The 288,358-nt window shown below is 51.6% G+C and overlaps 1 protein-coding gene and 1 long non-coding RNA gene across 4 annotated transcripts; one reads left to right on the top strand and one right to left on the bottom strand.

Moving 5' to 3' along the window:
- Positions 1–50,773: 50,773 nt before the first annotated feature.
- On the bottom strand, positions 50,774–287,144 carry PBX1 (PBX homeobox 1). 2 transcript variants are annotated; one of them, XM_074322423.2, is made up of 10 exons: positions 286,754–287,144; positions 286,286–286,560; positions 282,935–283,008; positions 97,746–97,990; positions 92,861–93,051; positions 88,296–88,431; positions 83,737–83,896; positions 76,399–76,511; positions 74,968–75,057; positions 50,774–55,798 (listed from the first exon to the last, which is right to left on the bottom strand). In XM_074322423.2, the coding sequence occupies exons 2-10, from the start codon at positions 286,474–286,476 to the stop codon at positions 55,706–55,708; spliced, it is 1,293 nt and encodes a 430-aa protein (XP_074178524.1). In that variant the 5' UTR covers positions 286,477–286,560; positions 286,754–287,144; the 3' UTR covers positions 50,774–55,705. The 2 variants fall into 2 exon arrangements, with proteins under 2 accessions (XP_074178524.1, XP_074178526.1); XM_074322425.2 differs by lacking the exon at positions 76,399–76,511.
- Positions 173,611–178,379, top strand: LOC109455652 (uncharacterized). 2 transcript variants are annotated; one of them, XR_012492892.2, is made up of 6 exons: positions 173,611–174,024; positions 175,589–175,701; positions 176,354–176,408; positions 176,560–176,884; positions 177,387–177,483; positions 177,568–178,379. It is a non-coding gene; the product is annotated as an uncharacterized LOC109455652 (long non-coding RNA). The 2 variants fall into 2 exon arrangements; XR_012492893.2 differs by having other exon boundaries at positions 173,612–174,024; positions 176,590–176,884.
- Positions 287,145–288,358: the final 1,214 nt, after the last annotated feature.

Genomic DNA, 288,358 nt, shown 5'->3' with positions numbered 1-288,358 from the left:
TCAAGCTACAGACGAGTGGGGAGAGGGACGGAGGTTTTCTGAAGCAGCCCTGTGCCCGGCTGGACAGTCAGTACGTGCCACTCAGCGTTAATTACATTTAAATGTCAGTGTAAAGGCGGCAGGTTCAGACAAGACATTTTTAATAACACCTCATCCTGGGCTGTTAAAATTTTTATCTGTCACCATCTAATTGATTTGTGTCCATTTCAATTATTTGTTTCCTTTATGCTCATCACTTTCCTGAGCCAGGGGATGTTTTCAGAGCAGGTGACCGGCTGCCCGCTCCCTGACCAGTGACTCTAGCCTTCTTGTGATGCCACTTGATCCCTCAGCCCTTCACACCCAGGTCAAAGTCACCCAGGGAGGCTCCCCAGAGGAAAGCCACCCAGCCCTCCCTTTTCCACACACGTCACTCACTGGGAACGTGCATCGTCCGGCTCTTCAGTGTATGTCACCTAACGTGTGCTCAGGAATGTTTTGTCCCCTTAGGGCATCTACAAGCTCTTTGGGGCAAAAGCATGCTTAGTGTTTCCCATCTCGGTTTTTTCATAATGTGCGACACACACACACAGTCACACACACACACACACACACACACAGAGCAATGCTCTGACTTCTGGTTCTCACCAAAATTTACCCGTCATCTGTCACCCCCGTTTTCTCAATTCCCCTGCAAGAGACCAAGAGTGGTGATGGTTGGGTCACCTGAGGAAATTCACCAGATTACAATATGCTCTAAATTAAAGTGCACGTCTCTCCTTGAGATGAAAGCTGAGTTAATGGAGGAAGTGAGGAGCCATAGGTCAGAGTACGACATTCAGCCACTCTGAGACGGGGAGACCTTCCCAGAGCCTCGAATCTTATCGGGGAGTCTGTGGCTGTTGTGCCAAGGCCTTTGGATGCCAGGTTTGCAGTCACTTTGTTCTGTGGATCTCTGTGCTGCTGGCCATCGTCATCGGGTCCTGTGGTGCCCACTTGATAGGCCATCAAAGCAGATGGAAGACGCACCCAGAGACGTGGGGCTTCGGGACAGCCTGGGATGGAGGCAGCCGTGGGGACGGGATGCCCCCTCCTCCTCCCGGCCACGTGCACTTGCCCTTCTTGTACTCTCCCACACTGAGCGCGTCCTTCACGCTCAGACAATGTGCCAGCCTCTCACTGCCTCCGTCCCGGGGCACGATGTTTCCCACAGCAGCTTGAAACAGACCAGACGCGGCTCTCCAACAGCCAGAGGGAATGGCGCTGACCCATCGCTGCGGGGACGGGCACCGGAGGCTCCAGCAGAGGACAATATGTTCGTAACAGATCGCTGGGCAGCCGTCCAGTCTGGTGCCCCCACTCTGCCTGTGATCTCAGGAAAGCTGGCAGCCTCGTGTGATGAAGCCTTTGAAACGCAGCCCCATCTCACACCGTGAGCTGGAAGGCACCCAAGCCAGGGCCCCTCTGGATGCATCTGCAAGTCTCTGAGTCCCAGGTTAATTGTACCAAACAATGGCCCCGACCCATCAGTGCAGAAGGAAGGCTGGCAGGCCCACAGCGTCTGCTCACGGAACTCACCCTTCCAAGTGTCAGGGCACTCACACGTGTGCAGGCGGTGAGCACGGGAATACATAACGGCTGATGCATGCTAACACACGTTCACCTCCATGGACAGCCACACGCATGTGTTCACACATGAACACACGTGCACACACAAGCTCGACTCCTCCATCAGGCTGGCTCTGTGCCAAGCCCCCTGGACGTGGCCTTCTCGTTTGTCCTGGAGCCAGAGAATGCAGCGTGCCATGCCCTGCGGACGAAGCACAGAAAGAATATGCTGAGTCCTGGCCTGGAGAACTATTTGCCCTTTAACGGTTTCTCATGCCGTCCTCCCCAGCCAGAGTGTTGTGTGTTCTCATGCCCATTTTACAGAAGGAAAAGTCCGAGGCCCAGGGTAGTTCGTATTCAAAGTTCTGCCTGTGCACCAAGTTGTGTGAGTCACAATTACGGTCCAGGCCCCGTGCCTCAGAAGACAAGCTCCTTTCATCACATCCTTCCAGAGAAGCTTTCTCCGCGTGTGCCGACAACACAGAGCCTCTGTTTTGCTCCAAAGCTCACAAATGAAACCCTGGGAGACAGGAGCCGTGGTCAGCTATGCATTCACCACCCGAATGCATCGTATTCTCTTTCACATTCTGTTTCCAAACACTCAGGAAGAAGACTGGTGTCAGTTGTGCCAAACGACCTGTACTTGACACGATACCAGGCTTCAGTCTGGTATGTGAAGACATCAGGCTTCGGTCACTGTTATTTGGGGGCCCATAGGAGAGCTAAGATCACAGAGAAATCAGCTGTCCCCAAATCTAAGGAGAGACTGCTCCTGTAGGCACAGAAGACCGGCAGAAACACACTCACCTGGGCTGGGCACACCTGGACACTGGTAAGAAGAGTTCAGCTGTGCCAGTGCCACATCGGTGAACGGGAAGCATGGCTGGGGCTGGGGACAGAGTGCGGTAGCCCCAGGGGCCACAGAAATTGGAGGCGTCTGCCTGTCTTGCAGCCACATTCCCCGTGAACCCACCAGGCACTCCCAGAAAAGATCCGAAGGGCCCTGAGATTTGTGTGCTGTGGTGCAGACGTGGTGAAGAGAGCAGCCCTTGGGAGGGGCCAGAAGTTCCCCTGGTCTCCCTCCTTTGTCTCCCACAGAACGAAACTGTCATCTGTGGGGAGAGGGGCTGGCCTTCACATATGACTGACCGGTCATTTCAGGTTGGAAAACGGAACAGAGGCAAATCCCACTCCTGGGAACATCCTGGCAGATGGCGGCCTCGTGACGTCTCCAGGAACACACACTGCCATCAAGGACTTCTTGATACGACGCCCCGAGAAGGGCACACACCTCTGTGTCACGCTTCTCGTAACGCGTCACCTCAACCTAGCCATGAGAAAACACCAGGCAAACCCAAGCGAGGGACGTTCTACAAAATACCTCACCAGTTATCTTCACGAGTGTCAAAATCATGGGAGGCAGGGGAAGACAGAGTGACTGTCACAGATTGGAGGTGACAACGAGACACTGAAATGCAGTGTGGGGTCCTGGCTGGGATCCTAGAATGGAAAAAAAAAACCAAAAACAGATCAGTAGGGACTAAACTGCTGAAATCTGAATAAATTCTATGCTTAATAGTATTGTACTAAGATGGATTTTGTAGGTTTTGTAAATGTTTACCTAAGATGTTAACAGTAGGGGAACGTGACTGAAGGCATAGGAGGACTCTCCCTACTGTATTAGCAATTCTGCTATAAATCTAAACTATTATTTCAAATTAAAAAAACACAAAAACACACACAACTATTTAAAAAGCATATGTGAGTTGAATTTTACTTTGCCACCGATTGCCATTAGAATTCCACAAACCTGTTATTTGCGACTGATTCTCTTTCAGGTACTGACTGTAACACGTTCGTTTTCCACATCTCTGCTCTGCTAACACATGACAATTATGTCATTATCTGTAAACAAGCACATAATTTTGCTAGTACAACGTGTTTCAAAAATTTTTTGAATTGACATGTCTCAAACAAGCGACATCCTCTGCAAACTTGGGTTTCCTCCCATGTGTATTCTTTGTGAATGTGCTTTTTACATGTCGGCGCCCGTGGGTTAACGAGTAGCTACCAGACTGAGCTTGGTGGGTGCTGTCACAGCTCAGTGCTTCTGCATGTGCTGGTCCCTCAGCTGGAGGGGCCGCCTGCCCTGGTGTCTGCTTGTCCCGTCATTCAAGACGCAGCCCAAACACTCCACTCCCAGGGTGCAATGCGTGTCCCAGCTGTCGTATCCGAGATCCTGAGAAGCTGGTGCAGGGTGGACACTTACCTGTCAGACTGGCAGTGCCCACAAATGCCCCATTTGGCTGTACGGGCACACACTTGCTGGGTATCAGCCCTGCTTTTCCAATGTACATTCCATCGAGCCTCACAATTTAGGCAGTGTTTTCAAAATGATGTCCGTCTTTGCCCACTGGATTTTAAAGTACTTAGGAGTGGCTTCCTCGTTTTTCGTGTCCCGTTCCCCACCCTGTGTATTTGTCTTTCCCTAGCACCAGTTCTAAGGGCCCACAGAGGCTGAAGGATGGAGCTGGTATTGGAACCCCTGCCATTAACCCCTACAAATGCAAATTCCTTTCCTTTGCGACGTGTGTCTCATATATGCTGTGACATTTAGGATGTGTTTGACTCCAAGAAACACAATACCTGGTCGGCAATGGCTTTGCCGATGGAGCAATGTAATTTGCAGCACAAAACTCTAGAGATGGATAATCCCGGGTTTACTGCAGAATATCAGTATATCACCAAGAACCCAGGCTCACTCCATCTCTTCTCCCTGCCATCACAGTGTGTTGGCTTTTTGTCGTTAGGGACATTGCCTGATGGTTTCCAAATGGCCCCAAGCACAACAGTCACACATGATAGCATTTCACACGGAAAGAAGGATGCAGAGAAGAAAACCCGTGTCCCCAGAGACTTTCCTTCATGTCCCCCTGGGCAGAAGAGGCTCACGCGTCTGACCCTAGCCCAATTGCCAGCAATAAGAAACGCACTGTCTGTAATTATCTTGCACCAATCACAGTTCCCTCCCGGGAGCTGGAGGAGGGGCCTCCATTCCCAGAACATGTTGCAGTCTGTGTCATATCTGAGCAAACTTGGGGTCCTGTTAGTGAGAATGACGTTGGCTAGGCAACCAGCATCTGCCACAGCTTCAGTATTCCTTCTTGTTTCTAGGTATTTGTACTGCTCCTTTAATTATGCTTATTATCATCCTGATGGCAAGACTCAAGCTGTAGACTTCTTTTGCTTTCTCCAGAGAGCCTGGTCCAGAGATGAGCTGAATAAATATTTGTTGGTGGGTTGGAGGAAAAAAACAAAACAAAAAACCCTAAAATCAAAGAGTTGAAGACCCTGTCACTCCCGGTGCTGCCATATTTCCATGCCAGCCTCAGATGTGTCCCTTTGGTGCACTTGCAGGCGGTGCCAAGTTGGACGAAGGGCACCAGAAACCATGGCGACATTCAGTTCATTGGCTGGGCATACACACATGCCAACTTATATGCCAGGCAGGCATGGGGACACCTGCTTTGACAAAGCAGGTCTATTATGGGATTTGTGTAACTGCTGATGCCAGCAGCTCGGTGGCCCCCATTCATCACACTGTGTCTCAGTCCCATATTTCTGTTCGTGCCCTCTCCTCCTCTCCCAACACTCTTTCACCTGCCTGAGCCCTGCTCATCACTTAAAACCTTTCCAGGGAGGCTCTCTGCCCACCAGGTGGGATTTGGGGGTTCCTCGTCTGTGGTCCCGGGTGGGCATCCTAAAATTACACATCGTAAGACGATATGTGGTGCGTATGTGATAGTAATCGCTATTCATTGAGTGCCTTTTAGTTTCGAGTCTTGGGAGAAATGTTGTAACATATGTTCTCTCGATCAGAGAAACCCTGTGATGCCTGATGGAGCTTACTTTCTGGTTAGAAGTACAATTGAATCACGATGGCATTCAAGGTGTGGTTTCAAACTCTGACAAATGCTCTGAAGAAAAACACACAGGGCTGTGACGTGTCAGGGAGCTGAGCAGACTAGGTCCACGGCTAGGAAGCCCATTTAAATGGAGAGCAACAGGCTGAGTGGGCGTAAGTGGGCGCAGAGGAGAGGGCGAGAGGGGTCCGAGCAGAGGGCCGAGGGGCCGAGGGAAGGAGTGGTCAGGAAGAAGTGGGGCTGACGGCCCCAGTAGGCTGCGTACGGGATATTGTCATTTGTCTAAAAGCCTCTGGGTAGATGCTGAAGGGTCTTAAGATGTCTTGGAGAGGGCACGTGTGTGTGGGGCTTGGGGCTGGCATCACATGGTGAGGTTTCCATTGGAAAACACTTATTTGGGCTGCAGTGTCGAGGTCTCCTAGGGGATGAGCCTGAGGGGTGTGAGAGAAGCGTTAGCGGCCGCGTTAGTGATCCAGGCCAGCGTGTTGTTGGCTTAGGCGAGAGGAATGACCACGGAGATGGAGTAAAGCTGTATTAGTTCCCTGTTGCTGCTGTAACAAATTAACACCCACTCAGTGGCTTAAAGCAACACCCATTGCTGGTCTCAGTGCGTCAGAAGTCTTGGCAGAGTTTGCCCAGCGGGGTCCTCTGCTCAGCCCCTCCCAAGGCTGAGGTTGTGGCCTCGCCGCCAGGGTTCTCCTCTGCGGGCTCTCGGGAAGGCTGTGCTCCCACTCATCGCAGGTCGTCGGTACCATTCAGTTCCTTGAAACTGTGGGACTGGGTCTGTTTCCGCCAAACACCCCCCCCTTCATCTTCAAGCCAACAAAAGTGCATCAGATTCTGCTCTGGCTGGGAGCCTCCAACCCCCCCCCCCCCCCCGCATCTACCTCGTTTCCTGTTCTGCTTCTGTTTCTGCTTCTAAGGGCCTGTGTGGCCACACGGGCCCCCTGGACTAATACCGGATCATCTCTCTATCTTAGGGCCAGTTGATGAATAATCTTAATTACATCTGCAACATCCCTTTGGCCACATAATATAACGTAACTGTGGGCATGACATCAGAAGGCAAAGGCCACGGGGCCACAATTCTGCCTACCACACAAGCTTAATTGAGGAGATAAAACCAACAGTTCTTAGAGATGGATTGAAGGGACACTGATTGTATTCCTCTCGAAGACAGATGCAAGCAGAGAGAAGTTACAGCCCAATAACAGGTAACAGGCTCCTGCAATTTGTCAGCTAGGGTTCTTGGATGTTTGCAGGTGAGATGCTTAACCCTGAATGACGCACACTGGGTCACGGGAAGGGTGGCCGCGGCTCTAGTCCCAGGCCCGTGGGTCTTTGAGCGAGTGAGGCCACCTCTTGGGGCCTTGGTTTCCAAATTTGCAGAAGGAAGGGATGAAACTGGATAGTTTCTTCCAAGTGCAGATTTCTGACACTGACTGAATTCACGTGCATTTGTCTTTTCTTCCTGCCACTTGGTGGGGAGCGGGCCAGGTGTAGGGAGGCAGGGCTGGGATGCTGCCTGCAAAAGCTGAATTTATCCTGTCTCTTCACGGAGTGTAATGCCAACAGATGTTTCTGAGTCATAATAAAAGGTTAAATATTTTAATAAAAAAGACACATGTTGAAGGTGATTTGGGTTTCTATTAAGCTCCCCGATACCCACAATTTTTCCGCACATGCAAATGAACTGGAAGCTTATTAATGAGATGAGAGGCTGGAGCCTAATTAGCAACAGGACTGGGGAAGCTGACACGAGCTGATTCAGCAAACTAACTGGATAATTACTGCAGCTAGACTTTGGCAGCTTCTAGAAAAGCTTATTAATGGAGCTCTCAGAAATTGCCTCGGTTATGGCCCCTCAACCTAAGGGCTTAATCTCAGCCATAGATGCTTTATGGTTAGTCTGTGAAAGGAACAGGTCTCTTCCATCATCGTTAGTGAGCAGGCAGAATACAAACTATCTCCTGCTGGGTCAAAGCTTTCTCAACTTGGAGACCCAAGGGGACTTCTGTGTCTTCTGCTGACCCAGTCCTTTCTCGAGCCCAGTCTTTATATGCTCCTTGGCTTGGAGCGATGCCCCTGGTAAGTCCTTTCCACATGCATTGCCTGCTTGAGACCAGGAGGTCTCGCATTTTAGATACTAATTTCTCATTTAAAAAACACGTATATGGTGTTAAGCGTGGCAGACCCAGTTTGCAGAGACAGACACTTGTGGAACCTGACAACCATCCTCTGAGGTCATGTTATTAGAACCCTCGATTTTCAGATGAGGAAATTCAGGCCCAAAGGCATTTACCTGAAGGCACACAGTCAGCGAGAAGCAGACACCCACCCCATTGTCTCAGGAAGTTTGGCTCCTGAACATAGACTCGTGGCCATGTCCCCACAGTACCTTTGCAGCTTGGCAAGCTAATACACAGGAGGGGCCTCTGAACGAGGAGAAGGGCTAGGCCCCCGGACCACGGCTGGTTCTCCGCACCAACAATTGTAAGTCCAGAACACTCACTGTATTTTGTTAGGAGTATTTATGCTGTTTGACTTCTCCCAGATCTTGTTGTTTTGCTATTGAACAATCGTTTCTATGATTATGACCTCAAACCCGTGTGGCCAAATCGCGTTCAAATTGCAGTTTTTCTGCCTGGTTTTTGAAGGTGTTTGTTAACTGTCTCCCTGACTGGTCCCGCCTTACTTTGCATTCGGTTCCTCGATGGTTCCTTGGAGTAGAAGGAAGAGGCTGAGGCTTTCACCCTGAAACCTTTGTCCTGTTCTCCCTGCTTCCCACTGGCCTGAATTCATAACTTCCTACTCTGTTCTGTGCACCACGGAGCTGGAGGCTGTAAGTACAGGGATAAAAGGACATCGTTCTTGTTCTTGAGGAATTGGAGTCCGAGGAAGGAAGCAGACCCGGTCTTTAACACAAGTCAATATAATACGATGCGTGGAGACAGAGGCAAACCTGAGTTCTCTGAAAGATTAGGGGAGAAAATAATGTTTGGAGATGAGCATGTCTGCAGTGAGTGTTGAAGGTAAGTAAGAGTTAGGCAGGTAAGGGGACGTGGGGAAGTGACCACAGGAGCAGGTGCCGTGACAGTGGGACAGCCTGGGGGTGTGTGGGGATCACAAGCAATGCAGAGGGGACCGTGTCAGGTGGGCAACATTGTGTGAACTGAGTCTGGAGAGCTGGTAGCCCACGCCATGGACGACCTCAGATGTGCTGATACTTGGATGTGCTTGGGTGTATTCGGAGGGTGACGCAGACCTCTTGAAAGGCATTGGCAGGGTTGTGAGGAGGCAGAATTTAGGTTTTAAAGAGCGCAATCTAACTGCAAGGGGAGTGGGGTAGATTTAATGGATCAAAACTGGAGACAGGAAGAGCAGGCGAGCTGTTTCCACAGAGGTACGGCTTGCAAATGGCACATGGCCTGAGCAAGAATGTAGGTCGAATAAGCTTTGCCACGAGCTGGTACTTAAGGCTGGATGGCGCGTACAGTAGAGTTTCGTATACTATTCTGTGCGCGCAATTGAAAGTTTTAGTAATAATTTAAAAAAATAATTGTGTCTTGTTTGAAACCTGAGTGTCATTTCTTCTTTCACAAAACTAAAGGGAACGAATTTGAATGATGTGAAATGACATGACGTAGAGAAACCTGAAGGTTAAATAAAATGCTGTCTTTCATTAGATACACAGCCAGGTTCAAGGGTAGTAACAGCATCTGGATACAGGAGAGAAACCTGTTGTTTATGCCCCAGGACAGAAGTGATGGTGTTTATTTATACGCAAACTGAACAAACCCGACACTGCGAGAAACCGCAGACGTCGTCCCAGCATCACTGGCAGGAGACCCTGCCTCGGCCGGATGTGCACATCCTGACGCGAGGAAGTTTATCAAGACCAGACTGAGTGTTCATAATTTGTGTGAGGCAAAAATTATGAATTAATGCCGAGGACAAAACAACAAGGGAGACCCTGACGTATGACATGGATCCATCGTAACATATGGCCCCACGCAGACCAACAAGCGTCCTCAGTGACCCCCGGCCCCACGCAGGCCAACAAGCATCCTCAGTGACCCCTGGGGCCCATCTGGGGCCCTTGTTCTACAGTAATGTTCTCTCTTGTCTTGCCTTCGGAAGTATTCTTAGGAAAGAGAAGCTATCAGGGAGGAGTGTGTTCTTTTCTGGAACGTCTGTTAGTATGGTTTTGTGGGAAGGGGTGGATTAGCTCAGAGATGAGATTGCACTGGAAAGCAAAGTGTTCCTGGGACCTCAGGAAAATGCAGTGCAAACCTATGTGCCGTGCTGGTTGCCAGAGGAACAGAACAACAAGAAGGTGCAGTTTGGATAACAGAGGTCCGAGCATTAACTGCACTGCTGAGCTGGTGCGGAGTCACTTTGATTTCCTGCCAACAGGACAGTGTTGGGAAATTTGACTTAAAATTAAAGGCAGCCCCTTTCCCAGTGAATTTCTGGTAATCGGTGCCTTTGCAAAGACTGAGCAGGACTTATGACTGGAGGCTTCTCTCTTCATTTGCATTTTTAATTAGATGGGATCTCAAAGGGTTTCTGAGCCTTTTTTCTTGCTGCTTTTTGCACTGCCTTTTTTGGATTGTTGCTCTGCAATTAGAATTTGTAACAAATGAGTTGCTGGCATATAAATGTCAACTCTGGGGTAAAATATTGTTGCTGAAGGACCGAGCAGGGTTCTGACCATGACTTTTGAAATGAAAGCACTTTGCCAAAGGTTAGCACGTTGCTTCGATGAGAAGGGATCAGTTGGGCTGGAGAAACGGATGCTTGGATTTGACTCTGGCTGAAGTTCTTTCTATAAACTGCTTTCTCCGCGGACATTTGAGTAATTTCTGAAAGACTGCAAGCTCCTGCCCTTGCAGGGAACATTTCCTTCTTACTCAAGAGCCTGTGTAGAATCAAGCGGACACACTCAACAGTCCAGAAGAAAGGAGCTGGACTCAGTCATTCTTCCAAGAGCCTCCAGGCCAAATGGTGTGCATCTGGTCAAACCCCGTTTTATGACATGGCTGTTGGGAAGTGACCGTACTGGACCTGCCACAAACCAGTGACTGTCACTGAGCATTGCTAAGTCGTTTTGTCCCAACTCCCACGTTCACTCATTCATTCGCATTTACAGAGCCCATGTGCCATGTCTGCTGCTGGCAGGGGCTGGGTCTGTTGCCTCCGCGTTCACAGTCCAGTAGAGGCACAGCTGGACCTACAAGGGGATATTTAATGCGCAGGGGACACAGGCACACAGGGCACACATCGGCCACTCCAGGCACAGGTCATCTGAGCACTTTGGAAGTCTTTGAAAGAAGAGGACTCTGCAAACTCCCCCAGGACCTGCCCAGCACGCTGCCCGGAACCACGTCCTCGTGTCCACCTTGAGCCCCTCGACCTGTGGTTGGGCCATGACTCTCTGGGTCGACTCTCAGCCAAGAGAGAGAGGAAGCAGGTGCTCCCTCTCCTGTCTAGGTGAGTCTTCTATGGACCTCAGGATGGTGTCTGCCTTCTATCTGCTTGTGACAGCAAAGAAACTGGGCCTGCCAACGAAGACAACAGTAATAATTTTCACGTGGAGATGGAATTATTATTGCTATGGTTACTAGTAGAAAATTTTCCAAAGGGAAAAAGGCAGTTAGTTATTCAGCCCTCTGCCTCTGAGAACAGAGTGCTAATAAACCCTCCGCGGTTCGTCTGCTTTGTTGATTACTCAGAGACGTCAGAAGGGAATGGGTCAAAATAGGGCCTTCTGTCATCTGCACTGTGTTGGGAAACTTGATGAAAGCCAGTCCTCCCCTCAATTTCTGGGCTACAGAATCCAATGCTTAAACGAAATAGAGTCTCCCAGTTTATTAAATCAGGGTTATTTCAAGAGGGGACTTAGAAGGAAGGAACAAGTAGAATGTGATTGAGAAGTTGTAATGGTCATTAAAAGGGATCAATAGCTCTTTCTTTTTTTTCTTTTTTTAATTGTGGAGAAAACCCTGGAGAAGTCACAATATATCCCAGACAGGCTCATATGGGTTTCGTTGCTTAGGTCTTGTGTTTTGAAGAATGCCAGTTGTAAGTCACTGCCTTTTCCAAAGACACATCCCTAGTGTCCAGCCAAGGATCCGTCATTCTCCCGTTTTTCATTTCTATAGTTTAGGACAATAAAGTTCAAAGTTAAATAAAATTGTCTCCTGGGACAAATAAAACATCTAGCCATTATCAGTCCTTAAATCTTGGGTTCAAACCAGTTTGTTGGGTTAGTTCTAGTCAAGAGCAGAGTTTTGAGAGAATGGATCCAAGACAAATGCAGGCTGTGTGGCTGAGGGGTGGGGGCTGGGATAATGCCACTGGGACGCTGGCCTCAGGTGGGAAAGCCTACGGGCGGCGTTGAACAGAGAGGCCACTGAAAACAAACTTACCAATTTCCCCATCGTCCTGGGGACCGCCCTTCATATACACAGACCGCACGTTACCCAGTACCTGCTTTTTTGGTAAATCAAATTAAGTTCAACAAGTGGAATGTCAGTTGCAAATATTTTGTGCAATTGATAAAATATATCCATACACATTTATTGGTCCAGTTGTAGTCTTTAAAAATGATTGGTTGTGGCCAATTAAAAGTTAATATAAGACACATTAACGAAGAGCTTAAAACAGAGCCCAGTGTGGAGAAGCTGTTATCATATTAGAGATGGGTATTTGTTTTTGCTTGGATTTTATCTCTTTTTAAATGTGACATGCACACAGGAAAGTGTACATAAGATGGAGCTAGGTGAATTTTTACAAACTGAAAACATCACGCAAGCAGCAATCAGAGGGACAAACAGGACGTTCCCAGAGCCCCAGAAAACCTCTGCTCCCTCCCAGTTACTCAGCCCAGGTGTCACCACTCTCTGGGCTCCCAGCATAGAAATATGTTTCCGTTATCCGCTCTAGAACTGGCGTCAAACTGTATATATATTATTGGGGGGGGGGGGGTTTGCTCCCAATATCTATTTGTGCGATTCATCGGTATTTTCCTATGTGCTTATAAATCATTCCTTTCACTGCTGACTAACACACCATTATGTGCATAGTGGGCCTGGGCACCACATCATGTCCACCCTGAGGCCCAGGGGACAGTGGCCTGCAGGGACAGGAAAGAACACGTACAGGGGACAGGAGCAATCCAGGGGACTGCCCAGGTCTTGGGTCCAGCGCTTTCCAGAGGCTCCGAGGCCCTGGGTTCTGGGAGGCACACCTGTACCTCATAATAACGTCCCCCTTCCTGCACAAGCTCGAGTTGGCTTTTGTCACTTGTCACCTAAAGAACAGTAACAAATATGGTGGCAGGTGCCTGACTCAGTCTGTTAGGAGAGGCACTGTGGGCACCTCTCGTCACAGAGGTTTCAGTCAGCTATGCAGAGGTAATGCAAGCTACTTAGAAGAGACAACCAAAACCGCCTTCGCTAAAATAAGGCACAACTTCATTTCTGTCCTGGATAAAATACATGTAGAGGTAGGCAGTTCAGGGCTGATGTGGCAGTTCTTTGGGTATCAGGAAACGATAATCCTCATCTTTCTTCTTGCCGTGGTTGTCTGAAAATTCCTCCCTCAAGATTGCCTCGTGGCTCACGTTGGCTGCTGAAGCTCCAGGCCTCGTGTTCAAGTTTCGGATCTAAAGAAGGAGGAGAGACAGGAGGGCAGACAGGAGCTCCAGGCTCTCGCTCTTTTACGGTGCTTTCATAGAAGTTCCTCTGAACAACACCCCATTACAGCTCATTGGCCAGAATTTAGTCAACTGGCCACTCCTGGGGGTTAGACGATACTAACAGTGTCTTTCAGCTGGTACATGGCTAACCCCCCAAAATATAGGGGTTCCCTGAGAAACAAGAATGAAAAAAACAGAGGGTGGGTAGAGAACCAACTGTCCCTGCAGGTCACATAGTGTGTTTATGTAGATCCATAAGAATTTGCCTAAAAGCTCACAAATCTGCTCAAGCAGCTGAACTGAGGCTCTAGCAAGAGCGTCCACGGCAAGTGCCATGAAGGAGGGCAGGGAGAGAGACCCCTGGATCCATGGCTGCTGTCCCTCGGGCTGAGAGAAAGCACAGGCATGAGGTGATAAAAACGTGCTCCCTCTGTTCACAAACCAGCAGTTGTTTTAGGGGCTTACGTTTCCCACCGGCATCATAAATTCCCTTGGAGATGTTTGCACAGAAGCAGCATCCTGGCTGCTCCCTCCGCGAGCCCTTCCTCCCCAGAAGCCAGCCAAACGGGTTAGGTGGCAACAGCTGAAGGAGGTTCTCTGGAGGCTCCTTCTGTCTTGCGATGCAGCGTCTCTGTGAGGCGAGCTGCGGACAAAACGTGTCTTTTGCATCGAAGTCCGAGATGGGGAGGGTCTCCAAAGCTGTGGACCCACCAGGAGCACACAGCTGAGAAGCGCAAAGCAAAGTGGAAGGAGAAGAGACAGTTCGGGAAGAGGGTCACGCTCCCAAGTGAGCGCCGTATGTTTTTAATGTCAGGTCCTTGCCTGCAAACTGCCGGCAATAAAAAGAAGATACCAGCTCACCTTGGGACGTGCAGACACTTCTGAATTTACGAGAAAGGACATCTGTGGTGCGCGGAAGAAGATGGAGGCTGTGCTTTCAGAGGCCGTCGGGATGGGGAGTTAAGGCTTTTGCTGGCTCAGGGTGGGGTTCTCTGCAGGCCCATCAGCCCCCTCACCCCAACTGCATCCCTGCCTGCTGTTCACTGTGCAAAACCCTCCAGGCTGCACCCTCTTGGAGAAGGGCCGTGTTTCCTAGTTCACCCGAGACGCCCTGGAGTCCCTGGGCGGTTTGCTGGGGTGGTGCTGTGACCCACGGGGACCTATGGTCGGTCTGTGGCTTCGCTCTTACTACTGGATCTAAGTTTGGGATGGGGTTTTCCTTTCAGTATCACAACTCTTGCAGTTTCCTTGTTGTCTGGAGGCTATGGTGTTTGAACATCCGTTGTGAAATAGGCCTAATCCTAATTACATTTCAAGAAAACCTCAGGACTTCTCAGACGCAGACAAGAATTCTGGAACACAGAAGTAATTGCAGCTTCATCTGCTAGCAAAACGTCAGAACCCACCACAGTGGTTCCGCGCCTGCGCTCGGGGTCAGAACGCACGGATTAGAACCCTAACTCAGCCTGTAATGCCGCCTGCCTCTGGGCAGGAGATGTGACTCCTGTGTGGCCCAGTCGCTGTGTAGTCAAATGAATGCAAGGATTCAAAGCAAAACTCTTCACGCAATGCCTAAGCTCTACACACGTGTGCTGCTCCAGCCTGTTACCAGGATTTCGTTTGCTCCCAAACGGACGTTTGTCTCCGTGTTCTCTGAGGTCACGGCAGCTAATACCCGACAGTAAAGAGCCCTTTTCCCGCTGACGTGGACAGTCGGACGCTTACTTCCCGGGAAGAATTCCTGGGTGAGGCCCCTGTGTTTGATCACTGCCCAACTCCACTGCACCTCTCTTCTGCTGTTTGAGGACATGGGAAACTAGATGTTTAACAGATGGGAACGGTGTAACGGACTGAGTGTTTGGCTCCCCAAAATCCTTGTTGAGACCTAATGCTCAGCGTGGTGGCATTTGGGGGCGGGGCCTATGGGAGGTGACCAGGTCGTGAGGGCGGAGCCCTGTGAGTGGACCAGCGCCCTGAGGAAAGGGGCCCCAGAGCCGCCCTCGCCCCGCCCTCCGGGTCACAGAGAACAGGAGTTACGTCATGTCACTTGATTTGGAAGAAGATGTGCTGAGCTGTTTGCTCTCTGCAGAAGCAGAGCTCGTCTTGGGAAGACGGAGGAGAGCCAGGTTGCCGGGCATAGAATGAGATGTTGCTGTGGGTCCTAAGCAGGGTCTGCATCCCACCCCACTCCCACTGCTCACAGCCCCCCAGGAGTTTCCTAGAAGCATGTGGTGCTGTAACTGTCGAGTGGAAATGGCAGCCCATCTTCTACAAGCAGAGTCTGCAGTCGTCACGGTCCCTTAGTGGAGAGTCATTGACACTGTCTTGGACGCCCCTGGAGAGAGGCTTTCAGGCAGCGGAGACCGGATGGGGCCCTGTGGCCGGGCTGTGAGGAGGGACTGGTGACCATGATGCCAGAGGAGGTCCTGGCTGCTGTGGGCCAGGGGTGTGCCTGGGAGGCCACCGCCACTGCACATACCACTGGGATTGTTAAGTAAGAATTCCAAAGGCTTGTGCTGGGCTGAAGAGCCACTAGGGCCGCGCTGAAGACAGACCTCAGCAGATGGACCCTGGAAGTTGGAGACAAGTCCTCTTCTCTTAGCTCCCAGTCCTCTCAGCCATCCGGTGTCCCCACACCCACCCTGTACAACTGGCACTTTTGTAGAGATGCGTGGAGGGGTCAGTGCCCTCAAGGGACTTAGGACGTGGTGCTTAGCTGCTCACCTTTCCCTCACGAGAAGACTCTATGCTGTCCCTCCACGAGGACTTCCTTCAGCTTTTCCCTTGTCCAAGGAGAGAATAATAGTTGCATCCTCTTTATAGAAAGATGGAGAGGCATTAGATGAACACATGGGCTCTAATGGGCTTTGAGTTCTTTGGGAAAAGTTGTTGAGCAAGGACAATACAGCTTTTTAAAAACTTGTCTCCTCTGTGTAGAGTCGGTTACTTGAACACCTCTGTGTCTCTTCCTTCTGTTCTACAAGATGTCATGTCATGTCTCTGCAAGGCTTCCCGTGAAGAGGGCGGCTCATCAATTTCCACCTAAAGCTGTTAGAATGTTACTTGGTGAACAAGAGTTAAGGTGAGCAGCCACACCAGCCGACCGTTCACACCGGGAGTCAGGGTCACATTGTTCTCCGATGGCTCCTCAGGTGTCTTAAAGTATCAGGCTGTGAGGGGAGGGAGGTCAGCCGGGGGCTGGGCATTTAAGGTGCCAAAAAATATATACGCATTTCTTTTTTAAATTCTCTCCTTTTTAAAAAAAAATTTGTTTTTTAAATTGGGGAATATTGGGGAACAGTGTGTTTCTCCAGGGCCCATCAGCTCCAAGTCATTGTCCTTCAATCTAGTTGTGGAGGGCGCAGCTCAGCTCCAAGTCCAGTCGCCATTTTCAATCTTTAGTTGCAGGGGGCACAGCCCACCATCCCATGTGGGAATTGAACCCGCAACGCTATTGTTGAGAGCTCGCGCTCTAACCAACTGAGCCATGTGGCCGCCCTGTATACACATTTTAAGAAAGGAAAACACTGTTTTCAAATTGTAATAATATATACTGATAACAAAAGATGAACACAAGTGATGTCTATACATTTTTTTGGCGCCTCTGGTATAAGCAGGAGTAATAATGGACCTCTTTCTGTGAGTCAGTCTCCTCAGATGAGTCTTAAAAAATTTCTTCTTTTAGATTTAATCTGTTGAAATGTTTTGATAACAACTTGTGTGATTACAAATATTTTTAAGTAGATTTTTTTGAAGTCATCCAAAGTTAGCCTTTGACTGGCTGAGAAAGTCTCTGAGAAGCCGAGTTCTATAACACGGCACCAGGAAACATGGCGTCTTCTCTGCTCTGTTTCCTTCTAAAGCTGATTTGCCTCCTTGCAATGTATCTTCACGGCACAAGAGAACGCCACTTGTTTGCTCGTGTCCTCCGGTGCTCTTGTCCATCCCACCCCATGCCAGCTTCTGCCACTCCAGCAAAATCGTTGTCACTTGGAGATGAGTCAAAGCAATTTCCCATAGAGAAACTTCCTTGCCTGAAAATTTGAGGACACAGGGTATTATTGAGAACCTTTCTAGGGGTTCTCATTATCTGTGAAATGGAGGCGCGTCGTACCAGAGTGTTCTTATGAGACTTAATGGAATGATGTGTGTGAAAGAGCATTGTAGACGGCGGGCGCTCTGCCAGTGTATTTGTGTGAAGTTCTTTGCTAGACTGAATTCTCGGCTCCGGTCTTCACCCTCCCCTGGGTCCGTGACCCTGGCCACGTGTCTTGCTTTGGCGGTGACTGTCTGTGGGTTGCCTTTAAGCCTTATCTCTCCTCTCTTCTCTACTATAAAATCATTACCACTTGGCACTTCTGGAGTCTGTCTGCTGTTTATAAAGTATTTAGTTTGTTCTTCACAACAGCATTGCAATGGAGCTGGCATAGGAATTTTATACCTTTGGAAACTGAAGCACTGGGGAGGTGGGTAGTTTGCCTGATGTCACACAGGGAGCAGGTCGTGGGGCTGGGACTTGAGCTTGCAGCCATGAGCAGTGTCTGCTGTTGCGCCATGGCTGGGACGTGGCTCCTCCTGGGGCCAGGGGCGACCCCGGGAAAGCCATCTGGGTCTCTGGGATGAGAACACAGAACATTAACTGCTATGCTGCATCAGGTGACACGGAAGCCTCGTGCTTCTAGAAGACTCTACAGCTTGTGAAGCACCTTGATACTGAAGAACTCTCCCCGGCAAACTGGTGGCTTTCTCGCAGGACCCTTCCAGTTCTGTGAGGAGGAAAGCAGCCAGATCGGCCGCCATGAGCAAAGCCACATGGCTCCTGCCACGTCCCACGGCCAGTGAGCACACGGGCTGAGCTGAGCCGTGGCCCCGGCAGAACCAATAGGATTCTCTGGGTCCCAGCCTGGGCCTGGTGGCGAGCTCATGAAAACGGAGCAGGAGGGAGAGCAGCAACGGGAAGTCTGCACCCCACCGAGGCAAATACTGGCAGGAGTGCGCACCGTAAATATTTTACTGCAGAGCAGAGTTACTCCAAAGACTGATGGACTCGCTCGCGAGACCCACTCACATTTATGAAGGTCGTAAGTTACCGCCGCCGCTCGGTCGCAGGAGCGCAGCCATCACCTTTTATGGGTGACACTTCCCTCCATACATCAGACCCTCCAGCAAACAGACAGGGGGTTTATGGGGGACGATAACTTTAATGCCTGGAAACCATTTGGTGATTTCGGAAGGATTATTAGTAACAAGGGCAAGACTGTGTGTTGGTTGTGGGCACCAGACTCTCTCCTCCTTGCTCAGCGCATCTTCCATTCCTGCCACCCGCCAGAGCGGGGACCCCGCACCTGTGAGAGAAGAGCTACCCGACGGGAATTCTAGCTGTAGCCGAGACTGTCACTAGGAAGCCATAGAGGACAGGTGGCCACAGAGACGTCCAATGTCACCGCAACTGGTTCCCAGTCCCGGGGCTGTGCCCTCACCTGGAGGACGTTATGAAAAGGACGAGGCTGAGGTCACCTTAAATGCTTCGCTCCACATGCTTTAGAAGAACCCAGACGGTCTTCCCCACCCAAAGGCCATCATTGTGCGTCTCCGTGTTCCAGGTCCGGCTGGTGATGGCCTCACAGCCTCAGCTCTCAGCTGCGAAGGGCCCTGTCGCCTGGCAGAGGGGCTGCCGGATGCTGGGCCTAGAGGGGTCTGCACAGGTGTCCAGTGGCCTGGCTTCCCAGGGTCGGGGCGGGGACGTGCCACAGGGCTAAGAGTCACTGCCTGGCCATGTGCACATGCACTGCCGCTCAGGGCCTTGCTCCCTCGTCCTCAGACGAGATGGACAAGATGCTCTGGGGCCCTGTGTGGACCTGAGACGGACCTCTCTGCCGGCTCTGGCCGACCAGGCCCTGGCATCACGCAGATGCGGTTCTCCAATGGCATTTAGACTGTGTTGTGTTCCGAGGACCAAGGCATGATCAGATCCTTAGTGATTGAAGAGAAGGGAGGGGACATGAGCAGGAAGCGCCTGTGGGACAACAACGAGACCTGGCTGTCACCGTTCCCACATGGAGCGTCCCTTCCTCTTCAAGAAGCTGAGCGGGACCGGACAGTATGACTCCTACTGTGTCCCGAGTGTGGGTGTGTGCAAATTCATTTCCTCCGTGAGGTAGAGATTACTATTGTTCCCCATTGTACAGACGGGACATCAAGGCAGGAAAGGTTTCAGAGGCTGCTCGAGGTCTTACTGGAAGTGGGCAGAGCTGGGATTGAAAACATGTGGCCTGGCGTCCGACTGCTGCGCGATGGCGCTGTGTCAAACCCTCCTGTAGGTCAGCAGACAGCATGTATGTGTGTCACCTGGGAAGCGTCTACGATTCTCATGTGGCCTTTCTAGGGGTTCTGCGGTGGCCATTATGGGGTGGGTCCCAGGAGTCTGTATTGTGTCACGCGGCAGAGCTCGGAGGTGGCAGGGGACCGCAGACCTCAGAAACACTGCTCGCAAGTCCTCAGGTGTTTTAGGAGCCTGCTGGGGAGCTAAGGACAGATTCGTGGCGGGACAACAGCTCCCTGTCTGTGAAGAGATCACCATCAAGTCGAGGAGAAGCCCTAACACAGAGCATCTTACAATGAAGGCGGCCTGGGACACTCACCTTCCCACCAGGCTGGTGACCCTTTTCATCCCATCCACCTGTGACAAGCAGTAGCCACTGCAGCTCTCGTGCCTCGGGACAAGGGACCATCACCTGGCTGGGCCTTCTCTGCTCCCATGACCTTGGGCTGCAGGAGGCAAGGCTGGATTTCTGCAGGGGCTGGGGCAGGGGGTGGGGGGTGAGCTCCAGGCACTCTGCTCGGCCTCCCGCCTGTGAGTACAGGAGGACAGGCCACTGCAAAGCCATGTGCAGCCCAGGGCAGCCACCGCCAGGCTGGGCCCTCCCTGGGAGCCTCTGCTGGTGGGAGGAGCCAGGCGGTAGGGTGACCTGTTTATTTGTCCTACTTCTGAAGGAGGATGGATCCTTCCAGGTGCTTGCAGAAACTGGAGCGTTCCTTCTTCCTCCCCAGTGCACATGGGAGACACAGACGCCTCCCCCGCCCCCACGCTGCGCCTGACCCACCAAGCTGTACCTCCTGTCATCCATCACTGTCTGTCAGGGGTCTGACTGTGGCTGTCTTTGGATCCAAGGGCGTCTCTCTTGCTCCCCCATCATCCTCCTGTCTGTTTCTGTCTTAGGTCATCCGTCTCTCGAGGGCGGGAACTGGTAGCTCTGAACCCCTGTGTGAAGCTCACTCGGTTCCCACGCGTGTGGGTCCTGAGCAGATGTCACTCCCAGGTGACACCCACCGGATGGTTAACTGGCGTTATAGCTAAGAACCCACCTGTATGTGCGGCAGTGTCTCGAAGTGAGTGACGGACATGGGGACAGCACCACTATGCTGGACATGTCATCACCTAGTCTTAGCTTTGGAGGGTGGCTTGGGAGTCACCCCAGCTCGTGGATTTTTTTACCTTGGACTCCAGGGAGTCCTGGGGTCAGGAAGAGGCCCCTCCTCCATCTCCACCGTCACCAGCCCATCCCCACGGGAGGCGGAAGGGTCATCCAATGGGAGGAGGAGACTGATGTGCCCTCCAGTCCTCGAGTCCAGAGCTGTCCTTTTTTTTTTCCCCCCAAACTCTTAGGTACTTTATTTATTTTTTTAATTTATTGGGGTGACAATTGTTAGTGAAATTACATAGATTTCAGGTGTACAATTCTGTATTACATCATCTATAAATCCCACTGTGTGTTCACCACCCAGAGTCAGTTCTCCTTCCATCACCATATATTTGATCCCCCTTACCCTCATCTCCCACCCCCCACCCCCTTTACCCTCCGGTAACCACTAAACTATTGTCTGTGTCTCTGAGTTTTTGTTTGCTTATACACACCCGTCTTCCAAAGATGTCCTTGAGGAAAAGTGACAGATGCTTTTAGGAGAGCTGGAAACTCACTTGAACTTTTTGCGATCTCTCTGATTTAAATAACCCAGTGTAGCGATGTACCTATGACACCCACAAATGTTTGCACGCAATTTGCTAAATGTTTGCCCCAAATAGCACAGTGGGACTAAGCCCCCCACTCAGAGACTTCATATACGCTGGTCAGGTGGCCTCCAGATTCTGAGTGTGAAGCACCACTGCCTTGCGGGCGTGTATGGGGCCTTGGACCCGGCTGGTTAGGGCAGGGCAGGGGTGCCTGGCCATGTGCACACGCACTGCCACTCAGGGCCTTGCTCCCTCGTCCTCAGACGAGATGGGCAAGATGTTCCGGGGGCCTGTGTGGACCCCCATCTCTGATCTCGTCCTCTGCCACGCCCCTCCTTCTTTCTGTTCGGCCATATCCCGCCTGAGCAGCAAGTGCACCTCTCAGAATTGCCCTCTCTAGCTGTTTGCAGGGCCACCCCCACCTTCCATGGGTCTCTGCTTACGGCTCTCACACCACCGTGGTGTAAGACGCTCCCTGTCTCCCTCCACTGCCCCCTTTTCCTAGCCATTGTCACCATCTGCCGTACTTATATGTTGTTCCCACCCCTGTTAGCAGCTAAGTTCCTTCGGGCCAGAGACATGTGTCTGTCACGCCCGTTTCGCAGAGCAGAGCAGACGCAGGAGGCACTGAACACTTACCGAGTGAAGGAGGGCAGGGCCCGCACACCCCAGGAGCAGGTGCCCTGCACGTCACCTCATTCTACCTGCAAACCTCCCGCAGACCTGGTGTCATAATGGTGTCCCCTCACTTACACATGAGGGAACTGGGGTGGGAGAGGTGAGGGGACTGCATCCAATCTGCAGTTGTCAACGTCAGAATCAGAGCTCCAGTCTCCCCACCTCCTAAGTCCGTGTTCCCAGCCCCCTGTGCTCTGTGGCTCCCCCATGAGCCCCCAGGGAGCTGGAGCTATTGGAATCCAAGAAAAGAGGAAGGGTTGTCACCAAGGGAGGTCTGGGAAAGAGTCCCCAGGCTGGAACAGATAGGCTTTTGGCAGATGAGTGTGTCTCCAATAGGTAGAGAGAGGAGGGTAGCATTCTCAGTAAGAGGAGGTGCATGGGGGTACAGAGCAGCACAATTTTAAAGTTGTTCATCTGGGAGGAACTTAGGGTAATGTACTCATTCCGGTTGGCCCAACCCCCCAAACCCTAACCCCACCCCACCCCCGTCCTGGGCAGACTGGGACAGCGGGTCACCCTATGTGACAAATGTATCCATTTTAATTGAATGGAGGGTTGTGCACGTTGTTGAGGAGATGTTAAGAGTACAAATGAGAAGGAAGTCTGCGGCAGGTGAGGAGAGGGGTGGGGTGATGTGTGCAGGCACGGCCCACGTGTGCAGCAGGAGGCCCTGCGACCTCGCTGAGGGTGGGCCACCGAGCCTGGCTGCAAGAGTGAGGGAGGCAACTCACAGCAGGCCTCTGGCCCTCTCCTCGCAGTTCTCAGTCCTCGGTGACATCTGTCAGCAGAATCAGCTCCTGGGAGGGGGCAGAGGTACGTCGTCTTCCTGCCTTCGCGTCCAGAAAGAGCTGATGGCCTTGGGCCCCGGCAAAGCCCGGTCTTAGCTGCACGTCACGCTTCCCCAACCCCTCAGGCACCTCCTTCCTCAGGCAGGACGGACCTCCGGCTGCTTTTCTCTGGAGGACTCGTGGTCAAGACCCTCCTGGGTCCTCCTGCTCCTCGGTGCCCGTTAGCACTTTTGTCACCTGTGCTGGGAGTTCCACTCTCACCAACATCATGCAAAGTCCTCACTGAAAGAAACAGGTGGGTGCAGTGCCCATGCGTTTAACCGAGGACAAGGCAGTCCCCTGACGCGCGGGGAGAGAAGGGCCCTCTGTGTGAGCTGCACAAAACGCAGTGATGCTGGATAAAAACAACCCGAGTCCTGCATGTGACGGTTCCCTCCTCACTGTGGACTCTTTCATGTCCTGCCATCAGAGGTCCTCAGCACTTCACGCACTGAACGCAGTGGGAAGACAGGCTCCAGGAACGGCTCACCCAGAGACGCAAAGTGGGCTTCCGGTAAAGCTGCCAGCTGTCCTCTGCTCCCAGGAATCCTGCCAGCACACACGCACGGCATACACACGCATGCACGCACACACACATGCACACGTACACACACATGCACACACCTATTTCTTTTCAATCTCCGGAACGTGCAAAGGAATTCTGTCTTTAAAAGACAAGCTCCATCGAGCAGTAAGTGCCCTCACTGCCTGGAAGGGCAGTTGTTTCTGCAGGGAACTTGTCTTTTGTGTTTGTCCACAGTGGTTTTCAGGAACAAGGCCAGGCTTCACCCAAAGGTCGGAGAGCTCAGCCCTCCAGCTCTGCGGAGGCTTCATTTTCTGTGAGCAGGAAGGAGGCCGTTCCGACATTCCTGCTGAAAAGCAGCTCTTCCAGTGGGGCCACCGTCTGCACAGTGAGGGGGACACTCGGCCACACGTGCCGCCATCCCACTTTCAATGCCTTCGGAAGGGATGAGGATGGAAACAGAAGACGGAAGGGGGTCTGGCACTCCATGACACGCACAGTGGTGGCAGAGGGCAGGGCCCAGAGTGGCCCCCTTGCTTCCTGCCTCCTCCACCCCACCCCCCATTTCAAGGTTGCTAACTTGGATCCCGCTGGAGCGGCACTCAGTTCTGATGGTTCAGTTACTACCCGTGTGAACTGGGTACTTCACTTCTAAACTGAAGTTTATTCATCTGGGAAACAGGGACAGGCCTTTCCTGGTCACCTGACGGTGCCATAGGGACGCCCCTTACAAAGCGCTTCACACGGAACCTCGTGTGTAGCGAGAGGTCAGACAAGGCAGCTGGAATTGTGCCTTCCGCCTCCTCGTCATGTTCTTGCTTCTGTTCCTCCCTTTCCTGCTCACTCATTTCACACCCAACGTGCACTCCCAGCCCCGAGAGGGCAAGCGGATACCTGCTGTCACTTGTCATCGATTGATTCGTCACACCGGCTGCCTCACAGAACCCCTCTTAGGGACTTCACTGGGTTTGAAATTTAAAACCATCTCATAGTCTTATGTGGCTTAGACATGGCTTTGAACTTGACTAGTTCAAAAATTAACAAAAACAAAAAAGATGGATATATGCTTAAAAAGCTCCCGAGTTCTCTTGGGCACCAAATGGCTCTTTGGAAAGATTCCTGTGACAACTGAAGTGTAAATGAACCAGAAACAGCGATGAAATTCCTCCTGAAATACTCCTGGGTGTGGAAATTAAGGAAAAAGCAATTGCAAGATGGCTCCCATTTTGCAGACCTGCAGGCAGCTGGCTTCCCATAAGGACGCCCGCTGGGCTGTGGGAGAGCTGGGCTGGCTCACGTGGCCTCCCGGCACCCCGCAGCCAGGGGTCACTTACTCCCCATGGGATGGCACTGGCGATCTGATGGGGAACCTTTCTCTCCAGCTGCTCTGGTCCCCTCCGGGACCGCAGACGGGCACCGTTCTTCGGTTCACTTAAGATAAAAGCAACACCAGGCACATGAAAAGGGAGGCACCACTAAAAGGGGTGAGGTGTGCAGTGACTGACAGGCAGGCTCTGTGACACCGCTCAGCTGCCACCCAGCCTGGGTGGGAACCACCCCAAGCCCCAGCCAGTGCCGGACAAACGCGAGATGCATTCCCAGCCTCGGCCTCCATACTGCCCAGCCCTGCGGACACAGACAGCTCCACTGACCTCCTCTGGAGGCTGCTCCTGCCGAAGGGACAGGCTGCCCTCCACCTGCCTGCAGGGGAAAGCCTGCAAGTGGCCGGCCATGACGCTGACCAGGAATCCGTGTAGCCGGGAGAGAGAGAGCAAACACTCAACTTGCCGACCGTGGGCACAAATGCCCCGTTAATCCTGCTGTTTCCCAGCCCCAGTTTAAGGTTGTGTTGACCACCTGGCTCTTGTCTTGGGGTTGCGTCCAGGGACCCAGTGGGCTTCTCGCCACGTGACAGGCTCCTCCCAGGAGCCCTTGGTCTTACTGAACTGCTCACTGAAAAATTATTTAAGGATACGGTCGGCCCTCCATGTGCGTGGGTTGAACATTTGTGGGTTCAACCAACAGCAGATCCAAAACACCTTGTGGAGCGAGGGGGTGCTGTGTAGTCAGGGCCACGACAGCCACAGCTGTACTGAGCATGTGCAGTACTTTTTTCTTGCCATCGTTCCCTAAGTGACACAGTGTGACAAGTGTTCCCGTAGCACTTGGTTGTATCGATCTGACAGGACTGCCCTTTCCGATCCTCTGAGGTGGTCTCGGTCTATCCTCCGACAAAGAGCTGTGAACGTTACTTTGTGGATTAACTAGGTTGCAAGTAAACTGAGACTCGGGCCTGACAGACTGCGTAGAAACCGCATGGTACGGTCTCTCTGTATTTATATACACATGTATTTACATGTTTCTTTCAGCACCTAGAAGAATGATGGTTCTATAACCCCCAGTGTTATGCTTCTACAACTGCCATGGTTATACTTCCTACCTGAAAAGCGAGGCTACCTTCTGAAGTTTATAAAGAATACGTACGTACAAGCGCAGCCAGCACACCCGCAGAGAGGCAGCGGGTAACCTGCGGGACAGGCCTCGGGCACCACCCTTCGCCTTGGCCGCTGGCCTTTCCGTTGCTGGGTGTCATGTGTGTGGCCTCTTACTGTAATGAAGGGGACGTGACTGCCGCTTGTTCCTGACACCACGCGCCCTGTCTCACCGAGCCCCTGGGAGGAGAGCATCAGATACAGAATTCACTGAAGGGCATGTGTACCAGCAGAAGTCAGCTGCCCAACAGCCACCCAATGACTGTCGGCTGGATATGCCAACTGTGCCAGTCACCCTCCGTGACAGCGGTTACTGCTTTGCCCTTTCATCCAGACTTTTTTCCAAGGGAGATCTTTTGACCTGGTCAGTTACTAAACATCACTCAGGGAAGATACACTGAGGAACGAACTGGGTTTGTGACAGTCTGTGACGGTCACACCAAATCCTGGGGGTGCCGCCCGCCTTATGGTAACACGAGTAAGCACAGGCGTTTCTCACTCTCATATTGAGCCCGTGTCGTTTTCAATACACGAGAAAACTCTTCTTATCCTCATTTTCCTGGTGGTGAAACAAAGACTCGTAACAAAGTGGTAAAACGAAAGGGCAGCAGGCTACAGCCTCCCCGTAATTACACCGAGACCCTAATTTCCCCAGGCCTTCTGCACCGGCTTTGCATGCGCTTTCACTGACATACTCCCATACGATATGCCCACTTTACAGATGCAGACACTGAGGACCAGGGAGGTTAAATAAAGTCGCCGAAGGCCACACAGCAGGTGAGCACGCAGAGCCCGACTTGGGTCTGTCTGGATTCAAAGCCCGAGCTACTGATCACCAGCGAGAACTACGTCACAAATCCTCCGCATTCAGGACTCGCGTCAATATGACACCCTCCCTCCTCCTGCCCAGCCGGGCCTCGCCCTTGCTGCTGGGGGAATGACTGTGGAAAGCCACCTCTAGCCCATTTGCATAGCACGACCTCTCAAATGTCAGCAAGCAACAGGGGTGACAAATCTGAAGACAAGCAGAGAGGGCAAAGCGTCACTACGTGGCCCCACCCACCCTTGCCCCACAGCCTCTGTCCCCGGTCTGCGATCTGCCAGAGGACACGTCCTGGCGGATAAGCCCCAGCCGGACCAACACTGTCGTTTGACGTCCGCTTTTCACTCTGATCCAAATCAGTCCCAGGTCCCGGCCTGACACCCCATCCTGAGTGGGACCTGGTTTGACGCATACCTGGCAGTGAAAGCCAAATTCTCCCCTGTACTCCCGCCCCTCTGGACCCCCGCAGCCTCATATGTCGGACTGTGACATCCCAGGTGTCAGCTGTGACATCAAGTACACAGAGCAGGAGAGAGATGGGCAGCGACAGCAGTGACTACAGTGCCCTGCCCAGGCCTGGCACCAGGACGGCCTCCTGCCGAGGTGGGGCCCTGGGCCCACCAGCTGTGTGGCAGGGAGGCTGGGCTGCAAAGCTTCTCAGCTGGGGGCTGTGCAGTCTGGAAGCCACTGCCAGAATTCCTTCTTTGCTGGGACATTAACCTCCCCTCATAAACTCTGAGTCACTCAGTGTGAATTTGGATCTCAAGTAGCGTTTTTTCTGGCTGGAAGGAGCCAGAGGTGTGAGAAGGTAGAGACACAAGGGCCCCAAAGAAAGACAATTCACAGTTCTGCCCGGGTCTGCCCCGGAGGCAAAGTAGGGAGACGGACACAGATACCTACAGAGCCATTAGCGCCCAGCAGCCCTGAAGCAGGGGCTTTTCTAAGTTGCATGACTTCATTGTCACAACGACACTGCAAAGCTCAGAAAGGAACCTGCTTGAGGTCACAGCCTCTTCAGGAGTGGCCCTGGGCCCAGCCTCGTGACCTGCCCTCTATCCCACTTCTCCCCGCTGGGCAAGGACTTGGCGTTAGGCACACGGGTGATTCTCTGTTCTTTGCACTCGCTCTCCTGGCTGGCACCCGGCAGGTGGGAAGGGACAGTCAAATTCAGGGTCAGGGGAGCCCGGCTACTTTCTGGGCCTCAGGCTCCTGTGACAGGCTGCCCAGGGGAGGGCTCCCCTGCGTCACAGACACCCCACAGCCCCCGGGCCTGTGTGGGTTCCCCAGAATGAACCAGGCGGGGCTTCCAGCTCCAAGAGGGCAAGGTCCTACCCGGCGGTGCCGAGGCCGCGCCCGTGCCCAGAGTGACGATGGCTGCCTGACGAGACAGAGTCAAACGTGTGCAGGACCTTCCTGCACGGCCCACCCTGCTGCCAACACTGTGAACGGAATCAGAGGCCTGCGCCCATTTCATCCTTCCTGCAAACACTGGGCCTTGGCACGTAATTGCCAGTGTTTGAGTTTGTCAAGCCAACACATGAACCACCCCACTTACTACCACTGTAACTTCACAAAGAATGGCACTTTAAAGACCAAAATGTAGGGCAGACACCATCTCAGCACAACAGACAGGCTTGTCCAAGACAGGAAGTTGGCGAGCTTCTGTTGACATACACATGCATTTCATATTTGTCACAGAGGAATGAATGAAAATAGCAGCAATCACCAGCACGAGAGCTTACAGTAACATGTAGGGCCCCCTGATTAAGATGGGGAGACCTGGGGGCAACTCTTGACCCCACTACTAGCCATCTATGTGGCCGGGGGCAAGTCACATTATATCCCTGGCACTGAGTTTCCTGCCCCACAAGAGGAAGTAACAGTATTCATCTTAGCGGGTTTTGTGAGGATTGAGTGACAGATACATGCAAAGCACAGATGAGAAAATGTGTCAATTTCCTCATCTATTAAATAAGGAAGGGAATTAATGAAATGAGCTTTGAGTCCCTTCCAACTCTCCACGACGCCCGAGAAGCAGCCTCACACCTGGACCACAGAGCACCTGCCTCCGAGAGAAGGTCCTTTCTCAGAGAGAGAGGGGCCCTCAGGACGAAGGACCCCACACAGCCCGCACAGGGCAGATGCGGGGTGACGCCCAGCAAATCCTCAGCCCTCTTCCACCAGGGGCCCTTTCTGTCTTCGTCACACACGCATACACAGAAGCAGCACACACTCTGGCTGTGCTTTGGCCAGGCGGGCCCACAGACAGCCATGGCAGGCCGCCCGCCTCAGGAAGCCAACGTCAGGCCAGGGGAGCAAACACGAGGACGCGAACAGTTAAACGACAAAGGATTTTGCCCAACCACGTCACTGGCTTCTCCACTGTTGTGTCAAGAGCCGGATTCTGCTGCGTTTCTCCCACTCTCCCTCCCAGCCCCTCCAGGGCGTCAGGAGAACGCAGGGAAGATGGGCACAGGGCCTGGGTGTGTGCCGTGCTCGTGCAAGTGGGTGTGGAGGAGCAGGCAAGGGACACCCTGGCTGCCCCCGCTGTCCCTCCACCTCCGCCTGCCCCAGGCCTCACCTACCTGAGACCCGCTGGAGCACGAGGCCCAAACACGTCCAGTTTGTCAGTGGGCCAGAGCCACTGGCACGCTCGCTCACTCTCCCTACGTGCAGGGAGATTTACACGCTAGTGTGTGCGGCCAGCGACAGCTTCGGCAGGAGACACACTTTTCGGTGCCCAGAGAATGACTGAAAGCACAGACGATGCCTGGAGCCTGGGGCAGATGCAGGTGCTCTGGTGGCACCTGTCTCTGTCTCACTGCTGTTGGGCTTCGTCCCCATCATCACAAATCCCGGCCCGAGTCCAGCCCCTCTCGGAAAACGTATATTGAGGGGCAGTCCGGTCAGCCCCCAAGAGATCCTGGGAGGCTGACCACCATGTGAGGAAGACCATGAGAGCACGTGTGTGCACGTGCGTGTGTGCCCATATCACCCCCCAGGGAAGAGTGAGGGCAGTGTGGATGCAGCTTGCTAAAGGACCCCAGTACCAGCACGTCAGCAGACAATGTTGTGACGGTCACGTCCAAAGCCCAGGGGACGGGTTTTAGCAGCTCTCACCAGGGTGGGAAATTTGAGCCGAGGTCACCTCACAGCCTTACCACTAACTCCAAGCCCCGAGCCGACCCGAGGAGGCCACACACAGCCCTGTGGGTTCCAGCACTTGGCTGCAGGGTCCCCGGGGCTGGGACAGGGCAGCGGTGGCCATCTGAGACAGGTAACACACCTGGAGAGTGCCCCGGAGCTGCCAACAGCAGGCTCTCCATCTGCTTTTCTAAGGCAAAGCAGAGGCACGTCTAAGGAGGCAGCAGGCAGCTTTCTGAGCCCCTGCCTCCCCCAGGGGCTCTCCTTTTTTTTATCATTTGCACATGTGAACCAGAAGCTTTCAAACTAAACTCAGCAGGTTTTCCTGCCTTTTCCTGAACAGCCGAGAGAGTCTAAGAGCCATGACGGTTAAAATGCATTCCAAGAGGCATCTGTACAGCGCAAGAGTAAAACGTACAAAAGACGACACCGGTCAAGTGGGGCACAAGCCACGGACCCTCCCCTCTCACGCTCACACCTCGCTCCCCAGAAGGATTGCCTGAAAACACTGCAGGTCTCAACAGGGCGTCTGCTGAACATGTAAGACTGACGTTCGGTAGGGCCTGCTCTGGGCTTTGTCACCTCTCTGCCAGTGAGGACACTTCACACTGGAATGAATGACAGGCCAGGTAAGAAGAGACGGGACAGGCCACAAGGGTGAGCGTCCTGGGACAGGCAGCACTTTGCTGAGCAGCCCTCCATAGGGGCTGGGAGGGCGCTGCCAGGACCTGCCAGGGCTGGGGCACAGCTGGCACCCCATGTCCCTGGTGGTGGTGGGGGGAGTGGCAGTGTTGCCAACAGCCCCAAACTCAGGAAAAGTATGTGTCACACATACATTGAGCTCGCACTGATCTGTGAGCATGGTCGGGGACACTGCCGTCAGGGTTCTCCAGAGAAGCAGAACCAACAGGAGATAGATGACAGATAGATAGACAGACAGACAGACAGACAGACAGACAGACACACAGACACACAGATGATAGATGAGGAATGGCTCATTCCTCTTGCTTCTAGACTAATCTGAACAGAGTCTGCCTTTCACATTCACCAAGGAGAGCAGAATAGTCACCCACGGTTCTCTGGAGGGAAGGAGAACACATGCGACCCCCGAGCTGTGGCCAAGTAACAATAAAATTATGATTAAAAACAAACAGGTAGCAGGTATGGAGTGTTTACCATGTACCAGGCCCCATGCAAAGCATGGAAGTCACATCCTCACAAAAGTAGTCATTTATGCAACAAGTATTTATCAAGCACCTAAGTCATTCTAGAAACTGGAGACATAGCAGTAAAGAATAGAAAAACCCTGTGCTTAAGAGCTTACATGCTAGAAGTGAGACACAGGCAATAAACAGATCATTACATGCTATATGTAGTATGTTAGGTGTTGAGTGTTAAGGAGAATAGTAAGTGAGCCATAAAAACCGGAAATGTCAGATGGTTTGCAAGTTCAGCTGTCATGTTCCTGGCAAGTCTCACTAAAAAGCAAGTTGGGTGAAGACATACAGGGGGTAAGATGACCTCTGTGGACAACTGGGCACCGAGCTAAGGAGGCCGGACAATGAGAGCAAAGACCCTGAGGTAGGCAGATAGGTGATAGATGATGGATGAAGATAGATGATAGACAGGTGATAGATGATAGACAGGTGACAGACAGATGATAGACAGGTGATACGTAGGTATTATTGTCTCCTGTACAGAGGTTGAAAGGTCTTGCCCAACAGCTCATTGCTCGAGGGTAGAGCCAGGTTCAAACTCAAGTCTTTCTGACTTTAGAGCTAGTCATACGTGTGCCCAGTGATAAGGGACATCAGATAATCTAGAAACACTCTGTATTAGAGATGATTCCACAAACTCCTACAGGATGGAAGCAACTTGCTGTGATGACCATGTGTAGTTATGCCTGAGCTGAGACGGGAGTGATGCCATTTTCACTCCACCCGCCTCCGGAATCCACAATTCTCTGGCTGAAAATCACTCCCAAACCAACGAATGGACGTGGTCGAGTCTATCCACGTGTTTTATCGAGAGGTGTTTTCAGGCGCCGTGTCTTGACCCACCTGCACACAGGATGTCTCTGAGCTCTGACGCTCTTGGCAGTGGGTTAGCAACCATAGACCAGGGAGTCAGTCACAGCTAAACACGACAGCGGGCTCCACACTTGTCTCACCATGTGATCTAGGCCTGTCTGACTCCGCGTCAGCCCAGGACGGGAACGTCTCGAGGGACGTGGTGGGGATGAGATACAGTGACGCGTGCGGTATCTTGCATGGTGACGGGCGTACGGGGACGCCCCAAATGTGTTCACTGTCTTCTCCCCTAAGGAGTTAGCTGTATTTCCACACGCACAACTCTTGCTTTCTTCATGCAGCAGAATGTGATTGGGGCTGAGAAGTTGTCTCCCTAGACAGGCACTCACCATCCTTGATCTCCCACGTGGTGTATGGTCAACGCTTACAAGTGATTATCTGATGGCTGCATTCGTGGGGAAGAGAAAGGAGGGACATTTGCTTTGGGTCTCTGTCGATGCAACAGTCACCTCCTTGCAGCCTCCTCCTGCACACTGCTCGCCGGAGTTGTTCTGGCTGATACGAGTGGCCTCTTACTCGTTCAAACGTCAGTACGTGTCATTCTGGAAGACAGACCACCGTCCAGGTGGAAGAAGACGTTTCTTCAGTCAAGAGGAGAGAAGTAGCTGCCACCCCCAGGGCGTCCCAACCATCAGTAGGTCCTTCCATTTCCTCGCAGGAGGGCAGAATTCCAGCTCAGCTCCACACCAAGAGCGTCTGCTCACAGGCCTCTCACCAGGACTGCCACTGGAGAGTCACACGGGCCAGTCCCAGCTTATATTTCTTTTGCCCGCTCTCTGGCAAGATGTCTGTGGGCAGCTGACCAGCTGAACATAGGAGGGGAAGGAAGAGGCCTGGACTTACATGATTCAGGCAATGGCTCCTGAGCCATCAAAAACTGAAGCTACTTTTTCATTCATATGATGCGGGAGAAAATTCTCCATGATGAACATTAGGAATAGTTCGACGGCATCACCTGTTTATAACTTATTCTTGAAGACAAAATGGGAAGCACTTATATGAGCTTGTCTGACCCTCATTAACCACCCTGAGAAATAGTGATTATTACCCACGTTTTACAGAGGAAGCAGCTGAGCCAAACAACAGTAAAGAACTTGCTCGAGATTATGCAGCTGGTAAATTACAAACCCAGGACTTGAATTTACATGCTTTTAACCTGAGTCCACGGGGTTTCCTTTGCATTTCATTTTCCTGCCTCCACTTACGAAGGACTGATAAGAGGACAGTCTCTTCCGACCCTATTAGAGGGCAATGAAGGTTGAAGGGGGCGTCACAGAACTATCTCCTCTTTTCGTGAGTCGTACATGCAAGCCAGTCAGTCTTAATATTAGGTCGGTGCAAAAGTAATTGTGGTTGTTGCAATTATTTTTAACCCTTTAAACCGCAATTACTTCTGCACTGACCTAATACAAAAACACTTTCAGAGAATAGCAGGTTTTTCGCAAGTTGATGCTGTGGCTAGGATTTAACTTGTCCTTGTCTCTGAATAGCTGAGAAGACCCCACAGACATGAAGCGGTAGCCCCGGTCCTAATGAGGGGAGGAAGCGTCCGTGTCCCCATTTCGTGGCTGCCCCTTGCCCAGAGGAAGGAAAGAGAACACAGAGCCAAACTGGGAAAAGCACCAGTAATCCTAACGTCTGAAACTCATACTTTGGCCAAGTTCAGCTTAACAATCTTTTAAAAATCTATCAAGAAATTGCCAACTCAAAGATATGCATCTATATGGGCAGATATTAAAGAGAATAATGAAAAATGTGTATTGTTGTGTTGGGATCTAGAATTATACAGATATTTCCCACTTTTACCTATTCTGCTATGGTTTTATATTATTCCATATAAGGAGACATAAAGCAATAGAGTCAATTCACCAGACTATGAAAATACCCATTTGCCCCGAGCTAGCGGAATCCTTTCTATCAAATTCCCAATGTGACAATTGCTTAAATTGACAGTCTTGGAAGACAGATTTCCTCTGGGTCAGAGACACTAAAAGTACCTCCTCAGGGACACACTGGTACAGGGAGTTGGGTCTCTGGCATCAGCTCCCAGCACCTTATCAGAGACGGCCACACCTTCCCGTACAGTCCCAGGCAATGCGCCCTGACCTAGGGCTGGGTTTTATGGTCAGCTTCTCGCCTGAGGCTTTCTCTCAAGGGCTTGGAAGCTTGTTGAATCAATGGCTTCAGTACATATGTGCAAGTCACTCCCTTTTGCAATCTCCAATCTCTGTTTAATTCACTAGCTTTTGTAATTCCCAGTTTAGACTACTAGAGCTTCAAGAAGAAGAGACAGTTAAACTCCTTGTCTGCAGATGAAAAAACTCGGAGGCTTAGAGACGGTGCTTCTAAATTTAAAGTAATTGCTCATTGCCGCATAGCATACCATGGCATGTATCACACTTTTCCAATTATAATTACAGGCTGCCCTAAAAAATAAGTACAGCTGTTCCTCTCCTCGATATTACCGATTTCCTCAATTATAATTTTCATTAGTTCACTGGCACGTAGTCTGGCCCTTGGTACTGAGGACTTAAGAACAAACTTGGACTACAGAGTTTTCACGTTTTATAGTGCGAGACAGATACTGTGCAAGCATGAACTTACACACGGACAATTTCAATAACGGGTTTATATTTCCCTTGTTTTCTCGGGATATTATCCCATGACTTAGAAATCTGCAACAGAATCTATCCAATCAAAAAGAAGGGGCCATCCTGCCTCCTTCTGTCCAGGAGAGTTCCGTGGCTGGAGTAAGGCAGGCGTCCGCCCCCAGCTGTCTGCTAACTCAAGGTGGAGCAGGTGAGGTGCGGCAGAGACCAGGGACATTCACCTCCCTCTGTGCCTCGGAAACTGTCAGCAACTCCTTGAATTTTGCTTCTCACCCCGCTGCATGGCCGGGTGACCTTGAACCCCTTCTTGGGGAGTAGCAGCCACTCCCACCTTCCTGATGGTCTGTTCCTAGCATTTGAGAGTGTCCTGTGCACAGAATTCCCAGCAGCTGGGGAAGGAACCACATCACCCAGCACCAGGACTCAGCTCTTGGCTACTGTCTAGGCTCCCTTTTCCTCCCCGTTTCTTTCTACCTTTCTTCTCTGGTATCCCGAGGGCTCCACATCCATCTCCTGTGTGGGCATGCCCACCTTGTAATGTTGACACGGCAAAATCTACACGCATTTTCCTCCAAACAGATGATTCTCTCTTTAGCGGCTTCTGCTAAGCTTCTAAATATGTCCCCCATTGTTAAACCCACAAGGTGCATGCCACTGAATGGGCCACAGAGGGAAGCTAGCAGGACAAGGCCAGGCAAGGTCGTCACATGAAACTTGCTGGTAGGAATGTGGTGCAGAAAATAACTGGGCAGTTTCCACAAAAGTCAAACACACAGTTACCATCTGACCCAGCAAAGTCCGTTCCTGGGTATCTGCCCAAGAGAAGTGAAAACATGTCCACACAGAAACTTACTTGCACGTGAATGTTTGCAGCAACATTATCATAACAGCAAAAAATAAAGGAAAGAACCCAAATTCCCATCAATGGCTGCGTGGGTAAACAAAATGTGGTCCATCCATATCGCAGAATACTATTTAGTTGTAAAAAGGAAAAAAGTACTGGTACGTATTACAACCTGGATGAACCTTGAAATGCTGAGTGAATGAAGCCAGACACAAAAGCTCACCTACTTTGTGATTCCTGTTATACGAGCCGTCCCTGACAGGCAAATCCATGGAGACAGAAAGCAGATTAGAGGTTACCAGGCGATGGGCTGGGAGGGAGGGAGAGGGATTATTCAGTGGGTATGGTGTTTTGTGGGATGATAAAAACATTTGAAACTAGAGGGAGAGACTAGAAGGTAGCAGCTAGTTACCTGTTAATTTACAGCCTCACCAAAGCTGCTGGTGATGGTGGGGCAGCTGTTACCAAGTAAAGGCGCATAGGAAGTAAAAGATGTAGTCTGTTACGAGTGTCCTAGCTCTTTTTCTCCTTCCTCCCTCCCTCTTTGTGTCTTTGTCTTTCTGTCCTGTCTTCTTCGGAGCTCTTACCTGTATCAACCGGCTTTTATGCTATGGAAAGATTCGATTTTCGTATACAGACAAGAGTGAGCTCTTCTCCTGAAAAATACCTACTTCTCTCCTGACTCCCAAGAGGGCGGGCTCATGGTGGGAGGAGAAGGAAACGGTTGCCCTGGGTGCAGCTGGGTATCAGGGAGCCGCAGAGCAGCAGTGCCCACCAGTACCAGAGCCAGGCATAGCTGGGAGCGTTGAGCTCGGAGCAGATGGCTCAGAAAACAGTGCACACAGACCCCCAGGTCCCACTGCTGGTCAGAGGGCTTTCCTCTCCGAGTGTTCCCATTGACACCTTTTCTTGGCTTTGGCCTTATGGCTGCTGGGATGAGTGGCTTTCTTCCTTTTCCAAACTGTCCTTATCAGTAATGCAACAATAGCTAATTTAATTAGCGGACCTGAACAGCAGCCAGTTGGAGCTCCCTGGTTTGCACAGAACTGATAAGCAGACTTCCCTCCAGGAAAACAGAGGGGTGGGGAGGGGGCTGTGAGAAGGATGGGGGCTCCTCCAAAGCCTGTCCCACACCTGTGGAATTCAGCACTTGACCAAAGGAGAGTTAACCTCGATCAGTATTCCCCAAGGGCCTGTCAAATTTGTCAGCTGAAAGACATAAACCGGACAACCAGGAAACTGCGGAGGCAGGGTGCCCAGGATAAGTGCTGGGAAAGGCCAGTCCTCTTAGCAGAGAACACCTGGCCAAACGATCTGGATCTCAGCCACTGGCTGACCTCCCCGGTCACCCTGCCTCGGGGTCTCAGCTACCGGTGCCTCATCCTGACTGTCGCCCTGCTTCCTTCACAGTCAGGTCGGGTATATAATGTAGTGCTCACAAGAGTCCCTGACAGGCCCGCGGAGCACATGAGCACGAGCCGATTCTGTTCCCTGGGCCAGGACCTCAGGACCCAGGGCGCTCGCTCCTCTTTGTGGTCCTAGAAACTTGACCGAGGGCAGAGATTCTCGATCCCACTGTAACGGCTCTTCCAACAGGCTCTCTTTGACAGCCAATCGTCACACTTGGGGTAAGGTCAGCCTTCTCTGCCGGGACCGCACAACCTCAGTGAGGGGCTTCCCTTCTAGGCCGCTCGGAAACCTGGGCTGGAACAGGGGACCCTCAGGCGGGTCTCCAGCATTTCCGGGAAAGGCAGAATCTGCTCCTGCTGCCTCAGTGTTTTTGACACGTTCACAGCGAGGCCTGGAGGCAGCTATGGATGACCCTCCGTAATTTCAAGTTACACGTAAGGAAGTCCTCTCTTCACGTCTTCGACAGTGAAATGTTCTACAACTAAACCAGTTTTATTTTACCCTTGGCTCACTGACAGAAACGAGTTTCCTACGGCACGTTTCTGGTCCCAAAAATGTCACCAAACTTGTAAATAAAGACCCCAAACACTTCTAATGTTAAACACTGAAATAAATGTGAGCTATACCGACCTTTAAGAAAGATGGATAAAAACAAGTAAGATGATTCTTTTCCAACCCACTTCCTCCAGCTCAGGGTCAAGAGTGGCCAGAACCTCTCCCGACAGCTCAGGGTGTAAGGCGGGACCCACCCTGGACGGGACGCCCGTCCTCGCAGGACCACTCACACCCACACTCACTCAGCAGGGAGAGTTTGCACACAACAAGTCACCCCACTGCACACCTCTGGGATGTGGGAGAAACCAGGGTCTCGGGAGAAACCCATGCAGACACGGGGAGAACGTGCAAACTCCACAGACAGGAGCCCCGCTGGGAAGCAGTTTCTTTTTCTCATCAATGTTAGAACGAAAGACCTTATTCCAGGACCTGCCGTGTACGCTGATGACGCATTTGTACCCCTTGATTATAAGTGGTGTCCCAACAGTAACTGTGTCAGTATTAACCATTTCTATAACATTTAGTCACTGATATAGTGTGACACCTACATGTTGTCCTACAGTGGGCACCCGTGTTAGGGGATGACGTGACTGCACACAGAAAGGCAGCCAAGGCATAATAGATGGAACACAGATGGCCGACCTTGGTCCACATTCCGGTTCCACCACCTGCTGTCTGCAACAGGAGAAAACTACCACATCAATCTCAGTTTCCTCACCTCCAAATGGGGTAGTAATGAGCCCACAGAGCTCACAGGTTCCTCGTGAGGGTTGACAGCTAATTCATGTCACATGCAGTATTCCACCGTACAATACAGGCCACCTATGATTATGATATCACTTTATATCGTAGGTTTTGATGAAAAATTGTTTTTCTCATTTCAAAGTGTTATTTCAACTGCAAAATCAAGTACAGCCCATGTACAGATTCTGTGCTATCCAGCTGACCTGCATTACTTCATCTAACCCCACAGTAACTCTGTAATGGAGCTTTTACTGTACCCATTTCACAGAGGAAGAAACTGAGCGCCGAGCGGTTCAGAAACTTGCCACTAGTCACACAGATAGTGACAGAACTGAAACTGGAACTCTGGACCAGGGCCAAAGATAAAATTAAACAAAATGCATACTAATTATTCAAAGTCCTTAGCATCTGTAAATAAAACAAAAACAAAAAAGGGAAACACAGGATGAATCTCAAAATAACTATGCTGAGTGAAAGAAGCCAGGCAAAATGTGAGTGTGTACTGCACGGTTCCATTTATATAAAAGTCTAGAAAGTGCCAGATAATTGCAGTGATGGAAAGCAGACGGGTGGCTGCCTGGGGAGGGTGTCAGGCGGGGCTGGTGGGACGGAGGGATCACAGTGGCGTAAACTTTTGGAGGTCACGGGTTCGGTCATTATGTTGGCTGTGGTGGTGGCATCACCGTTGCAGAATCTGCCACAGGTCACCAAATTGTGTGCTTCAAACGCGTGTGGTTTATTGTATGTCAACTATGCTCAAGAAAGCGTTTGAAGAACGCAAACACCTGAGCGTCTTTGATTCCCTCAAAAGCTGGTGCACAAATGGGGCTGCTCATTACTGATGACACAGCCCAGTGATGGGCGAGGGGAACAGCCCCGGAAGCGCCAGGACCTCTGGTCTCACGGGGTACAAACAATGACCACACGGTGAAGGCCCAGGCTTTCTGGACCCACCTGGCCTCAGCTCTTTCCCCTTGAACTAGTCCTGTCCCTTTTTGCAAGTCACTTAACAACTGTCAGTGTTCTCACTTCAGGGGAGAACCTCGGAGGAGGTAAATCCTACACCCAGGGTTGCAGGGAGAAGTAAATGAGACGAGGTCCTCAGACCCCTCAGTGGAGTGACTGGCTCACGGCAATTCCTTTATCAGTATCTGCTCAGTGGAGTGAAGGTGCATGAAAGGTCAAAATGAGGGTTCACCAGGGGGGTCAGGCCAGGGCAGGGGCAAGCGGGAGCAGTCATTCTGGATGTCACGCAGGGTGTCATGCGGGGTCTCTGCTCCCGCTCCCCACATAGGAACGCAGGATATGGTGAGGTCAAAAAGGAACACCCACAGAGCCGTAGGTAGGGGAGTCATAGCACTATATTCTCGCTGGCAGCATCCGCCTCTCTGCAATCCGCTCTTGCTAGCTCAGCCGCCATCTTCTTGCTAGCCCCCATTTTCTGCTAGCATAGCCACAGCAGTTATATTAGTGGCCAATGGCTCACTGGTTACAGCTGACGGCCAACTAGCCACAGCTGATGGCCATGCAATCACAGTTGATGGCCATTTACTACCTGAGCCAGCACCTGTCTATGTGAGGCCGAGAGCCTGGAAACTACTTTCTGGGGCTCTGTCCCCACACTGGGTATAGCCCAAAGGAGTAAGTCACTGTCATCACAGGAACGTGGGCCCCGTAGGTCCCAGTACTGGGGGGCTGTGAACATGGGCCCCCAAGGTCCCAGAACTGGGGGGCTGTGCTCAGTCACTGGGTTGGGCTTTCTCTGAAGCCCTGGGGACTCTGTCCACCTTCCTGGTCCCACTCCTGCCCAGAACACAAAAAGCAAAACACCTTCACCGCTGGCGTCAGTCGTTCTGCTTTCCTACGGAAACGAGCAGTGCACCTGCTTTATCCCACTGCTTCAATGCCGTATATTGCTGGCCTGCAGGACAAGAAGATAATAAGCGCAGAGCACTGAGCACGTCTGGGCCACGGGAGGCACTCAGCAGGCTGACTGCCCTGCCCCACCCCTTGTAGGCTAGCCTGTCTTCCCAGAAATGCAGTCACTTTGCACTCACCGAAGCCCACTTTCAACATCCCTGCACCGAGCGGGGCCTTTCTACCAGCCCTTACAGCCGCCCAGGATCCCGCAGAGACCAGGGGGGAACACATCAGCTCCTGGGGAGCCCCCCCTCCCAGGAGGAGCTCTGGCCTCATTTGTCTTCAGGACGCTGCTGAGCCATCCATTTTAAATGACATGGAAGCCGTCCCGTAGATCGAGCCAGCACCCTTCTATATGATCGTGATTATTTAGCATTTACATAACACTGGATTTGCAAAGTGCTTAATAATAATTTATTTATTACTTCATCTAACTGCTCACTAATGGGAAATCCAAGGGGTCAGCCTGAGTTTGCTGACCTTCCCTCTGGAGACACCTTAGGCCACTTGCAATTGCTCACCCAGCCCAAGTGCCTGCTGTAAGATACTTTAATGAAAAACCATTTGGGGTGTGTGTGTGTATATATATATATATATATTTTTTTTTTTTTCTTCTTTTTTTTTTTCCCCGCTTGGCATTTGTAGTGTATCTATTGAGACAACACTCTAATTTCACAATGACTGAAAATAAGATTCCTATTATTATAAAGTCACGGAACTCTTATCGCTCTAGCACCGATACAGAGCCCGCAAGAGTAAATTCCAGCTGCGTGCAGACATGGAAACACACCGTGTCTCCCCCTTCCAGGAGGCTCGCTGCCCAGCTCCGAGGACGGGGTGGCTGCTTGACGGTTCCTGGCCCACCTCCGACCTCAGACTCACCTAAGGAGCCATCTTTGTTCCAGAGCCCCCACTGGGCTGGCTGAGCCTTTTCTGCGTCTGCACCCCTATTTGATCACGCTTCTTCTTCCGTGTTCACGGACGTCACTCTCCAATAAGCCTTTTCAGTCCTAAGGTGACCTGAGCGTCTGCTTCCCAGAGAACTTATGCTCATGCTGCTCGGACAGAAGCCATGCCGTTTCTGGCAAGTGTCTGGCCTGCACGTGTTTTCACTAATGTGTCGGAGTAGATGGCTTCGAGCCTTTCAAGGCATCCGTTGTCTGATTCCTGCAAGTCTCCATGGAGTGGGGTTCAGCATGGGCTCTGCGTCTTCGCCCGTGCCGGGGGCTTTGAGGAAAACGCTCACTGCTCCCGGGCCCCCACTCCCCCTCCTACAACCAGTAACGTCCCCACTCCGTTCACATGTGCAGTAGAAAGACGACTGTGAGTGTGGGTTGACGTGCGTGAAAATTACACAGTAAGAAGTTGTCTGCCTGTGTAAATAACATTTAACATGGAATGCAACAATGCATATAATTAGAGGAATAATATCGCAAGTGATCTAATACAGAGACACACGTAACATGGCAGCCCAGAGAGGACCTCACAGCAGACAAAGTGGGTGCAGAGCCGCGTTGACAGATGGGGACACAGGCCTGCATCCAAGAGGGTCCAGTACCTGGGCCTCATGGCTTGTTCCTACATCAAACTGTGTTCAACGGATGTAAGGGAAAACGTAGGTGAACCCCAAAAGGGAACTGCTCCTTAGATGGTGCACATCCCAGATTTTGGGGGCTGAAGCCCCCTTAGCTGCTTACACTTGTCACCTGTGGAGGTCTTTGCTCTCAAGCCAAGAATCAGAACAAAAGGTGACTGTCCCCTCCCTTTATGCCCCATTTTCTGTTTTGTTTTTGTTTTTGTTTCTGTTTTTTTTTTTTACTGTTACTCTGTAAACAATCTTTGAAAGAAGTCTGGTCTCTGCCTTTTTTCTGCACTCCCCAGTTGTCTCTGGTCGAAGCTGTCTGCCACCAAAGAAAGCATTAAGAAATGTAATACACATTGAGAAATTAAAAGCCAACGAGAATTTATTTCTGTAATTAAATTAAAAAAGAAGCTGTCCCTGTAAGGCCCAGGCATGAGGCTGTCACCGGGCACTGGCTCAGCATCACAGATGCAAATGGAAGCTTATCCTTTAGGACATTGTCCGGCTTAGGTTTTAAAGCCACTCCATGCAGCTCTGTGTAAATTCCCGGACGACTGACCTATGATTACTTAGGAGGGGTGTTTGAGAGAGTATCCGGAAGAAGACGTCTGGCTTTTGTTCCCTGCAGCTCTTACCCCCGACTACGAACTAAGATGGCTCAGCAAAACTCTTGGGCAAGAGTGTAGACTCAATTCTTCTAAACCAGCGTCTCAGAGCACATGGTAAAGGAACCTGGGGTCTACAGAAGCCAGCGTGACTTGGCCAGAACAAGTCACACCACACTCACGCCATTTACTGTTTGGTAAGGGGGCTCATGGAATAGCCGGAAACTGGGTTTCTTCAAAACGGCAAACAAAGCCCTCTTGCTCTCTCTCAGAATATGGTGGGGACTGTGGGCAGTCACATGCCTGCCGAGGGGAAGGCATCATGACACATGAGCCAACCCTCCGCCCAACAGCTCTGCAGTGTTTGCAAGGCCCTGGGCCAGTCGTGCCCCATTCAAAATAGTCACCATGTGGACAAAAGCTGCAGACACGAGTGGCTCTGGGCGCGGCCTTCAGTCACACAGAGCTGAGTTCAGACCCTGACTCTGCTATGCCCTGGCTGTGCCTCCTCAGACAAGCGACTTAACCTTTCTGAGTCAGTGTGCTTTAGTCTAAGATGGAGGTAGCACACACCTCGCAGTGTTGGGGTGAGGGGAGAATGAAACTGTGCAGTGTACCGCACAATTCCTGTCGGAGGAAAGTCACCTCTGGCTCTGGCTGACGCAGAAGCCGTCTTCTCAAGCTGCTCGTGTGCGCGAATGGAAACCCAGAGCGAGCTGCCCGCCGCTCTCTCTCCCGTCTCCATATTCTCGTCTCCTCCCGCACAAGTGCTGGGGGCCCACCTGAGACCTAACATTTGTCTGTTTTGAGAATAGATGAGTATTTATTAGAATTAAACAGCTGGGAAGCCCGTGATATTTAGACGGGTATTAGGAGGAGTGTGTGAGAAGATAATGCTCGGGCGTTTTGTCTGTAAAGCGGGCTGGGCTTCGTTACTGAGGGGATTTCTTGGGTCTCCTGTGAGAGCCAGATACAGTTAATTTCCTGCAAAGCTGCGGGCTGGGCCGCACTGATATTGCTCTGTTATTTAGAATAGAAAGGTCAGGCCTGAGATTGAATAATCATTGACAAGAAATCCGTGGGGACAGGAAGCAGTTGGTGAACAGTGACTGAAACCCAGCCTGCCTCCCCCCGCCGCCCCCTCCCTCCCTGGGCATCTGGCTGTTCCTGGGGGTGGTTTATTATTCTTGCTGCAAAATTTGTCCGCAACCCTCAGAGCTAATGGGCACAGTGTGACGGGGCAGGGAAGGCCCAGCTCTGAGGCCGCGTTCAGGATGGGATGCTCAGCCTTGCACTCACTACACCTGCTCCAGGGCCAGTGGACCAGAGCACCTGCGTGTGCATTTTCAAATTACAAAGGTGGTTTCTCCTGCGCACCTCGAAGCACTTTGTCCACAATGGGGCATTTTGTCTGCATGGCCTCCAAGATGTACTCTGACAGGCCCACTTTTATAGCCTGTCCTGAGTTTGCGGCCAAACGCGGAACGTGGGGAGCAGGTCCGGGAGTCAGGTCAATGAGCTGTGTTTCCCCGCACCTGGCCCTTTGCATACCATGTCTCATCAGTCCTGGCAACCCCGAGGTCCCTGCTCTGCAATGAAGAAAAGGCTCTGAAGGCTCAGCGGGGTTGAGTAACTTGCTCATGACGGCCCAGCCTGAGCAGAACAAGGCTCCTACGCCCAGGGTTCTCCGGATGGATGGGCCAGGGGATTTCTGAGGTCCCGTTTGTATCTCAGATGCCATGTAATTTGTTTATTTTTAAATTAGATTACATCTGACCCTTAAACAACATGTTTTTAGCTGCGTGAGGCCACCTGCTTGCAGATTGTTGTTCTCCGTTGACCGAAGTTCAACTGACAGTTCAAACACACATTGTTCAAGGGTCCACTCCATTGTGGGGCTCCAAAGGAATGTGTCAGCACACCCTAGACAACGTGAGACACACTGGGGGTGCCAATATTACAGCCATGACAACTGTCCCCCTCCCCAGTGCCCTGGCCCTGTCCTTGGACGGCCGTCCATCCAGATCAGAGCGGCTCCACATCAGACCGATGACCAGGGGAGCACGAGCCCCATGGCACCGCCTGGCACCCTCCTTGCCTGTGATTTATCAGTGCAGCTCTCTCCCCATGCAACACCATAAATGCAGGCTGGATGACACCTTTACTGCCTGGCACGCCTGCAGCGGGGGTGAACTATGCACGTGAGAACAAGCGGCAGAGACTCACCTCTGCTTCCCCAGCACATGTTTCTCGGGCTACAAAAGGCCAGAAGTGCTGCCCAGAAGAACGTGGCCACTCTAGCTGCCCCGGGAGAGGTTAGGCTGAGCCCAGGGCAACAGCAGAATGGCCAAAGACCAGCCGGGGGTGGGGGGGTGTCAGTCTGCAACTCCTCCCCCCCATAGTCTGCTGTGGTGGCTGCCATCCCTGAAGTTTATAGGTATCATTACCTATGAAAAATCTGTTCCATCTGAAGACAGTCGGGGCTGGGGATGGGTGGCAGATTGCAATTTAATGATCAGGTTAAAATATGCGAAAGCAAATAAATAAATAAATAAACAACATGCCGGCAGCCCAGAGCCCCACAATTCATTCCGTGGGCAACAGAGGCTGGGGCTCCAGAGACCAGCTCGTAATTCACCCCACAGGCAGGTTTAGTAGCCTGTTTCTGTATGACCACGAGGAGAAACAGCTCTCCAAGAAAGATTTACACGGAATGGCACTGGAGGCTGAAGGGCTAGGGGCCGGGAGAGCAGGGAGGTGGGACAGTCACAGGTCCTGGAGCTACTAACACCGTGGCCACATCCTTCCTTCTCTTCCAGTCTCTAGGCCCCTCCCTGACTCCCCACCCTTGAGGCAACTGTACCACGTGACAAGTAACCGCACTACCTGCCACACGGTTTCTACATCTCAGCAGCCTGTGAATTACTCACCCCCACTTCTAGGCACCAAGTTACTACCCAGCTGGCACTTGTGGGAAGGATGAGTGAGCAGCCGTGTCTCTCAGAGCCCGCTCCCCTCCCCCGGAAGCTGCTGTGGGGTGTCCTGCAGCAGCTACCGACCGGGTGACGGGCCCCCAGCCCCTGTGGTCCTCCCACCTACCTCGGCCCTTCCTCCCGGCTCTCTGGCTGACGTTCAGGCACCTGGTACCTGCCGGGTCCTGCACCTGCTTTGCACCCGTGCCTCCCCTGGCTACAGCCAGCGTCTCACCTCTCCTTACACAGTAACTAATTGTTCAGTGTGCACTGAGAGGCAATTCCTCAAGAAGACATCGCTGAGCCCCTTGACTAATTCACTCTCTTTAAGACAGACTCTCCCAGGACCACACATCTTTTATTCATGCTGCAAACCCAGCCGCGGGTTTCCTCCCAGCTGTGTGACTAATGTGCTGCTGTCGGACACCCCACTCGACAGTAAGCGCCCTGAGAGCAGGGCCCAGGCCTGTGCACGACCCCAGAACAGCGCCTGGCGCACAGTAGGCTCTCAGGGGACATCTGGTGGTTGGAGGACAGTGCCTGTCCTTAGGACCCTTGTCGCCTGCATGAAGTGGACATCACTGCGGTCCCCAGCCACCACGACCCGTCCCTGTCCGCCCTCCAGGGACTCGGCCGCAGTCAGTGTAGCCGCAGACACACGGAGCCAGAACGTGAGGGGTTGGAGTAGCTCCCCCGTGTCCAGCGGGTTCTGCTGTGTGTGAAGAAAGAGGAAAAGGGGACGCGAGCTGAAATAATCATTCATCGCCCCCCTTTGGGGAAATCTTTTTTCTCCACACTCAGCAAATGAGCCTGTTGTACCGATAACAAATGTCAAACGCTGTGTCTGGGGCTCAGGGAGGCAGGATGCAGCCAAGGAGGAGCCATCCACTGAAAAGGACAGGATTTCCGTGTAAGGACGGAGAAGCCAAGTAACAAATGTCACCGAGAGACTCCGGGGACACGGGTCACCCCAACAGCCAGGACGACAGACAGCAGTGAACACGCCAGGGCGGCCTGTTGCAGCCCAGGGGCCCCACCTGCTGACACCCCAGGGCCGCTCAGCCCTCGGCGCCTGTGGCCCCAGACAGTCACTCTGGCCCCCGCAGTTTCCGTCCTCCCAGCTCCCTCCTCGCCATCGTTTCTCCCTTCTTCCTACCCCTTATTTCTGCCCTTTGCTTCCCTGTCTCTCCGCCCTCAACTGTCTGCGCCCCTAGAAAGACCCGCTTGAACCTCTGCGGTGTGATGAGGAGGCCGCGTAATGGCAGCGGCTTCCCTCGCGCCCGCAGGGAAAAGCAGCACAGGGTGAGGAAGGTCCCTCGGAGTCGGGACACGTCTTTTCTGATGTGGTCCCCTCGCCAAATGTACAGACGAGTTTTGTAAGGAAGCACTTGCTGCCTGATCTTGTTTACTGGCGTATTCCCGGCACTCAGCTGCCAAGAGGGACTAGTTGACTTGGACGACGTGGGCTCCAGTGTGACCAGGGAGGTAGAGGCCCTCCACTCCAGGCTGGGGAAGACCCCCCATCAACGTCATCATTGCTTCCGGTGTGAGGGGTTCCCACCTGGCGTCCGTGCGACTCCGTGTCCCCAGGGAAGGTGGAGGACATGGAATGATTGGCTCACACATTTCCTCAGCAGCGTCTTGAGCTTCCTGTTGTTCTACAAGTTGATGGGAGTAGTTGCCCAATGTCTCCCAGCGGTGAGAACGTTTTCATTTTAATCTTCATCTGTTCCCACCAGCCCAGCCTCATCCCATGGCCCCCGGTTTAGGGCTTTGTTAATGCACATCAAGGTTTTACCTTCTTGCCCAAGCGCGTCCATGGATGGACACAGTTGTATTCATCAACAGGGACCTAGAGGTTTGGGTTGGGTTTGTTTTATCACTTGTCTTGAAAATGCCTTCCCAGTGGTTGTCCCCCCAGAGGTGACGACCCTCCCGAAGCCCAGGGGGTCAGTGCTCGCTGGACGCTCACAGGCAGCTGCCTGTGCACGACAGGCTGTGACGTCTCAAGCCGTCACCCCCCGGGACCGCAGCCCCGGGCTCTCAGCGTGAACCTCCCAGAAGACCAGGTGGGATGCAGCTGGGAAAGGCACAGTCAGGCGACGTTAAGCTCGGCTGCTTCTGCTTAAAAGGAGTTGGGGGACAGTAGGAGAGAAACCTCAGGGCAAACCTCAAAGACGCGGAAAGGGATGTTTCTGCCGACACTTATGGCCCAGGACTGCCAGGCAGCAGGAAGGAGAGGCCCTCTGGGGACACAGCCAGCATCCTGAGACATCAGCAATGGCCGTTCAGATTGGAGGTGGGCTCCATTGGACACAAAGGCCAAGCTCGTCGGGGTCATGAGCTGGAGGATTTCCAGAGCCGGTTTTGCAGAAGCCTCAGTGCGTGGGGTAAACATATCCAGGATTAGGAATGCAGGGCTTAAAGGGAAATGGAAATCAAGATACATCTTAAATATGGATATGAAGACCAGGGATGACACATGGACGGGAGGGGACCCATTTTACATTTCTGAATTTTTCACAAAGACATGAATATTTCAAAGGTCATTCTCTGAGAGAGGAGGCAAGATGCAGAGATTGGAGTGTTTCCCTCAGGATCCAGCAAGCAGAGTGCAAAATTAACCTCTTGTTGGTGGCTTTTTCTCAAGTCCAATGGATATTAGTCGGCTGGCATTGTAAAGGCGGAAATAAAGATTTCTTTCGTCCTTTTTCATGTGTTCTCTGTCTTTCCTTCCGCCTCCCCAAACTGTCAAATCTCCAGTGAGGTGGTTCCTTAGCAATGGTCTCGTGCTGCCATGATCTGGGTTCTGGAGGCTTAATTTTGCTCTAGGAGCTTGGGTTTGGCTTGTGTTTCCTAACCTCTGATGCTGGGATGGGATGGGTATGCCTTCTAAGGTGACTTTTTAGAAAACGCAGGCACGAGGGAGATTCGAGGTTGGACTCACTGAGCTTTGGAGGGGCCTGAACAGCCATTGCACCCCGATGGGGAAGGCAGCCCCTGCTCTACCTCTGGGGACGGAGCTGGGAATAAACTCGGGAGGGAGCCAGGGAAGGGAGCGTGGACTAGCGTGTCTTACAAGAGGGGAGGATTTTGTTTTGAGCTCCGGCTTCTCCCAGGATGTTTACTAACGGGAGTTTACTCAACTGCACTGCAGGACATGGACCCTCATGCCACCCGGGGGTGCTGTTGATAACGCTGGCAGCTACACTGGACAGAGCGGCTAGGTATCGTGGCGGAGAGAGAATTTTGGCTTAGGACGCAGTGTCGCCTGGATGGTAATGAATGGACTCTACTGATTGACCCCGGGGCACCAGGAGCACGAGCTCAGTTGTCATTTACATGGGTCCCAGGAGGATAGACAGGACAACAGTTCCCCCAGAGCATGTGGCCCTGGGCATGGCCACGGCCATGGCCTTACTTCCTGCTCCACACCGCACACGGCCCAGAGGGGCCTAGAAGTCTGCCCCAGGCCGGACGCCATGACTGGTCTCGCTGGCTCTCGATATTAGTACTGTCGTAACATTCGCAAGAGCCGTGAGCGGAGCTCCCGAGGCAGAGCCTCGTTCCTCACTCTGGTCCCCTAGTCTACAGACCCGCCTGGGCTCATCCATGGGGTGCTGTCGGAAGGCTGCCATCCTGCACCACCCTCCACGCGGGCTGGCCCAGAAGGGACGTTGAATGCGGGACAGCAAGTGGCCGTCAGCACACTGTCACTGCTGCCTGTCTTCTTGTCCAGGTGGGGAAGTGGTAGAAGGCCCTAAGGATGGCAGGCAGGCATCTGTGACAGGGATAAACATCAGGTTTGGTGCCTTTAAATCTTTACGACTCTACCCTCCTGTGACTGCTGGCCACCACTCTTGACCCTTTTGGCCACAGTAAACCCATGGGGGTGACCACGTGAAGGTGGGGACAGGCTGCCTTCAGGGATGGCAGCTCTCCCTCCTGGTGACCACAGGCTGGTCCTGAGCCCTGAGTTTGGGCAACAACCAAATATGGAGCATATTTGGGGTGTCTCTCTCCCAGTCTCGCATTCCCGCAGAGCAGAACACCTCCGCTTCTCCTGCCTGGCTGAACGGTTCCGGCCCCTGTTGTTACACCCCTTTCTGCGTCTCCCTATTGAAGCAGAACAAAGCCAGGTCTGCGATATTGATGGACCCGTTTCACTGGGAGTGTCCAGTGCAGTGACACAGCCACATGGGCTTATCTTGTGCTCTTGCTTGCCCTTTCGGTTACTAGGTGTGACAGATGGCCAACTATCCACAAAGTTACTGTGTGGAGTTAGTGCCAGGAAGTGGCGACCTCTCCAGGGACAGCTCGTCCATCCTCCCACCCCAGCCCGCCCCTGGCAGGGAACGTCAGCGGAAGGGCCATCTCTATCAAGGCTTTCCAGAAGGGCTGAGCCCTCGTACCTGCTCCCTTCTGCCGGCTCCATGGGGAGGGTGCATATTCCGGAGGGTGGAAGGAGCTAGATTCCTGAATGGCGGCCTGATCAGAGCATCTGTGTCAGGCTTTTCTGTAGGGAACACAGTCTTGTTCCGCATCGGACACGTTAGATATTTTGGTCTATGTGCTCTAGCGCTATCACGCTGTGTAATGAACTAGCTGGGTGAGTTAGGCCCCCAATTTTCCAGGCAACTGGGAAAGGAAGTGGCTAAAACTGCACTGCACACCCGAACCTCCCGTGGGGTCCAGGGTTTAGAGCTGAGGAGGGAATATCCGGCCTACAGCTGGGCCCAGCATTAGCAGGGGGCCTTATGCTGTTCGAGCCCCTCATCCTTCAGCACGTCCCTTAATAAAAATGATCATTGGATCTCTGTTGACTCTTCCTTCCTTTGATCTGCTTTCTATTGGAATTGAACCTGATCAGGATGAGAGGGTAAGGGCCTGGTACATTCTGTACATCCCTGCGTCATTGGGGCTCTGGACAGAGCCTCCCGGGGGTTACGGCGTGAAAGAGGGAAAACAACACAGGTGAGGCCCCAGAGGAACAGCACGTGGAATGCCGGACGAGAGAGGCTCCGCCCCGCTCCACGGACAGGAAGACAGTGACAAAGGCTGGGCTGAAGACCGAAGCTTTGCGGGCTGAAGTGGTGTTCCAGCCAGAACACTGAGACACCAAACTCTGGAACAGACCGGAAGCCAAAGGTCCAGGGGCTGAGCCTGAGTGCAGACAAACCACGGGAGAGCTGCTTACGCGGGATGACCCCTGCTCCCCAGCGTAGGCATGCACACTTCATGGGGCGACACCCAGCACACTTCTGAGCCCACAACCGTGCAGCACTTCTAACCCAGACCCTCCCCTGAGACTTCTCGGCACCACAACTTGCCTTCTGAGCAGAGCACAGCAGAGGAAGGGAAAGGAGAACCACTGGGTAAATAGTGCGACCCACAAACTTCGCATTTGGGGTGGAAACCCTCCCTGGACGTCCAGCTGTTGCTCGGTGGAGGCACAGGCAGTCACAGAGAAGCAGACAAGATGCGGTGCTCTGCCCCCCGCGACACAGCTAATGTGTGACCATAAGCGATCCTGCCTCCCTCCCTCCCTCCCTTTTCTTCCTTCCTGCGTGAGGTAGGTGGCCCATGAGGTCACTTGTCCCACTGCCAGTGTACACAGACTTTTAAAATGATTAGGGCAACAACTTAAACCATAACGCACACTAACCCAGCCCGTGTGGGCGAGGACGCATGCCAGCGTGGAAGAGAAAAAATGTACACAAAATACGAACACGTTTTTTGCAACAAAAGAAACTATTTATTTGGAATATGCATTACCAGTACAAATTAGGAGACTGTAAAACCTACACCGTGTTAGTATCATTAGAGAACACGAAAGTTCACTTGGAATCAAAAGGGACAGAAGCCTGTGCTCTCACAGAAGCAGAAAAGCTTAAACTTTCAAAACCAAAACAGAGCAGAGCTTTGCAGGTTTATACTCTGAATAAGAACAGGGGTGGGGGCAGTGCACGGGAGGATAAAACCAACAACCAAAGGAAATCACTTCAAAATAACTGAAAACTGAAAATGCCAAAGGAAAGACAAGGGGTAAGAAGGGAGGAAAAGGGGAAAACATTGAATGTTTTATTTATTTTAACAAAAGAGGGGTAAAGTTTACAAAAAATAAAGGGTTCCAGCAAGCTTTGAGCTAGGGAGTGAAACCACGAAGGTGATGTGAAAAGCCCGTCACTGATCTGCTCTGACTTAAAAACAAGAGTCCAATTGTTGGGGTAGAAATGCTTTCCTAACGGGTCACTGCACAGTTCAATTCTCCCACTTCTCTCACCTAGGTTCTGGGTGCCTTCTGAACACGTAATCATTTGTTGAATGGCAGATGTTAAAAATAAAGTTTCTTCCAGATAATATTGCTTCCTTTTTCCTCCAGCTACTCCAATACATTCTGAATCAAGCCAGTTGTACGATTTGCTTTGAACAGTTGCCGAAAAAGAGCTGTGCTGTCGAGGAACCAAACTGCACCCCCAGCACTGAAATGACGGCATCGAGTCTGGCTCAGTTTTTCACCAACTTTCTCCAGACACGGGACGCTTCGCCCATCACACCAGGATCTCCTGGGGGCTTCTCTGGAAGAAAAACCCTGTCTAGTTGGAAGGGGCCTCCTGGAATGTTGTTACTCATCAGGAAGAAAGAAAAGAAAGCATTTCTCTGTGACATGCGCAATCAACAAAAGCAAAAACCTCCCCTCCAGTATGAAAGGTCTGCTGGACGGATTCCTTGAATTTTCAAAGAGCCTAAAGGAGAACCCAAGAGCTGACTGTTATTCTCAGAGGTGGCAGGGGAGCCAACAGCAGAAATGCAGGCCAGTGAGCGCATGACCTCAGCCTGGGCTTTCTTTCTCTTTGTTTCTGAAGTCAGTACATTCTGAAGCAAGAGGAAACAGCTACTCTACAAGTGTCATCTTTTCACATCACCTTGTATACATATCTAAGGAATAAAACAGCAAGGTCATAATCCTGAAAATTAAAAAAAAAAAAAGAGCCCCTCCCCCCAATAAACAAACCAAAAATAACACAAAACATAACTTTTTTGTTATATTTGAAAGAGCAGGAGTAAAGAAAAGAAATTATTTCTGGGTTTCAAAGTTAATAAACATAAGAATGTGTTAGGCGGTACCTATGATGCTTACTAGTCCAACCTTTTTTTTTTTTTAGTTTACAAAATGAATTACTGTCACTTTTAAACATTGTGAAACAGGAGATGGATGTGCACAACTCGACACTTTTCTAGCATTCTTGAACTAATTCACAAATGCAAGAAAATAGAAGAAAAATGGGGGGAAATGATGAATGTAGGTAGTTCGGTGTTAAAAACTAATGCAGGAATGATGCGTGTTGTCACAGAGAGAAAAGGGACAATTCCCCAACCTGTTTTGCGTGCTATGAGGGTCATTTTTAAAATTTTTATTATAAACACTATTAAATTCAGACCGCTTTTTTGGTTTTTTTTTTTCTTTATCTGAATATACAAGAACATTCATTATCAAATGTTCGTCATCAGTACTACAAAGAACGAGACACAAGTCGCAAGAAACAATGGAAAATGTTAATAAAGCTGAAAGAATCATTGAGTACTTTTTTTTGTCATTTTTTTAAAGTTTTTTTTAAATTTGAGTTTCTGTAGTTTTTATCTTTTTTGGTATCGAAGTCAGGTTTTTCTGGGCAGAAAAATCAAACTCAGGAGGAAAAGAGTGGGGGGAGGGGGAAGGTGAGCGAGAAGGCAGCCAGCAAATAAAGAACCACCACCACAGCAAAATAAAAAGTCATGTCAAAAAGGTGTCACTTGGCAAAAGGAACGCGTCAATCCCACCGGGGGAGGAGGATTTGGGGATGGAAAGGATGCGATGAAGCGTTACAAGGTGGGCAAACCCAAGGCTGGTATCATTTCCCGGGGAAATCTGCTGCCAGGGAAAGGGGGGGCTTCCACTTCCATTAGGAAACAGAGTCCCAGGGCGTGGTTGGTGTCTGTCTGTGGGGTGTCCTAATGTGAATTCCCAGGGTGCTGTACTTCCAGAGGCAAATTCTTCCCCACCCCCTTTGGCCAGGGCTCCCTCGCTTCGCTTAACATGGACAGACCTCGTGGCTGCCACCTGGGTCGTGACCGTGGCCATGGAGGGAGATGTGGGACAGGGACAAAGAGGGCTGTGTGAGGTGCTGGGCGGCGAAGGTGCCGTGACAATGATGACCAGTGCAAGCGACTGCAGGGAAGGAGACGGCCTGTGCTCTGGTCTTTTCTACGAACTTGCAATGCAAATCGACCAACCCAAACCTGGAGTCCTTCTTCCTGTCTGCAGGGGAACCCTTTGTGTCTCTTTTGTACTTCGCCCAAAGTCGCGGGGATGTGAGCCAACCATATTCCTGTGAGGGTGCGTCAGCACCTCCCTGCCCCGGAGACAGAGCTCTCCATTGGTTCTCATGGCGACACAGCTGTCACATGATGGCGCCTCCTAGGCACCCTCTGTATGGAGCCGTTCTGCTTGTGGCCCAAATTGGCAGACACAGGCTTTTCAGCGCTTTCAGTCATCCAGGCAGAATCCCACCTGGCCAAATATTTACTTTTTGTATTTCCTTCAAATACACATACCCTCCAGATTCCTACGGAACCTCCCCCAACACACAGGAGCATTTTCTGTTCATTACCATGTGGCGTTTCCATGACCTTGTTAGCTGGCCATCCTCACCCCTCCAGGGTCTCATGCCTTCCCAGAAGCCTCTCAGACAGAGTCGACGTGGCAGGGGAGTAAGTACTTACAAGGCCACATATTGGATTCAAGTACAAACCAAGAGAACCAGGTCGGGTCTTTCTAGTTTGGGAGCTTGTCTCTATTCTAAGAAACCAAACAGACCAAAACAAACAAGCAAACTCAAAAAGCAACAACAAGAGCCCTTTTCTTTGCCACCATGGTGATAACATCAGAAGTTAGACTAGGAAAACCATGTATTGTCCCCATCTGGCATGAACCAGTTTATCTCAGAGACGCTACTCCCCACTTCACATGTACAGATTGGACGTGGATGACATTGATGTCTTCCGTCTCCCACCATCCCCTTGGTGAGCCAGGCGTAATAATAACCCCCATTTTACACATGACCAGAATGAGGCACGTGACCACCTCCCACTCAACAAATGACACAGCCGCCATCTTTACGGCTGGCACGGTTGGCTACAAAGAACGTAAGCTCAGGTGACATTAGAGACTAGCTTTCCAGGACACACTCTTCTCCCTCAGACACTCCCAGCGGACAAAAATCACCATGATGCTTTCACTAAGAACACTATCTCCCCTTTCCCTCATCACTTAGCTCCTCAAATTAAGCGGGCGAAAAGCTTGCCCAAGCCATGTTTATACAGCTCTCTCCTCCAGAACAAGACGTGGTGCCATAAAACACGTTAGGTAATTAATGCAATGTCCCTATTGCTAAAACAAAACCGAAACAGAACCAAATCCATTACAGACGTCGTAAGTACTGTGCGTGGCTCCCTGAGAGCTCCGGAGGCGGTGGGAGCAGGAGTAATGGACACTGGGAACCGGGCCTGTCCTGTGGGTGTCGTTCTGGCGTGTGGGTGCTGGGGCCCTACAGGTCCTGGGCGCCCCAGGTGCAGACTGCTTCTCCGTGTCAGGGACCTTCACTTGGAGTTGCTAATTCCCTCTCTTGGGCTCCTATGGCGTAATGGCTGCGGTTACTAATGTAGGTGTGTGTGGCATGTGACTGGTCTTGGGGAAGTGAATGCGTGAGACTGTACATGTGCCGACATGTGCGTGTGTGCACGTGTGTGCGTGCGTGTGTCTAGCTGAAGGGTTTCAGGGTAAGACCCAGCTCCTCCTTCGTGACGCACTCATCACCACGCCTAACACACCTGATTGTGGAGCAGGTTCGGGCTTTGCTTTCTAGGTGGTGCGTGGTCTCTAAAGACTGCACCTCTGAAACCAAGGTCTGTCAGCAGCAGGACGAGAAGCCACTAGGAATTCTGCCTCCCCCGCTGCCAACTTCCTGCCTGGAGATCAACCTGTTGGGGCTGAAGCCGCCTTGAGTAGCCCAGCCACTGCAGTCCCCAGGGAACACCTGGGGCTGGGAAGGAGGAGAAGGAAAGCGCTGTGATGGGAGTTGTCCCCAGGGAGGGAAGAGCAGGAGGAGGCGGGAGGAGGGGTGGGCAGGGCGGGTGGCGAACTCCTACAGAGGTAGCGAGAGTGACAGGAGACATAGGAGGGCTGCCAGCTGACAGAGGGACCCAGTGAGGTAAACGTGGCTCCTCAAACCACCAGCATGAAAACATACAAACACTTTTATTTTTTTCTTTGTATCTTTTTCCTCTTTAAATTCCTCTAATGGTTGAAAATATCCTTCAGTGATTTGCAGAGGACAGGGACCCAGGGTGTGAGGGCAGAGGGGAAGGGCGGGGAAGACGGCGGACAGCAGGCTGACAGCTGGAGGCAGGGAAGGGGGGCTTCTACCCAGAAAGAAAAGGGAAGACAGTATAAAGAAGTGTCCAGATTGGAGGAGACAGCATCCCAAAGGACAGAAGAGAAGGAGACTCGTTGTGTTTGCTGATTGCTTCGGCCTCCGTCTGACCGCGTCAGCGTGGGGAGACACCCTCCCTCCTGGCCCTGGCCGACGGGGCGCAGGGTCAGCCGGGATGCGACTGCTGGGAGGTCAGTTGGAGGTATCAGAGTGAACACTGCCAGGGCCTTCTGTAGGGGAGGTCACTGATGAAGGGGTAGTGGCATCCTGCCAACCTCCATTAGCCTGGAAGGAAAAAAGGGAAACAAGTCAGTCCTCTGGGTCGCTCGTGGGCTGTTGTGACAGTGACAATGACAGTAAGGAACGTGTGTGGAGGGCCTGTCACAGTACCTGGCACGTGGGGACCCTCGTCAGCTGGGCAGCTATGACTGGGGTTGATCATACGCCCCCCCCCCACGCCCCCCTGAGATGAGGTCCGATCCTCCCAGCGCACCTCTGGACACAATGCCAACACCGCCCACTTCTGTCAATGACAGGGGGGCTCTGCTGGGACGGCAGCTGCCCTGCAGGGCCAGGGTCCCGAGTTCCATGTGTGACTCTGGCCAAGCACGGCGCCCCTCTGGCCTTGGGCTCCCCTTGAGGAAAACAAAAAGCTTGCCCAAGACTTCCTAAGGCCCTTTCCAGCTCTGGCTCTTCCATATATTATGGGAATCCGGGTACTGGTTCTGTGCACGGTTCTGCGCTAGACGCTCCGGGGAGGTAATGAGGATGAGACATGGTTTCTGTCCACAGCACATGTGAGACATGTGCAGAACCTAATCATAGAAAGTTCAGGAAAGGCAACGCCCCCTGTGGTTGAAGATCAGGAGAGGCTTCATGGAGGAGGCGCCCTCTGAGGGGGGCCTTGAAAAGGACAGAGAGTGATTCGGGAGAATAAGAAAATCGTGCCAAGACCACACAGCACTGGTCCGTGTGAAGACATCTCGAGAGGGGGTGAGACGGGAAGCTATACGTTTGATCTGCATTTGTAGATCACACCTAAGACTCTAATTCCAGAAGCATCCAAACAACGGGATTGTCCTGAAAGGATCTGTTTTAATGACCACCATTCACGTAGTTGAGGAATGATTTGCTATCGTGCTTAATTCATGAGATGTGACTCATGACTGCTCATGTATTTTAACACACTGAAACACAAGTGTGCTCAAACGCATTTCCTCCCAATTGGTATGGTCCTCAGAGGTAACTGACCTCACCTCTGTACACGTCAAGGTTGAACAGAAAAGGTCTCAGACATTCCTGGTCGGTCATGCTGTACTGTACTCTCATTTCATTCTCTGAAACATTTGGGGGACACGGAGCAGGTGTGACCATTGCCATCTGGGCGGGACCTTGGCTACTACTCCAGCGTCACCCACGGGATTACGAGCATCCTTGGCACCTAACAGGGGCTGGCAAGTGTCCCGTCACGTTTCTTTCACGAGAGAGCAGGCTCCTAGTCTATGGCCGAGACACACGCAGGCCCCTAACCTTTGAATCAGGCTGCTTTCTCTCTGCCCTTTCCATCCACCTGCCTTTCAGTGGCTCACCCAAACCGCGCTCCGACTTTCCCAGGAAAGTCAGGCTTTTGATTCAAAGCAGCTCTCACCAGTTCCGCCAGCATGAGGACAGGTTTTCCCACCCCCAGTAAAGGGCAGGTGTGGACACCACGAGGGCAGAACACGTCCCCTCCGTTGTGGACCGGTGAGTAGCTGCCCTCAAGTTCAGACCCCCGTCTCCTAACCTGGTCAGGCGCGCTCCCCTCGCCCTCTCTGTTGGAGGACGGCTCCCATGGTTTGTGAGACAGTCTCCATCCAGGAGAATTCGCTTTTCTGTCTTTTGGGGGCCAAGAATGTAGTAGGATCAGAATCAAGACCAGAATGAATTCGATTTCCTAATGCAGGCTGGTCACAGGGGGGACCTCACCATGGCCTCCCTTCCCCACCAAGAACACGCGCGTTCTGGCGCCATTTTAGGCTCATTGAGAACGGCGGTTATATTTGTTTTTCCCCAAAGAAAATCCGTTAACATCATCTATCTCTTCTGATTACAAAAGATGGGCTTATATAATATTTGCAAACCTAATACTTGCAATTACATGTGCAATATAATATTTAGAAAATAGGAAAAGGATAAAAAACAAAACGTATGACACCCATAATCCCGTTACTGAGAGACCAGTACTGTCAGCCTTTTGTCTGTCCTAACGATCTTGCTCATATGTGTATGTTTCCCAGGTAGGTGGGTAACCAGATAAAGGAATAAACACAGACGTGTGTGTGTTTGCCGAGCACAAGATTTTGAAAACTTGACAGACGTTCCTTAAGTAGGATGTCACAAGGTAGAAAGGGCTGGCTGAAGAGGGAAAGAAGCCACGTGTCTTAGAATCGAGCGGGCAGAGGAGACAGGTGGACGAGCAGGCGGCTCTGTGAAGGCAGTGATGTTCCTGCCCCGCCACGAGGCTCAGAGGTCCCCACGATGACATCACTTAGCTGTGCTGTGATTCCCTTCAAAGGACAACCAGGGGTAGCCAAACGCAGCCGTCAGCTAAGAGAACAAGCTTGGTGGCGTCCCAGTCGGAGGGGCCTGGCAAGGCTGTCTGCAGGGACCAGAAGACGGCCGAGACTCCTATCTGAGTCATCTCTGAGCTGACATAACTCAAACAGGAGACATTTAATCTGTCTGCTGAAAACCTTCTGCTTTTTCGGACCAGTGTGCAAGATGCAAGAAGGTACAGCCAGCCCACAGACGGCCAGCAGGCGGAGTATCACTCAGATATCAAAACCAACGCTTCCATTGTGCCGGCGGGGGAGGGGGGGCCCGGTGAAGAAGGGCATGTAAACCTTCTACTAAAAAGAAGTAAACAGAACAAACGTCTGTAGCTGCCTTTCCTTTACTCCGTTCTCCATCCATAAACACACACACCTTGGAGGCGGTGACCAACTGTCCCAGTTTGCCCGGTGTCAACCCTGAAAGCCCCTATTCGGTGAGCCCCGGAGTCCCGGGCTAGCTGGGGCGTTGGTCACCCTACCCCAGGCCAGCCCAGCCACGCCCCTACTTCTTGCCAAGTTCAGGACCCTGCAGCCTGCGGGCTGCAAGTCGGATGGACGCCAGAACTTTTAGAAGAAGTGAGTCTGACACGGAGCACCGGCCCTGTCCCCCGAGGCCCTTTCCACCAGGACCACTGTCTGCGCTGGTGCTGCTAACACCCCCCAGGACAGCAGCGGCAGCACAGCCAGCCTCGCCGGGCTTCCCGTTATCACTAGGCGCTCCCGCAGCGACGCTCGGCCTCCATGGAAGGCGGTCAGTGGCTGTGCGTCCTGGGGAGGTGCTGACCTCGCTTACCCCTTCCTCCCCTCTTCCTCCACTGCAGGGACATTCAGGGGGACAGCCCGTCTCGTGCGTGTTTATCTCTGGGAGCATGAGATAGTCTTGTTAACCGCTATGTACAGAGGGTGGGAGAAGAGACCATTTTTATTTAACCTCTGCAGCCCACGGCTCTGTCCATGCTCCGGGGCAAACTACTCTTTATAAAGACAGTCACTGGTCAAAATGCCAACGTCAGAAACCACACCAAGGGGCTCAGGAGTGGGAAGGAGAAATCTGCCGAGCCAAGGTGCCCTGGCTATCTCTGAACGATCCCTGTGGAAAGCACTAGTTCTCCAGGCACTTCTGTGGCTGGGAAAGAAGGCCCGACCTCACATTTCATTCCAGCAGGAGAAGCGTGAGCCAGCTGGCAGGGCTCAGCACGGAGCCTCGCTATGGGAAGCTGAGAGACCGGAAAGTCAGGACAAAATGCCGCCGCTTTCTGAGAAAAGATCTGGACTGTCACAGCACAGATTAAAGAAAGGCATTTGGGAACAAATGGTTTCGGGGCCTTACACGCCTATTTCCTCTCTATCCCGCCCTCATGCATTTGGCGCATGACTGATACACACCAAATTCTACCAGAACCCCACCTAAGGGAGAAGGCCCAGCACGCCTCTCCCAGGAGGCAGAGGGAGCCGAGCACGGAGCTGCAGTGGATGGGTTTCTCCTGACAAAACGCAAGAGCACAGAGCTGCAGCTGAAGCCCTGACTGCCCCTGCCCTGCCACCAGGGCCACTGGCCTCGCCCCCATGGTGGCGGACCCAGCGCTGCCTGCAGCTCCCAGCAGCGACGGCCCCACCCTCGCCCTTCCCGCTCTCCCTCTGAGCTCACCTTAGCAGCTCACAGTTGATGCAGAGAATTCATCACCTGATGTGACAGCCCAAGCGAGCCTGGCACTAAGAAACTCTCATTTGCAACCCAGAAATACGCTGAGGTGCCACAAACCAGCTGATGTCAGCACTGAGTGGAGCTCAATCTGCATATGGGCCAGATGCCATCACAGGGGACCTTCCGGCATGGGTGGGGGAGGGGAGGGGCGTGCTCCAGGCCCCCAGTCACCCAGGCACCAGTGGGGCCGGCCAGGGAGACACACACAGCAACACGGATGCATCCCCTGCCCTCTCCCCCAGGCACACGCACGTGCACACACACACAGCCACCAGATCAGGGGAGACATCAGCTCACCTGGTCGGCCACACCTTAGTGCCACCATCTTCCCATCAGGGTAGAACCATGTTTCCCTGATACGCACACACTTTCCCCACATTCTACAGTAAATACTTTTCACGACATGCTCTGAGATGAAACGATGCTACTGGGAACTCCCCGTAGGGACAGGAGATTCCCAATTTCCCTGGGGAATTTTATAACGGTAAACACGTCCAGTCCTATCTCGAGCTGCCACCAGGGTGGTCTTTCAAACGTAATTCTGGTTGTGTCTCCCCACTGTTTAAACCTTCAGTGGCTGCTCACGGACTTCAAGGTGAGGTTCAATGTCCCAGTCAGGCCTACAGTGCCCTTGACCTTGCTTCCTCTCCAACTCAATGCTCTGTATCTGGCGACTCAGGAATTCCCACGACAGCACCCATTTCACGCCTGCTCCTTCCCCTTGAAGACTCCACTCATCCAATGACATGCCACTCACACCCTGGATATTTTTCAAGATGGAGTGTAAGTACCCTTGCCGCCACCAGCGCCCTGGCAATGTCTCTTCCCCCTGAAGACCCCAGGTCTCTGGCTGTCCCTCTGCCATATTGCCTTTGTCCCGTCCCATGGCCGTCTCCCCACGTGCCCGAGACAGCAGTGCTGAGGAGCTCAGCTCACATCCCAAAGTGGCTCAGTTCCCGGCACATCACAGACTTTACTAAGGGACACACAGAGGAGTGAGTGACCGTGGCACGGCACTGACACCCACCTCCATCCCGGGTATGCAGACATACGGTACCGGGGCTGTGACCTCCATGGTTCAGAGTGGCTACACGTCGGGGCTGTGGGCACCTGGAGACCAAGAGATGGAGCTGAGGCAGCGTCGGGCTCCAGGGTGACGGCCGCGTCCAGGAAGTGAACTTTTCTCTCAGTTGGAGTCAGGAGACGTCACGGCTCGTCCCACGCAAGTAACTATGATTGACATGCATGCTGTTCTGTGTTGTTTTTAGGGAACCCACTGGGATAAATGTGGGCGTCTGCCTGCTGCAGCCACCCCAACACGAAGTGTGCTCCCTCAGGGCCCAGGGGAAGGGGTGGGGGTCGCCTCTACTGGGCACTGTCCTCCCTCTCCAGGGGTCCAGGCCAGCGTTCACGCCCGACGTGAGAGCCAGCTCCCTTCTGCTGGTTCCTTCCCGGCATTTCACCCCCACTCGCCTAAATTCCAGCAGCCCTGACTTTTTGGACCCTTCATTTTGACACGTCAGCACATGCAGCTTTCACGTCTTTATTTAAATATCCATGTGAGACTCAGAATCTTATTCGCGGTTGCCATTTAACTCTTAATCCCGTGAAGATGCACTGGGTGAGCAGTGGTAGGTAAAGCATCATTCTTAGAAGTCCGCTGTCTGCTCTCATGGAGATTATGGTCTTGTGGGAAATAGGCATTCGCTACGTCATCGGAAGGACAAATGCAGACTCTAGATGGTGACATGTGCTGGACAGTAGGGGCCTCACTGAGGTTGGGGCTTCTGAAACATCAGCTGAAAGGTGGACAGAAAATAGACAAGTAGCCAGACGGACCAGGGGCCATTGAGGCAGAAGCAGAAACCTGTCCGGGGCTCTGAGGAAGAGAAGGAAGGAAGCACGGGAACAGAGTGGGGAAGTCAGCCATGTGGGGCGGCAGAGGGGGACGGCAGGTCACGCCAAAGCCCGCAGGCCACAGAAAGGGCTGTGATTTTTGTCCCCAGTGAGGTGACAGGTCATTCAGCCACAAGCCACCAGAGGACAGAGCAGCTGCTCAGGTAAGTACTGGAGTCGAACCAACTGGAAGCGTCCCTGGGTGCCCGTCAAGCACCAGATGTACCTGTCACCCCCTCCTTTGGCCAATGGATCTGTAACGGTCCCGAAGCCCACGGGAACGCCTGCCTCCTCCTACTTCTCAGGCGAGGAAACTAGGACTCAGAAACTAGAATTTTCTAATCTCATTCCCGCTCTGCGCCACTCTTTTGGGACATTTCGAGTTTCAGAAGCTCGGGCTGTGTGACAGTGTGTGGGCACCACAGGGCCGAGGGCAGAGAATCGTGCACCGGCCCCCAGAAAGTCTCTCAGGGCATTCTAACACCCCCACCCCACCCCAGGGCCCCCAGGCACCTCACCAAACTTGGTTTTAGACAAGACTAACTCTCCTCCCCAGGCTTACTCTCCCGAGACATGGCCCTGTGTGTAGGGGCCCCTTGTTAGTCAGTGGGGTTTACCTTACTCGGCAATGCAGAGGCCTGGCCTGACAGCTTACAGGAAGATGGGAACGCTGACCTACGCTCGCCCGGTAAGAACATGAACTTGTTACTACAAGCCACTTTCTCCAACCTTCTCTGCCACACACTCTAACCGCTCTCCAAGGGGCCCAGTCAAAATCCAGCCGCGAGGTCATCAACTGCCTTGCTATCACCGTGTGCCACCCTGCCAGCCTGGTGCCACGGGACAGAAGTGGCACCTTCTTAGCGTCATTCTTTCCTAGTTCAGACCCAGCAGTAATGCTGCCACGTACACTGAGACACAGGCTGGTTTGGCGGGGCCTCCCCTGGCTCACACAGGTTATGAATCTGGGCCCGTTCCCAGGTTTAGGGCTGGGGGCTTGCTTATCTGTCAGAAGTGCAAGTCAGGCTGACACACACACACGTTTCCATGTCCCGCAGACTCCTGGGCTCCTTACATTCAATGTACACACAGGAAGTTAAAACTTAAGATTTGTTTTATTTAATGTTTCAGAGGCAAAGAAAAATAAGCTCAACTTAATTTGGCTAAACAGCAGTGTCTCAGTGTAGAAAACTATTTATATCTGAATAAACACACTCCACACTCAGACCTACAAAACCCAGAACACGTCCTCACTTCTACACGTCCACACAGTGTGTAAAAACACACACAATTCCTACATATCCCATCATACATGTACCGGGTTTCCCCGAAAATCAGACCTAACCAGAAAATAAGCCCTAGCATGATTTTTCAGGATGACATCCCCTGAACATAAGCTCTAATGCATCTTCTGGAGCAAAAATTAATATAAGACCTGGTCTTATTTTCGGGGAAACATGGTATTTATTGAGGTAATTCACGTTTAGAAAAGATAGCACATAAAAAATGTGTGTGCACACACGCTGTGGGAAGAGTAGCTGCATTAAGACAACAATTCTATTGACTCCGATAGCCAAATCGGGATAATTCAAGCAAAGGCTACTGTTTTTTATTTTTTGTTGTTTTTTTTACTCTCAGTGTAAGTGATCTGATTGGCTGATTCTACACAGCCCCAACTTCTTCATTTTATTTTTATAACCTCTGATTGGGCTCTGCTTCGATGAAAGGCCATCATTTACTCAGGGCACACAGAGAGTACGCACACCTTCCCACACCTTCCCGTGGCCGGTGCTCCACGCGGAATGCGCCCGTGACTCGGGCGGACGCCTTGAGGTCATGCGCCATCACGCAGGACGTCAAAGCCCCTCGCACTTGTCCGACCGTCCAGGAGACAGCCATTACCCCAGATTACCAGAGCCACAATGACATACCACGCAGAGAGAGACACGAGCCAGCTCTCCATCCCAGAGACTGGCACATTCAAGTACGTCGAGGACATTCATAGCAATTTACGTGCCATCACGGAGACAAAGCCACAAAGGCTGCACTGGCAGCCTCTTATTTTGAAGCCTATTATTTGTGGGAGGTACAGGCTATAATCACAACAGAAACTTTCAAAACCCTTATCTTCTGTGACGCACCAAATCTATTTCAGAGCCATAATTGCTATGTCACCAGAGAGTTTGCTGCTTAATGCACTCCAGTGCCATTTAGTGTTTGCAGGGTCATTACGGCTAATAGAGGCTGGGGGAGAACTGGAGCGAAGCTGAGGGCCAGTGCAGGGCAGGTGGGGGGCAGTGGGGAATGGGGCGCCCGCCTGCCTCACGCCTGGTGTATTTAGGGGAAGATGTTCTTGTTTCGATCATTCTGTTCACTGACAACAGGAGAAAAAGAGCCTGAAAACTCTACGGACTCAAGAATTCTGAATGCATTTCACTTCACACCATCCCAGAGAACGTCGGGGGCTGTATTGATACCCTCCGTTATTCTGGGATTTGCAGCCAAGTATAAGAGTGGGTTGACTTTTTAAATTTTAATGTTCTTCCTTTTAGAATGTCCCAGAAATCTCTGCAGTGGAAAATTTCCAGCTGTGCTGTGGGCTTGGGCGTTGGGAAGAGAAAGGTGGGGGGATGACGGTGGCATGTCAAAATGCAATGACCCAGGAGAATGCAGCACCTTATAGATGGTAAGGCAGATACAGGAGACTGATGCCACTTCCAAAATACAGAAAACACCTCGTCCCTCACTCAGAGACCACTTTCTAGCCCTACATCCAGCTAAGGTCCTCAGAAAGCTTTTAAAATATATGAAGTTTTATTTCTTAACCTGGCTATAAAGTAGCTAAGACCTTATTTGGCAACTCCTACTATTTAGGGTAATGCTAGGCATATGGAAAATCTTCAAGGAAATATCTGACTATAATTTATCTCTAGGTTCTTTTAGAAAATGCTTAGGTTCTATTTCACAGCCCTGAATTTTTCGTAGACTAGAAATATAGAAAATGTCAAGCTAATTCAGATTGCAGGTTGATTTTTTTTTTTTTTTTTTTTTTTTTTTAAGATCAACACTCGAATTCCTTACAGATCTGCCTTTAAGTTTCCTAGGGTAACAATCCAGCTTTCATGCTGAAGAACCTTCCACAGAAACAGACAGAAGAATGAGACTGGGGGCCTTGAGGCCACGGGAAACCCCTCCTTTTGGAAATAGAGTTTTCCCTAATTTCTAAGTGTTTCTGATTATGTAAGAGTTCTTGGAAATCAATACGAGAAAGATGAACATTTGAAGACTACATGCAGAAAGCTCATAAACATAACGAAAAACGTTCACTGTCACCAGTAACCAAAGAAATACAAATAAAAATTAAATAAGTGTGAGGCACCATTTTATAATTGAACAATTGACAAAGATAGAAAACCTGCTAAGACATCATCAATGAGTGTGTGAAGGAAGGGGGGGGTCATCAGCTGCTGGGTGGGGGCGACAGATGCATCGAACTTTCCAGTTCATCACAAGGCGTTAGACTCACTCACGTTCTCTGACCCAGCAACTCCATTTCAAGGAATTTATTCAAGGAAATAATAGAAAATAGGCACTTGGTCTTCTGTGCTGTGACGTTTCCCACAGTATTATTCATAATAGTAAAATAAATAGAAAACCACTTAACTGTTCCCCAGTAGAGACTGATTAAACAAAGTACAGACTTTCCCTGTAACAGGCTCCTTGTGCAGTTATTAAAGTTATGTTTGAGAACATTTAATGATATGGAAGATATTCATAACATTTTTAGTAAAATAAGTAGGTTACGGAACATCTTCAACATGATGGTAACTTTTCCGCACCCACAACACATGCGCACACACAGATGCTACAAGTCTGCAGAGCAAAACGTTCGCTGTGATTTTCGTCAGTGTGATGGTCCTACGTGCCTCAAGTGTTCTACATTGAATATGAATTTGTAATCGGAAAAAAAAAGGAACTCTGACGTTCACGCACACGTTACAGGAAAGCCCACACATCTCAGGGAGGTCCTTGTCTGTGGGTAGGTCTTGGCCAACCTCTAGAACCCCCTGAGAATGACGCCGATGCAATTAACGGTCTACTCAGGTGTGAGGAAGAAAGATGGCGGCAGCCGGGCCCCTCGTCCAGACAAGACAAGTGGGCAGCTGACTTCCTAACCCTCCTCAGAGCACAACTACCTGTGAGCAGGGTCGATCTGGTGCCTTTCCCTTTATAAGGTCAAAGGAAGCAGACGAGACGTAGCAAACAGCTTAGACAAGATGGCAGTTGCTTGAGAGTAGGCACGGGGTCTCCTTTTCATGTTCCTTGCCTTAATGGCCACCTGGTTAATAGAGACGTCAAAAAAATGCCTGCTGCACGAATGAGTGAATGAATGAGTGAATGAATGAGTGACTATGGATGTAGCTCAAGGCCACTGAGACAACACCTGCCCCAGAAAACAGCATGGGGTAGAGAAGAAAGAAGAAACAGAGAGCTGGTCTCGGAATATATTCCCATAGCAGATTTCTGGTGTGAGTTGGTGAAGATGAAATGGTACAAGGTATAGATAAGTTGGAGGTCAAAGATGGGCACGAAGCTGTGATACATGAAAAGAAAAACGTCATTCTTCTGTGCGAGAGAGACTCGGGACAGCAGAAACACAAAAATGCACATGTCTGTGGGGGTTCCAGGCCGGCAGACAGCCCAGCCACAAGTCTGCCTGCTGGGAAGGAGGGAGGGAGCAGGGAAGGAGTCTCTTGACAACAGGCTCATTTCAAAAGTCATACATGAAGCACCTACTATGTACCAGGCCTGAATTGAAGGCTGGATACAAAACTAAGCTCCTTCTCTTCAGAAACCTTGGGCCTGGAGAGGAAGGAAAGAGGCAGCAAAGCCCACGTCCCCAGCCCGAGGCTGCGTACTGTGTAGGTGTGGTGTAGGAAGGAATTGCCTCTAGGAAAAGGCCCAGCTCACAGGGACACGCCAAGGAGAGAAGCGGCATTTATAGCACCAGCCTCTTCTGGAACGTATGTTCTGGACAGGAATTTCCAGGCCAGGTACTTGGTGCAACAGCAGAAAGAATCACACAGACAAGGAATGAAGACGGACATCTGCAGGCCTCGCTACTAACCTTTGATTTTGTTGTTATTGTTTTGATGCCTCCTCACTTTTTTGTTTCCATTTTTAAAATGTCCTAATTGTTTTAATAAACTTGAATTACATAAGTTAATGCAGATAAAGTACCTACCACCGGGGAAGAAGCCCCAAGTGTTAGCTATTAATGCAATTATTAAATGTCATTTTAGCCTTGTCATTTTCTATTCTTATTGTTTTCTAATTGTTCTTTAGTTTACTACTTGACAACACTCCCTTATTTGATTGCTACTTGATCTGTTCTGTAATTGTGGTGGGGATGTGCTCAGCTGACGTTATTTGTTTTAACCACTCATCCCAGCTGGTTTTTTCTTGTTCTCCTTCGTGCTTGTGTATCCCGATTGCCTCCAACCTTCATTTTGCCATTTCCCACCCAACGTTTCCATTCTCCCGCCATTTTCATCCTTCCATTGGCTCGTAGTTCAATAGCATATTCTTTCTCCCTATTCCTCCCGTTTTCTTATTTCCTAGCTCTTTTTTCATTTAAACTCTGCCATTGTTTCTTCTATTTAATCTTTCCCATTTTATTCGTATTATATTGTCCTTGTATTTTGTTGCACTTCTTCTTTTAACTTATCAAAACTGCCAAGTGTTAAGCGATGACAAAGAGGAGGGGCCGCCTTGCTGGACGTCTTGGCTCCGGGAAGCGAGGGTGAGCCCCGTCTTACCCTTTCTGTGGGGCTGGGAGGGACTGTTACTTCTACAGCGGACACCCCCGTTCATCCAACCCTGATCTTCCACCCTCGAAAGCCATTATTTAACATGTGTCATCTAGTCCATTCATAGGCCTAATTTTCCTCTTCTTCCAGTTTACTGTCCCCAGATAAAAATAAATAAATAAATACAGTTGACCTCTGTTGGTATTTTGCACCTACACTCCCGGAACCGTCTAACCATCTCCTTTACTGAATCACCAAGTCTCTCCAGGAAGAGACACTTGATCTAAGGTGTCCGCTCTCTGGCGTGGATGGGCCGCGGGGTCCCTGGCTATGCTGGCTCAGCAGCTATGGTGCGACAACAGAGCAGGGAAGACTATATCAAGCGAAGGGCTTTCTACCTCATTTCCAGATGTAATTTTAATAAACGAACCAACTCGTCTAAGCCTCCTGTGTGCCACCCTGAAAGGATACACAACAGAACAGTCAGACCCGAGTTCTTTTCCGTCTCAGCCAAACTCCTAAATCTTTATTACCAGGAAACAAAACAGACTCATAGTGGGAGGGTCTCACCAACCCTTCACTCTCAGCCTAAGGAGCAGAGACTCAGGCCTCCCTCTGCACGAAGGGGAGGGACACAGATTGTGGACTTTGATTGATCTGGGTCCACACCCAGCTCCATCACTTCCTGGCTCTTTGACCTTGGTAAACTACTTAACCTCTCCATGGAATGGAGATGAGAACGTTTATAAAGGCACTGGACTTGATACACACTGTGAGTTAGTGTTCTCATATGGAGACTGAGACATTGAGAGGACTTCAGAGCCAGGTCCTGCTTAGTTGAGCTTGAAAATTATTAGGTTCAATGAATTAGCGGCTGACGGAGTTGGAAATCATTGAAAATAGGACCATAATAGATGTAGGTATATGCTTCTATTCTGAGTCTTCCCCCATATTATTTCATTGTTTAAGCACATTTTATGCTAATCTGAGTTAACTTCCTGTACACAGTTAATTGTTAATAAAGAGTTCTCTTTCTATTAGGAAAGGCTGATTTTCCACTGGTCAGGAAGCTGTAAGACCGCCATTCCAGTGAAAGTGGCATAGTGCCATCTCACACACGGGAATCCTTCTGAAACCCTGGATTTCTCTTATTCATAGCTCTGAAGTATTTACCCTCCTCTTGTATTTTCTTGGGAATGGAAAAGCATCATGATTTAGAAGTCGAAGGTGACACTGGAAGAGGCCTTAGGCATCATCGTCTCAGCTGTCCTTCCCAGAGTTGAGGAAACGTCCTGTGCAGGGAAACTGACTTGTCCAGTCACACAGGCAGACGGTGGCAGAGGTGGGACACGTCCGCACACCCACATACCCACGAGCAACGTGATACGTTTGGAGCGATCGCATCACCAGGCCAGATCAGCAAAGCTCTGTGGTTGTTTCTACAGAGACAAGGAGCCGCCACAAAAGGACGCTTCTTCTGAGGACACAGGGTGGCTGCTTGGTAGGGTGTGGGGAGGGCGGTAGGTTCTCAGTCTACGTCTGGCTGGTCTGGAATCCCTGCCCCCTGCCATGTGACTTCATTTCAGATTTCCTCCCACACTGCGGAGTGGGCTGGCTCCCTTCCCCTCGTATTCCCAGAGCAGGAAACCTAATCTCAGATAAGCACTGAATGAGACGGAAAGTTAACATACATCCGAATGGCACTGCAGCCTCTCAGGGTCAGGGGTTTCTCCAACTTGACCTGGGTATAGTATGACGTAGCCTCAAAGTCAAAAATACTATCGATGACATGGTTATTGAGTGAATGGATGAATGAATGAATGCCTGAATCTATCACTCTGCTTCTGAATGATTTCTTCTCATTCGCTTTCTGCACCTTTATGGCCCATTCCCCGGCAGGTGGGGAAAAATGTGGGATTGTATACGAAATCACAATACGGGGGTGTTTTCGTTCCTCCAGTGACTGTGGGTTCAAAGCAAACGCTTTTTCAGTCTCAAATGCTCAGGTGATACGGTGTGAAGATTTACAAGCCTCACTGTGTGAGAAGCAAAAGGGGGCTGGCTCCGTGTCCCTTTGGCTCCATCCTAAAGGAAGTGCAGCCAGAACCTTCTTGAAGGCAGAGGTCCATGGACTCAGTACCTGCTGCCTTCAAAGCCTCCCGACACTGGCTCGCCACGCCCAGCCCTGCTGCGTGGCCTCCCTTCGCCCCTCCAGCTGGGCTGTCCAGCGGTCCCTGCCTGCAGCACGAGAAGGTCCCCAGAGGCACCAAGTGCGAGCACACTTGGATATGCTCTCCTACCTTCAAAATTCAAACTCAGCTTGTAAAAGGGGAGAATTAAAACTTCATATAATTAAAGTGAGCTTTTAAAGATTTGCATGTGAATTTTAATTACCACCCTCGCTTCCCAGGCCTGTAATTCTACATGTGGCACCATCTTATTAATATATACTTAAGTGGAAGGAGGTGTCTCGGAAGTAGTTACGAAAATATTGAGATGATGGCATGTGGCCAAGTATTACCAAGCGACTCTGGTGACATCCAAATGCCTGAAATGTGCCCACTTAAACAGGACGTTATTTTTGTCCTAATGACTTATACTTTATTTTCGTAGCAAGTATTCTGTTTTCACTTCATCTAACACGGGAGAAAACCAAAACCAAAAGCACCTATGCTATGTTTACAAAGATAAAAGCTTCATCTGTTTTCCCACTACCACAAAACTAATGAGATTTTTCTATCATAAACTCACATTAATGCCACTTGGTCTTCAGAGAGAGAGAACGACATTTCCATTTTCACTAAAACTCCGGAATAAGAAAAATCTTATAGGGGTGGGTATCTGTTTACACTAGAGATGGGCTGGAGTGAACTCACTCCCTTCACTCACCTTTAAAAATAATTACAAAAAAAGTCTATATATAGCTTAATCCCTAAAGAATAATGCTTTCTGCTTCCAGAAAATCTCGGAAAAGTTTGTGTGACGCCGAGTCTTTCTCCAGTGCTCGAGGCACAGGTGGAGGGGGAAGCAATGGGAGGCTGGAAGGTGAGGCAGAGAAGGACTCTGACACAAGAAGTTTCTGGGGAGGGGAGCCTGGTGTCCCTGAGCTGAGAGTAAGAACCAAAGGCCATGCTTGGAGGACTCCAGAGCGACTGAGCTGAAAGGGACCTTCGAGCTCTCTTCTCTGGTAAAAGTTACGGGTGAATAGAGGTGAAGCGACCCGCAGATGACAAGCTGCAGGAAGGACCCAAGTGCCCACGTTTCAGACGGCCCCACTTCCCACCCGTCTGTGTCCACGGAGGTTCCAGCCCCGCGCCTGGCAGAGACGGCAGTGAGCCCTGTCGGAAGCCATGCTATGCTGCTTCCCGGTCAGTGTCCCACAAACAGGGTTTGGTAGAGGATTCTCTCAGGGGAGGCGGAGTTCAAGGGTTGCAGAGATAATTCTCTCGGCAACGTCATCACTAGAATTTCAGGGATTGAAGGCTGGTTGGACTCTTACTCTCAGAGAATCTGCAGGGGCCCGAAAGTTTAGAAACTTTCCAAAAAAGAAGACTTAAGAACGTCCGCAGTAAAAACACAGGATATTGGTGGATTAGTAAACATTGAAAATAAACCTCGTTCCTAGATGCTTCGCAGCTGAGGGTAAGAGGTGGCCACTGGTCATTAAGTGCATTTTTTAATTCAGTGTCTTCTCCAGCCTGATTTATTCATTCAACCCATGTGTTTTGAGCAATTCATAGATGCCGTTTAGAACCACACACACACTCGGGAGGGAGAGGCATGGAGACCAACGAGGTACGTCCGCGCACGTCCCCAGAGCACAAGGTAAGTGTGTGAAAGATAAAGTGCAGAGAAGAGAACAAGAGCCCCAGGAGAAGACGACGCAGCAGGGAGTGGACGTGGGAGAGTGTGATTCTGAAAACAGGCAGGAGGGCCAGTGGTGTGGGAATGACAGGCCACGTGTGCAGATGGCACCATGAGCGGACGTAGGAGAGGGCATCACCGGGGAGGGGGAGCTGGCTGCACTCACTGGCATGGGCGGTCACCTGGACGACAGGCAGATGGGGCCCGAGTGGGGGAGCCTGGGGGTCAGCCCCACGGCCTGAGCTTGTTTCGGTGGGCAGCACAGAGGCACTGGTGACTTCTGAGCGAGCAAGGAAGGACACAATTCAGGGGTGCGTGCCGGAGAAAGGAGGCGCTAACGGCAGGCGGCCATAGTGATTAGGAAAGAATCACAGCCGTCTAGCTAATGAACTGTTTACGATGGTGGTGGTGGGAACGGAAAGGACAGAATGGACGTGCTAGCGAAGGCATCATTCAGCACGTCTGACTGACAGAGAACTGGAATAATCTACCTCCATTACTTGCTGCCACTCTAAACCTAGTAAGTGTCGCCGTTGTCACTGGAGAACACAAAGTACTTAAGAAGGTATAATTTAACGCTCGCCGTGGCTAAGGAGGGGGTCCTTAGGCCTTGCAGAAGTCCTTACCCACCTCAAAAGCATACCTTTCCGTCAGAAGAGGGAAAAAGTGACAGTTGTGTCCTAACCTATCCTCACCAGGAGCTACCTACTGTGAAAACTGCTCACGACAGAGGAGAAAAAGGTCAAATTAGAAAGTTTCCACTTATCACATTTCATACTGCATTCACATGGAACGATTTATGCTTTGCAAGGCCTTTCCCACTTATTGTCGCATTTTCCCTAAAGCAGCCCTTGCGGTAATAAGGCTGGGTGCTCCTGGTCCCGTTTTGTACAACAGATTCGACACCCACCTCTGGGCACACATACCGGGACCGGCCTCCCAATCCCCGGTACAGGGCTCTTCCCACGGCACCTTGTGACCCCATTACTATGTGGTCTTAGTCAAGGCCAAATGGTCTGAACTGTGTAGGACTTAAATAGATGCTGGTTGGGCAACATACGGGTGCTGTGAAAAGCCGGCCAAGGCAGCCGATGAAGGCTGCCCAGAAAACGTCCTCCAGGGAATGAAACACAACCCAGAGCCCAGCTGGGAATTCCACTGCTGCCTTGGGTTTAGAAGTTGTTTATTTTTATTTCTTGGCTCGAACCTTTCATTCCTGTGCTTGTCTCTTCTAGTCTCCCTCCATCTCTCCCTCCCTTTCTTCTCCCGGCAGCCACAGCCCCACTCTGCACACACACATGTCTTATGTCTCATGCCACCATCTAAAAATCCATCTCGCTCTAACAAGCTCAGTCTCCGGCAGGTGGCATGATTTAAAATTAATACCAAAGGAACATATCATGTCACGATCAGCCTTTGATTCATTTACCCTGCATATTAAAGACCCAGAAATAAAATAAACACAGTTCACAGGGAAAAAAAAATAGTGCAAAATGAGAAACTCTTTCAAGTGGCATTTTCAAGCCCCGTTTTTGTGGTGGGCTTATGTAATCCGACGTAATTGTCTGCACATGTTTGGTTACACTATTTCAGAAATGATTCCCAGCCTGCCAGATGACGTCAGAGGGGTCCATGTTGATCCCCCGCCCCCCGAGTCCGAGGGCTGCGCTCTTCTGCACCCGATTAGGAAAGAAAGATGCCGAACAGCAGACCGGTCGGCTCCATTTCCTGCCCAGTCACACAGACTTTCTTCAGTTCCCTTTGTGAATGTGCCCACACTCTCATCCCCACACTTACACAAAAGCAGAGCTCTTTCTGGAAAAATCTATCTTACATCTCAAAAAGATTCAGGAAATGTGTAAATGCATCTGTGCTTGACCCCCCCCCCCGCTTCTCCCCCCCCCCACACAGCCACGTAATTCATCTGGAATCTATTTTTGAGGACATACTTCTCCATCATGGCCTCTTGTATTTTTGTAGGCAGGTTTCCGGCCAGTCAGCCATTAATACGGGAATAACAACTCATATAAGCACAAGAACGAAGGGTCGCTGTGCTCTGGAAATCCTTTCTAGAAAAGGGACATAACCTTTCAGAGTATACCAAACAGGATCCGCTCTGCTCTCTGCTTCCCTCCCAGAGGGACTTGTTAAATATTACATCAACTCGGATGGGATTCTGCCTCAAGAAGGCAGAAAAGAAAGAATTCCTAATTGGAAGGGGCCTGAACGGTCATCACGACACTCCCGCCGGGGTTCTTGACCGCCACGTACAGCGTAGCCCCTCCACGTCTCACTGCCCCGGGGGTGGGGAATTCGTGACTTCCAGAGGCAGCCAATCCCTTCTCTGCACAACTCTGACTGTGAGAAAGGCCCATCAAATGTGGGAGCGAAATGTGTTTCTCTGAATCTTCTACTCAGGGACCTTATCCTACTCCCATTAGGTGGACCATTCATGACGAATCCAGTCTCTCTCAGGGACGACAGTGTGTCTAAAGCTAGTATGGGCCGCCCAACTCTTCTCTAGGCCAAGGACCCCTGAGGCTTCCTCCCATTCCCCAGCTGATGAAGAAGCTGGTACTCTCTCAATTCCTTCGAGGCTGCCACAGTCACGTATGATTTGACCAACGCACAGTGAAGGACTCATCACCTCCTTCACTGCAGACACTGTACCTCAATTAATACGGACTAGGACGACATTAAAGCATCATGCCTACCTTCCCTTCCTTCCATCCCAAATTTGTTTTAATTGTAGCAACAACAACCACAAGATAAATGAATAATCATCGCCACCGACAATAGTTTTCTTCAATCGTGCTCCGCCCACAGTTCCTCCAGAGCTTCCCGCGACCTTGAAAAGCCCAGGAAATCACCCTAATGCAAAGAACAGCCTCCTTTTCCAGGCTGCCCTCTCGTCCCAGCTTGCTGTCACCACTGCTGAGACGGCAGACGATTGATCTGAGAAATCAAGTTGGATTGCTGTCCCAAACCTACACTCGGTTCTCCTTGGGTCTGTCTGATCGATTTCACTCTGTGTGACACAGCTTGTCGCTAAGAATTTTCATGCTAGTCAGGGCCGCCAGCACACCCGAGCACCAGGAGAAGGTGGTCTGCACCCCTCCCATCCCTTCAATGTACCCAGCCTCTGTGCTAATTTTTTTTTTTTTTTTTCATTGTCCCTCAACAGATTGGAGAAAGGTGTTTTTTTAAGACCATAGACCTGGATGCAATGGATGTTGGCTACCGGTTTTCCTCCCCGAGTTCCCAGGCCCAGCTTGTGGTGACATTTCCTAGCACTGTTGTACAAGGTGTCACCTGTTTAGCAGCTCCTCTCAGCTGAAGGCATGTGGCCGCAGGTGCCATACAAACACTGATCGCGTATGACAGCCCCGGACGCCAGCTGCGGGCATGAAGCCGCCCAATCCCCACTCATTCTGTGGGTAGAAAGCTGCCGACGGCATGACCGATACAGAAGCAAGAAACGAGGTGACCGGAAAGCTGAGATAAGTCCTACTAAGTGGCACTGGGAGCCCTTGGGCTTTGAAATCATTGGTAGGGGTGCAGCAGAACAAAGGGGGCTGGTTTTCTTACACTGATGCCCTGTGGACTGTACATCTGACTGGCTGCGAGTCCATCACTGTATCCTCCTGTCTGGCTGATAACATGGCGAAGGGTATCCACCTAAACAGATGAACAACAGAGAGGAGATTAGTCAGGGGACGCAGGGCCATGAGGCACAGCAGCATCACACACACACCGTGCGGCCGTGGCACGTCAACGGCGTCACTTTGGAGACAGTCTTCCTGGGAGGGGTCCGGGAGGAGGAGGCTGGGCCTCCTGCATGAGCCAAACCCAGTATTGTGTCTGAGTTCCGCAAGTAGCACAGTGAAAAGGTAACACACAGCCGGGGCTCCCACCACTGCAATCAGTCAACGATGCTACACAAGATGGTAGGGTTTGGGGCAGTAGACGGGGGTGGAGGGCAGGGAGTGAAGGCATTTTCCCTTCCCTACAGACCATCCTATATAGTGTCTTTTGCTGGGGATCCCCCAAAAGTCAAGGTTCTGTATAGAGGGGACTCGGCCAGCCACCACAGAGACAGCGGGATTGTCTGAGGACTGAGACGGTGGCAGTTGTTTGGTCAGCTGGCCAAAGTGTGACCAGATCTTCTCAAACTTGTGTGTAGGCAGTTTCCTGAGTGGGGAAGCTGGCCACTTGGTCTATTGCAGGCATGGAAAGCTTCCAGTCCCACATGCAGAGTGGGAAACTGGACTGCGTGGCTCAGAAATCCCCCAGTAATGCTGGCCCAGCACTCTCCCTTCCCCTCTGCCGTCGGGCTCCATGCTGAGGTCGCAGGATGGCTTCCTGAGGTGCAGGGAAGGTGAGCTGCTCATGGGGGAGCACGGGGTGCGCACAGCACACAACTTGGTTTTGCTTCCCAACGTGAACTCAGACTCATCACCAGAACCCAAGCCCTTGACCTTCAGGAAACCGAGAAGGGGTGCTCAGTCAACCCGGCCGGGTGTTTGGAAAGCTTCAGTGGACACATGAGGTGCTCCGGCCTTGGCTACTCATAATTACCTCCGTGTTGGGCAAACACTGAGTGTGGGAAACCCACGGCAGGAGGGACACCTGGAAAGTGAGACGATGAATGCACTCAACACTTCCTCCCTTTCCCTTCCGTGAACAAAGAATACGCTGGTTCCACTTGCCTGACAAGTCTTGGTCACCTCACCCTCTGCTTCCTGCTCCTTTCCCGCCTCCCTAGCATGACTGACAAGCCAGAGCCAAATGCATTCACGAAGTGTGGACGAGAGTCCCCACGGCAATGGGTGTTTTTGTTGCAAATTGGTTTAGCTGACGGTAAGGTTTTGTTTCTACACTTCCCTCTCTACCTCTCTCTCTCTCTCTCTTCCTCTCTCTCTCTCTCTCTCTTTCTGGGCAGAAGCGGGAACAGCCAATACGACTGAGGCTCTTGGGCCCCAATGCATTCACCTGGCGGCACATGGGCTGGGTCCCTACCTGTGATTGCACGTTGGCTCCAACCTGGGCCCCTTGGTAAGAATCCCCATTGAGTGACTGCACGCTCATGAACAAATCTCCAGAGTTTGACATGTTAAAAGAACTGGAAGAACCTGGAAAGGAAAGAGTGAGGCACCTGAATCACAGAAAGGAAAAGGCTCCACCCCCGCAACTAACAGCCAAGAGGAAGAATGACATGCAAAGCAACCCCCGCAAATAAAAACCAAAATTAAAACAACGTCGACAGAGTCTGGTTAGTAGCATGAAGCACAGAACAAGCAAAACAGGGTGCACATCGCGCGTGTTACGTGAAGCCACAGCCTAGGCCGGTCGCCTGCCTCCTCTGAGCACCGTCACGCGGAGAAGGGGAACGTTTACTCTTCTCCACTTCGCCTACTTGAAGTGGAGACAGTCTCCAGGCTGAAGGTCTCTCTTTCCTGCCTCTGAAAGCCTAGGGTTGGCCCGGGGACCACAGCTGGAGAACGTGGCTGCTCAGCGATACGTCTGCCACCACCATGGAGCCGTGACCTGCTCAGCGGGACGCTAAACATACCGTTGCCAGACCCACCTCCTGTCACCCAGGGAGGGGGCTGCCGAGGGCAATGCCCCTTTGGGGCTGGCCCTGGGATACGAGTCCCCTGACACGGACGATTTCTAGAAAAAAGGTCAAGTTCCTCGCTGGGTGGCAAACGGCCCCAGAGAGCCCCCAGGATGGGCAGAATACGGGAGAGTGAGCCGCCCCTCCCTGCTGCCTGCCATTATGGAGGGAGACGGAACAGAATAATGGGCCAGAAATACTCAGGCATGCATGAAACGCTAGTGCTAAAGCTAATAATAATAAGTGGGCCTCAAGAGCAGCAGTTAACCACCGCTTTCACCTCCCAGAGATGGAACCTTCTCTCAGAGAGTTAGCCTTTAGGTCCATCGTGGCACCACCCAGATGCCCCTGGTTTCACTGGGGGAACCTCGCCCACCCTCCACCTACACCGAGGGTGTGGAAAAGCTGAAGATTATTCTGAAGTCATCGTGCAGCTCAGCGCATGAGGAGAGAAAGCTCAACGTGCAAGATTGGGTTAAAACATGACGTTAGCCTGGAAAAGGAGAGACCTCAGGGACCCAGGTCAGTTCCACTCTGCTGTTTCCAACTCTAAGTGTTCAAACTGCCCTCTTGCCCTCCTGTGCGGAGACAGCCATCAACCGTGTGGAATTGCCCAGCCAGGATTCATGCCTCAGCTCGGACACTTGCTTTGCTCCCGGGACGGGGTCTGGCCTCTCCTGGAGAGCCGTCCTGCCTCACGGAAGAGCTGCTGCTAAGCAGGACGGAAGGCTTGTCTTTTTTCCGTAGACGGCCCACTTCCCTAGTGATGCAGCTAAACTCTGCCTCTGCTCTGTGCTTCACTACTGATTGTACACTCCCACTTCAAAGGCAAGAGCCACTGCAAGGAAGCAAAGGCTCTACTTGAGGACAGTTCACTTGGGGACGACCTCAAGGGAACAAACGGTTCCGTTCTTCTGTTCTTTGAGACGCTCATCCACACGTGAGGAAGCACCAACCATTGTGCTACGTCCACTGACCCTCCCCTCTCACCCACTTCTCGTGGGAATGCTTTCTTGGGGGTGGGGGCGACCGGGCACACCCGAGGAACTGTGATGTCCCCCTAGCTCTGCAAACACCCTGCCTCGTTGGCACACATTTCTGTGTAGCTCATCCAGAAGGAATTAGAAAAGCTGGGTCTTAGGCCAAGTTCAGAGAGGTCAGTCCTCCCAACATGGGGGTGAAGCAGAGTGTGGCACGGTCACAGTGGCATGGTGACACACAGTCCCCAGGCCTCTGTGCCCTAGTCACGTCCCTCTCAAATCTTGCTTTTAATCACAGAAATACAACCTAAATAATAAAAACCTTTTTATCACGAGTGTTAAAACATACGCTCCCATTTAAATGTCCTCAGAACAAAAGAGTCAGTTCCCAGAAACCAGGTTACAATTGTTTATGTGATATCGGAGTTTTTGCTCTCCCCAGAGTGTTCAGTTGGAAGCCCAGGTATTCTACTTCTCTCCCTGTCAAATACCCTGGAATAAATACACACTCTAGGTGCTTGGCTGATGCTTTACTGGGAAAGAGCACACACCCTGAGAGCTGGGAGAGGCTGCCAACGGCTACCCTGATGCCAGGTAACGTGGTGTCCCCAGAACACAGAGACCTGGAATGTGCGTTTACAAGATTTACATGGCCATCAACACAGATGATTTTAAAAATCTATGTGCACAGATACATTATAAATATGCCTGCCGCCTAATGGGCAGAGATAAACATGCACATCTCAATGGGCTTCCTGTACCGATGAGTCTGACTCAGACCACCAACTGCAGGAATGTCCCCACGCTCCTGACTTTGTGGTCTCGGCATTTCAGTGTCTCCAGACGTGTGCACAGCACGACCAGGGCTTCTGACTCTGATTCGTATCCAGGGGCAGTGACTGCGCTGAGGGAGGATACCCGCTGCCCACAAAAGAGCAGAAAGAAGTTCGCCCAGAAATCTAACAATGAGGGGAAGGCACCGCAAGGTGGAAAGAACTTATCATGGGGGTGGTGACCTGGGAAGGGCGTAACCCAGACAGTAATAATTGGCCTCGCCAGCCGTGCTGTGGGATTCTCACAGAACTAAAACAGAATCCCCTGGCTTGCAGGCAAGGTCAACTGGGATCCTTACCTGTGAGTGGCCGTAAAATAACCAGCAATTACTACCGTGTTCCCCGAAAATAAGACCTAGCCAGATCATCAGCTCTAATGCGTTCTTCAGAGCAAAAGTTAATAGAAGACCCGGGATTATATTATATTATATTAGACCCAGTCTTATATTATAGTAAAATAAGACCCAGTATTATATTATATTATGCTATGTTATATTAAAGACCCGGTCTTATATTACAGTAGAATAAGATTGGGTCTTATATTACTTTTTGCTCCAGAAGACGCATTAGAGCTGATGGTCCCGCTAGGTCTTATTTTCGGGGAAACATGGTAGAAGCATGCTTTGAGGTGTGCTTGCTACATAAAAGGTTCGGAATTTGGCGTGGAAAGGGAGGCAACGGGCTCGCACTAGCTGCCATCCAGACATTCAGGGCAGGTAGAGCGCCAACCTGCACTCAACTAGACAAAGAGGAGACAACGGGTCACCTATGGGTTCTACCGCATTCGCTCAGGCAACCATGATGATGTATGTGACGACGTGTTAACATCCATTCTCATGAGACAACTTCCCGAAGACTGTATATCTAAAGAAATTTCAAGAGGCTTCCATTTGTGCAGGGAGAAAAAACCAATTAACTTCATAATCCAAAAAACAGACTACTAATGACAAAGTTTTCACTTAGGGCAAGGATTCTTCTCCCGGGCACTACTGACACTTTGGCTAGATAGCTCTTGGTTGTGGGGCAATGTCACAAGGATTGCACAATGGTCAGCCACGTCTCTGGCATCTAGCCACTCGTTGCCATAGCACCTACCACCCCAAATTGTGACAACCCAAAACGCCTGCCAACATTGCAGAATGTCCCCTGGCGGGTGAGCTCCCCAGGGGAGCACCAATGACTAGAACAAGAACGGACTTACTTTTTCTTCCTAAGGGACTTGGCGTGTTTAAAGTATTCGCTCATTATGTCTCAGCATTTTTATGAAGCAGATGTATGGAAGTGCTGTCTAAGGTCTGCAGCTTAGAAATAAAAACTGGACAGACAGGTGGCAGCGGGATCGCAGTGGACCCCACACCACTCAGAGGCTCAGAAGAGAGAGCCTCTGGGGACGTCAAGCTGGAGTCTGTCTCATGCTTGCCTCTCTAGATGCTACGATTCTTCCCTGCCCCCAAATTGAAAGTCAGTATTACTTTCTGTTCATGCAGAAGTGAAACAGGGAAGCGTTGTCTGGTTCAATGTGAAATGCCTTGGGTGGGTGTGCCGGTCGGGGTTCTAGAGTTCCAGCTCCAGGCTGTGCTTTTATTTTCCACTTAGATATCGAAGGGAGAGAAACACAGCGGAGAACAGCAGTGGGAGACATCCTTTCACGAAGTTACAAAGGTTCCTGGGGGTTTCCTAGACGTGTCAGTCGGCCAACGTGGATAAGTGACCTGTTCTCATCAGTGCGAACTACACAGAAACTCTTCTAGGAAGCAGGTGGCCAGGGTTGTAATACGACGATCTTCCACCAACCCAGAAAAGCACCAACCTCCGCAATATGAATATACACAATGGTCAGGCTTCCGGCAACTAAACAGTGCCAGGGGCAGAACTTCCAAGGTAGAAACTGCCCGTGTCATGACATGAGTGTGCAGCTAAGCAAAATAATTAAAATCTGGGGGTGCTGATCCCCAGGAAGCACAGGGCTGCTTAGCCAATCAAAGATCCTGATAAAAAACTAACGGAGATGTTATGTCACGGCAACCTTCAGTGACACACAGCCAATTGCGTTCTTCTTGGACATTAAAATATTCTCCAACCTTCCCAACAGGTCCCATTTTTCTGAGATCTTAATTCTTGCTTTTATAATCTCACCCCAAATAGGAAATTGAGAATATACCCCTCAGGGTCACACCAGAAGAACTGTGGACCCAGGGTTATAACTATTGCTTCCATTGGCCCCCAGTTTTACTTTGTTTTTCAAAACTGAATTTCCATGTCTTCCTTCTCGGCTTCCTCTCTGCTCCGTCCACTTTGCTTAACCCACTGGTGTAAAACACGGTGTTTGCCAAGTACGTCTAAATGCTCCCTAATTCTCCCAGGTCCAGTTCTGAGTGGTTTTTATGAATTATGCTTAAGGAAATCGGGGGCTCGGCACATGGCAACAAACAGGAATATTTAGAAGTGGCCTAAACAAAGGTACTGAAGTACTGCTGTTCATACAGAAGCCTCTAGAGGGAAGAATATTTACTTGCAGAGGATCTTCCTTGGAGTGTAAATGAATATTTGTAGTTGGTAAAAGCTTCTGGAAACAAAAAACCAGAAAACCCTGTGCTGACCTTTAGGACATAAAACGTTCCCAGCTTCCAGAACTCTAGACTTCAAGCTCAGCTACAATGTCTTTTTGTGTATTAACCTTTTATTTAAAACGCGCTGCCCATGTTCACGATCATTTATCCTTTCGAATTATCGAACGGCTGACCCGATATTAGAAACCCCCTACGTGAGGAGTGTGCACGCTTTACAGTTCTCCCTTTGTCTGCGCAGTGATTTGGGTCGCGTTAAGAGCAACAGGAAATACAGCAAGGCCCATTTGTCAGTTTTCCTGATGAAACGTTTATCCGTCACAGCTCCATGCCGTGGACCATACATAACAGGGGTTTCTTTTGTCCCCATGTAGAGAAAGCCCTACAGAGGGGATCCTCTGAGTATTGTTTCCAACACCTTAATTGCAACGGGAAGGCTTCGCTCACATTTTCCATAATGATTTACTTGGGGCTCAACGTCGTCACGTGAAGCTGAAGTCACCAGAAAAATTCCTTCGAAAACGGTGATCACAGAGTGACATTCCAAGAGACCCGACATAATTCTTAAGTGCAGATAGGGGGTTCACATGCTTGCTTTTCTCCTTCTAAGTGCTTTCGGAAAGAAGAAAAAGTTACGGATGCAGTAACGCAGGGAGTCCTCAGGGCCTGTCGAAGGACTCGCCATAAATCACGCGAAGCCATCTGCGATGCAGACACATGAGGGACAGAAAAAAGTCATTTGATATCTGTTTTGCATTATGATAACCTTTGCAGGAGAGTTGCGTGTGTTTTTGCTAATGTTGACAAAACTGTACTTCTTCCAAAGAGACGAGGGAAAATGTCTGCCTCGCAGTGCGATTCAACTAGTGTTGCTGGGACTGAAGTGCTTAATAATGGACCAGCTGGGGATGAAGGAAACTCTGGTTCTTGAACCTGTTAGCCTCAGTGCATTGTCAATCATACCACGATGGGCAAAGAAGGAAAGACACACACACACACACACACACACACACACACACACACACACACACACAGACAACCCGCAGACGGCACATATGCTCTTCATAATTCCCCAACCTGGCGTGCTGGGAAAAATAAAAGCGGGTTGACTACTGCTGTCTTCCCACAGCCATGTTTAAAAGCCTCTCTCAACGGGCCTCTCTCAATGGTAGCGCCCCAGCCTGGAGAACCGCAGCGTAACGATGAGTATTTGTACATCTAGAAGCTCCCGGGAGACGTGAGCATGGAGTGTTATGTATGTCCAACAACCCCCACCACTACAATGAAAACTGATTTTAGTGAACAAACAAGCTTTGGGGTCAAAGCCACCACATACCCCCAACCATGTTGGAAATTCAATTTTTTAAATCACAGTATGATCTAACATACTTAAATGTGTGACCCTTTAAAATTAGAGGCACCCATTCTCACAGACGTGCACCCCCCCCTTCCCCAGTGCAAACCAATGCATCTGCTCATTGTGGGGAAAAATGTCAGCATCTGAGACCAAACTTATTTAATGAGGAAGTATTTCTCGTTTTTCCCTTTTAAAAAAGTACCAGCATGTCCTCATAGCATGCAAACACTAAAGTTATATTTTATGCATTACTGACTATGTTGTTTTCACAAGTGAAAAATTCAGAACTATTGATATAAGGCACACCCAAAAGTATTTTTCGTTAGCCTAAACTCTGAAATTAGTGATACAATGCAAAAAACCAATAGCATAGCACATGACTGATATTATAACATAAAAACTGGAGTCTGAATAATCTGAATTAATGACTAGCAATTTCCTTTGTGGTTTACATAAAGAAAACCCACAAAATAAAACAGTCAAGAATAACATATAAACAATGTATAGAAATAATCCCAGTCTGGCTTTGCAGACCAGAACATTCTCATGAGATACTTGCTAGCAGAACGAACATTCACGCATAGAATGCACGCTAGTAGGCGACTCAGACATTATGTGATGGGAACAGCAAAATACACAGGGGTGAAAACTGGATAGGAAACAGATTAAATGCTCGGACCCTGGGGACCACGGCTAAGTATCAGCTCTAGCTTTCTCACTGGCATCTCTGAAAGGAGAATTCAGAGGTCTTGTCATCCAAACCAACCACGGTACCTTAACTAGACACATCAGCGCATACCTGTAGGCCAGCCCATCTCATAAACAGTATCACAGCTTTGTGGAAATGAAAGGAAAAACCCACAGGGCCGTCAACAACCCAGAGGAGAGTCAAATACAGAAACCAACCAACCAGAAACCTAAAGCATGAAAGAAAAACCCCCGATGCAGGAGAAACAAGTATAAAATCGGAGCACACTCCCCCCAAATCAAAGGAAAAACTAACCAGCTGAGTTGGGAGTTGAGGGCGAGTTAGCTTGGCTTCCATGGGCTGACACATTGGTAGCGGTGACAGCCGTTTTGGCTGCGTAAATATTGGCTTCCTCTTGGAATTTACCTATGTTCTTCTTGTACCGGATTCGCTTATTTCCAAACCAGTTTGATACCTAGAGCGGTTGGAGAGAAGACGAGAGAGTTACGTTTCATCCTTCACAAACAGCGCAGCAGAAAAGGGCGAATGAGGGGGTTGAACAGCTGGGTCGTCTCAGCCTATGCCTGATTTCCCAGAATTCACACGGGCAAAGGTCTGAAGTGAGAGCTTCCAGAGGAGCGACTGTATAACCAGACATCCTCTCGCTCAGTGCAACACAAGCCAGCAAAACCTTGGCGACACAAACTTCCCAATGGAGGATTTCTCATTGAAACCAGGACCCTTTCAGTATACGGCAAGCATTTTGAATCTGCTTACCTCTCAAGCATACGACTCTAAAAAAACAGGCATTTGAAATAATAAGTGTAGTTTTGCAAGAATTTTCTTTGTTTTATCACAGCTAACGCTGACTCTGGGCGACAAAAATACATGGACCTTTAAACATCCTTATAAGGTAATATCAACACATGGGTGGTTTCATCGATGGAATATATTCAAATGTTTAGGGGTTACATACTTTCATATGGACTAGATTCTTGGCTGCATTGTACTACAGGCTTCAGCATCCACATACTTCCATCCACGAGATTTCCTAGTGTGGGCAAAGCCTGCTGTTACCGACATGAGGAAAAACGGAAGCGCACCACTGAGTATCCCTTTGAATTCCAGGCTTGCCCTGGTAAGTAAAATAAACCTAATTTACGTTCATTTGTTAATCTATTTCCTTCCTGAGGCTCACAGCAGCTGTCCTGCCTTGATTCTGATCCCCAGTTCCCTTTGCATCGAGACCTGTGCCAGATAAGAGGAGACACAGTGACATTCAAGCTTTACTCCCCTAATTCTGCCTGAAGAAGGAAAGTTTTATGCCACATAATCCAGATGTGATTTCATACGAAAATGCGGTGGTTTTTCTGTAATTACAAAACAAACCACGACTTTGGTGAGGGAAGGGGAGGCTGACAACTCATGTACCACAGCCCACACATAATTTTTATGTACCCTGAAAATGGCAGACCAAGAAAATTCTTGCAAAACTACACTTATTTTTAAATACATTAGCCAAATGGAACAATCTTATAAGCTAACCCTCATAGTCCTACGCCGTGAATACTGCAGTGGAAATGCCACGTTTTTGTTGTAAAACTCAAACCATGCCATTGCAATATTAGTGAACGAGAGAAAAAATTCTTTAAGCAAATGCTTCACTAATTATTGTGCATGCTGGTGCCGACAGGAAAATAAGAGTTCAACCAGAAGACAAAGGGCCTGTGGGTCCGTTCAAGACGACTGTGCATCTAATTTTACCCCCAAACTCATGTTTTTATTGATATAACTTTTCACTATTCATGTGCATCAATCGTAATTGTGGTTGCTTTTTGACTTCTAAGTGGAACAGAGAGAGGAAAAGAGGCAGGGAGAGTTTTCAGAGGGAACTTCAGATTTTTCTGAAGAAAGGGGGGCAAAGATGAAGGTAGTGTGGGGGCACGTTGGAGGCAGAAAGAAAATGCCTGGGGGCTAATTAAATCAGCAACAGGAGAGGTCGAAAGAGAAGGAAGCGGGTGAGGAGGGGCCTGTGGGGACGCCGCCCATCTCAATGAGAAGAGCAGAGCTGAGAGGGGAGACCCCAGGTCACGTCAGCACTTCCTGTGTGGTCCACCTGATGGCGTCACACGCCAGGACAATGCACAGAACTTGTGTTCTGGTTCATGAACTCTGTCCAGCCCCATGGACCCTAAGGGTCTGCTGTGTGCGAGGCAACAGGGGCACGCCGATGACACAGCCTGAAACAGGTACAATCACATTTTGAACATGTTAAGTTTGAAGAGCCCGGGGGCTAGGGCTACGGCAACGTCTAGGGGACAGTAAAAGCTTGTTCAGACAGGTGCCCAGCCTCCTGTTTCCCCCTCCCCCATCACCGTGATTCAGGACTGGGGAGCACCGATGAGTCCACACACCTAACGAGCTGGTGCTGTCCTCCCAGCAGCACTGGTGTGGAGGAGGCAACGAGAGGACGGTGCACAGGTGGATTTCACCTGGACGTTGGTGCGTGAGCGTAGCTTGGATTTGGATCATGAGGAGACTCAAGAGTAAGTAGATTTCAAAAGAATCTGTGACTTTAACAAAATGGTTGAGAGCCATAGGTTGGGGCATGAAGGGATGAGGGCGAAAGAAAGACTATTTGAGGGCCGGCAGAGGCAGTAGATCGTCTAAGAAGACTGAGTAGGACGGGCCCAAGAGGACGGAGGCAACTACAGGAAGAACGGTACCAGGGAAGCCCAGGTATAAGAGTTTCAAGATGGACGGGTGATGAAAGAAAGACAGAGACAGAGACAGAGACAGAGAAAGTAAGGGCGAAGGGAAGGAAGGAGGGAGCGAGAAGGGGACAGACAGATGAAGGGTGGAAGGAAAAAGGAAGGCAGACAGTTCGAAGGGCATCCCCTAGTTTGGGAACCAGATGGAGATTAAATCACGTGGTCCAAAGAACCATGCCTGGTGCTAGATGGGGCAACTAAGACCCAACAAGAAAGCGTGAGTGCCCTGAAATCTCACAGCTGACTCGTGGCCTAAGCACGCTCCCAGCCAAGTGCCCTTTCCATGACATCATATCGTATTGTCTCCCGTGAGACCTGCTTGGCAACGGTGGGAGTGGTGTGATGGGGAAGGAAGACTGGCATGGCCTTGGGGTGGGCGGAGGAAAGGAAAAGGTGGCCCAGTATGTAAATAGTCATTTTCCTGGACAAACTATTTGCACCTAGAGTTTCCACAATGAAGGAAGTGAAGGTTGCTGGGACAGGCCCAGACTGCACCTTCTACCAACATACAATACAGACTCTCTCCTGAAGAACTTATTCTACCGTGTTTCCCCGAAAATAAGACCGGGTCTTCTATTAATTTTTGCTCCAAAAGACGCATTAGGGCTTGTGTCCAAGGGATGTCCTCCTGAAAAATCATGCCAGGGGTTATTTTCCAGTTAGGTCTGATTTTCGGGGAAACACAGTATCTTCAGGAGGGACCTGGAATTCCGAATCCCAGAACGTGAGTTCAGGTAACATGGAAGAGTGCATGTCTGACACTCACTGCCCGAGTCAGTGCTGTGGTCCACACCTGGAGCCACTTCTCCAACACGCAGCAAACATCAGAAACACATCAAGTCTCTTTTCTCATGAACACAGAGTCTAGATTGGGAGAAGACTCCTCAGATACGCAGACAAAACTAGGCCACCTGAGTTTGTCCTGATGGTCAGCTTTCCCAGGATTGTCGAGACTGCAGATAACCTTTGGCTGAGTCCCAGCACCTAAGGAAGGTCTGAGTTGCAAAGGAGCTTGTCCTGTCTACCTCATCTTTGTGTTCCTAAGCCTGCTGCAAACCCACCCAGAGCTTGTTGGGGAGACCCGCAATCTCTCCAACAATACCCTCTTGGAGTCTGGACTCTGACTAGGGCTGATTCTCCTCGGCTAAGTGCAGGGTGTTGGGCTCGGCACCCTGCAGGGACACATAGAAGCCAGGCTTCAACTGCAGCAAGTGCAGACACTCAGCTCGTACAAAACAGCATCTACGTCGCTGGTGTAAAGGTTACATGAAATTTCTCACTGGAGTAGGGCTTGTCTCCCCCTACTCCCCCCTTTTATGGAAATATCAGTACATTTGGTTCCCTTGCATGTGATACAATCCTGAGAAAAACTTTCTGTGAGCGATTTCAGAACTGTCCCTCCTGGTCCCAACTGGAGACCGGTGGTGGTATTCGGGGCTCAGTCTAAGAAGTGTGGACGGACCGTCTGGGGAGACAAAGTGCACACACATACACCATCGCCCACTGTTCTACTTCGTATCCGTGCTGAAGGCTCAGCTCTACACAGCTTGTATATCACGCATCTTTCTGTGTCAACAGGCACCTGCTACGTGTATTACTCTTTGGGGGGAGGGGGCACTTGGTGACATTTTGGGCAAGATGCCAATGCAATCGCAGTGATACGTTAAATTCCTACACTCCATCGGGGAGCAGGAGTGCATCAAGAGAAGGCATTTGAGTCCCTCTCATTTACAAGTTCCATCCCCTGACTTGTAAAGTTCCTGGGCTGGGCAAACCAAAAGGGAGCTAAGGAACTGAGCGTGCTTGAGGAAACACGAGAAGTGCAGATAGCTTCCCGAACGCCGGTGAGAACCCTCCCCACTTAAAGCCGGGGGCCTCAGGGAGAGGAGCCCACCTGGGGTCTGCACGACGCTGCACTCCCGCTTCTGCTGGCCCCGCTCCAGCTGCCCCGGTCCTTACCCGGAAGCTCTCCTATCTGTACACATCACATGCTTACTTGCCACCTTAGGGCTCTAGCGGCTGGAACCCACGAGGCAGCAAACCTCCAGTCCCTGCCATGTGGCTCCACCCTGGCCGGCCGCAGGCTGACCTTGGGGCCCTCACCTGGGACACGGTGATGCCGCATTTCTTGGCTAACTCCTCTTTGGCTTCCTCACTGGGGTAAGGGTTGCTGAGATGGGAATAGAAATATTCATTCAGGATTTCCGTCGCTTGCTTGTTGAAATTCCGTCTCTTCCGCCTGCATGAGAAAGGAAACAAACACGACGACAAAGTCAGGTTCACACCAAATCCACATCAAAAGGGCGAGAAGAGGACCCACTTCTGGGGGGAGACACCTTTTTTTAAGCAAAAAGTAGATCAGAGGAGATTTGAGCAAAGGGACTGGATGCCAAAACCATCACCAAAAGCATCTGTTAAATGCTCAGCTGTGCACAGAAGGGTCGCGAGAATTCCTACATCACGAGCGTGAAGTTTCAAAACTCAAGCCCTCTTGCATCCTAGACCAACTGGATGTCGGCCGGGTGAGCTGAGGTGTGTGTCTGAGCCTCGGCCTCTCCAGCTAAAAGGGAAGAGGGTCACAGGGACCTCGGGGGCGAGAGGAAGGGAGAAGCGAGGCGACAGGGGGCAAGCCCCGAGCACGCACCTGTGCACAGACCACGCTAGGACATTCCCTGGACAGAGTGGGGACGGGGCTCCCTCCTGCCAGGTGCCAGGCCTTGGGCCTCAACCCTCAGAGCAATCAATGCAAGTGACTCACTTTTCACAACTAGTGAGGTAGGAACGGTCACTCCCACTTCTCAGCGGAAGAGCTGAGTCCCATGGTGACACTGCTGGTCTGTTACGGAGCCAAGATAGGACTCAGGCCTGCCTGAGGCAAAGCCAGACTCCTTCTGCACACTCTGCCTCCTGGCAATCACGCCTAGGGCCTCCACAGCCCTGAGTCAAACAGAAGTTGCCGTTTCCTCTGTATTCTCTCCCCATGTGCGTGCACGTTTAAAAGGCATCTGGGAAGAGGGCCTGGGACAGGCTGAAATGACCCCTGACTGTTGCCCTCCCTCCAAAGGAGACCAGCGACGTATCCTAAGTGAGAACAGCTGCTGAGGAGCAAACCAGCAGCCCACAGACACCTCTCTAATATACAGGGAGCGGGAAGGAAGACCGCTTTTTGAAAAAAGGCCATTTTCTGCCTTTTAAAAAAGTGCTAATTGAACTAATGCGAAGCGAGAACCCTTTACTGCCTTGTCCTGGAGAAAGCCAGTGGGAGTGGGGAGTTGTGTGGGGACCAGCTCAGGAGGTGCCGGAGGCCCCCCACCCCCTCGGCTGGGTCCTCCTTTACACCAGCTCTATTAGCACGTTTCTGTTTCTTGCTTTTATCCAAAGCTGTTCCTTGTGGAAAAGACTTCCAGACATCCCTGGTTATGCCAGGGCCCAGAATTTCCCGATTTAGCCAACAGAAAGCACTGATCACCTTGCTAGACAGGAAATTCAGCTAATATTGTATTTTCCGGGTCCCACTTGGATTAATTAGCACAATAAAGTGCCTGATTTTACCGATGAACACCATCTGCCCACAGGTGTGAACCACATCTGTCCAGATCACGCCAAGACCACGTCACTCTCCCAAATCACGCTGCGTTTCTGGGTCACCCAGCATCAGAAGTCGGGCAGACTGGATTTAAAGCCCAACTAAAAAGTCGGCGTGTGTTACAAGCTCTTGCAGGAGGGAAAGAGCCAGTGGCTCAGGCAGGTCTGCAGCCTCGCTGTACATCACCTCTGGCTTCTTCTTCGCCTAAAGACAGTGGTTTGGAGCCTGGGCCCCAGCCCCTGAAAGCTCCCCGAATCGGGAGAGCGCATGCGAGGTGGTTTGCATTAGCATCACAGGGTATTTGTGGGGACTCTTCCAGCTGAGCTCAAAGGCAGCCTGTGGGACAGGGGGTGGTGAGGGGAGGCGACAGCTGCCCTGGCTCTCTCGTCCTCTTCCTTCTGCTGTGCAGTGGTCCCTGAGTCGGCTCGTGGCCCCTGACGTCCCTGCTGACACCTCTTTCCGAGGCGGTCTCAGTCTAGGGCCTGTGAAATCCTGGGACCAGGATTTTTCAGTTTCAAGAAACCTTGTGAAAACAGCACACTTCTGAAGATAACGTTATTCGTGCTCAGGCGCCTGGTTTCTTTGCTTTGGCTTGAAGTGTTACCGGCTCGGTGAGCTAACATTTGAGATTTCACGCCAATCAAAAGCATGGAGCGCCAACGATTTAGGTTGTGAATTTAAGAAATGTGGAAGTTGGTTACTGGATAAATGTCGCATTTTAGGGACGAAACCTTTGGAATCAGAGTGATGGAGGCTGGGCAGTGTGGTTACCGTGGACATACACTGCTAACGCCCAAACGTCCCCGCCCTAAGCCCGGGCTCCGTCCACAAACTGGCTCCCTAACACGCCCCACCTTTCACTCAAAGCAGCTCCATATTTTCTGTTACCCACATTATAGAATGGCATCACCACAGCGATGGTTCATCGCATTTGCTAATTCATTCGTTCATTCGTTCATTCATTCCTACACCTGAGCTCCCAGCACGTGCACGACGCTGAGTCCTTCCCAGCTCTTCCTGCTGCCTCAGCTTCAGCAGACGGAGCAAGTCCTGCCAGTTCTATTCTCCCAAAGCCGTCCCTTTTGTCCCCTCCTTACTGTCACTGCTATTTTTGAAATGGGTTTAGGAAGCCACTGTCTGTCCTCTAACGGTCTGGCGAGCGCTGTCCAACGGCACTTTCTGCAGGGAGGCAAATGCTCTGCATCTCTGCTGCCGGCACACAAGCCACCGGCCACGAGTGGCTACTGGGCGGTGGGACTGTGGCTGGTATAACTGGAGGGCGAAATTTAAAATGCTATTTATTTTTGTTTTACTTTAATTAAGTAAAATTTAAAGGCATATAGCCACATACAAGACAGTGTCCGAAGCAGGAAGAGCCCTGCTCTGGGAGCGATTGTCCCTCTGGAGCCAACGTGAGCACGGAGGCCACGGCTGGTGGGAGTGAAAGGACCCAAGTACAACGCCCGCTTAGCTCTCAGTCCTTTAGGGTCTGACCTTGCAGTGGACTCAGAAGAACTCACGCTGGGAGGAATCCTGTGGACACCGGCCCTGCTTCCCCCTTCTCCCCGACTTCTTCCTCGGACAGAATGTAGTCTGGGCCCAACTTTTCCTTTTTTCAGTATCTGCCAACATAAATACCAACTCCAGCATTTTAACGAGGGCAGTTTCCATGGGGATGGCAGCGGCTGCACACAGGGAGGGGCCCAGACAGAGGCCACCAGTCCCTTGCACCTCACGCCATGTGGCACCGCCTGCTTTAAAGAAGTCCGGCTGGCAGCAGGCCAGGGTGAGGGAGACGCACAGGGGTCCTACTTCACCCCTCGCCAGCTGGGGAAAGCTACCTTCATTTTCTCTTTCTCTTGACGGACTCTGGGGTTCGACTGGCCCAGAGACACGCTGTTAGGGGGCATTCTCATTTCAGGTCCCATGTGACCCAAACGGACCGGATAAAAGGGGGTGTAGGAGATGCCAGCGGGTTTTAAAGAGGTCTGTGGACTCTAAAGACACAATTGTGAACAGAGAGAAAAATACTGGCACAAGTGATGTAAGACGGCTGAAAAATACATGATTCCAGGCGTGAAGACATTCCATAAGAGAAGCCAATCTTTGATTAAAAGGGACACAACTACGATCGTGAAATGGTACATTAGCCCAACACATCTGAGGTTTTCATAATAAAAATCATAGGTTGGGGTTATTTTCAGAAATTGAAATAATGAAGGGTGGAATCTGCCTTTATAGCAGACGGCTAATTTAAGATGAACTCTGGATCACAAAGGGTACCCACAGGCTGAATGATATCTGTTAGATCAATTATCAAAATATTCTTCTAGCGCAGAAAAGGCACCCGCTTACAGGCTGGATAACGGAAGCCAAAGAAATCAATGGGATTTGCATAAATCCTTTGGTCTCCAGAGTCCGGGGGCCAAGAAGTGGTGGCTTGTCCTCTGGTCTCAGTTTCTGCCTTAAGGGACCTTTCTATCCATAGCCACCGCACTCCTTGAACTCACGGTAAAGTCACGAGCGGCAGTGCCAGACAGCAAACATCAAACCCTGAGTAAAGGTTTGGCCCCATCAGCCAGCACCGTCCCCCTCTGTGCCCCGGGGACCATGTCCATCCACCTCTGCACGCCTAGAACATAGCCTAGAGTGTGACACGTGTGCCCCACCTGAAATGTCTGTGGAATTGAGCTGAGTGCTCACTCAGCCGCAAATAGTGTGGAGAAGATCCCAGCTCTCAGACTGGAGAAAGTGTGTCATTGCCGTGTGCCCCGAGTCACAACACGTAGCTGTAAAGGGGGAACCCCAAGAGCCCTGCCGTTTTCATCGCTGTAGCTAAGTCACCCTGGTCTCTAGTGATGAAACTCACTCCCCACACCCCCTAATCCCACGTTTTCCTGCCGCTCCTGAGAACCAGAAGCATGTCCAGCCTCGCAGCCCTCTTATCCTGACCTGGGACCCTTCCGCGGCCACCACCGGCTGGGCGTTTAACAGGGTGGACACAGCCTGGAGGGGGGGACCGGCCGCAAACTCCAGCCCTGGGCCAGCGGTTCCCCGAGGACGGGGGACCCCGGAGACTCACCGCGCATCCAGGAAGCGGGACCGCAGGATCATGACGGCCTCGCACGTGCTCTGCTTCAGCTGCATCTGGATGGAGCTGAACTTGCGGTGGATGATGCTGACCATGCGCTCGATCTCCTTTGGGGAGATGGGCCTGGTCCGGCTCTGCTCGCGCAGCAGGTTCATGACGTGGGTGGTGAACTCGTTGCAGGCCTGGAAGGGCAGGGCAGTGAGCACCGGGCGTGGGGTCCCGGCAGCAGTGCGTGGGGTGCCGCGGGGCCTGGGGGTGCCAGCTGTAGCATAGGGGCCCCAGCACCTGCGTGGGGGTCCTGGCTGCCGCGCGTGGGGGTACCAGACACAGCGCGTGTCACGTCTGCATGGAAGGCTGTGCCTGCCACTGTGCAGAGAAGGGAAACCGGGCTTGCTCGTAAAATTTTGTCAAGTCAGAGGCATAGGATCAGTGCCTGGGAATCCCTGTCAGCCCACCAGACTCTAACCTTTGAACACAAGGTAGGGTTTTTTTAATGGGAGAAATTCTTAATCATTTTTTTTTAATTCTTAATCATTTTGTTTCATGATTTTATTACTGTGAAATACAAGGACATGAATTCTAGTATAAAACACACCTCACAGCCCTTGACCCCAGTGCTCACAGCCAGAGAGTTTGGGGTCATGTGAGGCATGGACTCCCTACTTGGTCCGTTACCTGGGACACAGCCAGCACCTCCGAACACTCAGTGTGGGGATGAGTAAGCAGCCAGGAGGGAATTAGGAGCTGTCTTGGCAATCCGTGCCTCCTTCCACGTGGACTGGAAGAAGCCCCTCCCACACTGGCCTTCTGAATCCACTACACCGGTAATACAGGGACCCCGACCACAGAGGCCCAGAGAAAGCAGGAGCACAGCCCTCAGAGGAGTCGGGGGCCTTCCCAGTAGAAAGGGCCCCCCTTAGGCTGGGGACTGACCTGCCACCAGCTGCAGGAGGGAGACCCTTTTCCCACTGCCTTCCGTGACTGTTGGGAAGGCTGTGGTCCAGAGACATGAGGGCCCTTTCCAAAGCCACACAGCGAGAGGTGGCCACGAGGCTGGCCGCGAGCAGCTGCTGCCCCAGGCCAGGGGCTCGGCCTGTCCCAGAGCCCTCTGAGTAGCCTGGAGGGGCCTACGGGGGAGGGGCCAGATGGAAGTGCCCACAAGGGCGCAGGCTCCCTGCTGGGAAGCACGGTGCTGGGCCAATAATAATACATTTTATTCCGGTGGATAAAAATCCCTGCACTATCTGATGTTATCCAGGGCTTCCCATCGGGGCCTCTGGGCTCTGCCCTAAACAGACAGAGAGGTCCCTTCACCCACCGCTCAGGTGGGGCAAGGCAGCTGCAGACCAGCTGCTGGGGCACAGCGCACAGCGCACAGTGCACGGGCGCTCCCAGCCCACCTCGGAGGGGTGGATCGTCGTGACCCAGATTTCTGCAGGACCTTAGAGGCCCACACTCGGCCCTTCAGAGGCTGGGCGGCCTCCGTTGGTAACGTGAGGGGCTGGAGTCATGGCTGTTAATAAATGGAGCCCTCACAGACTGGAGGCTTCTGTGACAGAGGGGGCAGCTGTAGACTGTCATGAAGACGGTCCCTCCCCATAGCCCGGCTCCAGCAGCCCCCAGAGAGTGGAGGCGCTTCTGAAAGGACAGGTCGCAGGTTCCAGCGCGAAGCCACTCCTGGGAGCAGCAAACGAAGGCAAAGTCCCTTGGAAAGCCTCGTGGGAGGCCGAGAGCTTCCGCTTACTTACACCCTGCACTCGACTTCTTCCCTTAATCCTTCCAGGGGATGTGGTGCCAACGTCACCCACGGATGGAACTGGGATTTGGGGCACCGAGCCCAGCCCAGTGGAAGAACAGCCCCGGAAATGCCCGCGGCGTTATTTGCAAAAGCTGAGGAAGCCGGCAAAGCTCCACGGGCATCCTTTTCAAATAGCACTTGCGCCAACATTCAGGTTTCCGCCATTACGGTTCCATCTCGTGGGATGCGACAGCTCTTATCTCCTGAGCTACCAGTGTCATCTGCTGAAAAGTTCTTTCCCAGCCCCAGGCACCCAGCCCCGAGGAACGACAAAAACAATCTCCTTCCTTTCTTTCTAATCGAAGTCTCTAGAAGCCTTCTTTATTTAATAACCTCGGGGTGAAGCCAGGGCTGGTTCAGGTAGTTTTTGTTTTTTGGGTTTTTTGGGGAGCGGTGGGGTGAGGAGGGCTATGACAGCTCATTACTGGAGAGCTAATGGATCGGCTGGTTACCTACCACCACCACACTGAAGACAAAACAGACCGAAACAACGAACGCTACTAAGACATGGTCAGTTTCATCATTTCATCTGGATACTCCAAAAATGCAGAGTGACATTTTTCCTTTACTGAGGTTTCCTAGCTTTAAAAAACAAGCTCCCGCAAGGAATGGTTACAGGAAAATGAAGAAGATAGATCTCTCAGACATACTAGCTAGAAGGTTAATGGCCTGATTTCCCTACAACTGCTATTTACTATAATTAACAATACAACTAATATTAATAAATGATCGAGCACCCAGAGGGCGTTAAGCGTGCTCATTTCTCACCCAGAAAATGCCCACATAAATAGGAAACGGTTTTGTAGTGCTTTTCGAGAATAATCCATATAGACTGCTACTGACTGCCACACTGACGTCACCTGCTCTGGAATGATGGCGTTTTTCCTGACGTTCCCAGCTTCCAACACCTGTATTATTTAGAATAGGTAGCTATCCATGGACGCTTCTGAAGGACACATCTTTATCACCAGTCTCGCTCAGGCACCAGCGATCTGGTCCTCGGAAGTAACAGCGGACACGCCGGTCACCTCAGTGTGTACAGAAGGGTGCGCTCTATCCGTATTAAGTGGAGTCGGGCCTCGTTCCCATAGGAGCCTGGGGGCTAAGTGTCAAACACTGGATTCCAGGGCACACTGGATCCCACACTGGAGGTGTGACCCGGACACATCACCTTGTCGCTTCACCTGCATTTCCTCACCTTTATGGACATAGAGATGGTGAGAGTAGCCGTCCTGGGAGCGCGGCCAAATGCCAGGAGGAACAAGTACAATTATGTGGGCAAAAGTGCTCCCCTCGCTTTGGATGGGGATGAAGGGGTGACAAGGGGGTCCTTCTATGTTGCTGGCAACCTGAGAATAAAGCCGGGTTTCAACACCTTCCAGACTCACATCCATTCCACTTAGGGGCTTAGTGGGGAAGCCACACTCTGGGCTCTTCTTGTGCCCCTGGACTTTGGCGTGAGTCATCCTGGATGACAAGCTTACACAGATGGTTATGCCAGAGACCAGGCTCAGTGGCGAAGTGAAGGGGGAAGAACCCAAGCGGCCACCTGGGGACCCCTGCAGATGTCCCTGTCCCTCTTCCCAAGTTATCCCTTAGCTTAGGGCAGACTCTGGACTCCAAGATGATGGGCCAGGCGGGGGACCCTCTCGTGGGTCAGCCAGCCCTCTGATCTCAGCAGCTCCTGGGCTCTGGGGAAATGTCTACATGAGCCAACACTATGGCAAGAACGTCTGCTCTTTCCCAAGGTGAGGGCGATGACACGCAGGTTCTAACACGGGCCTGGACTGCTTTCGCGTTCCTTCCCACGAGCCCTCCCCACGCCGGTCTGATGGCTGGATTTCAGCATGACTGACTTCACGCTTCACGGCAATTTTTTTTTTCTCTTGTGAAAGAGGGGACCTTGTAGAAATCCATTTCAAAGGTAGATAGGAATACAATAATGAAACTTTCTTCACTTTAAATTTTAAACTGCCTATTTCTATTTTAAAATTTAAATTTTCTATTAAGTTTGCATTTGCCTTCTGTCTAGAGTCATAAGTGGATGTGGAGCGTCTATGACCATTTACTTTTCCCCTCGTCTTTCGTGACTCTTAGAAAAGGAAGCCAGAAACCTAACAATTCAATGAAAGTAAGTCAACTGTAGAACTTGCATCCAAAGAGGTGACAACAAACGTATTTATCAACTAAGTGATGGCAGGAAGGCTGATATTAAGACATTCCTTAAAAAGGAGTATTGTTCATATTCACCTGAGGAAGCCATATTGGTGTGTAAGTGTGTGTGTGTGTGTGTGTGTGTGTGTGTGTGTAGGGAGGAGAGGGTTTCTTATCCTTCGCTTCACATGACGTTTACAGCCGTGACATCCTTGACCCCAAACTGCAGCTTTTGCCATAAACCCCCCGCTCTCAGTGCAGCAGGTGTGGAACCCTGGGACCCACAGACCCTCAGCGGAGTGTCGGCACTGGAATCCACGTCTGCCTGACCCCAAGGGTCCCGGGACCCTCTCCTCATTTCCTAGAGGGAGGTTCGTACCACATTGCACATCACGTTCTGTAACAAGGACAATGTGTGTGACTCTCCATTGACTGCATCTGGGTAGAGCTGGGGACTTCACGGCCAAGTTCTAGCCTTGTATCCTCTCCCACAGGATTCCAGGAACCCCGGGAAGATGAGGAATCCCCCCAAATACGGAGCAAACAAGGACCAGGGAAACCACCGACGTCCTGGGCAGGTTGGATGGTGACTGCTCATGGCCTCTGTCGCCCTGACCGGCCCTGGCTGCTCGCCTCGGGCAGGTAAGCCCAGGTCCCAGTACTGCGTCTCCCTCCTATGGACGATCCACGCCACCTGACATCGCCACGTATAACTGAAACATGCTTTAACGCTGCTGTGTCAGGTTTGCCTGGGTGTTTCACAGTAGACGCCATGGGCGAGTGGGCCCCAGCTCCCTGAGTGGCTCTGCATGAGGCGGAAATGCTGGACATGCAGAGCCAGTGCCGGGGTGGCCGCCCCAGTGTGTGCGAGCCCCCAGCCCTGCTTCCTCCATCCTTCCCGAAAGGGCCAGAGGCCGCGCTTACCTGCTCATACTTCTCCAGCTCCGTGTGATAGATCTGCCGGATCTGGGATAGTTTGGCTCTGTAGTCGGAATGCTCCACCGAGTTGTCTGAACCTGCCCCTCCGGACGCGGCTGCTGCCGCCGCTGCCGCCGCCGAGCCTCCACCCTTCTCGGGCCCGGCCACGCCCTCCGCCAGCAGCATGTTGTCCAGGCGCATCAACTGGGGGTCAGTGGGCTCCTCTTCTTGGGCCCCCCGGATGCTCAAAACTGCAGGGAGACAAGCGGGAGGGGGGGTTGTGAATAGTGACCCGTCCACAAAGTTAAAACTAAAACCATCGGTCGTGTCTTCTGGCTGAAAAGTCACCAAATTATTGTCAACGTGGCACCTGAGGAATGGGTGAGGGGCTGCAAAGAGAGGAGGGAGGGGGGTCGTGGGGAGAGATTTGCTTTTTTCCCAAAATGAATTAGACTCCCTTCCACACGGCCCCTAGAATTGTCCCACTCACGGAGGCAGGAAGCAGAGGAGCGGAGCCAGGGGCTGGGGAGGGGACGCAGTGTTCAATGGGGACACGGGCTCCTCCGGGGACATGAAAAGTCCCTGAGAGAGTGATGACGTTTGCACAACCGTGTGAATATACTTAATGCCACTGAACTGCACGCTTAAACAGCTAAAATAGTAAATGCTGTCACGTATATTTCACCACAATAAAAGGAAGTCCAAAAGTACCCAAGATTAATTATATCAGAATCTAATTTTAGCTTTCATCCCCAAACTGCCAAATTTGAACTCAAGGAAAAGCATTTCCTTCTCCAAATGTAACTTTAGATTTCTGTGAGTTTGTGGTTTTATACTCTGACTTTGCAATAGTTACCAGCCTACACTGTCATTTCCAAAATAACCTAAACCAGGTAAGTCCACTTAATTTGGGGTGAAATCCTAAGACCATTTCGCTAGGCCAGCAGAGAGTGCAGACGGGCTGGCCGTGGAGTGGGAACGTGGAGAGCAAGCCATTCTAGTTGGTGAGGACTCTGTCCCGTTGGCAACCAGGGCAAGGCCCTTTCCCAAGCTGTGTGGGGCCTTGGAGAAGCCAGCGTCCCGGGGGGACGGCTCCGCTTTTTATTAAACTCCCAGGACCATTAGGGGTGGGGCATCGGGGCTGAAAGAGACCAAGCGATTTAGCAAATCAGCCGAGGAGCTAGGCAGTCTCTTTTCACTACCATCAGAGAACCTGCCATAAAATAAATCACTCATCTAAACTCGGTTTAGTTGTCAGCAGCCAAGTCTTTGTAGGAAGGCAACTTGAAAAGAATTTCCAATTGAAAAAAATTGAAAAAAAAATTGGGTCGTGGAGAAGAAGAGGGACGTAGTAAAGGGCCAGATGGGGTCCCGTGTCCCCTCAGACTTTGGGGATGGGAAGGGAGGGTCCGCGTGGGTCAGTGGAGAAAGGAGCTCTGAGCAGTGACAGTCAAGAGCTGTGTCAGGGCGGGCACATCTGAGGAGCCCCTGGGGCGGGTGCCAGGTCATGTGTAGGAAGGCGGCCCCCTGAGGTTGTGACAAGGAAGGTGACATGAACTCAATGTGAGGGGACTTGCCGATGCCCAGGGCGCTGCATCACAGAGGGGCCCAGCAGAACAGGTGGCAGTGCCCACATGCTCCTGGCTTCTACCAGGCGCGATGAGAGGCGACCGTGAAAGCTGCTGAAAGGAAACCCCAACTCTACAGCATAGACTCGTGCGACACGAGAGAGTCCGGTGGAAAGTGAAGCCACGCGGCCGGGAGCAGAGGATAAAAGCCACGGGGTAGAAACGTGCTCCTTGGTGAAGCCATAAAGGGTGGAGGGGAAAGGAGCCTGTGGGGAAGACGGTCAGCAGGGACGGAGGGGGTCACCCCTGCACACGAGCCCCGTGCACCTTACTGCCCAGGCCGCTGTCACCTCTGCATTTCTAACGCTCTGCGGCACTAAAATAAAGGCACTGTGTTACAGGGGATGGCACAGGTGAGAGGGTCGTTGAGGCTTATTTTGTGGACTTTTCCCAAGGAAATCCTCCTTTGGGAGGCTCAGGAGACCACGTAGGAAATGGCCCCTTTGGCTGACCTTTGAATAATAACGACTGAGTCACGTGATTCCGTTCCGTGAATGTATTTACTCAAATCTCCAAAGCACTCTGAAGAACACATCACCACTACCACAGGTTTCCTTAAGAAGGCAGTTGGGTGCTGTCACCATTTCCTGGACACCCACGCCTGGGGGAGAGAGTGGGGACCACCCAGCCCGTTAGCACCCTCAGCCGGTGGATTCTTCCAGGTGAGAGCATTACTGTGTGGAGTTTGTGACTGTTTCTCTGCTGAATTTTATTCAGTGAATTTTAATTACTATATCAACAGAAATATTTATGGGCCATTAAAAAAAAAAGAACCACCTCTGAGCCATTCTTAATTGTCCCACTTTAGCTTGGTCATTGAAAAAAAAAAAAAAAAAAAAAAAAAAGGGGGCAGAACCCTAGTCTCCAATCCCCCCTCCTGACGCTCACGCCCAGGATCCTCCAGAAGAGGCAGCGAACTCTAGGGACAGAGCCAGCGAGGCTGCGAGGACCGGCGGGTCCCAAAGGCGCGGAGGCCGGAAGCCCTGCAGTCAGGGGTGAGGCTGCCACACGGGTCCTACAGGCTACTCACAGCCAGGCCCTCCTGCCGGTGGCCCGACACTGAATGATCTCACAGTAACTTCTGGTCTCAACAACGGGAGCACTGTCACCTCGACGGCATTACCTGGGCAGGCTGTGCACTGCCTCCCCGAGGGGACGGCCCGATGCTCAGACAGCACAGTCTGCCTTGCTCCCTCCCGGAGCTTATCCCGCTTCCAAACTCAGTCAGTGACCGGAGCAGTGAGAGGGGCAAAGCGACAGGCATCCAGTGACCGAAGTGCTGGTCCCAGTTCCTCGGGGGGGGGGGGGGGGCACCCTGGGCAGGCGATGATCACCCTGCCACATGCCCAGTGTCTACCCCGAGAACATGCCGTCCCCCAGCAGTCTCGGCTTCACCCCTGCCCACGCTCCACTTCTTCTTTGAAACAATCAACGGGAAGCACAAACTATCCATTAATATTGTTCTTTGTTTCGACATTGAACTGGTTTTAAATAAAAGAAGGAGAGAAATTTCTAAGGCTGGAAAAGAACGCTGCCAGGATGCCCTGTGAGCCCTGCCTGTCATGCAGGTGTCAGAGGGCGTCACAGCACGGAAAACCCTCATCTGACACTGACTCTTTTTACCCTCGGGTATGACGGGTGCATTTAGCTGGAGGAAACCAACCCCACGGTAAAACTGTTACCACTTCCTTAGGTTTTATCATTTTATGGCTCCTCTGAGCAAATACTTTGTAAAAAGAAATTAGGACCCACTAAAAGTTAATATAACTGATTTCTATATGTGAACCACTAGAAATTGGAATGATAAAACACAACACCCCACACCATAAATGCTGGCTGCTCAGATGATTATGAAAATACATGTCAGCGTATGCGCCTGAACCAAGAAAAGAAATTGCACATATAGGAACAGGAGAAACCTCCACCTTCCCCTCTTTCACACAGAAGCTTCAGTTCTGATGGCCTTGGGCTGTGCACGCGTGTGTGAGCAGACACAGACGGACACACATTTGTGCACCGCTGTACAGATGGGCGCGGGCCTCTGCTACGGGGACTGTGCAGCAGGGCAGGTCAAGGAAAATCCCACCAACATTAAATAAGTAAATGGAAAGGGTGACATGTCTAAGCAGGTCCGATGCCATCTATTTATTGCTCGAAGCCAGCACTCGTGACTAGGAGACCAAGTGACTGTTTAAAAGCTCCTTTTTATCTCTGTGGCACCACGCAGCACTCAGCTGAGCCTTTCGCCAGGACACCAGAGATGTTAAGCGCATCCTCCCAGATCCAATTTCCACCCACGGAGCTCTCACCGAATGCAGCAGCCACACAGGATCAGGATCCCCCGTCCCTGACGGGCACCCTGCCCCCACCCAGCACCTTCATGCCCCCAGCCCAACGGCTGCTACTGAAGCGGGCTGTGAAGACCAAGTCCCCTCACACACCGCACTCCCGCCACCAAAAGCGTCATTAAGGGCAGTGGATTTGCTCCCCACAGAGGGGCTCCTGACAAGAGATTTAACACATTTGGGAGTAATTCTTAGGGGAGACGCTTCCTCTTCGCAAGTCTACCCCCACACGTAAGAGACAAGTCAAGGCAGCGGGGTGATTCTACAGAAATCGTCACATGACCTTGAGAAGCAGATGATGTCACATCCAGTGTGCTGCCATCACTGGCCCTGGGGTTCATTCTTTGGTAAATCTCCCACGATAAGGGGCCTGTCACAGCAGGGAGTGAGCTGCTCTCACAGCTGAGCTCTCGCTGTTCTTTCTTTCTTTTTCTTTACACAAGGAGAAAAACACACCAAACCTGAAGGCACATTCAAAGTCCTTGGCAGGAGGGCTGGTGCGGGCGGTTTTGTCCTTGCCAGAGCAGTGACAGGGCTCCGGAGCAGCTCCTGACAAGGCCACTAGAGGGCACTGTTTCTTCACGGAGGACGGGTGAGCCGGGAGGCCCTGCAGGGATTCACTCCCACAGGTGGGGCAGGTGGTGGGGAGTGGGCAGCCCTACAGAGACGGTGGTCTTCAGACGTGGACAGCAGTCCAGGGACCCAAAACGGAGCTGTCATCTGGAGATGACAGAGATATCCCACAGATAGCCAGCTAACACACAGGTGTTCTGGAAACGTTCTAAGGGGGCCTCCGGCGTGGGTGCGCTTACATCGTCTGGCCAGTGTTTGCTGGACACGAAGGCACAAAGCTTTACCTCCACGCAGGGTGTCCCACTGTCCCAGAGTTAGTCTTCCGGACACGCGACCAGGAGAAGGGTTGGGAGGTGGAACTCTCCCGGCCTCACAGCCATGCCCTGGTCGGTCAGCACATTGGACAGGTAAGTCTGGGGCAGAAATATGGTGTCCTTGCCTTTTTAGACACGTGTAGAGCAAGGTCCTTGCCTCCTGAAATACCCGTTACCCCCATGACTTGTTCATAAAGTACTTGCACACAGAGTTGCATCACCTTATAAAAGGTCAAGTCATATTCCCAACACACACAGCAGGTAACTGAAGATTGCAAAGGCAACGCACATGGACACAGCCAAGACCGGCCTCTAGATTTCAACTCTTAGAAACTTCATCCTTGACTACAGTCAAGGATTTCGGGCTCTCTCACAAATGGCAGTGCAGTGGGTGTGGAATCAATTCTCTGTGTGTGCAAATGCACACACACACACTCACACACGGTCCTGAGGCACAGGCCATGCCCAGGGAGAACATGACAACCAGAAGTGAGGTAGGGAAGGGGTTCTTACTGAGATCTTCATGTCTTGAGATTCCTCCGAATCCAAAGGAGCCCCCTGAGGAGCTGGGGTCACTAAACACATTACTGAGCGAGGACCTACAAGGTGCAGGAGAGAGGTGGGCGCTGGGACGCCCACAGCTGATGCTCCCCCAGGGCCTCTTACACTGGACACCAACTGCCCTGAGGCCGGTGGCGGACGTGGGGAGTAGGCAGAGTAGGAGGCGGCACCGAAATGTCCCAGCGGGCACCCCCTCTTTTCCTTCCTCCAGAGCCTTTCATTGCCCACGAGCACAATTACATCACAAACCAGAGACTTGTCACCTCGCGCTAAGAAACAACTAGGACATAATTCGTACACTAAAGGTGGGACATTTCAGTCTTACCTTTAGCACGTGAAGCTTAGGGCAGTGTGTCCTGATGTCCTTCACCCCTAACTCTCAACCCCCTCATTTGTTGGATGGAAAAGCTCTTTTGTATGTGGTTTTTCAACAAGTTTGCCCATCAATCAAATGGGAATGATTAATAATTCCATTTCCTGAAGTTTACAAACCCGCACTTCCAACAGCTAGCAGTCCGAGCTTCTGGTGGGCCTGGGGGAACCAGTTACCCTGAGCTGAGACCTTCTAGCTCCTGGTGGAGACCTTTGGGCTGCAGTTGGCCTGGGGCAGCCTTGCCAGAGGAGAAGTCCAAGTTCATGGAATCTCCCTTGAAAACCAGCCTTGGATGCCCAGTGCTGTCTCTCAGCTCCCTGGAAGCTCAGGGACTCTAAGGGACCCACAGGTCTAGGGCAGCCAGGGGTTCAGCCATGAGGATGTGTCTTTCAGCCCTTTCCACGCACTTCTGGTTTTGTGACGTAGGTAGACCGAGCTGGGGGGCTTGCAGGCTTCAATGAGTCAACAGCAAGTTTTGAAGTTCAAGCATTTCATCCCAAAACCATGTGTTGGCTCCTTCCTCTGGTGCCGGGCACGGGGCGGGGTCTTCACATAAAATGTGGTCCTGCCCGGGGCTGATGGGTAGCCAGCAGCCGCAATGTGTGGGCTCTGTGCGATGTCTCAGTGGGGTTTGGGGTTTATGTCTTTGGGTTTTCTACACAGAATCACACCGACTTTTCCTGTCACCCATTTTTCTGGGCTGGGTTTCAGCGTCTCTGCTCCTGTGAATTTTCTCCGTCTCAGGAGATGCTCGGGCACGCATCCTGTGGCACATCTCCTGCTTGGCACACTGGGCCTCCGTGGACCAGCTGGTAGAGATGAGGCTCATAGACCGGGCAGGCGGCTGCAGGGGTGGCGGGCTCTGTGCCTTGATAACTCAAACTCGCCCTGCTGGAACCCCTGTGCCCGAGGCAGGGCTGTGGAAGGTGGCAGGAGGTGTGACTTCCCTGACTTTGGCCAACCTGCCATGCCCAGAGGTGGGAGGACCAGGGCAATGGGTGTGAGGTCTGGACCACACCTGGTAACCCACGATGCAAGTCCTGGTTTCCTGCCAAGCTGTCCATAAAAAGCAGGAGAAACGTGGAGCTACAGGTTGGTAGTTGCCTGTGCGTCCCCTGGAGAGGGAAGCTTCTTGAATATACTAGTTTCTACAGGAAGTGACCATGGAGAAAGCAAGAGTCACCCCTCAATACCCTCTTGCCCTGAGATGAAAACCATTGGCTCAGTCTCAGGTAGGCACCCAGAGCACTGCACCCTTCCCTGCCACAGGTAGTTTACAAGAGACTTCCTCTCCTGCCATATTTTAGTACCCACCCCCCAAATGTAAGTTCGGGCCCAGGGTTCTCCTACTAGCTCCACGGCTTGGCACAAAGGAACAGTCGTGGGTCAGAACTGAGGTCAAGACCCCCCTGCGTGACCTTACGTTCCGTCTCCTCATCATCCAACAGTCGATAATATCAACCACACCATAATTCGTAGTAGGGAGTAAATCAGGTCATTTTGATCAAAGCACACGTCAGTGCTTGGTAACTGGTAGGTTTTCAATTGTTGGTTAAATCTAAATCAATCCCATTGATAAAGGTCCCTTTGGGAAGAATAAGAAAGCAAGATAGATTTAGAGTTCAGAGTTTTGTTTCCGTGTGTTGGCACCAGCAGCACAGAAGGAGCCGGGGGCGGTGGGTGAGGTGCTGACACACACGCAGGCATGCTGATCGCACACGTGTGCTTCCGACACGCTGCTACCCATCCCCTCACAGGCCAGGAAACCCAGCCTCGGGCAACAGTCAGTGCTGAGATGTCTTCTTCTCTTTCTACTCTGTCCCTTCCCTGCCACTCTCCTCCCGAGCACATGAAGAGTCCCACTTCCTCTGGCATCTGCGAGGCCTCCTCTTGACACACAGCCCGACTTGAGAGATCCTGATAGAAAGCATCCAAGTCCTTCCGACCTGGCACTGCGCGCCCGGGAAGACGCCGTCCTTCTGGAAGGCGAAAAGACCCTTCTGGGAACCACTTAGCTCTGAAGCAATCTCACCTGGTGTCAGACAAGCTTGCCTGGAAGTCATCTAATGGTTGCTTTCAAATTTCCATTAAAAAATAAATAAATTATAACCAGAAGAGAGTACAGACTCGATTCAAGTCAAGGTCTGAGGATGCGTGTTTCGGTTTTGACTTCTGGGTGGGGTGCAGACCTCTCGGCGGCCCTCGGCTGCCGGGGCACAGAGAAACCCTACATCAAAACATGAAAGCAGTTGGATGCTGCTACGTCTGTATCATCGCTGGTCTCACCTTCTGGACATCATTCCAATGTATTAAGACTGAAACGCTTTTCTGGCTCCAGGTGACGAGGGGAATTTTCTTGCCCGTTACTTACAAACTCAGTCATAGCAGAACTAGTTTTTCCCCCAACCTTCCAAACAATTCCCTCAGAACTCAGCTTGAAATAAAGAGCATTTTTGCTCCCACGAGAATCGTTCAGTGTTTTGAAAGCCACAGAATGATTCAAAGGCAGGTTTCCTAACACAATGTGCTAATGACCTTGAAGGGTCCCCACAGAAGACATTGATAATGTATAATGTTTAACTCGCTCCATGATTATTTCCAGTTCCACAATTATAGAAGACAAACACTACTACTAATAGTACACCTTCACCCTGATGGATGGAAATGGATGACTCTGCCAGATGAGCCCCACGGACAAAGGGATGCAGACCACGGACAGGCAACGGAAGGCCTCATGTAGAGCAAACAGCAAATTCCAGCCAGGTTCAGGCACGGGGTCTGGAGTAAGAGCTGCAATATTCTAGCGCACTCCATCCCTCCTGCCTCTTTGACTTGGTCCTCCGACTTGTCTCTCCATTAGAATCATAATTCCTTTCATTCTATAAGAAGATGGAAAGTTGAATGTGGAAAAGAAAAAAGGACATGTGTTTTTTTTCTTCCTTGAACAAGGAAAGAAAAAAGGAATCACTGAATCCCATATCAACCTGACCACTACAACTACCACTGACAATAACAGGATCATTTTATGTAAATGTGCATTTTAACTCTGCTGATATGTATGTTGATATGTGAGATATGTTAGAGTACGTGTGTCTCTCCTGCATGGGACCTGGCAGAGGGGACACCTAGGAAAGGGCCTGGCAGAGCATTGCTACAAAGATGAAGGAAAAGGTTGATCTGCTGGTTTCTTCCAACACATTCTTCTCCGTAGACTCATAGAGCCCCGATTTCAGGTGAGTTCATAACCACTGAGAGGAAAGACACTGTTCTGCTTCCCTTGCAGCTAGATGTGGCCGTGGCTCTTGTGACAAAATTCTGGGCAGTGATAAATGAGTGGAAGTAGGATATAAAACGCCTAGGAATGTCCTTCAAAAGAAGGAATGCCTTTCTTGCCCCCTCCTCCTTTTCGTCTGCTAGCTGGAACATGAATACAATGACTGGGGCTCTAGCATCCACTCTGGACCACGAGTTGACCTGGGGTATGGAAGCCACACTAGGGGGAGAAACCAGGTAGAAGTTCTCATACCCTAGAGACCAACCCAGATGGTTGCCTTTGGACTATATGAAAGTAAGGGAGAAATGAACTTGTATTGTGTTTAAGCCAAGTTATTTGGGGGGGGGGGGGGTGAGGATTTTTCTTTGTTTTTGGCACCTTAACCAATCCAAGCTAATATAAGCTGGAAGGAAAGAAGGAAGGGAGGGAGGGAGGAAGGGGAAGAAAGGAAGGAAGGAAGGAAGGAAGGAAGGAAGGAAGGAAGGAAGGAAGGAAGGAAGGAAGGAGAAAAAAGAAAGAAAGAAAGAAAGAAAGAAAGAAAGAAAGAAAGAAAGAAAGAAAGAAAGAAAGAAAGAAAGAGAAAAAAGAAAGAAAGACTCTGGAAGGCACAGTGATTTCATGTTGGTTAGTGTTACAGAGGAAATTAGAAAGAGGCAGATTTAATAACTAGAGGCAAGTACAGAAAAACCTGAGTAGCCACCGGGGAGGTTTTCTTCCTGCAAAAAGAGAAGGTTTGGAGCAGACAGAAAGAGCCTTGATCATTGCAGGGGCCTCTTGGGTACCGCCCAGGCAATTAGAAGAGGTGGGAGAAGATCCAAGGAGTCTGGAGTGAGGGAGCAGGGGAAGGAGAGGCCTCCTGACCAGGGTGCTGGGTGGCCTGGAGGGGTGCAGCCTGGACCTGGAAAGACAGGGGTGGGTGGTACATGGAAACCAGCCAAGATCAGTCTGTTGCCTCTGTGAGGAAGAAGGGAGTGGATAGAGGGCTTTGTCTTGACCCGAGGAAGCTAAACTGTAACCCTGCAGGCAAATATAACAGCAGGAGCAATATGTAAGAATGACTTGTGACAAATCGTTTAGACGGTGACCCTGCCCACTTATATGTAGCTTGTACTGGGACATTTCCTTATACTACAGTGAAATAATCTTTGTACTCTGACCAGCCTGCTGAATTTGTCAGCTTCAGAGAGAATTAGAAGAGGGACACTGGGAAGAGAGAGAATCCCAACACAGCCTACAGAGGAGATGCCACCCCATTTGCTTTGGTGGTAGCAGAAATTTGCGGCTGAAGGATGCTGGGTCTATTTGTGGGTACCCCAGGTCCATTTCGAAACACATGCCAATTAGCTTGCCTTTTTCCATGACCACCCACGACACCTGTGACCCCAGCCAGTCACCTCACAAAGGCAGACAAGGTCATCAGGGTCTTTCAGGGATAGCACGTGGGTGATCCATCACCACTCATTCCAAAAACGCCCACAAGCCCACGCCTCGCTGCTGATGGGTCATCTGTGCCATCCTGAGACAGGGGAGCTGCAGAACCCACAGGCAGGCAGGCAGGCAGGCTGCAGGGGGCTTTGGCTGCCTCTCCAGACTCAGGCAGCGCTAAGCCTCGGACTGGCAGGGAAGATGGGACGGTGGTGCAGGAGGCTGGCGGCACCCATGTTCTTACCTTGGGCAAGACCTGTGAGCCAAGACCTGCTGGGGGTGGGGAGAACGCGGGACAGAGTTTGAGATCATGGGCTCCACTGCAAAGCGAGCCTGTGGGCTGCACTATCCCACCCTCTGGGCACAAGAGAAACATCGCCTGGGGACCAGGGGCGGCCTTGGCTTGATGTCTTCAGGGAGGCGTGACATTTCGGCTTTGGGGAGGGACCTCTGGAGCTATCTCGGCAATCTTCAAAATTTCAGCGCCTGTGCCTCTCCTTGGGGACCAAGATTCGGCGTGGCTCTGAGCTCCGGGGCTGTCATCTATGGCGTCTCTTCCCCTGCTCCCAACGGAGTCCAAGGGGCTGGAATCTTGACCGCATAAACGCCCGGCAGTCACACAGGCTTAAGTTGTCTTGAACTTGAGCGTAAGCATTTGAATCCCATCCTGAGCCCAGCTTCTCAAATGCCGATTCAAGTTTCCAGGGGACATTTTAAAGGAGAAGTGGATTTCAAGTAAATGATTGCAACTTATCGAAAATAATGTGCTACTTAGTGTCTGCGGCAGCCATCCTGGCAGGCGGCGAGGGGACGCAGTGCTGCTCCAGATGGGAGCGATTAGGCTCGGAGTTTCAGCAGGGCTTGTTGTCGTTTCTGGTGCCTCTGCTTGCTTTGACATCCTGGCAAAATCAGGGACTCGGGGAGGGAAGGGAGAAGGGCTCCTGGCCTGTTTCTTCTCTCTGTGCACTAGAGACAGAGTCTCATGGAGAACTGTCATGCAGGAGGCACCCTCCCCTTGTGGGGACGTGCAGTGGTCATCATGGCACCGTCATTAAAAAGCATTTAGCACCACAAGGAGCTGGCTACATGCACCAACGGTTGACAGAGAGACAGATGACAGGCCGTCTTAATTTTCCTTTAAAGATCTGCCTCCCTGAGGCTGGGCCCTATTTACTGGGGTTCTTACTGGATGTTTCTGAAATGGTGTCTCGTCTTCTGCGCTCAGTAAGCGACATGTCTCCGACCCAGGCAATGTCTGCTCTCAAGTCTGCGTGGTGTGGAAGTCCCCTCCTGGTCCACAGCCGGGCGTCAGCATGGCCCTTCTCAGGCCCCGGCTGGTGGCAGTCCTTCCCTGGGCCGCATCTGCTCTCATAGGAGAGCCCCTGCGAAGCCGTGTCTATTTTGACGGGGACACAGAGGCTCAGAGCGCTGAGTAGCCGGCAAGGGCCCCACAGGACGGACGGGCGACGCCAGCTGTGCCGCCTCTGCAGGGGCCCCCGCTCTCTGGGGACAGACAGACAGTCAGCTTAGAAGTCAGGCCTGCTTGGCCCTTTCCAGCAGCGCTCTGCCTGACTCGGCCAGACTGGTCAAGTCCACTTATGTTTAGCGAGAGCCTTACAGCTCAGTTACAGTACAAATCTCTCGGCCTACACAAAGGGGTACTGACCAGCGCAATCTCACCCCATCCCCGTCCAGCCAAGGACCAGGCTGGTCTCTTAGTCAACCGTACATCCAACTAACACACTGAGTATCAGCTCTCCCTGCTCTCTGCGGAGTCCTCCATTTCCGCTGGGGACAGTTGACCAGAAATAAGATAGGCCTGCAGCATCATGGAAGGAAGAGACACATGGGCTAACAATACAAATAGACAGAATAATAGAGTATTAGCATAGGTTAAAATACACACGGACTCGGGGTGTGGACATATGTGGTAGGAGAAACTGTGGGAGCAATGATAAAGTTTTGTGTGAGAATTAAACTTGACAAAAATATGTGCCAAAAATCTGCTTATTTGCTCTTATTCTCGCTGGACATCCTGGGGTGCTATGAACCCCTTTATTCAGCAGGGGGAACAGACGCACAGAGGAGACAGAGCCCCCCCTGGGGGGGAGCACGCATAGTTGTGCAGCTAACTTGCTTCAGGGACCCCTACATCCCAACACCCCCAACCTTGGCAAGGCTGGCAGCGAAAGCCATGCCCTGAGAAATCACAGGGCCAACCAGGACGCGGGGCCCGAATGAGCCGCTGGCCACGGCCACAGGCTGGAGGCCACCACGAACTTTGGTGCTGCCTTTTGCAGGATTTCATTGCTCTGCTCTCCCAAAGTTCTCCAAACCAAGAAACAAACGAAAAACACGCACAGGTGGCTTTCTCAGCGTCGCGCCCTCTACCCTATTCTGTCTGAAAAGTCAACCCACACGTCACAGGATTGTTTAAACAGCAAACCATCAGAAATTGCAGTTGTACAAACATTTAAAAAAAAAAAAAAAAAAGCCGAATTGGTCTCTACTGCTTGTGAAGTTCAAGGTACTGTGTCTGGTAATGAACAGCCCTTACTTTTAAGGTTTGACCTCACATGGTACCCTAGGAGAAACCCTACAGTTCCGGGTTTTGTTCCCAGTTTGTAAACCAGAACTGTGGGGCCACCTCTCTGGCCTGAGACGCTCCCAAAAATGACACTTGGGCTCCTAGAAAAGTGAGAGGTGCTTTGAAGTCCTCCAGTGAAATAAGGGCCTAGCACTCGTATCAAGAGGGTTGAATGTATAAATAATATATATTCCTTTTACCTAAAAAAAAAAAAAAAAAAAAAATGTGATGGAATCATCTCAGCCCATCCTCCTCCTCACTGTCTCAGACACGCGATGAAACCACGTGAACATTCAAAAACAAACCTGCTAAATTGTAAGATTCTGTCCCGCAATGCAAAGCACGTGTGTGTGGTGCTCATCCCTCCTCTAGAGACAGCTCCAGGGAACTGGCCTTGGCGTAGACCTGAAGATTTAGGAATAGACCCCAAACCTCCAGGCATATAGACCTAGAGATTTCTACTTCAGGCAAACACCCCCCGAATGCTGGTCTCAGAGCTGAGGACGGCGACCCCACGCAGGAGATCAGCTGTCCCGCCTTCCGTGACGAGGATGCAAAGAATAATGAACAGACGAAAAAGCAGGGTCTTCTTAACCCCGCACTGCCTTGTTGCTATCAGCGCAGTTCTGTGACTGGGGTGACCCTCGACTCTCAAAAGACGCCCGTGTTTCAGTGCTTGTGTCCTGTGGGAAGATGCCGCTTGCTCGGCTCCAAGGCCAGTCTCAGGGATGCAGCCTCCCTGTTCACTTCTCGGCTCTAAAAAGCCCTGAGATGATTTCCCAGATGCCAAGGTGAACATCAGGGGGTGGTTTCCCCAGACGCCCATTCTTCAGACAGCCGGGCACCTTCCCAGCGCACGGGTGGCAGCGGGGCTCTGCCCTGCATCCCCATCACCACGGACAGCGGCGCTCGCACCACACACTGCCCTGCCTCCAGCGTGGACACCCCGTCTTCACGTTCAGCTCGATGTATAATAGGAGCTTGAGCCACACACACGTCGGACAGATTTATAACCCCTTAAAGTCGAAGAAGAGAAAGTTACTCATTGCACATCCAAGAACCCTCCCACCGCCTAGACGGGGCTTCCGACGTTGCAGTCCCTTCCCGTAAGCACGAATTCCTTACGGCACCAAAGGCCGCCACTGGTCAAATACACAAACTGAGGTGAACATCCGCGGGCACAGAGGTGGCCCAGGCCAGCTGTGCATCCGAGCACAGGACACCCACCCTGTCCCGAAGAGCCCCGACTACAGAAGCATCCGGCACACCAATGTTGCATGGCTGGCAGTTGGACAGCAAGGATTCTGCTCGAGGCACCCAAGCCACAGGCTGCCCCAGACTGGAGATGGGCCGATGGGAGAGGCCGGGTGGCTTTAAGGCTTTGTGGCTCTGACGAAACCTCTCTGACTGTGAACAAGCACTCGAATGGCGTCTGCAGGCCTCCTGGCCTGTGGCTACTGAGTGCACCCAACTCTCCGTTGCATCCCACCGTCCTCTCTCGGTCAGCCCTACACACCTAATGGGACGTGCACGGCCTGGGCCAGGGCCTGACCGGATCCCTGACCGGTTCCTGGGTGCAAAAGTCTCCGGCTCCAAAAATCCCATTGGCTCCTTCCATTAACAGAGGAGAAAGATCGATATTTAGCTGGTGGCACAGAGGTTGAGTGACTAGCAGCTGAGAGCGAGACTCCACTTCTCGTGTGCCTGGATCCGAGGGGAAGCCCGCCGGGCCTGACCCCCGAGCAGGCATGCCCGGTGCTGGGACACGGGCTCCAAGCTGCCATAATTCCCCCCCACACACACACACACCGGAAACAACTCTGGCGAGGCCTGAAGCACACATGAGGCCGTAATCAGCTTATCTAATAGAACAGGCCTCTTTCCTAATGCAGAGGGGATTAGCAGGCTTGAATTACAGCCGTGAAGTGTAATCAAGCCCCGACTGACATTGGCACAGGGCATGGTACACGCCTGCTGGGCCGGGGGTGGCTGGCCCAGCGCTGCACCTACAGGGAGGAACAGGAAATGCCTGTGATGGTAGTTGCACTGGGAGATAGCGAAACGCACGGGGAAACGTGAGGATTATGGGAGAAAAATCAGATTAGAGCCCGTGCCCACAGCCGTCCTATATCCTCCGTTTCTGCAAAGCCTTCACGTTGCTGTGTCCCAGCAGGTTTCTCAGGCCCGTGAAAAACGTCCCGTCCCCTCAGACATGACCAGGGTGCCATCCTCCCTCTACTCGCTCCAGCAGCGACTTCAGAGCCCACAGTCTCTACCCATGGCCTGGTGGGTACAACACAGGGGACACAGAGGACATGGAAATCACAAAGGATTTTGTGCCCGGCCTCGGAAGTCCAAGAAAGTAACTCCAAGAAGCCCGCCCTCACCTTGCAGATGCCACGCCACCCACGGCAGACAGGAGCTGCCTCTTCTGTGTCCCAGACAGAGGCTGCTCATGTCCCTCGAGAGGCCAGCACTTCATGACCTGCGGTGACACGGTCTCTACTCAGAAAATTCCACGAGAAGAAACACCATGACTGCTGAACATTTTGAAACTTCCCGAAGGGCCCAATATCTTGGTTAAAAGGGAAAAGCATTTTAGGCGTATTCTCTTGTCCCGCCGTTTCTTTGTGACGGACATGGCACCCTCATCCCAGCCCCCTCTGTGTAAAGCGATTCAATAATTCATCAGCTTTCTCTTCTAAAGAAGAAACCATCACAGACCCCTTTGAAATCCCTCATCTGTCTGGCAATCTATCCTTTTCTCCTGTTTGCACTTCCAAGCTGGACGTAACGTTGAGGAACGTGCCGCCACAATCCTGGGGACACTGGGGACATGACCTCAGGCTTCCCTGGGTCCTGCTCCTCTGACCTGGAGGCAAGGCCCCCACCCCCGGGTCCCCACTGGCCTCCAATCTCACCTCGACCAGTTCTTCTAGACACACTTAGCATGTGTCTCAGGTGCCATCAGGAAACCCCTCTGGAGGTGGTCCAAGGTGAGGAGGGAGCCATGACCGGCAAAAGGCGTGGGGGGGGGGGTTGCTGAAGGCTGTGAAACGGTGCCTGGACCACCCGCCCTACCCCTCACTATCTTATTCCTTAAGACACCCCCCCGAAGCACTCCCCACACTTCATCACAGCGTGCGAGAAACCCTACAGTGGAGATCTGTACCTCCAAGGTCTCAGACAGGAAATCCTGAGGCCCAAACTGTCAGACCCATAAACAACTGACGAGTGCGTAAAACCAATTTTCATAGCAGAACAGACTATAGTGTAACCTCATTATGCGTGAGACACACAGTGTGTCTGCAGTGCCTGTACGTGCGATGTTAGGTGGAGGGAGTCACCCAGCCCTGTCTCTCAGGGTACAGTCCACCTGCCAGGAGTCGAAGGTAAGAGACGGGCTCACAGCAAAGAGGCTGTGTGGCCACCGGATGCCAGAGCTGAGTCGGGGACACGAGAGTTCCAGTCACCGACTGACATGCTGCTGACGAGCCCTGAGAGACCTCGGGACTCGTTCCAAAGTGCAACCAAAATAATCGTAGGATTCCACACTGTGCCTCCAACAGGCAGACACTGAGAGCCACTGCTCCCAGGGGGGCAAAGCCACCACACGCAGGAGGGAGCCAAACTCCAGCGAGCATTTCCTTGGTGATGAGTTAAGCGGATGTGACCTGACCTCGGTTTTGACAGGCAAGGCACAGCTTAAGGCTGGAGCGCGGTGATCTCAGAGAAATCAGACACCAAGCACAAAACACCTCCCCGGTGACGGGCCAGCACGTGCCCAGGGGCTGTCTAAATGCCAAGCACTGCCAGCTCTGCTCAGCCAGCCTCGAGGTCACTGCGGAGGCCGCCCAACTGGCCTTTCAAATCTCATTCCAGTCTCTCACTTCATTCTAATACCTCCAGCCCCTAAAGTGTGAGGGCTGCCATGCCACCCCCACGCCAGCCCACCTGAGTAGGGGAGGCAGGAGAGGGGAGCAGCAGGGCTGCTCAGGGGCCATACTCTGAGCCACAAGTCCGGTTTCGACTATAATTTTCCAAACTGATACGTGGCCCTGCTGACAACGGCCACTCTGCACCCAAGTGACCCAGCAGCGCCTGCAGGACGGGCCACCACCTTTCCTTCCGGACGTACCGTGAGCTTTACAGACACTCTGCAAAGCCCTCTCAAACTTCTTTCCCTAACTGACATCTTCCACGGCCCCACCAAACAAGCACACTTTCAGAGCGCTTGTCAAATGGGGTACATACATGGGGTGGCATCTGGACCTAGGATTTAAAACGTACAAAAGGATTTTAAACCACATGTTCTTTTAAATATAGGCTTTTCAAAACTCAAAAAGGGCGTTGCCGAACCCCAAGGTGCAATGGCAGAGGGTCTTGGTACAAACGCCATCCCGTACCATTAACAGGCGCTGCGAGCTAATGGATCTGGGAACTGCCCTTCAGGTGGGAGCGACCAGGTGCTGTCACGAGAAAGGATGTCAGACAGTGGTGCCTGAGTTTTGGGGACAGTGGCATTTTCTGTCCCTGGGGTAGTTCCCAAACTTGAATTCAGCTCTCGCCCTTGCTGGGAGCTGGGAGCTCTGCGTTCCACTCTCCTCCCAGCCCCCCCCCAGGCTGGGGCACCCAATCTGAGCTCCCAGCCGGGCCTGGGAGGGGCAGATGGGTAATTTTTCCTCTCAGCTTTAATGGCTGCTGCTAAGTACGCCTTGCCCTGTTCTGCCGATGGCTCAACTTTCAGCTTTTTCTCTGCCTGCCTATGAGTCACACTGTGTCACATGAGCTGTGCTTAACAGAGGTGAAATAAATGCCGAAGAAGAAATATCACCCAAAATAAAAAAGAGTTTGTCCCCGTGTGGCCAGGATCCCACGACTCACAATGTTCCTTTCAGCTTCCAGCACAATTTCCATTTGCATTCTTCTTCTTTTTTTTTTTTTTAAAGGGTCTCTTGGGGCTTTAAAATAGCTGTTTAAGAGAAAAGGCAGAAAGGCTGTAGCAGTTGTCAAGTGCAGGGAGGTCTACGTTCCAGACAGACAAATGCCCTGTGCGGACAACAGACAGACCAGAACCCTGTGGGCACGGGGGACAGAGGCAGGTTGACCAGAAGGCTAGTCACTGAATGTCTGTTGGTGAAACCTGCCTGCCCTCCGCTGGGGTCAGACGTCAGCTCTGGGTACCAGGACACAGAGATGGGGGAAGGCAAGGCCGGACACCACCACTCTGCCAACGCACACGGACATACACACACACCCTCAGGACAACAAAGATATCGAATTCTCATTTAGTTGCAAGAAAATTCCGTTCTCCTTTGGATTAATAAGCAAACAATACTTGTATGTGTTTCACACAGTAGCTGGTCGAGCTGTTGCATTCCCGGAGAATGCAACAAACACTGAAGTCCCCCAGCGGTCCCTTGGTTGAGGACGGGGGCAGGAAGTGTTCCAAATCCTCCAGGTTTTCAGGGAGAAGGAAGACAGAGGTGGAGTGTTGATGGAAGAGCTTCCAGGGGCCTGGGGCGAACATGCCCCTCCCGCGAAAGCCGGGATCTTAAGGCAGGCCAGGGATCCCGAGGGGCTGCTCTGTAGTCGGCCTTTCTGGCAAGGACGGCGAGGCAGGCCGGCCGCGGTCCTCGGGATGGACGGTGTGTGGGGGCTGCTCACTCTGGCCGGTGCCCATCTTTCGGAGGTACTTTCTCCGCTCATCTGTCACGCCCGTGTGACATGCCCGAAAGCCTGCACTGCACGTTGGAGTCAGGGGTCTGGGAACATCGAAGACTCATGGGACTTGGTGTCAGAAACGCACTTGTTCGTGGACTGTCCGAGCTGCCAGTGTCAACGGGCAGAGGTGGTGACGGGCCTCACAACAGCCGCGGGCATCGTTCTGCAGGCCGTCTGCGCAATGAGGCATGCACGAGGAGGGACGGGAACAGACCTAGCCTGCCCTGGTCACCAGGGGAGGACACGACCACCCGTCTGGCCCAGGCAGCTGGGGCCCGGGAGGCGACTCTGAGTGACCGAATGCGCCAATGTCACAATGGAGAGGTAGCTTTGGTGGAAAAAGCACTGGTTTTCGAGTGAGATTGATGCCTGTGGTCTGCCACTCTTGGTCTTTGTGGTCTTGGGCAAGTCGCTTTATCTATATAAAGTGAAGGAGGGGCTCGGAGGCTCCTGGGGTCCTTTTTACAGGTCCTGGGGGGTAGGAGTCGCCCCTGGAGAACCAGGCATTTTCGAACCAGGAGGGAGGGGCTGGTCAGACCCACTGATAGGGGATAACGGACTCCAAGAAAAGGCCTCCCTTTTGTGTCCACACTGGGCTCAAGCAGTGTGCACGCAGACAGGTCTGCGCTTCTCGCCAGCCGCGAGGCCACGAGCAAGTGTGGCTGCCTCTCGCAGCCCACCTTCCATCCGTTCCCCCTGGAGCCCCTCGGGGAGCGCAGTATGTGCCTGGAGCAGTGCTTGGTGGATGCAGAACGGGGCTGATGGTGATGGTGGTGAGACCGAGACACGCATGTCAGTGGAGAGGACATGGGGACACTTGAGGTGAGGAAATGGAAGCACCTGGCCTGGCAGGTACTAGCTCCTCTTCTTTCATCCATGAACAATGACACTGTCCCCACAGCCAACGCACAGTCCAGCTGTTCCTGAAAGGTCTTCTCCCCAGTCCTCCGCCCAGCACATGGACCTCTGCACATGCTCCCCTCCCCCCGGCTTCCAGTGTCCTCTCTGGAGGGGACCACACAGCGCCGTGCTTTCCGTCGGTGCCCCACACGGCAGAATGTGCCAACCATCGTCATGGCTACCGGCCATCGTCATGGCTACGGCCCACTGGGTGACACCTCCCAGGGCAGGACCATGTCTCACCCTCCTCTGGACCCTCCAGCATGTGGGACTTCGCTAGGGGCCTGGAACGGGTTCACGAACACGCTCATTTATTCCAACAGGTCAGCACAGCACATGAAGCCATCGCCAGGATCTCACGTCACTGCACGTTATAGGCATTTCACACCTTGATAGCCTGAGCATATCTGACTCCCAGGGACAAGTTCCCACGGTACCCTGCAAACTAGATGGTTTACAACCAGACAGACCTAAGTTAAGTTCCAACTCCTCTACCTCTGATTAGCTGTGTGACTCCAGGAAGGTCAGTTAACTTCTCAAAGCCCCAGTTTGTTTCCTCATCTGGAAAGTGGGCAGAACCACGTTCTTCTTGCAGGACTGCTGTGTAAATGAGCTAACGAGTGTAAACCATTAGAACAGCGCGTGTACACAGGACGCGTCCAGTAAGTGCTAGCTGCCTTCTCTCCACCTTCACCAGGTGAAAGCCAGTTCGAACAGTTAGGACACGTCCAGCTGATGGCTGCCTCCTTCCCCACACCTGGCACCAGGAGCCACCCTTCTCCACAGGTAAGGCCCATTTCCCCTTCCTGATCAGAGCAAAAATATCTTGTTTTCTTCAACTGGAAAAAGGACATGTAATGCTCACTCCACTGCACATGTACACACATACACACAGGCACACACACAAGCACATGCAAACACACACACACACACACACACACACACACACACACACAATACACCCAAGACAGATATTTTTTAAAGACAACATCTACTTTGCCGGGCAGAGACAAAGTCGCAGGTGAGTTAAGCGCAGGGCGTGTGTACGTATGTCTGTGCGCTGCCTGCCACTTCTTACCCGCACATTATCTCTGTGTGTTCCTGAAGCTGAGTTAATCAGCATCCACACACCATGGATGACCACAGATGTGGCCGCTGGTAGAAGCGACTGCCCGGGAAAGGCCAGGGAGCAGGAAACGTATTTAATCGGTAACGACATGGCGATCTATCTCGCAGGGCGGGAAAATTCCTTCCCAAAGGAAGAAGATTAACTCACCGAAGAATTATAATTATGACAACTGGACTTACAAAAAGGAAACAAAAGCTTTAAATTAGAAGAGAAATGTCTTTAGACATAATAAACACGGACAGTCGTTTCAATAGTTTTAACGGTAAGGAAATATACTGACCTAACTAGTTCACATAGGACTGTGGAAAAGGTTTTCTCTGTAACAGCATTTCACTGTGCATTTCAGATGATACGTTATATAGCTCTGAGAACCAAACTTGCCACAACTAATACAGACGTTTTCCATGCAGATAAACTATAGCTAGTTAGATAAATTCCAATAGAATTATAAAGGCGAGATTTTGAAAACGCAGCCAAAAAAGTAACGAAATAAGACAACTAAATTATGGCTCGGAACATCTGTGGTCCAAACCAAACATTTGATGGGGCAGGAGCCCCATAAAGCGTCTCCTGACATTCGGGAGGGCCCAGCAGTGCCATCCCCACATTACTGCGACAAAAATATTAGAGCAAGCAACTCTGTCAAATATTCAACATGGTTTAGTGACCTAAGGAAAATCGTATTGAGAGACCAGAGTGACATACAATGTTCTCTGGTGTAACAGGACATCTACGTTCCAGATCAGAGCTGAACAATAAAAATGCCCACCCAGTCTCTGTCACCTGGTCAGGGGAAATTTGGGGCTAAGGTTCTCACTTTTCTTCTAGACCCAGGTGCAGTAAGTGCCATTTCAGGAACTTGCCTTGTGTCTAGGAGATGGCTGACCCATTTCTACCCAGCTACATTTCCAAGGCCCTCTTCTAACCAAACGTGGTCATATCACCAAGTCCTACTCAATGGAATCAAGTGGAAGTGTGGGCGTCATGCTAGAAAATTCTTTTGAAAGGAAATGAGTTCACCTCGTTCCTCACCTCTTCCTTTATCCTGATGCCTGGAATGCACTGCAGATGGCTGGAGCTCTAGCAGCCATATTGGATTATACGAATGTCAAAGGGTCATGCTCGTCTTCTGCTCCTTGAAATGGGGTGGGTGTGGTTTCTGTTACAGCCGAACCTAATCCTATCACAGCCACACTGGGTTTGAATTGTGATTTTGGTTAAATGGTTTAACCTCTCTCTCAGTTTGTTTTCCAATCTATAAACTAAGAAAAATAAATATAAATAAATACACTTATTTTATAAAATAAATATAAATAAACTCAGAAAAATAGAAATAAAAATAACCTTCAGAGTTATTTACGGTGAGAGGGAAAAGTGAGATAGCGGATAAGTACTTTGTACATTTAAAATTATTGTAGCAATATTAGCATTATGGCTAATATTTTCCAGTTTCTTTTAAATTTCCAGAGAAAAGTAGGCCAGTGATTGACAAATTTAAATGAGCTAAAAATAGGACTCCAGCATCATTTTTCTGGCAAGATTTTTTATTAACACAAAGTGAGTCCAAGATAATTAGGTGTGTGAAAGTGACCACAGGTTATTAAACATTCCTAATTGTGATGTTCCTCAAAACTTTGCTGCCAATACGTTATGTAGGCTACATGACAAGGAGGGAAGAGCAGCATTTGTAACTCCATTTAGGCCCAGGGTTTCACCTGTGCTCACCTGATATCATTGGGTCCCAGAAGCGGAGCCAGGACTCAACAAGGTGGGTCGGGGCACACGGAGCACTCCCTCCCGCATACCTCAGCCAGGTCTGCACTACAGATCACACAAAGGTGTGTGACCATAAGACAAGGTGAAAATGAAGCACATGTTCTCTTTTAAGGTATGTCATTTCTGAAAAACTTGGCCCTCTGTTTTGGGTTAATTTCCACTGATCTCTCTCGAGTCGGTTGGATGCCATTTAATTGGGTGGGAGAAAGATGTGAGGCGCTGAGCTGAGAACGGTTGCAACTTGGTGAAAACAGAGTTCCTGGAACCAGCAGCTTCTGCCGCCCTGTGCCCACCTAGGGTGTCCCAGCCATTCCTGCAACATTCTCCCCTCATTCCACCCTTTCTCTTTTAAACCAGCCATTTCTCTGGAGGTCACTTTCTCTTTCACTTGAGTGACTGACACCTACGGAAACGTGCGAGGTGGCTAGCAGTTACCTGAATTCCCATCCCGTGTAAGGTCACAGGGGAGGCCACCACAGTGAGGCCACCGGCATGACAATGCGAAGCTGGTTTCCAACAGCAGGTGACAAGCACGATGAGATGAGGAGAAAACTGACCTTCACGGGGCCGCCGTGTAATCTAAAGGAGACACCAACCAATCCGTGCAGGAGAAACACAGTCAGTGCTTTTCTCCCTTCTCTGACATTGGAAGGAGCCATTCCTTTCACCAGGCTTATCGGCAACCCTGTATTTGCCGAACACTCAGCGCTCACAAATGTGGGGCCGAGGGGGGAGAACACTGACCCCAAATAAATGCAGCCTGAGGTTGGCACCACGCTCTCTGTTCACCAAGATGTTGCCCAAAATAACACCACAGTAAGAGAATATATTCAATGTCTATTTTTCTGATTTCCTAAAACACACCAAACCCGTTTTTCAGCGCGCATGCACACACACACACACACACACAACACTACCAGTGTCTAATAATCGTGCATATAAGATTACATTCGTTTGCATAATGCACTGTACACGTGTGTTCTATTTTTATATACTGAGTTGGCACGCAGAGGATACATGTTTTACTCTGAAGAAACCCCTTGGCCCTGACCACTGACGTGTCCCTAAGTGGTGCCCTGGAGGGGACAGGCCTTTTGAGGGCACAGAAGAGGGCGGTGGTTTCACTCGAGGTTCTTGCATAAATCACGGAGTCAGAGCTCAGGAATCAAGGCAAAATAAACCTGAGAAGGAAAAGGTGCAGAGGATGGCAAAGGCCACTGGTGCTTCCCGATACGGCCTTCGTCCAAGTGAGAGGAAAGAAAAGGCACCAAAAAAAGAGTTGCACGTGTGGCTTCCAATGCGAGCGCAGCCCAAGTGCTCAGAGACCCAAAGGGGACCTGTCCCTGAGACAGGCAGTGGAGAAATTCCTCCCATCAGGCTGTATTGTGTTATTTCAACTAAGCAGACACAAAAAGAGAAATCTCAGCTCCCTACTTTCATCTACAATTGAACCAGGTCCAGCAGGGTGGAGCCAGGACCATCTGTAAGGCAGGCGCTGGTGCTGGAGAAGAGAATGACATATTCAAATTACTCCCGGCTCTGCCACAATGGTAGGCCTGCAAACACAGCCTCTGACAGGGAGGGGAGGAGGGAGGGGAGGAGGGAGGGGAGGAGGGAGGGGAGGAGGGAGGGGAGGAGGGAGGGGAGGAGGGAGGGGAGGAGGGAGGGAGGGAGGGAGGGAGGGAGGGAGGGAGGGAGGGAGGCAGGGAGGGAGGGAGGCAGGGAGGGAAGTCAGGTTCTGTTTGATCTTCTGTTTTATTGTTGTTGTTTGGGGGGCATGAATTAACCTAACAAAATGTTATTGTCAGAGAGAAAGAGAGAATATATACCAAAATATGCTCTGGGGGAAAAAAAAGAAACCTTTTAATTTATTTCTTTTTCTCAGAAAAGCTTAAGAAAGGAGGGAGGGAGACTGGGAAGGAAGTGGGGGAGAGCAAGGGAGGGAGGGAGAACAAACCTCATACTCTCAGACCCCCTGTCACTGTACACACAGGGTGCTGACCCAGTGTCTTGCTTCACGTAAACAGGGGCGCTATTCTGGGGTGGGGGGAGGGGGCGGAGCAGAGGCTGCTCATTCTGATGCCCTTAATCAGGGCTGCTGAAAAGTGTGACATGGTAAGTGGCTTGAGCCCCTAGCAGTAGTAAAGATGGAGTGACAGGCTCCATTTAAGATGTCACCGCACATGATAAAGTGTAAAACTATACTTAAAATAAACGGGATAGAAACAATAAACTTGACTCGGTATTTGAACTTTCACAGACACAGGGAGACTGGAGGAAGAAGCACGTGGGCTTTGGGACTTTTCAGAGGCCCGTTTTCAGGGGGATCCAGTCAGGATCCAAGTAGAGGTCAAGTGGGCAGATCTTACCCTGTGAACTGGGCATCCGACTGGCTCGCGGCCAAAAGCCCCTGAGGGGTCAGTAGCACCAGCCATTCCAAGTCCCCATCTTCCCTGGGATGCCTCAGAATGGCCGTTTGGGCACCTGGCCTCTCCTGGTTCCAGAAGTTTCTCCCAGCTACGGTGCCCTGCCCCCGCCTGCCCACCTGTGCCAGGCCGCTCTGCCCAGCTTGTGTCATCTCTTCCGAAGGTTTAACACAATGTTGTCAAGGCTGGTTGGCCCCAAATTGGAATGATACTTTTCTTTCGCTGCAGGTCCTGCAATTACTGTTACATGTGGGGGTGGATTCAATGTCAAAGCAAATGTTTTCCTTATGTTTCTTTCTTTAAAAAAGAAAAAATCGTAAATGGGAGCCAGCAGACAAAACTGAACCAGCCACCCAGGCTTCTGCATCATCGAAAGGTACTGAGGGTGGGCTTCCTTGTGCATTCGACCTGGGGCTTCCGGAGGGGACCCCAGACATCTAAGTCAATGCCACACACAGGGGCAGGCTAACAGCGACCCTGGCTTCGCCTGCTGCCACAGTGCGCTGCTGGAATCTGAGCCTTACCACCCGTTGCCTATACACTGGGTACTGTAGCTCCCCCTTCCATCCCTGCCCGCAATTGGATTGGGAGGGACGCGAGGACAGACACGCCTTAAAAGATGTTTTTATTGCAGCACAGAAGCCATTTAAAAAAGCACAGATCGTGGCTGCTTAGCTTACTGGGTTTGTTCAGAGCGCATGCGGCCCCGGGTCCAGAACCAGGAAGGAGACAGAATATTCGAAGTCCTGCGCAGGCCCCTCGTGGTGAGGGGTAGGTAGTCCCGTCCCCGGGAGACCCGTATCCATCCGGACACCTCGTAAGCAGAGTTGTGTTTTGCTGCTTTTGAACTGAACTGCCCTTCTGGGTCCTCATCACTCCCCCGGGGCCTGGCACCCTGGCATGTTCCTTCCTTTAGCTTTTCCGCAAGTATTTAGTGAGCACCTACTGTGCGCCAGACACTGGGCTAGGTGAGCACAGCAGGCACATGTGCTAGTGAGCCTGACTGAACTGAAAGGAAAGAGAAGCAGGTTTTACTCCCAGTGTGTTGGCCGTTGGCACTACGAGTGAGAAGGAAGTCGTCTGGCCAGCACATGCTGAGAGGGGAGTATCCTTTTATACCAGAGTTCACAGCTCTGCTTTGCACTTGGCCGGCTGTGGCGCAGGGAAAGAGGGGCTGCAGCATGGACGGTGACAGTGACGGAGGAAGACGGAGCGAAGGCAGGCAGGTCCCCCACGAGCAGGGCCCTGGAAGTTGCCTTTGCCGTGCTCGGGCGGGACCGTGCGGCAGGGCCCTCTGCCATCTGCTTTCTGTTGTCCTCCTTTCTGTGGAGCGGGGAGGACCCCGAGCATCATGGGAAACCTGCCGCTTCCGAGGCAGCCTGCAGCTCTGTGTCACTTGCCACCAGCAAGGCGGCACTCACTCGGAGTGGGAGTTTTATTAGCCATAAGCCAGGCAGTGATATGTTTAAGCAACAATGAACTAGAAAACGCTGGCTGTCTGAAACAACCACCGAAATGGTCTAAATCACCAGCGGTGCTGAGTGAATGCAAGCCCCCTCCACCCTCCCGTGCAGGTGTGTGGCTCTGTCAGAGATGAAAACAACACAGGTGGGGGCCACGCTGCTGGTTCAGAGAGAACACTGTGACACAGAAGTGCTGTGTCGCAGGAGGGGGTCGTGGGGGAGGGCGGTTCTGAGTATGTGTGCTGCCCAACCAACACCTGTCACCGAGCTCCGCTTGCCCCAAAGTCCAACCCCCTCAGAAGCCACGGAATAGCATTTCAAACCGTACACTGAAAGTGCTATAGTGGAAACATGACAGGACAGGCAGGAGCACGGGGTCTCATTATTGGCTCCCGATAGATCCAAAGGTCCGCTGTGACTTCCCGCCGAAGGTGGGAATGGGCCTGGAGCTGAACAAGCCTCGGGAAGGGCTCCTGGGTCAACACGACCCAGGTGACCCAATGGAGGCACGCTGGGCACAGAATACCAACGGCGTCATCAGAGGGTAACCACACAGGCTCAAAGCAGCTTGGGAAAGCGCTTTTCACAACTTTTCTCCCTTCTGTCACACCCAGTTGACTGCAACTAGAGAGATATGCTCAATGGGTCACGTAATGTATGTGATTAAAATGGGGGCTAATGCCTCCCAAGTCCCCGAGCCTCTTTCAGTCCTCGGAAAGTTAAAACACTACTGTGGGATTGTGCCTACGTTCTTTTAATCACCCCCTTTGGGTTCCCTATTTGGTCAAACTTCAGACAGTGCTAGAAACACAAATCGTCAGTGAGTCGCAGACTTAAGATTACAGTATTAAGACAATTATTATTAGGTTACAATGACATTCGCTTAAACCTTTCCAGGTGTCGTATTAAAAAAAAAAATTATGACTTTTTTCCATTTGTACTCTTTGAACTTAAACTTGCAAAGTCATGGTCAACCCATCAAAAATATCACTGTACCCCATTAGGTAAGACTCATGAAGCCCAACATAGTCGATGCACGTCTGCTCTACATTCTGCAGAGGGGCAGTGATAGCCTCCATCCTGTTCATATCCCCTGCTCTCGGTGCAAAAAAGGAGCATGTTTCTCTTGACCAAAAACAACCACCAAAAAGACCTAGTTCAGTTAGTTTCAGATAAACGGCTAAGTACCACCTGCACTCCTCTGGCTCCAAACCCCCTCCCTTACGACCCCCAAGGACAGCACTGAGTTGTGCAATGAGCGGATACACAATCACACACTCTGTCTCTTTGTCCACACTTCATCTTTGACGACTGTTGGAATGGGCATTTTTGCTGCATTTTCACTTCAGGACTTCTCTGGGTCCCGAAGTCCCCTCTTCCTGTACATAACGCACACGCCACAATGAGCCTAAGCGCGTGCATTTGTATATATGACCCAGACGCCCAGTTCGTACCGAATGCCCTGCTCGCCTCCATTTGTCTTACAAACACCGAGTCGGGTGAGCTAAGAAGCCTACCAGGAATCGCCAATTGGTTTTCCTCTAGTGAGTGGGTTTTATGGCTCTGGGATTTGCACTATAAAGGCTTCTATTTGGAATTACCAAAATTGATGTGATACTTTTTTTTCGGGACTATGTATGCAATGTCAGGGGACCTTAAGACCTGCAGCCAAATGCATTTTCAAGTCATAGCAAAGAAAAAGTAATTGTAAATACGACTGTGAGCATATGTGTACGGCATTTCTGTGTGCGAATGGGCACATTATCTCTCTGGAAAAAACACTCTTCTAGTTTTTAACATGTTTCGTAATGCCCAAATTAAAGGGGCCTCATGAAACACCGAGGTTTCCGACAGTGGCCACTATTTCCATAAGGCTATATAAGAGGATGAAGGCACCCAAAAGCCCTGGTGTGACAAGCCCTTGGGGCGGTGTGAAGGGCGGGCTGGGGCTAGTCTTCGTGCCTGGCGAATCCCTGTGCAATGCCATTCACATAATGTGACAATGATGGCTTACATCAAATGCCACAGTGCAAATAATCCCCTTCTGCATGCCATCCCCAAGCAAAAGCCAGGCCTCGAATCAGCGGTCGGTGCCAGCACAGCTATCCCTGCTTGCCAGCTCCCTGTGTGCAGAGGGGGAAGCGGCGGGTTTTCTGAGCTGGGCTGTACAATGAACGTTGACGGGCATCAGGAGGCCACCTTGGGCCCCCAGAGCCTCCTTAAAACCCTGGCGGGCTGCCAGGGGAGCTCGGCTTTGCAGCCCAGAGAGAGCCATGTTGGCAGCTTGTCAGGAACCAGGGACTTACAGGGCGCCCTGGGGGTAATAATATTTTCCAGAACGCTCAAGCTAATAGTCCCAGGATGGGCCACGGGAAGGACCATCGGTATGGATGTACCACATGGTCCTTGGTCCTGAAATCTCCTCCGTCTCTGTACAGTGCGGACTCACTCTCCTGACCATCGGACGGGCTTGGCTGGGGACACCGCCCTTTGCTTCACGGGACCTCACTGCCGAGGGTCCTCTCAGGCCAAGGCTGGCTTCTACTCATTGTCACACTTGGGATTCTTGAATTAAGAAAAGAGTATGTCACATGTGCCTAGAGGCATTCTGGCACTGAGTGCATTTTTATGTCTTCCTTAAACAAATACCCTGTGCACCATTATGTTTCCATAAGTATGTTAAAATCCACACGGGTTTAGTAGGGTCTGGTTTACACTCTGGGGTCTCCCGGATGAATGGAGTGGAATCTCGTGGGCTTCCCGAGGGCAGCTGCACAAACTGACGGGACTGGCCTTTGTTCTTCCACCAAAGGCCCAAGGAGAGAGAAGCGGTGTTTTTAGCATCTCAGAATCCATCCTTAGTTCCTTAAATTGTAATCTCTTAATTTATCTTTCAAGATGGCTTTTCATCCTTAGCATCACGGTCACTATTATATAGAAGTTTGTGGGGCCGGCTGTTCTCGTTTTATTGATTAAAAAGCTAAAGCCAGAATGTGAAGTTCCTTCTTCTGGGCTGTGAGATAAAAGACAGGCACTCAGGCCCCTGGGCGAGCCGAGCGCCTGCAGAGCACCCATTGGGGCCGCGAGGAGGGAGACCAGGCCCGCAGACCCCTGTGTGCTGCCCCAACATGCACTGCTCTCTCTCACACCCTCTGATTGTCACAGAACAACACCCTGCGTTCAGTCACCCTGGTCCAAAGTGGGGTGGCCATTTCTCTTCACACAGCGACTTCTTCCAGGCCCCGCAACGCAACGGCCTTGAAAGCACATCCAGGCTGGTGCCAGTTTTATGTGTTGAAACAAACCAGTCACTCTTCCTCCTGCTAAGCAGTTAAATTAGAGAGTATTCAATTAATAGCAGCTGAATATTCTGTCACACTTAGGAAGATGTATGGTGAGACATGCGAGTTGTGATGTATCTGACAGGAATGATAAAGGTTCTCCCGACACCGTCTGGCAGGTCCTTGGCTCTGGCTGCTGCTCTTCCCATGTTCCGAGGCATCGGCGGCGGCACCGCCAACTTCTCCAAAGGCACCCGGCCCTCGCTCTTTCCCATGAGCACAGCGACCCACCCGTCCTGTCCCCGAGCGAGCAGGCATGGAGGGCGTACTGTCACCAGCGATGCCGGCCGGGCAGGTGGGACCCCAACGGGAACCCCCACCGCCCGGTGCAGGCTTCAGACACAGGAGGTCCCACTCAGACACATCCTGAGCACCACCCCGCGGGCACCACTCTCCCCGCCCAGGGGCCTCTGCGCGGGGTGGGGGGCCCTGCTCCCACTGCTTGTCCTGCCCCGGCCCACATTCCTTTAGGAAAGTGCTCAGGCCCAAACAAAAAGGAAATAAAAGAGACCACAGTAAAATTGCTAACATACGGGGAGTGACGAGCAAACCATGACACAATTCTATTACACGCTCCCCAGCCCAGACAGCTGCCACAGCAGGCCCGGGGTGGCCGCCACCCCCACGGCCACGACCCAAAAGGGTCAAGACCACATACAGGCTGTCACTCACAGCGGGGCTGACACAACAAAGTCTTACACAACACACTTCAAATTCCTGGGGAGTCTTGCTCTAAAACTGAAAGGTCATCTCACAGATTTGGGGACCGAGGCCCAGCAGAGTGTAGAATAGGGAGGTATAACAACGTCCTGCTACGAAACGACCTGAACCACTGCCACCACCACCACCACCACCACCAACAATAAACAAAATAAAACAAGCCAGAAGGAACCACAAGGAGAAGTCAAATAACCCTGCTTCTCTAGAGAAATGAGTAAACATTGCTGTGAGGCTTTTTAAAAATAAAGACTAGGAGTCACCCATTTAACTTGTGATCAGTATTTTCAAAATTGAGTTATATCACCGAAAAAAATCCCAGAACCCCACCGTGTGCACTTTCTTAACATCATAAATAATTCCAAGAAACAAAAACACACAGACAACACTGTGCTTTCTTATTTCCCATTAAGAATTGTTGACATCTAGAAAAGAGAATGACGCATGTTCCCTCTTGCAGTGTGTACACAGGACTCCGTCCTGCCTTGCGTGCTCTCACTGCATCCATCCACCAAGTCTGCAAAACAAACATACTCACGTTTGCTAGTAAGAAATGAAATTCATCTCCCAAACCCTTCCAAGTTATATTCTTCTGACACTTTCATGCCAAAACACACACACACACACACACACACACACAATTACCCCACCCAAGGTGGTTTACGGAGTTGAAATGAGTCCCAAGGATTTGATAGGCGTTTCCCAAGTGCAGGAGACCCTTATGCAAACGCGGACCTCGCCCCGGGCACGGGCCAATCCGTGGCAGGTGAAGCAGCTCGGTGGGCCCCCTGCATATCCATCCACATCACAATTGCCCCGTCAATTCTTCCATGTTCCATAAAACTGTCATTATTGCTGACTTTCCCATTTACTTTTTTGTCAAATGCTTGGGATTCCTTAAGCCCTCATGGTGCTTACGCGGATGTCACTCTCAGCCCAAATACACCGGGTGACAACTGTGGGGCAACAGGCCCTGTCACTTAATTAGATTCTATCACTGTCAGGACTTGGTGAGGTTTGGAATTTATATTTCAATTAATACTTAATGGAGCTTAACTGACAGCTCCCCCCCCCCCCCCCTTCCAGGCTGCATTCTCCCCTCCGTCTTAGTTTTCGCATCTCATGGTTTGGGAGTGTAACCGGGCTCGCGGAATTGGCTGAGGTGGTACCTGTGCGCTGGGGGCGGCTTCCTTAGAGGTGCACTGGCGACTGGCACGGGGGAGACAGTTACGTGGAGAGCTGGGCTCCTTCTTAAGGGCTGATTCTCCATCTGCCTGAATATTCAAATTCAAAAACAACTTGAAGGGGGCCAAACTGACGCCCTAACTGGCAGGCTTCTTGGGGAGCCACCTGGAATCCTCGCATCTGAAAGGAACCTGCTCTACCTGCCACTTCTCCAGCCTTGTGACTCACACAAAGGGACAGCCAGCCAGTATTCAGGAGCAGCGGGTTGCAAACATCTGGGGCTCCCAGCCCTTTTACGCTCTTCAAACTTACAGAGGACGCCTTCTGTAGATCATCTAGTCACTGTACTAGAAATTTGAAACTAAGACATTTTTAAAGGTTTATTAATTCACTTTACAACCGTAAGCCCATTCACATAAACAACGTTTTTATAAAATTTACTATTTTTGAAACCCAAAAGAAGTTAGTTTGTTTTAAATTTTTGCAAATCTTTGAAATGTCTGACAATAGGGCAGTTGAAGTCGCCGGTGTCTGCATTGAGTCTGGCGGGACCACACACCACACAGCCTGTAGAAAGCCCCACTGGACAGGCACAAAAGACCGAGCACGTGAAAGGGAAAACAGTCGTGACCTCGTGGTCCCACAGAAGGGTTTGAAGGCCCCTAGACCGCACTTCGGGAACTGTCACTCTACAGAGTTTCAAGATGTTTTAGGGACAGAACATCACAGGCCTGAAACAGGACAATTCTTCCTGTGCTCGTCCAGTCCCCATTCTGACCCTTTTTGCTGATGACAGGACGCACGAGCCACTGGCTAATCTGAGCACAGGTTTCTTGTTCCAGAGCCGACGCGCTAGTTCTCACAGAACTTTCCTACCTCGTATGCAAGGGGAGGAACGGTGTGGAAAGCAAAAACCACCTTGAAAGGAAGAAGAACAAGAACAGCGAGAGCCTTCCCCAAGCCTCCCGCAAGCTGCCCCTTCTCCCAGCCTCCACGCTCTCTGAGCAAAGCGGTCCTTGCAGCCGTGGTGCAGCCCAAGGGCACCCCGGTCAACAGGGCCAAGGCCAGGGCAGAGGAGTTCGTTCCCACCAAGGGGAACAGCTTGCCCAGACATCGACTGTGCGTGTGTTTTTCCTTTTGGGGGCTTTTTGCTAATGCTCTCATTTGAGAATGCATTTTAGTTGCTAAGAAACTAGTTTCTTATTGTAGACTCAGTGAGCGGGAAGATGAAGCAACTGTCAAAATAGCCTGTTATTTTGACAGTAGCCATATCATAACCATAAATGATACAGTTTATCTGTACATTTTTATTCTCACTAATGGGGTCTAAATACTGTATTCTCAGGTATTCCGTACATACATAAAGACACACACACATGCATTTCAGTAAGAAAGGCCACCACACAGCAATGAGCATTCAGGGAAACGCCCCCACCCCACCCCCCACCCCGCACACACACTGTCCAGTCCCAATTTGAAAGCTCCTTTCAATGAAATGTCAAAGTATAAATGTATACTGGCTTTAGTGTAGTGTTCACATTTGAAATATATTTTTAAAAAAGAGATTAAATTCCTTTTCTAAAAAGACAATACACGTTTTCCCCTATGCAGTAATGTTTTTGTTTAAATCCTAATTTTTCATGTAAAGCAAAAAAACCTTCACTGTATCGATAGTCACTCATAGCATCATTCCTAGATGCGGATTGTTGGTCCATTAGATGATGGTACCCACCACCAGACATGGTAGACCTTGTACACTGGCCTGCTTGGCCCATGGTTCTCCTAAACCACACGCTGCTGTGTTGATCAATGACAGCTTCTCCCTCCCTCCCTTCCATCCACCCATCCATCCATCCATCCATCCATCCATCCATCCATCCACCCATCCATCCATCCACCCATCCATCCCTTAGCTATTGCCATTATATAAAGTGTTCAGTGTGGTCAAAGGGTCCAAGCCTTGCTAATAAAAATAAGTTCATGTGACTAATCAAATCTACCCATTACCTCCAGCAACTCAAAACAAAATCCCTGAATATGGACTTCATTTCACTTTTGTTTTGCTGACAAGGAGTATTTGGCAGAATTTGAAGAAGGAGAAAACCACAAGTAGGTCATTATCTCCCTGTGTCTGCCCCGGCTGACACTAGTAAATATTCATCAATCCTTTCACCTGTTCCTTGGGTAATGACTCATAAAACTCTATCTAAGGAATGTTAAGCAGTTTTTTAAAAAAATAATTATTTGAAAGTGATAGAGCCGCATGAAACATTCCTGTACTGTTTTAAGTTGTGAGTTTAATAAGCAATATATTCGTGTATGTCCCAATGCCAGCTGTCTATAGCTATATCTGTATCTATATCTACTATTTACCTATCAGTCTGTAAATGGATAAAAACTTAGGATACTTAGAAATACAGTCAGTCGCTATATGTACGGCACAGGACTCTTAGTATTTCCCCCTCTGATTTCCACGTTTTCTGTGTTGCTCTAATACTGTCTTGAGCGTCATGAAGAGAAGGAAGCTATCTTAAAAGGCTTTAGTTGTGCTTGGTTTTTCTCTACTTTTGGTGGCTTCGGAAGTTTCCCCAAAGGGAGTGGACCTACTCGGTCACGTCAAGGTGAAAAGATTGGACTAGAATCAATGTCCTATGTAGGGAGCTGTAAGTTTTTCCTTCGCAGGTTCCTCATACTTCTGATCTGTTTGAAGAGGACAAAGATGTCCCCGTCTTCTCCATCAGCGCCCACACCCCCATCCCCACTCTGTCCTGAGGCGTTGCTTTCAAATCCGCACTTGAGGCGGCCCTCTCTCCTCATCCAGAGTGAAGGACAACATCAAGGGCATTGGCGCCCCCGACCGCACTTCCATGCCCGTCAGAGTTCCAGGAGAGCGGCCTCTGATTTCAGACAAACTGCACTGTGCACACATCTCTGTGGGGAGCTTTGAAACACGTGCTAGAAATTCCAAGGAGCCAGAGGCTTCTCTCTGCAAAGTATGTGAACCACCGGGAAAGAAGGCGCTCTTTTCTGACGGACCCTTCAATGACGTATCATTTAACCTCAGATGACAGAGGTCACAGGGCCTGCTTGACCTCTTGGAACAGCAGTCACGCTGACCTTGGGCAGCAAAGCAGACGCATTGGAATGGCCCAGGAGACGTGCTTGCCTCTTTGGGAATAGGCCGGATGTGGAGTTCCTGTTTCCACTTCATTATCTCTTGGCCCGTCCGCGGACGCACCGGGCCACTTCTAGAAGCCAGCAGCACCGGCAGCGGTGGAAGCCAGTCCAGTGCCAATGAGCTGGCTTTCCCTCCTGTCCCTGAGGACGCACGCGCACTCTTTGTGCTGCACCGTAACTTCTTATGGTGCGGTCTGATCTTCCTGTTTCTTGTATGTTGAAAAATGGGTATGGATTTGACGCTCTTAGCTTTGAACATTTTGCATCTCAAATCCTGCTCGTCTGTTTGTATTATTCACGGCACCTTTGCTTTTGCTGACAAACCAAACATGAAAGAGTATGAAAGACCACCACTGATCTCATTGGCTAAACGTCTTCATTTTGGAGTCAGAAGGGTGAGTAGACCTTTCGTCATGGCCTGTCTGGCGTGTATTATTTTAGTGCTCACAAACCGTGTGTGTACTAGGAGATAGAGTGACAAATGTTTCTCTTCCGATGTGTAAACCTCACCTTCCAGCTCTCAACCTCCTCTAAACAAAACTCTAAAGCTGCCGGGGCCCCAGAATGCCCTGGTCACAAGTCCTGTGGGAATGTGCCGGTGCCACTTCTGTGATCTCAATGCACCTCAGGCCAACTCTAGGATACCTGGGCGTCACCGAGGTCCACCAAATGTCTCCACTCAAAGGATTTCATCGCACACTTGCTCTACTCCGCGGCCCAGGAAGGGAGAGCAGACAAGTTCCTGCTTTGCCCACTCCATGCAGAGGCTGGCTACTTTCATTTCCGGTATGTCTGTGCCATTCAAGGTTCAGGGAGGGATAATTACTTGTTGATGGTTGCACAGAGTTGACGGCTGTTCTAATCTAAGATCCAGCAAGCAGACCACAAAATACACAGAAACGCACTGGAGCCCAACATGTACAAAGACCAAAGAGGCCGTACCCCAGAAGAAAGCGGGCTCCTGTGCCAGCTCACCTGGCTGCCCTCACCTCATCCCCACTCCGAACACCCATGTGGAACCATGAGGGTGCTGTGCAAACCTTCACAACAGTGAGGTGATTCATGTAAACGTGATATAAAACAGCTGCTGTTAAAACGAGGGCTGGGAAGAATCCAGCCAAGAAAAAAAGACAACTGTCCACCAACTGCCTCACATTACATCTGAGGACTGGACTCCTGGTTACCACGTCTACCTATGAGCCCCATGCTAAGTGACTAAGGCTTGTGACGACAAAGAGCGTCCCAGGGCAGCGTCTGGGAGACAGAATTCAGGAATTCTAACTTCCAGGCCATTGCTCAGTCTATGGCCCATGCTTTCCTTCTATTTTTCACTGTAAAGTTTACGTTTCCTGCGTTGATATTTTTCCTTAGAGAGGTAATATGGAAGAGAGGAAAAAATAGGGATTTTAATATCAGCTTTGGCACTGATGAGGTATGTGACCTTGAGCAACTCCCTGCAGCTCTCAGACTCAGTTTCCCCAGCTTTAAAATGAGAACAGAAGTATGAACTTGCAAGCGTGGGGTAGAGAATAAAAATAGGACCTTGCCAGTTTGGTTTTTCCATGGAAAAGAGTCTTGCAGGTGACATGTAATCGACCAAGATGCAGTCCCTTCTCTCCTCCCCACACCCCGTCTTCTGAGACACTAGCCCAACAGCTCACCTAAGGTTTGGGACCAACGTACAATTTTTGCCTGTGCTGCGGGATCAAATCTCCTAAGATGACTCATCTGTCCCCTACCTCCTGGGCAGAGGCCACATCTGCACCCCCTGTTTATTAACGCTTTTAACCCCCGAGCATACAATGTATACAGAAGATGGGGAGGAAGTATTTATTGGGCCACTGCCATGTACCGGGCACTGTTCTAGCTCCCAGGGAGGCAGGGCGATCCAGACAGCTGAGACTGTTCTGACACACCGCGCCTGCCCTGTAAGGTTGTTGAAAGGATCTGATATGGCGATGGATCTGAACACACTGCGTACCCTATACAGGCTCCGCAAATACGTCACAGTAACCACAGATGTGACATTTTTATTTCACATATGAGGAGTGGGTTTAGGAGCAGTTTGCTCACTGGACAGACATAAGACGTTGTGGTTGGAAATTCTTCAGTTGTAAGTGCAGGAAAATTTTTGATACCTCAATCTAAATATAATGACGTAGGGAACTATGGAATAGAGAAGAGGGAGTCTTAATCTAACGTTACAAGATTAAGCCAGACATAAGCCCAGGAAGCAGAATCTGCCATTGAGTCAGACACATGACTGAATTTCTGACTTTAACTTCCCGGCACCAAACATGTGGGCTTGGTTTCCCTGTGTCTTCTCGTATTCCAGAAATACTGTCACTGTTCTCTGATCTTCTGTGACCCTACCTCCTAGTGTATCTTCTGGTGCTGTGGGACAACTGTGAAACGAAGTAATCAAGATCAGCCAAACGTGTGCTTGTGATGCCATCAGGCTCCCGGTTACCGAGCCAACGTCCATTCTACCTTTCTTCCTTAGAAACAGAAAGCCAATTCATTCAGAGTCTGCCCAGGTCATGATCACATTCCTCAGTTCCCTTGAAGCCACGAGTAGCCATGGGACGCCCTTCTGGATGATTCTATGTATATGGAAGTGTCATACGGGAGTGTTAGAAAGGCTCCTTAAAGGGAACAAACTCAGATGAGAAGTGTGCCCTGTTTTGTCTTCTCCGACCTTCCTGCCTGCCTGCCTGGAACGCTGATGTGGTAGCTGGAAATCCAGCAGTAATGTGAACATAGAAAGTAGTCTTGAGGATGGAAGTTAAACGCCTTTATAAGGCCCCTGGCTCCCTGATCACCCTCCATTGGAATTCGAGTCCATCAGATGTTGTTTAAGCCACTTTTTTTTTAACGTTGTTAGCAGACAGACCTCATCCTAAGGGCTACAGTGTTGGGAAGCTGTCTGACAGAATCCTGGATCTCCTTGGAATCAATTTTGGAAACATATGAAAAATGATGCCCAGTCTCAGATAATACCTAATAAATTCTGAGAGGTCGAGCACACGTGCTTATGCAAAAGTGCAGGATGGACATATATCATCTTCAACAGCAGCAGAAGGAAGTAAGGATTTGAGTAAAAAGCTAAACTAGTGGACGGTAAGGGCTAGGAGTGTTAGCTCCTTGAGTCTTGGGGCTGCTGGAAGCAGGGGGCGGGGAGGAAGGAGCAGTTCAGCATGTCAGGGGCAACCAAGACTCTGACCCTGCAGGGCAGAAAGGAAATGAACAAAAGAGATCAATAGAACCGTTATCAATTTTGTTATCATGGCAATAAATATTACTATCAGCGTGGCCATCTTATTATGCGGCCATTGATTGCCGTTTGAGGGAAAGGGATGCAAGAGCTGGAATGCCAGCAGGAGCACCCCCTTAGCCTGGTGGGGTTCGCCTGCCTGTGCCCCATCACTGCTCTTGCCCCCAGGAATCTTCTTCCCTGGCTCCACCGACCGCGTTGCCAGGAACTGACCCCCGAGCAGCACAGTCAGCCCTAGTATTGGAGTCGAAGCTGGCGTCACTCCCTCCGTCCAGCACCCCATATGCAAAGCCACGACATCTCCGCGCGGTTAGGAACTTATTCATTCCGATTTCACATTCATCACTGTCAACTCTTCTACAGTCATGCTCAGAAGTCATGCCACAAGCATTTCCAAGCCACAAGCTGGCCAGGACTATTAACTCCCATTCTGCAGATATCTACAGAAAAGCCGGAATTCGGTTAAATTGACCTCCATGTGGTCTTTTTTGGGTCAAGCTGCAGCCCTCTGATTTCACTTTTTAAAAGTCAGAGGTTAAACAAGGTTAGTTAAAAAACAGATTGTTTTTATAGAGCAGTTTCCTGAAATAGATACCTGATATTGGCCAATACCAATAGATACTGGCCTCCATGTATCATTCATTCATTCACTCACTCACTGTCTAAAATGAGTCTATTACTGTACTGGAAACCCAGGTGTGTGAGCTTTAGTGTGGAATATATGGTGGGTCCTCCAGTCCATAAGTAATACAGACACCCCACCGTCGGAGGCTTTGAAGACTGTTCTCCCCTTCCCCCAGCTAGCACAGAAATCGGCAGGTTTCCCCATCCTGCAGTTTCTCTAGAACTCCTTGCCCTCTGAGTGGGACAGGTACCCCTCTCTTCGAGAATTCCTGGAAGCCTGCCTTCCAAAGACGGGTATTTTGTTTGGCTCGTAGATGAAAACTACAACTCTCAGCTTTTCTTCTTGCCCATAAATTTTCCCCCCCAAGAAGGATATAATTTCGACCAGAAAGGTTAAAGAAATTTCTATGTTAACAGAATTAAACCTGGAATTTCTTTGCTGTTAACATAGGTGATTTCCACCTAGTACTTCATTGTGGCTTTGCGGTTTCTAAATCAAGCACAAAGACACAAGCACACGCTGACGCCGACCTCCTCAGACACCAGCCTCACACAGCCGTCTTCATCTGGAGATCGTAACTGTGATGACCATCGGGGCACTTACGAAAACGCGCTCCCCACTTATCAGAGCAGTGGCGTGAAGAAGGTTAGCTTCCATCCCCCCAGTGCTTCCAACAGGGCCGCACAGCCCATTTCTGTGGTCACTTCCTTGTACAGACACTGCATTTTGCTGTGTGTAATGCACACTTTTTGGCCCAAATTTGTGAGGGAAAAATAAAGGTGTGCATCATACGTGGGTAGTACTGATTCCGTATCTATATAAATGTTTTTCATTCTTTTATTTATGCTTATGAGTTAACAGTGTCACTCTAGAAATCAATAGCGATATCTGAATGCAAAATAATACCCTGGGATACAATAATCGGTTTTGTTGACCTTATGACAAACTTGCAACGCCCAAGAGTTTTTGGCCTTCTATGATGTATAAATATCGTAAATTTGTTACCGGTACGTAAAATTCCTCATACCTTGTATCTGTTCTTGTGTTTTGTAATTATTTGTTACATAAAATTTCTTGCACCATTATACGCTAAAAAATAAATGCTAAAATTCCTTTACAATACAAAAAACAAATATCTAAATGTAAACAAATACAAAATTTGAATTAAAAAATTAAATTAAAACAAGAGATTTACCCCCTGAAAGTTTGGGCCAAAAACATGGGTGAGCATTATACAGGGGAGAGCATTATACACGGCAAAATATGGTATTTACATTTAAACGCCATGAACAAAAGACTGTATGATTCAGTGCACCACCATTCTTTCACTCTTGGATCTGAAATTCATTTTACTTATAGGACCTTTTCCCGGCTGCTTATTAACAGCAATTGCAATTTATAACCTTAGAAATCTGTCCAGCTGCCTTGGGAACGGCAGAAGCATATATCGGAATCATGTGACTTCTGGATCACTAAGAATTTTACCCAAAGGTCCTCCTGCCCATGGATGTGGCTTCAGTCCACAAGCCTCAGCCACAAACACTACTTGGGCAACTTGTCTGCTTACTCTTAGGAAAAGCACCTCTCAGTCTAACCTCAGCCGGGACAAGCAAAGCTATGTGTCCTGCATCGCGGTGACCAAGGAGGAGAAGAGAGAGAAATGGCCCTTTAGGCACGCAAACATAACCACTCGCACATGTTACTTACCAGCTCCTGTGATTTCCATCTTTACATTCTTACCTAGGCTGCCATCTGTAGTAACAGTCACATCTGATGGTTTCAAAATCTTTATCCTATATCTAGTAATAGCGATCAAGTATCAACACCCACAGGCAGAATTTGTTTTCCCTTTTCTGTCTGCCCATAGCATTTTGCAAACGTCTGTATTATAAAACACGTATTATTCTGTGCTGAAAAGAGGTGATTATGTATCTGTCTCCTCCATTACCTGTGACTTCCTTGAGAGCCAAGATAAGGTCTCTTCATGCTGGGCACGTAAAGAATACACATTCCATATTGTATGAATTAATTAACAAATTCATCGTTGTATCTCATGCACCTCACAAAACCACTAGCACGTGTCAGGTACTTATACACATCCGAAGTCCACTTCACACAGACCCTCAGTGGTGGGGTCTAGTCACAGAATTGTTGTTTTCATCCGCTGGTCCTCTCTCTGACATGGTCACCTAGTTGAAATATTGCTGCTACCACGGAGAGTCAAGTTTGTGGCCGTTAGACTGTGAGTTCCCTGAAGACAGAACTGAGTCTTTTCCCATGTTTTGCCTTTCCATGCTGTAATTTAAGTGTACGTTCTTCGTCATGTGGTCCAGCAGATATAAAGCACATGGCACGAAGCAATGGTTCAATATGTTTTGTTGCCATGGTCACAGAGCGGTGAAGAGAGCTGTGACCCACGGGCACAGGACCCATGGACAGGACCGCTCACGCCCACGCCTACTGACCACAGGAGTGCGCCCCACCTCACGCTTCCCCACACCCCCATCCCGAGTCCTGCACTGCACCCCACATTTATATCACACGGTCTATTCCTCAGATATAAAAATCTTTATAATGTAACCGATTGTGATTACTCTTAAGTCACTGAAGCTGTTGCTACCATATCCATATCTTTTCCACAAAGAAGTAGAGTGTCCTTTGGATTTTGTGGGGTTTTATTTTTTCCTGTAAACTTTTAGTATTTGGGCCTCAAAAAAAATGGACCCTAGAATTATAATATCAAATATTTCAATATAATCTTATTTCTTCTGGGAGATCTCCAGTAAATGAATACTAATGTATGTGGAGACACACACACACACACACACACACACACACACACATTGCCACATCATAAATGCTGCAGCAGGAACTGTATCCAATCCCAGAAAAAGAGACGGCACTGTGCTGCTTAAATGAAAAGGGAGAAAAAAAAGGCAAGAGGGGAGGAAAAAAAAGCATAATCATCTAAACTTTTAAAGACAGCAATTTAAGCAAATTGCCATATCTGCTTTTAGAAATGAAAGGGGAAGAAAAACGCTCATTTCTTTTGAAGTAAAATGGAGCAGGTCAATCGCTGTGCCAATCCTCTCAATAACCACTAACAAAAGACCGGTTTGGGTGGTTCGGGGAGCCGCTCAATAGCAGTATTCATCGAGTCTCGGAATAATTCCGCTTACCACACGCTGGGGGACAGAACCAAGCGCCGAGTGCAATTCAGCCTGCAAGGTAACACATCAGCAGCAGAGGTGGAAAATAAACTCACAACCAAATCCGTCTTGAGCTTTATGGCCTGATTATTTACTCAAAGGCAGGGAGCTGAGTGTGGAGCCCAGTGAAGCCACCTGCGCAGGCGAGATGGTTTCCTAATAAAAAGCGCGCGACGGGAGCACGCATGTGAGTGAGTGCCTATGACTGATGGCTGCAGGAACCCTCTGTGTTAGGTCACGTTTTACCTTAGACGACAGAGCAATGGTGAGTTTCCTGAACTGCAGCTTCTGGGGACTAGGTTCCCTGATGCAAATATTACTGATCACCTATAGTGCGCATGCCTTTGGTGAGCTGTAGGGTGACTGTGAAGGGGGGAAAGGCTCCGAGTCTGTACTGGACCTGCATCAAAATCGTCATCACCGGACAGACCATCACATCAACTAGAAACAACTGAATACTTACAAAAGGATTTCCCACCTGGATGGCGCTACAGTTTAACTTACAGAAATCATAGTGGGAAGAATGACAATTAAGGGTGGAATTATTTAGGGAGGGTTTCTTGGAGAAGGTGAGAAATGGGGCCACATAACACATGGGGTAGCAGAACCGCGTTTTCATGTTTCCTTAAATGACTGCCCAATTCAACTAGATCAACTAATAAAGGCCTGTAGATTTTAGGAAAAGGTGTAATCCACTGTTAATTAATTTTAAAAATGGAATGATTTGAACTATTTGTGCGAGCACAAAGCCAGCTTCGTAGGGTCGGAGGAGCCCGTACCAACTGGCCACACCCATTTCTAGCACCGTGTACGATACTGCAGCTCATTCTTTCTTTATGGAAAAGACGGTTTGATCTCCCTCAGGAACAGCTGGAGGTATAACCACTTGGGGAAACAATTTGGTAGTTTCTCGTGAAATTAAATATATAATGACCGTAAGTCCTAGGTGCTCACAGAATGTTCACAGTAGCTTTATTCATAAGAACCTCAACCTGGAAATGATCCAAATGTCCATCGCTGGGTGAGTGGACGAACAAATTGTGGTCTTTTCCCACAATGCACCAAAAAGGAACAAATTGCTGAGCCAAACACCAACGTGGGTGCATCTCTAAGCATTATTTAGGGGATTTTATATGCAAGAAGCCTGGCATAAAAGACTACAGCCTGTGTAATTGCATTTATATGAAATTCTAGAAGATGATCTGTAATGACAGAAAGCAGGCCAGGATTGCCGGGGCCAGAGATGGTGGGGCGGGATTGACTGTGAACTTTTTGGGGTGACAGACATGTTCTCTGCCTTGACTGTGGTGGTGATTGGTGGGGGGAGATACATCTATTTGTCAAAACCCATCCCTATAGAACAGGTGCACTTATGTGACATATATACCTCTAGTTAATTAAAAATAAAAACTAAAACAACAAACTGGAGATACCAATAGTGCAGTAAAAACTCTGATATATTTCGCAACCTTCATCCTCGTTTGTTTCTTGACTTAGAGGACCGATCGGTCAATCTTTCAATACTACCAACCATATACGTGATTCACGTCTATCTGACTTCAGCTAAACAATCCGAGTCCTGAAAGCTGAACGGCCCACAACTCGGGAGGAGCTGTCGTCAGCGGCTCAGCCGTCAGCTGCCGAGGAGGGAGGGTGGGCAGGCTTCTTCAGGCTGCCAGGGGCCGCGCAGGGAGACTGGGCTCTCCTGGTGGGTAGAACCCACGGGACACACACCTTTCTTCCCCGTCCCCTTGAAGCTCTGTCGACAGCATCACATCCCATCTCACCTCATCCTCCCTCCAACTATCTACAGAAAGAACTAATTCTGACCTGAAAACTCCCAGGCGTTGCCATGATGCGCATTTTCTGGCTCCACCATATCCCCACCCTACTTCGCTTCAACGGAGGGAAGCGCTTGGCGGCACATAGAGAGGGCCTGGCAGGAACGAAATGGCGAAACACAGCATTTTCATCATCTCTCCTCCCCCTCATTTTCCCTCTGATGTTTTAAGCAAGTTTTTCTCTTTTCTCTTTCTTTCTACCCTGTGCCCTGTGTCGATGACGATTTTTCTCTCTCCGTTCTCCATCTGTCCATCTTCTCTGCGTCATATGTGGGTAACATTTTTTTCCCGATGTTCAGTGCATTTCCTGGCTTGTGCCTTTGTTAAAGTCTATGTATTTTCTGGAGGACGACGCAGATGTCATTGTTCCTCAGATGGCTTTTCCCCTTTCCTGTATTTGGGTAGCAGAGGAATGGATTTTTCTCAAAGAAGGAAGATGAAAAGAGGAATTAGGTTCAGACAGGAGAGCGTGGAATGAGAGAGGAAGGTGTCAATTAAAAAAATGAACCCCACTGCATCCCCCTCTTGACAGGTGGGGTGAGTGGAACTGACAGCCGTCGCATTAGCTGGCCTTGGTGGAACCCTCGTGCCTTGTGGTCCCCGGAGCTCAAAAGCAGTGATTGTAGGGCCAGCGGACACACTCACACATTTTGACTGGGTGTCCCAATGCCTCCCCCGCAGCTATTTCTAATAATGGTAATTATAATGATTTGAGGCTTAAGCAGGGCGACTCCGGCCTGAAGGCAGTCTGTAATGAAGCAGTGCGGGGGCGGGGGTGAAGGCAGCAGTGGGAAGAGACTGCACGGGGTATTCCAGGTCCCAAAGTGCTTTGTCTAGTCAAGTGCAACCAGGGCGGCTGCGCCCTTTGAGCCCCAAGCTTTGTCCCGCAGGATATCCAGAAACCCATTTTGGCTGCGGAAGGAGGATCGCTCACACCCACAGACGGGCCATCCTGACTCCTGGGCTCAGCGGCAGCTCTGTGTGCCGAGACTCCCGTGGCCTGTGGCCTGCGGTGGCGACTGCTCGCTTGGCGGTGGCTTCAATCCCACCCTTCGCTCAGTGCAGCCCCTCCCCTCCCTTCACCGCAGATAATGCTGTCCTAAGAGCCTTGGCCAGAATCCAATTACTGCTGATATACATCTTCCCTGGATTCCAGACGACTCCTCTGCCGCTGAAGGGTGCCCTGGAATGCGGGAAACCTGTCCTGATTGCAGACTGAGCGGTCATGTGGTCCTCAGCGCGGAAGTCAGGGCCTCAGGGGGAGCCCTGATGGGTCTCTGCAGCCATCAGTGTTACCCCCTTCGCTCTGCCCTTATTAAAGCCATTCGTTCTGAAAGCTAAAGGAACATGTTTCATCTCCACAGGCTGGAAAAGCAACAGCAGGCAGCCACGAGACAGGGCCATGCGGCTGAACCGCGGCGCGTCGCCCCTCGGCCTCCTCTCTGTCACCGGCTTTCTCTCCAGTTTTGTCCCTGGTCGGGAGGCCCGACCGACAGCTCCGTGACTGTCTGCAGCCACCTGCACACACACAGGCACATGCACAGCAGAGTCCTGACGTGCAAAACACACGCATGCTACATACTTGTAACATACATAACCTCATGTCCTTGTGTCTAGACGATGCCTTCCTATGCGTGCTGATTTTGGCTTCCCCAAGCATTCAATAGATTCTCACGCTGCCCAGTGTTGAATGAAGGCTTATATCTAAAGACCTCAATGCACAAAGACGATATGTGCTTTTCAAACGACACTAGTGTTGCAAACATGGAATATATTTATATTGTAGTTAGAACAGAGATGGGCTAAAGCTATAGTGCACAGGCAGCGTATGCAATGTAATGTAAATAACTGCATAGCACACGTAATCAAACAAATTAAGCATTCACATTCAATTTTAACTGGAGATGCATAGCTTTGTAATAGCACGAATGGGTTACAGAGGCATTTGGAAGGCTCTTTCACTTTTCACCTCATATCTACAGCCCCTGCTATGCAGCCTGGAAAATAATGGCACAATACTATTATCTCTTTACTCCACCTTTCCTGCAGATAGTCCTAAAGTAACTGGCTTCGTTGGCAGCAAGGCAGCATATGAATGTCCCCTGTCCAGATCCAGTGCCATCACGTACGATGTCAGCCTTCCGTTCTTCGCCCCTTCCATGGGGTCCACGCACGTGAGTAAATAGCACAGCAAGAGAGAAAAATGTTCAATATGCTGAACGACGTTCCTCATGGCAATGGGATGATATTAATTTTATCCTCTGTAATTCATCACTACAGATAATTTAATACCATGTTATTCTCAGAGCCCCGTCCTGTGTGTGGCATACAATAGGCATCAAAAAGTACTGAAGTGAATCACCTCCATTGCAGCCGTTTCACATACTAGGGGAAAAATACCCAACCCCGTACTTCACGAGACTGTACACAGTGAGTCACAAGGAACACATGATCTGACGGTGTCGGCTTGCAAAACAAACAAGAATGACTTTAAAGGAAAATGAAAACGTGCAGTAAATTATCCAGACAAGAACTAATCGGATGGAGTTAAGTTATTTCGCACTGCGGATTTTATATTTTCTGAGTTCTAAACATGCCAAGGAGTTGTCCACTGAAGTCGATTCTGATTCATTATGTACAAGAAATGCTTCCTTCACACCATTACTGGGAAGCTGGACTCTCAGTGATATACTCCTTACCACAAAACTACAGGAGAAAACGAGAAAGTGGATCATTTCGGAGTATACAGTAGTAGCTGCTGGTGTATTTGTTCTGTATGTAAAGCACACACCCAACAAAAGCACACACATCTGAATAAAATCACAGTCTGCACACGCACACGCGGTGAAAAATACAAGCACACATACAAGCCAAATCCACTTACACAGCAGCAGTATGTGGTCAGTAAATGCATATGTACAACAAAGGCCAACGATCCATTTGCAAATTAACTAAAGAAAAAATCAAGTGCTTCTATGGACACAGCAAGAAGCAAAAGAGAATCTACTAAAAAAAAAAAAAATGGTTTAACTGTATATAAGTTAGTGCCCTTAAGTGATTAACAAGTTTAGTACAAGATTTAAAAAGTTAATGAAAGTTAAAATCTCACTTGTAATTGATTCACGTGTGAAGCTGTTTAATATTTTTCTCTTTTAATTTATTGAAAAATGTAATGGGATATAGCAAACAATTAGTTTGTTTTTTCAGCCCCCAATTAAGGCTCCTTTCATCAATTTGAAGATGACCTCACTTATGTGCAAGCAGGTCCCTTTTTACAAACAGATGGTGGTACACAGAATAAAAAAATACTACATGGTATTTCGGCGTGCCTTTTCTGCTCCAACAATGCATCTTTTGGAATTTCACCATCAAAAAGACCTTCTCTGGACCCCACTGTGAAACAATCTAGTCCTAGGATTTTCTTAAATGACACCAGGACCTACCTGACCCCAACAGAAAGAAATCGTCGTGTGTAAGGGTGAGGGTGGGACAGGAAAGGAGAAAGACCCTTGAAGCTTGCCTGGGTGGTGCTCAAAGATGCACGTGACCCAGGTTCCACGTCCCAGCAGGCAAGAGGCGCCCACCATTGTCGACGACAGCACTGCCCCCTTGCAAGATGCGACGATGAGACACACGGCCGGGCATCAGAGCGTTCTGTCTAGTGCGTGACTCACAAGCACCCTGAGATTGATGGGGTCACCCAACAAGCTCCATCCATAGCCCGTCTGAGGTCAGAACTGAGGCAACACCAATATCTAAGGGCCTGATGGTGAACGAGAAGCCTTCTTAGGGGTCACAATCATCCAGAATCCCAGAGGCCAAGGCAGGAGAGCCTCTGAGAAGAGATCACGAGGAAAAGGGTCAAACACAACAAAGCCAGAGGCCAATAAGAAGAGGCACGAAAGATGCACGGTGCATCCAGCGACCGTGGGCGGGGCCTGGGTGACGGACGAGACGTCCCGGTCCAGGATGGAGACACAGGGAGACTGCAGCGGGCTGAGAAGGGGCAGATGTCTCTCTCTGAGAATCTGAATGATAAGAGGAGGGAAAAGACTGTAGCTGGAGACAGACGGCGCCAAGGGAAGGCTTCTGGAGGCTGAAGGGCTGAAAGGCTGAAGAATGTCCACGGCTGGAGGAAAGGAATCATCGGAAAGGGAGACAGTCCGGAGGCACAAGACAGAAGGACGGACGAGGCACAGGCTGGTGGAAGGAGCACAGGGAGAGGCATTGCCTTTACGTGGCAAGGGACTGTCTCACGGAGAAAGCAGAGCAGTGACAGAGGCCATGGGTGCACTGGGAGACAATGTGAGGGGACGTGGAGGGACTTCCAGATTTCGTGTTCAATTTTCTTCATGACGCAGAGGGCAATGTCACCTGCTGGGAGGAGGCCGACTGAGGACTTAAGGACAAGGGGACGTTTTTTAATAGTCTCCAGGGTACCCAGCTTCTCTAGAGCAAGCGAAGCATTGCCTGGCAGAGCGGAGAGCCCAGGAGCAGCCGGGGAACAGGGCTTCCTAACATTGGTGAGACTGGGCACCTGCAGTGGGCTTGACCATGCCTGAGCCATCCTTAACTCCAAGGACAAGACCACGTGTGAGACGGGCAGGCGGGACCTGGAAAGAAACGGGTGACCTGCCACTGACTTCCAGCCTCCTGTTTCATTTTTGCTCCAATGACATGTGAGGGACGTGTCCCGGACCTCAGCACCAACGTGAAAAGCGACCTTCTCCCCAGCTCACAAAACCAACCGTGTAAGAATAGGCCAGGAAGCCAGGATGGGCTCCCGCCATCACTGGGAAAGGCTGGGGCTCTGGGTGCCTCCTTGCAGGCTGCCCAGGCGCCTTTCCCAACATCGGCCCTGGTCTTCTGGTTGCCTACTGTGCCAGGAAGTGCCTGGTAGGTGACGCCCTATGAGAGCCTGAGCACTGACCCTTCCGGCGCCTTTGGCCCTCCCATCCCGCTGGTGATGCTGGAAGGTCGGGAAGATGTGTGGCCGCGGGGCCCCCACGATACACAGAGACCTGCAGAGAGCACGCAGGCCGCCGAGCCGTGCTCACTTCTGTGGCAGACTTCATAAGGCTCCGCTCTTTGACTGGCGTTGAGTTTATGTGAAAGTAATTAACAGTAATTAATCCTTAATTACAGTAATTAGCCAAGTCGCAGTAAATTAAACCACATCTGGAGCAGATGAGGGCTTCCGAATGGGAGGCAAAGAGAGGCGACAATCCGGGAGATGCTGAATTCATCTGACAGCATCTGATTAAGTCTACCTGTTGCGGGAGCCTCATTTGCATGTTGTTTTTGTTTGCATTTCCCAGTAACCCTTTCAACGCATTCACAGTGTGGACCTCTTGGTCCCTCCTTAACTACCAGTTAGGTGGCCCCACTGCCACCGGTGCCACCAGTGAGAGGAGGGAGCCCTGCACACCCAGCAGGGTGGCTGGGTCTGCCCGGGCTTTATTTATATGTTCACCCTCCCTCCTAACAAACAAAAATATAAATAGCAGGGCCCTCATCAAGTGACAGGCTGAAATCAGAGAAGCCACGCGGGATTTTTTCTTTTTCTTTTTTTTTTTTTTTGGCTGATGAAAAGGGAAGATGAGATGAACCATTAGCATGTCTGATGGGGGAAGGGAGGCCAAGGGCAGGAAACAGCAAGACGCTTGCAGAACTAGGTCAAGTGGGTTGAGAGTCCCGACAGAGCCTGCAGAGAAGGCGTCCAGCTGCTGGAAGAGCTGTGGCCCACGTCACACGTGGACGTGAGAGTGCACGCACACAGAACGCACTGGCAGAGAGACACTGGAGTCCTCCATCTTTCTGACCTCATTCAGAGGAGTGCTACCCACACACGCGCTACGCGTTTGCACATTAAAACAAAGCAATACACTCAAAATCCCACCACCCAGAGGCAGGTGTGAATGAATCTTGAAAAGAGAGAAAAGACGGCAAATTATTGTAATAGGAATGGTTATTGTGGTTGCCTCTTTAACAGCAAGGCGACAGACCAGCGCGTTCGTTTGACTCGCTGTCCCGTTGCTGGTCTAGACGTGACCGAGCTCCCACCAGGCAGTTCTCTGGGGTGGTCGGATATCAGTGTAGCTATGGTGACTCAGGCGAGGAGAAAGGGAGGGCCCTGGATGTCTCTGCTTCAGGAAAACATTTGAGAGGGACAGGAGAGGGCTGGGGACAGAAGGCGAGAGGGGAGAATCACGCGCCGCCCCCGGCAAATCTTACACCTGACCAGGTCATAAAGGCAGGATGAGAAAGCAACACTGCCTGATCGTCACCAGGAACAGCAGTCCCAGGACCCACACCTCCCTCTCCCCGACACAGGCAATGGAGAGATCCGCACGGCCACATGCCGTTCTTCTGGGCACGCAGCAGGCACCACGAGGTCACAGCCAATTAAGGCAACAGCTTCCGGTAACCGGCCTGGCTGTGGGGATGGGTCTGTACCATTCCAGCCACACTGGCTTTCCTCATCAGTGCCATCGGCTCTGGGACTAACAGTCAGAGGCTAAGCCCATGAACAGAGCACAACGGAGTCACTACCCCACGCTCTGACCAGCTGGTCGACCTGCCATTCCTGAGCTTCTGCGGTGCCCCACTGTGCCTTCTGCTACCCCCACGGTGACTTCCTGTGGTCTTTCGATGTCCTGAAGGCCTCCAGGCCTTATCCCAACCACGAGAAGTGGCTCTGCGGCTTACCGGATGCGTAAGATGAGGCTAGGTTGGAAACTAAGTCTGTCTCCAAATACACAAGAGGGGGGGCCCACTAATGGATCCGACGTCACCAAATTACTGGGAGGATTAAATGAAGTCTTGGGTGTAAAACGCCTGCCGCAGACGTGGGTGCGTAGCCATGAGTCCAGAATGTGCAACTAGTATGACTCTTATCTGTTCTTTGCTTGGTGCACTTAAACTTAGGAGAGCACAGTGTACCTACTGGGTGAAAGCATAGACCCTTCAGCCAGATCTCCTGCCTATGTTGGTTAACTATGCCACTTACGGGCTGTGTGACCTTGGGTAAATTACCTAATCTCTCTGGGTCTCATGTCCCTTAACTGCAAAAGAAGGGTAATACGTGCACTTTCCTCATCTGCCTCTTTTAAATGAACTGCCTAGAAAGTGCTGAGACTAGTCTCAAGCAGATAATAAGTGCTATATAAATGTTGCCTACCATATATGCTTTTTGGTGTGTTATAGATGGAATATACATTACATGTAAAGATATATATTATCTTTATGCAATACCTTTGAAATCTTTATATCCATATTAAAAGCATCTATATTAACTTGTGAGTCCCTAGAAAGCAGGCCCAACCTATGCTGCCTTCAGACATAGATTCTTAATAAGTATTTTTTGATGATAAACATGAAGAGAAGAAGGAAGAAAAACATGAAGGCACCTGTGTACGCAGCTGGATAAATGGCAAAAGAAAATTCAGTGGGTCAAATCTGACCGTTTCATTGCAAGTGAATCTATCAATAGGATATCGTTTAGAGAAAATTCCCTTTTTATCAACAAAGGTGCCCCAATCATTTGAAGTTGACGGTCCAAGATTTCTTTCCTACTTACTGCAAGAATTCAGCCACATATTTTATTTTTGCTGCTTTAAAACTCTAAGGCCAGTGACCAAATATTCTTGGATGAGGCCTGCAATTTCTGCCTTGAAAATGGACACCGGCCGCCTTTATTCACATGTCCTGTAAAATGTGAGAAGAGATGCCGCCATTGCAAGTTGTACAGAGCAGAGTATAAATGCCTAACGCAGTGCCGAGGCGCCTTCCAGCAGCAACCCTACAATTATCGTGCGGTTTCCTAGAAGTTATAATGAGCTGACCCACTGGCGTATCAAATCCCTTCTGACTGCTTTTGTAGTTCTCACCCATGCAGAGACCCGGTCTATGAAGAAAAATAACAGGCCATTTATACCGAAATATGCTGCAGTGGGTGGGGAGAGTATCGGGAAAGAGATACATCCTGCAGTTAAAAATTACTCAACGACTCTCAACTGGTGTTGTAAAGTGAAAAACCAGAGGCCCCGAGCAAAAAATATGCATTTGGGGGGAAAATAAACAAATCTTTGGCTGAGTGAGGTTCCCTCCTTCTGGTGAGTGAAGTGTGTTTAGTTAACATTAATACCCGTGTTTTCTGCATTTCCTCCAACTTCATTACTCAGGCCACGTCTAAATCAAGGATAGGTTATAATTCTGAATAATAGGCGATCTGCAGCCTGTGGGGAAATGTTATCATGATAATAAATAATTTCTGAAAATTACGAATTGCTTCTACACTTTTGGCTTCCTTTTGGAAAACAAATAAATTACTGGTTTGCACAAGGAACGGGGACACGTTTGCACAGGAGCTCTTCAATTCTGTGGCTCCCGGCTCCCTTCTCCAGGAAGCACGGTCTGAAATGGCTCGCCTGTCTTAGCCAAAGCCACACCGACCTCACCAGAATGAGCAGGAACCAGCTACATATTTATACATGTTTCTTTCAACAAATCCTCGGTAGATGGTGAAGCGAGGACACAAATGTTGACAAATCCCACGAAACAACAATGGGGCGCGAGCCTCTCAGAGGAGGGACAGCCGACTTTGCAGAAGTGCCCCTACAGGCTGGGGGGGAGTACTGACCGCTAACTTGGAAGTTGGGGAGGAGGCCTCTGGTGGACAGAGAGAGCCTGTGTGCCAGGGACGCACCTCAATTCTGGCAGCTGACAATGGCAGAGAGCCTCACGGCTTGTGGGGCCAAAGGACAGTGGCCGTGAGTCATCTCTGATGCATGGGAGAGGCTGCTGGCTTTTGCGCCAAAGCAGCTCAAGACCCCGTAGCACCATCGGTAACGCTCTAAACCAAACTCTAAATCCCAGTAATAAAAACCAGCTGCCATCGTGTGAGCGCACGTGGCAGGCCAGATGACCTACCCGGAGCACTGCCCCCCTCTGCTCAGAACCAATACACGAAGATTATTTGCCTATTTACTTTTCAAACTGTGCTAGTTGTTACAAAATGTACTTGATTAGAACGCCCTAAAAAGGAACTGCATTCCTCTGCATCATGAGCACATGGAGCTTTGCTAACTGAGTATTAAAAGTGCACACAGCCCCGTATTCTAGACTCTCACACTCAAAACCCACAGGATTGCAGTGATTTCCTTGGATCACAAGACATTAAGGCAACACATTAAACAAATACGTCAATTAACGAAGTTAATTCCCGAATTGCATCCCATGTTCATTATGTGCCGGCCACGGGGTGAGTGCCACACTCATTCAGGAGCTGCTAAAGGGTCAGCATTTCTAACCCCAGGGATCTGTCACCTAATAAAGCCGAAACGCGGTGTTGAGCTTCAGCAAAACCGTAACACCACCCTGCACTTACTGCTCAAGCATCTGACCCAAAGGAAGTGACCCAACAGAGTGGCTGGAGGGAACCCACAAAACTGAAGGGACAGCTTCTTCCTGCATTAGGGAAACACAGAGTGGCTCCTGGAGAAAGCGGGGACCAGGATGGCTGCCACGCCCCGTCTGAAGGGACTCTGACGACACCCCTTCCTGTAGACGGGCGTCAGTCAGCTTCTGCCCACACAGAAATGCACTCCGCCAGCCTCACACAAGTGCTGGGAGGACACGAACAGAGGACATCTATGAAAAATGTTTCGTCGTGTGAAGGCAGGACTGCTTCACCTTGGAAAGTGTTACTTTGTCATTAGAGGTTTCAAGAAGTACTTGTCTTGCTAAAAGCCTTTCGAAAGCCCACGTTTATATGCCTCCATGTTGTCCTCAGTAGACTTCGGACATGGTGATAGTTCAATGAGGTAAGTGGCCCTGCTCGCCATTTTATACAATTCCCTGCTGTGGCTTCAATGTGCACCTCTCCATCCACCCAGATGCGACCAGATTTCGTGACCGTTAACGCATTGGTTCCAGCCATATTTATGGCTGAATGCCACCTGATTGCTTAAGCCAATCCCATGGCAATCTAAGCTCATCACTGTCTGCGTGACCAAAATACCTGAGCCGGTGGGGTCACTGTCCAGCTGTTCAGGGTCCACCCTTCCCGTCCTATCTACACTGGACCTACGGCACGGGCCATACAAGAAACCACACAGTATATAACACTTTCCCATCAAGACAACAGCCAATCACCCAGGGCAGCCAAAAGTTTTCAACTGAACACAAGAGAAGGCAATTCCAGAAGATTTCAGGTGGCTGAATTTCATTTCCAGATCGTGGGGTTGTCATAGACTCCACCCACCAAATGAAAAGTAAATCCAAGCAAACCCCACCCTGTCACCAGTCACACCAGTTGTCTTGGGCAGGTCACTTCTGTTGTCTGTCTTGGCTTTCTTGCCCCAAAGTGACGGCGAGCTCCTTGACAGGAAGGATTTCCCATCAGCTTTACTTACAGAGAAGAAGCCGGGCAGGTTACAGGACCTTATTTTCGCCCTGCAATGCATGTTACGGGCTGGGCATCCGACGCTCCCGGTTTGTGCATTCGTCTGAGGATTCAGACTTGCAACAGGCTAAGGACTGCCAGGGGCAAAACAGAAACTTGCGATGTGTTTGTGAGTCATCAGCCAGCCTGGCAGACCACTGTGGCTGAAACCCTACCTGCGGGGAAGGAGGAAGGTGCTAGAGGAAGGACGCCATCCGAGCAAAGGCAGTCAGGGAGGCTGCAGGGTAGAGAGCCGGCGTGCGGGAGACGGCTGCGTGGAGGCCCTGGGATTCCGAGGCGTCTTCCCGCTGGCACTGCCTCCTCCTGGTGTTTACGTGTGTGAGCAGGGCAGACAGAGCGAGCCTCTCCATGAGGGACAAATAAACATCCTAAAGACCCCAGAATGGGAAGCCAACTGAGCCTCCATTCAACCCAAACCTTTGGGGGTTCTGCATTATTAGCCGGCATTATTAGTGTCCCCTTCGAGCAGAAACTCTCACAGGCCTGACAAAAAGGAACGTGCAGTCACACAGCTCTGCTTTGCTTTCTCACTCTCTGCAGGTCTCCACTGGGGGAGGAAGACGCCATGCGTAGAAGGGATTTTTTTCTAGTGAAAAGCGTGACCCAGAGACCCCTCTGCTTAATACAGCACCACATTTGTCATTCAAACCGAGTGGCACAAGAGGCCCAGTTCGGGCATCCCTGCAGACACAGAATGCAGGCAAAATGACCCACGAGTTACGTCAGCGTCACCAGTGATAAGCCCCGGGGCTCTCACACCTCGAGAAGACGGACGTCACAGGGCTGTCCGGAAGTGGCATCCGAGATGGACAGACTGGTTCAGAAGCCGGAGGCAGGTCCCCAGCTCTCGATGAGGTGCTCGGGGTCCTGGCCCTCACTTTTGGTGGTAACGGCACTGAGAACATCTGCCTTCAGCCAGTGCAAAGGGCAGCTGGGAGGAAAACTCGGACACTCCGTGCGAAACGGATCGGCACCGTTGTCTGGGGATTCACACGTAGGCGTGTGCGTGTCTGTGTGCACGCGACAGCACACTCTCAGGAGAGAGAAATCACGGGGTGTGCAAGCTCAACAGAACCCCCGACTTCTGGATTTGATGGACGCCCCTGCGAAGGGCAGAGAAGACTAATGGCTCTGATGGGGCTCTCAGCAGGACCCGATGCTGCAAAGACACGCTGCCCAATGACAACTGACAATTTCACTTCCCTTTGGACCATGATTCCTCTGGGCCAGGGAAAGGCCAATCCAAAGCAACCACAGCTTTGGAGCTCCTGAGAAGGCTAGTCCCCATTCGGATACAAGCACCTGGTTTCAGGTAAGCGTGCGTATGCACGTAGACGGGCCCCCAGACTCGCCCCACCTCACCCCACGCCATCTGGGAGAGAAGCTGAGTTCCGTAAACACCCACACCTCAGCTCCTTCCAGGCTGTGGGCTCTGGCCCTTCTTCTCCTGTGCACGGTTCAAATTAATTATACACTTTAATTTCATGAATTATTAATTTGATTCTGACTCGGCAGCTTATGATTATCCAGCACCACAGACTATACAATTCCAGCTTCATTAAAACATCACCAGCTGCCTGAGAGACAGACATTAAATAGGGGAGAGCAATAATAAAATTAAGCTTCTGGCGCATAGCAACAGTCTTCGTCAGCCGCAGGCAGTGCAGGGTGGTGCAGGGCTGGGACGGGGGTGCAGGGCGGTGCAGGGCTGGGACAGGGGTGCAGGGTGGTGCAGGGCTGGGCCGGGGGTGCAGGGCTGGGCTGGGGGTGCAGGGCTGGGCTAGCGGCCCCAGTGGGCAGGAAATGTCCTTTCCCCAGGTCCCTGCCCTGCCTCAGAATGTGTTCTCGTCCATCCATCCACCATGCGCACAACTTCTCATGGTCCGATGGCACACTGTTGGTGATCTGTCTAGCTCTCCCCACAATCCCTCCCTTTGCCACCACCCACACTCGCCTGGCATGAACTCTTAGGTAACTGGGATGCTTCCAGCACGACCGGGCAGGGCCACTTCTCAGGATGGCCCATCATTGCTGCCCAACTGGAAGGCAGAGCAGAGTGTACGCATCAAGGAACGTCTTTGCACTGAGTGTCTCTTCCCTCTCTTTGGCCACCTGCCTTCAGAAGAGGCAATAGGAGGCTGAGGACAGGCTGGGGTTTATTTGCAGCGTGTGACACGCCGGACACTCACCATTCAGAGACCATGCATGCGAAACGCCCAGCAAAGAGCCTGGTACACGGCAAGGCTCAGTCGGGGTTGGCGGAACGTCCCTTACCCCACGTCCGCATTCAGGAAAAGAGGGGGTTAGGTCACCATCTCTACAGTCCCCCTCATGCTGATCTCTGCAGTTCTGTGGGGAAGGCTTTCTGTTCCTACAAACGTTCACGACGCTGAGCCAGACGGGAGAACTCTTCCCTCGGAATCTCCGGCTCCTACCCACAGGCAGTTTTAGAAACCCCCCTATGCTGAACCCCACGAGCTCACTGCCGGAGGTGTCAGCTGTATCCGCTTTGAACAGAAGTCCTGGCTGACAGTCACACTCTTCTCCAAAGAATTCGAGAAATCCTGGCCTGCCATGACACGGTCCCGTCCCCGCCAGCGTTTATGGAAGTAAATGACAAAGGGAGAGGGCGACCAGGAGGAAGGGGAGGAGAGGGACGCGAGTCCTGGTGAGGGATGGGAGAAGGAAAAGGGACAGAGGGAGCAGCCAAACCCCTGACGCCTTCTACTGTCTGCAGGCGCCCGTGAGGAATGCAGAGTCCTCTGTCATGGACTGGCTCCTGCAAATAAATGAAACCGCAGCACTTCCTCGCAGAAACTCTGTGGCAAAACTATTTGCAAAAGCAAAAGGCTGGAATTTAGACATTCCATTTAGCTGCTTCAAAAATCTAAGGACCTGGGACCTTGTGGGATTTGAAATCGATGGAATTAATTAAGGGAGATGTCTGGCGCTCTCCACTAAGTGATCAGCAGGTAGAGCAGACCTGAAAGTCTATAAAGAAAAATGCAGCGGGATGACATTGAGGGAGGCAGGAAGGATTAAAAAACGAGCACCCAAGTGGGAAAGGCACACACCCATTGATCGCGGCGTGAAAGATGAAGGCTTCGGCGAGAGCAAGAAAAGTCTGTATCAGAAAATGGTTAGAGCATGAACGCAAGCCCACAGGTCTCCTCAATCGGTGGCAGCCAGGCATCGCCATCCAGGGAGCATGGAGCTCAGAGTCCACCCTGGGGTTCAATGCAAAGCTGGGTTTGACTGACACCAGGGTTTTATTGGCCAGGTATCATTTCACACCTGTTCTGTCCTATTTACAGTCTCTCTCCCACAGCAAAATACAAGCTCCGTGAGGGCAAGGATTTTGTCTCTGCTGTGCTCTTGGTGCCTAGCATACAGCCTGTCAGCAGAAAGATGCTTGAAAAAGTTGGGTTACATGAACAACACGTGATGGACAAATGAATGAAACAGCACTGGATGCACACACCGTGCTGGCCCTGGGCTGGGAGGCCCCATTGCCCTGGGCCAAGCTGGAGCCACGAGCACAGGTGAGCTATCGATGAGGAATGAAATGAAACGTTCAGTATTCACACCTGGGGGCCCTGCGTGACCCTCTAGCTCTCGATATTTCAAGCTAATGACAGCCCGTGGGGAAAGGGGAGAGTCTAGATAGATGCTTTGGAGGCTGTTCCACTGCAGAGAACCTCCACGCTCTCACGACAGCATGCAGCTCAAAGAATTCAATTGTTTCTGCTTTTAAGTCATTATGCTTCCCCCTCCGTTCTCCCCCAATCCTGTACAGAGAAGAAACCCACCACGGCCCACCCAGCCTTACAGATGGAGTCACTGAGATTTGGAGCAGCGCCCTAAAGAGAATGCTGGCCGCTCCGAGAACAGTCTCAGGCCCTCTGGGTCCCCAATTCACATGCAACGCAGTCAAATGCCTGCTCAAGGGCTTGCGGGGTGCAGAGGGGAGGGCGCAGTGAGCCCCACCTTCCTGTGCACAGCTGACCTTTCCTGCTGAAGACAAGGCATCAGGGGGCCTGGGGTACTCAGGTCCAACCGAGGGTGCCATTTCTCCTGAGCCCCAGTCTCGTCTTGGCAGAGGCCCCCTCGCAGGGCTCCTGTTCATGTCAGCACACGTTAGCCTGAGAAGTAGCAGTAGCTTTCGTTCCTGTGACTTCTCCCAAAAGGAGTTAGGAGGTGCCGACCCAGGGACCATGCTTCCATCCTCAGAGCGAGCGAGCTGCACTTCCTCGGTGGCCAGTGAAAGGCTGCCTGTGACTGCAGTCAAATGTCAGTCACGTATCCAAGGGGCTCTCAGAGGGGCCAGTATGTTCACTCAGGCTCCTTGGCACCACGGGGGCCTCTGCACATAGCACACAATCCCGCAGCTTCTGCCACCTGGGACCTTAGAACCGGATGCGGTGAAGTCTCGGCCCTGAGCCCGGGTGGCTGCAGAGCTCCTGCTGTCATCAGACCCACAGGACTGCAACGAAATAAAACTACGCGGAACAAGGCAGGAGGGGTTTTCGGAAACAGAAAACACAACCTTCCATGGTTTCCCTGTCTTTCCAATAAAAACACGGCGTTGGACCTGCCTGGACAAGAGGCCTGCCGGCTCCCAGGTGAGGCTGGATGTTCTGCATTCAGTGCAAATTAATGCCTTGAAGTCAGGCTCAATTGTCACAGAATGGAGGGAAGAGTTCTCCCCTGGGGAATGCATTTCTGGTGAAACTGGAAATGTTCAGCTTGATTATAACACTTCGGGAACAGGTCCGCGTGGGATTTCAGAGTTCTACTTTGGGGACGGAAACTCTGGTTGCAGACAGGGTGACACGGGTACAGCCAGCCCGCCCGGCTTCCATGTCCACTCTGATCACATGGCACAGGCCAGCGGCAGACAGTGCGCTTAAGAAAACAAACGAGTGTGCACGCACACGTTCACGCACACGCGTTTGCACACACGCTCACTCCATATGCTCCAGGAGCCAACACCCTTCCAACGCTGATGAAAGGGACAGGGGCCATCACTGGCGAGGTGGCTGGCAGGACAGAAGCATGTTGGTACAGAATTACCTAGAACACTGGGTCTCCTCGCAGTGGGGAACGCACGGAACCACCAGGGGCCTTTCCATACGTGTCGGGGTTCCCCCCACACCCAGAGATTATGGTCCAGGATCGTGCAACTTAAATAAGGCCTCCAGGTAATTCTAATACGCCACACTCCCTGGCTGCCTGTACAACTCCAATGAACAGCCTACAGCGTTCGGATACTCAGGCCACGCGAGACGGGCGGGCCCTTCCTGATGTCCTGGAATTCATATCACCTTTGGAATCGGGGCTCATATTCTACCTTCTACCTGAGACATTGGACAATTTGCTTCCTAACTTCCCTCTCACAGCACGAAACATAGAGCAGAATCCCGCCCAACCCACGTCAGAGCTAAACCTGAATGAGGCTGAACAGAAAACGGGCTCATCACAAAGCTCCCCGCTCCGGGACCACGCTGACCACTCGTCCCCGCGCACGGCCCAGCACTCCTGTGTGGCCCCCTGTAGCCCCTCGGGACCCCTCACTTGTTCCGTTTATCAGCTCTGATGGGGTCACTGGCTGGGAGCGAGGCTGAGCCGAATTCTGAAACACGTTCGTTATCAGCCAAAAGTTGTCATTTGGCCAGTTCCTCTCTTTCAGTAAATCTAAGTGTCACTCAGCTGGGGGAGGGAGACGTACCACAAAGGCGGCCAAACAGGACGACACTCCAGCCGCAGTTTCCAGACACAAACAGCCTATCCTGTGATTCCCTTGCACGTGTTGAAACCTGACATTTTGAAGCCGACTTCTCTTTCAAAACTCGCCCCTACCACAAAGATGAGTGTCTGTCCATGTCTCCAGCACCTTCAGGTGAAGTCTACACGGTCAGACAGTCAAGCAGAGGTGCACGGAGCTCGTCCCCGAGCCTGGGCAACTCCGAGGAGCCTCGCGGTGTGGACAGCTGCCACCAGCACCTCTGTAGGGCCACGCCTGTCACCCCCATGCTCATACTCCTGCTGGTGGTCACCACATCCTGACCTCTCGGGTCAGGCCCTCGGAGCGCCCCAGTGTGACCCATCCGGGAGCTTCCATGGGCAGCAGCTGAGTTCCACCGCAGGCACGGCCGTCTTTATGGAGATTGGGGTGACAGACTCTTTCACAAAACACAATCTGGATTCTCCAGTTACCCTGAACCTGCTATAATGCCAAGACCACAGGGCATTACTGCATAGTCATCTATCCGTTTAAGCCCAGAATCAAAACAGTGCAAAACATGCTGTTTCCGGTAGGTTCACACGGAAATCCAACTACCGATCTGACTGCCATGTCGCTGGAAGAAATGTTTTGTTTGTTTCTCTGTCAGAAACGGGGCTGTGGTCCATCCAAGGGATGTGTCTCCAGGGGGTTTGTTCTTTCTGGAGCCGACACGCACCTGCCCAAGTAGCTGCGGTGTTACGTTCCCACCACCACCATCCCAGAGCTACTCAAAGACCGTCCCAGCTGCCGGGGAAATATTTTCAGCCATGTTATTTATTTGAACACCTGCCTGACCGTCCTAGACAGAGCTGGGTCTTGGAAGAGAGGGGCCGCTGGAACACCAAGGATGCCTTCCAACTGGGATGCATCTGCTAGTCTGTATTCTCCCCCTGGTCACAGAGGACCTGCCTCGTCCCCACGTCCGGTTCTGAGCACACCCGACAGCAGGTGGGCAAAAGGCGCATGGCCGATGCCACGTTCTTAAGCAGAGCTCTCGGGAAATGCAAGAACCCAGCGCCTCCGATGCAGGTTGAACAGAGCATCTGGCCCTGGCGGCTCACACGTGAGTCACCCTCAGCTAGCGTCCCTCTGGTGGCACACTACTGACCAGAATTACCTCCTTTACTTTCACCTGTAGGAAAACAGACATAGTGAGAGCCGCTGTGAAGAGGCCTCCCTCTTTCCCATCTGCCTGCCTTTGCCTGTTCGGCTCTTGTCACATGCAATGTCCACCCTCGTCCCCTCTGCTGACTCCAGCCCACCCACTTTCAGCTCAGAGCCCCAGCCCATCTCCACCGTCAGCTCCCACCCCACCCCGGAGCTCTCTGCCTGCCAATCGGCACACTGTCTGTATTATAAGATTTGATGGTTTAATTATGCTCCATGGTGAACTCTGGCACCAAAAGTGAGCTCACATGAAGAAGGCATTTTAGGTCTCGTAAGAAAGGAATTACATAACTCAGCACCAGGCACCTATCGGGTGCCGTGTAAAAGCCTGAACACTGCTGAAAGCCCCCCCTCAAAGACGCTTTGTATCTGCTGCTATCGAATATTTACAGTTAGGATTCTCGCTGCTGGCACCTAGACAGGCTCCCCAGGTCATGCTTTCCCTGCACGTTCTGCCTCGAGCTAAACTGCCCAACGTTTCAATATCCAGGCTTCACATTCTGTTCTTGCAGGTAAGGATCTTATTATTAATATTTAACTCACACGAGTCTTACGTGACTGAATGTGTAGGAGAGCTGAGGCCCCGGAATGAGTGACGTTACGTTTTGTGCCGAGTACACTGCCTTACACAGATCCGGGGCTGGTGAGCTCCGAGTCACACACACACACAGTTTCCACACGATCTGAAAACATCTTGCCAGCATAATTCATACGCAGAATGTCTTTATTTTTAATGATGCAAATATGCCTGTCACATACCTCTGAGAAGCAAGTTGCATCCAATAACACTGCAATTTTGTTATAAGCCCCTCGCCTCCCCCGTCCCCCATCATCTCTGGGCCCTGGATTCTGACCTCTCTGAAGGGCAGCTTTCAGAAGCCTGAGTGGGCAGCGGCCATTGTGCGTGGCCATCACACAGCGTGGTGACGACAGGAGACTTGGGATACGAAACAAGTTAGGTACGGTCCCCATCAGGGTCCGTGGAAGCTCTCCTTCTATGGTCAGGACCAATGGGAAGCCCCCACAGCAGTCTCCTGGAGACGGTCCTTGGGCCGCTCAGAATGCACGGACCCCTGCTCTCGAGACCCCCAAAGGCAGCTGAGCCTCAGGACCACTGGGCCTTCCCCAGGCTCCATGAAAACAAACAGCAAAACTTCTGCAGGTCTCATCAGGCCTCTGCAGTCCTGAAAGGTCTTCCATCAGAACCACCAGAGGCATCATCACCGGTTTGCAGTACTTCTCCCAAAAGAGATTTAGGAGATAAATGGCTGCGAATGTGCACACGGCTTGGGAAAAATCCGTTAATGAAAGAGTCATCACTTGAGAAGTCCAATTAAAAGTCATATTCATTCATTCGTTCAACTATTCAATAGTCAACATTTATTGAGCAGCTCCGTGTGCAAAGCACTGGATGAGGTTGGTGCCTTGGGAAATACTGAGATGAATGGCACGGTCCCAGCTCTCGGGGAACTTAAAAATCAATTGGGAAATTACAATGCTCATTTTACAGATGAGTAGACAGTGCCATGGACAGTTAAGGGATTTATTTTAAATGCTTCTTCCTATAACTAAATCATAATATAAAGTCATCATAGAGATGCAAAGCCCCGAGCTGGAAGGCAGGATACCCTGGTTCTTGTCCTTGTTCAGAGCTGTTGGGCAGGGCCAGTCCCCCTCTGGGCTTCAAACCCCTTGTCTACACAGGGAGGAGGCAGTCTGTTAAGAGTGGGTCCCTCCAGCTCTAAGACGCTCTGGTTCAAACACTTGTGAGCGATCAGGCTTGGAGGTTGGAACTGAAGAACTCCATCTCTGGACAAAGGGAACACACTGTAAAGAGAACTGTTCTTTAGCTACCGCGTAAAGCCCTTCCCTAGAGGAACATGGAAGCCATTCCATTCCCGTGGCAAGTGCATGCCTTCTCAGGAGACACTGAGGCCTGGGGGGACATGCCCTCCTCTGTGGCCTTTCCCGCGAGTATCTCTGCCATCTTCGCAACAATGGCAAAGGAAGCGGGCGCCCTTCCCTGCTTCTCCCTTCAGGCCCTGCTAATTGTCTGTATCGCAGACTTGCTCCCTGTAAGAGCTGCTCCAGAGATAATGGCCCCAGTCTATGTGTGAGGTGACGAATGGGGACTTGGGCTACGTGTACAGAACTCATAATTAAAGGTTTACCCGACAGTGAGGGGACTGAAGCTTTCTGTATTATATTACCATGAATTTCGGGAAGATAACTAACATAAAAGATTCCTTTGTTGACGTCACCAGTGAATCTAAAGTGTTAACCCAAAGCATTTGTATTCCGTTTAAGGGGACTGACTTCCACCAAGAATAGAAATGAATAAGAAAAACCTCTGTTTGGGTTGTTGAAAAGCAGACTAGGAACTTCCTGACACTGAGGGCCCTCCCTGCAGGTTGTCTCGGAACTTGGGGGCGTCTCCTGCGTGGCTGACCAGCTGGCCATTTTGCAACACCTGCTCTGTGAAATCCCACATGGAAAGATCTGAATGACAGAAAGACGGGCTTTGGGTCCTTTGGGTGGTACTGAATTCTTCCCTTCCTGCCATCATAGCACGTGACCTTAACTCTCGTTTGTTTGGTCCTCCAGGCACAGGTGGGTCTCACTAAACGCTGGATGAACAGTTCTGCTGTTCAAAGATGAGTGAATAAAAGGGCCTGTAAACAGCAGCATGACAATGTCACAATGCTTTCTGCTGCCTCCTGCACCCACTTCAGGCTGGGAGCGTCTCCCTCCCCCAGGCACGGGCCCTGTCCTCTGTCCCACCACCTTTCCAGAGGTGAGTTAGGGGTCAGGCAGGTGCATGGAGAGCAGGGAAAGGCCAGGACAGGAAGGGAGATGAGAGGTGGACACAGGCAGAGAGACAGGCAGACAGACAGACAGCAAGGCAGGCAGGCAGAGCAGGGAGTAAAAAGCCCAGTGCACTTACGGTAGGAAGGGTTATGCAGAATGAACAGAGAAAATTCAAGCCTCCTTGTTTCATGCAAACAATACCCACCCTCACACGTCCCTCCTTTCCCGGCGTTGGTTCCCTTTTGCTATCGCACTTCCCTCCTCTTGTCATGCCCTTCGCTTGCCTGACACCTTATCTGGATACCTTTCGCCCCCACATGTGAAACCGCTCCAGAACCACACATATGTCAAGGCCCAGACGTAACCGGTCCTTTTGGAGACTCGGGTCTAGAAGCACAAGCTGGCGGCACCTGTGGCTTTCATCTGTGAAGGTCCAGGGCCAAGTCCAAAGGGCCCGCAGGCCCTCCCACGAGGCAGAAATCCAGACCCCTCTGACCACTGCTGCCCCTCTCTGGGGGCTGAGTTTGTCATCAGCTCGTGACGGCCGCTGGGGCCGTAGTGCACGAGCCTCTCAGCGTCCCCTCTGCATCGTCAGGGGCCTGACGTGTCGCTTCCTCTCAGCCTGACCCAGGGCCCGGTCTCTAAGGATGTCTGAGGCTGATGAGAGGGGACGGGAGGCATTCTGGACGGAAGCCATGAAGACGCCCAGGCGAAGTGGGTTAAGGCAGAAAGGAAAGTTGGGTCCCAACGTGGGAGAGGCCGTGGAAAGAACCCGGCACCTGGGCCTGCCCATCTGGACGGAGAAGCCAGCCATGGGAGACGCTGAGTCCAACAGGCATTGGCCACACACCAGGCCGGGAAGCAGTCCCTTCCCGTCCTTTGTCTCCCAAGACCCGCACGCACGTGTTTTCCGTCATTTGAGGGGGGCCCAGACCACTGGCAGCGGCCGACCCTCTGCCTCCCATGTGGGTTAAACATCGCCTCCGCCTTACTCTGACCCGGGGGGGCACTCATTACCACCCACGCCACTTCTTCCTCTGTGCCTTGTGACAGCAACCAGCCAAAGGGGGTCTAAAAATAAAGCCGGCCAGAGTGTGCTCCACTCGATTGGGCTCCTGGGCTCGCAGATCTGCTTATTTTGGCCTATCTCTCCCCAGCGATACGGCTGCTAACAGCCTGTTATCAGCCAGTCGGTGAAAATGTGCTCCAGCCTGATTAGGCCTCAGTCTTTGCCAAGGTTATAAACAGCCGTTATCGTTTTCCCGAACAGAATAATCCGGACAGTATCAGCTCAGAAACATATGGGCCACACAGAGAAGATAGCCGCTGACGGACACTTCATTTTAATCGTAACGAGCGGGCAGCAGCGGCCCGCAGCCGGCAGACAGTGAGCTGCCCGCTGGCAGCAGGGCTGGGTTTTCACTCCCTCCTCCCTCCCTAGTCACCAGCCCCTAAACTGCTTTGATATTCTGGGTGGTATAATGAACTGGACCCTGGCCCAGATGTCACCAGTCACCAAGCGTGACCCTTCCCTAGCAGGCAGATGGGGCCATTCTGATTCTCTTAGGACAAAACAAAAAGCATCACAGGGGGACAGAGGGAACCAGGACATCTCCCTGTTCTCCAGCCCCCCAATCCCATTTCCATGAGCTGTCCTGTCACCCCATGCTGACCTCGTCCCGCACGGCCAGGCTTATGCAGGGACCCCCCACCCGTGAGCGCCATGGGCCAGGGCCCAGCAGACAGCAGGCGCTCAACACACAGGGACTGAATATTTATAAAGGAGCATTTACATCGTTTCCCTCAGTGTCTGCACGCAGGCGTCCACGCCACCCCAGAGCGCGCTTGTGAGGGACAAGCCCCTGCCGGCGGGGTCTGGGTCCTGAAAGCAAGTTCCCAAACCTGGGTTCTCCATGCCCTGTTGTGACAACTCCTTTCTCAGGCTTGTCACTGCAAGTCAACTGTACGTAGGATGGGAAGGCAGGGACGGGATGCATAACAAAAAGGTGAAACTGATGATGAAGGTTTGGGTGGAACGGGTCATCTCTTCTTCCGGGTCAGCGGGCATCTGGGATGCTGACAGCTGAGCCCCGGGTCACTGCTGTGGGCACATGGCCAACAGCCACCCTGTTCCTTCAGACAGGGATGCAACTGTCCCCCTCACGCGTCACCACAGAGTAGAAGGAAAGGAGCTGAGGAAAAGGCAGGAAGGGCTGAAGCCACTGCGTCCTCCTCGCATCCCGCGGCCGACATCTCCTGGTGCTCGCTGTCCCTGCTGCTGAGGGTACACGGGGGCGCACACCTGGCTGGCCAGATGGGGCCAACACACGCAGCTGGGATTTCGAGGAGGATAAGCTCTGCTGCCCCCACGTCGACTCAGCCTTCCACTCGGCGTCCATGCTTCTCCAAATTTCAATTAGTTAAATACCCTCGATCTGGCCTTCCCTTTCTGCCCTCTTCTGTCTCCGCCCCCTTTGTCCTTGACCCCTCAATTGTCTTTTCTCTTGTGCCACAGGAAGCCAGCACCTTCCACCGCCCGTGCACCGATGTCATACGTCCAACAGCACTGGAGAAGCCCCCGTTTAAATGCCACTTCCGGTGGCTTCCTAATGAGGACGAAAGGACGGAGCCGAAGGACAGAAAACAGGTAAATGGATCCAAAGGAAACCCCTCTGCCCCACAACAGCCCCCTTTCTCGACACCGGTTCCCAGGCCTGCAGAGAAAGGCCACTGGCTTTGCCAGGAAGATGCAGTCACAGCAGCTCGTACTTACTGAGCCTGGCGTCTGGGCCAGGCGGGCACTGGCCTAGGTGTCCTAGGGACGCGTGCCGATTTGCCCCTCAGAACCAGTCCGTGAGTCACCTGAGGGACCTCCCTGGCCACCCATGCAGTTCCTGTGTCTCCTGCATCCTCAGCAGCTCACGTGCAGGGAGCAGCCTGTCCCAGGGCCTCTGCACGTCTGTGACTGGGCCCCCATCAGCCCCCGTCCACGCGGTCCCCCACAGATGTACAGGGGCCCATGGGATGCCCGCCCCACCCTGCAGGACCCGCAGACGCAGCCCTCTAGCCCAGGCCGACTCCTGGTATGTCCCCGTCCACTGACGACCGAGTCCGTGATGGGCTCCTGTAATAATATCAAATGCAGAAAGGAAAGAGGAGGGGGTTCTGCTGCCTGCTGAACCGAGCCCGAGGCACATTTTTGTTTTCATTCTTTTTTTTCCACGGCTTTTCAACACCTGCCTTGGCTCTTCTGCTTGCCCAACGAAAGCTGGCTTAGTCTGCCCTGTGGCATCATCGGGACGCGGGCAGCAGGTCTGCAGGACCCCCGCGTGCCATGTCTCGGGGGTCTTGAGCTCAGCCCCCAGACACTTTCGGGGTTACAGGAGTCTCTCCCTAATTGCCGTCAGAAACTGAAAATATCCTGGAAACATGAGTCAGCTCAGCGGGAGTTTATTCAGCTTAAAGTTTGTTTCCCTTCCCCCTTTTTCTATTTTTGTTTTCTTGTTCTGTGTTCCAATGGACCCAGCTTTGTTCTACCACAATTTCAAGCTGACGAGACTCAGGGATTTCCTGTAATAAGCAGCTGGGCCTGCTTCTCTGGGGTCTGCATCCCATTTTGTCCAGGACCCCGTCTTCTCTCTCAGCGTCCGTGGAGGCGAGTGGAGCCCTCGGGGTGGTAGGTGGTGACAACAGTGAGCATGACTGTTGGGTGGGCTGGCAGGCATGGGCACCGTGCCCAGCCTTCTCAGAGTACCTGTGACCCCACTGCCATCGCAGATTAGCTCAGGTGTCCCCATGACAGCACTGAAGGCCCAGGCCACCGTCGTCCTCCAGGCTGCGTCCCCAGCCCCCAGCATGGAACCTGATACAGCACCCAGGAAACGGCGGCTGAGAGGAAGGAAAGACTCAGCCCACACCTGCCCCACTGACTGCTCAAGGCCAAGTACTTTGGAGACAGCCTCGAGTCCAGAGCTGTCTCTACCCCACTTTCCAACTCTGCCTTGGCCTCAGTTTCTCCATCTCTAAAATGGGGCTGAGTTGGCCCAGCACCAGGCACACAGCGGCCGCCTGATAAACATGCCTCACTCATGAGTGACGAGCCCTCACTGGCCCACGTCTGCACGGACACAGCTCTGACCAGGGAAAAGGCCGCATGGAGGGAAGGCTGTTCCGATCCCGCCATGCTAGGATGCCAATTGTCACTTGGCCACTCAACCTCTCTGCTTCTGATGACTGGGTCCTCTGTGGTCACTCTGCCTCCACTAACTGGCTTGCAGGTGGGCTATGAGACAGCGTGACCTACCTGTGGACACGTGTGGAAAAGCAAACTTCAGACCATCCCGTGTGCTGCCCAGCTGTGCCCTGGCGAGACCATCCTGTGCCTGGCACTGCCCACTTCGCGCGTGCCCCTCAGTGTCCGCTCACTGGGGACCTGCCAGTTCTCTTGCCTAGAATGAAAGCCGCATCAAGACTGCGCAGGGCCGAGCGTCTGTGTGGCCCCGGCCCCCTGTCACCTGCCCGCTGGACATTCAAGCACCTTAGGGCTGATGCCCAGACCACCTGCCTCCCGCCCACAGCGCCATGTCGCCAGGACACCAGCTTCCCTGGGAGCAGGGGTTTTTCTCATTTCCACTTCCTCCCACTGTCCTTCCAGTCTCCAAAGTTATGGGTATTTTCTTCCCTTTTCCAAAAAAGACACCTTAGTTTAGAGCCTCTGAAAGCTATTTGCATTCCCAAGACAGGCTCTAAGCATAAAATTCATTTCAGCTCGGGGTGGAGGGGGGGTCCTCTTTTCTTTCCTTCCTCTCACAGTGAAGCTACAGTGAATTCATAAACAGCTCTTCAGCATCCGGCCTCATGAGACAGGATTACAGGGGATTCGCGTCCCTCCAGCCCTCCCCCCCACCCCACAAAGGTGTTTGTCTCATCAGCCTCACTGCAATCATCTCCCACCCCAGACCCGCCCTACCCCTGGCTCAGTCAGCGCTCTTTCCTGGCCTCCTGCGGGAACTCTGCCAAATACAATAACAAAATATTCATACGGTGAGGCACGTGAAAACCTTGGGAAGATTTAAGCCTGGGCTTCATGTCACGGACGCTCCCTCCCATAATCTGTATTCCAACCGCGTGTCAGCAGAGCTGTGATCAGAATACCCAAGGTCTCATCAAAGATTCAGGGCTCACTGACTTCCCTGACACTTGCGGTCTCGTGGAGTTCCGGCTTCCAGGTCCAGCTCGGCCCCCAGTGAGTCGGTCTGCCCTCTCCACTGGCTGCTGCTGACCTGCCAGGAGCATCCAGTCCTGCAGCAACGGCAGAGGAACCAAGTCTTCCTGGGGTTTCGCCGGACGGGGTTAAGCTGCAGGTGTTTCGTGCACGGCCTGCCCGCTGCCCCGACCATGGGAGCTGGAAGCAGGACCTGACTCAGCACCAGGTCAACGGGCCTCGCTAAAGACTCCTCCTTCCCCCCGAGCGCGTCCCACGGTGCTGTGTGTGCCTGATTCAGTGTCTGCGTCTCCCACGTTCTTGTGACGATGCAAATCAGGGATGCTGAGGCGTCCTTTGCAGGGCCCAGCGGCCAAGCACACTCTCCAACGGCCAAGTTCAACTCGGGCGCCTCACGCGTGCGGGACCGCACCGCCATCGAGTTCGAGGAATAGCGCACTGGTGTGGATACCAGTCGTTTAAAAGCTCAAGCAAAGTGTGTGATAATTTAAGAAAACCAGCTGTAACTGAAGGGTGATTGTGGGCAGACCGTTCGGTTTACTGAAAGATCACCATGGGTGTCTTAGGGGGACTCACGAGCAGAATTTTAATACCATTTGCTTTCCAATCCTATGATTTATACCGAGCTTATTAGAAAGATATTTAGTGACAAAAGTGAGTTACACTATACTTCTTAACGATGTCACATGTTCAGAAAAGAAAATCTCCGATGGACCTACAGGGTAGGGCTCAACGCCCCACAGACATGGCAAGAGGAGAAAAGGCATTGTCACACGGCTGGCATCGCCCAGCCACCCAAGGCCACAGGGACAGAAATGAACAGAGGCTCCACAAACGAGCAGACTCAAGACACTGTCAACACACCTCTTAGTATGTCACAAGCGTCTAGAATTTTAAAGAACAACCAAAAGGCCAACACAGAATCCCAAAACTCAGGGAAGTCAAAATCCAAAGGCCTATTATCATTTAATCTCTTTTGAACGCATATTATCTTAATTATTTCTGTAAATGCTGTGGCCATTAGGCAAATTAACACAAGATCGCAGATCAAAGTGCCACGCGCAGGTAGATACTTCCCAGCATTAGGTGGCAGCAGGGTGAGCAGGTGCGCTCAACAACCCCTGTGGATGTTTTTAACGCAGCCACTCAGGAATCCTTGCGAAGAGGTTAAACACGTGCTAGAACACAAATTGAAAATTACAGGCAAGCGGATGGTGCCTCAAAAATCAAACACGTCAAGTGAGAACATTATCATCCAAATTGTCTCTGTACTTCTCAAACAGAGAAGTCAGGCGCGTGGGCACATAATACAAACACGTGTGTACACGCTTACGTTCCCGCATGTGTGTACAAGACATCAAAGACGCAAACATACAAGTGGTTAATCATAAGACAACACAAAAAGAACACGCGATCCGCTTCCCTGCGGGCGCCCCCACAAACCCAGGCCCCCAGACTCAGGGAAGCACACAGGACCTTGCCTGGGACAGGGTCACGTGGTCCTGAGAGTTTACGGGCAACGTTTCAAAGACTGAGTTACGTGACATTTTGGGGGAACACACGATTTAAGAAAAGTGCACAGTCAGCCATTTCTGCACGTGAAGAGCCTATGGTTCAGCACGTTCGGTAACGGTGGGTGTTTGATTCCCAGACACACCCGTGTTGCTTCCTTGCGCTGACATTTATCATGTTCAAGGACATATTCTAACACTGAGTGAGCAGGTCTCGACAGGGCGCCAGTGGCCCCCGGGAGACACCTGGTGATGTCTGGATGTCACGGAGGGGAATGGGCATGAGGCCTCGGCGACAGAAAACGGTGCATCTGCGCGTCCCACAGGGCACAGGGCGGCCCCCCAGCAGGACTGCTCTGGCCCCAGAGTCAGCAGGGCAGAGGTTGAGGACCCATGCAGACTGTCACACACATGACGGGACTCCCCACGTCATGTCTCAACGAGGCTTGGAAGAAACGAAAAATGAGAAGTTGGAACACACAAAAGAGACCTTCTCTTAGGGGTATGTGGCTCACCAAACGTACAGCTGCTTTCTGTGCGTGCGCCCATACATGACGTCACCTAAACTACGCCCGTAAAACGTCCCAGCTGTCTGGGCATTAGAGCCACACACTGAGAAAGGCTGGCAGGTCAGCGAGGACCCGAGAAAACCCCCTTTCCCCTGAGACACCCTTCAAGGAACAGAGGCGCACCCTGACCGACTGTGTTCAAATCAAATCAGGTAAGATGCGGCAAAAGCTAACTTTTTAGCCCCTGGGAAAATACACACGCCTGGTATTTAGGGTACTGTACGTGTGTATCCATCCAATTCTATAGCATCAGAGCTCTGACGTTCAGTAATATAATAATATTATTTTTGAGATCAGTTAAGGTATAAAATGTGTGTAGTCTGAGTCTTTAATATTAATAAGTCTTGTAACTAGCAGTTTCTCGTAGCTCCGAACTCTTGAGCACAACTAGAAAGGGCACTTATCCTGAAAAATCTAATAAATTTACAGTTTTATATACTTCCTTCAATTGTAAAAGTCTTGTTCAATAAACTTTAAAATGCCACTATAGAGCAATAACACAGACAGTATAAACCCAGCCCTGGGAAAGCTGTGTAACCAGAAATTGTTCCCCTTTCTGCTAGAGCAATAAAGTTTTATATGTTTGAACTGACTGTAAAAAGGTTTGAATGTTGGCAACTGGGGAATAATCTGTCTTCTTTATAGTTATTATCATATTTCCCACAAGACCCCTTGGTCTGTGTCAATCCTTCTTGTATATGACACCTTTGTACTGTCAGCGAAAGCAAGACTACTTTCCTTTTTTTTTTAACTATAGGACTTGTATCTGTTTTCCTTCAGATTACAGCTAACAGGAATAAATTATTTCTGACAACCATCTATTGCAGCATTTTACCAAATAAAGCTGGTTGTGAGCTGCTTTTCCACAGCGAGGGGTGGGGGGGTGGGGGGTGAAGGTCCCTCCTCCTTCTGCTTCTCTCTCAACTGATTCAAATGCAATTCAGGGACGGTTCCATTGGAGGAAATGCCAATAAAAGGAGATTTGTAGGGAAGTTGTTCTGAATGCCAGAGCCCATTGTAACACGGTGCTGGGTCCTCATGGGTGCTGTTGGGTCTGTGTGGGGAAGCGGCTGAGGGACAGGCAGGAGGAGGGGGGACCAGCCCTTTCCTTCCCGGCCCATTCTCAGTGTGAGAGTATCTGCGCCTCTGGGTTCAGAGAGGAACAGGAGTCCAGCGGGCAGACGTGGCCAGTTTCCCAGGCCCTGGTGAAGAGCCGTGGCCCGACCAGCAGGGCCAGACACCCAAGCTGTCACACGTAGGCTTGGGCTCCTGGTAACAGGTCATGCCTAGGCTCTTTTCAGCAGAGAGAGAGAGAGAGAGAGAGAGAGAGAGAGAGACCCTCTCTCCCTGCCCGTCCCACCACCACAGTTCAACAACAGATGAAGAAACGTGTGCCGACCAATGCATTACACACAAACCAGCTGCACTAAAGCACTGTCCTTTCTCACAACTCCACACCATCACCCTGAAGTCCCCCTGCCTGCCTGCATTTAGAAAAACCATAATGGAAAAGGCCAGAGAGGAGTGAGACTAGATATCTGCAAGCACCAGCGTTTTGACAGTCAAAAGCCATCAGCGGAATGGGCCCCAGTTAGTTACCTCTTCACGCTGAATTAGTGGGCGTTTGTGCCGAAGCCAGTCTCAGCCTCAGGCACTCAGGCACACGCACGTATGCACACGTGTGTGTCCATACGAGTGCACGCTCACACTAAACACGTCAGCCAGCTCTGAAGGAACAGTCCTCCCAAAGATGGAAGTGCTGGCGTGGAGGCCCGAGCCAGGTGAGGTGCACCCGGGCAGCAGCCCCACCGCCTGAGGCAAAGCACAGGCACGGGGCAGGTGCAGGCTCCTCAGTGACCTGGGGAAGAGCTGGAGCCCCACGCCCATGAGGGGGCCTCAGGGCCCCCTGTCTCCCCTCAGTATTCCATCTCCAGGACCAGTCAGGCCCCAGTACGACGTCTTCTCCTCGCCCAGCTCACACAGCAAACATTCTAACCCATGTGAGGAGAACACCAGAAAACCTCAGCGTGGTAATGGCTGCACTGAGCCAGGAGGAGCCAGGAGCCCTGCCCCCCATCGCACCCCCCAGAACCGTCACAGATAACAGGGGTGTATCACATGTGTCTCCATATCCCTTCAGAGGTAGAAGCCCACTGGAAAACTACAGGTCTATAAAAACGTTCTTTACCCTCCTCACAGCTGGCTCTCAGTGTAGCTCACAAGTTCTTGGGTTTGGGTCATATGTCACAGTGACATTAATGAAAGGGCAATAGATGCCACTTGTTAAAAATCTGGCACATAACAAAGATACAGAAAAGTGCACACCTCACGAGTGTGCACAGCTCGGTGGGAACACATGAAACGCTCCCCAAACATGCACGGTACCGCGTGCAGGATCCATGCTGCCCTTCCCTTAGCGGCCCCACGTTTCACAGGTGCTGCCGGAGTGAGCATGGAGGCAGCAGTTTCAAAGCTCTCACGTGGAGCGGTCATCTGCTTCGGACCGGGAAGGAGACCACTGCGCCCGCAGTCTGGAACAGCGGTGCAGGCAGAGGTATTTCCCAGACGGTAATGGATGAGCCACATGTATCGACTCCATCGCAGGTGTTATGGAATGCAGGCTTCCAGGTCACACAGCAAACCTGCTGAGCTGGGCCTGTGAATCTACGTTTCACAAACACCAGGTTATTCTTGAGAACGTGGAGCTTGCCTATGGAAGGACAGCAGCAAGGCCCCTCCAGAAGCCCAACCACACTCCCTTTATCAAAAATGTAGGGCCTCAGCACACACATTTCTGAGATGATAGCCGGTCAAATTCAAAGACAGGCACTGTGTTTTGACACAGAAACAGAGGGATTTAGAGAAATAACCGACAGACAAGGGCAAAGAGTTTTCCTGGAAGCGCTGCCTCATTGTGCCCCCTGAACTCTACAGTCTATCCACCCTACTGTTCTGTGCCTCCCGGAGGAATTTAAACAATTCCAGAAAGACAGAGTCTCCTGAAAAGGACAGGGGTGGCATCTCTCCTCTTCCTTTATTACTGTCTTTCTTATAAATTTCAAACCTACCCAGGGACGTGTATCTCATTGTGTCCTAAAACAGAGCTGCCCTCACAACCCAAAGGAGTCAGCTTGTGTAGGACCATATCTGAAGACAGTCTTCTGGGGCTACAGAGGGCGCTCAGGATGACACCATGGTGGGGTCCCAGCCTTGAGGACAAGTAAGAGGCACAAGGATCCATGTGCCCGGGGAGGCTCCCGTTAGAAGGCCTGGTGTCCCTGTTCCTCAGCTCATGGAGTCCGTCCATTATGTGACACTGTGTGGGACTCTCCCAGGATGTAAGTGGAGCAAAAGGCAGGTCAGTGGGCATCACGCGTTACGGCTACGCCTCCTCCTCAATGATCACTGCTACCCTAGCCCACAAGGCTGCAGCCCGGGGGTCAGGCACCATCCGAAACCCTCGAGACAGAGATCGCACTTCATCCTCAGAGCTGCTCCTACTCAAAGATACCACCAATATTGTCTGGTGAGAGACAGACCCTGTGGCACGCTGGTACTGTTTTTCAATTACACATGGCATCTGTTCGAGGCCAAATGGAAAGATGTCTGAGCATGTAAAGTGGACAAGGGCAGGAAGAGAACTTGTCTGTTAAAAACCACTGAAGAAATAAGAGAGACTAGATATTAGTAGTAGATGCCTTGGGACAGATGACAAAGACCTAAGACAAATCTTCTTTCTATGAGGACTGCTAGAATGGTGAGGAAGACCGGGAATGAGCAAAAGAAAGCTACGGTATATGCTATGAAAGCATTAGAATAAAACTGATGACAACTAATTGGAGAAGAGGGCAGAGTGATGCCAATTAGAAGAAAAACATACACAGAACACACCGTTTTCTCAAGAAAATGTTAACATCCTTGGAAAGACAAGATGCTCGTGTGTGAAACGACCAGGGAAATACCAACAGGTACATGCCAACTGCTACCTGCAGCAGCACCAATGCAGGAATCGCAGGAGGCGAGATGCAGTGCGAGCTGTGGGTGCCGGGAACAGGCAGAAGAAGCTGGTTTGAAGGGTGGCTGGAGAGCAGAGCTATATGCCCAGAGAACAGAAAGAAGGAGCAGGAGGAGAGTGAGGAAGGGACAGGGAAGCAAGGCAGAATGACTGGCCCCTCCCCTTGCCAGTGGGCACCACATGCCACCCTGAGACCTGGAATGGAGTCCAGACCTCGGCTGACCATGCCAGCCAACCTCGGTCCTTCAGCTCCTGCACGGCTACTGAAGATCCTTGAGAGCAAAATGACAATCAAATATCCCCAGAATGTGAGCCTTCCCATCGTCACAGTAAGGACGGGCACTCAGTGGCACGATTTCAGAGGCAGCAGGGCTACTGGAGGGGGTGTTGTGCTTGGGCAGGAAGTGCTTTCCAAGCGAAACCAAGGCCAGTGATGGATGTTCACTAAGGGTCCTTCCAAGTCCAAAATTGAGCGATTCCGTGAAAACGCTGAACAGGAGAGGGAGGGGACCCCTGCAAGAGCACTCAAGGCCCCCACCGCCCCAATGCCAACAATAACAACACCCAGGGTGGGCTCCTTGCTGATGTGACCAGCACCGGAAGCACAGGGACACACATTAGGGTCAGACAAGCACGGCCCTGCTCGGGTAACAGCATGAGAGGCTCGGAAACGTGGCTTCCTGGGGGAGGTTCTCTGCCTTATCACTTAACACACATTTACTGTTTTGGTACCAACAACAGAAATCGTGGTATTTGCATCATGTTTTATAGCCTGCCAACACTTTCCTAAAGATGCCTGAGCTTAATCTTGATCGTAAAGGCTGAGGTGCTGTTGTCCCCACATCACAGATGAGGACCCTGACACCCAGAGCAGGTAAGTGACTTGCTCCAGGCCACAGAGCAGGTAACTGCCAGAGCGAGAGGGGGGCCCATAGCAACCGAGTCCTCAGGACTTCCTACGAGGTTGTCATGTGCAGAGGCAGGGCTGGCCGTGGCCAGGACACAAAGATGGGAGGAAGGGCCACAGGAGCCCGAGGCCAAGAAGCAGCTTCTCCGTGGACCTGGCCGGCACCTTCCCGCTCACATCTCCCGGCTCGTCCACCTCCTGTGGGATGTGCCCACGTCATTTCCTGTACAATGTACCCCGCCGACAGGAGGTGAGACAGACGCCCACTATCTGCCCCCCCCCCACCTTACAGCAAAACCACCAACCACGTTCTGGTCTGTGGGGAACAGCTAGGCTCTCGCCACATGAAGTGGCAGGGACGACTCGGGCAGGGGTCATAAGGCGCCAAGTCCCCAACTCCCCTTGTCCCCCAAGTCACAAGGCCCCTCCTAAGTCCCCAGTGGAGAAATGAGCAGAACCTGGGTCCCTGGGCCGGCCCTCCTCGCACACGATGTGTCCCCCAGCCATGGGACCCCGGCCCCTCCGGAGCAGCCCAGGCTTTGCTGTGTGGCTGCTACTGGTAACAGAGCGGTGTGAGGGGCAGCCTGTCCCCACGCCTGCGTCCCCACCGGGGAAGAGCCACACGCGCTCCCACGAGGGCCCGCGGCGGGAAGTCAGCACGCCGAGGGTTAAGCGCGCCCTGCAATGAGCACCCGGCCGGCGTGTGGGAGCCCATTACCTCCCGCCACATTACCTCATTCATTTCTTATCCGCGGATGGTTTATTTTCCCATGAGCACTCTGGCTCTCGGTATTAAGTCCCCTCCTTCGCCTCTATTTCTCTATCCATCACATTTAACACTCTGACAGTAACAGTCTATAATGTTTCTATTCTACAAAACCGCTCTGTCAACTCCGGGCTTCCAGAGCAGCAACTGAGGAAAATAAATAACAGCAACGCCAGGACGACAGCGTCCCAGCTCCCTTTCTGCCGGGCTTTTTTATTTTCTATTATTCTACAAAGGGAGAAAAAATAAAGGGGCTGCGGGAGGTGGGAGCCAAGAAGAGAAGAACTCGCTTCTTGTCCCCGAGACACGGAACAGACCTGAGGGGCAGCGTGGCATTTCCCGCTCAGACAAAGGAGTGAGTCCCCGGCTCGCCTCTGACTCCCCGACCACAGCTTCCGTCTTCATGGTGGTCACGCCGGGAAGGGCAGGTGCCCTGCACACCGTTCTCCTGCACCTGCAGCCCTGGGGCGAGAGCAGGGCACCCCATGCACGGTGTGGGGTGCGCCCCAAATTCTCGTGTCTTTTCTGGAGCAAGAGCCCCGGGAGGAGGGGCGCAGCCCACGGGTCCTCAACCTTTGTTCTGGGGGAGACGCCAGGGAGCCGTGGCCCTGGAACCCGGGAGCAGGTAGAAAGGCAGGAAAACGCTAACTCCTGAGAAATAAATCGTCTCCACCTTCCCAGGGTTTACCCTAACTGGGTTTATTTCCATCCTTTCGGATATAAATCACTTAAAACCATGTTATACTTCCATCCTGCTTCTTTAAGCGACATCCAGATAGACGGATGGATGGATACACCTGAACATCTGGCTTCTTCTTCATGACCCGAACCATTTGTCACAGGCCTGCCTGTTGTGTAGACTCCACCTGCGGGGCTGGGTAAGTTCCAGGTCTCCCGCATGGCGTTTTGCTGCCCCCCGAGTCTCCTGGCCGAAGGTACTGTGTGTAACGGTGTAGGAAAGAACCCTGGCCGTGCCGCCCAATCGTGGGAGCCAAACCTGACTGGGCACTACCTGGGGACCTCGTGTCTGAACCCCTGCCGTGCTGTGTCCTCACCTGTAAACTGAAGACAAGCGTATTACCTAGCTCCTGGGGTGGCTGGGACGGTTCGCTGGGCTAACACCTGTGTCTCAGGTGGTGTCTGCAGTTAGTACGCGATCTGCAAATGGCAGTGACAACCACACGTGTATTCTAGCAGGAGCGGGGCAAGCAGACAAGCCTACACTCAGAATACTGTTTGGAGTAAGAGTAAAGGGCCGTGGGCACTCTGACGGGTGTCCTGTGTGCACAGAGCTTATTTCGGTCGCGTAGAGGCCTGCTACATCAACGCCCTGGCTCCCCGTCGCTGCAGATGGGGGAGGCTGCCACCCTGAGTTCTGGAGGCTGAAGCTTCACACCAGAGGGGCTCGTTCAAGATAAAGAAGTAACCAGGGGGCAGAAGACCGTACGGGAGGAACAAGTAAAGGCCTTTCTTTCAGGGAGCCCTGCCTGCCCACCACGGTTCTGTAATTCCCTCTCTCCCCCCACACAGGGCTGTCCCTGAAAGAACAGGCAGAGTAGGTGCTGCGCATAAATCGCCTTGGCAGGTACGAGAGCCTCTGTACCTGTCACCAACAGGGCCGTTATTACTGCTCAGCTCCCCACGCCCCCACCCCCACCCCCAGCAGTTCATCAAAGGTGCTTGTGCACCTAGACGCACTGAGAGGGGACTCTCTCCCTCCTGGCACTGCTACCCAGAGGGCCATGGAGTTTCTTTTTCCACGGCAGGTGCGGCCAAATGGGGAAAAGCAGAGGCTCGGGCCCAAGCCTCCTGACAAGGGGAACCCTGGGGACTCACTGACTCCCCTGCCCAGACCCACTCCCCTCCTGGGGAAGGTCAGACTGCAGCTCGGTGAGGCACTTACTGCAAAGCTTCAGAAGAACGCCTGCATTCCATGGAGGGGCACACGAGAGGAGAAGTGAAGACCGAGTGAGGAATGGCAGTCCTGACACCCAGCGACACGGAGCAGCTGGCTCCTGACACTTCATTTCTCGTCCAGTTCAATCCCCCAAACCACCAAAGGTCATGTCTGCTTTTATGACTTGTTTGTGTGTGTGTGTGTGGGGGGCGCGAAGTGAGGACCATAATCAGACTAAGAGACATCAGTTCATTATTTCAAATGATTGCATTTCATTAGTGCTTCTCATGGTACTTCCTTGGCACTTTAATTTTCCTATTTTGGTGACAAAAAGGCAAAGGTGACCTCACAGTATCAAAGGTGTCCCCTAGGGAAAGAGTGAGCCTTTCATATAATTTCTCTCCGACAAATTAACATTGGGATGCACGCGGGTAAAGAAGGCATCGTGGGAAATACATAGGTGGGCACAGCGCCTGCTTCCTAACGTTTATAATTTAGTGAAGAGAGAGGGCTGTATGAACAAATGACTAAAATGAGGGGCTGACTAAGGGGTTGAAAATGATAAACTACGTGCTAATTAAAGCTACAGGTATTCTGTTATGGGACACGATAGCGGGCGCGATGAATCTGAACAGGGGTCTTACGAGAGCGTTCCGATTCCCACAGGGAGAGTGGCGTTGAGAGGCTCAGTGCTTTCATCATTACGGGCTCGGCTGCTCCGTCAACCAAGGCTCAAGTCCCTACTCTTCCAGCTCCCACCTGGGTGAGTTAGGGTAAGTGGTGTGGCCCCTCTAAGCTCAGTGCACTGGTCAAGCCAGCAGAGACAATGACAGTATGTACCTTGTAGCTTTTGCAGGGAGCAGTAAACGAAGTAACAAACGTGCTAACAGTGCCGGGTACACAGCCCCTCCATTAGGATTAGCGATGATTATTACAATCCCTCCTGAAGCCCTGTGAACCAGGCAATATGGTGACCTCCGCTTCCAAAATGAAGAAAACAGACACGGAAGACATGTGGTAACATGCCCGACGTCACACAGCCGATGGAGGACCAGGGCACAACGCCCAAGTTCTCCCCGCTGCGTTTCGTTCTGGTCCACCACAAACCCGGGCTCCCCCCAGAAAAGAGTCCCGGGAACTGGAGGCCTGACCTCCAAGGCACGATCCTAGCACATCATGCTTTGTCTCTGGAGCAACAAGGCCGAGGGATGTCGGAGCCACAGCTACCCAGGAAATCGACACTCACACAGAAGTGGTCCCAAAGTCCATGACCTTGACAGACCTGCCACGAGCTGACATGGACAAAACTCTACCTGCCACACAAACTCCCTGCTTTCCGTAACTTCCTTGTGCTTCACGCCAGCCAAGCCCATTCTCCCAGGAAACCAGATCAGAAAAGCTATAAACACAGACGCACACAGGGAGGGAAGACTCCTCAGAGCCTCGTTCAGACTTGCACGCACTGCAGCCCCGGCCTCGACGACAAGCCCGGCAAAGTCTCCTTCCCAGCAGTTACACGATAACGCGGCCTCTGTGACCACACCCCGGCTGTTTGAGGACAGGCATGATTGTTCTACAGTTGTTCACTGTGCTGAGTCATCGCCCATCTCAGACTTTTTGTGGACTCCAAATTAATAAATGAATTAAGTGACTCACTCATCCCTGACTCATCTGTTCACCCTCGACACCGAGATGGTCACCAGGCTCTGTTCATGTCTTTCCAAACAGTCTGATCCTTTTCATTCCCAAAATACCACTCGTTACCCGGAGCGGAGGTCCTTCTGTCTCCTGGCTGAAAGCCTCGTCTCCGGTGTCTGTCCAGTCCCAACACCCGCCCGTTTTACCCGCTAAAAGTCCTTACGTCAGGTTTCAGCATCTGCCATCTGTGTAAATGACCACTGGGTCTCCATGGCTCACCCCACGTCTGCCCTGCTCTGCTAGACATTCTGTGCCACGCTGCCAATGCCGGCCACGCAGGCCTCCCTTTAAGGTGATGTGAACGTGCCACCCTTCCCAACGCACATCCCCCATCCTGGTCTAAGCCACCATTTCCAAGGACAGTCCCACAGACAGACCCTGCGCATAGGAACAGGGGTATGTAAGTCTTACAGAGCATATCGACGGCCAAATGACCACTCAGGGCTGAGCTAGGGCTCTCTCAGTCCATCCACATACGATGTGGTACTAAAGTTTCCTGCATCGGGAGAACACTGGGCTGGTGGACGAGACGGCTCCTTAGTTCATAGGATGGATGGTTATGGCGTTCGTCCTATGTGCCCAAGCCTGTCCCAAAGCGTCGGGAGAAGAACGTAAAAAGGCACTGCCCTCAGGGAGCTCACAGTCCAACGGGGAGACATACATGTAACAAATAAAACGACAGAGACGAGCTACTGTAAGTTGGGATGAAGGCCACACCACGCAAAGTGAATATAAAGGAGGCACATCCGGGACGGGTCAGAGGACGGCTATGACGGACTGACAGGCAGTCGCTCACTGTGGGGCTAGCGGGTCCCGGGAACTCCTGCGAGAGGAGACTGTCCTCAAAGGTGTAAGAGAAAAGGGGGCAGGTACCAGGTACTGCCGGTCACACAACCTATTTGTGGCCAACAGTGAGGTAGAAGAAGAGGGTGGGACCACCCCTGGAAGGCAGGCGTGGACGAGGCTAACGTGTCTCTGCCAAGGTGTCCCGCGCTCCCCTGCACACCTCCACCTGCCTCCCTCACACACACTCGGTGGTGATCAGAAGGGAGCACACGCCGGAGGGTTTGGCCCCAGCAGCCTAGATAGAAAGCTGCGGCTTCCCCCACTCGGGAAAGCACGTGGGAATTCGAGGGCGTGAAAGTGACGTTGTTATGGTAATAATTTGAATGAGTTTCATATTCTAAATAACTGGCAAACCTCAGGTCTTAGACCATCATTAATATCACCATGACTTGTGACGTCCGTGCCAGCCGATCGTGGCACAATGGATTTGAGTCTGCAGCTGTTGGCACTGGGTCTGCCAGAGAAGAATTCTCAGTCGGGTGTGGCAAGTGGCTTTGCACACTGAGTGTCATGGCGGGCCTTACGGCCCAATGGGCTGCTTGCAGATCCAAGGGGCAGAGGCACCGCTCCCCGGGGGAGCGCACTGAGAAACACACGCCACGCTTGTCTAAATGTACTTACAAGACCGCCGACTTACGGTGTTGTCCAGTGCCCTCGGCCCTGGGGCATCAGGAGCATTGTACCAGCTCCCTCACAGGCACCCTGGGAATGCCAGGCCCCAACAGACAGCGTGAACAGCAGGGCCAGTTCAGAGGCCATCCCCACGTCACTCCACACCAGCGCTGTGACTGGGAGGTTAAAGCTGCCGTGTCACCGAGGAGTGGGGAGAGCCCGAGCCCACCACCTCTCTCCCCTGCAGAGAACTGGGGACACACGTAGTTACAGCAGCAAGCAGAGGTCCCAGGCTGCCTCCGGGGAGCAGCACAGTTGGGCCAAAGCTCACAGAAGCCAGTCTGGGTTTCCTCTCGACCCTGTAACTCTGTGGCCCTGGGTAACTTACTTAGCCTCTCTGTGCCTCAGTTTCCTTGTGTGAAATTCAGGCCTAATAAAAAGGAGCCCCACCCACACACATGGTCACTGGGAAGATTAGATGAGCTGGTGCTCACGGAAGTTTCTTTGAATGAGGTGTGACGTAGGTGTGTTATGTGATTGTAAAACATTTACCGTCTCATAACACATCTACGATACGGTCACTGAGCCCGACGCCCCTGCATCCTGCTCCCCTTGGGTCCCCTCCCCGCCCTCAGCCCCCTCCCCCATCTCCCTCTCGAGCCTGCTTCTACAGATAAATCACTTTTACTCCTTTGTTTATTTGTTCAGTGTTTCTTGCAAGTAGAGGGGCAGGCAGGATGGCTGTGTTATCTATCAGGGGCCCAGTTTCCTCTGAGGAGACCGGCCTCCTCTCCATATTGGCACCAACCCCTTTCACGCATGCGTTCATCCGTTCAACGTCTGTTAAGGGCCTACTACGCTCCGGCACTGGGTGGGTGACAGCGTCTCTCTGGGAACGCCAAGATTAACAAGGGCATTGGGGTCCCTTCTGAATCCACGCCCTTCTCCCTGACACTTACCCCACCCTCGTGCTCCTTCCTGCCCTGGGACACGCTGCCTGTGGTCAGTGAGCACATACCACGTACGTTCTTTACATTTCCCACAGCATACAGCGTGGCACACACAAATGCACACAGTAGGAGCTCAAACATGCCTGCAGACTTGAGCTGGGCACGGGCAAGAAGCCCGCTGGACGGGGGTGCAACAGTCAGGCAACCTTGGGTCCAGCAGGCTTCCCGTCGGCTGTGAGAAAGTCCAAGGTGGCCTATGGGCTGGGAGCTGCAGTGGCCGCCGGGTGGGGCTCGATGAGACCAGAGAGAAAGCTTCCAGCCCCTTCCTATTGTGGCGAGTCGATGACACAGCAGGAAGAGCAAAGCAAGGGGGCTCGGAACAACTCAAAACATGGTGCAAATGATCAAGGAGGGAAAACTACTGCTCGGAAGGAGACGCTATGAGCCAGCTGGTCTCTGGTGGGCACTGTGCTGGGTCAGGACGCACGACGCGGCCCCACCTCCTGACCCACCTCGCAACTCTCTTCCTGTGGGTGCTCTGTTTTGTTTTGTTTAAAGACTTACCGCTCTCCATCACCCTGTAACACGTCCTCAGGCCGCCCTTCAGAAGCCTGTGCATTCTCACGGCCTCCCCTTACTTGCCACCCAGTGACTTGTGACCCTGAACTGTACGGTGGTGTGGCCTCTCTGTGCCTCCATTGCTTCATCTATAAAATGGGGACAAGGGCTCCTGCTGTACCTGACTTGTCGGGTGCTGACAAAATCAGATGCGTCAGCATGTGTGGGACACAGATGTGCTTTAGAAACAAAAGTGTCGCTGCTATTGGAGTACTAGCTCTCCACTGCGGGCAAAGGGTGTTATTTTTAAATGCATCATTTTCAAGGTAAGGACCTACCGATCGCACCCAGAGCAGTCATTGCACAGGCATCCTGTTTCCTTTTTGCATCTCCCAACCCTCCAGAGACCTTTCTGGCCTCTTCTCTTAGTAGGCCTCACATCCCCTTCCAAAAAGTATAATTTTAAATGTTAGTTCCGAAGGCAAGCTTTGAGTCCTCTATATTCCTTCCCCACCAGCCTTTGTCTGTCTGTCTGGCTGGCTGGCTGGCTGATGCGCCTTCTTTCACAGAGACCCACAGCCCCCTCCCTTCCCGGCATCCGGCAAGGCAGAGATGATGACCCCTAATGAAACCTGCAGCCTGCAGACGCCGGAGCGCACGGGGCACAGAGGGGAGACCGCGGAGGACGCGGCCAGGACGCATGTAATCAGAAGGGTTATCTAATGCTAGTTTCATTCTAATTGAGTCAGTACCATATGTCACCCCGCAATAACATCGCAAGCAGCATGCAACTGAATACATATTTAATTCACATAATGGGTACAGCAGTACAAGTAATCAAGGCAGTTTGCCATAAGCCATAAAGAAATGTGTAGCTTGTTCCCTATCAAGAAACATTTGGCACTCAGGGAGAGAACTGTATCACCAGTGAGAGGGGGGACCGCCTCGGTGCAGAAGCTCGGGGGACAAGGGGCGGGGACGTGGGGGAGACAGAAGAGGCGAGGGGAACCCACGAAAACACCGACGAGCTGGGAGCCTGAGAATGAAAATCAATGAAGGCACAGTGTCGGCGGCCCGTGGCCGTCTCAGTATAATTACCAGTAATGGGTTTATTGGCACGAGCTTCGCAATCGAACGCGAAATGTGCCCCCGAATTTCCTGCGCTGTCATGGGTCCTTCTCGTCCCCTCCCAGGAAACGGACGCAACTACGCAGGGTTAAAAAACATTTTCTTTTTCCCCCCGTGTCCTTTCATCTGGATTGGCATCTGACTGAAACCTGCTGGCCCATTCCCTTCATTTCCTCCCTCAAAGAGATGATTAATACGGCTGGCAACGCTCATCAATATCTTTGGACAGATCAACTGGAGTTTTCATTAAACCCATATTAATGTCCAAGCTACACAGCTGTGGACAGGTTAGTCTGGGAAACAAGGAAAAAGGAAGCGAGAAGGGAGGAAAACGCTCCCCTCACCTCCGCTCCCTCATCGCCAGGAATCAGCAGCAGACCAGGCCCTTCCCTCATTAGCGCTTCTCCCACCAACATGTTTTGATGTATATTTCATGAGGATAAACAAACATTCATTTCACTTTGGGAAGGTGTTTGCTGTAATGTATTGTCAGCGTAGCCAGCAATGAGGGGACATTAATTTCAATTCTGGTGTTTAAACACTTTGGCGAGTCCCAATTACTCATTCCCCAGCTCGATACCAGGAGCCCCCAGGAAGGTCCCGGGCAGCGGGTGGTACAGCTCCCCCCCACCCCAGACGCAGAGCCCTTCTCGGGTGGGGCCTGCGGGGAGGGGGCAAGATGGCACTGCTGCCCCACCACTCCTCAGTCAGCCGGCGACAGGGCCACTTCCGGGAAGACGGGCCTTGCGCGACTGCGGTCCTTAGGACAAGCTGTGAGCAGACGGAGTTTGGAAAGGCAGTTAAATCCTGTCTTTTCTTGCCTACATCAGAGGATGCTAACCATTTCATGGAGAAGAGCAAAGCCTTGTCCTGCAGAAAGGGAAACATTGGGAGAAGAGGGAGTGAATGGACGGAGCGTCATGTGTCACAGATGGAGACCTTAGGAATGGATGCATAAGAGGCGGTGGCCTTGGGGCCATGGGAGGGGCCCCTGGTGGCAGCTGCCAGCCATTCCTATGCTCACCAGAAAGTAAGTGCAGCCTTTCCATCCTGCAAAGGGTCAGGGGCTCATCCAGCACATGGGCAAAGGTCTGGATGGGTTCTGCAAAGCGAGGGGACCAAGCACATTTCAGTGACCAGATTCCGTGTGTAGCTCCACTTCTGACAGCACCTGACCTGTAGCTAAGAGCCCCCCAGCGATGAGCCAAACCTCCCTTTCAATGGTCACTGGCCTGTGGACACATGCAGATACACCAGCGTCTCCCTACTTAGAGGAACTGGCCAGTGAATTCCTCGCCAAACACACAGGGTCCCAAACAGGTGCCCACAGCAGGACACTGCTGGGGGAGGTTAGTGGGATCCAAAAAACACGGAAGCAATAAAGACAAAGAAAAACCCTCCTGTTTCTTATCGAAGTTACTTCTTCCTTAAGTGAGTGCTAAGTCCAGAGTTTCTCCACATACAAGGTTTTGAAAAAGAACGCAGAACCAAGTGCCAGCAGCCAATGCTGTCACGGTTCCTAGATGCCTGTCCCACCTCGTATTGCCACTAAGACATACGTACAAAATGCTCTCAAGACCTTGCGTGTGTTTGGCTTTATTCAGAAGTGCAGTGAAACCTGGCAGTCACACATGCTGGGCTGACACACGACAAACACCAGTAAGTACACAGGGACCTCCAGTTCGGTCCCGAAATATTCCGTGCTGACGACAAACGGCTGTGCCTTAACCCACCTCTCTACCTGTGCCACGCGGCTTGCTGGTAAATAGTCTCAATGCCACTTCTGCATCCAATAGTTATGAATGGTCCACACATCACTCATTTGTCCAAGGCTCAGGATGTACCTGACCTGGGCCCAGGGGACAAGGGACATAAAGTGGAAGCCTTAGCTCTCTCACTGACAGTCAGACCAGGCAAGTTTGCTAAAACAGAGAAGCCTGTAAGATCCGGCTCTCCAGCAGAGTGGGGAGACTGGGACACAGGCACATCGTGCCGTCACAGATCAAAGGCTGTGTGCCGAACAGGATCCAGACCTGACACCTCAGCTGTAAAACGTGCAACAGCAGCAGCCACCATAACAGCGATATCCGTCACGCCCACCTACCACGTTAGGGCTCTGCGTGTCCTCCCTTCTGGTGCTCACAGTCCCTGCCTGGGGGTAGCTTCCCTGGATGGTGAGTAACGGAGGTCTGCAGAGTTAAGCAGCAAGCCCAGGCTCATCAGAATTCCAGCGTGGGCCTGACTTGCGTCCGGGCTCTTCGTGCCGGGCCCGGCCGCACTTGGGGACACTCCCCTGATGGTCTCCACCCAGAGGCTGCAAGAAGGCCACGGGCTCAGGTTTTCTCCAGCATGAGGGCCCCCCACCCCCACCCCCGTGTGCACAGAATGCGGCCTGGCTTGGGAATCGTCTCTCATGCCTGTGCAACTTGGCAGAAGTGACTCACCCAAGTCCCAGCTCCCCGGCTGAAAAATGGAGATGGGACGTACCGTATCGAACTGTTGTGCTAACTGGGAAAACATTTGCGGAAGCCCTAACACTGCTTCTTGTCCAGAAGCCACGAACAGTAACTCTCCTCTGGTCTCCCGGAACCCTCGCCCTTGTGGGGGAGACAGAAGGACTCCACGCATATTCCAGACTCTAGGAGCAGGGAGTGGGGCCAGGGTTCAGGTGGCTGACGGCTGCTTCCCACGTCCACTGCATTCCCTCCACCCCGGGAAGCAGGAAGGTGGCCCTAATTTGTAGGTGAGATAAGGCCCTCCTGTTTCTGGAGCACCGTGATAAGTCGCTGCGATGCTATTTTCGTGAGCTAAAAGTACACTTCTCATGAAAATAGGACTAAAAATAACAACAACACAACAATGCACAGAGATATAGGAGAGGCCACCCCCATCTCTCAGGAATAGCTGTGACAGCAGGAAGCCTTCAAACAGTGGGCTGCAGAAAAGTCTGCACAGAACCACCACATTCTGCTCGTGCTTTCGGGTTATCAGACATCTCCTAAGAGACGGAGCCGGGAGTCTGGATTCAGAAACCTGCGCTTGAGACCTGACCCCGGTCTGTAACATCCTGTGTCCTCGAGGAAGTCACTCAACCCCTCTAAGACTCAGTTTCCCAATTCATGATTGGTGCTAGTAATTTATGTCCGATTCCTAGGGTCGCGGTGGCGACTAAATGAGCTAATAAATCTACAAGTGAGTTTCCTTTCTTCCTCGTGAAGTTCAACATGCACGGCTAAGTGGTTCTTCACCATATGAGGGCTGCATCAGGCTTATTTACTTTCTAGATTGTAGATACGCGTGCAGGCAAAAGATGGATGGATTCTGCAAGTAAAGAACAAAGAAGTGACATCGTGAGCTCGGTGACTCTAATCGCTCCTTGCCAATGTGACGTGGCACGAGGGTGACTCTGTCCCAGGAAGCGCTTTGGAAAAGCACCCCCTCCATTTTAAGTGATTTCGGGGGTGCAGGGGGATGACTGTCTGACCGTATTTAGGAAGTAACATCGATCCTTAGGAAGTCACAACTATGTGGCCATAAGGTCACAGCTCAATGCCCAGACAGGCCACTCACGTCTCCGAGTCTGGGACACTTGCAGAAACATGTAGTCTGCCCAAGCCCAGAGCTGGGGTCTGAGAAGTCTCTTGGTCTGCCCTGACCACGTGGGATCCTTTTGTCCAGTATCTGTCCATTTTGGCTTCTAAAAATGTTAAAGCATTTTCTAAACCTGCTTCTCTAAACTTAGGGAGAGCAGTAAGGCACCGATTTCCTTTGTTCACTCTCAGTTTTTCAGAATTGATAATGCACACAAGAGATCAAAGAATAAAGACCGTTCTTTCATTTCGGCAACACTTCCACAAAACATCCAGAAACAGGGGAAACATGATAATGCTATCTGCCGGAGGTAGGTAGAGCTCTGTGTGGATACGTCCACAGAACAAAAACAGCAACACCTGAGCTCGAGGAAGTCCCAAGGATATCTACAGGCTGGTTTAAAGTAAGTCTAGCTGTTCGATCGTCTGTACATAAGCAACAGGGAAGAAATCATGGGCATGATGATAAATCTTAAAGTGAGCCTCCACCAACCCCAGAAAGCAGTAGCACAGCACAGGCACACATCCAAACCAAAAGGTCCCATCATAGGAAGCTCCTGCACCAGCTCAGCAGGCTGAACTAGCTCGGCTGGCGATGGACCCACTCTGCGCACGTGCGCAAGTGGGGTGTGGCCCCTGACACTGCGACAAGGGGAGGAGACAGCAGAGACTTAGCTTCCCTGCACACGACCTGGCTTTTAAGCCCAGCTGCACCATGACCTGTGCAGTGCTGGGGCCACACAGGGCCTCCCGTCCCAGTTCTCGCCTTTGTGACCCAGGGACAATGACCTCAGCCCTATTTGTGTCACTTGTCCTGTGCATCACAGCGGTAGGGCTGAGACAACGGGGCCTGATGAAGGAGCACTGACTTGCCATCGCAGGGCCAGGTTAAAGTCTCATTGGGGATACTCTCTGCAGGACCCCGGGCAAATTCCTGGGGAGCCTGGGTTTCCTCTTCTGTCCTGCTTTGGGGCGCCCTGATGGGGAGCAAATGAAGTCACAGCTGATGGAGCTGGAGGCTGCACGCCCTACACAAATGCCAGTGTCGCTGACGGACAGAGGGTCCTGCAAATGCAACTTGTTCCACGCGTCCTGATTTCTGTCAGGCGACTTTGAGTTTTAAACCAAATTGGATGATGCGGGTAGAACCGCACTCTCTTACGAGGCTTTCTCTCCCTTTCTCTCTCCCTGCTCAGCACATGCTCTCCTCTTCAGAACATTCGCAGCCTGGGTTCTGAGGGAACTGGCACCTGGGGAAAATAAATGAACGGAAGAGGGGAGACTGACACCCCTGAGGGCTGCTCTGTCCACCGCAATCCTGTGGAAGGGAGGGAGGTAGAGGTGAGCGAAAGGGGAAGGGAGAATTCCCTTCCTCCAGCTCAGTGAGGGGCTCTGATCCGGGAGGGGCTCGGCCTGGCAGGACCGCCAGCATATACAGGCCACACTGGCCTGTCACTCAGCCACCCACCCCATGAGCAGCCTGTGGAGGGAAGAGGCTACTTAATAGGAGGAGAAAACTAAGGGGTAGACCTGGCACCTGCTTATCCTGAGGCCACATGATTACTGTTTTGCTCTTAGATCTGGAAGTTTGCAGCTCACGGGTAGAGCTGATAGTTGACAAAAAACATCAACTTTTAAGTGACTAAAAGTCATCATTCTTAAATTAAAAGTTCCTTGAGGTCAGGATTTTTTTTTTCTATTTTGTTTACTAATGTATTCCAAGCACTGAGAACAGTGCCCAGCATCTAATAGATGCTCAATAAATATTTATTCAATGGGTGGATGGGTGGGCAGGCAGGTGGATAGACATGGACGGACAGATGGATGGGAGGATGGATGGATGGGTGGATGGATGGATGGATGGATGGACGGACGGATGGACAGACAGATGGGAGGATGGTTGGATAAATTGGTGCTTCCCATGGGTCCAGGAAGAGCTGTACCAGAATCACTCTTATTTCTCAACGCCTGCAAAGAAAGTGAGTGATTCCAAAATGCAGTTTACGAGTATGTGCCGTTTTCTCACTGACTGAGCACAAGCCAAGAGCCTGTCCAAACTGGGGGAGGCTGGCTGAGAGGATGTTAAAGGACAGAAGGACGGCATCTTTCCACCTCTTTCCGTCAGGCCTACAATGTCTTTGGTACATCACCTCTGTCCTAGCAAGTCCATAACAAAGATTTGAGTTATAATTATATTACCACTGTATGTAAGTGACATACTGATACGTTTATGGAATGCTTACATTGTATACCACGCAAACAGGGGTGATTTTGTGTGCTGAGCACTTACACCACTCCCCCCAAGGTCTTTTTCATGCCACTCATCTATTTAAGAAGTTTCTTTATTACCGAGTAAATATTCTTACCAGCAGAGACAAAGGGGAATCTGGGGTCCCTGGGACAAAAGATCAAAACTTGAGAAGAGTGGACTTTAAATTAATGTCTTTTTGCAATTATATTTCCTTTACTTTCTGTGTACCGTTCTGGAACGAAGATGAACAGGCTGGTGAAGCAGAGTTTCTCTCCTCACCGGCCAGCATCCCGGCCTGACAATCCGCGGTCACGTATCTTTAAACAGCGCTGTTTCTAAAAGGCCGCTCTAATTAACCTCACAATTAATATTTGAAACCATCAAAAGTCCAAAGATTTATTTTAAATGCTTAATTAACTTTTCACCTTATTTTTCATTTATTTGCTTTCTAGTTTTATTCTCTATAGTTAGTGTGTGTGTCTATGTGTACACGCGCGCACACACACACACACACACACACACACACACACTTCATTTGCTACTACCTGAGCACAAATAAAAAACTACAACCAGTTTTCCTCTCCAGTTCTCAGGCTGTAATTCATTTTGCAATGAAAAGGTTTGCATTTTTTTAAATGTCAGGCTTACGCATAGTAGGTACTCTATAAATGTCTGTAGAATTATAAACTAAGAATAAAGAAAGTATAAATAACACACAGAAACTCGAGGAATTGGGAGTGTTCAGCCTAGAGAAGAGAAGATGAAGAGGAAAAAATACTGGTCTGCAAACATTTGAGGGGCCTTTGAGCAGAGAGAAATGGGTTTGGTTTACACGTATCCAAGGGGAGAGCGCAGATAGATGGAGGAACGTTTCACGGAGGCAGATTCAGCGCCAGAGGAAAAAAACAGCCTGTTTGATATATACAATAGCCTAATAGCTTTTCAATTAAAAATAATTATCTAAAAAAGCTCCTTTAAGGTAGAAAAACAATGTGATCTTACTACCAATTTCTAGAAGTATTTAGACAATATCCAGACGACACTCGCCAGCTCTGCAGCAGCTACTATCTTGGTAGATCCACTGGGTAGGCGTTTAAAAATGGATCCCTTTTGAATCTGTAATTCTAAAATTGTTAATGTCCTCTCTTTCTGATGCCCCCAAAACTAGCTTAAAGGCTTTCTTTTAATTAAAAAAAAAGGGGGGCAAATGAATATAGTAAATGTTTGCTTTATGATCTTCTAGAATATAATTTTTTAGCAACTAATCTCTTGTTCTCATAGAATGCCTGCTGGACCCATCTACGTAAAAGCGGGCTTTCCTTCTGCGGTTGGTAAACCATCCAGCCAGGCCTCCCTACGACAGCACAGGGGCCGGGTCTCTGCTGTACCCTTAGGGCTGGTTCCCGCCAGGAAGGAAGAAAGCTTTCCTTACTTTCACATGGTCACCAGCGTTTCCGATGACAGCGCCTTTGTCCACGTAAGATCAGCTCAGTGAGTTTACAAAAAAGAAACAGAAGAAGAACCACCAGCAGCAGCAGAGAGTTTGGAGTCAGAAGACAAAACGTGTGACGTCCACGGCGTCACTTTCATTCTCTGAGCTTTTCCCACGTGGTTACAGAGATCACGTGCGAACACAGACATGGATGGAGACCTAGAGGGCTTTTCCCAGGAGGCGGACTTTTGCTGGGTAAATTTTAAAAAATAACCATACAGCAAAAGTAGTAGGAAATCTTGTCTGCTAATTACTTAGACAACAATTAAATGAATACAACCTGTTTCAACGTTTTCTTGAAAAGCCACGTGAGGTCTCAGATCCAACGGTTTGGGCATTTTCATTGTGGTTTGACAGTCTGGTGACGTCATATCGTGACACGACAAATGAGTCTGCCTGTACTGAAGACCCAGGTGCCTGCACACATATGTGTCCCATCACCTGCTTTCAAAGGAGCCCTTCAACTATCTCCTAACTTCACGTGTGTCCGACTGAGGGCCCCCCCTATCCTGAGAGGCCCCCCAGTGTCCACAGCCGGGTCTCCCTGACTGTCTGCTGAACCATTTCAGCCCTTTCCAAGTGCAAACAGAGTCTGGCAAGGGTTTGCGAGTCCTCCATTCCTCACCACCACCTGGTTACCACTCATGAACCAAACCAACAGCCAGCCCAGAAATACATTATTTGATGTGGTTACTTAGGAGTGTGGGAGCCCACGTACCCCGTAGGGGGAGGAAACACCTATGAATGGTTTTATACTTATTGGCAAGCCCATTTCGCAATACGTTAGTCTCTGTACAAGAAGATACATGTAGAATTTGATTTGGTTTACTTTTTCTCCCCTAGGCTGTGTGAAGACATTTCCTTTCCATTTACGTTTCTCTGCAGTCTCAGATAAATCTAAATTAAAAGGACCTGAGAGCCCCTCCCACCTCCAGCCCCGGTCTCCCCTGGAGTTTGGGATACAGGCCCCTAACTGACAGATGGGCTCAGGGGACAAACACAGTTGTCCACAGAACTTCCCTGCAGGCTGGGGGCATGGGGGGGGCTGGTAGGGGTGGGACCTTAGCTTTGGTCTCCTGGCATTGAGCTGGTGACGGAGGAAACGATCTCTAGCAGGTAAAGTCCACCCTCAGCGAGCTCAGAAGCTGCTGAGGAAAGGTCCACCTCCAGGGTTCACCCAGCCACGTCATCAGGGATGAGAACAGCGTGGGACTGAAATAAGCAAGAGCCCACCCGCGAGAGAAAACCCAGAAAGCGGCCTGGCCTCGAGTCCCTCTGTCCCCTGCCAACAAGTGCGAGAAAACCAGGTTGCTTAACACCAGTTTCACCAGACAAACCATGAGCCCTGAGAAGACTCACACCGTCAACCACGCCCCCCCACCCACCCACCTCTCCTCTCCTCCATGAAGCCAGCGCTATTACCAGGAGCCCCCAGCCACTGCTTCTGCCTGGGAAATGTCACTGCCCCCTTAATCCACGGCACCCAATGAACAACATCATTGAACAGTGTCACCTGCAGCCTGCGTGTTTCCGTCTACTCTCCCAAACACTGGCAGCTCCCCTAAGGCGGACGGAGATCAGTTCGTCACTGTGCTTGTGGGCCCCACAGCACATTCAATATTATGAGGAAACGGGGCACATCAACGCAGTTTGTAAACTGTAGCTCAGTGCACGCGGGGACAGTTCTCTCCCGTAAACCGTGGGGCCTGGCCATTGGTCACGCTGAGACCTCAGCAGGACCTGCCAGCTGGGCAATGGGTAGAAACCAGAACAAGAGCCCTGAGTGTCCAAATCCACGTGGTGGTGAGACTGAGCCTGCGACCTGCACAGGCTTGTGCCAAGCAGAACAGCAAGTCATGATGGGAGAGCCCCTGCTGAGGGAAAGGGGGTCAGAGGTGACCAGGCTCCAAATGTAAAAATGGAAGGAGACTTGGCAAGCAGGCCGCACCAAAGGTGGCACGCACAAAAAGCACAACACCTAGTTCCATGCACTGAATGTCTGTGTCCCCCCAAAATGCGTGCGGAAGCCCTGCCCCCAATGTGTCGGTCTGAGGAAGGGGGCCTTTAGGGAGACTGGGTTTCGATGAGGCCTGAGGGTAGAGTCCCATGTTGGGATCGGTGGCCTTGTGACAAGAGAAAGACACAGCTGAGCTTCCTGTGTCCGTCCCATGAGGCTACGCAGAGAAGCTGACGGTCTGCCAGCCCGGAGGAGGGTTCTGACAAGGGACTCAGTCTGCGGGCACCCTGGCCTCACATGTCCCAGCCCAGAACTGTAAGAAAGAACCGTGCTGTGTCATGGCGGCCTGAGCTAATTTACCTACGGGTGAAACACGGGCATTTCAAGTCCAGTCCCCACCAGCATCTGCTTCTGAGTTTTCATCCAAGAGGGTCCGGGGGGATCGAACGCAAGGAGACTGCGTTCAGACGGGGTCCTTGTGTCAGACAGGGCCCGGGCGTCCACACGGGGTGATCTGAGCGACACCAAGTGGAAGGATCTTGCAGCTTCGAGAGCAGAGCATGAAAGGAGAGCTGGTACAGGGAATGGGCAGCCGGACGTGTGGTGTCCTCACACCAGCTCCTGATGCCCTGTTGACGAGCGAAGCCCCTACCCACTCACCAGGCCTGGTTCCGGCCGGCTCTGCGTGGGCGGTGCTGGGCGTGGGGAGGTGGCTGGGTCGGGCAGGGACAGCTGTCCCCACCAGGGAGGAGCTGGGAGGAGGCGACACCAACTATTATTATTATTAATCCTTCTTAAGTGAAGGCTCAGGGAAGACACGCCCTGGTGTCCTGATTGCCAGGGCCGGCTGCCAGGGGCAGAACAAAGACCCAGCAGGAAAGCTCTGCTTCTACCCCATTTCCATGGGTGAAATGGTTCTAGAGTTTTTTTCACCAAAACTCCGAGGGAAGAGATGTGTTAACATCAGCGGGCAGCCCAGGACCAGGAAGCAAAAGTTGGTCAGCGGTCCTGGCCCAGCCATCTACCAGTTGTGTGAAACTGAACAAGCCACTCCAGACCTCTCAAGTTCAGTTTCCTCATCCGGAAACAGAGGTCACTGGATTTCCCTTGCCAGTCTCCTAGGGCTGTTTGGAGGATGGGTTAGGAATGCAGACGCGAACACATTTAGGAAACTCTAAAGCACAACGTCAAAGAAAGGAGTGAATTTCACCAGCACCAGGAAACCATAGCAGCGCTCCACCAAGTTTAAGTCTCCTCCAGGGGGGTGGGCCTGGGGCTTCTTTCTCTGACCAACTACTACCCAGGGTCACCTTTGGTGTCCGTTAGCCCAGGGCCCGTGGCCTCTTCAGGTTCCCCAGTTTGTTCAGTAGTTTTGCTTCCCTGAAGCTATGGCACACGGGCTGGCTCCCTACTTCTGGCAGCATCTGTGAAAACATGTGCCTTTTTAGTTGGCATCAGGTTCTTAATGGTACCTCATGGTTCAGAATTAATTCCTCACCACAGAATTGTCCAGAACATCCCATGTCTACCGACGGTCTTCTCAGGACGCCCTCACCCCTGGCTTTTACTCCAAGTCCCTAGGTTACCTCTCCCAACTGGAAAAGGGTTTTGGTGACCATTCCTGAAAAGCAGGCCTAGCGACCCCACTCGGCAAAGCAATGATGACCTTGGCAGCGCAGAGTAAGCTCAAGGGCGCGGGAGGAAAACTAACCGTTTGTCCACTTCAGCTCCAAACACAGGGTGTGGGCTCTATGGTGTAGAGCTCAGCGTCTCATTCCCCCTGGTTCCCATGGAAGCCCTAACCCTAGGACAACCACACCTGATGCCACGGAAGGGACTCTACTGCTATTATAGAAATAAGCGTTTTGGGGACACAAAAACAATGCCATCTCATGTGACACTAGGAAGCCCCAACCTTAATGGACTTAAGAAGCAGAGAACAGGGGCTACCAGTCACTGGCGGCTAAACGGGCAGCAAAACCTGCTGCGGGATGGCAGAGCAACTGGATGGGAGCCCAGTCTCGCTCTCACTGTCGGAGACGACACGTACCCACGTCTCATTCTGGCCCAGAGTCACTCCGTCTCTGTGCCCCAGGTTCCCAGTGAATGAGACACGGACGGTTACCGAAGCCCCCTCTATACTGCCCTGCACGTCCCCTGCAGCTGCGCTTCTGCCTGTGGACATGGAGACCCCCTCCGGGACCTCCCAGACCACATCTGTCACTCTGCCCCCTTGTGGCTGGTGGGGCACGTGCGGAGCGATCCATCACCACATGCCCTCAAAAGGGCCACCAGGTTGGCAAAGTCAGGCTTGAAAGAAATGCTTTCTCTATGGGATCGACAATGCCAAGCTATAAGCTAACTCAAAGGATTCTACTGTCCTAAGGCAACTAAAAAAATCAGTGCGTTTTCAAGAAGAAAACAATGCCACAGGGGCGGGGCTGACAAAAGTGTTGCCAACGGTGGCCCTAGAGCTTAGACTCGGGGGAGGCCCAGCTGTATCCACCTTTTCGGGAGCTTCCCACCCCACCTTGACCCTTTGAGAAGAGCACTGATTACTTATTTGCAGCCTTACATTACTGTAGGTGATGGCCATCCAGTGACTCGTCTTCCAGAAATTTCCCTAACTGTGCTATGCTTCATGGTTTCCTCCCTTTTCAACCTTAATATAAAAGATGTCACATACCGCAGTCATTTTCACAGCATTTATCTGGCTGGTGAGCACGTATGTATGTATGAATTTGTTGGGGCTCAAATTGGTCTGCGGGAATTCCTCAGAGAATGACCTGGGGCAATAACTCAGGACGTCATCACAGACACACACACGCCCACATCGGAGAGGTGAGGGCTTTGGGGTCCCCCGTCCAAGGAGTACAATCGTAGCTTTAAGACCGGGGGGGGGGGGGGGGGAGAATAAAGAATAAAAGAAAAAGGGAAGGATGACATTTCACCCCTGCCTTTGACACACCTGCATATTTACCAGAAGAATTCGGCGAGGACAAATCATGGGCAGCCCGATGCGCCGAGACAGGGCTGAGGGCACTGCCCAGAGTGGACGGGAAGAGCGGCCACGAGGGCGCCGGCGGGCACGCGCGTTTGCCAAACATGGGATGTGCACACGCGTGGCATGGGCGGGCCCTGCACACGCCTGTCAGACACGCACCTATGTTCGAACATCTTTTCATGAAGACAGGTTCTCAGGTCTGCGAAGGCTGGTCACCTCCAGCCTGAGAAGGGGGAGCAGAGCCTATGGAAATCATTAACGCTCCGGGAACCGCTGAGGCTCAGCCTGAATGCAGACACTTAAGCTCTCAGCTTTGCCATTAAAGCTGGGGCCTAAATTATTGATCTCTCGCCTTTATCAGCATAACAGTCACGTCCCAGGATCGAGATCTAAGTACACCGCGCTCCCTGCTGCAGCCACTGAAATAATTAGGAGAAATTCTCATTAAAGGAGAGTGAAAGGTCCTCAGACAGCGCACGGCACAGGGTCTGGACCATGTTTAATGCCTCTCATGGGGTCGAGGGATCCCCGGGGTCAAACCCCCCGCAGTGGCCACAGATGACGGCTTCTGAGAGGGAAAGTACCAACAATCACACCCACGGTGGCCCTGGCTGGTGTGTTTACACCTGTGAGTGTCGGTGCAGAGCCACACACAGGCTGCTGAGAAATCCTCTCCACGTTCATGGGGTAGGGGCGGGGGTGGGGGGACTGGATACCTGGTGTGTCAACAGGGTAATCAGAGAGGGAAAGAAAAGAATAGCAAAGAAATACATGAAAAATAAATAAAAAGAAACATTAATAATGGAAAACCCACTGTGGACTCCCTTCAATGTAATTTATTCGTTCTTTGGAAGTACAAGGGGGTCTGGGGAAGACGGGAAGGTGAGGGTCCGTCTGATGAGTTCCCAGGGGCTGGCAGGTACCAGGATAACACACACAGCAGCTCAGACACCCACCCACTCACAGAAAACCTGCACTCCGGGCCCAGCAGCTTTCTATTGATTTGAATGCAGATTGAACCAGCGCCTCCTCCCCTCCCCCACCACTTACAAAAAAAAAAATCAGCCTTTCCCAGGTTTCCCAGAAATGGCCCAGACTTAGGAGGAGAGAGCAAAGGACAGAGAGCCGCCTTTCAGAAACAAGAAGGGGCTACGCCAGGGAGACTGGGCCTGACAGTGGAGGGCCAGGCAGGGGTGGGCAGGAGGAAGGAGGCCCCACCATCTCCGGGCTCCATCCAGGCACCACCGTGGGGCGGGACGCGTGCACACACACACACACGCACACACACCCCCAAAGTTTGCCCACGTTCAATGTCAACATGCAGTCATTTAAAAGAAAAATTCCATCGTGCCTGGCTAATCAGAATTGTTAGAGACCATTACCACACTCGCGGGGAGCATGTGAAATTGATTCTTTTTACTTCGTTCCGTTAATGAAATCCTCCGGCCCCGGACGGGTTTCTACACAATGGAAAGGAAAGAGAAAACCACGGTACCTTCGCTGACTTGCAAACAAAGAGGACCCTGTGTGTCGGAGCTGCCTGGGGACTTGCGGGGGGACCCCGCCTGGCGCCCCACCTTCTCACGCACACCCATTAGCAGGGACCTCACATCCCATAGGGAGCAGCACATTATTAACCGCCCTGGGCTGACGCCGAGGGAAGAGAAATGCGGGATGTCACAGGCTGATCGGAAAGAAGGCCTGATGTTATTTATTAGGGGACACTTCCCAGAAACTACATTTTCTCCATTTGCATGAGACACGGCCCTGCAGCCATGGCAAAGGGCATGCGGACGCGGGGACATGGCAGAAAGGGACCCCACGCTGGTCACTGTCCCCTCTGTCCTCACGGGCACCCAGCTCCGTCTGTCTCCGGTCCCTCTCTCTGCTGGGCTCCACACGCCTGCCAGCCCCCGTCTGGCTTGGGGGCTCTGCAAACCCCTCATCTCTGTGCTCGGGGTGTCACCGTATTCAGCTTCGACCCTGCTCCCTTTCAGGCCTTCAGTCAGCCGGCTATTGAGATGTCAGGATGGCGACAGGGAAAGGTCATCCCGGCCCAGCTGACGGGTGGATTTCCCCTAAATTCATGAATGACAGCAGTCACACAGGGAGGGGACAGCCAACATGCATATTTTTAATGAGAGTGAGGGGAACACTGAGTTGAGGCTTCCGGGGAACTTGCTGAAATCCACCCCCAGACGCTTCTCCTGGGAAGGGACGGTGTGTGGAGGCAAGACGGCCAGAGCCCTTGGCCCCCAGGTCCCTCCCCAGCATTTCTGCAGCCTGGCAGTCATCAAAACAATCCGGAAATTTGCTGTCAAGATGCAGGCCTCAGGCCATCAGCTCTAAAAGAGGTCCTAGGCTATTTCCGCCATCTCCCGGAGGCTGCGTTACAGGAAGGAAAGAGAACCCAATAAGCCTTTTCCGTGGTGACAGCTATGGGGGGTCCTTGGTCCCTTGAGGGCAGAGCCTGGCTTCCTGAGTGCCTGTCGTCCCACGCCCTCGGGCTCTTGAAGCAGTCAGACATCTCCAGTCCTGGACAGGGACAAGGGCAGTTTGGAGTTGGGAGAGGAGGGAAGGGCTGGCAGCTGTCCAGAGGGTCCACGGACAGCCCCCAACGGGGCACATCCACAGCAAAAGCCCCCTGGGTGGCAAGAAGTAAGGGAGCCTGTGAGCAGGTGTTTGGGGCCGAGGGGAGACTGAGACTTCCCTAGGACGGCGGGGTCTGCCGTGTGGACTCAGGACAGGGCAGACATGCGGGCAGCCGGTCAGAGAGGCTGTGCGCAGTCCCAGAGACCTCAACTTCTGGAAAAGACGACCGGAGCCAGGGCTCTCTCCGTCCCTGAGACACTTCCCGGGCGCGGAAGGAGAAGCAAGAGGACAGGAGGGTGTGTGTGAAACAAGCTTGCTCACCTGTAGTAACCGCAGCCGCGCAGCGCCTGCCACCCCATGTCCCCTGGGCATCAGGCAGGGGTCCCGGTTACCCCGATCCCTGGCTCCTGACTCCCCGGTGCAGCGGCCCCACCCCCACCTCACAAAAGTGGCCGAGTGTAATTACGCACCACTGGAGCTGTATCAATAAGACAGACGTCTGTTGTATCATTCTCTCTCAGTAAGGCATTTCTTCTCCCCAATTGCTCATATAGAATCATAGCCTAATAGCATCCCATTAACATAATTGCCAACACAACTAGTGTTCCGTGTCTCAGAGCCATTTACTTACTTCACCATAAAGAATACCAAAACAGCCCTAAAATCACAAAGAGGAGGGAAGACAAGGGGTGGGTGATGGGGAAGGCGAGAGGAAAATGCCCCCCTTCCTACTCCCCGGCTCCCGGAACGGGGTTCCAGGACGATAAACACAGGAGCGGCCCTCTCATCGGCGGGAATCGTAGCACAGCCTTCCTAGCAGACTCCCAAGCAGACGTGTACTAAAATCTAAACGGATTCTGCCAGGCGAAATGAAATTCCCATTATTTTTAATTAATCCTTAATTAAAATATATTACTCCGCAGATTCCGCAAATCTCTCTTAATATGCAAATGCAGCCCATTCAAGGATATTTACATATCATTAATTAAAACGGCACATTCTTTCAGTCTAACAAGCTGAGGGGCTGTGGCCGCTGCCACACTGGCGCTGGGAGCCTGGTCTGCCCGGCTCATCTGATAAAAAGACGTCAAGTGCTGGCCGCGTCTGGGGAAGGTAAGGAGAGCGGGACAGCACGTCACACTCTGACACCCCGACACCCTGAGCTTAAGGACTTCTAATATTATCTCAGGGCTGTGGCCAAATGACGCTGGCAGGGCTCTGAGGCTCCTGTGAGCTCCACCCACCGGAAGGTCACCTGGGGACCCTGCCGGCCAGGTCTCGGCCAAGAGGCCATGTGCTTCTCACTCGGGCAAGCCTGGGTCCCGAGGGTGGAGGGGGCTGCGTGGGACAGGTGCTGGCCTGGGAGAGGAGAGAGGCTTTATACACACTTGTCCAGATTCGCTACAGAAGTGACAGGTCTTCCCGAGCCTCAGATCCAGACACCATGAGGGTTGGTGGGGGCGATGAGAAGGGACACGCACCCCAATCCCCTCACCAAGTGCTCGGGTTGACAACAAAGGACGTCCGAGGAAAAATGAGTCTCTCGGGTGGGACTTTGTGCTCAATTTCACAGTCCTGAAAAGCCAAGCTCAGGACCATGTGCAAAGGGTTGACTGTTGGGGACAGCTGATGGGAGGACGGGAACAAGGCCATATTCCTGACCGACACGTAGACGACGACGAGGAAGAGCTCACCTCAGAGAAGCACGTGGGCGGGACATCAATCACCGTTTCCACAGACAAGGCCTATCCCTCAGGAGGACCCCTGCAAACAGCACGCCCTGTGTGTGTGGCCACCAGGACGGCCAGCTGGCCTCGTGCGCTTCACGCCCTGGGCCGCCTGAGACAAGGGCAGGCCAGGAGACAACGTGGGGAGCGTAAACCGCCATTACAGGGCGCCTGTCATCTGGGGCCTCTGGGAACCCCACTATCAGAGAGGCCACTTGTGGAGAAGGGCTGCTGGCAGCTGGCTGGGCTCTCACCAGTCATTCAAATGTGAGCCTTAGCAAAATTATACCCTGTAGACATGTGGGGTCATTTTTTTTCATAGTCAAAACCAAGATTATGAAATCCTTGAATGCCAAGGTTCCACTGTGCTTAACTGAGAAACTACTTATCAAAGTATGACGGAGGTCTTGTCCATGAGCTGTCTTCAGGCTGAAGCAGCTGCCAAAGGCTCTGAGACAGAGCTCACGGCCACGACCCCAGGCTCCCTCCCATCTCGGCCTAAACGTCCTGCTTCTCTGTACTCGGTCGTCCCATCAGAACCGAAGTTATCGCTTTGCCAGGATTTATTTTGTCGGACTGTAAGCTTCTGCAAGGCAAGGACCGTAACTAAAACACTGGCATTGCTTTTTATGTAGCTCGTTGCCATGTAAAGACGGGAACTAAATACAGAGACATGTGTGATTAAAATGAGATCAGCAAGAAAATAGGAAGGTGCAAGGAAGGTGGAGCACCTGGCCGGAAACATCCTTCAGAAGCAGCGTCTGTCTGGGCAGGGAGAGCAAGGAAGTTTCCAGAAGACGAGCTGCAGTGGACAGAGCCATCCCAAGCCAGACATGATCTCAGGTCCTAAGAAACACCTAAGAAAGGGGTAACTTAATGCTTAAAAGCAAGTCCAGGTTAAAATGTCCGCTTTATCCACGACAAACTGGGACAAAGACTGGTTGCATAAAATCTCTAAATCCCAGTTGATTCTGAGAAATGGAGACTCAGTGCCCACCTTTAAAAGGCTTTGTGAAGATTAAATGAGATGAGCTAATAAAGACCTCAGCACGTAATCAGGACTCGAGGAAGCATAGTAATGATCCAATTGTTACTTTTGGGGCTGGGGGCAAATGTCACGACCTTAGTTTCTGACAACCCTCCCCATTTTAAAATCCAGTGACAGTCAGGAATCTGCTCGTTCCTGCCCTTCGTCCTCCGTGTATGTCAGGCACCGTTCACTGATATCCTCCGAAGCCAGTCCAGGGACATTTCCTTTACTAGACGAGCATAACAAGGGCCCTCAGTTCCACGGAGCTTATCAAGCCCCAGAATATCTGCTCCATCTGCCAGGATCTGTTATCAAGCTTCTTAGAGCAGCTATCATGATTTCATTTTTCTTTCTCAGACCAATCTGAGAAATGAACACACGAGAACATTATAACAGCATCTCTGAAACCGTAGGCATGTTTATGTACAAAAGCAGCAAATGAGAGGAATGAGAATAATGGACTGGAGCCTGCTTTCGGCATTCGCAATGTTCACGGAAGGCGGACACGAGCACAGCCTCCCTTCTCTCCGTCCAGCATCGGGAGCCTGTGGGAGGTCGAGCTGAGTGGCCCCACAGCAGCTGAGAAAGCCCCAGGAGAGAGCCTCTAATTAGACATGGCCCCCAGGAGGATGGCGAATGGGGACGTCCTCTGGGAGGTGAGGCCTTCGTGGGAACAGTGAGCGGAACGGGGGTCCCACCCCACAGCCTCAGGTCTCAGGCCCCACACCCCTCTGCAGTTGCCCCAAACTGAGAATCCCATGCCCTCAGGTTTATGGCAGCCCCATGTCTGCGAGACAATTTCCTACCCTTGGAGTCTCACCTTCCCAAGGCCAAACTTCTACACTAGCAAACCCAGACTCCTTGCCATGAGGGGCAGGTAGGTAAAATGGGATCCCCCAACGTGACGAAGCTTCGCGAGACTTGGACAAGGAAGAGAACAGCGGAATTTGAATTCAGAGGCTTGATCTTTTGGCAGCCGCAGTGACGAGGCATGTGGTTCTTTAGGGGCAAACGGGCCAAGTGGCCGACATCAGGGCCCATGTGTCCTGGCGGCCACAGCAGAGGCAGGTGAGCGGGGTGCTGCGGACATAGGCTGTGGGGCCCCCCAGACATCCTGGGAGCTACTCAGTGAACCGCGTACCTTTTTTAACCCCAGATCTTTTAGTAAGTTTTTTATTCTGCTTAAAGGAGCTGGAGAGTATTATTTTTAACGCAAGTAAAAATTCTGACCAATACGGCTATAATGCCGATACGAAAGTAATCACCAAAGCTTTCTGCCCACCTAGAGGAGAATCTCGTAACTAAACTGCTCACAGACTTTATTCCGGGATGGAAACTCCATGGGGAAGGCTCTAGTCCTCGGCCCCGGCCATCCCAGAAGGCCCCTTTCCTAAGGTCCTGCCACACAGATGACACCAGGGACCTCTGTGTCCTGACGGAGGCGTCAGCTCCAGCCCCAAACCCTAATACACTGTGACCAGTGCTGGCACTGCTGCCAACTGATATCAGAAGCAACATGGACATCTGACCAGAGGGACGGCCACTGCCTAAAAAAGTCCCTCTTTGCACAGAGGCAGTCACAGCGCCGCAAAGCTCAGGACACCTGCACAAGGTGCCCCAGCTGGTTAATGTCAGCTCAAAACGACAAGGAAAGGCGTCCACATGGGCTGACGAGGGAAGCCTGGACGCTGCACTCCGTGACCTCAGTCCGTTACTTCAGCCGAGACATCTGCGTCCTTCTGTTGGACACAAGGCTACCTCCCTTTCTTACGGGGATTGATATTAAGTAATTCAACATATTTGCCACATGCAAAGCTTTCCGGCTACTGGTTTCTGATGGACAGTGCAGCCCTTTTGCTCTTCTGGGGTTTACCTCTAACACATACAGGGTTTCTCCGAAAATAAGACCTAGCCGGACCATCAGCTCGAATGCGTCTTTTGGAGCAAAAATTAATATAAGAGCCGGTCTTATTTTAAATATTTATAATTAAAATACTTAATGTAACTATTTAAATATTTATATTTAAAATAAGACCAGGTCTTATATTAACTTTTGCTCCAAAAGACGCATTCGAGCTGATGGTCCGGCTAGGTCTTATTTTCGGGGAAACAGGGTAGGGAGACTATTTGAAACCCCTTGACAAAATCACCAGGCACCAGCCAGCAGGCCACATCCCCACAGAGGACCACCATGGCTGACTTTCTTCAACACCCGGCTTCTGCGAAGAGTAACTGACATACACATCCTTTGATTAGTCATCGCTGTACTGCGAATGGTAGCCCAGGGTGCCCCCCAAACTCACCTGGCGATGGATACTTTGTTTCAGGTGCCAGCACTTCGCCACCCTTTGCTAAGGACTGGGATGGATCGGACGCCATACGGAGAGCAGCACACGGAGGGTGCTCATGAAGGTGTTTGATGAGCTCACAAATGTTTTACTTGCAATGACAGGCAGGTGTAATCATCTCACTAAACGGAAGTCTCTCTGATACAGCTTTACTTTGAAAGAACACACAGCACGTCGACGACAGACATCTTTACTTTCAGAGCCTAGATCCGGCAAGCCACGGGCCATGCCCGAAAGCCCGGCGTGTGTAACCGCTCCACGTCCAGTGCTCAGCAGTATGTCACTGCAGTCCACCGTGATGTACCTGTGGCGACAGGCACCCCGCTAAGACACCGTCTGCTCTGACCACACCTGGAGGTGACAGACTTACGGACACGGTACACTCTGCTGACACCATTCCTTTGGCTGACGTGCATGGAGCCTATGGCTTGTGGGAACGTCTGAAAGTTACAAAGCCGGGCCCGACCTGCTTGCCCAGGCTGTGCTTATGTCGGCACCAGTGCATGCCCACGACATCCCGGGCACTCAAAACCACCTGTGCCTTCGAGGCGCAGTTCTTTGGAGTAACACAGCAGTGGAAAGATCAAGGAGGGAGACAGTTCTAATTCCACTGATTCCACTTGTGATCACTGCCTCGCATACTCACCCCCTCCCCAAACACCAAAACAAAGCACATCTACGTGCATGTTCTCAGGCACATGTAACACAGACTGATATGCCTCACGTCATCAGGAGGTAACAGTGGGGGAGGAAGAACGGTCAGAATAACTGAGCAGCTGGACTCCAGGCAATCGTGCAAAACACTCGTGTAGCTTGCGCATGGAGCAAAGGTATCCCACAGCAAAGGTATCCCACGGCAAAGGTATCCCACGGCCACCAGGCTGGGCAAGTGGCCCCCAGCCAGGGGAGGTCCCGAGTCCCCATGCTGGTCTGGGTGAACTAAGAGTCTCCTCTGACCCAGCGCCGTCGGGCGTCATGGCAGAGCAGCACAGCCGACTGGGGAAACCTCAGCACTGGGGTGTCCACGCGGCCAGGCTTCCGGGGCCGAGGGTGGGTGAGAGTCCGTGATCGCCGCCCACACCATGTCCCCTCGAGGCCGTGACATCTGCTCAGGCTGACGGCTCCAAAAACCGGCTGGGGGGGTGTAAAAAAGGCTGTTTCCTCAAGTCTGGCAGGAACTGATCTGATAGGACTTGGAGAGCACGTAAGGGGAAAACATCCAAACAAGCAACTGAGGTCTTCAATTTCTTTCCCCTTTTCACTCCATAACCAACTTATCCACCGCTGCTCGAAAATGTGCAAAACACAAAGAGCTGACGGCACCCTGTGTGACTCCCAGTAACGCTTCTGTGCGCGTTAACACCAAAAAGAAAAGGCAAAGAGCCACACGCGACACCTGCTGACAGTGAACTTGCTGGGTCCCGGGGCCACACGAGCTCTCGCTGTGACGCAGACTCTGAACGGACGTGGCCACACGACCCGCGTGCCGGACGGGAGGCCCTCCAGACACCTGGACAGCGGGCGGCTGCTGGCTTCACTCCCGGAGCTCGGACCCTGGCCGCCGCCCTGTCTGCCCTGTGCTGTGGGCGCTGAGGTGAAGGGTGAGGCAACGGACGGCAGCACAGGATCCACGCGGGGAGAACGCAGCCCACTGAGGGGAGCTGGGCGGACGGGCCCGTGTGCCTCTGCACAGGTGCTGGCGGTTTCATGTGGCCATGACCTGGCTGCCGTCCCTCCGCACCAGACAGAGCCGGGAATCAAGGTGCTGAGCATCGTGGGTGAGGCCGGACACCAGGGTGGTGCATGGACCGTGTGGGGAGGAGGAAATAAATCCTAGAAATCGGACTCGTGCTGCCAACAGCTGCTGCCTGGTTCCCTCACAGGCACAGACCACAGTCTGTTACTGTCGGAGCCCGAAGGGCAGCACCGCACTAAGGAACACAGCCTGGGCTCGTGTGCAGCTCTGCGCTGACCAAGTCGCTGCGAGAGCTGGAGTCCAGGCGACGGCGCAAAGGGCCGAGTCCCGCGAGCACGGCAGCCCCTGCGTGTGGCCAGCACAGCACCACCCCCTCCTCCTCCGCTGTGGCTGCTGACACCGACTGGTGACAGGGTGACAGGGGCGACAAGTGCACACGACGGGGTGTGGCAGGGCACAGGCCCTTCGCGGGAGACCCTGAAAGTGCCCCGGGGCTTTGCCGCGCTCTCGCCACAGGTGCTCTGCGTTCTCACGCGGCCATGTCAGCAGCAGGGGAGGCCCGGCCTCTGGCAGTTGCTTTCCAAGCTCCAGGCCCCAGCATGTCCCACGCAGGCCGGGTCCCCAGAGGCCCCTGTTCAAAGCCCAAACCAGTATTTCCAGCTCAGACAACATTCCCGTATGTACTGCAGCCAGGTGCACGCTGGCTCCAGGTGGCTTCTGCCTTATTTTCTACCAGAGCTGTTTCGCTCACTCAGAAAACATTGTCCTATCACAGAACCGGAGAAAAAATGACCCGCGAGCCCCCTCCTCGTTTACAGGGGAGCAGTTTCTGGGACAGCATTTGTTGCCCCCCATCTTGTCCACCAGGCCAGGTCTGGGCTGCAAACAACAGGAATGGACTCTGGTTCCCACACAAAGGACAGGGACATGGGGCCTCAGAACCAACAGCAGCTGGGAACCCAGCTCAGAAACCCAGCCAGACGCTGCCCCAGGAAGCCAGTCAGGAGGCAGGCACCGCACTGCGGGCTGTGGGGACGCATCCCTGCCACTGCCACCTCTGTCATCCTGGCTCTCTGCTCATGTCCCTCAAAGTTGGAGGCTGGGCCTGTATTTCCAATCGGCAAGTGCTCAGTGCTCCTGCCCCCCAGCCAGGGACGGCGGAGATGGAGGCAGACTCGGCAGCAGCCCTTCCAGTGACAAGGGGACGTCCTTCCCAGTCGCATCTCCTGCCTCGTCAGTACAAACCCCAGCTCCCCTTGACTCACTCAAAAGCTGCCGCAAGTAGTTTTGGAATCTAGAGGACATGCTCACGGCTGTACAAGGGGTTTTGGGGACACGGGGCGTACACGCACCCATGACAGTTGCTGTTCTGAGAAGTCAGGCATTTACGTAAAGGGAGGGGGCGGCACTCCCAGGGAGGAGGTGGCCGACACGCACGTCCCATGCCCGTCGCTTACAGAGGAGCGGGGTCTCCTCCACGTGCCCTCCCCAGGTGGTCTTTCACTGAACCTTCACCCTGTGCCGCGGAGACAGGGATCGAGCTCGCGAAGTCACGCCCTGGGAACGTGACTGCTAGAGCCGGAAGCAACAAACCTAGTTTCTAACCATTTGGGGCAAGAACGTTTCCTCTCTGTGCCCTGTCCCCCTGTTCATGGGCGGCGATGGGAACATGCCCTGTGTGGCATGAATGACACGACGACGGCCATTCGTCCTCCCAAAACCCTTGCTGAGAAAATGTGAAGCAGAGGCTAGGGTGAGGGTTCTAGAAACCGGAGTCTCAGGTCCAGTCCTGGTCTCCGCCGCATCACAACTTACACTAGGGCAAATGTCACACGCTTTGTCCCTTGTCCCTCGGCTATAAAATGAGCACAATAACGGCCTCCACCTTGGAGGGCTGCAGGGGCTATGAAAATAGGTAGCACATGTAAAGAGACTATACTAGTACTTGCTATGTAGCTGCTCAGTAAATACTGGCTCTTATTATTATTATTATAAAGTCGCTATTAAAATCCCCATTTGCCTGAGCAACAACTGGAGGTTGGAGAGGTTACGTAGCCTGTCCAAGGTCATAACACCCGACCTGGTATGTTGCAGAGCTGGCGTGACAAACTCGGGTTGGACTCTGAAAAACCAGTGTGATTTCCATGACACCATGCTGTGTACACGGCTACCTGTCAAATGCACTTGGGGACATCAAGCCGCAACCCAGGACAAACGCTGTCATCCCACCGTCGTGAGGCCTCCGCCCTGTCACAGTGATTATCTGTACTAACAGACCTCTCGCGCTCCGTCTCGAGCGGTCATCTGTACCTCTTTTGGTCCCTCTTAGAAAGGCAAGAATGAAACTCCCAGAAGTCCGATGACCACAGATCAGACGCTGTCACCACCTGGCCCATCTACACACCGGGCTGCGGTGAACTTAGAAATGTCGGCATTGGCTTCCCTGGCGTGTGGGTGCAGGGTCCCTTTTACAAGTGAGCTAAAAGTCACAGCTGCGGGATCAGTGTGGGTTGTGAGGTCGATTTGTTTTCTGATTTTGTTTCGTTTCCCCCCCCAATGCTCCTTCTTTTGCTTCTTCCTTTATTCTTTCATTTATTATTTGAGGAACAACCACAACTTCAACGCCATGTGGTTAAGAAAGGGACCAACCTTTAAATTGTACGTCTCCCCAGTCACCACCACCCCTGCCACCATCATTGCTCTCCCTTCTCCCCAGAATCCGCCTGCCCACAGGGCACAGAGGTCAGCAGCCACGACAACGTAGCTTCTGGAAGCTGCCTCTCCAGGAATGACGGGGTGGCGGGTCAGGGAGGGCAGAGGCACTGGAAGATTAACTCTGGGACTGTCCATCCCTCGCATCCCACACAGCTCACAGGCTGCGTGGGCCGAAACACAGCGGTCGATAAAGCTGCACAGAGCAGGGTGAGCAAATGAAAGGCAAGACAACAGCAGATCTGGCTCTGAAAGGGGCATTTCTCTCCTGGACCACCCGACTCAAGTCAAAGAGAGCCCCCTTTCCACTCGAGCAGACCAAACAAGAAAGACCCCAATGTGGACCCGGAACATGCGGCCGACGGACTCTCCACATCTTCCACCCACGGTCCAGGACCCACGCAGCAGTGGGCGTCTTGCACGGCTTGTGTGTCTTGTTGCTGCCCTTGTAAAACAGGTATCAGGAAATAGGCCACAGTGTAAAATTACTGTTTTATTTCTACGATTAAAGGAAATATTACTTAACACATTACATAAGCATTTCCTGTTATTTTTATTTTCTGGCTTCCATTAATCCAGTTTTAATACGTGACGATAATATGAGGTTTGAGTTACCATTTTATTATTACCTACTGTTGAGAGGGACGTCTCCCCGTTACATGACAGACAGCAGACGTCCCCACCTTCGGAGCAGACACCAGTGCATGCCACACTCCCTACATCCTATGATGTTTAACCAAAGCGTGTAGAGCCAGTCACTGAACACAGAGTTCCACTCTGATGTCCCTCGATTGTCACACGTTTCAGAAGCTTGTGTCAGAGTCAGCGACATTTCCTCATCTCTACATGGTCCTGTTATCGCCCACCCTGTGGAAAACCGCCCCAATACACGCCCTGGTTTTGTTCTGTTTACCACACAGCTGACTACTCACTCACACTACACTATGTTGCCTTAACACCACTGCTTTCATCAAATGCCCCACACAGGAGTTTTACCTTGTTTTTTTCATGTTTAACACAGGCCTGGTGTCACACACAAACTCGCACTTGGGTCGCCAGTGGCTAAAAAAATCTTACCATCTATGCTTGGTATATTATAATAGTGTAATATAACATGTTACACACACCATCTAATAGGTGATACAATGGCAAATACTACACCATTTACATAAATTAGGATACCAGCAGCAGGACTGATAGCCACGTATACAATTAGCCATAGTACAAGAATTTCTTGTACATTTTAGCATTTTATGTGTCCTTCACACTTTCTGTGTCACACTGAGAAGGGCTTTTGCTTCATTTCCTCAGTGTCCATCACGCAACCTTAAGCCGACACGGCAAACCCTCCAGTGGCACTGAAGGGTGTTCCGTGCTCCAGCTAACTTCCAGACGGTTCTCTCCTCCTAACGTACCTGAGATGAAGACAACACATAGGTTGGGATCCCACACAGACTTGGGAGCCGCCTTAGTCCTGAAATGCTATGAAGAAGTATTTTTCCTCATTTCCTTCCAGAGAACCTAAATGCTCAGCATCACCAGCTTATTGAGCCGAAGTAACTCAGAGGAGATGAATTCCACTATTTTTTCAAAGTTTCTGATGCTGCGAACTATGGATTCAATTCAGTAGAAGAATACAGAGGCTACAGGCAAATCCAGCTGGGACAAGTTTCCTAGTGACACACTCCACATTCGCCTCTGACTGTTATTTATTTGACAAAGGCCCTGGTTCTAGTAACTGGTCCAAGTACACCGGGACGTCACTGCTCTGGCTGCTGCTTCCCTCAGTTCCTAGAGCTGCCTCAGTCGCCGGGCCAGAGGTTCCGTCACTACGGAGGAGGGTACGTGACGTAGCTTACCACTGAAGAGCTGTATCGATAGAACCTAAGAGTTATTCCGTTGATTAAGCCCACTTTCTGGTCAACTAATCAGATAATGAGACCATCTTCCTTTGACTCTGAAAACACATTTTGAAAACGTGGAGGAGTCCGCCATGGTGTCTGCACCCCGTCCCTGCAGGGGAAGGCTAGTTACCTCCCTGTACATGGTCGCAACAGGCAGAGTGGTTGCTGGGTGGCGGGCAGCTATCTCACCTGTTCCACGGACCCCAAGGCAGCCACGGCCTCACCTGTCACACACGGTCTTTATCACGTCTTCAGTCCGAACTCGACTCTCATAAGATCGTGCTAGTTTCATTGCAAAGCCAGCCTGTCGGCGCCATGGAAGAGCCCCTTCACATAGGTTTAGTGTGACCACATCACACAACTGTACACAGTGTTTCCTAAATCTAATGCCCGGTGCAAACACACAAACAAAACAAAACAGATGACCCCAGCTAAGGAGGGCGACGGGAGATCCAGACCAGCCAACACGAAACCAGGTCGGTGGCAAGAAGAAAACTCACAGACTGTCACCAGGAGTATTCACACTACCTGGCACCACCCCCGGTGCAGCGCGTCCTTTGGGACCTCCAGGGTGGTCCCACGTATGGCACGTCAGCGATCCCTACCTTTTCAGTATCGGGCTTTCCTACGTTAGAAGCCAGACCATGCCCCAAGGCAGTGTCCTGAACAAGATGGGCGCTCAAGGGACACGTGAGAGTTGGGGGAGCAGACACGCTCTACTAATGAATAACTCCTCTGGGCAAATTTCCGTAAAGTCAGTTCTTCCCCTCGGTCATCTTCCCCAGGGTGGCTGTCCTGACGCACGCTGGACACACCAGGGCCTCCCCCGCTTCCCGTCACGCCCCGCGGGCCTCCTGTGATAATACAAGTCACAGACCACTTCCCACCCTCAGGGAGGGGCTGACCTGATTTGTTTCTTATCCCCACGCTCCACAAATGTTGCCAAATGAATAAACGGACACTCAAGCTTCGATGACCTGCCGTGGCTCTTCCACTGACGGATGACGACTTCGTTTCATGACTGTTACGCGTGGTGACGGGGAAGCGGGTGGAACCACTGACGTGCTGCCCAAACGTCTGCTCGCAGACCATTCTCTCACCACTTGGACTCTTGAGAAAGTACGAGTATCCCCAGGGCACATTTAAAGAAGGAAAGGACCTCAACTCCGGTATGTCTTGCTTTCCAGGTCCCCATCTTTACAAACGCTTCGCGATCCTGACGCTATGCTAGGCCTGCGGCTGTGGGTTTAAGGAGAAAGGCAACCCGGAGATCACGCAGGAGATGATCGTCACCTAACAAGTTCACAGCAACGGATCTGAGAACTGATGTCTTACCACGACGCCACGTCTAACGAGGCAGGGTACCAAACACTGGGCCTCTTCTGCCAACAAAGCGGCAACGACCTCCACACACACACACACACACACACACACACACACACACACACACACACCTGCTGCTTGGTTCAAAGTAGCAGCACCAGGCTACGTTTTGTCAGGGAACCTGAATTTTCTTGCTATTCTAAGTTGCCAAACAACCTGACAAAGTTTTCCATATTGTCCCCATCTAAAAAAATGGCGCTCTTATTATAGCGAGACTGGCCTCATTCTTTGTGTTTAAAGAATATCTGCCAGAGATTTCTTCTTCCAGTTTGTGGTATGCGTCAGCTGATTCTACTGTTTGAAAAGGAAATGGTGGCAACGTCTCAAAGCTAAAGTTCCACTTATCTTGAGAGAAGTGGGACCAGAGTTTTAAAATCAAATTACCAACATAGAGTGACAAAACGCCCAAGAAGGACAATGTTGTCCTATTGTCACACTTACTGTCATAACAGCAAAGGACAAAGACTCCTAAGTAAAGGGGAAAGTAAGTCCCAAGCTGTTTGAAGTTCCAATCTGCGGGCCAAGCTTTGAGAAGTGGGGCCATAAGTGACAAATGAGACTGGATAAATACATGGTGGTGCCATCATCCAGTGGGGCATCCAACCCACTTGGCAATAAAAAGGAACAAATGATTAATGCAAGCGACAGCAGGTAAAAATCTCCAAAAAACACGATGATGAGCAAAAACTAGGCACCAAAGTATACGCAGGGCATGACTCCATTCACATGAGGTGTGAGAACAGGCAAAACTTAATCTGTGATGACAAAAATTAGAACGACGGTCGTCTGGGGGCGGGGTGAGAGGCTGGTTCCCTGCAACAGAAAAGGCAACAGGAAACTTTCTCGGGTGACACAAGAGTTCTACATGTTAATTGGAGTGTGGGTTACATGGGGACGTTCACTTGTCAAAGCACATCAAAGACCTATCCATGCTACTGGGTGCAAATTTACTTCAATGTTTCAAATTCTCAACCTTATTCATCACCAGCCTCTTTCCACCTTTGGGTCAATCTACGAAGTTTAGTGGTATAGGGAGAAAAACAGTGAATTTGGGGAATCGAGGCCCTGAAACGTAAGCCCTGTCTGCTGGCACCTTCTAGCCCTGTCACCTGGGCGAGTTAACACCTGTACTCTACATTTTCCCATCTGGAAAAGGGGACAACTGTATTAACGGTCATTTGGAACAAAATACGCCAAAGATAATAGGCCAATATCACATAAGAATGCTTTGTGAATGGTATAGTTTGCTATAAAAAGATGAAGGAAATCCTGATTCCCCAAATTGAGGGAGGGTAGGGACAGGAACTCTACAGCCCCACTGGGGTCATTTTCACGTGTGTGACGATTTTTTTCTTCCCATCGTTTGGAAACACTGATGTCCGCAGCTGACCAGAGCCACAAACCAGAGCTCACACTTGGCCTCCACTTTTTCTTACACACACACACACACACAAACACACACACACAAAGGCACGCAGGCACACACGTGTATATACACATACATGCATACATGCACACACACGTCTCCCATAAGTGCTGTCTGTCCTCACTTGCTCTCCAGCTCTGTGTCCTTTGCAAGGTGCCCCATCTGCATAAACCATGAGGATAAATCGACTGGCACTGAGAGCAAAAGCAGAAACCCATGGGGTGGGGGGCAGGGGGGCTGTATGTCCTGCCGAGGGTCAGGGAGGTGGCCTGGCTCGGGTCCCCTGGACTGTCACAGGCAGGCAGCCTTTGTGGCTCCTCTCAGTGCCCTGCCCTCTCTTTCTTGCCCGCCTTTGGAGAGCTGCTGGAGGGGACTGCGGCCCCTCTTCCTCTCCGGGCTGGGTTTAATTTGACACCTCGAGCTTTGGTAACGAGCTGGGGAGCACAGCAACCACAGCGGAATTCATTAGGCTCAACACTGCAGGGCCCGCTCTCTGTGCGTTAATGACATCGGAGGGTAGGGAAACGAGACAGCCACCACGCGCGATGAAATAAACATGAGCACTGTCAACGGTGACAGCCTAAGCAAAGGGGACAAAACGAGCCAGGTAGAGACCTTTCCGGGTCCGCACAATGCAAACCGACAGCTTGCAGAGCCCCCTCCCCACGGCAACCCCCACCCCCCAAGCTGGAGAGTGCGGACGAGGTGAGGGTGAGACGGAAGTGTGGATGGGGAAAGAGATACAATTAAATTATCATTGTTTTAACATACAGATTTCATTTATCAGTTTAATGTTGGCACGAACCAAATTCATCAGCCTCCTGGGGACACAGAGGGGACAGAGGGGGCAGGGAGCTGGGGGGCTGGGCGGGGCCGGCCGCAGTGCCCCTCCTCCTCCTGCCTTCAGCTCAGGGCTGATTTTTTCTCAGCAGCATCACTCCCCCACCTCCAGCCACCGTGCCTCCATCTCCCTGTGACTAAAGGGAGCAGTGGGGGAGGAGGAGAAAGCTGGTCCAGGGCTCGCTCTCTCCTCAAAGGTGTGGGGGGAGGGGAGCAGGTTGACAAAGGCGCCCAGGCAGCCGGTGCCAGAGCCGGGGCAGGGCCGCAGGAGTGACACCTGCCAGCAAAGCCTGAGTGTGCACACGGAGGGGCGAGGGCCCTGCCCCCAGCTCCCAGCTTCCCCAGAGGGTCTCAGGGACCAGCACGGCCTCCTCTGCTGCACACAATGGGAAAGAAACGAACTTCTGCCTTCAAACTAAGACAGGCCTTCTTCTCTTGGAATAGACGTGATCCTATCTCCTCAGGAGCCAAGACGACGTCTCCCTTCCCTGCGGTTCCCTAGGAGAAAGGTGGCTTCCCCAGGGCCACCACGGGGAGCCCAGGGCCGTCTCTGTCGTGCCAGATATTCCCCCATGTCACACGCAGACCACCCACTTCTGCCAGAGCTGACAGCGTCTCCCATGCCCCCTCCCAGAAGCCATTCTCAGAGAGAGGGGACGCTGGGAGCCCAGGTTCCTCCTTTAAAGCAAAATTCATCGTTTCCGTTGGCCATGGACTTCTCGAGCAAGATTGTGAGACAGCCCAGAGCTGACGATATCATGACCCGAAGGGAAAGAGCCACCATGTCTGTATTAAGGGGCATTAGAAGGAATGTCTGTGGAGGCTGGACCGGTGACAGAGCTCCGCCCTGGGACAGACCCGGCTTGGTTACTCTGAGTGCACAAATGTGACACCCCTGGCAGGGGTTGGGGGCCAAAAGAAACCGCTAACTTGCCCGTCTGCGCCAGGTCTACTGCAGGGCTGCGAAGGCTGCGGGAGCCGCTTACGTTTGAACTAGTGGGTCGTGATCCAGGGAGCCACGTGGCAGTGACCCCAGGCCTTAGGTAGGAACAACTGAGATCGGAAAACGGCCTGTTTGTTTCACAGACTGAAACAAGATAGATTTGGGGTGTCACAAAATGGGGGGCATCACAATTCTGTCAGACATGCTCTGGGTTTGAAGTCTAAAGAAGCCCAACAAAAGTTCAACACTGACAAAGCCTCAGTTTCCCCCTCAGGAAACAGTTAACACCTTCCTCCCCAGACGCTGTGGAAATGATGGATTAACACCTTCTCTAAGGACCACAATCCCTGAAGGAAAGCAGCCCAGTAACAGAAGGACCTTAGGAGTGTTTCCCATTTCAGAGACTAATTTTGTTCTAAGCGAGAAAATACAATTAGAGAACATTTTCTAGGGGACGGAGACACACACAGTCCATTTATGCGGGAAGGCAGGGACCTGGGAGAGAACCGCCCTGGATGTGGAGGCCGGCGTCACACACGCCAGCGTGGGCCACCTGAGCTGGGTCCAGGCCGCCGCAGATGCAACAGCACGCAGGCCCGCCTTGGTCTAGCAAGAGAGCCGGGCGCCCAGGGAACGAATGCCCAGGAAGCCACTCCAAAGCACATTCCCCAGCATGTTCACATTTGTGTGGCCCCACCATTTAATTTCTTTGTGCCCTGTTCTGATTTCAAGTTTGCCGTGAGGGTGGACGGCCAGCTCAGGAGCACGTCTTCACTACACACCACTGCCCTCTCAACCTCAAAGGCAACCCCCCTTCACAAGCTGATTTCTCCCCCAAAGGCCTCCCAACCAAGCGGCAGGGAGGGGAGCGCAGGTGACAAATGAAGAAGTCCCACGTTGTTCTGAGAACCAGTGAGAACAGTAGAAAGGGAGGTGATTTTAGCGTGAGATAAGGGGTTCAATATCCACTCTCTATACGTTTTGGGACCCCAAGCAAATTGTGTAGCCTCCTCTGAGCCTCAGTTTCCCCCTCTCTAAAATGGGGAGCGTCACAGCAACCTCTCTGCTACATGCAACTTAAATATCGTAAGGGGAGCACACCCAGAACAGTGCCTGGCGTGGGGGAGACACGCTTTCCACGGGGCCAGGACGCAGACAGGTGCCCAGCGAAGTTGCTGGGACAATTGTGAAGCTTCTGAGCTTTGAAGGATGTGAAACAGGAGCCACACAAGCCACATCAAGGACACTTCTAGCAAGAATAACCCAGAGTGGGAGAACGTCATCACACACGGCTCTGAGATTCCCTGCCCCACTGAGTGTCAGGAGAGGCACCTAAAATCACGCCCGTCAGAAGCCCGTCCTGTCCTCTGCTTGGCCATCCACAACCTCACCTCCTCGACTCACCCTCCCCAGACCCATGGTGGTCGTTTACAGCCCGGGAACAACGTACAATAAAAGCCGGAGGCATGGCGGCCACTCCAGTGCCCCGCGGAGCCCCCAGAGGCTCGGACGTCACTGGTCCAGGACGGAGCCCGCGCGGGTGTATTTTGTAAAAGTTCCCCAGGCGGTTTTCACGGGCAGCCAGGGCTACACAGCCCTCTGTACCCAATCCACTTGTTCCTGAAGGGTATGTTATGCACAGCGGTGAGAAGACATTTTTATTAGCACAGTGACACGTCGTTATTAGCACTGAAAGGTGAGCTGCTCCCCTCCATGAAAGATCATGCCTGGGTGGGGTTTGGGGGTCACCTGCGTGTTGTGTCAGGAAGGACAGGTGACCCCTCACTGGCAGGGCTGGGGTAGGTCTTCACCCTGTTCCTGTGGCCCCTTCTCTTTCCTTCTCTTCCCACCTTCCCAGTGTTTCTTCCATCCTGGCCTTGTCTCCAGCCTCAGTGCTAAGTGCTCTCAGTTTGAAATGTGCCATATACTGCCCGGCGCTCTCAGAGCAAAGGTGCCATGAAACTCTTAATAAACAAATAAATAACTTAGAGGAGCTATGCGTCTATTCTGTGCACGACTGGGCTGCAAACATTTCTCTGAAGCAGACTCTTACCCATAAAGTTGAACACAAGAAACACAACAGCCGGGGTAGAAGTGGGGGTGGGGGCCCAGAGCCTCACAGGCTCACCACCCCTCCCCCCACTGCCAGAAGGCCAAGCCCTGGGCACCCCGCACCCTTCCCGGGGCTTGGGGGGCAAGGACGGAAAAACATCGCACCACAGGACACAGTGTCGTGACATTGCATATCTTCATCCCCCAAAAAACAGAGAAAGAGGCATTTGTTGTAAAACAAGTGAGAAGTGCATGTGTTACAATTGGGCTGTAAGAAAAATAAACACGGCAGGCTCCTGACACGGGACTGAAGTTCCCCAAGACTAGCAGATAATGTCTCTGCTCTCAGCAAGCAGGGAACTCTCCTAACGTGTGTGCGTGTGACTCTGTTTGTCATCTCCCCTGAAGACCCAGGGTCCCCAAGCCCTCCTTCCATCAGCAGCAAGGCGTGATGGGGAATTAGGACCACGGATGTCAGTTGGGCCACGTTTCCTGCCTGGCGGTCGGTGCCTCCGCGAAGGTGGCTGTCAGTGACAAGCTTTCCTCCTGCTGACCAATCCCGCTGGGGGGCACCCACCACGGGTCCCACGGGGCACTTCACCAGAAACATCAGGTTGCTTGTTGTAAATGACTTTCGTAAGCACATGAGGTCAGCGTCACAACAGGCCTTTTCCTTTCTTTGCTCGCCATGAGCTCCTGAACCACCAATTAGCTTCATTTTGCTCCAGAGAAAGTCTGGCTTGTCCCGGGCACCAGGCAAGGGCAGGAAGCACAACCCTAATGTCTCCTCCACGACGCAGAGGCCGTGCTACCCATTTACAGCAGAGACAACTGAGGCCGAGACGGTTAAGGGACGTGCCCAGGGTCACACAGCCTGCAACCTGGAGCTGCCTGAAGGCTCCTGAATTGTCTGCACACACAACTACCTCACGAGACAGGGGCCTGCGGCTCACCTGCGAAGCTGTCCTCAGCGGGGCCCTGTCACTATGGTGGTGACATTTCTCCCCGGGGCTCTTCTTCGCACCACCCCAACTCCTCTGCGAACAAATCTGCACCCTCACTGGGAGTGTGTGTGTGTCGGCAACAATAAGGACCATGAACTGTGTTCCAAGGACTTGCTCCCACCTCTTGCTCCAAATTCCTTCTGGTCACGGCCCCCATACCACTCAGTCCTACGCCCCCCTCCCCCTCTGCCTTAAAATCAAACAGCTATGGAGTTTGTTCGGATTCCCTATTCATCAAGGAAACGAATTCCATATGCATAATTCATTTCTTTTGTGAACTTTTTTCCCCTGCGGGGAATTAATGCTCCCCAGTGCGCTGGGGACAGAAGACAGTGACAGAAGGATGAGAGCGAGGGGGCAAATGCCTCTCCTGGTGCAGCCGGGACAGCCAGGGGCCAAGGGCCAAGGGCGCTGGCCTCTGCTGGCTGACACCTTGAGTTCCACAATTCTGCGTCTCCAAAAGGAGGGGGGACCCTGTGCTGGTGATCAGGGGACAACAGGCTTCGTCCTCCGGGGCACATGGCCTGGGGAGCCCTCGGCCTCTGGGGCCGGAGGCTGAGTCACAGGGACGTCCTCCCACCCCTTGATGTCTCTGCTCGTATGAAAAACCCCAAACTAAACAAAGAGATACACGCCGTGCCCAACACACCCTGTTGAACAGCTGTTGCATTTGGAGAAAAAGCAGTCCCTAGCCCAAAGTCAGATTTGAAAAACGGCTTTATTAAGAGAAAGATTTACTGTATATGAACTCCAAGGCTAGAGAGAGGAAGAACGGCAGCTGAGGAAGACAGATTTGCCAGACGGGCGCCCAACTGACGCCACTGGCTGAGGTTACCTTTTGGCAAGATACACTGACCCACAGGACATCCTGGAAGTCACAGGCCGTTGCTATTAACTCTTTCACGACAGTGCAGAGTCTCCAAAGTTCAGAGCGGGCTGGATCAATGGCAGAACAGACGTCACGGCCAAGGTGGAGCTTGTAGTCTAACACAGGGGGCTCACGTTAGCTTAGCATCTTAATTTTGTTTTTCTAAAAATACACCTTTCTTTTCTCTTTTTGGCTTCTGCCTTCCTTCATATCCATTAAACAAGGTGGGGCAGGGGGTACTGATTTTCTACACCCCCTGGCATTTGAGGGAGAAGACGGGCTGGCTCGTCTCACTGTCCCACGTCGGCACGGTTGTCGCACGCAGTTCCCAGAATGGCCTGGCCTGAGATACTGTGCAGTGATGACGAAACTGCACGTTTTTTTTCTCTGTGGTCTGATCCCGGCTGGTTAGGATGAAGCCAGCAAGCCAGGAGGACCCACAGCAGTGGGTCCACCAATAAATTGAAATTTTACTGTAGGATTAACTTGTAAAGACAAATAAAGCCCTTCATGGCTTTCATCTACTGTATGAAAACCAGAACGCGGCTGACCAGCTCTGTTCTCCCACCCACGAGACGCACAAGTCCAAAGACGCCGCCACAGAAAAGCTAGGGGTGTCAGCCACAGACACGTGGGTGATCAAACTGCTCGGAGGTGTCTGCATTCTAGCGAGGGGGCCCTGCCCCGGCCTCGGAGAGCATAGCTCTGTTTAGGGAAGAGAACTGTGGTGGGAATACTCAAGCGAAAGGGAACCCAGAGCAGAGGTAAGCGAGCCACAGTTGGTGGGGGTGCACAGACACCCCCGCAGGGGAACCCGACCACAGCACTTTCATGCAAGGGCCATGGACATGGAAGGACATGTGTTTGAACCCCAACCACGCCCCTTATTGGTCACGTGATCTTGGACATGAATTTAACCTCTAAACCTCATCTGTAAAATATATGCTCCAGTTTCACCTCTTCGTAGGATGTTTGTAAGAATTTAATTAGATTCAGGCACGTAACATAACTTGGTAATATGCCCAAGAATGTGTCTATGTCGTATATGGAATTTGTACCCAATAAATATAACTTTAAAAAAAAGGTATTAGCTCATTTAACTACTGGAAACAAACACGGTGATGCAAACTGACGCGGTGACAGATAAGCGGATTTGGCACAAAGTGGGGGATTCCGTCCTGGAACTTACGAACAAAAATGCTTCTGTGTCTGAAGTTTGCCCCATATACACCTGCTCCTTCTGTGGATCGGCTCACAGGTGAGTCACAGAGAATAAAGGGGCCAACCCCAGACACAGCAAGCTCGTCCACCGTGGTGTGGGGCGCAGACCCCTTCGTTTCTGCAAGGTGCAACCTCTACCTTTAGTCCGTCTTCACCTGGGGCCACGTCAGCCCTGCTCCCCTCTGACACTAAATCTGGGCAGTTAAGTGGCATCGTCCTGTCACGGGGTACAGAGAGCGCCTGCAACGCCCCATTTAACTGCCGTGTTCCTACCTCCAGGCTCATTAGCATATTTCAGCAGTGCCCTGATGGATGAAGATAGATGGGAGAATATCATCCTTGGTGAAGTCACTGTTTCATCAAGGTTAAACCAGCCTCGGGCCTGCCACCTCCCTTTGTTTGCCTAGGTCTCTAATAACAAAATTAACAGCAGAATTAATGCCCAGGAGGCTCCCAGTGAAATATACTGATGCCCCCGAATGAAGCGCCCTCCTGGACCTCCCACTTTACAAGCTGCTTCCACACTTGATCTTAAACTAAAACGTCACCTCCATCACTGCAGAAGCCCACCCCTCTGTCCGCTCCCCTGAAACAGGTGGGCTGTGTGGAGAGGACGGCGTGGCCTGTTATCTTAGATTTACCACAGTGAGGCCAGTGACAGCAGGGCAGGGCGGGGTGTGTGCGTCCGGGCTCCACCATTAGACTGGGAGGTCTCTGAGGGCAGACCGTTTGGTCAGCTGCCCTTCACATCTCACAATGTCTGTTGTTCTCTGCGCCAGACCATGGGCTCACTACGTCCTTGCTGGTAGTAAAGGGCCGGGACGCAAGTGCCAACTCAGGAGCTGAGTACTGAACACGGACTCCCAGAGGGACGTCACTCAACAAGGCCCGGGAGTTGCCCTCAATGCGTTTCCACATCGCTCCTAACTGAACACTGACACACACGTGGGCGGTTCGTCATATGAAAATGGAGCGAGACGCCAAATGTCCTAGTGGGAGACCACACCGAGGCAGAATGGGGGAGCCAGCTCTGTGTCTCGGCCCACTTAACAGTCACGTCCCCGTGGCAGGACACGGCACTCACTGGGGCTCCATCTTTACAAGGTGGAACAGGCCAGTTCCCTCAGCTCTGACGGGGGTTACTGCTGACTTCTCATGCAGACGCTCGCAGAGACGTGGAAATGCACGCGAGAGCCTCTGGAAAAGGAGCCCAATGGAAATAAAGTACTAGAGATGGGCTGATCACAGGAAAGCAGAACACTGAAAAATTACTAAGCTGTACATTCAACTAAAAACTGGGAGAGAAAGACAATCAAAACGCAGTACGCGTTCTATGTAACTAATGAGGCACTTCATCTCCTGGAGCTCAGTTTTGCAGGGGCATTTGTGAGGATCAAAGGCTTCCAACTTATCATGCTATAACGTCCTTAAAGGAAGGGTGTCAGCTGAATACCAAGAGTCACGGTGACCGTGCAAAACCAAACACAATATGTGATATTTGTCATGGAAAGGATGCAAATCCACGAGGTCACAGCACTTGGAAGGGGTGAAACGGCAGACAATCAAGTCTCCGTCCTCACGATGTTCTCTGACCTCAGAATTCTTGAAATCCACAGGAAGGGAGAGCACGGTGGGGGGGAGACAGGTGGGAAGCCGCCCTCTTTCCTGGTGCACCCACCCGACCGGCAGCTGGGACACCGCCGGGGCTGGTGGCCCCCAGGCCTCCTGCCAAGAGTCTCACAGAGAGAACCACAGACAGGACGTGCCACGTCCAGTCGAACAGGCGGCCGCTGAGGGCCGTCCTGGGAGCAGAAGGCCTCCCTGCTGTCCTGCCCCAGATTCGGTCAGTGGGCCCCGCTAACGACGGACAGATGGGTGAACGGACGCCACCATGTGTCTCCTCTCCTCTCTCTGTCCTCCCTGCCCCCAACCCCCGAGCAAAAGGCTAGGCTGTGTATCACGAGTCCACTGTGGCACCGGGCCATGGAATGTGACAGTCAGCGGCGACTCGGCGCGGACGCGACCAAAAGAACAGGTGGTTGGAGTCAGCACCACCTGCCTCAGGCGTTGCGCTCTGGGTCCTGGGTGGCTGCCACGGCGGGAGCGCTGAGGGATGGTCCCTCACTGCCCGGAGAGCCCCAGACAGAGGGGGTGTCGGTGTCTGGGAGTGGCTCTAAGTGGCACTAAGAGATCTCGCTAGACGGTCCTGACAGACCGCGTCGGCCTTTGACAGATAAGTTAAGCGATTAACAGTTGTCTGTCCCAAAGGCTGAGCCTGTGTTTGCTTGAAGACACAAGTGGCCCCCGGTAGTAAGAACACGACCCTTCATGCCAATGACGTCACATCGTTTCCAAGGGTCTGTGTTGGGTGGGGAGCAGCCGCTGAGCGGAGCCCTTTAGAGACGTCAAAGCTAATAATTCCTAACCCAGGCCGATCTTACGCTGACAAATAGCTCAACATCCTCATCCTCGCTGGGGAAACGGAAGAATGAGAGCACTTAGTAGGTCCGCAATGACAGACACAAGGCGAGAGCCCTCCGCCCCCCACTGCGACCCCCTGGCCACTCTGCAGACTGTAGACCTGCACACCCGGACAGGACAGAGAAGGCACAGGCCTGATTGCAGACCTGCTGACCCGCCAGCTCTGCTGGGCTTCCAGAAGCCGGCTGCAATCTGCCCGGAGGACACTGGCTGACCACACAAGTCTGAAGTCTCAGAGTCAGGCTCTCAGCTCCTAGTACCTTCTGCCCCCACCGTGACTGCCCACCCTGCTCCAGCCCTGCTGGCTCTGCCAGGGCTTCAGTGACGCCAGCAGGCCCTGAGATTCTCCTCCATCTCGGGACCAATGGTCTCTAGATCGCAAATAACCTCTCTGTTCCGTAGGACTGTCCCATCGGCTGGGACTCCGTGAGGATTGTCCGAGGATACTAAGCACACATTAGTACCTTGCAGGCTCCCTGCGAACCAAGTCAGGCGTCACCAGCACGGACGTTCGCGTCCTCTCCAGCCCCAGTGGAGGGAAACAGTGGCCGTTGGTTGGGAAGGGCCACGGCTGCAGACAGAAGCCAGACGCCGGCACCCACACCACCAGGCTGCTCCCCAAGCTTCTCCTCACTTCCTGCCCGCTGCCCACCGGGAGACGCTCAGAGCAGCCATTCCGGCACACTCTCTGCATGCCGGATGTGCCCACACACGTGTGCCTTTGGGAGCTTTGAGCCCACTGTGTGAGGTTGGCACTGCCATCTCTTAGAGATGAGGACACAGACGTTCCAGTGGGACAAGCGCTTGCACACACACCGCCCAGCGGAGGTGGGACACAGTGAAACAAGGGTTGAACTAGGGCCTTCTGACACCAGCCTCTACTTTGGCTCCAATCCAAGTCCTGCAGACAGGAAGTGGGCTGGCACTGCCTACTCCCCCAGCAGGGCCGAGCGCACTCCCTCCCTCCTCCTCGCCGCCCGGCACCATCCTGGAGAATTCCGCTGGAGTTCTCCTGCTCTATACGCAAGAGCAAAGGCCGGCACTGACCCAGGAGGTACCCTGGAATCTGCAGTGAGCAGGTGACCTCACGAGGAGTGTCACCAGGGAGAGGCGCCGGTCACAGCTGGGCGCAAGGGCCCACCCGCAGCACGGCCCGCCTGGATCTGTCCTGACTGCTTTGTTCTCAGACCCCAGGAACAATGGGTGGCCACGCTCTGCTCCTCTGGTCTTTTTCACACGGTGTGCGTGAGTGCTTGTGCGTGTCTTCAGCAGGAAATTAGCTGTTTTATATAATATGCACACGTGCAGTGTGAAGGCTGCCGGTTTCTTCTTCCAGGGTAGCAGGCAGCCTCCAGCCCCCCCAGTGCAGTGACTTCAAAGGGGAAACTGAGGAACGCTGTGCACGCACCCGGGCTCGGCCCTGCATGGTTAGGGGAGCGATCGTTGTAAAACGTGTGCCCTGGGCCACCACGTTTCCTTGTGGTTCAGGCAGACAGTGACCCAAGGAAGCCATCTGTATTTGCCAGCAGACCAAACAGGAAGAGGCCCTGAAATCCACGCAGTGACCACGCAGCCTGCGCTGTTGCTAGGCAGCACAATTATGTCCGTTCCCTGCTGCTTGGCAACCAGTATTTCCCGTCACACACACTCGCAGCCACAGTAGCATCCATGGTGCCCTGAAATGTCGTCTTACAGCTTTCAGAGAGAAGGGCGGGACTTCAGGGGGGGCTTATAAGTATTAACGGGTGCCTTGCAACATTCCACTGATACCCAGATGGCCCCATTTAATCAGAGAGTCTCCCTCTGAGGACACTAGAATTTGTACCTGATGGCTGCAGTGACGTGCCAGCGAGGGAGGGAACGATCCTGAACCGGCAGCTTGAGCTTTTGGAGAAGCAGCCTGAGCTGCCTGTCCACAACCTGCCTCTGAAGAACTCACCGGCGGGGCCTTCTTCTCAGGGTCAGCTGTGCAGCGGGCGAGGACGGAGGAGGAGGCCAGACACCTGCAGCGGTGATGCTTCTTCGTGCGGTCCCTGCCACGCTGCTCCTGACTGAGGGCAGAACTGTCCTGCCACAGTCACCTAACCTCATTGGTTGCAATCGGCAAGGCCAAAGCATTGCCTCATCGTACAAATCAAGTAACTGTCCACGGTGTAACAGGACTGTCTTCCGGTGACAAAAAAGAAAAAAAAAAAAGCAGGTTCCCCAAATCCCGAGGGAAGCTGGTGTCCCCACGGACACCTGCCAGAAGCCCCTGACTCCTAGTCAGCTGGCGGGGCCTCTGTGAGGTCAGCTTCGTCGTTTTCAGGCTGGACCCACATACGAGTCAAGTGAAGTCATGTTTTCTTCCAGTTTTACTCAGGCCCCACTTTTGAATATAACTGTTCTAACAGCCCCTTTTGGAGGGGCCGTAACCAGTTCTGCTCTGCCCCCCACCCCTGACCCCAGGAAACGCTCTTCACACCACCAAGGGCATGTGCTTTCCTCCTAAATCTCTCCCCAGGATTGGAGAAAATTCTCCAAGCGTTGTTTCCACTCTACTCCGAATTCAGTGAGCTCGTCCAAAGTGATACCCTCATTGGTATTTCATGTTCCTCTCAGCCCCAGCTGGAGAATTTTCCCCTCATTAAAATTAACGAGGGCGGTCTCCCAAGATCAAGGTGCTGAGCACTCCTGCTGATGGAGTTTTGTTTCTTAAACGCAGCTCCAGTTCTGTCAGTGCAAAGCCAGACTAAGCGTCATTTACTTTACGGCTGTGTAATGAGAATGCCAAGTACAAGTCCTGTGCTGCCCTCCTCACCATCCTGCGCCTCGGCGGCCACACGCAAACACACCTCCCCACCTCAGCCCCTGGCCACAAAAGGAAACTTACTACCATTTAGAATTGACAGCTTTGCGGAAAAGAATGAAACGTTCTCGCCTTCTAAGTGGCCAGGGATCCAGCGTGGCCGCCAATCTGGGGACAGCCTCCCTGGGCATGTGACAAAGACGTGGGGTCCACGGGCGAGCAATGCGGCTGGAAGGGTCTGGGCAGATGGGACGCTCCTGGCCTGTCTGCAGCCAGCTAACAGGCGACCCCATAGCCAAAGCTTAATGAGCCAGCACTCCAGTGCCACCAAGAAAGCAAGGGGAAGTACTATGTCACCAAATAAAAAGAGACACGGAACAGCATCCGGTGAAAGGAAGGAGAAGAAAAGGAAAAAGCTCATTTCATAAGTGAGGTGGATGGACGGTCGACAAACACACACCCCACACGCCAGCAACCAGCCGGACCTGTCCCCCTGGCCGGCCAGACGGAGTACGAGCCTTCAACGTGGTCACGCAGAAAGGAGAGTGGCCTTGTTCAGATTCATTCCTTCGCTTCTCCTTTCTAGCGCCTTCTCCTGACTTAGCCCAGACAACTGTCCTTTTTCCCTCCCTGGCTCTGTAGACCTGTTTCAGTAAAAATAAAATATAACTGTAACTGAAATCAAAGAGGGGGGGAAAAGGGATGTAGAAAGCTAGGACTAAAGCCTGGGGGACGGGGTGCCCACTGCCTCTAGGCCACCAGATTTGTCAAGGCCCATGTCCCCAGTCCAGGGACCCAGAGGGGAGGTCCCACTGTTGGCCAATCAAAGTCCAATCAGAAAGTAAGGGAAGAACCTGGCCCAGGAGGCCAAGTGCAAAGAGATAGAACTGTGCTTGTCAATAAGGGACACCAAGATGTCTACCCTGAGTGTGAGAGGGAGGGAGAGGAGGGGGGAGGGAGAGAGAGGAAAGGGAGGAAGGGAGGGGAGGGAGGGAGAGAGAGAGAGAGAGAGAGAGAGCGCCTACTGAAGCCACATCCTAACAAACCTTAATACTTTAATGCACAAACCTCCCAAGGAGTCCAGCTATAGGAGACGGGGTCTCCACTGAATCAAAATCTGTTATGTTGTACTATAATAGATGTAAATTAAAACAGAAAATCTATCATGCCTCTAATGTGCCCTGATGGCTGCGAGTGTGGATCCGTCTGCGGAGAGGCACAGGGAGGAAGGGTGATGTATGGGGCGTCTGGATGGAGGGTGAAAAGCGTGGCGAGACGGGAGAATGGCGCAGCCCGCGCACGCTCCTCGGACCCAAGGGCAAGAGACGAATAAATGTTGATTAGTGTTGATTTTGTCCGACAAACGCCTGTCGAGTGACAGTTGGGCTAAGCTGCACTGAAAGAGAACCATTAATCTTGCTCTGGTTTAAGTAGAGTATATTAATTTGTGTCATTTTTACTAAGTCGCACTGAGAAAGGCCTCTTACTGCTTTGCATAGGGCAGCTCTGGTGGTTCAGCCCAGCTCCCCCCACCCCCACCCCCTCCGCCCCCACTTTCTAAAACAGATACCTTGGTGGCCCCAGCAAATTCAAATGACACAGCAGGGGGGCTGGGGCTGAGAGCTCCTCCACGGATTAAGAAAATAAACTCCCAGGGTGTTGGCATAGCAACAGCATTTCAGATGAACTGCTATATATTCAGTGATTAATAAATTAACATTTTTTACAGTTGTTCTTCCTTCCTCCCCACCCCCACCCTCACCCTACCCCCCTCCCCACACACTTCAACCTCCCCGAGCTGCATCTCTTGCCTCTATAAGGAGAAATTAGGGAGGATCTGTGGACTGGCAGCATAAGAGTTAACTCCTGCCCACAGCTGGAGTGAAAAACAGAAGGCATGGCCTCCAGTCACTGTGAAGCTTGCAGGGGGCTGGGCGGCCAGTGGGCAGACCCTGTAAGGAAGTGTACGGGGACACTGTCCTCCTGAGACGCTGAGCCGCAGGCCCGAGCCCCAGCAGTCTGGGCCTTACCAAGTCCCCACAGGCTAGGAAGAAAAGCACCCCCAAAATGCAGCCCCTGAAACAAAGGCCCTAAACCATGCCCAAGGGAATCCTGACACCACCCCCATGTTGCACGAAAAGAAAGTGTGGGGGGAAGGGTCGTTCATGGGGCGCTGCCACTTCCGTTTCGGGCGTCCAGTCGTCCACCAGACACTACAACAAATTCGGGCAATTCGTATTCCAGAAACGGAACCCAGTGAGCACTGCGGGGGAGGGGAGAACTAATGGATATTAGTACTGCGATGGCAGCCGGGTCCAGACAGTTGCAACAGTAAGTCGAGTCGAGAAAGCCCTCTTTTCAAAGCCGTCATGAAATAATATTTTGCTTAAGGTGGGAGGCAGGAAGGCGGAAACGGTCACTTGTTCTCCACAGCTCTCACCTGGACCAGGCGGTGGCACAATCGTCCTGAGTCCATGGCAGCCCCACAAGTGTGGAACAAGGCTGGGTCCTGCCGAGGGCCACTTGGCCACCATGTCCCCAAACGAGCATCTGGCCCAATGTCCCAGCTACCCAACATTCCAGGCTCTAGGAGGGCCAGGAGGAGGATACTCAGCGAGCAGCTGAGAAGCTACCTGGGAGCCAGAAGAGGGGCCAGACCTGGTCTGTGAGGTCGAGAAGACACAGCTGGTACTGGGGGTGCTGGAGAGCCGGGACCACGGCCCAGGTCATGTTCCAGGGGGCCCCCTCCCTCCAGGAAGTGGGAGGTTAATTATGTAACGTTAGGTAGCTCGAGGCCACTGCTGGAGGACAGCGGAAATAAATACCAAGAACAACAATACACAGGGAGGCTTGACATGGGCCACGCGCTGTGTCAACTCACTGTTTGTGTCTATCAACTATGAGTAACACACCTCGGAAGAAGGGGCCACTGTCACTCGTCCTGTTGCATCCATTAGGACACTGAAGCAAACTGGGTAAAAGATGGCCCACGTCACCTGGCACATAAACAGCCGAGTGGGATTCACACCATGTCAGTCAGAGCCCAGAGCGTGGGCTCTTAACTATGACACGACCACGGTCGCCATTCATGCCCCTCCCCCACCCCATCCCAGAAGACCCACACTGAGACCCTCATCAGAGCAAACGGACCTGGCCATGAAAACGCAAGTCATTGAAAGTGACGTATAAGGAGAGAGAAGATGGCCCTGAAAAACCAAACAAAAAGTCAGTCACACAGTTCGAGGACCCTCGACCTTGAGAGTGCAGGACACACAGCTTGAGAGCAGGAGACCATTCCGAGTCCCAGCTCTGCCACTAACCAAACCACTTGATATCCACTCCGGCTTTTCTTCCCAATAGAACCGGTTGAGGGTCAGTGAGGTCCCTTCCATGCCTCAGCCCCACCTGCGCAGGTGGGGGTCCAAGCATCACATCTCCCCAGGGTCTCCCAGTCACATGCCTGTCTGCCTCCGTGTTCACCTTCCTGCCACCATCAGGCTGTGAGCGCTGAGGAGCTCAGGACACATGTCCCAGACCGTGGACATCACGAGTGTTCCTGTCCTCGTCTCTGAGGCAGCAGAAAGGCCTAGTTAGGAGTGTGCTGGGGGCGGCTGAGGAAAACCCCACAGCAGGGTTTGGGCCACGTGGAGGCCACAGGCTCTCTGCCTGCTCCACACCAAAAGGACATCTGCTGTCCCTGAAACAGCCCACGGGTTACGACACCTACACACTGCAGGTCACAGATCGGGACAAGGGCGGACCAGTGAACCTGAGGACAGGCGGGCGGGTCTCATGATTCCCCATGTACTGGGGCCTGACTCCTGCCCACCCGCTGTGACATCAGAGCAGCTGAGACTTTAATTCCTCAGGAGACCTGGGGGCACCACAGGGCAAAATAAATGCAAATGAAGACAAAGGGCCAATGGCAGTGGGGACGTGGAATGACAGCTCCCTTCTTTGTAAGGCCAACTCGTCCAGCCTAGTGCCACGTGGCCATGCCCTCTGGCTTCAGGGAACAGGGGTGTTAGGTCGGCCCCAAGGAATCAAGGTGATAACAGGAACAATCCCAGCATTGTCCGAGAGAGGGGCGTGAAGAGAACTCCATTAAACCCAAGAGGACGGGCTGAGTGTAACACGGCCTGTGACGGGTGGCTTCTGCGGCTGCTCTCCTCTGCTTCTCCAACTGATGGCCCACGAAGGTGACCGTGTTTCTGAGTGTCGTCCAGGCTGGGCTCAAGGGACAAGCAAGTCGCCACACTGCTCCCCAGCTCCCGACTCTGCGGCAGCCACATCAGCTTCTAAAATAACGTCTTTCAATATGAAAACAGTCAAATGTGGAGCAAACGTGTTTCCCGTCCCTTGATTTGTCGTATTTCCCTTCATTTGCTACAAAAGTTGATTTATCGGTGAGATTTCATATGCATATTAATTGCTTTCCTCGTTTGTTTAGTGTATCTGACGTTAAGTAGCTACAAAAAAAGGTATGTCTGGTCTATGTAGTATCTATTGTGGATTGTAAATGGCCATGGCGGAGATTGACTTTTCTGTGACACGTGGAAATATGGCCAGGGCTCTGCAGCCTCTCCAATAAGGAAAATAAATAATGAATTAATGAGCGGACTTGTCACTGTCCGTGGGGATTATTTACATTTTGCACCTTCTCTCAGTAAAAGGGTCAAGGCAGAGTGATAGCTGCTACTTAGTCCCCCTCTTACTTAAATTTTTGTCCCCCTCCTCTGGCCCCCCTGATGTTATTCCTTGAATCTGAGCGCTACGTTTTCTGGCTTCTCTGTGTTGTTTACATTTGAAAACGTGGACGTTTGTTCAAAAGGCACTTTGAACATCCTAAGAAAAACACTGTCTCGGCTACTGGGTTTATGAAACTATTTGTTTTATTTTTACCAGAACCTTTATCTAGCACCTAAGCCAGACGGAGGGTTTTAAAACGGGTCTTAAAACAACAACAACCCGTGAAACAACAGTTATGTACATTAACCTGCAAGAAACAGAATGAGCAACTGCGTGTGTCAGTAGGGCCGACATGTTCCTCCACCTCTCGCATCCCTCTCCCCTCAATTCCTGCCGGGTCCTGGGGTCTCCCTTCCACACAATCCATGTGCTGTTTCATAATCCACTCTGCCGTCATACTACACCGGTGACGTCATACTACCTGGAAACCCGGGGGGATGACAAAGGTACCTTTACATTGAGGGGAGTCTTGCCAACCCGCAGGCTTCTGTGTGATTATGCCAAATGCCCCCCTTCTTATCTGACTGAGTCCTGGAGAAAGGTATGAACGCATTAGGAAAGCCAGGCTCCAAAGACGGCGGGAGGGAGGCGCTGCCAAGTACCCGCTGGGGCCCTCTGATGAGAGGAAAGAGCACGAGCTCTGGAATCGGGGAATCCTGACTGTTGTCACTTCCTTGTCATAGGAGATCGGGCAACTCATTGACTCTCTAGGGCTCGATTTCCTCATCCATCAAGCACGAACAAGTGTCAGAGTCGTCAGGTACTTTCCATAGATGACCGTGTTTCATCCGCGTGGTCGGAGCGTGACTTAACTTTCTCATCTCCCCCGCGATTGGAAGCCAGAAACATGACATTAAACGGAATACGACCATGTTCCTGGCTGGTGGAGGATTGATGGCAATTTGGTAACGGCCACGGACGGCCTAGACATGAAAACAGGGTGCACACACACAGGGCCACGTCTGCAGGTCAGAAAGCCCAGGGAGGACGTGGAACAGACCTTCGCCCGACAATGCCACATGCCCCAGGCACGGAAAATACCACGTTCGGACGTAAGACGGTCCGAAAGGAAAACTACGTTCAGGATTCTTTCTCCTGTCATCCAAGAATGGGTTACAAATCTTTCTCTGTATGCCCATGCCAAAAGACTCTCAGATCTGAATCATTTCCCTAATAAAAATCGCGAATACTGGCCACATAGTCACAGCACTAGGTTTCCTAGTGACTTTGCAAAACATTAGGGGAGACTTTACATTGTTTTATTCACCTTCCTGAAAAAGTGGCTTTTATTGATAGCATTTCTCATATCATCTGTGATTTTTGGCAAACTCATTCACACTGTCTTTCAAAAAAGGAACAGTCAAAATATTGCCCTTATAAAATATATAAATATACGTAGTCATATATGCAAGCATCCCAAATGTGGCTGAGATAAAAGATTACGGAAACTCCTACCTTTTATCAAGGAGTTGGCAAGCCAACCTTGCTGTCGGAAAAAGAACAGAGGAATTTGGGGGTCGAGCCTCACCACCTGTCTTCTTTTGCCAATCTCTCCACGATGGCTGCACTCACGTCTCACAGAAGTGCTGAGGTGGCTGCATGGGAAGCTGGCCCCACAGTCATACCTCTTAAATAATTTCCGTTTTAAAGAATCAACTAATTATGGCAAAGGTGAAGTCCAGCTGGGGGCCGGGAGATGGGGGTGTCCGTCCCATCCACCCTCCGGCAGGCTGTGCAAGCTTTGTGAGCTTTGCCCCTCAGTTTCCCGATAAATGCAGTGAGTGGTGAGACTCAATTCTGACTCCTTCCAGCACTAACACAGTCCACAAGCCAGGGAGAGGGGGAGTCTGCGGAAGGGGAAAAGCGACAGACACGCAGAACCTAACAATGCGTACGCTGACCTGCAGAAACGAGTCAACGAGAGGCTTCCTCGGAGGGTGTCCCCAGCTCTGTCTCGTCACACTGTTTACTAGGGAGCCGACCACGCACACAAGCTCCTTATTGAACTCACAATACGTAATTTTTTTTTCAGTGTTTAGACCCTAAGTGTCAGCTTCTTCACATTCCTTAGAGGACAGGTCTACGCAGGCAGGAAGGATGACCAATGTCGGGACAGCCACCGCAGTCTAACAGGCAGAGTTTCAGGCACTGAAGAGAAAAGAGTGCCACAGATGACCAGGCTGAGGGCCCCAGCCCCGGCCCCGGCCCAAACAAGCATCGGCCCAAACAAGCATCAGCCCAAACAAGCATCGGCGTCCAGACCCTGGCATGACGATGTCATTCCACTCCTCCCGAAGCCGGGATGGAACCGTTGCCATGGCAACGAAGGTACTTGAGAGGGACAGGAGCAAAGGGAGACTTAAAAGGAAAAAGACAATATGTGGCCTAAACAAAAGTCTGTGACAGCGGAAGGGGTGCTGTAAAGCCTTTATTGCCACTTGTTAAGGAAGATCGGTACAGCTCACTCGTGGGTAGTAAGGCGGTCAGCCCAAACTCAGGCACTAAAAATTTTACAGCACCCCACATATCATATACATCCAGACAGAGAGAGAATCAGAGAGACACATATATAAAGATCTGTGTGGGGACACCTACAGACACACACAAGTAAATGTCGCCACGACACTGAACGGGCCACCTCCTAAGAGTCGCTAGACATCGGTACCCTTAACTGATGGGCCATCCAATCCCACATCCTACCAATCTCATTCCGAAGAGGTTCAGAAAGCTCGGCTGCTCCGAGAAGGGGCAGTGATGCAGTCACCGGACGTGCACACGGGCCCGGTGCCCAAAGTGAGCACGCCCAGCCCCTGCGGTGACAACACAGCTGACGTCTCACTTCACAGTGGCATTAAGTGCGCCGTCCTGCCATCGGGGCTTGTCAAGGTGACCTGGAGGCGATGGAGCTCGAGGACCACTGCAGCCCTTTGTGGGAGAAGAGACTGCTGTGTTGGGCGCCCCTCTCCCTCGCCTCACCTCAAACACGTGGGTCAGTGGTGACGTGGCAGACCGTCTCAACACACGCTTACAGGACTAGGACGCGGCGACGGAAGGCAAACATATACTAAACCATTCTAGACTCTTAGAACCGTGTTTATAAAGTGAATGAAGACTTCTCTCATTTTCTCCCTAAATTTAGTTTCTTATTGGCTTTCTCAAAGTTAAGGGCACATACTCGGCGAGGCCACTGGGCCCTGTGCTGAGAACAGCTGTCCCCAAAGCAATCCATGCACCACTTCTCCCAGTCAGTCACCTGGCATTCGACAGGCACAGAGAGATGCCCATGGGGGTGCAGGCTGTATGCACCCTAACTCCCAGGTAGGCACTTGGCAGCAGGAAACCAGCCTGAGGAAACTCCGAGGGCTGACCCCGCCCACCTCTGAGAAAAAACGAGATGACACGGATGAGCGTGCTGCAGGCTCTTTGGAGAAAAAGGACTGCGGAGCCACAGGGCACTGACATTCTCATTTCCGCCAAGCCATGCATGAAGCACCGACACGACGCCTGCCTGGCTCGTAAAGACACAGTGAGGTCTGTCCCCCAACAAGGCCACAGCCAGTCCCTTCCCAAGCTCGGAAAAACTGCACAACGCAGTCTGGCCTCCCCAAAACACCTCCTCCGTCCTGCTGGTTTCTTATCTCTCGGGACTTCTTTCCCGCAGATGGCTGTTTCCTGTCTCTGCTCCCCTGACTGTCCCTTTCACAGTCCATTCTCCAGGGCCGTCACCTCTGAGCCGCCATGTGGGCCCCCCCCCCGCCAAGTCCTGCCTCCCACCAGGCTCCCTGGAGCAGCAGGCAACTCTCGCTGGACTCAACACACGGAGGCTGCAGGGGACACGGAGAAAAGGCCAAGCCACCGCCAGCCACACGTCGGGACCAACGCATTCTAACATCAATAGGACGTTTATAATAATGGAAGTTCAATGGCTTCCATTTTGTGAAGTGTTAAATGTGTCAAGGGACTGAATTAAAGCTCCGGCTCTGAAAAGGGACTAGAAGATATACTTCCCTTAAAAAAAACCTTAGCAAATGGTTCATTTTCCCTTCAGGAAAAAAAAAAAAAAGGCATTTTCAATTAGGTGAGTGGAAGGACAGACGCTCCACGTTCTGCTCAAGTCCTAAGTGCTTCTGAAACCCCTCCTGTCACGGCATTAGTGACACAAGATTTAAGATGCCCAATAAATTTCTTCCAGCCACCAGCCAAAAGCAGATGCAGGAGGAGGTTAAAAGCTAAGTGTTTAATTAATATTAAATTTATAAGATTCTCTATCACGGAAAGCATTGTAAAATTGAAAAAGCAGTTAATTTTACGGTTGCTGTGTATTCCTCTGCTTTGATCTTTGATCTATGATATAAAATCACCAACTGTAAAGATCCCCCAGCTTTATTGTACCTGTTTAATGGTGAGAAGGAAGAAAGAGAGGGGGACCCCCCAGACATGAGTGGGAGTCAGGCCCTGAAACTGGTCATAAGTGTTGATCAGAAAAACCCAAACATGGAAATAGCCTCTGACTGAGCCCCTCACATAGACAAGGCACAGCCAGGTCACCGATTCTCTACACCCCCTTCTTCCAGGACATTAGGAGCAGCAGACAGCAGCTGGCTATCTCTGACTTATGACAAAACACTGAAAGATTTGGATTGGATCATGGAAGAATTTTCTGAAACAGAGAGTTGCCAAGGCTGAAACTATTCCCTGGGACAGGCCACAGCGCTGTCTTTCGTGCAAAAAGAAATTCTGAAATGAGAGAAGTATGTGTCTCTACCTGGGACCGTCTGGACCTCAATCCAGCCTGCCCAGGGCTCCAGCTACCCAGCCCACCTGTAGAAACCCAGGCCTGAGCAAGACGCACGGCCAGGACAGCAGCCCCCTGGAAGCCGTGATGTTTGCAAAAGGCCCACTGATGAAGCACAAGGAGACAGGAACCCGGGGTCACAGGAAGGGAAGCTGCTGCGAGAACAATGACATCACCATCCTGACCAAGGTTTCCCTACTGCTCCGTCAAGACAGATGTGGCTTCTACCCCACAGCAAGTTGTGATGTTGAAAGTTACAGGGGGGCGTCCATGCACCTCAAATAAAGGGAGCGAGCACTCAGCCCGCAAACACAAATACTTGCCTTCACCTCCTCCCACTCAAAGCAAAGCTGGGGGGCTTGAGGGAGGGGTGGCAGGGCGCAGAGGGGAGGGGGGCTGGGAGGTTCAGGTAAAGAGCATTTCCTGCCTCACAGAACTTTGTATCCTACCCCCCCCCCCAAAAAAAAAAGCACAGCGGGGGCATTTCGGACTCCTGGCCCCCTCAATGCTGCCTCAAACCCACAGACAAAGGCCTATTGTGCGGAATAGATGGTACAGCCAGACAGGAGAGTGAGGGCAAAGGGATAATTCATGGGCGGTGTTGTTTCCTTTTTTAAAAATTCCCATCAGGGATCTCATTATAATTTCATTATTAGCAGAAAAACCAAATAAGTGGCAAGAAAAAGAATCTCAACTTAATATTAACGCACACGCACTCACACACACAAAGATGAAAGATCTGAGCTTCAAAGCGCCTGCTAATTTTCCCAGCTTCAAACGACTCAGTGAGAAAGACACTGGTAATGAATGTGCTTTTTCCACCGGCTCACTTATAAACTTTCCTCTTTCCGTCTCCCTCCCCAAAATTAGTCCTCATTTTAATTGGAAACAAGTATCAGATGTAATGACAGAATCCTGGGTTCATGCATAACCTTCCCTTGGTGCTTTGTCGGAAAAAATGGGGGAACAGGAAGGAAGAAGTGAAGTGTGCTGTCCACCTTCAATGTCAGGACACGGGGGGCAGTGGGGTCCACAGGCGCCATCAGCAGACCTTACCTCCCCCGCCCCCGTGACGGAACTGGGAATGCAAGTGTGTCAAGTCCCGAAGGGGAGAGTCAGGGAGGAAGGGACAAACACACGAGAAAAAAAGCACCAGTCACTCAGTGCAACAAAACCACACAGCGCTTCTGACTTGCTGCATCCAAAAACATTACTTCCAGGTAGGTCCTGTGGGTCCTGCTCGACCTTCTGCAAGCCACATTCCCTCACCAGCGAGCATTTCTCACGAGCCCGATGGTGGGCAGTGTCTACATTCAGAAGACTACATGTGTTGGGTGTCAAGAGGGCACAATTTAATAAGTGCACTGATACATATTTGTCCTTCTTTCTTTTCAAAATCAGTCCTTTAAAGTAACACAGAGCGAGGCAAGTATCAGGATGGGAAGCCATCCTGTCCCCGAGGTCCGGGCCCAGGACCAAACCAGAGGGGATGACATGCCGAAAGAAAGCACGGAGACCCGAGCCTGGCACAGAGCTCGCGCTCAGTGAATACTCAGAAACAGACAACAGCCTACCCCCGTCCACCTTCCTCCGCGGTGGGAGGGCAGGTCTCCTTGGAAAGTACAGCGAAGGCAAAACCACAAACACGCCTCGCTGCCATAACCTGGTAACAGTCACGCACTGCACGAGTCCGGAACCGAGGCTCAGAACGTGACTCTGACTGTCTTTCTCCTTCGAGAAGCTACAAACTTGAGACGTGTTCATGCTGAATACAGATGGTCCCCGACTTACGGTGGGTCTATCTGTGATCATTCCAGTTAATGATTTTCTTGACTTTACAATGATGCAAAAGCAACACGCCCTGAGTAGAAACTGAACTTGGAATGCTGGCATTTTCCTGGGCCAGCGGAGCGGTCCGATCCTCTCTCGTGGTGCAGGGCAGAGGAGCGAGCCACAGCTCCCCACCAGCCGGCGGTCACAAGGGTCAGCAGTCCACACTCTCCAGTGACGGTGGTGCCAGCATTTTGGGATACCGTGTTTTGTGCTTTCGCATCCCATCATGTTTACAAAGCGCCCACCTGAGTCTCCTGCTTCTGGTGAGACGAGGAGGAAGACAATTACAGATGCCCCTTGACTTGCAATGGGGTTTCGTCCACTAGTGGAAGCATTCTGAGCACACTGAAGGTGGGCTGGGCTAAGCTGTGACGCTTGGTAGGTGGGGTATTAAATGGATTTTTCACTTATGATGAGTTTATGGGGACACAGCCCCATCGAGTCAGGAGGCATCTGTTTATGTTTCTGAGCGCTTTCCCTGGTGGTGATGTGTAATACTGCAGGCGTGTCTCCCCAGGCACGTGACTTAGTCCTGCACAAAACTAGAAGGAAACAAGTGTCTGGAGTTGAAGGTCCCCTGTGTTGGTGCCTCCTGTACGCTGCAGTGTCCAAGACTCTACGTGGCAGGCGTAACATGCTCTGTATGAAAATCACTCCATTCTGACTAAGAAGAGTTTCTCCCCTATGGAAACAGATTCCCAAATATACAATAATAGTCACTGGAGAAACAGAGAACATTTGAAGGAAATTTTCACAAACATATTTCCTAGAATTAAAATAACCATGAGAAGGGAAGTCACTTGCTTAAATCTTTGTAAGCTGGCTTGATGACAACAGGCTGGGCAGAGGTTTCCACCCCTCGTGAATGTACAGTCTCCTTTTGAAGGTACAAAAAGTACAAGGACCACTACAGAAGAGTCGTTACATCTTTAGCTTCTACAGATGGGGAAAGGGGCACCTGGAGCAAAGGCCAAGAGGAACTGAAAGGGGCTTTTTTGAGGGGATGTGCCCGTCATTAACCACACGGCATCTCACGCATTCCAAGCATGTTAGGTGTGTCCGTGTATCCGTGCGTGTGTGCGTGGCATTGTCCTGTTTACAGACGACACTTGGCCAAACCTTTCCAACAAGTTCAGGCTTCCCCAGGGTCCCTGGCCCTCGAAATGGGAATCACTGCACTAGAGGAAGGAGGACCCCAACGGAGGGAATACAGACCTCTAAGCAAGTCGCTGTGGGAGAAAATGACATTCAAAGAGCTGAATGGTGTCAAGCACACCACTCCTCGCTGCCCTCCCAGCACTCTCAGAACGTTGACAGACACAACACAGATAGTTTCCCAGTTCACACGGTCTCGACTGCTGGATTAGACCAGAATAAAATTTCTCTTTGGCACAAGAACCTCGCTTCTCCTACCTCCTGCGTATACATCTCTTACTACAAATTGCACGTGAGGATATTGCGGAGAATAACGATATCAAAACACCATTTCTAACTAAGATGTGTGTGAATGAATGGTCAGTGACAACTGTAGCGATTGCTTATGACACATCAGTAAAGAAACCTTCCAGTGTGTTCCTCTTGTGGTTTTCGGACAGTGGAGGGATGACAGGAAAGGAACGACACCCACAGGAAAGACTGACCCCCACGTAACGCACACGCGACACTCACACCCCAGCACAGGGCTCATCCCTCCGTCTCCTTGTCTGGCTTCCATTCATCCATTCTCAGCTGTTTGTCTGAGGCCACATGCAACTGGATTTGTCAAGCCCCCTTTTAACAACTTGTTGTCACAGTCCATTACCAAATTGCATATAGTTATATATTCCACTAATTAGGCTTCTAAAATATCATTAACATGTCTCTTGATCATTAGCATAACGTATGAGGCGTCCTCGTCAGGCACGACTCGAGTTTGTTAATGTGGTAATGAAGGCACCCGGCAGGCTCGGCAGGAACCGAGACACCGCGACGTGGGGACGAGCCCGCTCTGGCACCAAGTCACAGAGAAACGGACGGAGACGCAGGCAGACACAGGTAGGGAGGGAAGACGCACGGCATGAGGCCAAGGCAACATATGCCCGAAAGGCAGCACCAGAGAGCCAGCGCCGTGGCCACTCAGGTGGGACCTATGCAGCCTTCAGCTTTGAGGGCACTGGGGCCTGGCAAGGCGTGAAGTCTGCCCTGGCTGGAGAAGCTTTTAAAATCTCCTAGACAAGAAGAAAATGGAGGACAGAAATCCCCTCCCTTCCTGACTTAACACACGGGGGCACGTGGGTGCGCCCTGCGTCTCCCACCGCTATCCCCCCTCCTCTGCAGAGTGGTTAGAGCAGGTGCAGACGGCCTCTGCGGAGAATTACCCCGGGGCGACACTGCTGTCCCTCCCCAGGCCCTTCATTCTGTCCCTGTCTGCCTGTTAGTGGGGAGCATCTCGTGTGTAATGGGGCACATCTCACCTCTGGAGGTCACGGGCGTGTTCTGTGCAGAGAAGAGAGGGAGGGATGGACGGAGGGAGGGAGCAAGGGCATTATGACAAGCATGGCAACCGTGCGTCTGGTTGTGTGTGTGCCAGCGTGTGTGTGAGCACACACCAGCAACGGGCCAGACGTGGCTTGCGGTCTCCAAACAGCCAGGTAAGCCTGCCTTTCATGTTTCATGGACACCCAGATGGGATGTTTCAAAAGTGCCCTATAAGCGACAAAATCACAAATGAACAGAACTTCCCAGAGTCACCGTGGAGGAGGAGGGAGGGGGAAGAGGGCAAACAACACGCTCTGAACAGGCAGGAGACCTCAGCGTGGCCAGAGCGTCCTGGGAACCCACTGCTATTTCTCTGGAGTCTGGAAAACTTCCTGCCCCCGCCTCCCGACGAGCATGTAAAGCAAGAACTTTTAACATGAAAATTAGAAGACCCATGGATGGTCTTTCCGAGGTTCCCGAGCTTTCTGAAAGGGAAAACTGTGTGTAGCTAAGTTCATTTCCTGGGGAGAGGCTATGGCTTCCATGAAAATGCAAAGGGACACACGACCCAGGAGAGGGGCTACTTGTGCTGTCATGGGCCAGCTGAATTGCGTGCCAAGCCGGAGATCAGGTAGCACTTGATATTTCAAGGGCGTACGAAAGCCCACACCGCCCTGTCCAGACCAGCTGGTACTGCAGGTCATTTTCGTCCCTTGAGCACCTTCCCACCTGTCCCTCCACCCACGGTAAGTCGCTGTTTAAAACAGGTTGTCAATAGCTCCAACTGTCTGCGTTTGGGGCAGCTCCCAATTAGCCTTCACTTAACGGTCTGTTTTCACTGCCAAGTTTGCACAGGGACCATCCAACGCCCCACCCTCCTCTTGGCTCAGAGTTTAGGTCAGGAAGGATCAAATTGGTAGACAGCGGCTTCAGCGTGTGCGTGGGTCCCACCTGAAGGCCCAAGAGGGGAATTAAAAGGTGCTTTGGGCGTGGGGTGAGGGGGGGGTGGTGAAGGGCGCTGGTTGCCTGTGAGTTTCCTCGTTTTGTTTCTCTCCCTCTGCTCTAACCTTAAAATTCCCCGCTGCCACTTAATTATCAGGGATCATTTTGCCCTTTTCTCTGCTTACTGGCTTGATAGTTCCCCATTTCATTTCAATCCCAGTGGAGAGACATCGGAGCTAAAAACAAAGCTGCTGGCTAATTAAAAGCAAGTGCCTTCCGTTAAAAGCCAGAACTTCATACCTCCATATTCATAATTAGGGAGCTTTTGAACAACTGAAGGGTAATGCACAGCCACGTAGGGGTTCATCAGAGCAGCTCCATGTTGCAACCCAAATCGGCCATGGCCCGTTTAGCTGGGGATTTCACCTGCTTCCTTCCTGCTGGCTGGGAACCTGGGCGCGCCCTCAGTATTCGAGGTCATGGGCCTTCTAAGGTGTTTATTTCCGTGTAATGAATTCTTCAAGTAAGGGATAGCATTCCAGCAGCAGAGCCGGGTAAAAACCCTACAACCTCAGCAGTAATCCGAGTCGTCTTTAGCAGCTCCACCTAAATATTACTGAAGGGTTGAGCATAAAGATTACTCGCTCGAGTTTAAGTGCTTTTAAGTAAGACAAAATTTACCTCCCACTCTTTCACTTATTTTCCAAGTTATCAGACCACCAAACCTGCCCCTGGAGTTGTACAAAGTTAAACCGAGAAATAGATGTGGAAGCGAGCCCTGGGGTGGGAGACCGTCACTGACCAGATCTACTCAGCATCCTTGGGGGTGGGGCAGGGTGGGGGCTGGTGCCCATCGTCTCGACTCCCTCCAATGTGATTCTTTTCCCTGTAGAAAGTCGATTAGAATCTGCTCTAGGGTCCTTTAAGGGATGGGTAAGTGTGTATTAATTATGCAGCTGATTTGGGGGCGGTGGTGAAGGGGTTGTTCGGTCTTGCTCAGAGGTAAGACCATGCCACATCAGAAGCTCGGGCAATGGCAGGCCAGAGACATGCTCAGTCACCCAGCAAAGCCGTCCCAGGAGAGGGCCCAGTGTCGCCATCTCTGCTCCCTGCAAACACTCTGTCCACTGGGAGGCAGCACACGTTGTGAGAAAGAGAAACGGGCCCAAACCAGAGACGTGGGTTCCAGTCCCCGAAGTGTCACTACCTTGGGCGTGAAGCTAGTCACAGAATAAGGGCAAAAAAAGAGAAACCGAGGCGAGAGCGGCGGACGTACTTCCAAGGTGAAGCTACGACCCACTGAGGGGAGACCCCCACACATACAAGAGGGGGGCTGTGCAAACGGACCTTTTTAACTCTAGCAGACGTCTCCTGTGTGCGAAGATACCGTGACTATTGGAATTCAAGATAAATGGAACAAGAGAGCAAACACACTTGAAGACTGAGTTTCCCAAAGGTGCTTCTGAGAATCCTAGCACAGGAAGAAGGTCCTCCAGTCAAAGGGTTCTGGAAATGCGCCTGCCCACCACACAGCCTCTGGGGTTCCCACGACACATGACACGTCGAAGCCCTGTCGTTAAGAAAGCATGTGAACTCCCCATTTCCCGTGCTTGACACGGCAACCTCTCCTCACCCCAAACACGAAACCAATGTTAGCTCCACAGGACACCCATGTGCCGTCTGAAGCTATTCAAAATGGCAGTGCGCCCTAGTCCCAGCCTGGAGACGGCACGATGGAAGCACCAGCCGTAGTCTTGGGGGGCTGGTCGAGGGGTGTGCGCCACCGTACCCACAATCCCTTCCGTCCTCTCAGATCAGCAGCGTGCACTGGTGAGGCAGCTGGCCCAGGTGAAAGGTTCATGCCATGGCCGTGAAACTCAGCCCAGCCACCTGACTCATCTGGGGGTTGAACCTTGTCACCTGCTCCCATGAGGTCCAACGGGGCTGACTAACCCCACACATTAGCCTTACTTATAATCTCTACGGGACGTGAAATGTAAAGGCACCGGCACGTGGCCAGTGGGCTTTGGCAGATAAAGTGAAGGATTTTTAAAATAATATTTGAGATGAAAGTACACTATCCCGCCCATAACAGGAAAGAATCAGTTGGGGGGTAACACGATACGACCTCGGGAGCTGGACTCCAGGTGGGTTCAAATCTCAGGTCTAGCATTCCACAGCTGTGTGACCTTGAGCAAATTACTTAGCTGGACCTCGGGCTCAAAATCTGTAAATTAGGGGAAATATATTCTATTCCTCAAAGGATTATTATGAGAGTTATGTGAAATGGTCTATCTCCATGGGTTTAGCACCGTACCTAGCACATGATAAATATCAAAAAACATCAGTTATTATTACTGCACTTAAAAGGACTGAATAATCCCAGAAAATGCGGCTCCCTCTCCAGTCAGCCTCAGGAAAATGCAGTATTGGCTATCTCTCCACCCCCATTACATAAAGTGTTTTTTACCTTCTAATGTGTCACAGGACGTGCCTCTTATACCTTGACTGAAAATGGCAGCGTGGGGTTGCGATGGCCTTGGCCAGGGTTTTGTCCTTGAGAACAGATTTCTACATTAATAATATCAGTAGCTATAACACATGATTCAGCTATCTGAACTCACTTTACTGGTATACTCCCAGGGATCTGTTTCTCAAGGGAACTACACCCAGTATAATGCTAAACAATTACGAGGCATTATCATTTGGCCCAGCCTCGTGTTTCCCAACGCCAAACAGATCAGTAAGCGGCATTTCCCACGACACATCACAGGAGCAGGAGAAAGGAGAGGTGGGGAGCAGCCTAGGGACACGGGTGACGGCAGAGGCCTGGAGAGTGGACGTGGGGCTCCCCCGGCCCGGGGTGGCTGCAGCAGTGTGCCGCCGGGACCGGGCACTGGTGGCCATGCCAACGACTGGTCTAGACCTGCTCCGCACTGAATCAGCCCCAGGTTTGGAGAGCGGCCATTGGAAGGGTGACTGGGAGTCACCCAGCAGCAAATCCAGAGGCCAATTATAGAAAGACGCTAAGCCAGTCTTTCCGTCCCTGTTCCAAGGGTCATATGACCACATTCCACATGGACATAGCCTGGGCTCGTCATCTCATGAGATGCGGTGGAGGGGCTTTCCCTGGTGACCACCTGGAAGGCACCCCAGGGACCAATACAATAACCCTCAGCTTCCCCAGACTCCTGGCTCTTAACCTCTAAGACCTTTCCAGGCATATCCGACCCAGGGAAGCCAAACCCCAAAGTCAGTGGGGTGTCATGGTCACTTGCAGAAGGTCTGCAGACACTCCCAGACCCTCTGCCACGTCCCTCCTCCCCTCCTGTGACTCACAGGTCATCTGCAACTGTCTCGGGGGTTATGCCGTGGTACCGGCCACAACCAAGTGTGTTCTAACGAACAGAGGCCTCGTCCAGGAAACAAAGCCACAAAGCCAGTCCGGTTCCTCTGGCCACGTTCAGTGACTGTCAGGACTCCATCTTGTCAAGCCAAGCAAGGGCGCAGCAGCTGGCCGTTAATAAAGCTGGATAAATACCAATTAAGCACCAAAAGGTCACGCTGGTACCTCACATTTAGAAGGCTAGCATTTGAACACGTCACCGGTGGGGAAGCACCGCCATATAAAGCCAGGACTATTTCACCTTTACAAGTAGTCATTTGCCTGAGAGAAGGAAAAATGACTCCAGGAAAACAATGCTTTCTCTGTCATCTTTGTATACTATATATCAGTGCAGAGAAAATCAGATATGGAGGGAAAAGCACAACGAATTCATTTCTTAAAGATTTCTGTGGTTAGTTGAAAGACCATTTCAGCCACAAGTAGAAATGGAAATAAAGTGGTTAGGAAAAGAAAAGAAATGAGTTCCCACTCAACTTTTTCCAATGTGCCTACATTGGTCACTCCATGTAGAAACGGCGTCCCTAAAGTTCCTTTCACTACCTGAAAAATATGTAGTTCTGATGAGTAAATAAAGGAAAAAGTTGAAACCGTGCTTAGAGTTCAGCCGACAGGACCAGAGAAGCCAGCCGAAGGCACCACCTGCTCACGCCCTACCAACCCTGCAGTACGGAGGCCCCAGGTCTGCAGATTGTGTGGGAGCCCATTTTTATGAGCTGCTCCTGCATTTCAGACGGTGAAAATGGAGGCAGAACAAAGCGGGAGAGCAGACCCTTCACCAGCCACTCGGCAAAGTCAATGACCGAGGTAGCAAACCTCAGGTGCCAGAAGTCAGGTGTGCGTAGTAATGGGGAGGGGGGAGTGGGGCTGGGAGCCAGAGAGAAAAAAACTAGGAAACAGACAAGAAAGGTCCAGCTGAAGACAAGGGAGGAACGTAGGGGCTGATGGGCTGACCTGACCGTGTCGACGTGCTATCCAACAGGCAGCCTGGAAAGACCACTGTCCTGAGATCTGCACCCAAGCTTTCGCCATGGAAGGTCTGTGACCTTGGGACGGTGGCTTGACCCTCTGCCTCACTGTCCTCACGCGCAGCACGAGGGGTTAGACAGACGGTCTGAAGGTTCTCTCATCCTCCAAGCGTGTCTATTCTGCTTCCGGGCACTTCTGCACTCGGGGAAAGCCCGTTAGAGGACGTCTCGACTTGGGGAGGGAATAAAGAATTACACTTTGCTTCCTCAGTGCCATTGGACAAAAAACTGTGCTTGGTTTCTTCTGTTCTAAGCTTCCCCCCATCAGGCATCCCACGGAGACATCCTACAAAGGTCATGCTGGGAGTTGCAGTTACTTAGTCAGGTCCCACGTCTCTGGCAAGGCAGTGACTCCTGGGATCACTGCTCTAGGCCCGAGGAGAAGAGGGAGGACCCGAAGGGACAGTCGGGGGACCGCCCCCACCTGTGAAGCCCAGCTGTACAGCACCATCCTGCCGTTGCCCACCTGTTCAGGATTCAGTGCCTTCTCACAGGAACTTGGATTCCTTTTTTCTCCTGTGAGGCAGCGTCACCATAGATGGCGGTAAGAGAAGGGAATTTATATGGTGTCACCTAGAAGCGTTTATTCGTTTATTTACTGAAAACATGGAGCGCTGACCCCACAGCGGCCGTGTTGAGCACTCAGGGCTCCACAAACATGAGACCCAGGTCACGGCAACAGCACAAAGTGCTCTCCCAGCTGCGGGGCCCCACCGCAGGCGCCTGGGGACGGTGAGCGAGCCCGGCCGCTCTCCTGACATCTGAGCTGCTCCTGGAGAACAAAGCAGTTTGCCAGGCCCTGTGCAGTGAGGGGCATGCATTCCAGGCAGAGGACACAACACAAGGGCTGAGTGGGCAGAGGGTGTGACCTCCCCTGAGAACAGTGGCACCTTCAGTGAGGCTGGCAGTCCAGCACGGCTTCTGGTGCAAGGATCTAGGTGGCGGCCTCTCGTGGCTTGCCTATTGGTGTGGCAACAAGCATTATGGGTGAAACATGGAAATGTAAGGCCCGAACACGAGCCACTCACATCTCTGAGACCAACGCGGAAAGACACACAGGATGAGAACACTCTTCCTCGGGGGCGGGCAGGGCTCCCACTGAGGGTCAGGCAACTGTCCCCCTGCGCAGACTCGGCTCTGCCTCTGGAGCCTTTTGATTCATAATAAATGTACATGCAGAAACGGGACCATTCTGAGGGGGCAGCGGGCACTGCCCACAGAAAGGTTACAGGCAGCAGCCTGGCGGAAGGGCACGGAAGGAGTCCCGGGCCCGTCCGCTGCGTCACCTCCCAGGTGACTATAACACTGGCCGAGAGCCCAGCAGGGAGACTGGGCTGCAGGAGGTGGCAGAACTCGGGCCTGCAAGACAGACCAGGTGCATGGAAGCACCCCCACATCCCTCGTTCCTCGGTGTTGGCACTTCCTACTTCAGTCTCAGCCACTCAGGGGCAATGCATTGGAAGTCAAGACAAGGGCAACAGGTCCCCGCAAGAGACCTGAAAGGGCCTTGCCAGGCTCCGCCCACAGGACTGCTGCCCAGCCCTAGGTTGGCACAGGCGCCTGGAAGTGGAAGGGCCAACTCAGCACAACCGCCCCAAACCACCCCCCGACACACACACACAGGCCCTCTTGAACTAGAAGCCCATATATTATAGCATGCCATGGCTCATTTCAGCAAAAATCAACTAGCGTTCTTCTGACCTGGGGCAAAAAATTCCCTCATTGAGATCCTGAAAAATAACATTACATCATGTTGCCCGTGTCAGGTTTATAAATGGGCCAGGGGGAGGCTGGGGTGTAACTTGACACTATCAAAACACTGGCCCTGGGAGAAGAAAGGGGGCCATTGTCGCGGGCTGTCAGCTCTCCTCTGGCTGGAGGTAAAGTGAGATCCGAGAAATGTTGGTGGGAGGCCAGGCCCGGAGCAGGCCCTCACTCCCTATCTGCTGGAAATCAGGAGGCCTCCCTCCTGAACGGGGTTACCCCCATTTGTTAGGGGGTGAGGGGGGGGGTCATCGTCCTTTTTGTTCTCTGGGCAGAGTGGATGAGTCAAGTAATTTTTATTCCCATGCCTCAAAGCAAAGACCCAGTTAGGCAGAAGATAGCAAAGCCGGAGGTGTGTGTGTGTTTTTTTGTCCTGAGCAGGACTGAGTCCTCTAAACAGACCCCAAAAGGGAACTGAGCCCCAAGGGAAAGGGAACTGAGCCCAAGGGTCATGCGCACGAGGGGAACAACTGTATTTGAAAGACGTAAATGTGAATGTGGCCCAAAGCCAGAGAAACACACAGACCCTAGATGGGTCCCGTGAATACCCAACCATAGAGCAAGAAAGCCTGAAATCTGAAAAAGAAAAAAAAAAGAAAAAGCATTTCAAAGGGAAGGGCTGGGGTTCCAGTGACAAAAAGAAGGTTGGAAGGGCCTTGGAGCTGGGACAGACACAGAATCCACTGGCAGAAAAACTAAAAACATGTTCAGGAGAAAGGAGAAGAAAAAAGGACTCACAGTGAAGGAAAATTCAGAAAATAAAACAGGAGACACAGGAAAGCCTGACTGCAGAACGCGTTCATTCTGCTGGTCAAACTTCATTACATTTTCTCTTTCCTTTCTCCCCAGTGGCCCAGCTGAGTCTCTAAGGGCAGAGGAGTGTGCAAACATGCAGGAGGGCAGTGCCAGTCCTGGGACCGCTGGGGACAGCAGGGCCACCGGAACTAGAGCTCACGGGACACAGTGCAGGGCAGATTCTCCTATTTTCTCCTGCTTTTCTGCTTGTTGCCACCAAATTGTTGCTAATCCTGCCATCACTCCAGCAGGAATTTAACTGCGGACAAAAGTCCTCCATGCTCCCCCAGTGCCTTTTTGGCTTAATTCACCAGCAATTAAGACGGCCGCCGGCCAGCCGCAAGGCCCACTGGGTTCCTGGTCACTCAACTCTGCTTTTATGTGAAACCCACCACAGTTGCTTTGCAACACAACAGGGACCCCTCACTAGAGAGGAATGGTGCCCGTGGCCCAAGAACACGCCTTCAAAAGTGCTTTCCCACAGAGCCCCGAAAGCTGCCCCCTCCAGGTTCAAAGAGGAGGGGGGAGGACCACCCTCCAAGCCCGCATTGCCCTCCCAAGTCCAGTCCCTCAAGCCTCTCTTTCAGCGGGAGACGCTCTTGGCGCCAGTGTGTGCAACATCAAGGTTCCCAGGCTGAAGGCAAGCGGGATGGGGGCAGGGAGGCAGCCGAGGGGCAGCCACCACTGGCCTCAGTGCCGACCGAAGGAAACAAAGGAGCCGCCCGGGCACAGAAGGCTTGGCCCTTCCAGAGGCATCTGTGAACTTGCACGACCCTCCCTTGGTGTAACAGGTTTCGGTTTTGGAGAGTCTCACCGCTTGTCACCACCAGGAAGCATTTGCTGGGACATCCCCAGTCACCAGGGCTTCCTTCTCTGTTGAAGATGGCGAGGCATGGTCTCCCCCTGTTCTTCTTTCACCATGGCCCCCAATTCATCGCATTTCACTGGACAGACATCCAGTGCCTACTGTGTGCCGGTCAGCAGGGGTCAGGGGTCACGGGGTTGGGTGCTGCAGACAGGAGATAAAATCGCACCGGTCCCCACCCCCACACTGGTTGGCTTTCCTCATCCCTTCCCCGTGTGCAAACTCAGTACAAAGATTTGAGGTGGTTTCACGAAATTCATGCGGTTCACACACAGTGATTTGCACAAAGAGCTGTGCCCGGGGGGCTGGCGGGGATGGGGGGGGTGGGGGGGGTTCAGGCCTCAGGGAGCCCCAGGACGGAGGGGAGAGAAAGGTCACAGGCGGAGGGGCAGCAGGGTGGGAGCGTGATCTGCCCAGTTAGTACACGTGTCCTGCCAGGCTTGGTCCCCAGCAGTGTGTGTGCCTGATAGTCGGGGAGAAAGAACTGATCCCCCCAAAATTGCCTAACACACTGAAAGGTGGGGGGGTTCCGGGGAAAGGCCACATCCAAGCAACACCTCAATTCTGTGCTCTTAGAGACCGGGTCTGCTGCTCTGGACTTCTCCTTTCTCAGGACAAAAAAAAAAAAAAAAAAGTTTGTGCTAAGAGAGGCCTCCTGAAAAGTCTGACACCTCTGTCCCTAAATTTATTTTCTCATTAATGAGAAAAGGGGGATTTATTGTTTGAAACAATGTCTGTTTCATATCAACCCTTTTCCCCTGTTTTCCCCCAGACAGTGGAGCTCCAAAGAGACCAAGAGCAGATGTTTCATATTTCAGGAGCGAGCGGTCTCCCCCAATTCCCGAAAGATTCCTGGAATTCTTATATTAACAAAAATTAGCTACAGAGAAGGACTCATGAATCATGAATTGGGAGCCCACCGAAGGCTCTGGGAGCCAATGGTTGCTTCCCTCCTCCTACCGACCTTCCACCACCCCAAAAGCTGCCTGTCACCGGGGGTTCACAGAAAAACCGCTCTGAAAAATGAGGCGTGGGGCCCATGCTCAGAGCCGTCCTTTGTGATCAGAGAAGCCAATCCCTGTGCTAGAATCTCAGAGCTGGAAGTGTGAGTTCGCCTGCATCGGCTTTGTGCATCTTCCAAGTAACAGAGGTGTGTCGCTGTGACCTCTTCTGCCCAATGAGGTAACAACTGCGACCCGCTGCTCTCGTCGGGGTGACGCAAAGATCAAGTGAGAGGCAAGTACCCTCTCATTAAAGTTAAATACTTACAAAAGCGAAGAGCTTGCATGAAAGCCACTGACATCTGGCATGCTGTCCGCCGGACCTTGGGCTGAGGAGCGAGCGCGCTTCGGGGAGTGTGGATGAGCAGACCAGGGCTGGTCGGGGCCCCTGGACCACTCCAGGGAAAGGATGCACGGCTTTAACCATTCGGCCTTTATTCAGCACACGTTTACTGAGCACCTGGCACAGTGCTTGGCACAGGCTGGGTGTGCAGTAAATGTGTGCTGAATAATGAATGAAAGAGTGCCTAATGCAGAGACGAAAAACACGTGGCAAGCTGCCAGCGGTCTGCGGTCTTGAACCCATATCCGAAATCACTAATGGACGGAGACTGTCTTCTCTGAAGACCTGGGCCCAGCTCAGAGCCCTCGGCCTTGGCACGTGAAATGAAACCCCCCTGCCAATCTTGACGGAGGCACAAAGATCAAACACACTGTCACCCCGCTTTCATGGAGCTCACGGGTCATCCGGAGAAAGACAGTAACAGACAAAGGTGACATAATATGCTTTATCACAGAAGTATGGACTCCAGACGAAGGCCGGGCGTTTACAGTGTGGCTGGACCTGCGTCCTCAGCCTCCCTTCTGCCTGCAATAACTCTGCGTCTTCTCTCCCTCACCCAACTTGCGCACTTTGCCATTCTGCGAGTTCTGACCCGGTCTTCCTGCACTCTGCAGACAGGCACTTGGACCGTCACTTTCCCTCTCAGGACACCAACTGCCATTTGCACGCTGGGTACACCCACATCTCTGTCCGCAGCCCTGACCTGTCTCTGAAGCTTCAGACATATTTCCAACTGCCTCCCCGGCAGCTCCCCTCGAATGCCCAGCAGGCTATTCAAACCCCAATGCACTCACTCTCTCCTCTTAACCTTCCTGCCCCACAAGCTCGGTTCAGCCTCTGGTTATCATCACAGCCTTTAAGACATTACTGGTCAAATCTTCAAACCAGAAAGTCTCAGCTTGGTAACCGTGTACCTGCGACGGCTCGGGTCTCTGGCCACTGAGGTCACATGGTGCTCGGCCTCGGGCCCTGCTGTGAGCTCAGACTCACCCTGCAGCGACACCTGTGTGTCCTGCAAGATCAGAAACCCAATTCCGCATCCCTTTGGGACAAGCACATCCCCTCTACCTCCTGGCAGGGCCCACGGTGCCATACTCTGTAACTACATGATCTTATCAGATTCTGAAATTTCTCCCGCTCATCAAAAAAAAATTAAGTTATACATAAGGCAGTATGAACGTTCACACAATCCAGTTTATACAAAACTTGCAAATGTCGTTAGTGTCCAAGCACACATAAAGCATTAACTGTTTCATGCATTCCACAAATAAAAACAAAGTCCTTGCCACATGGTAGGGAATGTGCTAGGTGCTTAGGACACAGCAAGAAAGACAAAGCCTCAGCTCCCAGGGAGTTTATAGTCCAGCGGGGAAGACGGACAGTAAGCAAACACTACATCAGGTTACCAGACATCGTACGTGCATCGCAGAAGTCATTGGAGAACGTGGGAGATGAAACTTGTTTTAAATATATTTTAAAAATTACAACTCTGAAATCACGAAAAAAACTTTAAACCTCTTAAAATTGAAAGCACTCGCCCTCTCCATGCCCTTCTGTGTGGCTGCCATCGTCGGCATGGATTTTATAGTAAGAAACGCGCAATTACAACAAAATCTCACCAACTGAGGGAAACGGGAGGGAAGGCGGGAATTACCAAAAGAATCTGCATTTATAGAATTTGAGCGCAACATAAAATCTTAAAACTGTGAGACGTGAGCACTCGTGGCAAGTAAACTGCTTCCACCTTCTCGGAACAGAGCGTCCGTTGGAGTTGGTGAGCTTACACGTGCCACGCACTCTATAAAGTCTCTTAAAAGTCTGTTCCTTTGAACTGGCTATAGCGCCCCTGAGCAATCTGAGCCTATAAACCCAGCACCCTAAATACTTAAGCGCTCAGTAAATAGTCATTAAGGTATATGACTTCCACGCTAGGGCTAGGTCGACTGCTTTGGATGGCATGCCTTTCACAAATCACCAACATTCTAACACTGGGGTTTGAATTAAGGGGATTGTATTATGCTTAACCTGAAAGAAGAGTGAAAGCCATCAGCACCAGAGAGAGAGAGAGAGACAGAGAGACAGAGAGGATGGGAGACTGGGTCCCCTCTGCAGGAACCCCACAGGCAGCAATCACATCTGCTTTAGGACACCGCAACCGCTGTGACAGTCCTGCAAGCTCTGCTGTAGAATTTCAGAGACAAAAAGTCATCTTTCTCCAAAACAAAAATGTCCTCTGCCACTCTGCTCCCCCCCTCCCCCACACGTGACCAAGCGCCTGTCATCCCTACAGCCCTGATGACCGACTGGCGCGTCCGCTCTTGGTGAAATGCCTGTGGCCCTCACCACCGCTGCAATATGAGGTGCCCGCCTGCGTACCCCGTAACACTGTGCCCGTACCCCTCACAGCACGTCCTGCACAGAGCAGGGGCAGCTCCTCATCTGCCCCACCGGCCCCTGGGCTCAGGGTGAGGGTGTGCCCACTGGTGTCTCCCCAGCGATGGCCCAGGGCGTGGTACACAGATGGCACGTTCGCTAGCTCTTTGCAATCGAGGGAGACGCTTGTCACACCATCTCCCATCTCTACTTTTGTTTATTTACTTGGGAAGCAGAGTAAGACGTTTCAAATGCAGTTCATCTAGAAATGAAGTTCCCAAGTGAAAAAAACTCAGTCCTTGACATGAGGCGGTCTCAGGGAAGACATCAAAGGAATTGCTCAGCTCTACACCGAGATGCATTTTCAGCTTATTACGAAGAATTCTTCCTATTAAAATTTAATGCGGCTTCTCCAGCAGTTCATTTTGTCTGCCAATCCTTTATGACTATTTTGAAAAGTCAGTCGAGGCACAAGCATACGTCAGTAATAAGCAGATGGTATAAGCAAGGACTCGCAGGACAGATGGAAAGGGCCATGTCCACTCCTGATGTGTTCAGGTTAGATCATCAGGTCCTGTGACAAGCAGTTATCACCCAGGGCTGGCCTGACTGGCAGGGCATCCTGGTCCAAGGGAAGCACTCAGCACGTGGAATGAATGAATGAATGAATGCATATCAAGGGGGAAGGGGCCTCAGAAGTGAAACTGCAACCCTAAGAGTAGGAGGGACCACAGAACAACGATGACAAGACACGGGGAACAGGGCCAGCCGTGAGCCAGCGTGGGCCCAGGACCTCATACAGAGCCTGAAATCCTCAGTTTCCTCATTGCTGAAACGGGAAGGATGACGACATTAAATGATATAATGTACCAGGTGCTTTGCTCCATGTCTAGCGAACCCTGTGCACCAAAAGTCACTGTGTTTGTTTCATAGGAGCATAGTTTCTAAAGGGAAGGGCACGCAACCTAAACTGAAAACTCCACATGGACACGGGATGTCACTGGGACCCGCTCAGAACCCGAGGACGTGGAATACGTGTGTCGTCCGCACAATCTGTCCTCAGCACATACTCTCCCTGAGAAGAAATGCATTTCCGGTCCAGTTACTCATCCATTAAACAAACTCAGAAGTTCATGAACTGAAAACAACCCATGAGCGTCCGTGGCTGCTTCACGCTGCAATTGAAAACCACGTCTTCCATCGGCTCACACAGACTTCTCAGAAGGCACGGGCCCCGTTGGGCGTATTTCTGACCATCCCCATTTTCACATAACAGAGTCTCCTTAAGTGACACTATCCCAGGTGTCAACACAGAGACGGTCTCCAGCTACATGTGGCCCGTCCCTCTGGGACACGGTTGGATTCTTCACCACGAATTTTAATTTTTAAAGCATGAAACGAAGCTAAGCTTCCTACACACGCAGTTTAACTTCGGCAGTTATTCAAATTCCTCTCTTTCGCAACAAGCATCAATTCCAAGCTTGGCTTAAAGAGAAAGAAATAAAGCAAACACAAAAAGAGAGAGCAAAGAAAAACAGGGGGGAAAATGGAACAGACCCTCTTGGACCTGTCTGATGCAGGACAAGAAATAAATAGTGCTTTCCTAGCCCCATGTTCCCTCTCTGTTCCTCGTGGTTACTTTCAGAAAAGTCTTAGAGGGGTGGGGGTGGAGTGGTTTGAGAGAAGGCAGGAAAGAGGTGGAAGATAAGGAAGGTAGAGGAAAAAACAGCTGCTGAGGAAAATTAGAAAAAGGGAAGAAAGGCCCGCTGAAACCTGACACTCAGGAACTAGGCTGCAGTGAGAGGGGACTGAGAACTTGCCAGGCGGGAGGGGAGGCCGAATGGTTCCAATGCAGCGTTCATTAACGCTTCAGACTCAGCCCCTAATTTACAGCCGTTTAACGGCAAACATTCTGCAAGTGCTGTTGGGGACCTCTGAGGACAGAAAGAAACCTAAGAGAAATTAGGTGCCTGGAGAGCTTTCCTCAAAGGCAAGAACCCTTTTGCACAAGCGAGCAATTTTGCACAATTTTTCTTGTCTCCTTGGGGCTTTGCGGGGTGAGGTGTGGAGGAGGGAATGGACAAGACAGCCCTTGGGAAGCTGTGGGTGGAGGACAGGCCCGGGTGCCCAGTACGTGTGCGGGGACAGAGAGGCTGTGTGTCTGGTGGGGCTGTGGGCACGTGTCGTGTGTAAGTGGTGGACCCGCTCCCCAAACACCCAGACCCTGGTTCCTGAAGTTATGTAAACAGAACATGAAGATTAAAATAAAATCAAAACCCACCGCAGCAGTCATTGGCGAGTGGGTTCCAGGAGAGGAAAAAGGGGGAGGGAGAAGGCCCACAACCGGAAGTGCTCACCCCCTGCACCCCCGCAGGAGACGGCCTGGAGGGTGGGGCCCCGGAGCCCTTGGGGCAAGGCTTTCTCCTCCTTCTCTCCGGTACCCGTGGGTACCCGTGTACCTGCGAGCATGGAGCACCTGTGTGCACATGGACACAGCGGGCTGCTCTCGGCAGGGCCTGGGGACTGGTTAGGCAGCTTTTCTCCCAAGGCCACAGTGAACAATCGACCCAAACACACGAGTGTCTGGAAGACTTGAACTCCAGCCCTGCCTGGGGGAGGGGGGAGAATGGGAAATGGGAGGCTAAACAGATTCCCTCTAACAGCTTCACCTAAAGGGATTAACACTGTGGATTAACAACTAACGGATTAACCTTCCCAGGCACAGACTGGATCCCTAGGCCTGGAGGGAGGCTGCTCTCAGCCAGGACACGAAGGACAAAGGGCCCCGTCCTGTCCTAACTTCTCTTTCAAAGGTGTTTCCTCAAGTCCATCCAGTACGGGCTGCACAGAGCACTCACCCCACCGGCTACGGAACTGACTTCAGAGGACCCACATGATTGGCAGGGAAATACAGTGAAAGCTCAGCGTGAGGCAGGTGGCAGGGATGGAGAGAAGGCCTGTCTGCACCTGGACCAGGGACAGCCACACCTCGCCCTTTCCCGAAGACTCAACACCCCACTCCCTCCAATCTCAAGTCCACACCCCCAATTCCACCTGCCCCAGAAAAGAGGGCCCACATGCATCTCCCGCTGGTGAGACGCGAACCCCACCACTCAGGCGTCTGCCCCCTTTCCCATCAAGTGTGGTCAGAGCGCTGCCATCTTCCCGGCGGACTCACCTGAGAGCGGAAGCAGCTTCCTGGGAAACCCGTCTACTGCCCGTGAAAGGCCTCAGAAAGAACGAGCTGGTTCCCCTCCTCCTCTGCCCCCCTTCCTGTGCTGCAATCCAGGCGCTGCCTCAGCCCAGTGACCACAGGTGCGGCTACGGAACAGTGGGCTGGCTCAGTCACCTCCCGGCTCCGCGGTTAGGATCTCTGTGTCCTCAGGTGTGAAGGTCATGACCGCGGACCCACCAGAAGTCACCTGTTTGGAACTCTGTCCCCCACCGAGTTCACTGTATGGCTGGACGTGGACATCTAAGGCCCAGCCAGGCCCGTTGAGGGACGGCGTCTGCAGCCCAGGACCACAGTGAGGGGCAGCCCAGGGTGGGCACCTGACGGTGGGCATCAGCCTGTTAAGCCGCGTTCTCCCTGGTCGGGGACGGGGCGCCTGGGAGCCCCGACAGGGGCCGTGCAGGCTGGGCAGTGACGGAGCGGTAGCACACTGTGGTCCTTCACACCTTCCCATTTCAGTCTAACGTTACAGTAACAACACCCCTTGGATTTCCTCAGGACGGTCCTGACTCAGATATTCTATCCGAAATGTCCTATAATCACATTCACAATGATCAGAGCCAACAGACTCAGTTAAGACTCAGGAGGCGGGAGCACCGGATGTAAAGTCCTCAACACTGGAGAGGGACTCAGCGTTACCCCGAAACTGGCAGCTGTGAATTAAAACCCGCTTTGGAGAAGAAGGGCTATGCCGTCCGAGCGGCATGGACACACTGGCTTCAGCTTTGGTTGGCTTGTTTCAAAAGAGCACAGAAGCTTTTTAAGAAAAGGGGGATGAAAACACGGAGGGGGCTGTACAAAGCCTGCTGTCTGCTTCGCAGGTCAACAGGGAAAATGAAATGGAAAGAGCACGCTGCCGGGCTCCGGGAGCTGGCTTTCAGCAGGACGCCACTCATTCAGTCTCTGCTTCTCTGAGCCCTTCCATTACAGCAGGGCGAGAAAAGGGCCGAGGGTCTTCGCCATCCCCAGCCCCCCAGCTGGATTCCCAGGGCCCCACCCAGGCCTGTGCCCTCCCCACCCTGAGGGGCAGCTTTCGTCCTCTCAACCCTCACAGCAAAAACGATGGCTTTGAACTATTAACCCTTCCCCAGAAAGCACTGGAATTAGGAAGGGGCCACTGACAAAATATTCACATGGGAATAGTGGAAAAAAAAAAAAAAACAAGCTAAATATTTGCCCAGCAGTTCCAAACTCGCCTGAAGAAAGAAAACGAAAAAAAAGAAGAAAAATGGAGAGGGGCGTGGCTGAGCGGGGGCGTGGCTGAGCGGGGGGCGTGGCTGAGCGGGAGGGGCGTGGCTGAGCGGGAGGGGCGTGGCTGAGCGGGAGAGAGACTGGGGCCAAGCTCAGGGTCTCTTTGGGAAGAATTTCACAACTTCGGGAAAATGGAGTCAGCAGTGTCGGAGGGGAGCAAGGCTGGGGCGGGGGGACAGGAGTCTGTAGGAGAGATGGAGAGGCAGGGGGAAGGAACTATGGATTCGGCAGCTGACTCCTTTGCTGAACCATCAGGAGGAAAACGGAGTGTGGTGTGAAGAAGCCCGCTTTCCTTACGAGCTGAGAGGCTTGGGAAGCACAGAGCAGGATTCAGAATCAGCCACATACCTGCCACATACCTGCCACATACCTGCCACATACCTGCCACATACCTGCGGGAGAACCCAGGGTGACTCCCTTACGTCTTTCCCTCCATTTCTTTTGATGGGAAAGGGGATAACGATACCTCTCGCTCCTACCTCCAGGTGGTTTTAAAGGTCAAGGCTGATGATATGAGTGAGACGCGCTGTACGCTCCGAGGCACCATACAAATGTCAAGCTATTTTAGGCATGAGGCTGTTTATGAGCAATGTGGCTGCCCAGGTAGCCCTTCAAAGAGGCAAGAAGGAGAAACGGGGCGGAGCGGAGCTGGGAAGGGTGGAGCCTGCGCCCAGAAAGGATGAGGACCAAGGACAAAACCGAAGCCGACCGAGCTCCCTCTCCAAGGCCGTCACCACCTGCTAAGGGCACCAGGCACCCAATTAAAGATGCCTGGGCACTGGTCTGCTCATCAGAACACTGGGGGTTAAACCAGGTCAACCCCCACAGACGCCCCGTAGCGCTGAGTACGTGGTGGGTGGGAGTCCGTGTGGGGAGGAAGGCAGCCATGGCCAAGGGTACCACAGGGACACAATGGCCAGGTCCTCCAGTGCACTGTGCTCCCCACCTCACTCAGCTCTGGGCTCCACCACCCTGCAGAAAGGGCAGGGACACAGGAAGCGGACACAGGGAAATGCACTCCTATTTCAGTCGTCAGGTCAAACACAGACACACACACCAGAAACCCAGGACTGGGAACCCTACAGACACGTATGTCAACAACTCAGATGGGTTTCTTAAAAGGCTTCCTGAGGGCCCTGAGTTACGAGCCAACTCTTCTGACCCCAGAACGAAGGCCAGTGAAAGTCCCTTCCTTACAAGTGGAAGAAGCTTGGATTCATGGAGGATAAGTCCACAGCAGCTCCTGGCTTCCAGGCCACAAGTTTAGAATCATCGTAGCGGGGGACACCCAAATGGATGGCATGGTCAGCTGAAGGCCTTGTAACGACCTGGGAAATTCCTGCTCTTTGGCCACCACATTTGCAAATGTGACAGACAACTACGTGGGTGCCCCCAGAAGCACTATGAGATACCACATTCCGACAAATCTAGAATGTTCCATCTTTCCCAAGCACTGTGTTGTGTTTTCCAACCACCAACCCTTGAAGTCACCATCTACCTGCCAAGGAGACGACCATCCTCCCACACAACCGCCAGCGCTGTTCCCTGCACAGAAGACAAGCAAGGGGAGGCTCTTCCTAGGAGGCCTTCAGGGTTGAGAGAACAGACAACGCGCAAAGCGTCAACGTGACTTCAAGGTTTGTACCTGCAATAACCACTTCCCAAACGAAACCCTCCACTGTGGGGCAAGTTATAAACCAAAGCCAAGCCCAACGAGCGGTCCTATCCTGGACACAAATTCTTGGGTGAGGACGTGGCTGACATTCAAAGTCGTTAAAAAAGGTGGCCAGCGCACAGGACAGACAGAACGTGAACATGAACCCACATGCCAAGGAAACCAGACAAAGACCCAACTTTGCCCTCGTGTCGCTCATTATAACTCAGTCTCATAGTCACATGGGGCTGAAACAACTGACGTGGTTTTCCTGGGAAGTTCTACTTCCTATTTCCAGGGCGCCATATTGGACTCCACCAAAGCCCTAAAAATTATCATCTTTTTGGCTAGTTAGTCACCTGTATTTCCTTAGGATGTACTTTCCGTAGCTGAGCCCAGGCTGGGTGAATGTTTCTATCCTTTTTTTCGTCACGAGCCCACTGGCAGGCACAGGGTGTAATTCTGTGCTCTTTCGAGACCCTCTTTCACTGCTGTTAACACTAAATAACACTGATGTTCATAATAATGACTGTTGTAATCATACCATAACCACGCGCACCAGACATAAGATTTCGCCCTGGCGGGATGCAGTGATCGCGCCGCTTCGGAGAACACCTGCTGGAAGCGAAGCTGAGCTGGGGGGTGGCGCTGAACGAAGGCTCATCCATAACATGCCAGAAGTGGCCGTTAATACATGGCTCCTCTTCTCACTTCCAAAAGGCTGCCCGAGTCGTCCCCAGCTGGGGTAACTGGCCTTGTTTCTCATTAAGGTGCTCAGTCTGAGCGAGAGACATCACGCACGCTCTCCTCTAGTGCCACCACGGGCCACGACTGAAAACTGCTCTGTGGCACTGCCCACGGGGCTCACCAGTGCAGCCTGCCAAGGGCACTGCCCACAGTTCCAGGGGCCTTAGGGAGCGTCATGCCACGTCCACAGGGCTGCACAGGGAGCTCAGAGCGCCCACCCCCTGCCATCCACACATGCCCACTCCCCACAGCAAGGCCACGCTCGCAGTCAGAGGGCCCGCTCGGCAGTGGCCGGAAAGCCTGCAGCCCCGCTTTGGCGATGGCTTGGCCCTGGCATAAAGCCGGTTAGCGGTGGGATCCCTCTCCAAGCCCGAGGTACGGAGCAGGAGACGGACCGTGTGAAAGAACAGCAGACCAGGGCTCTGTCTTCATCCTGAAGACAGCTGAGCGCCAGGGGAAGGGCTCTGACCGCAGACTGTTTCATTCCTGCCACTTAGAGGTCAGTCGTAGTTCTGGGCCTCGGCGTCCTGCTCTGTACCACTGACGGGCAGGCTCGATGGGCGCTGTCCAACAAGGTGGCACCTGCCACCTGTGGCCGCCGAGCACGTGAAATATCCGGTCTGAATTGAGAGGTGCTGTAAGCGTGAAATACACCCAATTCTGAAGACATGGTACCAAAAAAATGAGTGTAAACTATCTCACTAATGATTTTAGATTGATTACATGTTGAAATAATGCATTTGGTACATCGAAATATTTTAAAAATGAAGTTCGCCTAATTCTCTTTACCTCTGTGAGTGCTGTAATTGCAAATTAAAATTTTCTGTTTAACTGGAAAGTGTATCTCTTGTGCTCAGTGGTGGACTAGCCCGAGGGTCTCCGCAGTCTCACCTGCAGCTGGAACTCTGGGTGTGTCATTCTACGCCTCTGAGTGACCGTCCCAGGGCAAGTCAGTGGCAGAACAGGATGAAAATCTGGTTCCTATAGAGCCTCAGTTTCCTAATCTGTAACATGGGTGTAATGCCACCTTTCCTGTACAAGGAAATGGGAAAGTGACCCGAAATTTGTAAACTGTCATGCAAATTAAGTCATTAAAATAACCGCACTATGCTATGGCCTCCCAGGGGGTCCCGACTATGAAACAGCAACCTGGACCAGGGGGGTAACAGCGGGTAACGTGTGGCTTCTCCCGAAGGCAGAGCACAGTGCAAGGCTGTTGGATGAATGGACCCTGGGAGCTGAGACCCTGGGACAGTCACACAGATGCAGGAGAAAATGCGATGGTGACAGTGAGTGCCAGGCAGGGGTGTGACAGCACCCTGGTCCACAGAGCACGACATACTTTCTACTTCACAGGAGACAGGACAGTGTGTGTTTCTGGCCCAGTAAAAGTTCAAAAAAGGAACGAAGAAAATTACCAATATATTTATAAAGTAGTGGCTATTATTTCATTATTCTTTTAGCCTTTCCAACAACTTTTAAAGGTGAGTCAAATTCCCAGATATTTACAGATTAAAAAAATAATAATAATTGATAAGGTAAGTGACTTGCCCTGGGTCATTAGCTGGTAAGCACTGACGTTGGAATTCATACATGTCTCCCTACCCGATTAGTTCTTCCGATCATAAAAAAAAAATAGAGGGGAGAACATGGGCAAACGGAGTATTCCTAACCTTTCAGGACATTTAATCCTTCTCAAGTAGGCCTGGAATGGGGGTCCACCTAACATTTGGAAATGTTCGTGCTCCAACAGTAACCTCTGCAGTCAGAATCCAGGAGATAGTGTGTCTGGATCCAGAAATAGGTGGGTTGGGTTTAAGAAGAATGTACAGCTTGTGTGCTCCAAACACTGGGGACGCTGATTCCCAGGGCGGGGAGAGGGAGGGCGGAAGCTGTTGTAGCTCAGTGCTCCCGAGAAAACCCAGGAGGCAGGCGCCATGGTCAGCAAGACAGGGGGGCTGGGGTGACGGGGGCTGGGGTGACGGGGGGCTGGGGTGATGGGGGGCTGGGGTGATGGGGGCTGGGGTGACGGGGGGGGCTGGGGTGTTACAGGGAGCAGCAGAGACTCTACTCAGGAGGGAGGGCATGGTGGGAAGGAGGGGGTCCCTGAGCAGCGGCCCTCCACACAGCCAGCCGGCCCCTCCAGGTGAGACTGGAAGGGCGCCCTGCCAGCCCCAGCACGTCAAACACCTCAGCTTCAGGGGCAAGGACCAATGCTGGCCACCGCCCTGGCCTCTTTTCCTTCTCAACAGACCTTCCACTTTGCTGACCCTTAAGAGGAAATGGCCAGTGCGGACGATGACCGCAACAAGACCACCTGCTCGCAGTGGGAATTCCTACCACCCTGCGGAGAAGCTGAGCGTGGAGTTCACAGGTCACAGGGACGGGCTTCTGCCTCCCTTTGAAGCCACGAGCCCTAAGACGAGCTCGTTGTCCAGGGTTCTCTGTGGCCCTCCCAGAACCACAGACGGAGAACTCAGCTCGGCCGGAACAAAGACAAAGACCCTCGGGTCTCCCTGCAGCCTCCCAGCCCCCAGCCACACTGGCTGCTCAGAAACACAGCCCCGGCACACTAGAGTTACTCCGGAATCACATTCTTAGAATAACTCATCAATTATACCTGTCAACTTGCCAAAACTGCCACAGGGAGGTGGGGAGTCTAGACGGCATCTAAACCCCCCCCCCCGCCCCATTTGCAGAGGGCCCCAACTTTGCAAACGACCTTTACAAGACTCGGAGAAAAGGCAGGAGTGCCGGGTTGGAATGTGGACACGTCACCTGGTTCCCAGGAGGCCCAGGGGACGGTGCGGGTGTCTCCGTTTCTCTACTTGCCGACTGGAGAAACCTGCCCATGGTTGCTAGCAGGATGCCCCCCACAGGGACCCGGGTTAGGAAATCAGGAAACGTTGGAAAGAAGTGTCACTGTGTGACTTGAACAGGCACACAAGCGCCTCATCAATGAAAGTGCTGCCAGGAAAGCGGCACCATGACAGACACAGTTTCGAATTAATTGGCGAGGGTCACGAGTAATTAAAACATTTATTGTATGCAAATGCTGCTGCTAGATCTCTGGAAAGTTAGTCCTCCATGGACACCACTGAGGCCACTCGGAGAGTTAGAAAGTGCCCTCTGTGAAGCTGGGGGAAGGGAACTTGCATTCGGCTCAGCCTGAAATGACTCCGGGGCCCAGTTACCGACACCCCAGGTAACAAGGCCGTCCTTCGCTGCAGCACCCTTTGGGGACAGAGCCACAAAAGCATCACCGAGACGCACTGTATCTGCATGATGACACTCGTAAATGCTCACTAACCTGCCTGGGCACGCTACTTTAATCTCCCTGTGCCTCAGTTTCCTCCCTTGCTAAACAATCACCACGTCCAGCTCCCAGGATGGCTGCGGAGCTAATGAGACAACACAAATGACCGCCCAGGGAAAGCTGTGCCTGGCGAGAGGCACAGAGAACCTCAATGAGTGCACCAAGTGCGGCCGTGCAGTCCAAGTTCCTTCTGGCATCTCCAACCCTCAACTTCCGTTCAAAGAGCATACGTATCCTGTTCTTTGTTTGGTCTGCAGTTCACGGATCGAAAATGGAACCCAGGGTCCTGACCCCTTAGACCACGTCCCGGTCCACCCAAGTCCTCGAGGCAACCCGCTGGGAAGGGCGTGAAAGCATCTCCTTTCGGGAGTCAGAGCTCACTAGGGGTTTTGGTGATTTGAGAAGGAAAAGGCAACAGGTCTTCTGGCCACGATGCCCACCAAGATTTTACAGGTTTTCTGGCCACGATGCCCACCAAGATTTTACAGGTTTTCTCACCCCAAAACAGCACCTGGCAATTTAACCTCTCCTCACCCTCCGAGGCCCCATTTGCCTTCCCCAGCACCTGGTACCTGGACCCACAGGTACTGACCTCACAGCCATGGGGTGCCAGCCACGGGAAACTGTGGGCAGGAGCGCGGCCCCCACTCCCAGGACTAGGGAGCGACCAGCCCACCCCTGGGGACACAGCACGGACGTGTCCCCTTGGCCTGCTTCTCCCTCGTGAGAGCCGGCACATGTCCCCCTGCCAGCCTTTCCCCGGAGGCTGCTCTCCGCTGAGAAACAAGACCTCAGGATGCCTCTGGCTGCAGGACCTTGGCAAAGTCACCTCCGCTCCCTCCCTAGCAATTCAACCGGGGAAGGAGAACCTGAGGCATTGGTCAGCCCCTTCCCATGGTGCCAACGGAGAATGTCACCTCCACCTAAGATACCTGGCAGGGATGTGAGACGATGGGTGGGCGGCATTACAGCCAATACGACAATAAACAACTCACCTTTCGGAGGTGAGTGAGCTCTGGCCAGAGCACCAGGGTCACTCAGTCCGAGGAGGGCAAGCCACCTCCACAAGGGGGGCCCTGGCTGCCCTGAGAACGTTTCCTCGCAGTAGGATCCAAACGCCTCTGCGTTTCCCGCTTCAGGAAAAAGCACCACACACACAGGAGCCTTTTCCGGTCCCTTCTCGCCCGGGCCGGCCCCGCTTTACTGACCATCCCTCCTCCCTGCTGCTCAAACAGAAACCAGATGAAGACGCTGCAGACAACCTGCGAGCTCAGACGTCCCTTCTGGGCCGTCACCCTCCTCCCTCCCCTCCTCCCTCCTCAGTCTCTTCCTCCCTCTTCACTCCCCCTCCCCCTCCTCCCTCCTCACCCCTCACCCCTTCCTCCTCCTCCCTCTTCCCTCCTCCTCCCCGTCCATCCTCCCCCCTCCCTGGGTTATTCAGGACCCAGTGAGCTAATGGGAACCCTTCTCCTTTCTCTCCCTCCCCCACGGCCCCGCTCCAGGCTGGGTCCTCAGCATTTGATTCCTGTCTGTCACTGAGTGATGAGGACACAGGGTGAGGAGTCAGGAAAAGGTCTGCGCCACTTTGTTCAGAGTCTGGATGCGAACTTTGGATGAACTCTTCATGGGGGGGGGGCTGGGGGCTGGGGAGGAGAGGAGAGGCCAGCAAGGAGAAATCACTGGTCTCAGCTCAAGCCTGAGAGAGAGAGAGAGAGAGAGAGAGAGAGAGAGAGAGACTCTTTAAACAACAGAAAGGGGGAAGGGGGTGAGGGGGTAGAAACAGCCTCGCGGCCCCTCAGGAGGAAGAGGGCAGGGTGGGGGAGGGGGTGTCTTAAGAAAGCACAGGCGGCTCTGGCTCTGGCTCTGGCTCTGGCTCTGAAAGGGCCTGCCGGGCCCATGCTGCGGGCGGCCCGCCAACAGCCAGTTTTGTTTCTTCCCCCTCCAGCCGGTCTCTCTTTCTCCCTCTCTTTTTTTTATTCCACAAACCAAAGGGAATTCCTAATAAAGCCACGGCAGACTTGTAGGGGGGCAGGGGAAGGAGAAGGCGCCAGGGACGGGGACGGCAGACCACACTCAGGGCGTGCAGTGTGCGTGCAAACGCACGTCAGCGTCCGCCACACCTCGCCCCACAAACCCCGAAACGTGCGGTCCCGATTTCCAGCCTACCCCCTGCATGTGTGTGCACTGGCACGACGGCTGCCAACTGTGCCGGGTCCCTTCCCCACCCTGCACCGGAGCTGTTTGAAAGCACCGGTACCAGCGCCGGGCCCGCCGGTCCTCTGCTCAGTGAGGCCGGCAGGACGCCGTGGCCTCCACTCACGACCCATCAGGCTCTCTGCTCTGAGGGGCTCTCCTCTGTGAGCCTCTGGCCACCTCTAGACGTGGGGTTTCCCAGCTCCCAGTGGAGGCACCCCAGCTCCGTTCTACCACTTTGCGTCTGCGTGCAATCACACCCTCACTCTGGGTGTTTTCCTCAGACTCTGGATTTCAATTCCCCCAAATCAGGTGAGTGTCTGTACCGGAGAGGTAGCAGGCTGCCCACATTCCCAGGCTACCCCCCTCTCACCCTGCATATAAAAAGTGGGCTGAAGGGAAGGGTGGGACAGTCACACTCCCGAGCCCGAGCCCAGAAGAGGGACTGCAACCTCCTCTGGCAATTGGCCCTCACCCTCTCCTGGGAACAGCCCCTGAGGTGGCATCCGGGAGAGTGCCCAGGTGCCCAGCTGCTGCAGGCGGGGCTCTGTGTCTGTGCCTCAGCTTCACAAAACCCCTGTGACGATGACAGGCGGTAGGTGGGCCAATGAGACGGCCACACACCCATCTTCAGAGAGTCCGAGCACTGAAAACCTCTCACTTTCCTGGGAGGAGAACAAACTCCACACACTGGATTAACTGTACGACGTCCCTGCTCTAAGAAAGCCAAGCAAAGATCAACGCTCGACAGCCACAGAAAGGCCGGTAACACGGAATGCGAGGACACAAAACCGGCTCTTCACCTGACGAAGGGCGTGCGGCACAGCCACCCCAGGAGGAGACCACATCAGTCATTCCCGTGAGCCCCTCACTCAGAGATGCGGCAGCTGAGACCCCGCAGAGCACCGCAGCTTACCCGCGGACCCATCTCCTCAGACCCCATCCAGCACCTTTCCCGTTCTTGCCACCACGCACATTCCCTCCGGGAAGCTATGCAGTGGCCGGAGCCCCAGGGCGCAGCTACCACCTGCACCCCCAGAAAGGAGACACCATGCACCTGACCAGGTGCAGCCGCCGCAGTGTCCCCTACAGCCTGGTGTGGGAGACCAGGGCTGGGACACAGGGACACAGCAGGCAGACACACACGACACAGACCACAGTGGCCCTTCCCCTCGCGACATCCTCAGCGCTCCGTCCTTCGTGGAGGGTGTGGCTTTGTGAGGTCCCCATCTGAGCTTCATCTGGGTACAGACCCAGCAGACGGCAGCGCCATCCCCTCCGTGGGCACGCAGGTCCCAGCGGGCCGTCCCCTGGCCACACGCACCCTCTGCACCTCTCTTGGCATGTCCAGCTCCATGGTCACCACGCGCCCCAGTCCTGCGGTCCACAGACTTCCAGGCCCCCGGCAAACCCTCCGCGCACCTGCCCACCTGGGACTCTGTCCTCTTGTTTCAACTTTGTGAGCAGCTGGGACAATGTAGGTGACACAGAAGATCTCACTGCTGGGTTTTGCTTTGTCATCTACAAACACACTTCACACCCACATCTCAGTGGAGACGCACAGCCACCCTGAAGGTGGACAGGGCTGTGACGTCACAGGTGAGGGGACGCCCTGAGCGGCGGGCCTCACTACCTCCACTCCACACCAGGACAGCCTCGACCTGTTCCCTGCATCGACGTGCTGCTCGGAACGGGCCTGGGGGTTCCCTTCTGTGTCGGGAATGAAGAGGAAACACACTCCTGAGCCAGGTGTGATGTCGCCTCTCCCCAAAGGGTCACTGTAGCGTCCTCACCCAGCAGCCACTCGCTCCAGGCCAGCCAGGGAGTATCTCCTGCGGGTAACACCTTCACTCTTTGAATACCTACAGCGCTAACTCCGCCAGTGCAAACCCCCACAAAACGGGTGGATGGTGGGGCACTTTCCTGCTGGGTGTGGCTTTGCCAGTAGGATTCACAGTGACCACCTATATTCACGGTTCCTTCAACATGCTACAAAGTGCTCTGACGTCCAAGGTGCGAGTATAGCGCCTACCTGTGCATGTCCATCAGAGTCGTACCGCCAGGTTCCCAGATGCTTTTCTCTGTTTCACCCAGGACCCCAGGAAGACATCACGTGTTGGACATCTGAATGAATAAATCAATGCCTACCAGCACTAATTATTCAAGGGATGTCACAGAAAAGGGGTGAGACTATACCTTGAAATACATTGTGTATATTAATCACACAAAGGAAAGGGATTCTTACGCAAGAAAAAACTACACATGAGCATAGTATGTAAAGAAAAAGGTTTACAAACCCAAATGCAGAGTTTCTCTGTGAGACACACATTGTTATCAGCTGCCAAGATGCCCAGCTCAGGGCGAGGGTCTTGGCACCTGAGCGGAGCAGAGACAAGAAGCCTCGAGCAGCCTGAGGTCCTGGGACCGTGGACCAAGCACAGGAAGGAGTCCCACCAAGAACGGGTCCCAGCGGCCTCAGGCCCAGCCGAAGGAAGTCTGCAGTTTGTATTTAAATGTCCTGGTCCTCAAGGGCCCAGGAGCCTTCTCCAAGTTCACTGTGACAGTCCATGTCTAAGACGCACCCCCCAAGCCCCCCTCAAGAGAGGGCTCACCAGCAAAGCCACTAAAGCACAAGCTGGACCCAGCAGACGGGGCTGCTGAAGAGGGAGGCGGGGGCATATGGAGCATCTGAACTGCACTTGGCCTGGGGGAAGGACATCCCCAGGGAGTGACCTGCAAAGTGACAGCCCAGTGGGAGGCATCCAGTCCAACTAGGAATCTTCCCTAAGGGAGGGTGGGAGCCATTCTTTCCTCCCCCACAGCACAGGTTTGCATTCACTATGCTCACACTGGGGGAGGGGCTCACACTGGGGGAGGGGCTCACACTGGGGGGAGGGGCTCACACTGGGGGAGGGGCTCACACTGGGGGGAGGGGCTCACACTGGGGGAGGGGCTCACACTGGGGGAGGGGCTCACACTGGGGGGAGGGGCTCACACTGGGGGAGGGGCTCACACTGGGGGAGGGGCTCACACTGGGGGGAGGGGCTCACACTGGGGGAGGGGCTCACACTGGGGGGAGGGGCTCACACTGGGGGAGGGGCTCACACTGGGGGGAGGGGCTCACACTGGGGGAGGGGCTCACACTGGGGGAGGGAGATGTGTGGTGACCAGGGAGCCTCCTGCCTCAGGGCCCACAATCTCGTTCACCCTAAAATCAGTATCTCACTTTCAACTTCTTGGTTTATTTGTGGTGATGATGATGATGATGATAATTTAATGAAGGAGCCCTTTTCCAACATTTCAATTTCTTCCTATGGGAGGAAAACTGGGCAAAGAGTCAGCATGAACACACAGAACGTTGGCTTCACTTTTGGGAGAGGGAAAGGAGGGCAGCGGAGGCTTTGCAGATGGGACGAGACAGGCAGTTTGAGGACGGGACTGAAAGGAAGGTGCTGGAACCTCAGCCGCTGATCTGTGAAAGAGGCAGCTGCCCTCTCCCCTCTGCCTCTGGCGCTCGGAGGCTGTCTCGCCGGCTTCCTAAGTCTGATTATCACTTGTCTTTACACGGTTCTCATGTGTCCTCTCCTGCACGCTCTCCCCACCCCCGTCTGCCCCACGGAACCCTTCATACCCCCCAGACCAAGACGGGAACTCAGAAAATGCAACCTCAGAGGAGCCACTCAACGCCCCCTCCCCCCACAGCAGGTTGGCTCCAACCAGAACCCTCTTTGTCTCCGAGCGCGGACTCTGGAGCCCTGAGCTGGCGTCATCCGACGCACCCAAGCGCTCTCCCATCCTGGCCTGTTCTCTGACACATCACAAAGGTGCCTCCGTCACGTTCAGACACGAATGTACTCCCAGCAGAGAGCAGAAATTTTAGAAACAATTGCTATAGGTGTTCAGTCTGAAATATAAGTAAGTCCAGTTTAGATTCAGGTGAATTATCTGTGACTTCCTTCTATCTTTCCCTCCAAAAACATTACGAAGCATCCTATATACACCAAGCACCGTGCCAGGTACAGACAGGAATGAAGCATGGCTCTCCAGGACTTCACCACCTGGAACGGGAAGCTTACAGCATCAGAGCAAACTAGATGCGTCCTTCTGGAAACATTTTCCGAGTGCATATGGTGGGTTAAGCTACACTTAGTCACTTTCCAAGGCCCTGATCACTAGCGGCCCTGAAGCCCTCTCTTTTTTCCTCCCAGTGGAAAGGAATTTGAGGACAAGGTCCTATCTTGCATTTCTCATCTTGCCTAGCTTAGAAGTACGTGCCTGGTAAATGCATCTGAAATGGAGGAAAAGCAGAAGAGGGAGGAAGGGACCTAAGAAGGTAAAAATTCTTGCTGACTACCCCAAGCTAGCAAACCTGGACAGCAGCCAGGTGTGGCTGTCACTTGGTCCTTTCACGCTTCATTTTATACACCTGTCCCCCGGCCAGTGCATTCGTCCTGGCCTCAGGACCCGACTTTTCTCTGGGAACCAGTCACAGGGAACTCATGGTGGCCACCACTCCAGCCGCCCCAGAAAACGGAACCAGAATTTCCCGGTGGGGGCCACCAGGGCACGTCAGGAAGAATCCATAGACGGGGCCTCACCCCCCTCATTCTGGTGACCTGGGTACAAGGACGTTTGGGTTAGTTAGCCAGGAAACAGGAGCAAAAAGCAAACCTGCAAGACAGCTGCCTCTCTCCTCTCCCTCCTGGCTTAGGAGCCAAATCCCAAACTCCACAGGGAGCAGTTAGTTGTGTTGAGAGTGTAAATTACGCAAACTTGTATCTCATTTTACAAAAGAGAAAGCGCCTCTCTCATAGAGCACTTATCAAGCTAGAGACCAATGTATCTATTACGATGTATCTTTCCCAGCAGACCACAAGCTTCTGAGGGCAGGGACTTTTCACTGCTCCTTCTCTTTAGTAGCAAGTACTTACTAAATGTTAATAAATGGATTTTTCTCCTTTTTGGATAAACAGGTAAAACAGTGTTTCAATTCGAAAACTATTAACTGAGTATCTACAGTGCGCTGGGCATATAAATGCTGATTGTTTTGCAGAAATTCCTTAGTCTAATGAGGAAATCAAATCGTAAACCAGTAAAATTTGGTGAGTGTTGTGGGGAGGCTATTTATAAAGGGCTATAAAAAAATATAAAGTACGATATTTTGTTTGTCATTGTTGAGCAGATGTTGTTTAGAAAAATGTCTATCATATATCTCTTAGCATCTTATTATTGGGAACTGTGGAGAAATTTTGCACAGGACCTAGAACAAGGAAAAAAAAAAAAACGCTTTCTCTAAACAACTGATTTGTTTTCAATGTTAAATGCTTTGAAATTTGAAACTAATCCTCTTTCCCTTTTTGCTTTTGCTTCTAGGAAATGGAGTCAAATCTGCAGCTAACGTCTACAGGATCTGGACTGAACAAGATCCAAGCGTTGGGTAGCTATTTCCAGACCAGCAAAAAGACTGGCAAGACCACAATAGGAAAGGACTCATGCGTTTAGTCTTACACACTAACGTTCCCTTGCATTCAATTTTTCTACCTAAATTTTCTCTTCTAATTCCCCCACTTACGTACTAAATCTCTTTGTATCGCTTGTATCTTTTGGTAACCTGTTTGAATTGTGCTTTGAGATGAGATGAGTGATAAATAAATAAGGTACATAACAGGTTTTGTTGATAAACAGAAGACAATAATATCCCTAACATAACCATCCCCCAAAAGGAAAATTCTGACAGCCGTAAGGAAAATGACAGGAAGAAAATGTAAACAAGGGGGGAAATACCGGTAACAGATACGGAGCTAGGGCAGTGCGGTTACATTTCTTTTGTAAAATTGTCTTTATTAAGATCTTCCTGGCATTACACTGTGTTCGAAAAAGACATTTAAACAGGAGCCCTTGTATGTCCTTCCAACACCTGGGATGATATGGGACAACAGGCCCAGCAAGTGTAACCATCACCTGGACGTCATTTCCACCCACATCCTTTACCCCAGGAGGCTCTCTGGGCCAATCACAAACCTGAGGAGCAGATGTCACCTCGTCAACACTGAGAACACCCACTTACCAAACAAGGAGCTGCTCGGTGGGCCATTCTGACAAGAGGGGCTTGTCACTGGGCACGAGGCTTTGAGGTCTCATCAATGAGGCTTCCTTCCGTCTACACCACCGAGCATCGTCTGAGCCACACACAGCGGTGACCGGACAGCAGGACCAGGAAGGGTGACAAGGGCAAAACACTGAGCCCTGCTTCACATTCCTGTCACAACCCCAGGCTCGTACGGAGCTAGAAACTCTCTCTCTCTCTCTCTCTCTCTCTCTCTCTCTCACACACACACACACACACACACACACACACACACACGATGGGTACCCATGCTTTAGGCCACCTATGAAAAGTAGTCACACTTACTGTTTCCCCGAAAATAAGACCAGGTCTTATATTAATTTTTGCTCCCAAAGACGCATTAAGGCTTATGTTCAGGGGATGTCATCCTGAAAAATCCTGCTAGGGCTTATTTTCTGGTTAGGGCTTATTTTCGGGGAAACACGGTATTACCTGAAAGAAATCAGGTAGATTCTGAAAAGGTAACAGGTAGAAGACTAACAAAAATCAGGAAACAGGCCAAGATGCAGGTGGGACGTGTCCCCTTGCACTGGCATTTACAGCCGAGCACAGCCAAGGGGCGATTACGTCTGTGACCTGAGAAACACCACCAGAGATGGACAGAAGAAGACAATTTGTTTTCCAGGTAACCGAGTAGGATGCCACAGAATTTTCTTGGAAGAAGCACAATTTGAAGAGCTGGCTGTCACTCAATGGGAGTGAATACTTTTGTAGGAAAGTCTACATTTAGTCAAACCTTCCTCCACAAAACCTGTCCCGGCTCAGCCTCTCATTAGCTGCGTGACTTTAGAGACGTTTACTAAACTCTCTGGATCAGTTTCCTCATCGTAAAACCTGGGCTCACACGGCAGCTGTGCGGCCCTCGCTGGTCTGCACACACAGCCCTTCTGCCACGGACGGGGGTGCCTGCCCTGCTGGGAGCCACGCATCTGCTGCTGACACTCTGTCTTCAGCCTAAGGTGTCCACCTGACGCCCAGAGCACTGTCCCCTGCGAGCTCCTAGAAGTGGGAAACATGCGTATAAGGTAACAGGCGAACCATCGACTAGGACAGAGCGCCTCGCTTCCTCAGCTGACTGCCAGGACAGACAGACAGACAGACTGAGAGCCTGTGTGCTCCACAAGCCGAGCGGCCTCCATGGTCGGCCTGTCCCAGGAACTGGACTGAACCAGCTCCTAGGCCAGTTTGATCCAAAGAGACAGCAGCTATTTCCTCACCAGCAGAAGGGCCGCGACGAGAAAGCCATCAGTGGGATCTCGGAAACCGTCAGGAGACAGGGTAACGGCAGAAGGCCTCCGAGAGCTTTCCGTTAGCGCAGCATCTCCGACCGGCGGGGACGGTGGGACGGAGCCGGGCGCGGGGACGGTGCGAGTGTGAACGAGGAAGCTAACCGTGAAAATTTAATTTGTTAAAATAATGACCAGAGAATGAGAGATAATGCACAAATTGTCTAAATGCATTTATTGAATACATCATCCGTGTGTATGAATATATATAACTAAGTACGTGCCGCGATCAAAACGAATTCCAGCTTCCAGGACACCGCTGTTTGTCTCCTTGCCCGAACCCTGGGGCGCGGAGGTAAATTTCACGCTTCCTCTCAGGTCCCTCAGGCCCACTGCGAGCTTAAGCTGCCCAGGTGAGCAAATGTCACAGGATACCTAGTCAGCAGGCCGTAAATTCCAGCCATCCCAGGGAAATGCCAAGTGGTCTCAGGTCACAAAGTGGGAAAATAGCAATTGGGGTGTGGGGGAGGCCCCCGTGGAGGGGGGAGAAGATGAGAGAGAGTGAAGGGGGCGCAGAAGGGACACCAGCCCTGGGTGACGGGCCTCAGGGAAAGACAAGAAGGCCGCACGCGCCAGGACCCAATCACAGAGCAGCTCTCATGCTCCCCAAGTGAAAAGCAGCCCCGGTGGCTCAGAGCTGCCTCTGCACGACTGGTAATGAACTTCGGGCAGAACGACCATCACAGCCACACGCGCAAGGAATGCAGGGCTGTCGTGGGCACAGGGCTTTGGGGGCAGGTCAGAGGCCCACGACACCAGGAGCGTGACCGTGATCTAGGCCCCTGATGGGCCGTAAGCTCCAGTGGACAAGACCACAAGCCACACATGGCGATTCCTCGTCTCCTTCACGACGCCTCCTCCAGAAAAGGTCCAGAAGCAGTTGCTGAAGCACTGAGCGGACCCAAATGGAGCACAGACCCTGCCACTCCATCATGCCCTCCACGAAATCTGAAATGAAAGTGCTAACTGGTCCAGAAGCGCTGAACCCAAACGAAACAGGAATTCCTTTTCAATTTTTTCATTTATTCAACTTGTGGGACATACCGGTGGTCTCCCAACATCTCCAGAATAAATGGGATTCAAAAATAGTTGGTCAGACTTACTTAAAAACAATCAAGCTCCTATAACCCACACATGTGAAGGGCCACATTCCGGGGGTGACATTGGCGGTGAGAAGACATAGTCCAATGGCATCTTGACACGATGGCCCGAATGGAAGCCACCCTGTCCTGCTTCTCTCCGTGACGCCACAGTGGTCATCACCAAGATCTCACCCAAATCCCCTCCAAAGGGAGGAGTCAGGGCAGTACATTGGGGGCGGGAGTGTCCAAATCCGGAGCCGAGGAGGCAACTACTTTCATTCTTTATTATCACCACCGCTGCTCTCATTTTCGCTACACTTACATTTAGCCGCCACAACTGTAGCAATAAGAAGTAATATAGTAACATGTGAGCTCACAGCCTACACAGTAACCCTTCCCTCTCCCGAGTCACTGGGATGGGAAACTCGTCCTGTGAGATAAGACGGGGCCTGATCCTTCCGCTGGTGGATCACAGGCTGGGCTGCTAGAAATTTACACTCAATTCATAGATTTTCAAAGAAATTAGGGAATTCAACCTTTCTGACTTCCAGCTCTCCCACACCGGAGGGTCTGTCGTAGGACCTGGCGGTTGCCCTGCGAGACTGTAACAGCTATAACACGCAGGAAAGCACAGGAATCCTTTTAAGAATAATAATCACACATCAAGACCATCTTTCCTAGTGGAACTTTCTAAGAAGAAAAATAAAGTGATACCGCTTAGGCCTGAGCTTGATGACAGCCCCTTCCTGCCTCGGCTCCAGCAGACCAGGTGGGGGAGGGGACGCAACTCTGTGTGTGGGGAGGGGGGGGCAGCAGGGGGAGCAACTACCCAAATCTAGTCTGTTTTCCCAAGACTCTTGCAAAAATAAGGCAGCTTGAGGCCCCTTCAGACATTCCTCTGAGACAAGACAAGCTGCCATATAAGAAACAAGGCAGGTTTGGGGGCCCCAAACCTTCTCCAACTGTTAAAGAAATCAGGCCAAGCTTAACAGAAACAAATGTCAGTGCTGTTTGAAGACATCAAGGTTCTCTGGGTTAAAAATCTCCCCAGGGTAAGACGAAGTGCTCAGGGTAAGACGGGTGCTCAGGGGAAGACGGGTGCTCAGGGGAAGATGGGTGCTCAGGGGAAGACGGGTGCTCAGGGGAAGATGGGTGCTCAGGGGTGCTCCCAGTGAGAACTGAGGGAGAAGACGGGAGGGTTACTGCAGGAAGTCCAGACGGAGGTATCTGACTCATTCCAACACCACTAAGCATGAGTGGGAATATTTACTGACTAGAGGAAACAGCGCAGAGCCACCCAAGAAAGGAGCTGCACGCTGACACACATGTGTGAACACACACTCGGCCATGTGTGCACGCCGCCCTACCCCCCATCTCACTTCTGGATGCTCAACCACCAGGACGTCTGCACAGCATGGGCACTGCCCCCCAAAATGCAGCCTGGACCTGTGCAGGGACAGGCCCCGGGCTGCTGCCTGGGCACAGAGCCGCAGGTACCCTGAGGCTCCCCGGGGGTGGGGCCCTTTCCTCCCACCCTGAGGTCGGCCTGGATGGAGGAGCTGGTCCGGGAGCCAATGAGCAGGGACATAACGAAGGCAGAGCCAAGCGCCACGCTGGGCACTCAGCCTCCTGGTGGCCTGTGCAGGGCTGGGGGCTGGGGGGCTCAGGCCGCACCCCTTCTCCATGCCTGAGTGCCATGCCACGTGCACGAGGCCCACACTTGGGTCAGCAGCTTGGCACAGGAGGCCTCGCGCCCCCAGCCCCTCCTCTGCGAGGTTGGTTGTGTGGGTTTCCGGGGCCCTGCATCGCGCTCCTGCCCAAATGCGGCCTCTCGTCTGAGCCCCAGGCCGTGGGGCTCCTCCAGGGTTTCTGAGCATTTTCTCAAGTTCCAAAGATTTCATTTGGGGGCGGGGGGTGCATCCCCTGAAACACCTCTCGGACGACTCTGACTTCTCTCCGCCTGATCTGAGCTCCGAGCTCGCTTCCTTTGCCTGTTGTTTTTTCCTTTCCACCTTCTTGACCTCAGGACGAAGCTGCTTTAACTTACTCCTCACACCCTGTGGTTTCTTGTCAGCCTTCACGCACAGCACCTCCCGGGCACCCACCCAGGCGCCCCCCCACCCCGCCCCACAAGGGGTTAGGATTACAGGCACCGTGGAAAGGAGGCCACACAAAGGCCAGCTGCGCCTGTGTTGCCCACTTTGTTTTTAAAGTGTCTGTTCACGTACGTGGGTGCAGGGCCCCGAGCTCGGCACAAAATGCCATAGGAAGGAAGTGCCTCTCCACCCTCTTATCCAGAGAGCCGTTCAGAGCACGCAGGCTGGGCGCACCTTTGGGGCCTGTGAGACGCCTTCTTTGTTAGGCACAGAAGATTAAGGCAAACTGTGGACACTGGGACAATGGAAATTATCAGGGGGCTCCTCCCAGGAGGAGCACCTACCGCCCTCAGCCAGACCCCTGGCTCCCGGCGCCCCCAGCACAGGCCCTCCGGCATCGCCGACCGTTCCCAAGCCGGACAGAGGCGCAGCTTTCGTCTCACACTCAGTGGACCACACTTTAAGGAAAATCAAACACCTCTGTAAACACCCCCACTTTAAGTTTCCAGAAGCCCCACTGACAGGTAGGTGGGAAGCAGACATTGTTTTAGGATTTCAGTGGTGGTAAATGATGAACAAGGTCTTAGTGCCAAGGTGAAAACCAAAGCTGAGTTTCCTGACCTCCCGGGCTGCAGCATGTAAACTTGCAAAGGAATACACTGCAGTCCCAACCTGCAAACACAGGTCTCGGTATTTCCCAAAAGCCATTTCCAGTCTGGAGCCCCACAGCTACAAATGCATAGGAGGCAAAAGCAGCATTATCTGCATTCAGCCATGGAGCCAGCGAGGGGGCTGCCGTGGGACGGCCTGACGGGCCTTGGGGTGTGATGCTCAAAGATTCAATTTAAAAAAGGGAACAATCACGAAGTTTCTGCCCTTCCATTCGCCTTCTCCAATTCAACTTGAGGGGTGGAGGCAGCTTTCAGCCGCCATGAGCAGTGTCACAGGCCTGTCTGGAAAAGACCAGTGGAGCCACGGGACACGTCAGAGCTGCCCCAACAAGGATGTGTTTCCTTTTCTCAGTGCTGCTCGCGGCGTCCGCCCCGGGAGCCTGGCCTTGGCAGCGAACATGCTGGGCTCATGACACACGAATGTGGGTCACGTTAGACGCTCCAGAGACACTCACCGCGTGGATGTGGAAACCTGAGATGACGAGGGTAAATGGCATTCTCAAAATAACGTGCGAACTTGAAAGCCGTCAGCGTCAGGCCTCGGCCTCCAGGCTTGGGGCCCAGCAAACTGGGCACACCATGGGGCCCCCCCGTACTCGTTCCCGTTTCTAGCTGTAGAAAACGAGGTGGCTGTGCTACCCAGTCATGCTATTTTAGGGATCTCTTCAGAGTTTGTTAAGAATAAGGAAACAAAGCTTAAAGCAAGGCGTTAGGGGAAGAAAGAAGGAGAGGGACGTCCCAGCCGTGGAAGGTCCCTCCCAGAAAGAGATGCCTCGCACATGCTTCTTCCAATTGCCATCGAACTAGCAGGTCGCATCTGAGTAGGGAACAACCATGTGTCTTCCTCAGAGTGTAAAAATGGCGCCAAAAAAGAACAAAGCGACTCTTCGTGCCAGAACAGCCGTTGCGTGGCCATGCCGTCCGGCGAGGTGGACACGAGCCGCACGTGGCTGTGAGCACTCGAAGTGTGGCTCGTCCAAAGGGAAGAGGTACCGTGTGTGTAAAATACACAGTGGCTTTCAAAGCCTTAGGACAAAAAGAGAAAAAAAAATGTCTCATTAAAGTTTTTATGTTGATCACACGTTGAAATGTTTTAGATGTATCAGGATTTAAATACCATGTATTATTAGAATTAATTTCCGCTGTTACTTTGTACATTTCTTTAAATGGGCTATGAGAAATGTGAAACATTACATTTCAAATGACGTGTGTGTGTGCGTGTGGGTTCACTGAACAGCCCTGCTCGAGTCTCTCCCCAGAACTGGAGGCTTGAAGAGGGGAGATGCTGGAATGCTGGGCTGCTTTCACTGAGCTGAGCCTCAGATGCTTTTCCCTCCCATGTACACAACCATTTAAGGCATCTAACGCAGGGTCGGGAAGTACTCCGCCGGCCTGAGAGTCAGCCAGGGCTGAGCGAACACGCAACCTGGACAGACAGAGCCAAACCAGTGACAGGCGAGGGCAGCAGTCTGCCGCATGGTTTCAGGAAAATAACAGTACTTGCCATTTACTGAGGAAACCCGAGCAACTCTGAGCTTTGTAGTCTCGTCTTGTTTGGCCCTTTCTGCAACCTGACGTGGTAGCTTTCCTGCCCATATGAGGAAACTAAAGCTCCGTGAAATCAAATAACGTGCTCATGCCACATAACAAGCTAGGACTTGAATCCAGGTTGCTTTTCCTCAAAGTCCACGCCAGCCGTCCTGTCTCTGTTGCAAATGGCTTCCTCTCAGGAGCCTGACACAGGACTTCCACAGTAGAGATTCCTTCCTTCGACAGAGTTTTTTTCCTCTTCACCACGCACGTCGCTGAGAGGGGCTTCACATACATCCCGGTCATGCAAACTTCGAGCCAAACATATTTATCAGAATATTGTTTTCTTAGAGTAAGTATTGATCAAAGAAGACAAAAAAGGACAGTCGAGCCCTGAACGCGGAGGCGAGGAGAGGTCACTGATTGGAGAAAAAGTTTGAAAAAATGGAACGCTGGGTGTGCCGACGACAAACTTAGCGTCACTTACCACATGCCCTCAGAATACACCTACCACAGCCCCCCTACAAAACAGGTGGGCAGCTCCTCAAAACGCTGCACCCGGAGCTAGCATACGACCCAGCAAGTCCACTGCTAGGCATCTAACCAGAGAAATAAAAACATGTCCATGCAAAACTTGTGTGCAAACGTCCCCAGCAACGCCAATGCACGGAAACAACCTAAATGCCCGCCGACCAACTGATGGACAGATAAACAAAATACTCCATCGGTGGAGGATTACCCAGTCATGAAAAGGAAGGAGGTACTGACACCGGCTGCAGCAGAGACGAACCCTGAAAACATTATGCCAAGAGACAGAAGCTACTTACAAAACATGTGCTGCATGATTCCATTTATGTGAAAATGTCCAGAACAGGCAAATCCATAGAGACAGAGCTCAGTGGTCACTGAGGGTTAGGCAAAGGGAGAAATACAAACTGACTGATATGGGTGCTGGGTTTTGTGGCGGGGAGGGGAATGAAAATATCCTAAATTTAGACGGTGGTGATGGTTGCACAATTTTGTGAATATAGTAAAACCACTGAACTGTACACTTAAAATGGGTGAATTCCATGATATATGAAATATAGTTCAAGAAAGCTATACAAAAGAAACCTACTCTGTATTAAGGCTGCTATTATGACAAAGACAACATTTTTCCTAAATAAGGAACATATTAGGAAGACAGGGAGAGGTCCTGAACACACTCTTCTTGCTTTGAAACTTTGTGAGTTGAATGGATGTGCCTATGTGTTTTCAGAGGGAAAATATTTTTCACTGTGATTACATAATATCTCCAGTTGCTGATACTAAGAAAACACCATCACTAATGTATGCAATTCTAGCTTTTTAGGGGGTTGGTGTCCAGTGTGTGGATAATTAAAAACCTTTGTCTTTGTTTTTACCCCCTTTTTTCCTCTCTCTTCTTCCAACCGAGTGCCAGCCTTTTGGCCAGAGATAGCTAATTCTCACTTTGAGAGAATGGCAAGAGAAACAAAAGAAAGCCAATCTTAAATTCAGCAGTTTTGGTCTCTTTTCAGCATAGAATCACAGAGTCTTGGAATTGGCTTGGTCTTTAGGGACCATCTGGTGCAGCCTCTTTTTTCCCTCCAAGAAAACAGGGCCAGAAATAATAAGAGCTAACAGTTACTGACTGTTTACTCTGTACCAGGCACTGTAATTTACATATATTACCTCATGTAATCCTAACAACCCCTAAGAGAGATACCATTATCTTCATCTGCTAAGTGAGGGAAATGAGGCACAGAGAGCTTTAGTGACTTGAATAAGGTCACACAGCAAAAAGTGGGGGGTTGGTGACGCTAGCCCAGTCAGCTAGCCCAGTAGCCAAGTCCCTAACTACTCTAGTTTCTCCGAAAATCACTTAAGCAATTTGCCTGTCATCCTGTAACTGTTTTGTGGAAGGTCCAGAACGAGCACAGGTGTGCGGTATCCACCCCAGCACCCACTAATGACAAACGTGTCAGTGGAAGATGTCGTTGAAACCATGACCTAAACCAAAAGGGATCAATTTTTCCACCATTGCCATCTTGATCTCCACCAATAATTGAGAGATTGAAACGGAGCTGTCAGAGATCAGAAGGCCTTCCGGGGAGTATCTGGCCTTATTCTGCCATGAAGGGAGACAGGTTTTATAAGATTAGGACAGTCTATACCCGCACTTTTTTTTTTTTTTTCTTTTTCTGGAAATCACTCTGCCAAGTTCGGAGAAGTGACATCTCTAAGACGCAGACAGGGCAGAAGATTCAACCTGTGACGCCTCCACACGAGAGACCACGAACCACCCACTACTCAGTTAGAGACCAGTAGATGCGCTTTGTTGGCCCGAAAGAGTTAACACATGACATCCTATGAGATGGAACAGGATACGAGTCCTCAGATAATTTATTATAGAAGCTAAAGCATCTTTTATTATACAGCCCAGAGAGTGCAGAGCACTTTGCAAACAACTCATTAATCCACCTGATTTTATTTATCAATCATGGCCCTCCTTACATCTCCCCATACTTGCTTAGGGCTGGAACCAGCACCATATAATTCCCCCAGCCCCGGCTGAAAAGGCAGTGCAAATGGACGGGTGCCCCCGGGTCATAGGACGCTGAATAACAGCTGTCTGGGGAGCTGGACCTGGGACACTGCTTCTGTCATGTGGGGCTCGGGGTACATCTTCTTTTTTAATAAAAAGAAAAAGGAATAAAAGGATATTTAGATTCACATCACCAAGTTCAAAGCGTAACAGCATCCATCTAGAAGAGGTCTGAAACCAGCATTAAGGCTAAGGTTCCCTAAAGCGTGCATGTAAACACTGGATCTCAAAAGAAGCCAGGGTTATGTGTCACATTAGAATTAAAATGCCTCCCTAGTTAAGTATGCTCAGTATCTAAGTTTTGGGTTCTTTACTTGCTTGGGGGTATGTTTTGTAATCCTGCCCACAACAGCCACCAGAAGTTCATGTATGTCAGTAGAAAAAACATGACAGGACAGCACCAGCACCGAGCGACACACAGGCAGCCCCCCCCCCCCCCAGGAAACCCACACCCTCTCCTCCCAGCTCCTGACACCCCACGCTTCCTAGGTCACAAGTCTCTCTCCTTGCTTCCCCTCTCACAAATCCCCTTCCAGCTTCCTCGGTTTAGCCTAAATCTAAATGGACTCCCCTATTGTTAGAAGAAATGACAGCAAATTTCCAAAAATCTCTTCTGCTACGTTTGACCCAACTGCCCTTTGCACCTTCTTCCCTCTCTCTCAGATGCCAGAATTTGTCTAAAAATTGATTACACGCAAGTGACTGGACCTGAGGGACACATCTCCCCATGAGCTCACTGTATGTCCAGGTCACAATAACTGGGATGCAGTGTGACCACAATACTTCTGTGTCCCATGTTGCTAAACCCCAGACGTGGTGTCAGGGAGAATGTCAGGGAGAACGCTGGGGCTCCCCGACCTTGGCTTTGTGCCCCTTCTCTCTCTGTGAGCCCCTTGGGGAAAAAAAAACCCCACAAATATTTGAATTCTCTCATCAGCAAGAAAAAGGGTTTGCATTTGCCTGCTGCAGATGGACTTCTGGGAAAAGTCACTCTTGCCCGTTCCACTCCAAGGGGAATCTGATCAGAGGCAGCTCGAAATCGTCTGAAGTTATTTCAGCCCTGTCCTCTGCTCGAGGCCTGACACGATCAGAATTATTTCCCTGCCCCACACAGCGTCCTTCCATAGCGCCCCTGCCACTACATACAAAACACACACATGTCCACACGTGCACATGTGTGCACGCACACGCAAATTATCCTCTCATGCTGTAAGGAGAGTAGACACCCCATAATGTAATTGCCATATTAAAAAGAAGTGGCAGGTGAGACTAATAAAGGAGGTGTCAAAAGTGAAATACAGTAGTAGACTTAAAAAAAAAAAACTACAGTTCTGTGATGGGGGTGTTAATTGAACACAGAGAAAAAAGAACAGAGAGAGAACAAAAGGTGTTAAGGGAGCAGAGAATAATTTTTTAACCTCCTTCAGTGACTTGATTTGCGTTAACTTCAGTGCACAGAAGGAAAACTAGAAAGTGCCATCTATAGCTATTATGTTCTAAAATTAAAAACTAGTCACAACAATCACAGCTATTCACTGTTATCTATAAATATTCTCCTCAGTAAATGGCACCCAATATTTTCTGGGTTTTCCTAATTTTTAAACCAGCATGACTTTTTGACACAGAAGTAAAAAAGAAAATCAAGAAACGTTTTAAAAGATACTCAAGGTCCTTTTAAGAAAAGCGATCTTTGCCCGTGTTTCTCCTCTTCCATTCCACCAACCCACCACCACCGCATTTACACATATGGAAAATGCAGCCTATTGCTAACACGTCAAAAGACAAGAAATGGTTCCTGAAAAACAAAGAAAATGACATATTAAGTGGTCCCCAGAAGGAGCAAACAGATAAAAGCCACTTCTGAAATACACATTGCTGCAGATGTGGACGGGTTTTCCCTGCTGCTGTGTGAGATCTGCTGGCCGAGCATTTTGTAGGCATTCTTTCTCCTTAGCATTTATTTTAAAAAGCAAAAAGGTATCAAATAAAGGCTTACCCACGCTCTGAAGCAAGAAGACACACGGGTTCTTTTTTTTTTTCAATACCCCCACAGTAATTTCTGACTTCAATACCTGTCAATCAACTGTAATGTAGCCGGTTCTGCCTACTTTGGGTGCCTGTGTTTCCTTCAAGTTCCAAAAGGTTGGAGAGACAGTCTTAGCTGGTTTCCCTACTTACTTAGAGTTTTCCAACTAAAATCAGTAACAAAAGCAAAAACAGCAAATGGATGCAGTGCCCATGTTCCTTTCATTCCTGCTGCCTTATCAAGACCCAGGTGAGCCAAATGCATGAACTTCCAGTGAGAATACAAACACACACACACACACACACACACACACACAAAGCCCACCCTAAACCAAGCCACGTCCACAAGGCTTCAGATGGAAGCTCAAAATTACTCATTAAATGCGGGGGGGGGGGGGGGGCTTGAAATTAAGAACACAATGAAGGAATGTATGTGAACTGACCGTCCCAGCGACCTTTTCACTCGCTCTGTATCAACAGAAAAGAAAAGCTCCTGCAACTTTCCACTTGGTGTGTCTCGGACACATGCACATGTACACAGGCTGGCATGGGACCAGGCTTCGGCAGAGTCTGAGCTGAAGTGACTGAACTCCAGAACCAGAGGGTTCTTTGCAACACCACACGGTCTCCCCCCTCCCGACAGGACACACAACATTCCAGGGGAGGTTTATTCCGTCCCCTCGGCCTTCCAACACACGAGCTGAAGAACAAGAGGGAAGTAGGCCCTTTTTCATCTTTTCTTTTTTTTTCACTTTCCCCCACCGATGCCCTCTCAGTCCAAAATTGTGCGTGTGTGTGCGTGTGCGTGTGTGTGTGCGTGTGCGCGCGCGCACACATTTCCCCTTTCCCACGGGGGCAGTGATCTCGGTCATTTTCAATTTACAGGATTTATACTTGACAAAGTATGCTTAAATATATTATTCTAGAGACAACACATAAAACCTTCATTTAGATTTTTAAAGATCTCCAAATATTCAAATCATTAAATGACCAAAAATTAAAAAAACAAAATACACACTCCAACAATAAATTTCAGCTCCCGTGTGTTATTTTGACCAATGCAGCGGCTTCGCAGCACCATAGTTTAGCCAGTGTGACTAAGACACCAGGTCTCTCACCCACACCGGAAGCAGAGCTCTCTCTAGTGCTGCTCACCCACTTTGACCCACTGCCTCAGTGGGCTTTAATTAGAGGACTGGAATTAAACACTTTGGCCACAACATCCAGTTCAGTGCCCTGATGAGCTTCCTTTCAATAAAAATCTCATAACGTGTCCTCAAAACCGGCGTCCCTGGAGCCTGGATTACCAACACGTCTTTATATCTTGATTCTACAGCTTTTGAGTCAAGGTCCGCAGGGCACGTACTAGATTAGAAACAAATTTCAACAAACCAAATAGTCAGAGTAAATACGCATCAAGACCACAAAAGAAAATGAGAAGGCAGAAAAAAGGAGAGAGGCACGAAATGTATATATGCGCTTACATTTCCTGCTATGAGCCAATAGGGAGAAAAAAAACAAAAAAACACTGGAAACTAAAAAGTGTGACAAACTGAATGGGCGCTTTGATATTCGTACGCACAACCCACAAATCTCTTAAAAGGTGTCTCACAGCTGAAATAATGCAATTAACAGCCTCGCACTAAGGTTAGGGCTGGGCCAGGGCACCTGGGGCACCCGGAAGACCCTCCCAGCGTCGTTACTCAGGCGCTTTGTCTAGGACACCATGCCCAGCGCAAATAACATTCAACAAAGCAGCTGCTTACTAATTTTACACACAATCCAAGCCCCAAGTAATTACATAGTCCATCAACGGTCACATCTTGAAACTATTTATTTTTTTAAAAGAGAAACACACAGAGAGAGCTCTCAAATAGAAAACCACCCTGGGTGCCCTGCGCCCCCCCCCCCCCTTTTTATGTGTAACTATCAATGTATATCAACTGGGCATGCAATCATATTTATTGTCACTTTCACTCACGCCATGCCCTTGCTTATGTGGTTTAGATATGAATTATTGACTGTTACGCTCCTTGTTGTAAAAAATAAATAAATAAGTGGGATGTCAGGGACTTTGCCGTGAAGCCAGCGACGCAGAACCTGGCAGAAGCTCCCGCTTCTGAGAACCACCCCGCGCTCCTCCTGGTGCCTGACTCCCTGGCTTCAGATCGCCTCCGCAACTCTTTCTTGCTCCGAGACAGAGATTCACCCACTTTAGGAAGTGAAGGCTTCAAATCAACCAACGAGCGGATGTTGCTGCGCGTCCTTTCCAGAACATCTGTTAAGAATACCTCTGATGGATGGCTGCTATTTTTTAATTGTTGCTTTAAAATTTAAATGCCCTCGTGGGACGTGTTATGGTGTCTAGAAAGTAGAAAAACACCCGAAAGAATGATCTCATGGCACTGTGTTCTCCTAAAGGCACGGGTTCTCCCTGATAGGACACCACAGGTCACCCGGACCCCCGGACCCTGCGGTGTGGGGCTGCCTGCACTTCCCGCAGAGGTAGCTGACAACCCCGGCAGAGCTGCTGCATGGAAGTGTAAGCAAAAGGAAAGGACATTTTAAACAACTCCCCCAGAATGAGTGTTTCAAAGATGGATCAAACGTATTCCTTCAGGAAACGGACTTTTACTTTCATATTTTCCCCCAAAGGCACATCATTCTATAAATGTCCCTTCAGAACTGCTATGTGAGGCCCAACTCCAAAGAAGCCGGGAACAGACTTAAGGACAATAACCCAGCAATGCTTGCAAAGAACTGCCCAGGACACTTGGTGCTTCTGGTCTGGGAAGCAGACCACTGGGACGCCCTGCGGATGGCACACGCGATCAATCTTGACAATACTTCTATTCTGCAATTTTAATATTTAAAGAATGGGTTCCTGATTGCTGGTTAAGCGACTCAATTGGCCAAAGAAAATGCTTAAGTGTCGGAATCTCAGTCCTACCTGTTTTTTCTTTTATTTCGCACAGCACGTTGAACAAGGCAGGTTTCATCCGGTGGCAGTTTAAAGCATGTTTTCTGCAAGAAAAAAACAACAACATCATAGCTGAGGTGCACTTTCAAGATCAAATTGCTGATAATGTATGAGCGGGGAAAAAAACTGAACATTGAGCCAAAATGATATACCAAGCAGAAGTCTGTGGCCTGCTTCAGTTGTTCCATGGCTTAATATAGAGAGCCCGCCACAGAAATCATATTAATTAGCAGGGGGAGAGTAGGGGTTTAACTACAGAACAGAACTAACGCCAATTACGCCCAGTTAGGCAGAGCTGTTTTGGTTTTTTATTCAAGTACTTGAATCCAAGTGGAATTCTTAACCAATAATCCTATCGGGCAGTGGACACAGCGCAGCCCACAGCATGGGTTAACAGTTTTGTACAATCCATGCCTCCACCATCTAGGAGCTGTCTGCCTCTCGGGGTGTGTGCGTGTGTGTGCGTGTGTGTGTGTGTGTGTGTGTTTTCAAATTTAATTCACCCATGTGTTCGAATTCATTCCGCAGATTCCCCGTATTCTCATAAACACAAGACGCTTGAAAGGTCTTCTGAGCAGAACTGTCAATTTATAAAATTTCAGTCCCCAAGTTAAAGAGTATGGAAATGCATTGCCAGGGGGCAAACATACTCATATGGGGAGTAAATTCATTTCTCTGTGTTCACATTATGCCTCGCGTGCACACACCGCTTATTTGCAGGTGTTGAAATTCAATTATTTACAATTAGGACCTTGCGCCCATTGGGGAAAAAAATAAATACAATTCTGCCTCTTAGATTAGTGATTTACCTGGTTCTTGAGTGTGTCTGCATTCAGAATGCACTTGAGGAACAAAACAATACCGTTCCCTTTATTTTACTGTGGAAGCACTTAGCAGCAGGATATTGTTTTGGAAACAAAACACTGATCGAATTGGCTATTGGCTGAGGGAATTCTGTGTACTAACTAAAATTAATGTGTAAACATAAATGAAAGCCCCTGGCATTCAAAACGCATGCAATTCTTCTTTAATCCCTTTGAAAGTTAAAAAAAAAAAAACCATAGACACACGTCCTCCTGGAGAACAGAAACCAGAAGCACCGCTCTATGTACTGTACAGCAGAGGAGTAATCAGCTCAAAATTCAAGAGTATCAAAATAAATACATATATTGTACCTAAAATACTAGTGGTTTACTTTGTAAGTAAAAAATGTATCTTATGAAGGTGTCAGTAGGGAAAGAAAAACCAGATAGGTATTTGCTAAGAAGAGTTACATTGTTAAACCAAAAAGAAAGCTTAGTGGTGATTTAGTTTTGTCAGGTGAAAAAAAGGTGGAAAAGACTTAATGTATCAAAGATTTCTTTGGGGGCCTTTTAAAATAGTTTTCACTAATTGTATTCTTATACCTATCTAGGCCCAAATTCCAAAAGAAAAAAGAAAGAAAACAACAAAACAAAACAAACAAACAAAAAAAAGCAAAAGAAACCCCCCCACGGCTTTACAGAAGAGATATTGAATTTCCACAACATATCAGTGGGGCTGTAGAGAGAGAAGAGAAATTTCCCTGTCCCCAAATTGTGTCTGATCTCTCTCGGCATCTAGGCCATTAAAAGGGGAACCGCCAAGCAACGGCTATCCTCAGTTTTACAAAAAGGAGCAGGATAAACACCAGAAAAGTGGTGAATCTCCAGTCTTACTGGCTCCTTCCACTTCACAAACTTGCTATTAAAGCAGTTTATTGGTATATCTGAGTTTATTTTTCTGGAACAATATAATGGAGAAATCTGTTCTAACTGAAAAAGAGACTGCCAGTGGGAAATCTTCCCTTACCATACCTATTAGCTTTTTTTTTCTTTCTGAAAATAAAATTCAAAAACAGCACTGATTAATTTTGGAAAACTTTCTCCTATTTTAAAACATATGTAATAGTTCCAGTCTTTGAACATTTCTAAGTTTTCGAGCACTGTAAACCTCAGTACTGTTGGAGTGTACGTGTTGCATGTGCTTAAACACGACTGTAATTCATAACATCCATGTTTTCAACTGTTTCTTCTCGTCTCAACTCAAAATTCCTATTTCCCTAAGATGAAAACACATACATGACGATGTCTTTTCCATGACTGAGTCATTTGAGGTACAGGAATTGTGTATGTATTTTTTTTTTTTAATTTAAATACTACTTCTGAGATTTAACAAAGCTGAGCAACTGTAAACATATATGTGATCATTAGATTTTTAAAATTCTTCCTTTCGAGATGGGCAAGGGCACGATATTAGTGGTTTGCCATTGAGTCTATGTTTTATTTTAAAGAGAATTTACTGTAAAATTCTCGAGTGGAGAGCTATGTACCTGGTGACGGGTGAAGTTGAGAAGCTACCCAGTTTATTTATTATGTTTCTTTAATGAAGACCGTCATGTTCTGTAGTATTGAAATACACAAAATACACACATGCCTTCATTTCTATGTAGTTGCATTCTAAGTGGCCCTGAGAGAAGATGGGGAAAAGAGAGTGCTTGATTTTTGTCCCCCAACCCCTTTTTAAAGGACCATACATTCTGTACCATGGGAGGTTAGTAAAGCGGCTCAAATTAGGAGCCCATACAGTTAAACTGAACATCCTGGTTTCTTAAAAGTAACAAATATGTCTAAAAGCAAAAGTACCTCTTATATCTTTCCATCAGCTCTTTTTGAAAGAATTAAATGAAAACAAAATATTTTCTGGATAGCTGACAACTAGTGACAAAGGATTATCTTGCTTTTTTTAAAAGGGGGAGAAAGGGGAAAAGACGAAAATGAATTTTGGAGGGTATATCAGGAAAGAAAATCAGAAGTCTCCGATTTAGGTAAGGAGTCAACTAAATTTGTAAATAAAGTGTTCTTGGAACATTTTATTTTGTAATGTCACTGGGTCCCTAACCAAGAAGACATGGAATGCTGTTCAAAACTTGACAATTCTGTTCTCTCTGGCACTTTTCTTTAAAGCAGTAAAAAGTGCTGAGGGCCGCTTTTGGATCAGTTGGCAGTATTTTCTGCGTGCCTGAGTGTTTGTGTGGATATCTGTGAATGCTTCTGTGTTCACACACACACACAGACACACACACACAATATGCACACAGCCGCCTCACGGCAGGGGCGATTACACTTCAGAGAACAACGCTCTTCCAATTTCGCTCCTCCGCCATAGAGTTGCTCGTCAAAATGGGAAAAGAAACAACATTTTAAAAGAAAGCGCTGTGTTGATTCGGTTCCCATTGTTTCCCCCAGCGAGAGAAGAAAAACAAAAAAACCCAAGAAAGGAAAAGAAAAGGCTGCGTCTCACCTGGCCTGCGCCTCATCCAAACTCTGGTCCGTGATGGTCATGATCTGCTGTAGGATGTCCCCGATGTCCTGCTTCCTGCCGCCCTCCCCCTCGGTCCCCGCAGCCCCGTCCTGCAAGTGCTGGGACAGGCCGGGGTGCCCGGCCATGCCGACCCCCGCGTGGGCGTGCATCAGCCTGGGCTGCTCGTCCATCTCCGAGCAGCGCAGCCCGGTTCCTGCTCCTGAGCGCGGCTCCGGGAAGCACCAGGCTTTTATCCGTCAAGCTGTCTTCAAATCCTTTTCAGGATAAACAGGGCAGGGGAAAAAAAGAAGACCAAAAGAAAAAAAAAATCCCTTTGCCTCTTTGCAGGGTGGTGGGAGGATGGGGAGCGGGGAGGGGGAGGGGGCGTGGAGGGGCTGCGGGGTAAGGGTGGGGAGGGGGGCTGGTGGGGAAGGGTGTTGACTCCAAAAAGCAAGGAAAATAAACCACCTTCCCACTGGACGACAAGAAACCAGAGCTGGCGTGGGGTTGTTCAGTCCGGTCTCCTTGGCAAGGCAGGAATGGGCTCCCGGCGCTTAAATCTGTGGCTTAATCCTCTTGCAAATATGCACGGATCGGGAGAAAGGAGAGCCAGGCAGGGGGATTGCAATGCAAACTTTCCCCCCGCCCCCGCCGCCCCCACCCCCACTCCCGGCCGGAGTGATCTCAAAGGGGGTGGGCTGTAGCCAGAGCCGATCCCCCGGCCGCGGCGCAGGCAGAGCTCGGGCTCGCTCCTCCTCCGGCTCTGCAAACTCCGGCAGCCCCGCCAGCCTCCTGCTTTTGTTTAGCTCAGGCTCAGGACTCCAGAAACACACACAGAAAAACCACAGCCTGCGAGGAGAGGGAGGAGAAGGAGGAGGAGGAGGAAAGGGAGGGAGGAGAGGGGAGGGGGCCGGGGGAGGGGGAGGGGCGGGGAGAGGAGGTGGGGGAGAGGAGGGAGGGGGCCGTGGCCACGCCCCCTTCTCTGATTGGTCCTCCGAGAGAATACGGGCCACGCCCCCTTCCCTGATTGGCCATCGGCGAGAAGACGGCCCCTCCTCCCCTGCTTTCCTGCTGGCACCTCCTCCTGGGCCTCCTTGGGCTCCTCCTCGCCCGGCGCCCTGTCAATCAGGGTTCAGAGGTGGGCCGGGAAGGAGGCTGAGCTAACACCCAGCCTCCAGTCCTTAAAGGTGCAATGGTCCCCCGGTCCCAGCTTGTGAGTCCGCGCCCAGGTTCCTGCCTGCCGCTCCTTAGGTCCTTCCTTGAGGGAAACGGGGCTCCCCTTCAATGCAAACGTGTAACAGTAACACGAAAGAACACAGGCGGTGTGGGTCTCCCCGCCCACCCCTGTTTTTCTTCTGCTCTAACGTTGCCATTTAAACCTTGATCCTTTTAAATCCTCAGACCTCAGGGAAATGCTTGAGAGCAAAAGTTTGTCAGCACAAAGTAGTTAGGGAACAACTGAGCTGATAATGTCATTAATAATGACCTCTAATAAGCAGCAAATGTAATCGATTTTTAAAAAAACAATCAGTAGAGTTAAGAGGAACACCGAACTGTGATATTTTTGTTGCATGAAAACTAAATTATGGAGTAGGAAACTAAGTAATGCTGGGGAAACAGATTAATAAATAAGTTCACCAAATGAATAGAATTCAACCTATCTCTCCCCTCCCCTGGGGGAAATGACTTATTTGGCTTAAATATGTAATAAAGAAATGCATTATCACAGTCTGGTTCTAGTTTTTAATATAGTCTAATAAGCATTATTAACTGGGATAAGCAGGAACCTGACATTTATTGAATGCCTACTATGCACCAAGCAGTTTACATGAGTTATTCTGTGTAGTCCCCAAGACCCCTCTGTGAGTTATGGATTATTATTTCCATTGTACAGAGCAGGAACTCAGACAGGCTAAACAACGTGTCCACGGTCCCACAGTGACTAAGTGTCAAAGCTGGAATTCAAACTGGCTTGTGGCTCTTTCCCAAAACCTGGTGCTTCAGCTACTCGGCCTGCCTTGATCTAACAAAAATGGGCGAATAGTGCAAAAATTAGTTATGTACATATTGCCC

The sequence above is a fragment of the Rhinolophus sinicus genome, chromosome 11 (genome assembly GCF_057876585.1).
Source record: "Rhinolophus sinicus isolate RSI-liver-muscle chromosome 11, RSI-T2T, whole genome shotgun sequence".
NCBI classification, from domain to species: Eukaryota; Metazoa; Chordata; class Mammalia; order Chiroptera; family Rhinolophidae; genus Rhinolophus; species Rhinolophus sinicus.
Note: the sequence above shows the minus strand (reverse complement) of the source record. Positions and strands in the feature narration are given on the sequence as shown.

Excerpts from the sequence above, each read along its gene's own strand:
- PBX1 (XM_074322423.2), bottom strand. The coding sequence starts at position 286,476 with ATGGACGAGCAGCCCAGGCTGATGCACGCCCACGCGGGGGTCGGCATG. Across the intron at positions 83,897-88,295 it reads GCGGCATCACCGTGTCCCAG|GTATCAAACTGGTTTGGAAA; the intron begins GTGAGGGCCCCA and ends CAACCGCTCTAG. Across the intron at positions 75,058-76,398 it reads GAGCCAACGTGCAATCACAG|GTGGATACCCTTCGCCATGT; the intron begins GTAGGGACCCAG and ends TCATCTGTTTAG.